General features: G+C 35.8%; 1 protein-coding gene and 1 long non-coding RNA gene across 4 annotated transcripts; one reads left to right on the top strand and one right to left on the bottom strand.

Annotated features, from left to right (window-relative positions):
- Positions 1–47,387: 47,387 nt before the first annotated feature.
- Positions 47,388–203,090, bottom strand: LOC140696627 (uncharacterized). Of its 2 annotated transcripts, XR_012073131.1 has the most exons (7): positions 202,691–203,090; positions 140,310–140,405; positions 131,563–131,614; positions 85,109–85,268; positions 55,697–55,780; positions 48,292–48,413; positions 47,388–47,763 (listed from the first exon to the last, which is right to left on the bottom strand). It is a non-coding gene; the product is annotated as an uncharacterized lncRNA (long non-coding RNA). The 2 variants fall into 2 exon arrangements; XR_012073130.1 differs by lacking the exon at positions 85,109–85,268.
- Positions 203,091–203,247: 157 nt separating this feature from the next.
- Positions 203,248–258,354, top strand: CWC22 (CWC22 spliceosome associated protein homolog). Of its 2 annotated transcripts, none has more exons than XM_006210224.3 (20): positions 203,248–203,435; positions 219,909–220,043; positions 224,326–224,393; positions 225,722–225,832; positions 228,414–228,659; positions 232,272–232,400; positions 233,812–233,980; positions 234,311–234,364; positions 236,243–236,378; positions 236,463–236,669; positions 236,762–236,824; positions 240,875–240,979; positions 242,276–242,357; positions 245,949–246,009; positions 248,564–248,641; positions 249,256–249,408; positions 251,053–251,180; positions 252,798–252,899; positions 252,993–253,213; positions 257,528–258,354. In XM_006210224.3, exons 2-20 carry the CDS (start codon positions 220,017–220,019, stop codon positions 258,097–258,099), a joined length of 2,712 nt encoding a protein of 903 aa, XP_006210286.1. In that variant the 5' UTR covers positions 203,248–203,435; positions 219,909–220,016; the 3' UTR covers positions 258,100–258,354. The 2 variants fall into 2 exon arrangements, with proteins under 2 accessions (XP_006210286.1, XP_031534160.1); XM_031678300.2 differs by lacking the exon at positions 203,248–203,435 and adding an exon at positions 215,820–215,940.
- Positions 258,355–265,953: the final 7,599 nt, after the last annotated feature.

The following is a 265,953-nucleotide window of genomic DNA, read 5'->3' as shown; positions in this document are numbered from 1 at the left end:
AAGGACAACGTCTCATGGGGAAATGAGTCTCAGAGAAAGACTGCCTTCATGTTGGGTTCACATCTGTCTTCACAGGGCTTTACAAAGCAAACAAATGGAAGTAGGATGAGGCTCCTTTCTGAAGGAGCCTGTGAATTAATGAGGAATCAAACGATTTCTCCCTTTCTCTGGGGAGAAACACTGAGTGATGCCAAAAATAAATGATATGGACCAATTTTTTATTTCACTTTTTCCTGGGTGATCCCTTTGGTCATAGAAGAAAGAGCAACTAGCTATTCCCAAAGGTGTTCTTAACTATGCTCAAAGACTTACTCTACAGAGGTTTTGTTTGTTTGTTTTTTTAAACTAGACACTATGCTACAATGAAATGGTCACCAGTTAAGTGTACCACAAGCAACCCAGTATCATCTTCTTTGTCTCAGCAGAAACCATCATTTCACAACTAATTATGACACATATTGTTGCAACTTGAGCCAAACAAGTTCCAACAAATTGTCAATTATGTTGCAAGAATTTCAGTTAAGTCTCATATTTATTGACATTCATCCTATATTCCCCAACAAGGGCATTACAAGAATATTTTTCAGTAATATTCTTATTTCTCCTATTGAGAATATTTAAAATTGAAATGAAGACAGGATCAGTGGGAAAAAATTACATCAGTTAGTCTGTAAAAGAATCTATAAGCACTTAACATTCAACTGGAGCAAGTATGACCTTCCACCATTAGCAAGGTCATACATAGCCTGAAGTATATTCCAAACCCAGTACAACTTTTCCTTAGATAATGGTTACTGATGATCTTGTCCAGGCTGGTTTATCCAGCTAAATTCTCTCTGCCTGAAGAACAAGGATATGTTATTTAAAAGCCTAGGAGGCTTGAGAACTCTAACAGATAAAAATCTAAAGGGATCCCACATAGTGTCAGAAGTGATAATCCACTTTATTTCCCCCCCCCCCCGGATCCTTTATCTCACTTCAGGGAACATAGGAATAATGGCATATACTCAGAAGGCTTAGGGTTAAAGAAGTTGATGTCTTGAAAGAAGAAAAAAGTTCCATTTCATTGTCAGCCATAGGCACACGGGTATAGAAATATTTGGATTTTGAGGGAAAGAAGTAACACTTTTTGAAGATTTCTAAGAAATGCTGCTGAAGTAAATTTAAAGTCAACAATGTATGTGGATATTAAACATCTTACAGCAAAGCAAATAAGCAATTGTTATTAAAATTTTTTTAAATCATGTAAGACAAATAACTGAGGGGCTTTACTGTAATCAGATAATACTCTAGATTTAATATTCAAAACAAGAAAGTAAAGTTAATTATCATTTAATTTTTTTTAAGTTGAAGGGGCAAAACCGACAAAGGGACCAGCAAGACTTCCCAGGCAGGGCCATTGCCTTCCCGCTTTTGTGCTTCTATAAAATGGCTTGCTTCTAGGAAAACGAAATTTACCCCTATAATTCCATTGGTTCCCAAAAGCTCACTCCTGATCGGTCCATTTCTAACACCTCATTTGCATATGGCGTGAAAATTGAAACCTAAAACTCTATAAAAGCCTGTGTAAACCTGTAATCGAGGTCCAGAGCTTGGAGTGTTAACTCCTCTGGGCCCGCTGGCGTAATAAACCTGAGTTCTCCAACCCTCCGAGTGTTGCTTGGTCTCTCGACGGGATTCAGGTTGCTGTAACAAAGCAACAGGATCTTCCAGGAGATGGTAATGGCTCATTGAATTTACACAGCCAATTTTGTCACAGAAGTTTTCATAAAAATACAGAAAGAGATGTAAAGTCCAAATAGTAGTAGAAGTCAAAATTACCTATAAAAATTTGCTGAAATCTGGGAAGATATTTCCCTTATAAAATTGCTTAGTTGAACTAAGTGAGAAAGATCACGGTCTAGAATTGTGCTGTGTGATAAGATAGCCACTAATCACAGGTGGCCACTGAGTGCTTGCAATGTGGCTATTCCAAATGGACACATTCTGAAAGTGAAAAATACATATCAGATATCAAAGACTCTGAAAAAAATAAAAATGTAAATTATCTCAAATAATTTTTGTATTGGTTACATGTTTAAATAATATTTTAGAATAATGGGGTAACTATAACAAATTATTAATATTGATTTCATCTGTTTTCATTTAGTTTTATAAGTGTGGCTACTAGAACATTTTAAATTACATTATGTGGCTGGCATATATCTAAGGATGCTGGTCTAGACCTTTGATCCAATGATGTGGCTAAAGAGTGATTAACCTAAGAGAAAATTTCCATTCACTTTCAGGGAGCCCTAATTTCAGAGAAATGGAGCCAGAACCACTGACCTCCCTTTTATGTAAGATATATTCTTTAAGAGAGCCAGAATTTGTTCCGCCTTCCATTCCTCAACCTATCTATCAATAACTTTCTCCTTATAGCCATTTATGAAGCCACATCTCCTAGCAATGCAACATGGCCAAAAATACAGAACTCAGGCTCTAATAAAGTGCAATCTGAGATCTTGTTAGTAATAGGTAAGCACAGCAATAGGAAAAGCCATTCGAACATTTAGTGTTCACAAGGGACAAAAATGTTCTTCTAGCACATTATTCAGGATAAAGTTACCTATTCATATTAAAAAGAATAGGTAATCAAAGTAAAAGAACCCTTTCCCTATGTCAAAGGAGTTGTAAAGAAAAGGTTTTATAAAATAGAAATTTCATTAGGGACTGTGTAGATCAACTTTTGTTCTAATACGTATTCTAAGAAAGAGAATCTGGCAGCACAGAAATATATAGTAAAGAAGATCAAAGCAAATGAACACATCTTGTCTAGTACACATTGGGCTTGGCCAGATCTTTTCCAATTCAAGAAGCCAATGGAAAGATTTCATAGAACAAAACAAGGAAATTAATCCAGTTAAGATATAGAGGAAAAACATGCTTATGAACATAGAAGGAAATGTGATCCCATCTGGTTTCATAGACTCAGTGAAACAAGAGAAACTGCCATGACAAGGCAGAACATTATCTAAGACAAAAACTGAGTTGGCAGATGTAAGAAAATAATTCAGTGAAACTGAATGAAAATAACAAAATTAAATCATACATTGGAAGCAGTGAAGTGCAGAATCAACACTAAAGTAGATACAAACAAAATGTAGAATATTGGCTCTCAAATGTCAACAAGTCAACTGCATCAGAATCATACGGACTGCTTTTCAAATATACAGACATGAGCTGCTATTCTTACAGAATCTGATTCAGTTGATATCACAGGGCCTGAAAATATGTGTCATAAAAAGTTCTCCAGGTGATCCTAGTGTGCACACAAGTGTGGGAATGACTAATGTCAGAGGAGCTAAATGTCAAAAAAGAGGGAAGGATAAAGATGAGGGGAAAAAAAAAAAAACACAGTCAGAAAGCAAGAGAATGGACACAGAAATTAGCAATTACAAGCTTCTTTGAGAGAGAAAGAAACAAAAGAAAAAAATATTTTCACAACCTCAAAAATAGAAAGATAGGTAGATACCTGCAGACTGGAATGAATTATAGAATTCTGTGGTAAAAGACTGGAAAGAAAAACACATTCCTGGACATATCCTGGTGAAATTCTTGACTATCAAGGATACAGAAACAAATCTTACAAATATCCATAAAGAAAAAAGTCACTTGGAGCTTATTTCAAAGAATAAAAAAATCAGTCTTTTCCAATTTTTTATGTGGAAATGATTTCCAGCAGATAATAAAGTAATATTTAGAAAACTTTATTAAAATGACCTTTAATCTAAGAATTATATAATTAGCTGACACTTTATTTATATGCAAAGGAAACAAAAATATTGTAGGTATGAAAAGGCACAATATAATGGATCACCTAGATCTTTTATTCCATGAATAGATATTCAATGACATAGAAAAACACATTGCTCTTAAGAAAAAACTTGAAAAGTGGTAAGTTAGAAATATAATGAAAGAAAACTAGCAGTACTAGATATTGAGGCCCATGATAAATCTATGATAACTAAAATGATGTGATACTATAACAAGAAAAGATAGGTATGTCTCGGGAACAGAACAGAAAGCAGAAGCAAACTAAAGCATACATAAAGAAAAATATACATTTATGCCTTCAAATAATATTTAAAAGATAAAACATTTTCTAGATACACCTACTTGCAAAGAAAAAAACATATAGAAAGAAAATTCAACCATCAAAAAACTGGTTTCCTCTGGATGGTGGAAAATTTTTTATTTTATTCTATCTTGCTTTGCCAAGGAAATTTCCAAGGAAAAATTGGCATTACATATAATCAGAAAAGAATAATAAATGCCAATAACAAAATTAGAATCTTTAAAAGTATTTTCCTGGTATTGTAATTAAAGATGTTGTGAAATATTATTCGGTTTGTAATACAAGGGTCACTGTGTGGCTTCCAAGCTTTCTTCAAAATGCAATGGATAGAAGAGAGTGGGATGCCCTGGAGAGAGAACAGCTTGATCACTTTCCACCTTCCTTCATTTACAACCCCAACCCCAACTCCAACTCCACTATAACTCCCACAGGCAGGTAATGTTCTACCTAAGAGACACTGAAGAATTTTCAAGGTTGGAGAGCCTAAGCTGATGATAGGAATGCAGCTGGAGTCTTGAAAGAAATCTGTGGATCCATGAGGAAAAAGCTGACACTGGCCTCAAGAGTATATGTAGATTTCCTCATCCTCAAACAATAGAGGAAGATACAAAAAAAGGAACTAAAGAAATCCAAAACACTGAGAATCTTACCCAGGTTTCTGTTTGGCTCCAGGGGGTAAACAACAATGAGCATTTTAAGGTAAAAAGATGGAAAGAAATGGAGTGCATGAAGACATTGTTAAACCACTAAATCAACAAAACATAAAATCAATCCAACTTCTGAACTGTTAAGATAAAATAAACTTTTAATATTGTTTCTATATTTTCAGCCAGCTTAAACCCATTATATTACTTGTCATAAAAAGCCTCTTAATAAATATGAGAAGATGAGTAGGAGAGAAAATTGTGATAGGTAGTAAATCTTAAAATATGTATTGTAAAATACAAATAAACAATGTTAGATTACATGGGAATGTGTAATACATATGATAAAGTTTCTTAAAATAGAAAAGATACACTGCAATGGAAATCCTAATATTCACCTGGTACTAAAATTTCTAAACTAGGATTTGGAGTTTGGTGGGGCAAGGTTAAAAGCAAAATTTTCAAAGATTTCATCTGGGAAGTGGAAGTGAACCTTAGACAAAAGAGAGATGAAATGTATAATAGTAATGTCAGCATCATGGTGGTGTGATATGCTTCCTTTGTGTCTCTCCTTCAATTTACAACTAGTAAAACATATATGTTTCAACAAGGATGCTCTGTCCAACACACTAGGATGCCAGGATGCTGGAGAAATCCACACATCTAAATATGTGAAGGTTAGTAGATTGCAACACATAGAGGAGGAAAAACCAGGGCAACAGCAAATGTGGTGCCCGTAATCCCTGTCTTCCAGCCATGGCAGTTAAGCCTACAGTCCCAGAGAACCTGGTAGCAGCAGGGAACAAAGTGCACACAACTCTGGTTTCCCAGCTGCAGAGGCACCCATGGCTACAAGGGACAAGGTAGCAGAGGCAGTGAGGCCCACAATTCTGTCCCTCCAGCAGCAGCAGCATTACCCACAACTGTGGTCCCTCACCCCAAGCAGTGACTGCAGTGCCCACAATCTGCAGTCCACAATCTGGACAATCCTGGAGAGAGGGGAGACACCTGTGACACCAGCTCTCTGCACTCACTTTCCTTACTCCCACCACAGCAGTAGTGCCCGTGACCCAAGTGACCCTGAACATCGCAAAGATACCTGCCATTCTGGTGCCTCTGCTGGTGACACCAGCAACAGCAGCAAGACCAGCAGCAGCAAGGCACCAATAACTCCAAAAGCACTAACAGCTATGACAAGGGCACCAGCAATACCTCTGGTAGAGACAGTGCCAATTCTCAGATATAGCCAGAGGCAGCTCAGGTAAGAAAAACCAAAAACCTAAGCTATACCACTTCCTGAAAAACAAAATGAAGTATTTTAATTATCCATCAATCGAACTGTTAGCATCAAAATGTTTAAAAGCTTACCTAAGTAAGAAAGGCATTTGTCACTTCAAATGTGCTGGGAGAAAAACAACTCATCAAGCACCATGAAAAACCATGGTAACATGCCATTACAAAAAGAAAATGATAATTCTTCAAAAACCAAACTTAAAGTCATGAAGTTCGCAGTCTAGCTGATAGAGAATTCCAAATAGCTGTCATGAGGAAACTCAACAAGCTACAATGAACTCAGAAAGGCATTCCAATGAGCTCAGGAATAAAATTAATGAACAGACGAAACACTTTACCAAAGAGACTGAAATGCTAATAAAGAACGAAACAAATTCTGGACCTAAAGAACTCAATAAATGAAATGAAGACTGCAGTAGAAAGCACTGGAAATAGAGCAGCCCATATGGATGAAAGAATTAATGAGCTCAGAGACAGAGAGCTAGAAATGATTCAAGGAGAAGAGGAGAGAGAACTAAGATTTTTTTTTTAAATGAAGAAATTCTACCAGAACAATGAAGCTCCATCAAGAAAGGCAACATAAGGGTAACAGGTATCCCAGAACGAGAAGGGAGCAGAGGGTTTATTTAAAGAGATAATAGCTGAGAACTTCCCAAACCTGGAGAAGAAATTGGATATACAAGTCCAAGAAGCTAAAAGAACACCCAATTATCTCAACACAAAAAGACCTTCTCCAAGACAGATTGTATTAAAACTGTCAAAAGTCAATGATGAAGAAAGAATTTTAAAGGCAAGTAGGGGAAAAAAAAAAAAACAGACAGTAACCTACAAAGAACCCCCATCAGGCTATCAACAGATTTCTCAGCAGAAACTCTACAGGGCAGGAGAGAGTGGAATGACATACACAAAATATTGAAAGATAAAAACTGTCAGCCAAGAATGTTCTATCCAGCAAGTTTATCCTTCAGTTATGGAGAAATAAAGGCTTTCCCAGACAAAAGCTGAGGGAGTTCATCACTATTAAACCTGCCTCACAAGAAATGCTGAAATGAGCTCTTCTACCTGAAACAAAAACGTAGAGGTACATAAAAATTTGAGTAAGATGATAAATAGAATCAGGAAATTGCAACTCTATCAGAATAAGTTGTTAAACATGTAATTATAGGATAAAGGTTAAAGGAGATAAAAACTAGCAATTTGGTCACCACCAACAAAACAGGGGTAATTTGAAATAACAAAAACATAGAAGAGGAAGAGGAAAAGGACAGGATTTGTATAAGCAAGTGAAGACAAGATGTTATGAGCAGAAAAAGGACTATGTTATCTACATTTTATACAAACCTCATGGTAACCACAAATTATAAATCTAGAGTAGGGACACCAAACAATAAAAGAGGAAACTTAGAAAAAAATCATAGAAAATCACCAAACTAAAAAACAACAGACAGAAATACAAGGAGAGAGAAACAATGGAGATATAGAACAGCCAGAAAATATAGATAAAACAGCAGTACTAAGTTTTTGTCTGTCAATAACCATCTTGAATGTCAATATGTTGAATTCACCAATCAAAAGACACTAAGTGACTGAATATATTTCAAAATCAAGACCCAACTATATGCTGCCTCCAGGAGACTCATGTCAGCTCTAAAGACAAAGATAGGCTCAAAGTGGGAAGGAAGATAATACTCCAAGCAAATGGCAGCCAAAAGAAAACAGGAGTAGTAATACTCATATCAGACAAAACAGACTTCAAGCCAAAAAGGGTAACAAGAGACAAAGATGGACATTATACAATGATAAAACAGATAATCTATTAAGACATAATAGTTATTGTTTTAAATGCAACTAACATAGAAATACCAAAATATATTAAGCAATTGTTAACAGACATAAGAGAGAAATTGACAGCAACACAATAACAGTAGGGGACTTAACATCCTACTTACATCCATGGATAGATCATCCAGACAGAAAGCTAACAAGGAAACATTGGTCTTAACTGAAACATTAGACTAGATGCCCTCAACAGATTTATATAGAACATTCCATCCAAATATAGCAGAATATACATTCTTCTCAAGTGCACATGAAACACTTTCAAGGATGGATGATGTATTGGAACACAAAACAAGTCTCGATAAACTTAAGACTAGAATCATATCAAGTATCTTTTCTGACTGCAATGGTGTGAAATTAGGTATCACCTAGAAGAAGAAAGCTGAAAAAACCACAAATATATGGAGACTAAACAACATGCTACTGAACAACAATTAGGTCAATAAAGAAATCAAAGGAGAAGTCAAAAAATACCTAAAGACAAATGAAGATGAAAATAAGATACGCCAAAGTCAGTAGAAGGAAGGAAGTAATAAAAATCAGGGCAGAAATAAATAAAACAGAGACTAAAAAGACAATAGAAAAGATCAATGAAATTAACAGCTGGTTCTTTGAAAAAATAAGCAAAATTAACAAACCTTTAGTTAGTCTCATTAAGGAAAAAGTGAGAGAAGTCTCAGATAAATAAAATCAGAAGTGAGAGAGAAGAAATTTCAATAGGTAGCCAAAGAAATACAAACGATTATAAGAGAATACTATGAATAGCTACATGCCAACAAATTGGACAACACAGAAGAACTGGATGAATTCTTAGAATCATACAACCTTTTAAGAATGAATCATGAAGAAATAGAAAATCTAAATACTGATCACTACTAAGGTGACTGAAACTGTCATCAAAAACCTACCCCAGAAAACTAAAGACCAGGGCCAGACTGTTTCACAGGTTAATTCTACCAAATATTCAAAAAAGATTTAATCCTTATCTTTCTCAAACTCTTCCAAAGCACTGAAGAGAAGGGAACATTCCCTAACTCATTTTATGAGGCCAACATTACCCTGACAACAAAACCAGACAAAGAAAACACATAAAAAGAAAGTTACAGACCAGTGTTTCTGATGAACATAAATGAAAAAATCAACAAAACTAGGCAAAGTAAACCCAAAGGTATATTAAAAGGATGATATACTATGCTCAGGTGGGACTGATTCCAGTGAGGCAAGAATGGTTCAACATTCACAAAATCAATGCAGTATACCACATTAACAAAATGAAGGACAAAAATTATATGATCACCTCAATAGATGCAGAAAAAGAATCTGACAAGATTTAATACCCATTTATTATAAAAACTCTCAATAAAATAGGTATAGAAGGAACATATCTCAAAATAATAAACACTATATATGACAAAACCGCAGTTAACATCACACTCAATGGTGAAAAACTGAAACCTATCCCTCTAAGATTAGGAACAAGACAAGGATGCTGACACTCGCCACTCTTATTCAAAGTAGTATTACAGTCCAAGCCAGAGGAATTAGGAAGGAAAAGAAAGAAATAAAAAGCATCCAAATTGAGAAGGAAGAAGTAAAACAGTCACTGTTTGTAGATGACATGATTTTGTACATAGAAAACCCTAAAGACTTCACCAAAAACTTAGAAATAAGTGAATACAGTAAAGTTTCAAGGTTCAATATCAATATATAAAAACCTATTGCATTTCTATACACTAATGATGAGCTAGCAAAAAGAGAAATAAGAATCCCATTTACAATCACAACAAAAAGAATACCTAGAGATAAATTTAACCAAGAAGATGAAAGACCTGTACACAGAAAACTATAAGATATTGATGAAGATGGAAAAATGGAAAGATATTCTGTGCTAATAGAACAGATGAATCAATATTGTTTAATGTCCACATTACTTAAAACAATCTATAGATTCAATGCAATCTCTACAAAATCCCAATGACATTTTCCACAGAAATAAAAAAGTCTAAAATTTGCACAGAGCTACAAAAGACCCTAAATAGGCAAAGCAATGCCAATAAAAAGAACAAAGATGGAGACATTACACTCCATGATTCAAGTTATACTATAAAACTACAGTAATCAAAATAGTATGATATTGGCAGAAAAACAGACACACAGATAAATGGAACAAAATTGAAAGCCCAGAAATCATCTCACATATATATGGACAATTAATTTACAACAAAGAAGCAAGAATATACAATAGATATACAATAGAGAAAAGACAGTCTCTTTAATAAATGGTGTTTTGAAACAGTGAAACCAGTATCTTACACCATACACAAAAATTAACCCAAATGGATTAAAGACTTGAATGTAATACCTGAAACCATTAAACTACTAAGAAAAAAATATAGGTAGTAAGCTCCTTGGCATTGGTCTTGACAAAAATATTTTGGATTTGATACCAAAATCAAAGGCAGCAAAAGCAATAATAAACAAGTGGGACTGCACACACTAAGAAGCTTCTGCACAGCAAAGGAAATCATCAACAAAATTAAAAGACAACCTACCAAATAGGGCCAAATGGGAGAACTTATTTGCAAATCATACATCTGCTAAGAAGTAAATACCCAAAATATATAAAGAATTCATACAACTCAATAGCAAAAAACCAAACCACCTGACTAAAAATTGGGCAGAAGATCTGAAAAGACATTTTTCCAAAGAGGACGTACAGATGGCCAACAGGCAACAAAAAGACATTCAGTATCACTGATTATTAGGGAAATGCAAGTCTAAACCACAGTAAGATATCATCTCAGGCCCACTAGAATGGCTGTTATCAAAAAGACATTAATAACCAGTGTTGGAGAGGATATGGAGAAAAAGGAGCCCTCATACTCTGCTGGCAGGAATGTAAATTGGTACAGCCATTATGGCAAACAGTATGAAAGTTCCTCAAAAAATAAGACTAGAACTATCACATGATCCAGCAATTCTACTTTTGGGTGTTTACCTAAGGAATACGAAAATGCTAATTCAATAAGGTACATGCAGCCCTGTGTTCATTGCAACATATTTACAATAGCCCAGCTATGGAAACAACCTAATCAATAGATGAATAGATAAAGAAAATATGGTATATACACAATGGAATGCTACTCAGCCATAAAAAAGATAAAAACTTGCCATTTGCAACATTATGAAAGGAATTTGAGGGTATTATACTAAGTGAAATAAGTCAGATGGAAAAAGACAAATAACCATATGATTTCACTCATACATGGAATATTAAAATTAAATAAGTAAGTAAATAAATAAAACAAAAATAAATACATAGAAACAGAACAGATGAGTAATTACCTGAAAGGAGAGGGGTCTAGGGAGTGCAAAATGAGTAAACAGAGTCAACCAGATGGTGATGGATGGAATCTAGACTTGTGGTGGTGAACACAACATGGTGTTATCAGAAGTCAGATCACAATGAAACCTACATTAAATGTTATAAACCAATGTTACCTCAATAAAAAAGGAAAATAGTAAACTATACTTTATTTTACTTTTTACCAACTTTAAATAAAGTTTACATAGCCAACAATTTATTAAAAGAAGTAGAGAATGCAAAGTTCATTCAGTATCAGAAAAAGTATCACTGTAATTCATCATAGCAAAAATGTAAAACAGAAAATCATATTAGATGCTGAGAAGTTATTTGATAATATTCAGCAGACATGCCTAATAAAACTCTAAATAGGAATAGCAATGATAACTTAAATATAAATAAATCTACCCATCAAAGTTCAATAGCAAATATCACATTAAGAGATAAAACACTAAAAATGATTATTCATAGTTTGGAATTCAGCAGAGATGTTCAATGCTGTCATTATTTTTTATTGTTATTTTGGAGTTCTGGCAAATTCAATTTTAAAAATGAAATAACTCATATATCTAAAAAGAGATAAAACTGTCATTTGCTGATAATGCACTCGTATGCTTGAAACACCAAAGAGATTCTAATTTAAAAATTACTCAATTTATAGAAGAGATTTGTAAGTGGATGGATAAGAGATAGATATACAAAATCAACAGTTTTACCTTAGCGTACAATCTACATCAAGAAACATAAATGGGAAAAGTCTAAAACAACAGTAATGAAATAGGTAGAAATAAACTTAACCTCCTGGGGCCCCCACAAAAGGCACATGAAAAACTTTATAAAATTTCATTGATATTATACACCTTTAAGAATGACTTAAGTCACACACACACAAAACAAAACAAAACAAAACATAACCTAACAAAAATCATGTCCTGACCAGGATATAGAGCAACTGAAACTAATACACTGCTGGCAGGGATGCAAAATAGTATAACCACTTTGGAAAAATAGTGTGCTAGTGTCTTATAAAGTTAAACATAACTTATCACACAACCCACAATCTAATTCCTAGTTATTTACACAAGAGGAAAGAAGACATTTGTTGACACTAAAACCTATATGTAAATATATAAGGCAGCTTTATTCATAATCACCACAAAATGTCTTATCACCTGGTAAATGGAAAAATGCCTATTCAATAGCATACTCACTCTACAATGAAAATGCAAACTACTAATACACGCAACAACATAAACACTTTCTAAATTAATTATGCTAAGTGAAAGAAAGTTGACACCAAAGGTTACATTCTATAGGCTTTCATTTATATAATATTATGCAGAAGGCAAAACTAATTGAAGAAGAGATCAATAGTTGTCAGAGGTTGGAGGTGAGGAAAGTCAACTAACTAAAAACAGGCACAAGGAAACTTTGGGAGGTGATAAAAAGTCCTATGTCTTGATTACAGTGGCAGATACATATAGCCACGTACTTTGTCAGAATCCATCAAACAGCACATCTCAAAAAGATGCTTTTTACCAATTATTAATTATACATCAACAAATCTAACTTTAAAAAATTAACTGAAGGCCTTAAAACAAGGTGTGAATAAATGGGAAAACATACAATGTTCTTAGGTGATGACTTAAAAGCAGAATATATTAATTCCCTTAAAAATTATCATGTAAATGAATGTGATTCCAGTTAGAATTCCTGGTTATAGAATCGGATAAAATGATCTTGAATTTTGTATGGAAGAATTAATCCTCAGAATAGCCAAGAAAAAGGAATGAAAGATAAGTTAGGAGATTCATACTCAATATCAAAATATACCATAAAACTACTGTCAAATTAATATAGTATCAGCATAGGAATAAACAGATTCGGTACAATAAGAGGATAAAAAAAGAATTCCAGGATATACATTCATTTACTATATAATAATGATGTTTAAAAAAGAATAAAGAATTTATTAAATGCTGAACATGAACCATTTGCCTAAGAAGGAGACAACAAAGTTGAAACCCTATCTTATACCATAAGCAACAATAAATTACAGGGGGATAGAAGACCTAAATATTTTTAAAATTTAAATCATAATTTTTTTTAATTTAAGGGTGGGAATTTTTCTTAACCAAGAAGAAAAACCCTGAAGAGACAAACAAGAAAGGAGACATATTTTGAATTAAAATATTAAAGGATTTATATAGGAAAAATTTTTTTTAAAGTTTTAATGTTTATTATGAGCAATGAAATAATGTACAAAGAGCCTGTTAAAATTCACAACAAAAACAACTGAATGGAAAAATGAGCAAGAGATATAAATAAGTAGTTCACTAATAAGCAGATTTAAATGGTAAAAACAAAAGGAAAAGAAACTTAAACTTACTATAAGTTGAGAAAACATAAATTAATATAACAATGAAATGTCACTATATTAGACTGTCAAAATTTAAATTAATGACACATATGCTGTTTAGGATGCTGGGGAAGGTTATGATCACACATTGCTGATAGAAATGTAAATTACTGCAATCTTTTTGGAAAGCAGTAAGACAATATCTGCTTTTTCTTTCTCTTAGCAATCCTGCTCCTGGGAATATATTCCATAACAATAAAATCACCAGATAGAATGTTTCTGTACTTTTGCTCATAATGGCAAAAAATCAGAAATAAAATTAATATTCTTTCATAAAGAGGAATGGCAGAATAACATTCACCATGAACTACTACACAACAATTAGAATGGAATGAATTAGTTTTATACCAGTTGACACGGTAACATTTCCATAAAGTACTATTGGGTGAAGAAAAAAGATGCAGAAAAGCATTTAATATGATGACTAGATAGACAGATAAAGATAAAATCCTTATATATGGTTATATATCCATAGAGGAAAACATAAGATAAAGCAAGGTTGTTAGGTATACAACAAGGTCAGAAGGAAGTGAAAAAGACAGAGAAAAAGGGTGAGACCACTCAAGAAGAAAAAGAAACTGTACTAATTTTAAAACTTGACACATAAGAGATTATCTCTTTTATGTAAAATTATACATATAAATATATGTGATTCTATGGATGAATGAATTAATAAAGAAATTGGAAAAAACAAAATTACATTTATGTCTACTGATATGTGGGGATGTCAACCAAGATAATTTCATATGGAAAAAGTCCTTGTGTGTATAGGTATTCATTTTTGTATGTATTTGAATGAGCAAAGAGAAGGGTATAGAATGATGATACCAGCTGTGAATCTTGACCCCAGAGTCTTGAAAATAGGTGACATGGATGTGCATACAATAGTTGCGTGTATTGCTGGTTTATGATAATCAACATTCCTCCATATATCTTTATAGTATTTGTTACAAAAAAGTGAGCATTACTATTGTAATTTAAACAAAATCAAATAAAGGGAAAATGTATTGCAATGAAGGAAGAAGATAAAATTACTATCTAAGGTTAATACTTTAAAAGTGGTTGGGGAAGTAACACAGATCTAGGGAAATGATTTCTTGTGAGTTCCTGGGAGACAGTTTCATTTATAAACACATTTAAATCCAAAGCAAACATGTTAACCATTTACTTTGGTATAGCCTGTAGACCAGCACTTCTTCAAGTGTAGACTTCAAACATCTTTTAGAATCACTAGGGGATCTATAAAAAGGAAAAGTCCTCAACTCCATCCCAGATCTTCCGAATTAGGGTCTCCAGGCATGAGACTGAAGAATCTACATTTTAGTAAATCCTCTCCCCTCCTCAAGATGATTCTTATGCAGAATATAAGCTGCAAAATAAAGCTTCAGACCAGTGACTCCAAGAGTTTACAGATCATAAGAATTATCTATTTAAAAAAAAAATATGATCCAGCAAGTTTGGAAAACATAGCCTGAGGCAGGTTCAGCAAAGACTCCTAGAAAACAATTGACACAGCCAAGCAACAGGACCACTGCTTTACTGCAACACAGTTTTAATTTTACAGTAGTATAAACAGTGTTTATGCAACAGAAAAGGAAAAGTGAGATCACAGGTTGTTTGGGTGAGATATTTATGCTAATATTCTCTCACGCTTGCAGTCTCTTTTTCTTTCCACACAGGCCATTTTATTATAATTATTATCTTCCTCCTAATACATGGCTAATACCCTGGCCCATTATTTTTGGGCTTTTTGTCATTCAGAAACCATCAAATGGCAAAGCTGGAAATTCAGTTCTTTCAGCAAAAATTCCTGAAAGGGAACCACTTGGCTTCTGTCAGCAACAAAATTTAAAAACCCCCCGCTACTGTAGGAGCCATTTGAGCAGAATTTGTATCAGTGAAAATTTATACATCTTCCCTTGTTCGGCTCAGAGCCTCATGAATGATTAAGCCTGTCAACTCAGTTACCAATCCCCAACATGCAGACAACAGACTACAAATCCAGTCTAAGTTCCATCTCAAACTGTGTAGTTTTGGGAAAGTCACTTCACTGTGCCTCAGTGTCCTTGTCATTATATGTAGAGAATGGACTTGAGGAATCTTACGGGTGCATGTAACATCCTTTTCTAAGTTTTATAATATTCAGTGGAAGACAGTTTTGCAGTAAATGTAATGCTCTGTGGAAATTTAGAGAACTCCAATAATGCAGAGATAAACTGATATGAAATTAGCAAATATTCTGGATATTCTATGGCCTTCATACCATATTTTGGAGGGTTTGCCTTTTTGCAGTGTTTTCAGCTTCTGGGTTCCCTTAAACCTCATGTATTGTCAAATTTTGCTTTTTAGACATAATGAATGTGGTCAGCTTGGAGATGCACTCATAACAAGAAGAAAAAATGTTTTAGCTGGTATAAGAATTCTTCTTAGAAAAAGAACACCCCTTTGTTAAGGGAATGCAGCAATAACCTCATTTGGAGCAGAAGATGAGAAATAATGGGGCCTGAATGTGGGTAACACTGTTGGCTTAAGACAAGACGATGGACTGTTTGCTTTAAAAATGAAAAGAAAAGAGGGAGAAAAAAAGGAAAGGATAAAAGGGAGATGAAAATAAAGGAGAGAGTTGAGGTGAAGCAAGAAGAAAGACTGTGTAGTATGTGATGGGATTTCTGCAGAGAGCACCCATGTCTTCATTGAAACCTACAAAAATCAAGCATCAAAAATGCTTGCTGCTGGTAGGTTTTAACAAAACAAAACACAGAGGAGGTTTGGAGCTTTACACATAAGTGAGAGGAGGAGGAAACAAAGCTATGTCCTCTGCTGAGAATTTGCAGAGATTATGAAAAGCATTCTGGCCATGCACTCAGGCTTTAAACCAAGTTTACAGACATTCTCAAGGGGCAGAGAAGCTCATAAAGACATTTAACCAACTGACTTCTGTGTATTTTAAAGATCAACCATTAGTGCATTATTAAGGATCTGAGAATTTACATACAGATCTAAACAAATACTAGTATGTCTGGGTCAAATGAAGGTTTCAATACCAATAATGAAATATGATTATCTCAAGAATAACATGACTATATCCTAAAAATATAACCAAAACTGGTTCTCTGACATCTGTACACAAACTAGCTCAAGTAGATATTAATATGTTAAGTCTGTGACTAACGTGAAGTTTTTTTGTCATGGAGAGAACATCAACTGGCAAAACCATTGTACTATTTAGATAAACACCATTTAGGTGGGAGTAAGTAATAGAAAAACTATTTCCTAATTAATCTTCAACATTTACATATTTGTTTACCAGCTATTTATTGAGCACCTTTTATATGCTTTCCACTGCAGAGTCCCTAAAGGAATTTTAAAACATATATGAATTTGTTCTGGAAAAAGCTCAATAACTTAAAAAACAAACAAACAAAAACAGAGTTTTAGACATATAAATTTAAAAAGGAAAGAGTAAATGAAAATAGATTTTTAAAAATTGTCTAGAAGGGAATTTCAGAAGCTGAAGTGTCCTTGGTTATATTTTAGGAACTACATTAATATTTAATAGGTCACACAGATAACAAAAGCTGCAATATTTCAGGTGACAGAAAGATCACTTTGTATTTAGCAATTAGTGATGCCTTCACATAAGGGAGAAAGCAGACTTGGTTAGCATTCCAGCATACACAGTGATGTACAGGCTAAAATGTTAGGACATGGTCAGGTCTGCTTGGCTGAAATATGTTTTAGGGGGAGGAACACAGAGATGGTGTGGAAGAGGAATGGAGAAAGCTCAAGGAGCCTAGCTAGGATTTTTCCCTCTAATTTATAGGTCCTGGGGCAGATCGCTTAATATCTTTGAATGTCTGTTTTCAGATTATAAAATGGAAGTTAATAATATCTACCCCGCCTTCCTACAGCAGTGCTATAAAAATCTAGTAAGTTCAACTATGTGGAAGTAACACAAATACTTTAAAATGTCATATGAATATAAGTTAATTTTCATTTTGTTACTATCAAAGACTGATCTACATTTTTAGGATAGGTAACCTCTCGGGTTCTCAAGGAAGGCTTTTATTGGAGTTCATCCTCACCATCCTGAGACCCAACATGAGTGATTTCTCTTATATCTCTTCTCTCAACTTCACAGTTTACCCTTGCCCTAGAGTTTAGGATTTTGATACCATGGTAAAACCACTTTCAAGGGCTCCTGCCACCTGCTACCTGACTATGATACTGCCTCCAGAAATAAGAAAACAAACTACTGCCCACTTGTGCTCAGTTGACACTGACTTGGCCCATTATTGGACAGTAAAACCTGCATAATTCAATCACAACTGATGTGAAAATTAACATAAATGAACTTGGAGTGTCATGCACTTTCTCAACACTAAGTTGGATGTCTGAGAGTAAAAGGAGCCAGAAGGGTTTTAATCCCATGTTGGGGAGTGGGGGTGGCAAATATAACAGATACATGATTTTTCAGGAATGTTAATCTTGCAATTGGATTAAGAGGACCACAAATTCACTATCGCTTTCCAACAGGTACTTCAAAGGGCAGAACTTCACCTTCCTTGTTCCTCAGCTCTCCCTCTCTCTACCTCTCTCCTTCTCCCTCTCTCCTCCTCCCCCTCTCCCCCTCTCTCCTCCCCTTTCCCCCTGCCCCCCAACCTTGGGATAAGCAGGCACAGACACGTGGACTATAAAGGAAAGAAGAGAAAGATAAGGAATCAGGCTATGTTCCTTTCAACGGCAAATAATTTTTACCAATCTTGGAAGTCAAGTATGAGCTGAATGCTGGGGGTTTGGAGAATTTTCAATAACAATTGAAATCAAAATAACATTTGCTCCCCAAAGTGAGCACAAGTGATTAAAATGCCACTTGCTGTCAATTTTATATTATCTTCTCCATCCACTGGAATATGCCAGCCAGCATGTGTTATTAGAGATCATAGAAAAAAATGCCCTATTTCTACATTGCTGAGTTGTGATCTTGCATTTCTATAAGGGTCTGACCTCTATCAGTAACCTGAACTTCAACAGATTGACCTTTAATCCAACTGAGCATTTATTAAAGAAAAAAGTTGTGTAGAAGAAAGAACCATACTAGTCTAAGCTTACTGTAGTTCTGTCATATACCAACTATATGATTTGGGGCAAGTTTTTCTTTTTTAAATATCTCTGAGTCTTAATTTTCTAAAATTTAAAATGGTTGATAATTTTTATCTAAATAGTAAGCACTCAAGCTCAAGGGATGTTTGTTTTCATCCTACCCATATCCTCAACCTGTAAACTAATTTGGAATGCTATTTTTTTAAACAAACAATGAGCATGCAATGCATTAATCCCTGTGGTGTTATCTTTTTTAATCAATGAGTTATTTTCTTTTTAATAATGCTACAACAAGTGAATAGATAGTTTCCCTCTATGATTATTTTTTGTTTTGCATCTTTAAATGATAATTAACATTTGGACAGTTATTATACTATAAATCTAGGGTATGTGTGAATTCAGAGCTCCAATTTACCTTAACTTGTTAAATCTGTGCCTTAACAGCTTTTACAGAGCAGGAATACCAACATGACTGAGTTGTATGCCTTCCCTGTGTGCATATTTGTCTTCCTTCATTGTTATTTGAGTTGGTCCTTTTAATTTTTTTAAGACAAGAGTATGTTTGCGTTTGGCCTAGCTCAGCTATAATAAATTCTTGTTCTTGTATCCCATGACAGGTTTTCTTAGGCTGCCATATAAGTGTCCTGTATCCTGTCAAATTTGCAACTTAAATATTTGAATTTTTCTTCTTACTTTCTTACGGCTTATCTTCCTTCTAGTTTTTGGTGATGATTGTACTTTGACCCTCGAAGGCTCTTATTTGCATGCCCCTTGTAACCGATTTATAGAGGCTGCTATAACAGTCCACAACAGTGCCTGGAGTCTTTAAAATAGTTCCCCGTAGCAAATCATATCTATAAACATTTTACAAGAAGGGTAAGTCAACGTGTTTAAACAGGCTGCCTCAGAAAGGACCTGTATAATTTATAGAGTAGAATAGAAATACTGCTACCCAAAGCATTTTTTCATTCCCACAAAAACTATAGTATGGCTTCAATGTGCAGTGATGAACTTTGTTCAGGGAAGAGACAAAGGAAGAGGAAATAAATTTTCAGAGATTTTTCTGACACTCAGAATCTATTTCTTTTTCCATTTACATGAGTATAAACAGCTCTGGATCACATCTTATGAAATTCCCCTTCAATTTCCCTTGACCTTGGGCAAGTTACATTAGTCAGTTCCCTCTGTGCCTCAGTTTCCCCATTTGTAAAATGAAGATAATAGCATCTCTTGCCCAAGGTTCTTGTGAGGATTAAATGAGTTTATACATTAGAAGTGTTTAAAATAATCCCAGTCCTCTGCAAATGTTAGTTATAATTTTTACTCCTTCTATCACCTGTGAGGTAGCTTCCTCATCTCTGCACTCTGCCAAGTTAATGGGCAAGAAAGATAGAGCATGAGAGCCAGGGAGGGAAGATCAGTCCTGTTCTTAGCTTTGCTCATCTCGGGTTGACCATCTCATCAGCGAAGACTTTGGACCTTTTATTCCAGTCCCATGTTTTCCCCACACGCAATTCCCTCCTGTCCTCTGCTACCCCATAGACTTCCCATATATCCTCAGTGAAAAGCCCACAAATGAAACATGCTAGTTACACTTTCAATGTGTTATTGCTGACACAGGAACAAGCCACAAATTCAGAAAACTCAGAGCTAAAGGAAAACAAGCTGTGGACAGGTAAGGGTAATAATTGAAAAAGCAACTTTCAGAACCAGGCCTTTCTCAAGTTTCTAGGATTCACTGTTTTATATCCCTCCTTTTGTAATAACCATGAGAATAGCTGAGAAATTTATTAGGAAGCCAAATAGGTGTTCTGGTCATTAAGAGAGCAGCATACCATTCCCAGCTATAACTATCAAATTAAAAATGTATTTCCCTACATGTAACCCATTCAATAAATACATATTTAATCTCCACTATATGTACTGAGGTATGAAATAATAAAATACTGTAATTTGCCTTCATGTAGCTTATTTTCTATTAGGGTAAATAAGCTATGTGTGCAAATAACCATAATAATGACAGAAAATATTAAATGCTGCAGGCAACACACAAATAAAAATCAGAGGCAAAAACTGGAAAGTGTAGTCAATTCCCATGAATTTACCAGAAATTCATTTTTGGCATCAGAATCTCTACCAAAATAGCTATTTCACATTCAAATAAAAATAGACTAAGCTCCTGGTCTGAGCAAGGTCCTGTCCTAGATTCTATGTTAGTCCAAAGGTCAATAACAAACCTGTAATCTTGGTGATGTAAGACATACAGATAAATAATCATATAGAAGACTGACTGTTAAAAGGAACATGGGAACACAGAGCAGAAAGTCTAATCAGATGCAGACAGGTGACATGCGTGAAGATGACACCTCCCTAGTCCAAGGCCCCTCTTGGGGTTCGAGTGGTCTCCTACAATCACTTTGCAGTGGTCTTCTTGCTTCTGTTCTTTCCCATGACAGCCTCCCTTCTCACACTGCGCCAGAATGATTTAAGATATAAAATCAGATCATGGTTCTTCCTTCACTTAGGCCCTTCAAAGGACTCCCCCACCCCCCAACACCCTGGAGTCAAACTCAGACACTGTGCCAGAACCTGCAAAGTCCCTGGGGTGGGAGGTGGGAGAGGGGGCACTGGGCCCTGCCTATTTCTGTCTGCTCAGCTCACACCACTTCTTGACTCCACTGTATCCACTCTGGTTCCTTACTGGGCCTTGGCCTTATCAAGTGTGTTCCCTTCACAGCATCCTTGTACTTGTAGTTCCCTAGTTCCCTCTTCATAGGACTCTCTTCTCCACATTCTGATTGTTGTTCATGCCTGGATTCTAGCCTCTTGAAAAGTGCTCCTCTCCTCCCCCAACCTGGTAGTAAGTTGCCGCCAGTGTTACTCACTCTGCCTGAGTGATTGGCTTGGTGCTCTACCTGGTTTTCTGGCACTAGGGGACTGAGATCTCCCTTTACCATCCCTGGAATAGATCTCAGAGCAGGCCTCTTCAGTCTCTTCTTGTGGGCAAAATGGCCCCATGGACCCTTACTGGGGCACTGAATTAGATAATGTCTTGGTCAAAGTGTGGTAACATAGTGGTACGTATGAAACATACACTCCACTTCCAATATATTCACTCATTACCTGTGTGACCCTTTTCAAGTTACTTAACCTCTTCTGTGTCTTCCTTTGGAAGGATCTCTATTACCATGTGTAAGGCCAACCTTCTTTCCTTTATCTCTCCCTTTCTTTATTCCACGTGTACTTACTGAGCACACACTTTACAGATGGTACTATTCCAGCCCCAAGGACTAAGCTGTGAATAAGACAGACACCATTTCCACCTTTAGGACTTAAATCTGAGCACAAGAGACAGACATTAATCAGTTTATCCCATGTGCTTCCTTCCCAGATAGAGAAGAAGAGAAATACTTGGATTTTTCCATATCCTATTAGAGACCAGTAGGAAAAAGTACCTTTCCCAGGAATTTAAATTGGCTCAAGGTACAGGGAAAATTGTCATTTCAAAGCTTCCATAGTTAGTTGTTTTATTTGCTTATTTGTTTTCCAAAAAAGGGCATATGGTTTTGTTGTTTAAAAAAACACAATAATGGGCCCTGATTCTTATGTCTTTCTCTGAGCATGGTCTACAAGGAGAATAAAACAAAGGAAAGTGTCATCTATCTGCACGAAGTATCATCTCTCATCTCCACTAAGCAGAGTATAAACTGTACAGATTAAGTTAGATTTAAGAGAACATTTTTATTCCTCAATATAGATCGAAGCTAAGTGTACGAAAATTTTTTTTCCTTGGAGGGGGTGTGTGTGCCAACAGCTTCCACCAAGAGATTTAATAAAGAAAGAGGAAACACATCTTCATTTCATAGGAGCAGAAAGTCTGCTAAGTTTAGCCACCTTGAAATGAAAAACCCTCTAGAGATGGTCTTACAGAATGCCTCCATGGTTTTATTTTAGACAGAACTCAGATTTTAAGAAATATTTCACTGTGGTTAAATGCAGATCTTCACTGAACCTTGTAGCTAAATAGGCAAGAATTATAAAGTGAGACTAGCACTTCTGGGTAAGGAGTTGAACAAATCAAAATTACGGGATAGTCTGAAGAGAAGACCTAACACTCCCAGTGTGGAAAAGGGCAGACCACAAGACTGGAGAAAGGGATTAGACAGTAGAGTTGCCTGTAAGGAGAAACTATGTGAGTTTCTTTTCCTTGAACTTTAGGAATGGTGTTATTTCACATATAGCTTCAAGATGTTTTTCACCTGTACTGTAATTTCCTCTGGTAATCCCTAACACTTCATGTATGCTATACATGGACTGCCTTTTGTTAGTAGGACTGTAGGTAATTAGGTTAAAGGTCAGCGAAGAGAATTATAGCCTCTCTCACATCAACACCTGCTGAAGAAGCTAGCAGCAAATACTGAGGGAGATGGTGATCCCAGAGTTCCACAAGGGGAGGCAAAGCAAATAATATTCACAGTATCGCTAAGAGTAGAAACAAGAGCCCTTGATATGGTGAAGTCGATGCTGAGTGAATTCAAAATGGTCAGGAGCCAAACATTCCTCTTTTTCCCTCATATTCTAGAGGGAGGAGATTCTCAAAGGGATGAAGCTGACACTTAGGATACAAGCACGTACACAAAATTACAATTGTGGTGGGTATTCCCAGGGAAAGCCCAAGAGACTGAAGAACAAAGAATGGAGAAACTAACTTAATTCTCAAGTGTCTGAAGACTGAGTAGGATTTATGGAGGTGAAAGGGAGCATGACAAGACAGCACCCCTAGGAAGGAGAAAAGTAGGGTGAAAGCGGAGGGGAAGGGTGTTCAAAGAACTGAAAAGGCAGCCCAAGTGACCGGATCACTCACCCTAGGACCGGATGAGGCTGGTGAAGCTGATGAAGGCTACATCCTCCAAGGACTTGGAGGGCAGTTTAAAAATGTTGAATTTTATCTTAAGTCTAAGGGTCATAACCATAGGAAGTAGTGAATTAGTGCCACAGCAAGAGAAGGAAAGCACAATCCAGACAGAGCTTATTGGAGCATGTACACTGATCATCAGAGGATGATCATGAAGGAGGGATAGAATTGACAGACCAAGAAAACAGGATAGGGTTTATAGACAACAGACAAGAGAACACACATAATCGAAAAGATGAGAATGATCACAGTTTTAATTGTAGGAAGTAGCTAAGTCTATCCAGGAGGACTAATACCTAATCTTTTCCTCGTCCATAGAAATGATTACTTCTTACTTGCAAAATATCTCACTTCCGATTCTTTTCCTTGCCAGTAACACGTGCAATTTAATATTTTAAGACAAGATGAGCTTTGATTTTAATTGACAATTACATTGCAAGATAATTCTTAGCGTTATTGTCCAACTGCTGTAATTCCTTCATATTAAACATTTGCTCATTAACCTAAAATAATTTTTTCCAAGAACTAGATTAGATATTTTCCTTAACTATGTCTATGCCATGAATATACATACAATTAACATACAAACCATAATTCCTGATTATGTGCTCACTCCCTCTAGGTTAGTGAGCCACCTACAGTGGTTAACAGTAATTTGAAATGATATGTCTCACATTAAAATTTTGTTTTAAATCACTTTTATTCAGGAAAATAATTTTCTTACCTGGGATGCTTTGAGCTGCAAATGATATAAAAAGTAACTATGAATCATTTAATCAATAATGGGTACACAATTGTACATAACAAGGCAGGTGGTTCCAGGACTGAAAGTTCACAGGCACAATGACCTCAGCAAGGGCCTAGTTGTGCTCCTCCTTTCTGCTCAGCCATACACAGTATGTCAGAGATATCTCCCTCCTGGTTGCAAGGTGGTGGTAGCAGCTCTGGGTGTCATGCACAGATATATCAGAATCTACCTAAGGAGAGGATGGTTTCTATAAAGTCTCTCTTCATTGGGAATGGAAAGTCTCCCCCAAACTCTGATGGCAGTCTTCCCCTCAGGCCTCATTGGCTACATCTAGGTTCCAGGTAAGGGAATAAAGCCACCCCTGGAAAGATGAATAGAATGAAAATGGTTTTCAAGACCCATTGTGATTTATGCCCCTAGGCATTTTGAGTTGCATTTTTCCTAAGAACAGAAGATGAATACTGGAATAAACCTGGAGATATCCTAGAAGGAAGAAAGAGCGGGAGGCAAGAGAAGGCAAGAAAAAGGGCAGAGAATGCATAATTCTGAAATTAGAAGGCCCGTTTAAAGAGGGGAAAGCATAGTCTAGGAAAATCAACAGCAGGGTGCTCTGTATCTCTAGGCCTGATGGGCAAGAGGAGAGAGTGGTTACCAAAAGCAGGAGTTTATGTTGATTGTCCCCCACCCCCTGAAGTCTTTAAAGGCTGGCCTCAGGCAACCTCACTATTAAGGATCCAAGAGACAACCCTGACTGCTTTTCTGTTGTTGAAGTTCCCCATTGGCCAACCTCATTGGAAGCCAGCTGGCAAGTAGTTAACAGGGCACAGCCTCTTGCAGGCTGGGTGAGAGGAATGGGGGAGAGTTGATCTGCACGTGTAAATCTAGCACAATCAGTGCAATCACACATTAAAACCATTCTCACTGTCATTGTGATGCAGGAAAAATGGATGTGGGGTGTGAGAAGGTCTGTGTCCCAGGGTTCGGTTGAGCCCTTGAGACTTGCCCCACCAAGTGTGGGTCCTTGGCTTGGAGCAGGAAAGAATTCAAGAGTGAGCCACAATTGAGTAAAGGTAGATTTATTCAGAGAGATACACTGAAAGGCAAGAGAAAGGCCACGAGGTGTGGGGGTTGGGTGCTCAGATTAATAGACAGAGTGTGGGCTGTCTCCGAAGAGGGAGAGAGAGGAGGTGGCAGCGTGAGGCACCATGTTGCCAGTTTTTATGGGCTTGGTGGCTTCATATGCTCGTAAGTGGAAGGACCAGTCTAACTAGCCTGGGGAAGGGGCTGGGATTCCCAGGAAGTTGGCCATTTCCCACTCTTTAACCTTTTGTGGCTAGTCTTGGGACTGCCAAGGTGCCTGTGGGCATGTTATTTACCACGTTAATGTATTACAATGGGCATATAATGAAGCTAAAGATCTGCTAGAAGTCAAACCTTGAGCCTCAAGGCCTACTGGGGGTTGAATATTCCACCATTTTCATGTTAATTGCTGTATCATTCTTTGAATGGCTGTGCCCTGCCCCCTTCCTGTCTCAATTGGAAATTAAAAAACATACTGCACACACCTTTTCAAGCCAAAAAAAAAAAAAAAGAAGTTACGTCACTTTTAATTAAGTAAAATAAAGAGTTGTTCTCTTTCCCTTCCTCTTCCTCTCAGAGTGTATACAACACTGATTGTTTCCTTTAGTCAGTAACAGATCTTTTTTTAAGCCTAATCAGTTAGCAACATGTTAGCAACCATTTAAAATGGTCAGGCACACAGGTATAGGCTAAGAAAGGGGAATCTAATACCTCTATTGCACATGTTGGACAAAAACCTTCAGGGAGTGAAGTTACGGGAAAAGTTATGGGTGGGGGGTAGTTTGATTAAGCTGCTCCAGAAAGTTTACATCTTGAAATGGTTTTCAGAGCCCTTTTTTAAAAAATTGTTAAAGCAGGCAGATAGCTAGATACGAGCAGAGAAAGGCGGACACAGACCAAATGGCAGGAATTGGGCAGAAATGAGGGACACAGGCCAAATGCAGGAAACCACACATCATGTAAGCAGCAGGGATCCCTGGGCAGAGAAAGAAAAGCTGGAATCTTTGGGCTGATAAGGACTCACACCTTTTGGCCTGGAGACCAACAAAGAAAGGTCAGAAAAGGCAGGAATTTCCAGTGTCCAAATGTAACCTTTTACTCATTATGCCCTCATTTCAATAAAATTAGCCTTGCAGATCAGAAGTACCCATCATGCACCGATGCCATGACACTTCTGATCCAGACTAAATAAGGACAAAAATCCCTCCTCCCTTTGGGAAAGTGGAGTTGGGATGATAATCAGGGAATACGACCCCAAACCCTTCCCTCCCCAGTGAATATTCCGCCCATTCATTTTTACACCCTATGTAACTAACTTGCCAAAGAAACTCAGGGCAGCTGCTCACCTGAGCCTGCCTGCTCTCCCCTGAGAGTGTACTATCCATCCTTTAATAAATCCTACTTTACCTTTTAAACCTCTAAGTCTTGTCTCTGAATTCTTTCTGGGACAGGACAAGAACCTGGAACACCGGTTGCATCTATCAGTGACAAAATCAAATAATTCTAACCTACATAGAAGCATGTTCTTATTTTGCCTCCCTTGATTTCTTCCCAAAAACTTTTACAAGATCCTCTGGGATTCTTTAGATCAGTTCAGATTTTTCTATTCTCCAAGTCCTGCAGCACCAGAAGAAAAAAAGAAGGCACAAAGGAATGTAGAAACTAGGGGAAGAACAAGTAAAACTTGAAAGTGTTAACCTTCAGATTTTCAGTCTCTCACTTTAATCTGTATCCATTCAATTCTTCCTTCTGTCCTTTGCTGCTTTGATAATAGAACCACAAACTCCAAACAAATGATATGCCACCTCTATCTGAGGTCTATCAGCTGCTGCACTTGGCTTTACAAAGCCTTATTTTGTTTCTGGCTGAACTACCAGAGCACATTCCTAAGTGATGCTAATATTAAGGTGCATGTACCATGCTTAATCAATTGACTCCGTATTTTTAAACACGATGGTTTCAGGTGTTGAAAGATTCAGAAAATGAATAATATAGTTATGCAGGGCCCTTTATATGGTACTAATTGATTTTTAGTACCTCTTCTAAGCTGAAGAAATTTAAATGGGTTAATTTGGAACAGCTGTTAGCAACACAATCTTTTTTTCATGCCTGAAATTCATACTTTATCTATGGCGAAAATTAAGAAATCTCTTTGAAATACTTGATATCAAATAGAATGGAAAAGATAAGCTGGACTTTGTTTTAAATGGCTAATTCCCTAATATTTGAGTGTTTTTGTTAACAGAAAGGCAAGATAATTAGCCCACAAATGTAAGATCTCCAAGAACAGATACTTTTATCCGTTGTGCTCACTAATGACTCTGTGCTAAAAACTGAGCCAATGTAGGTACTCAGTTAATATATGTTGAATAATGAATACGTAGCTAAAGCTCCAAAGTATGACTATCAAATAATTTAAGTATCAAAACATATACTTAACATATTCTAGGTATTAAATACTAAAGTAATATCAATAACAATAAGACTGTTACCATTTTTGAAAATCTACTCTGCCAGCCCAAGTTGAGTGTTTTATTCATAATATCTCACTGAATACTTACAAAGGATTCAATTCCACCATAAAATAGGTAGTAAGAATTCCATTCGTTAGATGAAAAAGCTGAGACTCATAGAGGCTATTATTTAGTGAACCCAGGATTCACATTCTTGACTGTCTCCAAAGTCCAATTTCTTAAATGCAGAGCTATACCTACAGCTTATATCACCAAAGTGTAACATATCTAACCTGGAATCCAAGATTTAGTTCTTGAATCAGAAAACGTCTCATGACTTAGGCTCAGCCTACTCTGGACTTCAATGTCTAGGAGGCCACTTTCCTCCAAGTGACTCCACAAGTTATTTTATTTCTCTGGACCTCAGTTTCTTTTCCTGCAAGATGTGTTTAATTATCCGACCTCATAGTATATAATCAATACTTTTTTTTTTCTTGACTCTATCCCTAAAAGCACAATGAAGTAGATGAGTTAAACTATCACACTGTGCTACAAACATGTGTAGGAATGTGATCTAAGTAATTTCAACATTAAAAACACTGTCACACCATTTTTCTTCCTTTTGTTGGGTGGAGTTGAACAAGATACTTCACTTCCAGGTCCCAGATACTCCCCAGTTCACTCTGGCAATGCAGGTAGCTGTTTCTGTTAAATCTTCAAGACCCATTCTTGGAGAATACTAGCCACCATTGATGACTGATCAAGGAAACATGAGTGGCCAGACTGACATGAAAATAAAATCATTTTTGTTTCATATATTGATAGCTGTATCTTCAGAGCCCAAGGGGAGAATAGAAAAGTATAGAACATTGTCTGCTAATTACTTTTTACAAACTCCTAATTACTAGCTGTTTTTGTTGATTAAACTTTGTGTTTCCCTCCTAAGATCACAGATAATTATTGCTTAGTTTTTCCAAATTACAGATGAGCACAAGGCATCTTCTGGGACCTATCCTCCCTGCTCTGTACTAAACGACATTTTTAATTACTCAAGCCTTACATTTTTCTGAGAATTATTAAATATCAGAGTAGAACAACAACTTAAAAAGAATATAATACCTAAACAAATGTTTGTCTGAGTTCCTCATTTCCTTGAGGGCTTCCACCTAAAGAAGGGCAAGCCATGTTGGGTAGGTAGAGAAAAAAAAAGAGAGAAGAAAAAGATCAAGAGGAAGAAAAAATAAAATTAGTATACACCCTTGTTTTGTTAATTTTAGGAATTCTTCTTAGAAACTCTAATAGATAGTGGACCAAAAAAAGGAGAGATGTCTTGATATAATGGTTAGAAAATGAAGTATCAATGGGGAGGAGAAGGCAAAAGGAGGTAAGAACTGCCAGGTGGCAATTTAAGTATTTTGGTATAAATCAAACAGATGTAAAGCAGGAATTCAGGTGAGACAAAAGAGGATGCTCTGGATTTCATTGAGAAGACAGCAAGGTAGTTCTGAGAGTAATTTCAGAGACGTTGGGCTAAAGCAATGTTTCTCAACTTAGGCTGGTCGTTATGACCACGACCATCTGGAAAACTATTTAATGTTCTGAAGCCGAGGCTGCCACTCAGGCCATGGAAATTGGAACCCCTTAGAGTGGGCCCTGGGCATCCCTTAAGCTCTCGGTGATTCCTATGAGTATCCAAGGCTGAAAGCTCCCCAGGCTAAGCAGGGAGACAGTGTGTGCCTCCTCCAATCACTTTGAATTGCACAGAATCTTAGTAGGCAAAGTCATTCTTTTTCAAAGAGACAGTAATAGACCAAACAGCTTTTCCTGTATGAATTCACCACCTGAGTTTCCTAGTGGCTCCCATCTGTTAGTAGAACAGGCTATGTGTAAGAACTGAATTGCCGCTCTGATTCAGTCTTCTGAGGGGCAGACTTATAAACAAGGGGGTTGCTAGTTCTCTGCACTCTGCTACAGCCAGTGAAAATTTAGATCTGGAGCAGCTGTAGGTAGAGCTTGTCCTCCTCCCAGCCACCCAAGGAAACCCTTGCCACCCTAAGCAGCTGTCCCAAGGCATAAATGAATGAACCTCTGCCAGGGATCACAACAGCTGCTGAAATCAGCTGCTAGTGCACAGTGAAGGGTAGGGCAGGGGAGTACCTCTGTAGCCAGTCACTGTCAGTTTCCTTGGGGAACCCCACGATCACTCCCAGTATTAATGTGGGTAGACGGAACACAGAAGGATACAGCTTGTGAAGCAACTGCAAATAAGTACCTGCAAATGAAGTCACTAATTAAGGAGGATACCCTTTGACAAGAAGCTATTCATAACTTTCCATTTACTTGGAAACTTAAACATCTGGCATTAAAAAAACTATTCCTTGAAATGCTAAAATATATTTCAGATTCACAGAACTAGCTTATTGTTTTCTCAACCATTGTTCCTTTTTTTAAAAAAAAAATCTAGGCATTAATGAATTTTCTTCTTTGTGCTTGTCCGGTTTTATAAACAGCTAAAGCTTTAAAAAAAAAAAACTATAGGAATGGATTTTTCCTTCTTTCAACAGTAGCAGTTTACATATTTTTAAAATGCATTTTTAGTGAATTGGAAAGCACATTTAAAGGTGTTAACAAATTCTGGAGCTTAAGACATGTATTCGATTTCTCTGGCACCTGGTGAATGTTACTAAGCAGTGGGAGTGAGTAAGCTTCACAATCCAGAAGGCACCAATGTCCTATGCTTATTTTAACACTTAATTTTTATCTGTTACCTCCACGACAACGCTCTTTATTCTCTTGCCTTTAATGTCTTACCGCCTGCATTTATCACATTTTTAGCTTATTATCCTTTTAGTTCAAGATATGGTAGATTAACCAAAGAGCTGTAGTAAAAAGTACAAACAAAGGATAGTTCTGAAGTAATCCTATAATAGTTTCATGTACTTTTTATGATTCAAATTCTACAGATTTAAAATGACACTGAATCTTTTCTATCTTAGAGCCTCAGATGTATCAGTAAAATTGCAAATGTAGTATTTTAACTCCACCACCAATGTCTTTTTGAGATTTTCCATTTTTTTCCCCTCAGGGTAAAATATGATTTTCATGCACTTTTAATAAGACTGTCCAAGACAGAATCCATACATATGAATGTACCTTTGAAGAAGAGAAAGGCAGATTTAGGAAGAATCTAGAGAATTAGAGAAAATTCAAAGAAACATTATGTAGTTAGCCAAAAGGTAAACATTGGAACACGCATAGAACACGGAAGGAATAAGGAATATATCAGCCAGAAATTTTTTATTACAAATTATAGAACTCAACTCAAAATGGTCTAAGCAAAATAAACAGTAATACTTAGAAGTAGCCACTTTCAGTTGAATTCATGTTTTGGAAAGGTATCATTAGGAATCTGTTTCTCTTCCTTTTTAATCTCCATTTTCCTTTGTAGCCCTCCATTCCTAGTCAGGATCTCTTAAGTGATGATAAGGATCACAGGAATATCCATGCTTACGTAGGACCAGCTTAGCAACCACAGAGGAAATAGCACTGCTTTCAAATATATCTAGTGTAGGAGCCGAACCTTGCTGAGACAAATTAGATCAAATGTCCTTCTCTGAGCTGAACTGTGGCCAGGGAACATACCAATATACCCAGATCACTTGCTGACTTCTGAATCTGAGAAAAATAAAGTCATTCCTACCTGAATCACAAGGACTGAAAGTAGAGGAAGGATTGTAACCCAAAGGAAAATCTACACATACCTGGAGGCATGCCGGCTAGTCTGCACACACACAAACACACACACAAACTCACACACTCCTATATCATTCAGCAACCAAGAGGGTATACTCAAAGTAAGATAATTCAAGGAAGGTTTGATATAGAATATTAACATATAAAGATATGAGCAGAGTATAGAATAAAACACAGAGAATAGGAATGAGAGGGTACAAGAGTTAACAGAATCAGAAAAAGAATCATTAGAGAAGCAATAGTCTTTTGTCAAAAACAGAGCCAACATAAGACAGTATGTCAGGGAAGAAGCCCAAGGGAACAAGTGCCCCAACTTCAGTCTCCTCCTTCCCTCTCATCTCTGCCAGAGATCCCCATTGGCCAAACCCAATAGCAAGCCAGATGGCAAGGAGCTCAGAGGATATGGTAAAAAATAGAGAGTGGGGTAGGGATAGGTATAGCTCAGTGGTAGAATGTATGCTTAGCATGCAGGAGGTCCTGCATTCAATCCCCAGTACCTCAATTAAAAAAAAAAAAGAGAGAGAGAGCATGGATCTTCAAGAGCAAACAAGATATCTGGCACATACAACCACTACAAAAAGATAGTTCATGATAGTGTTTAGCTGTAAATGTATGACAGAACAAATCCTGTCACAATAAATGGCATGGAAATAAGCATATCTGTATAGCTTAAAGAAAATCCCTCCTCAACTCAATATAACCTCTAGTCTCAACATTTATTCATCTCTACTTTACTTCCAGCTCTGTTTCATAAAGGATAGTTAACATACCCTGCTTCCACTCTCTCATAATCCATTCATCCCACAGTTGCAATTTGGCTTTTGTCCTCAACACTCTACAGCAGTGGTTTTCCAGATGTGGTCCCTAGATCAGCAGCATCAACATCACCTGGGAACTTCTTGGAGATGCAAATTCAACCAGCCTCATCCAAGACCTGCTCAATAAAAAAACTGAGAAGTCGGGGCTCAGCAATCTGTGTTTTAGCAAGCCCTCCAGGTGATTCTGAAGCACACTAAAGTTCAAGAATCACTGCACTACAGAAATGGAAAAGTCTAAGATTACTAATGAACTTCACCATACTAGAGTCTGTGAACACTCTCTGTTCTCATCTTTCTTGACCTTGATGTTTTTGTGTGGCATTTGACATTGTGATCTTCTCTGCAAAGGGAAGTGGCCTCTGTCCTCCCATACTCCTGTCAGGTCATAAAGTAAGAATATCAATCTCTTGGAAATATCTGGAAGAAAACCACTGCCCATGTCTCCATTCACCGTATCCTAAGCCTCCCTAGTACTGGTGAGCACCAGACTGATAATAAGCAGATAACTCTGCTTATTATCAGTGAATTATTAATGAAGTCATAGTAATAGCTCTCATGTTCTGCCCCTTAGTTTTCAAGTTATTTGCTTGCAAGCTATATTGTATGTTCTTCCTTTCTGCTGCTTCTTGCATGCACAAAACTCAGTAGGTCAGCGTGGGAAGGTGAAACCTGTAGTTTTCCAGCCATTGTGCCTACTCATAGGAAGGACAGAATCATTTAAGTAAGAAATAAGAAGGGACCCATTTTGGCCTCAAATCTAAGCCAAGTTTTCCATCGAGTTTTATCAATAAATTATTTCATCAAATAAATAAATCTTTTATCTGGCTCTTATGTATATTTTTCAGGATCCATGAAACTAGGGGAGAAGTTTGGTTAATCATCATCCTAAATCCCCAGTACAAGATGTACTGGCTGGAGAACTGAGAGAATAGATTCCTAAACAGTTTTAGATCAAAATATGACAAGAGCAGATTGAACACTCTAATGTGGCTGAAATGAACACCTTTAACAAGTGATTGCTTCTCAGTTCTTTGAAGTTTGAAGTTAGCAGAAGTTTATATTATGACTGGAGTCTACTTGAGTGTGGCTAGCGTTAAGAGGCTTAGGCTATGTGACTAGACTTAAGTGCAAGTGAGCAAGTGGCCAGTTGGAGCTTTAAGCAAGATTTTAACTGATGTGCTTGTCCTAAGAACAACACTTAGGTTAAAGCAGAAGAGATTCATCTTATTAGTCATGATGGGCATCTCAGAGCCCTCAAACCAAACAAGCAGATATCTGATTATATGTGCAAATACAGTAATCTTTCCTGAGATCAGGAGAGACTCTTTTAGGGAATTTAAACTGGAGATGAGCTATCACTTCTGGGACTTAGTACCACAAAGAGTGAGTCAGAACCAGGAAAAGCTTCTATGAGAATGAACAAACTTTCATACATGTACTAATGGAAGATGACTCAGCCTGGAATATGAAGCACAGGGCTGGAGTAAGCGTCTCCTAATCTGTAGGAGTTGAGATTTTGGGAGTCTTGAATATTGGTGGAAGAAACCCAAGTTTGCTTGTTCCCATTCCTGTCCTGTTTCTTAGCTGCTGCTAAATGGCCCATAACAGGGAAAAACTCTAGTCCTGCTAAAAGAAGAACATAAAGAGTTCAGATGGAGCCACTGAAATTGTCAATATTAACCAAAAGCAAGGGAGTTAAAAATGAATAAAAGAAAAGTTTATTTTGAAGAAGCATGTGACATAGGTTATTGGTTTGCACTGGACTTTGCTCTTAAAGCTATGAAAACTTTGGACTTGCAGAAGTGGAAACTGTTGATAGCCAACTGACCACTATTATGGAAAAGTTAAAACCAAAAATATTTCTATTTCAAACTATTTCCCACCAATTTTTATCTATCCTCCAGATATCACAGAATGCAGGATTCTTGGCTAACATCTGCAGTGAGAGTCTGGATGGTGTTATATCCTAAACCGTGGTCACATGACTTTGCTAGGATTGCTGCTGTGGGCCTACAGATTTTTGTTCTTTCTCAATGGTATGAGTGAGCAAGTAGTATTGTGATAAACCCAAATGTCCTATTGACTCTCAGCCTCCTTTAAAGGAAGCAGTGGAAACCACTGCAGGTTACAGTTTTTGAAGGAACACTCACCGACTTAAAACCTCAACTCAGTGGAAAAATCAGCAAAACAAAAAACATAATGGAGAGTTAAATTTTGGATTTTAATTCTTTGGGACAGCAATTTAGAAGCCAATTTATTCTGGGCGTTAATTTCCCCTCAGCAATTTAATAATTAGAGGGTGTTCTGATTGTGTAAATTTGGGTCATGTTTCCACTGCTGGCATTGTCTGGAACACTTTTATATTGTAATTTGACTGAATATATAACTCCCAGTGAATTATATAAATGAATACAATATGAGATGGGGACTAGAATAGGGAAAACATTTCTAATTCGGCCTAGTAGATAGATTACTGAATGCAGTCTTCACCCATTTCAGATCATTCCAGGGCAAAATCTGAATTGCCCAGCATAGTTCAAAGAGGATAGCAAGCAGTAGAGGATGGTGACAGGGAGTGACTTCATGAAGATAGGAACCAAGACTGAACTTACAAACTGTAGTTGTCTCCTGCACTCTAAATTTCTCATAGGTTTGACTGTCAAGCCAAAATGTCAGAGATGGAAAACCGTACAGTGTAAGCAAATCATTCTCAAACACCAACTATATTTCAGCTTCAAACCCTAACATGGGAACACCTACCCTCCCCAGTCTCCTCACTCACTGCTCCCAATAGAAGGAGTGACAAATATTGGTGAGAACTACCCTCTCTCTCTCTTTCTCTCTCTCCCTCCTTTGGAGAATTAACATGATAAAAGTCTTATCGTGAACTCCCTTTTTTATGAAAGTCCATCCTCCCTTAGCTATTGTGACTCCATTGTCTTCAAATATTTCTCCCATCGTTGTCTACTCCTTAGTATCTTTCACCAGCTCCATCCCCTGATACAACCCTTCAGTTGGTTCTTCAAGGCACCATCTTTGATTCTTTCAGAGGGATCTTTCTAAAATGTAAATAGAGACATGTCACTCTGGGGCTTAAAATCTTTCAGTGGGTTCCTTTAGCTTTCAGAGAAAGATCTAAACTATTTAGTTTAGTCTATGAAGCTCTTCATAATCTCATTCCTAATAGCCTCTTATAAATAAATGAGAGGGACATGATCACATTTACAGATTTGAAATACCACTTTGATAGCAATGTAGATGAATATAATGGACACACAGCAAATATTTGGGAGTGAATGAATCAAAGAATGAGGATGTGAACCCTTACTGAAGGATGTGTTGGAGAAAGTGAAGAGGGAAGAGTGACTCAGAGATAAGCTGGTTACTCTGTAGCAAGGGTGAGTAATTCAATAGAGGTGGGACAGTGGAGGGGAGGTGATAGCTAGATTACTTCTTTAGTTGATAGTCTCATTCTCTAAGACTGAATCACAAAGAAGAGTGATTTTAAGTAAGAATTCATGAGTTCTAATTTAGAAATACCAGTTTTAAGTTTCCAACCACAGAACAATATGAATTCTTTGTTCCATGCTTTTGAAATCATTTTCCTGAACAATGTAATTTTTATGATTTTTCTATATTTCATACTTGTTCTAACTGCCTTCAATATATTGCCTCTCTTGTCCTGAAACTTTTTCATTCTTTGAAAATCATTTTAAACATTCTCTCTTTTAGGAAATTTGTCAAGATCCTTCTCTCAAACCACAGTCAGATTATACTGATGAATTTATGTAACTATTCATCCATTAATCTACTCAAAATTCAAGTATCTACTTCATAATTTACAGGTAATTTGTTAAATATTAAAATTTATTAAGCACCTACTATGTGCCACTCACTGCTCCAGCTCTGTGCCCCCCACTTCTAAAGTAAGATTGAGCACATTACACTGTAGTGTTTGATTTCTAATATATTTGCTCCACACGTTGTAAGCTCTTTGAATGTAAGTACACTGTTCTATTTGATTTAATCATCAAAGCACCTAGCCTATTATTAGGTACATAGAAGTTGCTTAGAAAATGATTGTGAAGGAACGAATGCAAGAAACCAATTGATAGGTGTAGGTGGTAAGCTCTGGGAAATGCTCCCTTTGAAAATCTGATCCTTGTAAATTCTACTCTAAGACAAGAAAACAGCCATCACATAATGCTGTATGTCAGAAATTAAATTCTGCATCAAGCTGAATGAAGTAAGCATTAATGGGACTGAGAAGCTAACAAGGCTTGAAAGAAACAGGAGAAGCAGTTACATCAGGTCAAATTTATAAGTGCTGACACTTAATCTGGAGTGCCTTTACGTATCATTAAGAGTGAATTTCTCTGAGCTAGAGTTGGACCCATAAAGGTGTAGAACTCAATGAAATATTGTTACTATTAGTATTCCTAGGTATTTATTGAATTGTAAACGAATCTTACATCATCTCAAAATATATCACAACTTTATTATAAATGCAATTCCATAACATTCTCTGGCTATCAAATATTACCATGTCTTGAAAATTCTTACAGGAGTAGTTTAAAAATCAAGTTATAACTTTCCCCATATTTTCCAGATATAAATAAACAAGTTACATAAAAATTTTACTGCTACACTTAGTAAGTTGTCCAGGTTTGTCCAAAAGATAAAGATCTTTTTATTAATGATTTATAAATTTGTTTGAACTTTAAATTTTCCCTTTTAATAGACAGATGTGCATTCATTTGTTAGCATTTCTTAATAAAAACATTCTTAAAATCTGTCTTGTTTGTTTTTACATATAGCTATTAGAGAAGAGATTAAGCATACTATGTTTGAGGGCAGAATGTCAAACACACATTGTATTATAACACAAAAGTAGTAAAATTTAGCTTTAAATCTAAGTTTAAAATAGATGCATAAGTCAATAAAAATGTACAAATACGTTTAAAGCCCATAGGATTTTCACTGGCCTACCTCTGTCTTGTTCAGAGGGATTTAAAGGACTAGAGAAAAATGAAGGAAAATGTATAGAATATGACTGGTTGTAAGAGGTCAAGGAAGGTTTCTGGCCTGATTGACTAGACAGGTAGAGTAACTATTGACAAACAGAAAAATCAAAATGGGAAGAAACTCAAAAATGAATGAATTTGGCTTTAAAGGTATTAAACCAAATGTTTCAGCAGAATATCAAAATGATGATAAACATGCATATGGTACTTAGAGATGTGAGAGCAGAATTCAAAAAAGCACATGTGAGAGTTTTTTATAGAAGATAAGGATGTATGACTTGGTTAAGAATTCAGAGAATAGAAATTTAGAACAAGAAGAAGGCAGAAGCAGTCGATAGAGATAATAAAGCAGCAGCAGCAGCAATCAGAAGCAGTGAAGACATGGAATATGGCTAAAACAGCATTGGGACAGTGCAGAGTTCACTCAGCTGGGACTCACGTCCGAAACCACACAACACTTGGACAACACTGGAGGCTTTCAGCTCAGTCTGGGACATACTTGTTCCAGAATACACCACTTCCTTCCTGGAGTCAAACACTCAATCAAGAGGAGGCTCCTCTTATTCAATGGTAAAAGGAGTCCTAAGGTGTTACTTACTTCCCAAAACACCACACCCCAAATAACTACACTGGCTTCAGGGAGTTTTTCTTCCAGAGAGGCCTTCTGGTAACTGTCTTCTTCAAAAAGCAAGAGCTCCTCTCATTGCCAAAGAGCACCCTCCATTCTAAACAAGAACCATCTTGCTTAACTTCCCTTACTTTAAGGAAGAAGGAGTGTATTAACCAGAAGAGGCTGGGCTGCTATAAAAAACCCCAAAACCTAAGTGGATTAACACAACAAACATTTATTTATCTTTCTCTCATAAAGTCTTTTGTAGTTTGTGTGACTCCCGAGGGCAAGCATCCTCTCTACAGTTACTCAGCAATCCAAGAAACTTTGATCTTACCAACATCGCTGTTTCAACTTGTGGTCAGAGTGCTCACCACTGGAGGCATGAAAAGAAGCTGGCAAGTTGTACAAGGGATGTGGCCATTTTACTCTGTCAATCTGGCCCACCTAAAACTATGTTTCCCAGAATCCCTTTCCCCTTTAAGTTTCCCAATTAGAGGTGGCCAACAGAAGAGCTCAAGATTCGGAAGGCAGAAGTGAAATAGCAGTGGTTGTACTCTGAAAGTCATCATGGCTAGAAATGGTGAGAGACAGATGTAGAGCCATCGGCAGATTCCATTTGTCTTTGCTCCCCCCCACACTGACAAATAAAAGTGGAGGTATTGAAGATTTTAGCTTCTTCTGACTCATCTTGACTTCCTGTTCTGACTACCAGCCTTTCTAGTCAACAGTAATTCCCATCTCACCATCACTCATAGGGACAACCACCTTCCATATACTTCTCCAGCTGTTTTTCTTCTCAGTCCCATGCTGGCAGGTAGACAAATCTGCTTCACAAGTCCCCTGACAAGCACCAATTTATTCACCTGTGCCAGTGCTTCAGACGTACTAGTTCGTGATTTTTCACTGATCTGCAAATTGCCCTTTTACACTATTTTTCCCTTGCCTACAATTTTGTCAATTCTTATCCAATAATAAATCCCTTGTTCCATAACACTTATCATGGCTCTGCTTTCCTGGCTGACAATATCTGCTACAATGATTGGTACCAAGATTGGCTCCAGGGGAACAGAAGTTTACAAATGGAAAAAAAAGAGTTCTCTGACTAAATGAATATAGGCATTAATGACCCCATTGCTGGTGGTAAAGGGAACTCTGGTATTCGGTAACACATAGTTAAAAAAATGTCACTTAAATTGTTTCCTGTACTCAGATGCCTAGAGAAGGCAAAATTTTGGGTGGTCAAGTGTTTTCTCTTATTAAAAAACTTAATATAATTAAAAGTGTAACAGATTGGTTGTTATGTTCTAAGTACACTAGAACACTTGGAGGAAAAATATTGATGGGCTCAGGATGTTAAATTCCCATCTCAAGGACTGGTTTAAAAAAAAAAGTTTCTTTGTCTGCCCCAAAAAGGTACCCTTGCATCTTTAGTTGTAGCTCAAGATTTCTGGAAACAAAACTCAAAGTCCAATCCCCTGTGTGGCTGAATAATAACCTCAGTTGAATTCCCAATATCATAATGAAGGCACTAAGAAAGGGTGGGACCCTAAAAAATATGATGTGCAGATTCCAAAAAAGGATAGAACTGTGACTCCCTAGATTGTACTGATCTTCCTTTACCAGTACAAGTAGCCCTTCTCACCTTGTCCAAGTATAGAGATGGCCTCCCAGGGATAGTTACCTTGAATGGATCTACCCAATCAAGACCAACTCTCACCAACTCTCCTTGCTTCTAGACCTACTACCAGATAAGTCCTGGCAAGTCCCAAGTGGTCAGGTTCAAAATAAGTGCCATACACACCCAAAGATCTGCAAGATTTTTATCATTTTTTTTAACCAAAGAAACCTGAGTAAATAGGTATGACAATGACTCATAAGGGTGTTGAGCTGTAGTAGAAAGAACATTATGTTTGATAGTGTTGCATTTGTTGACATGGCAAGCACCAATTGGAACTCTTAGCTATTGTAATATACTACAGAGCCAAAGTAGTAATTTAAGTGATTTGACCAACAGTGATCCTTGACATCTGAAAATTTACCATGGTGTACCTAAAATGGGAAAACTACTAAAGTCTTACTTGATTTGCATAAGCGGAAATTATCTCAAAATAGAGAAAAATGTCTGCTTGAATCATTAAAATACTCCTTATCCAATTCCAAGACTTGAGCTAGTTCACAAACCCAGAGCTATTTGAATGAAAGGAAGGCGGAGTCCCTTGAGAAAGGACCCTGATACATTGCCAAATACTATATTCTAAATATTTTTCTTAGCCTTTCCTAAGGGACACGTGGCCTTTTACCAGGATGACTGTGTACTGGAAAGGAGAAAATTACCCAACTTTGAGGAAATTATTGGACACTGGTTCTGGATTGAGATAATTTCTGAAGAACTAAAACACCACTGTGACCACTAGCTAGTCATAGTACAAGCTTTTGCAAGCACAATTGATGAAGTTTTGACTTGGGTCTAATTCATGGTAATTCCAGTGCATCCCCCAAATCAACTCATGGTTCTTTTCCCGCTTCTGGAAAGCATTACTAGAAAAAATAAGATAAAAACAACCTGCAGAATCTCTGTACTACTTCCTTGACTCATGGAATAAGGGATAGTATCATGAGGAAGGCCAACTAGAAACCTCTAGAACCACTTTTACACATAAAATAATAAAGTAAAGGCAGTGCTTCATTCCTAGTGAGATGGCAGTCATAAATGCCAAAATCAGTGACTTGAAAGACATGAAAGTGGCTATTCCTACCACATTTCTATTCAACGTGCCTGTTTTTCCTGTGTAAAGGATAGATTGCTCTTAGATAATGACAGTGGCTTATCGTTAAGATGGTGGCAACTCCTATTACAGCTGCAGTTCTACATGTGATTTCTTTACTAAAGTAAATTAACATGTTTTCAGGCTCCTGGTATGTTACTACTAATCATATGACTGCTTTCACCTAGCAGAGATAGTAACACATCACAAACCTACTCCAGGGTCATATCAATTCTGCAGTCCTATGTCAAAATCTAGTCCAGAGTGTACTTCCTTGATCATCTCTCCATTCCACAAGATGTCCTGATTGCCCACATTGATAATACCATGCTGATTAGATCTGGAAAGCAGGAGGTAGCAACTACCTTAGACACCTTGGCAAGATATGTATATGTAAAAAGTTACAGAAAATTTTCTAGTATTCTAGCTGACAGAGCCATGTTATATCCCTTCCAAGGTGAAGTCACTGAATTTGGCCTTTTTTAACACTGAGAGTGGGACTGTGCCTAATGGGCCTCTTTAGAACTGCAGGCAACACATCCGTCATTTGGGGATGATACCATAACCAATTGTGGAGTAATCCAAGAGGCTGTCAGCCCTTACTGGGGCCCAAACAAAAGAAGGATGTTCAAAAAATCCTAGAATTTCATGTAAGTCCATATAATATAGCAGATCCAATTGTGTTTGAAGTGTTTGTGGCAATAGGGATGTTACGGAGCTGCTGTAAAGTCAATAAAGGTAAAAAACAGTGCACAACTTTAAGATTTTGGCACAAAGTTATGTCATCCTCTGCAGATACCTATTCTCTCTTTGAGAAATAGAATCTGACTTTTATTCAAACCCAGTATTGAAGTGGATGCTTAACATGGGCTACCAAATTATCATGAAAACTAAATTGACTCTCAAGAACTGATTGTTGATTGATCTACCAAGCCATAAAACTGGGAGTGAACAGCAGCACTCCATGATTAACATAACTCCATCATTAACATCATTAACTGGAAAAGGTATATACAAGATCAGGCTTGAGCAATTCCTGAAAGCACAAGTAAAACACATGAGCAAGTAGTTCAGATTCCTGTGATTTCTACTCCTGCTACACCACCTCCGCTTTATCAGCCCACACAAATGGGAGTCACTTTAACCAGATGACTGATGAGAAAGAAAAATTTAGTGGCTGGGTTATAGATGGTTCTGTACAGTAAACTGGCACTACCTAAAAGCAGAGAGCTATTCCCCTACAGCCCCACTCAGGAGTGGCTCTGAGGACCATGGGGAAGGAAAATATCCCCAGTGGGTATAACTTTGAGCAGTGCACCTATTTTTAAATTCTGCCTGGAATGAGAGATGGCCAGAGGTAGGGATCTATGCTGATTCTTTGGCAAGGAATGACAGTTTGTTTACTTAGAAGAAAAATGATTGGATTTGATGACAAGGAGTTCTAGAGAAGAAGCCTGAGAATGGACTCTGAAAATATGAAGGTATCTGTGTCCCCTGTCAATGCCCACCAAAGAACACCACCAGCAGAAGAGGTTTTAATACCCAGGTGGACAAGATTACTCGTTCTATAGATACTAGTCAGCCTCTTTGCCCAGCCTCTCTTGATTTTGCCCTACCAGTTTATGAATAAAGTAGTTACGGTAGCAAAGGTGAAAATTCTTTATGAGCTGAGCAACATGGACTTCCATTTACTAAGGCTACTCTATCAACTGCTGAATACTCACTCAACCTGAGAATAACAAACTATGAGTTCCAATATGATACACTATTCCCCAGGAGAACCGGACACCTCAAGGCAGGTTGATTACTTTGAGCCATTTCCTTCATGAAAGGGGCAGCAAATTTTTCTCACTTGAGAAGATACTTACTCTGGATACAGATTTGCAACCCTGGCCCTCAAGTCTTTAGATAAAACCACCATCCGTGAACTTACAGAATACCTTATTTATCAGCGTGGTATTCCACACAGCGTTGCTTTTGTCCAAAGAAGTTATTTCGCAATAAGTAAAGAGCAGCAATGGGCTTTTCCTCATTGAATTCACGGATCTTACCATATTTCCTGGAAGCAATCAAATGATCGTCTAAAGGCTCTGATACAGTGCCAATTGGAGGGTCACAGTTTGTGGCACTGGGGGTAATGTCCTTCAGCATTTAACATATGATCTGAATCAATGCCCAATATATCATGCTGGGTTCTTCCCCAGAGCCAAGATTCACTGGTTAGAGAAACAAGGAATGGGAGATGGAATAGCTCCTCTCCCTACTAATCCTAATGATCCACTAGCAAAACTTTGGCTCCCTGTCTCCACAAATTCAGGATCTGCTAGTTTAGAGATCTTTGTTCCAAAAGAAGGAACACTTCCAATGGAGAACATATCAATAGTCCCAAAAAAACGAAATTGAAATTGCCAACTGGCCACTCCTCGTGACAATGAGTCAGCATTCAGAGAAGGAACTAATTGTGGGTAGAATGATTGATTCTGACTACCAGGAGAAAATGGTGGTTGACAAGAATTCTAAGGTGGCTCCCCAAATTCCTATTCCCTGGTGTGTATGTCAATTTAATTCCTTCTCCTTGCATGTGGGCAAGATCTATGCATATGATCAGATAGGCACTGCTTGATTACATTACATTATACATGATTCAGTTGCAGTGGAGCACAGGAGTTTCTCCTGCTGAAATTGAAGAAGAAAGCTGCCACGCTGCAAGATAAGAGGACCACATGTCTAGGAACTAAAAGCAGCTTCTAGGAGCTCAAAAGACTGTCTTTCCCCTAAGCCAACACACAAAAAGTAAATGGGATCTCAGTACTCAAACCATTAGGAACTGAATTCTGCCAACAGTCTGAATGAACTTAGAAAAACAGACCCAACTGACCACTTGGTTTCAACCTGATGAAATCCTGAGCAGAGGACCCAGTTGAACCATACCTAAACTTCTGACCCACAGAAACTGTGAGATAATAAATGTGTATTGTCTTAAATTGCTAAATGTATTCACTTGGTTTGCAGCAATAGAAATCTAATGCAGTTGTGTTGCTTCTACACAACAGGGTAGACAGGCAGATGTCTGCAAGACAGGTGATCCTCTGGGGCACTTCTTAGGACTCACATATTCTTACAATAAAAAATTAATGGAACAATAAAAAAATTCAAAATAATCAGAACTGCTAATGTCACAGACCTTTCAGAAATGCAGCTTTGGGATACTCGACCCATTAAAAAACCACAATCAGCTAAGCTGCTTGCTGAGGGCAAAGAGAATATGGAATGGATATTAGAAGGTGCAAGTTATCAATACCAGCTACAACCATGTGACTATTTAGAAATTTAAGACTATGGCAGTTATGAATATTTCCTCCTTACTTTGATAGGAATGCATTTGTGTATGTACAACCATATGTCTAGACAGATATATTAATCAACCTTCATTATTTTCCTCTCTCCTATTACCCTACTGTCTAACACAATATGTGTTAATAGCAATTAACCTAATAAGTCAATACTTAAGTTAGAAGATATCAAAGAGGGAACATGACTCAGCTAGAAAAGGAATGAATATCATCCAAAGATAGCTGAAATGACTATGGGCCTTTGTGTCCTCTTTTGAGAGAGGATGTCATGTTAGCACATTTTCAGTTGCATGTAGATGCATCATGTTAGGTGGAATCATGATTCAGCTCTTTGTTATACATATGATTAAAAGCACTATGCATGGATGCCAAGCTGACAAAAGCTGGCCTGTAGCTGTTTTGTCCTTTATCGATTTGGCTAATCTGGAACCAGGTTTCCCAGAAGCCTCTTCCCCTGTATAGTTCTCTGTTAAATGTGGTCCGAAGAGAAATCAATGTGATTTGGAAAAAGGGAGTGAGACAGCAGCCATTACTCTTTGAAGGTCATCCTCATTAAAGACAGTGAGAAACAAAGATCTTCCAGGAGATTTCAGCTTGTCTTTAATCTTCTTGATGTTGAAAGACAGATGCAGACATATCAGTAGTTTCAGCTTGTTCTCACTCTCCTCCAGCCTGCATTCAGCTCTATTTCCAAACTCCTAACTCTGCTAATAGACAGGAACCCCTAGGCATCCCCAGACCTAGAAACAGTAACTTTCCACTGACTTCACCACTTCTCCTTTATGGTCCTAGTACAGCAGTTGCACAGATGTCAGTTAACAAACACCCCAACAAGATAACTTGTCTGCTCACCCACACCAGTGCACCAGAGAGGCTGGTTAGTGCCTTAGGTTCTCCAACTTCTCCCACAATTCTTCAAGGTCTTGTCCCTACCACAAATCCTGGCACCACAGCACTCAGAGTGGGTCTGCTTCCCTGACTGACAGGGGAGCTTCTCACGTCTGCAGCCAGGAAGGGACAGTCAATGAGGCCGAGTGTCCACAGGGCACTTACCTACATAGGCTGGGAAAGACTGAAGAACTTTGATGAGTGAGCAGTAGCGATGTCAACTAACACTTTTACATGTTTAAATGTTAATTTATTACTTTGAAGAAAGAATAATAGCCATGTTCTAGTTATTTTTAAAACTGCCAGGAATATAAAAGTTATGTCTTATAAAAGTCAAGAGGTTCCCTTCATCACCCTCCCAATAATCCTACTTAAAAGGAGCCCTTTCTTTCATACACAGGGTATAGGACAAAAGGTTTGGATTGAAGTTACATTCCACTACTCCACAGAGTCCATTTAGTTTCTACACTTATCATTGGTCAGAGGAGAGCAAATTTACTTTAAATTGAGTTTTGTTAGATGGACTCATAAAATATTATTTATTAATTAAAAATCAAAATTTATAATATCTTATAAATATTTTATTTGGGTATATTTCTAATATCCAACTATCAAAACATGTATATATAATACTATATAAAGTATCTCACAAAACTATATGAAAACATCATAGGCACTGCTGTTTTTCATTCATTATGGAACATTTCTTAAATAATTAATTTTTTTTTTTGGTTAAAATCTACGAATTATTTTCTATTTTCTGTAGAATTCTTAATAGTGTACTTTCCACACAGGAGGCATTTTAAATTCATTGACTGATTTTAATTTGTGATGGTCTATCTTTCCTTTGTCTACAATTCCATAAGTTTTATTAAGTGCTCATTTTGTGAAATGCACCATACTTAGAGATGCAATTAGGTTTTAGACTGGCTTTAATCAGTGATTAAACTTCCATTTTACTCTCTTTTTCTACAATTCCCTAACAGATGAAGGAATACATACACGAACTGGCAAGTCCTTAGATAACTGAAGGTTGATTACATTTCCTAATAATTTACCTACTTTAATTGGTTCTCCTTCACTTCTATATTCTCTTTATTGCAGGAGTCTTCCCTTAGCAATCTTTGTGCATCTTAAAAAGACAAGCTAATGTCAAGAAAAAAAAAACCTTTTGTACATAATTAATTACAAGTCATTTTTAACTGATCTTCTTTCTTTAAATGGGATTAATTGTAGAAATTTGGATTTTTTTAAAAATTGTATGAAGTTAGATTTACTGCTATTTTAGTTAAGAAATGTTTCTGTGGATGAAACAATACCAACTAATATTTAGTGAAAAGTGCAGAGCAGCTGGCAGTTTCAAATTGTGTGCATCATTGCTCTGTGTATAGTATGAATAGTTTTACAAATTAATTATCTATCTGGAATGCATGTTCCAGCTTTTTCCCAAATAGCTGTTAGTATAAAGCCCCACTTCTATTTCTCTCTTGCAATATAAAAAAAATTGTTCATTTAGCACTAACCACATTTTGAAAAAGTTTTCCACAATAATAACTCTAAAAATGAAGCTCAATTATAGCAGACTAATGAAACATTACTGCTTACAATTTCAGATCATAAGAGGTAAGAGCAATATTATGAAGATCAGTGAGTTAAAGACAGAAAAGGAAAGCTATGGACTAAAATTCTAGGGTAAGTTGACTCAGAGAGATAGTTGGGAGGAGACAAACCAGTTGCAAAGGGCAAATCAGGAGGTGTCTAAGCACAGGTGTAAGCAGGTTGAGACCATTATACACTAAGTAATAAATATGAAACCAAAAGCAAAAGGAGACGTCAGAAGTTAGTTCTTTGGCGAGAGTTATCAGCAATTCTTCAAAACTAAGGTTGGTGGCATTATTGGAGGCAGCAATAAAGGGCAAACGGGATAGGTCTTCAAAGTCAAATAGGAAAACTGTAAAACAGGAAACATTAAATCTAAAAGTCAAAGGCCTAGAAGGTAAGAAGAGAATAGAAAGTAACAAGAATATTCTCCAGCAGTAGTGTCCAAAAGAACTGTCTGCAGTAATGGAGAATTCTACCCTTCACCATCCACTATGACGACCTATCCATGTGTGACTTTTGAGAACCTGAAATATGACAAGTGCAACTAAGGAACTGAATTTTAGAATTTTATTTAAACAATGTGAAGTTACTGTATTGAACAGTGTACCTCTATGGGGTATACATAAACATGGACTGTGTTTCATTACCATGTAACTCTCTTTAGGTGCCCTTTCATATTGTCACTTTCACCAGTTTAAAAAAAATGCAGCTTTCTTCACCCAGCATCTGAAAGTGCCCATTCTTACCTATTTCCTATGACAGCTATATCCAACTAAGGTAAATTTTTGGTTTCATGGGGGTTTATAATATCAGAATATTGGTTTGGTGGGCATAAAGTTCCTGGGCTGTTAGGTATGGCTGCTGTGCATCTCCCAGTGTACATCTCCCATAATCCACAGTCAGGAGATACCACAGTCACTGGTCACACTCCTGGGGGTAGAAATAGAGGTGGTATTCCTTATGGATTTGACCCTGAAAAGGAGGAATGGAAGAAAATTTGGAATACTCGGAGGAATGGTAGAAATAGTGGGAATGGGGAATGGAAAGAAACAAGAGATACTATTTATGAGGAATCATTCTATGAACATGCTGCACAGACTTCCAAAGTAAAAAGGTGGTTTCTGACAGCTGATGACATATTTACATTTCATATACGCTTGATGGAAGGTGCACCAGAAAGGAGCCTGGGCTCTGCAGATCTTAGTACATAGTATCAATGAGATCCTGCTCTTTTTCAATCTAAATACTGTGATCAGGTTATGATCTGAGACCCTGCTCTCTGCAGGATTCAGAGAGCTTGAACTTCAAGCTCAAAGTGAGAAGAGGTGTCTGAACTAAATAAATGTGTAAAAGAGATAGTACGCTTGCAATTTCTAGGTTGGGTGTAGAAGGTATAGGAAATTGATCCACCTTATACACTCACATTGACATTAATTCCAAATAATTTGGGAATAGTAGGAGGACATTGTCTGTGATAGCTGGACACATAACTTAACTCACCGAGTATAGTTGAAGGCCAAACCATAGCTGTCCCAGCCTGGGTTGTACATTGTTCTGAGTATGGTATTGGATTCAAATGTCACCATCCAGTGGTCAATCTGTTCTGGATTTCTGAGTCTTCTCTAAGGCATGGGTGAAAATTAGGTAATGCATCACATTGTAGCCATCAAAAGTAGAGTACAGACTTCTGCTTCCAAGAACATACAATAGACTTACTTTTCCCTTTGCCAAGTACACATAAAACCCTAGACATTATATATAAAAACTATTAAAAGCCTCTGAAAGTTGGAGAGAGGAAGGTCGATCAGCTAGAGACTTAAGGACCCAAGGAATGTCATGGTGGTGAGTTCCCTGAGTTTTCTTTTTGCCTCAGATAGCCCAGCTAGAAGCTAAAGAAGTTAACAATCTGGAAATGCCAGTGGGCCCCCCAACAAGAAAAAGTAACAGCTACAACAAAAGCCTTCTCTGTCTAACCAAATAAAGGGCCAGCTTACCAGGATAGAAAACTTTCAGACAATAACTACTGTACTCTAGACAAACACCACAGAAAAAAACTATGGCTTCACCTCCATATCCCTAGCAGCAGAGGCCAAGTGGGGAGTTAGAACTTCCTCAACCTGATAAAGATCTACAGAAAGACCCATAGCCAACATTATACTTAATTGTGAAAAGTTAAGGTAAGGAAGTCTGCTATCACAGCTCTTATTCAACATAGTGCTAGAAGTTCTAGCCAGTGCACTATGGTAAAAAGGATCTGAAAGGAAAAAATAAAACCATACCTATTTGCAGCTGACCTGATAGATGACATAGATAATACCAAGGAATCTACAAAGAAAGAAAGAAAGAAAGAAAGAAAGAAAGAAAGAAAGAAAGAAAGAAAGAAAGAAAGAAAGAAAGAAAAAAAGAAAGAAAGAAAGAAAGAAAAGAAAGAAAGAAAAAAAGAAAGAAAGAAGGAAAGGAAGAAAGAAGGAAAGAAAGCAGGAAAGAAAGAAGGAAAGAAAGCAGGAAAGAAAGGAGGGAAAAAAAGAAAGAAAGAAAGGAAGAAAGAAGGAAAGAAAGAAAGAAAAAAGAAAAAAAGAAAGAGGGAAAGGAAGAAAGGAAAGAAAGAAGGGAAAAAGAAAAGAAGAAAGAAAGAAAGAAAGAAAGAAAGAAAGAAAGAAAGAAAGAAAGAAAGAAAGAAAGAAAGAAACTCCTAAAACTATTAAGTGAGTTCAGCAAGGTTGCAGGATTCAAGATAAACGTACAAAAATCAATTATATGTTTATATACTAAAAATGAATATTTGGACACTGGAATTGAAAATACAATACTAAAAAATGAAATAAAATACTTGAATGTAAATCTAACAAAGCATGTGCAGAATATGTGTGCTATATCTATACAACACTGACGAAAGAAATCAATGAAGTTCTAAATAAATGAAAAGGCATACCATGTTCATGTCTCGGAAGATTCAACACAGTAAAGCTGTCCATTTTCCCCAAATTGATATACAGGTTTATCACAGTATCCCTCAAAATCTGAACAAGATTTTTTATAGATATTGACAAGATTATTCTAAAATTCATACAGAAAGACAAAGGAACTAGATTAGCTAAAGTAATTTTGTAAAAGAAAAATGAAGTACCAGGAATTAGTCTACCCAGTAATCAAGACTATGTGGTATTGGTGGAAGAATAGACATGAGTTCAATAAAACAGAATAGAGAAACCAGAAATAAACCTACACAAATATGCCTAATTAATTCACGGCAAAGGTGTAAAGCAAATCAATTGAGTAAAGATGACCTTTTCAGCAAATGGTGCTAGAGTAGGGTATCCATTGGCAAAAAAAAAGAGAAAAAAAAAGAAGGAAGGAAGGGAGGGAGACAGGAAGAAAAGAAAAGTAAACCTCAGCCTAAGCTCCATGCCTTATACAACAAATTAACTCAAAATGGAATCATGGATTTAATAAATTTTTTTTTTTAAAAAAAGGGAAAACTTCTTGGAGATTCAGGGCTAGGCAGAATTCTTAGACCTGATAACAAAAGCATGATTCATAAAGTGAAAAATTATGAATTAGATTTCACCAAGTTTTGAAACTTCTGCTCTGCAAAACACCTTAAGAGGATAAAAATACAAACTACAGAGTGGAAGAAAATATTTGCAAGCCACATATCTCACAAAGGACTAGTACAGGGATGTTCACTTTATAGTGCTTCACTTTGTTGTGCTTCTCAGGTATTGCAACTTTTACAAATTAAAGGGTTGGTATGGAGCAAGTCTATTGGAACCATTTTACCAACAGTATTTGCTCAGTTCTTGTCTCTACGTCCCATTTTGATAATTTCTGAAGTATTTCAAACTCTTTTACTATCGTATGTGTTAATGATGAACTGTGATCAGTGATCTTTGACATTACTATTATAATTATTTTGGGGGTACCCTGAAATCATGCCCATGTAAGACAATGAACTTAACTGAGAAAATGTTTCTGTTCTGACGGCTCTACCTACTGGCTAGTCCCCCATCTCTCTCCCTCTCCTCAGACCTCTCTATTCTCTGAGACACAATATTGAGATAAGGCAAATTCATAACCCTAACATGGCTTCTAAGCATTCAGGTGAAGGAAAGAGTCACACATCTCTCACTTTAAATCAAAAGCTAGAAATGATTAGGCTTAGTGACAAAGGCAAGTTGAATGCCAGGATAGGATGAAAGCTAGGCTTTTTGTGCCAGTTAGCCAAGTTGTAAATGCACAGGAAAAGTTCTTGAAGAAAATTAAAAGTGTTACTCCAGTAAACGAAAGAATAATATGAAAGTAAAATAGTCTATTGCTGATACGGAGAAAGTTTTAGTGGTCTGGATACAAGGTCAAACTAGCTACAACATTTCATTAAGCCAAAGCCTAACCCAGAGCGAGGCCTTAACTCTCTTCAATTCTATGAAGACCGAGAGAGGTGAGGAAGCAGAGGAAGAAAAGCTGGAAGCTAGCATAGGATGGTTCATAAGATTTCAGAAAAAAGCCATCTCCTTTGCATAAAAGTGCAAGATGAAACAGCAAGTCCTGATGAAGAAACTGCAGTAAATTATCCAGAAGATCTAGCTCAGTTAACAAATGAAGGTGGCTACACTAAATACAGATTTTCAATGTTGATAAAACAGCCTTCTAGGACTTTCACAGCTAGAGAAGAGAAGTCAAAGCCTGATTTCAAAGCTTCAAAGGACAGGTTTATGCAGCTGTTGACTTAAAATTGAAGCCAACACTAATTTACCATTCTGAAAATCCCTGAAAAATTATGGTAAACCTACTCTGCTTATCTCAAAAAACAAAGCTTAGGTGACAGCACATCTGTTGACAGCATGGTTTATTGTTTATTTTAATCCCACCGTCAAAACCTACTGATCAGAAAAAAAAGAAAAATTCCTTTGAAAATATTACTGCTCATTGACAATGTACCTGGTCACTCAAGAGCTCTGATGAAGATATATAATGAGATTAATGTTGTTTTCATCCATCCTGCAGCCCATGGATCAAGAATTAATTTTGACTTTTAAGTCTTATTCTTTAAGAAACACATTTCATAAGGCTATAGCTGCCATAGTTTGTGATTCCTCTGATGGATCTGGGAAAAATGAATTGCAAACCTTCTGGAAAGGATTCACCATTCCAGATGCCATTAAGAACATTCATGATTCATGGGAGGAGGTCAAAATATCGAAATATATAGGAGTTTCAAAGTTGATTCCAACCATCATTGATGGCTTGGAGGTGTTCAAGACTTCAGAAGAGGAAGTAACTGCAGATGTGGTAGAAACAGCAACTGGAATTAGGAGTGGAGCCTAAAGATGTGACTGAATTGCTGCAATTTCATGATAACACTTGAATGGAGAAGGAGTTACTTCTTATGGATGAGCAAAGAAAGTGGTTTCTTGAGATGGAATCTACTCCTGGTGAATATGCTTGAAGATTGTTGAAATTACAACAAAGTATTTAGAACATTACATAAACTTAGTTGATAATACAGCACCAGGGTTTGAGAGGGTTGACTCCACCTTTGAAAGAAGTTCTACTTTAGGGAAAACACTATCAAACAGCATTGCATGCTGCAGAGAAATTGTGGGGAAAAAAAAAGAGTCAATCAGTGAGGCAGACTTCATTGTTGTCTCATTCTAAGAAATGGCCATAGCCACCCTAACCTTCAGCAATCACCACCCTGATCAACCAGCAGCCATCAACAATGAGGTAAGACCTTCCACCAGCAAAAAGATTATGACTCACCAAAAGCTCAGATGACAGTTAGCATTTTTTTGGCAATACAGTATTATTTAAAGAAGGTACATACATTGTTTTTTAGACATAATGCTATTGCACACTTAATAGACTACAGTATAGCATAAATATAATCTACATGCACTGGGAAACCAAAAAATTCACGTGACTAGCTTTATTGCTATATTTGCTTTATTGCAGTGGTCTGGAACCAAATCTGCAATATCTTTAAGGTATGCCTCTATCTAGAATATTTTTTAAAAAACTCTCAAAATTCAACAGTAAAAAAAAAGCAATCAATCTAATTGGAAAAAATGCAGAAGAGGTTGAGAGATAATTCACCAAAGAAAATATACAGATGTCAATAAACATATGAAAAGATGTTCAACATCATTAACCATTAAAGGATTGCAAATAAAAAACATGATGAGCTATGACTACACACATTTCAAAATGACTAAAATAAAAAATACTGGTAATGGTATCAAATACCTGGATCACTCATACCTTACTGGTGGCAATTTAAATAGTACAACCACTCTGGTAAAGAACTTGGCAGTTTCTTAAAAGACTAAATATTTTACTACCATATTACCTAGCAATTGCACTCCCGGGCATTTTTCCCAGAGAAATGAAGAGTTGTGTTTACAGACAAACCTGTACATGAATGTTTATAACTTTATTGATAATAGTAAAAAACTGGAAATAACCCAGATGTCCTTCAAAGGTAAATGCTTAAACTCACTGGTATATGCATAGCATGAAATACTACTCAGTGATAATAAAGCAAGAACTGTTAACACACAGAACAACCTAGATGAAGCTCCAGAGAAAAATACAAATCCTGAAAGGTTATATAATATATGGTTCCATTTATATAACATTCTTGAAATCACAAAATTACAGAATTGGAAAACATATTAGAGATTGACAGGAGTAGGTAGAAGTGGGTACAGATGTGACTGTGACAGGGCAACATGAGGCATCCCTATGGTGCTGGAAATGTTCTGTATCTTGACAATAAAATGTCAATATTCTGGTTTTGATATTGTATTATAGTTTTACAAGATATTATCATTGAGGGAAACTGAGTAATGGGTACATTGGATCATTATATATTATTTCTTATAACTCCATGTGACTCTACCATCAACTCAAAATAATAAACTTAATTGAAAAGATCCACAGAACTAAAAAAGAAAAAAGAAAAAAAAAGAGCATAAGGAATGTTCAGGGTCAGGATGGAAAACAAGGAGTTTTCTTGAAACTGGGTTTCTTGGCATTGTTTGATAATCATATACATTTGAAGGTACATCCTATAAAGGAGGAAAAAATACATTTTTACTTTAAAGAACAAAACCAGGTAAAATTAGAAGAATTAGAAGAATAAGATTAAGGCTTAATACAGGAAAAGAGCTTTTCAGTAGTAAATGAGGGGGTGTCCAACACTGGAATAAGTTGCCTAGAGAAGAAGTGAACTTCCAGGTAATGCATTCAAGCAGGAAGGATGCTGCAAAAGGCATGAATGCTTTTGGTTGGAGATTGGGCCTCTTTAGGGAATCACAAATTCAAATGCCAACAGGGATCTAGCTAGGTAAATAAGCATGCTAGGAGAAAAAGTAAAGAACAGTAAAAAGCAATGGGCTGTGGACAACAAAGAGGCCATCTGCCACTCAGCTCTCGAAGATGGCTGCCTATGACAATGCTGACCTGGAGGGGTTAGATCTTCAGATGTTTCAAAGGAACCTGGGAATCTAGCTTTTTAAATGAAATCTCCCAATAATTAAAATTTACTAAGTTGCTTCTGATATTCAAATACTATGAAGTCTAAAACTGTAGTCCAAATAAAACTTACCTGGAACTTACCCTATTGTTTTAATTTTAGCACTTAAAATGAGCACAAAAAAATGGTTTCTACACAAAAAATGGTTTCTATCTGCTGATTTGAAAAGATACATGCACCCCAATGTTCATAGCATCATTATTTATAATTGCCGAGACATGGAAGCAACCTAAGTGTCCATCAACAGATGAACAGACAAAGATGTGGTCTGTGTATATATATATATGTATGTGTGTGTGTATATATATAATACATATATATATATACACACAATGGAATACTACTCAGCCATAAAAGAGAATGAAATTTTGCCATTTGCAGCAACCTAGATGGACTTGGAGGGTATTATGCTAAGTGAAATAAGTCAGAGAAAAAAAAATACTATACAATATCACATATATGTGGAATCTAAAAAATACAACAAACTAGTGAGTATAACAAAAAAGAAACAGACTCTCAGATATAGAGAACAAATTAGTGGTTACCAGTGGGGAAAGAGAATAGGAGGGGGTTAAGAGATACAAACCATTATGTATAAAATATGTTACAAGGATATATCGTACAGCACAGGGAATATAACCAATATAGTTATTATTATATAACTATAAATGAAGTATAACCTTTAAAATTGTGAATCACTATATTGTACACTTGTAACTTATATAATATGGTACATCAACTATACTTAATTTAAAAAATTACAATCTCTAGAGCAAAGATTTTAAAAAACGATTTCTATCCTTCCATCCCCACATTTCAATTTCCAAAAACCTCTTATATTCTTAACATAGGTTTCTATTTCCATGAAGACATCTTGAACAAATATCTCATTTGCTGCAGTTTGTGTTTGATATTAAAGTAGCCATTAGACTAGTATCTTTCTGGTAAGTTCTGCATGTGACAGCCGGTTTTGGAGGGGAAGTCATTTCTGAAAATTCCAGTTTTATTGCATAATATATCATCCTTACCATATATTTAGAGATACAATGATATATTATGTTTCAATGTTTACATTTACTTCATGAATATATGTCTTTTCTCCTAACATGATTGGAACTTTCTTGAAAGAACGTATCAAGTCTCAGGTTGCCTTTTTCTGTCCTCAGTATCCTTACCACAGTATGAGTCACACAATAAGTAATCAAAAATGGTTAGTTCACAAGGTTCTGTATCAAATAATATAATTGAAGATATCCCTGGCCAAAAAGGGAAAAGTTGGAGCAAGCTAGCTGGAAGATTTATTTAGTCCTGCCCTCTATAGACTTAACCATCAGCACTATCACAGTCTCCCAGCCTCTCAGCTGGACTTACCTTCTTGAAATTTTACCACCACTGGTGTTTCCCCGGGAGTCTTATGGAGCTCTCCAAAAGGCAGTGACTGAAGATATCCATTCCCTGTTTTGAATTTTAAAAAGAAATTTTTAAAAATCAGACAAAATCTTTCTGTATTCCATGCATTTTATGTCACTGGGGCCTTGGGAGGAGTTTTCACTGTGGGGCAGCTTAGATGGGATTTACCAACCATTAGAAGAAGTAAATGGCTCACACTTACTCCTTTCCTTTCTTTCTTTCAATTTCAAGTAGATGTTATGATATTAGTCAATATCTACACTATCTATGGTAGGGTCCTATGGTAGATTCAGAGTTTCTACAAATCAGGTAGAGAAACAAAATGGCAGGTAGTATTTGACAACAAAGAAATGTAATGAATCCCCAAGTATGCCACAGATCTTCAACTTTCCATTTATCCAACAGTCACTGAGATTTTGAGTTGTGAAACTAATTTTGTGTTCTTTAAATTACCAAAATTCAATTTTATGCTAAGAAGAAAATCACACAGATACACAGACACACAGACACACACACACACACACACACACACACACACACACACACACACACACACAACTCCTCTGCCCATCAAATAAAGTGAAAACTTTTAAGGAGCCACCCATAAGGTCTTTGACAATCAGATATAGTACTTTTTAGAACAGCTGGTAAATGATTAAGTTCAGCATAACTGGTGTCTAGAGAAGCTTCATCAAAAACTACTTTTAACAATGCTCAGTTCCACAAAAAGAAAGAGTCTGAGAATCAAAACCCAGTTTCAGAAACGACCTTACGCCAAGAGTGAAAGGTGTTAAGCTGTTGTGCTCTGGGCACATGCCCGGGGCAGGGCTCCTGACTTTTCAAGACAGTGTGGTTTTCACTTCACTGTTTTCCTGAACTGACCTAATCATGTTCTGCCTTTCCTCCCAGGAAACTTTATTTCCTTTAACTTACGTCTTTGCCCCCATCTAACTTCTGCACTCTTAGTGTATTCCCTTGCCTGACTGTTGCTCCAAATATGACACATCCTTTTCTTTTTTTTTCTCCACTGATGGAGGAGTTATTTGATTTTCATGAAAGCATGTTTTTTATAGAAAGACAAAAAAGGTCTAAGTCCTACTGTGTATTTCTGCTTCAAAAATCATTTCTGAGGACACAAGCTGCATTGGGAATGGCTGACCAGAATTCTGGGCATGACAGTATTTAAACCTCAATACTAGAGCAGTTTTCTCAGATCCTGAAATGCCACAGAGCAGTACAAAGGAGACAGACATGCTCTCTGCTATCTCATGTCACCTTTTAGTCCTGAAAGAACAAAGGTAACCAAACAATAGACAATTTCTCTCAAAGCGCAGTTCTTTTGCTGACTTTTGAGTGTGAAATCTAAGTCTGGTGAAAGCAGTAGCACAGTAGTACTTGGCCTTTTAATTTTTGTTCAGCCTACAGCAAAAAGGAAGGCCATGTCTTGTTTACCTAAATTACTAGACCAGCCTCTTAACTGCTCCCCGACTTCTGCCTTTGCTTCCTTCGTCCCCTCCAGCTTATTTTCCAAGAGCAGACAGAGTGAGCCTTTAAAACATATCAGATGGTCACAGACATAGAAAACAAACTTATGGTTACCAGGGAGGAAAGGGGGGCGGAGCGAATTGGGGGATAAACTGGCAGTTCAGGATTTGCAGATACTAACTACTATATATAAAATACATAAACAACAAGGTCCTAATGTGTAGCACAGGGAACTATATTCAATAGCTTGTAATAGACTATAATGAAAAAGCATATGAAAAGGAATACATATATAAGCATAATTGAATCACTAGCTATACACCAGAAATTAGCACAACATTGTAAACAGACTATAATTCAATTAAAAAATTTTTTTAAATGAGATAGTTAACATCCTCACTCAAAATTCAACAGCTCTGACTCTCAGTTGGAACTAAAGCCCAAGTTTTCCACCATCTCCTCACACACTCATGCCCCTTACTGTGCTGATCTCATTATCACTGCCTCAGCATCCCTCACTCTATTCCAGTCACAACAGTCTCTTGGCTGTTCCCTGGACACACCAAGCAGGCTGTAGTACTCAGGCACCTGCACAAGCGGATCCTCTGCTGGGACCAATTTTTCATAGGCATCACTGCCTTCAAGACTGCTCAGATATTGACATCTCAAAGAGACCCGCCTCAACCAACCTGTAACTGATCAAAATTCTTTTTCCTCCCATTTCAGCTGCCCCTCCAACTCCTTTAATCCTGATCTACTTTTCACTTGTCCATATTGCTTATTAGGTCTTTTGTATACTATCTGTTTATAATGGAGGCCTACAAGGCAGGAATCTTTGTTCTATTCACTCAATTACCCAAAACAGTGCCTGGCATATGTGTGGTAGACACTCGATTAAATTTGTCGAATGAATTAATGGTAAATTGGTTTGTATTTTTTTTCTTTGAAGATAATAAAGGTATTATCCTGGGAAGAAGAAAAAAGATATTGTTAACAGCGTAATTGTAATTCACAATTACTGAATAATAAAAAATTGTTTATTTTCTGAATTCAAACTCATGGGCTTTTGTTTGTTTTTTTCTCAAAGATTCATGGAAGACCCTCAATACCCAAAGCATAAAGGTAAGCTGTAAGGTACTAGGTGAATTTGAGTTAACAAGTGAACTGAAAATTTGGAGAACATTTTTAAATTGTCTTCATCTAAGAAAACAGACTCACATTTGCTTTCAGACTAGTTGTCTATCCACAGCTGCAAAAACATGGGAAGTAGAATTTTGGTCCAGTATCAAAATTCTCTCCAGAACTTTGGCTCAGTTTCAAAATTCTCTCCGTTGTTTGGTGCGTATGTCAGTCAGACTTGTTCCTGGATCTGAAGCTTTTCCAGCAAGATGCTCTGGTCTGGGGCCTGGGGCTGTGTCTCTGACTTAGACTCTTTGGTCTCTTAGTGCTGCCTTTAGTTCTTGCTTTCTAATCTCCTTGTTTTCTGGGTCTCTTGACTGTGTACACTCATACACTGTTCCTTGAATCTTGGCTGGTTTCCAAATATTGATCTCTATCATAGATACAGAGATGTATCACCTAGATACTGCTTCTCAGAAATACTTGTTGACCAGCTGTGCCATCAGGGACTGCCTTAGCTTCTAAAGGCCATCTTCCCCATGGTCATGTGCTTCCTTGGGGCAGCATGGACCCCATGATAGCCCAGAATAGATCCACTAAGCAGCAGTTTCTTGCTCAAGATGCCCTAAAGGTTGGCCAAGATATTGCCAGGCATGTATCACAAGCCAAATTCTCCCTCTGTCCAATCCTGCTCCTACCTCGTTCTCTCTCCTCCATGGGTACTGACCTCTAATAAACATTGTGTAACCCCAAACACCATCTCAGTATCCACTTCTGGAGAATTCAACTAGTAACAACTTCCAACACTCTCAACTAATAGAAATGTCAAGACTGAGAGAACTGAAGACGTAGAAAGTCAAGCAGAATATAGATGAGCAATACTCAGGGAGAAATATATGATACATGAGAGATTTATCTACTTCTGAAACAATGCTAATAATACATTTGAGTTCTCATTGTTCTATGTGTCCTTAGCAACAGCTCATAATACAAGAAAATTATTTTGCTTTCTTAAGACTTTGAGCCAAAACTCTCTTCTAACTCACCCTTTAGAAAATCCTCCCTTATGTTAAGTTGGTAATTCTTTTACAACAGCAAAAAAAATTAAAACACATCAATTCTGGAGATAATCAAAAAATAGTTTGGGTTCTGAATGAAGACTTAGGAGGACTAAACTTACTAGATCATAGAATTTATAAGAAGATCATCCTGATATTTGCATATTAACAACATTCATTTGTCAGAAATTTACTTTCAACTATGTTTTTCAGTTTGAACACAATTTTAGAATAGAGTGGGCCTTTTCTGTTTCTAAGACACAGTTGGTTGGTACCACCTTGTGTTGGCTGGAATCATTTACCTTTACTTCATCATGATATTTTCCTATATTATTCAAGGTAAAACTGCCTTTGATCCAATGTAGCTAATATCTAGGAGACACCTTAGCTGGATCCAAAACCATGCATAGGCACTGCCTTCCCTTTGCCTGAGGGTGAATATAGTTAGCATCTTCCAAACCCCGCTCCAGTCACCAAGCGACCCTTCTGAGTGGCTAATTTCTATGCCAAGCCCATTCGGCTTGGACCCTTATGAGAAGTTCTGAATTCCAAAGGCTGCTTGTTTGAAAATTCATGAGTTTCTCAATGATGCAGTTCCTTTTTTGGCTGCCCCACTGCTTGGTTAGTTCAGACAACAAGCTGCTTAGGGATGGATAATTTTTCCTTTTAGCTGCCAAAACCTCCAGGGGGGTTGGTATTTCACTGCTATTGTAGAATTTTCAGAAGTTTGGAAAACAGAGAATTTTATTTTTTGTTTTGTTTTGATATAGGACATTTTGACAATGGCTTTGGCAGTGATACAAAAATCTCCATGCTTGTAAACCAGAATAACATTTGCAGCCATCTGGCTTGCATGTAGCACCCTCTGAGTGGGGTAGATATAAAAACAGTAAGCAATTAAGAGGTTTAAAGTGGTTTTCCCATTAGTTTCTGAACTGAACTACCCATGATAAAGACATAATAGGCAATGAAAGGGTTGCTGATTCTTTGTCAGCACACTTCCCATCATGATAAAAATTGTCTGGCACTTCCATTATTTCTTAATTTCTCAACGTGCCTCCACTATCCCACTACCATGATTTACCCAGATTTCTGGACTCAGATATTCTTTTGTCCTAAATATAACATCCTTAATCATGACAAACCACAAAATCCATTGAAAGATCCACTATACGCCTAGCTATGTTTATTCTCTCTTTTGAATGTGACTAAGGCTTGATTCCAAAGAACAGAGGAAAACTCTTAAAATAGCATAATATGAATCACTACCTTTTAACTTTAAATTTCAGGGCCTAATCTTTATATGGTGAACATTAAATATTTTATCAGGATAGTTTTAAACAATGTAACACAGAAGAAAGTTTTGATTCTTGAAACTGAGAAGACATAGCTCCTTTAGCTCAGGAATTATGTCTTTTGACCACTTTAAAATTATTCAAAGGTATTTCTGACAATAGCTACACATACCAAGATATATAAATAGCACCACCACCTTGGAGTTTTATCAATTTCCAAGATGGTAAGGAGATCAAAGTTATCCAAAGCTCTAGAGAAAGCAAAGTTTGAGAAGTTGTGCTGAAAGTAAATGATAAAGTGAGGCAGGATTTGAGAAGACAGACTTACTTTCCCCCATCCGGCGTGCTTCTTAGAATCCTATCCTGCCTGCCCAGAAAACATGATCTGCTAGTAACCTGCAGAAGAGGCTTTGTGCTATCGTGCATTTTGCAGATTTTACATAGAGTAACATATTTTTATGCAAGGCTTTCAGAGATTTCTCACTTAGTTGTCAAGTTCAGAAAACCCAGAGCTGGAAGAGATCAGACAGGAATTTTCCCAAACAAATTAGCATGTTGGAGGATGATGTAAATGGCAGCATGAATTTCCTCTATGCTTGGGCACGCTTTGTAGCACAGCTAAGACATTAACAAGTGATGGTTTCCTGCACTTGGGCTAGTGATTTACGAAGTTGCTTTCTGATTTAATAGAGTGCTAGAAAGGATTGTTGTTATACCAACTAAAAGAATCATAAAATGGTAATGAATGTTATGAAACTTCATGAATATTTCATCTAAAGACAGGCTGTCAGATTTATCTGGAGGTTAAAGAGAACACAGGCCATAAATCACGCTCAAGATGGAGTTGCTTGAAGTTCATAGTTGGTGAGAACTGTTTACATGTTAGGCAAGGCTATCTGTGGGGGTTTATTACTTTGGTGACAGTTAACCTAAGATAAAGAAAAAATCAGGTTTAAAAAGAATCAGCAAAGTCTTGTAGGAAGCACTGGGGCATTTTTGAAACAAAATTGGCTCTATTGTAATTTTCTCATTTAACATATTAAGTATTCAAAACTATAATCAATATTCAATAAAAAGGATCACAAGGCTATTAAACTGGCACAATAAAATGGAATAATGAGCACAAGAGTGTTCTTTAGCTATGCACACATAACCATCATTTATATTAAATCTTTAATATAGCATCAGTTTCAAGGCAATTTCTCATTTGGAATATTTATAGGTAGTTTAAAATTCACTACTTATTTTGTTAGATAGGTATATTTTACTTCTTCCAATACAACCCTCAAAACTCTGCTTCCCCCAGGCTACACTAATGACAGAAGTGAGATTCAGTGATGACGGGAATTTTCCTCTAGCTCAGTAACTAGCTAAGAGCAAACCCCTTAACTCTTTTAAATTAGGTTTTCCCCTCTTCCTATGTTTTTCAACATATAAGAAATGTTATTTAAGTATAGATATAACCTTTCTGAAAATCTTTTAATTATCTGGCAGTGGAAATAGAAACCTAGCAGCTCATTCAATCATTTGATCAGTCACTCAGCATCATTTTGAGTGCTTACTATGTGGTATGTATCTTGCTAGGTGATAAGGATAAAATGGTGAATAATTAAAACATGGTAGAACATTTTGCTAACTGTACAACATTTTGCTTCAAGATGGGTACAGATAATTAAACAAGAAATTATAAAATGTGTGATGGTTGACATAATAGAAGCTGTTATGAGGGCACATAGGAGGGGTACATGCCCTAGAGTTTAGAGATCAAAGATGGCGCCTTGGAAAAAAGAATGTCTAAGGTCAGACCCACCTTAATGATAAGTAAAGACCTTGTGAAGTAGGATGTAGACTAGGAAGAAGGAAAAAACATGATCTATCAGAGGACCTGAGGAAAGCTTGTAATTGTTGAAGCATATTGAACGTGTGCTTTTTGGGCAGAGGATGGGAAGATGGGGAGGGAAGAAAAGGAGGGCATAGACCATGCCTATAAACCCTGCAAGGAGTTTGAACTTTACCCCAGGGCAATGGATTTCACTCTACCTCAGGACAATGGATTTCAGCAATAATGATAGCATTAGATTCCCATTTCATCTTCTTTAGAGTTATATTTCTTGTTCGGTAGAGAAAATGTTTTATACTTCTACTGTTTGTACTAAAATGAAAATCAAGATTTTGATCAGATGTTTTAAGTCAGTGACTGATGGGTTTTGAGAGTAACTTTATAAAGTGAGTGGGGAAGGGGGAATCAAATTATTTTTGTAAAAAATGTTGAACATCATCAATACTCTTGAATAGTGGAAGAGAAGGTGATCAAATAAATACATTTCTCTAACAACAAAGTCAGAGTGGGGTAATTACCCTGAAGAATTTCCTGATAAGAATGGAGTAGTTCCAAAGTTAGATAATGAGATCTGTTTCTGAAGGTCTTAAAAATAAAAATTGTCCTTCATTTTAAAGAAGAAAAAGTAGCTTACATTCAAAAGAAAGTGTTCCCCTGAATATCCACATCCTTATCCTGCTCAATATCCTGAATATGTTGTATTAAAATAATAACTAATATTGATTAAGAAAATACCATGTGTCAGTCCCTGTGTGTTTTACATATACTAACTTATTAAAACTACTGAGTGTTTTACATATATTGGCTTATTTAATCCTCATTTTAAAATCTGTATAGTAAATATATAATTATCTCCATTTTAAGATGAGGGGAATTAGGCACACAGAAACAAGTTATTGTCTATGTCACACAGTCAGTGAGCTGCAAAGCTGGGATTTGAACCTAGGCAGTCAGGCTTTTAACCACAATGGCATGTCCCAGTGTTCTCAGTCATAACATATTACATAGTCACACAATTTATAGTTTTTATGGTAATAATCACTAGGAATAACAATGAAAATTATCACCAAAAAAAAAACTGTTCCCATTTACCTTTGAATATTCTTTTATATCTATTTATGAGGGAGTTCATATTTCAAGGAAGAAGAAAATTCTAATTTGATTTTCTGCAAAGCAAACATACTTTTGCAGATTTGACACTCGTAACAATGTATTTGCCCATTGATTATTGATGAATGAACTGTGTTCTTACTGTGGTACTGGCATACAGTAAATGCACTGAACACATGACATAGCTTTTAGGAGAAAAAGTAATCTTAAAAACTGTCCTTCACGGAGTATATCATACTGAACTGTCATTCACATTACCCTAAACTGAGCTATAATGTTATTATCTGGTAGATGTCACATCCTTCATTCAAAATGGAAACCGTGCTTTTAATTTCTAGAGAAAAACATCCCATGTGTTTAAGCTGATGTATAGGGCAGAATACCAAAGCCTCCCCAATACAAAGAGTCATTTGTCCAATTTTCTGACCTGCTCCATCCTAACGACTAAGGACAGCATAGGATGACAAAAGGTTTCCAGCAGAAACGGATTTATAGTCAGAATCAGTTTACTACGTTTTCATTCATTTTGAATGAATACAAAGAATAATCTTGCTGCTAATACAAATGCAGCAAACTGAGCCATTAAATTGACAGTGTGATCTATCCCACTTCACACTGCTTTATAAGCAAAATGTATCATTCTCGGGAGCTTTCTCCTGGTTAAATAATTGTAAGAAATATATCTCTTGCCACTACTTTTATTGATAAAACACAGCATGTCATCTTAATTCATCCCTCCACTGCTGTATTTTATCATCTTCTACCGAGTGATTGGGATTCTGATCACCCTGTGTTCTGCTCTCAGATTGAAAGCCTCTATCTACTTATCTGTTATTCTTCACAAAGCAAAGCTCTGGTGTAACATCTGTTTTCCCACTGAATCTTCACCAGAGACTCAGATGCCAGCAAGCAATAACCTTGGGGTTCTCTTAGAAATCCTCGAGGGTCCCTGCTATGTCTGGGCTTGAAGCTAACAGAATTAATGGACAAAGTGCTGTTATTTGATTTTCATTTCTGAATTTGATTTGGGGTACATGAGCTTGGTGGAGTGCTGATAATGTTTTACAGATCTTTGAAGCTAGTCATCACTTGATGAAAGGTTTAGAAGGCTGGAAGCTTTAACTGCATATCTTGAATTGTATTTTCTCTCTCCTTCCAATGATGTTCAATTAAGCTCACATCTTAATCTTAGAACACACATAAAAATCTGTCTCGTCTCAATTAGGTATTTTTAGGAAATTCTCTATTTCTAATAACAAATGGTGATTTAAAATTTCTAGTCTGAAATTGGCATCAGTTTGAATTCTTTTGCATTTTGTGATGGAATTTGCTGAAAATTTTTTATCCATTTAGTTCAAATTGTTGAGAAAGGTTATAAATTAATTTAAATCAGAAGTAGATTTTGGTCATGACACAAGTCAAAAGAAATATATAATCTAGAAAATTTGTAAATATTGATCACTTTTATAATTAGTAATAAGTTATGCTAAAAGATAAAATGTATGCTTTAAACTGGTATATCTGCTTTATATATACACATAAATACATGTATGTAAATACTTAGACATAATACTTGTAAATATATACATCATGCTAATAGAAATTTTTCAGGTTTCTTTTTCCTCAGCTTTACTGAAGTACAATTGACAAATAAAATTGTAATATATTTAAAGTGTATATTGTGGGGACTTGATATACATACATATTATGAAAAGATTCCTCTCACCTAGTAAATTAACAGATTCATCACCTCACATATTAATTTTTGTGTGTGAGAGTTCTACTCTCTCATCAAATTTCAATTATAAGAAAATAGAATTTTAAAGTCAATATTAGCAGCAATGAGTCATTTATTGTTTCATTATCCATTACTGCAAAACCGTCCACTCAAAACCAAGCAGTTTAAAACAACGATTTTTTTTCACAAGTCTCTCAGTTGTCTAAACTCAGCTGGGGAATCCTCTGCTTCATGTGCGGTTGGCTGGGGTCACTCACTCAGCTGCATTCTGCTAAAGACTGAGCTTCACTGGAAGATCCAAGAAAGCTTCACTCATATGTCTGACACTTTGATGCTCTCCACATGGCTACTCCACATGGCTAGCTTGGACTTCCTCACAGCATCGTGGTCTCAGGATAGTTAGGCTTTTGCATAGCAGCTGGCTTTAAGAGAAATAAAATAGAAGATGCCAGTCTCCTTAAGGGCTAGTCCTGGAATAGGCATAGCATCACTTGAGCTCCATTCTATCAGGCAAAGGCAGTCACAAAACTAGCTCAAAGTCAAGGGTAAGGGATGGACTCTACCTCTTGATTGGTAGAGTGATATGAATATAGAAGAAAGGCAGAAATTAATGGCCATCTTTGAAGACTATCTAGAGCACTTTCCTAAATTTAAATTTCAAGGATCTATTTTTAAAATTAGAGTGGAAGTACTCTCAGCCTTCTTCATTACACTAGACAATAACTGATTTTCCCAAACTATTAGTCTGTCTAAAGTCCTGAAATCCCATATGTTAAAAAATTCATAAATTAATCTGTGATGCAATCCTGAATATTTACTAATTTTAACACTGACATCAAACCACATATTTCAGTCTTACTGTCTTTCCCTCACTGTGCTTCCATTTTTACTAGTCTTTTCTTCATTAGTTTACATTTTCCCATACAATAAAGTTTGAAACCAAGCAGAAAATAAAAACTGAAGGCAAACTTATAATGTGTTTACACATGTGACCCACTCAATTTGGTCAAAACCAATCATCCATCCAGAAGGTCAATAGGCATCATGGATCCTGAGAAGTCGCCAGGCAGTGTTTCCATCCATCTCACTCAAAGTACCTTCAGTTTTCAATTATCCACATCAGTGGTTTTCCCCACTGACAGGAATAACAAGAGATGACTTTACATTTAACAAGCGTTTAATAAATGTTAGTCGCAAAATATCTTTTACAAATATATCAAAGATAATCATCCTAGTTCTTTTGTGTAAAAACACTGATCAAGACCCCAAAATATGCTAGGTATTGGAAATATAAAGGCATATGATCTCCTTTGCAAAGTTTCAGAAAGCTAGGGAAAAAAATGCTTCCTTAGGTTTCTGGTTTTGCTTTAAAAAAAATCTTTAATTTAATAATATGAAACAATATAACCTCTCCTCAAAGTTTCCATTTATAATGGTTTCAGTATTCTCAAGTGAGATTAAGCCAAATAAAACTACTGGATTGAAACAAGGATATTTAACAATTAAAGGTTTCTAAAATAAAGACACAGGATTATTTTAGTGAGTTTTCTCATCTGCAGATCAGAGATCTGAGGGACATAACTCTGACACAGAAAAGTCCTCTGTAGGTTTCTACAAAATGAGAAAATCAGCTCCCACAAGATATGAGTGATACCTGGAGGGTTTGGTTTATTGTTAATTCAATACATATTTATTGAGCACCTACTAAGTGCCAGCTTTGTGCTGGGTATACAATGGAAAGCAAAAAAGATTCAATCTCTACTTTCACAGAGCCTCCTGTCTAGTGGTAAATATAGACATGCAAGTGGCTACAATCTCACATGGTCTATTTTAAAGGTAAGTAATACACTCACTGGGAGGACACAATAGGGTCCTCTAATCCAGGACTGGGGGATCAGGAACAGTCTCATTAAAAAAGGATAAGTATAAATGGGTTAAATGAAAGTTTGCAGGGTGGAGAAGAAGAGTGTCCCAGGCAGAGGGATTAGAATGTGCATAGGTCCAGAGTTAAGAAAGGATGTTCTCTTCTGGCAACTGAACATTCTTTCATCCAGCAGAAACACTATTGTGGGAGGAAACTGTTAAATGAGAGTGCAGCTTCAGCAGCAATCCTACCAATTTCTAAGAAGTGGGAAAGGAGGATTTTAGTTATGTAGGTCCATTAACATCTATATTCTAAAGATTTCCATTTATAGAACACATTGTGTACATGTTTAACTTTGACTAGCATATGTGTATGTATTTAAGTGTATCACACACACACACGCACACACATAAAAGAAAGGGGAAGAAAATACATCAACATGTTAACCATGCTGGATGGTAGGATAACAGATGATTTTTTTCTAAATTTGCCACTTTATACTTTTTTTGTATTTTCAAAATTTTATACATTACCACACACAAATAGTATATTAACAGAAAAACAACATTGCTTAAATGGAACATAACATCTGAATATAACTACAAATGATGTCTCTAAACCTTTTCATCAGTCCTCTGTTTCTAACGGACACTTTCTATGCAAGTGTTCTTTCTGATTTTTAATAAGAAATGCTTTGTCTTTGAGTCAGTTGAATTGAGTGAGTAACTAACTTTAGAATATTAAGAAACATAGAAAAGTATACATTTCAACCATGTTCCCTACTCATAGAACATAATCTTTAAGTTTGGTAAATATGTTTTATACATATTTCATATATATTTTCATTTAAATACATATATATATGTGTGTGTGTGTGAGATTTGAATCCAACACAGCACAAATTATTTTGAGCATGCTATACACATCCTGAATATTGCTAAAATCCATCTGTTACACAAAGCACCTCTAAACTTCCATAAGACATAAATAGAAGTTAACATTTTTCTAATTCTAACAGTTTTCTGTTCCTTAGTCACCCCTACAAGGTTTTCCCCATTATTTATTTGTAAATTCTACATATCAAACTCAAATCCACAAGATCATCACATGATTTGGAATTTAAACTCAGAGTGGACAGGAAAACAAACTTGCGTTTAACCTTGTATGTATGTGTGAGACCACAGAAGATGCACACAGAATAAATGCATCTGGTGATAACTGCAATAAAGATGGTGAGAGTGATGCATGTCCTCGAAAAGCAATAAAAATAAAAAGTGCTTTGTCTTCCTGGTTCCATATCTCAGAGCTGAGTTTATGCCATTTTCCATAATTCCAGGCATGACTGTCAACATGGAAAGTGAATAATCTAGTCTAAGCTCACATACAGATCTTCAGAAGCCCCTGGCATATTCAGAATATTAAAATTCATGACAATTTGTTTACTTTAAAGAAACTCTCACTTGGTTATCAAACATGAAATGTCTTATAGCTCAGATGTTAAAAAAAAAGACAGAAATCCTAATATGCCTGAATTATTAATTATCAGTTTACAGTTTAAGCCCTTACTTGGCAAAACAATTCACTTTTCAAAGATTGTTATACCACGTCTTAGGCACAGCTAGAACAAACATTTGTGTTTGTATTAAATCTGGCTATTTCCACATATGCTCACTGTGACTTTAGGAATAGAGCCATGGGGAGAAAGGCCAGCAGTTACTCACTCACATTGTGCTGATAACAGCCATTTGGGTTGGTAGGCTAGCTGTGTCAAAAGACACACTAATATTACTATTTATAACTTGCCTTTCTCCTGCCTTAAATCTACTGAAGATATTGTCATATTTATCTTTAGGTTATTCTTGTAAGGACACAAGTACCAACTTTAAAATAAAAGGAAAAAAGAAGAAAATGTTAAGAAGGTTTTCACATTACTGTTCATATGGTATAGTTCCAAATAAGAAAAATATCATGGGTATTTGAAGTTCCCAAACTGATATTCCCTGATTGGATATGAAAAGGTGTTCCAGTTATGTAATTTATGCATAGCTGCCACCAAATCAAAAGTGTGATGAGATTTGCAGATACTAACACTATATATACAATAGAGAAACAACTTGATACTGTATAGCACAAGAAACTATATTCAATATCTGGTAGTAACCTATAATAAAAGAGAATATGGAAATGAATACATGTATGCATATGTATGACTGAACTATTATGCTGTACACCAGAAATTGACACAACTGACTATACTTCAATTAAAAAAAAAGTATGACTTATAGACTAAAAGAAGAAAGAAGACTGATCACATCTAAAGGAGATTGATTGGATTTGCAGCAACGCTGTTGCCCTATTCTCCCACAGTAGGACATCTTGTTCCAGTCCTTTAATGTCTAGGGGAGAAAACAGCAGTGGGTCACTGAATGCATGGTAACTGGAGAGGCTAAAGGGATCTGGGGGTTTATCTGCACCATTTCCCTCCCTTGAAGCAGACCACCACCCAAACTATGCTGTGAATGGTACAGACACAAGTAGTGGGACAGGCGACTTATAGTGATAGATTCTAATGAATCCAAACCCTTGTGTTCAACGAATGTGTCTTAATGCTTAAAATTACATTTTTGTATGTCATTCTTAGAAATGGAAAAAAGAATACCTCTAAGATTTCCTTCCCTCCCTCCTTCCTTCCTTTTTGATTTTCTAAACTAAATAAAATTCATTCCTTTGTAAAATCTTTGGGACAATTCACCAGAAAATCATATTTTGTGTTCAACAACTTGGCTTACCCAATAAAATCTGCAAATAATAGAAAGGGCACAGGGGTCACAGGAAGTGAGCTCAGATGCTCTCAGATGGAGCAATGCAAGCTTCGTCCAGTCATGAGGCCACTTGTAAATAGAAAGATGCAGCCTAGAAATTGTAAAATAACAAACGATTTCAAACAATGGATCAAAGAGAAATACATAACATTCACGTGAGGCATGAGTCACAGAAGTCACTCTCAAATTTTTGTGTGCCTTAGAATAACCTAAAGCATTAATAAACATGCCCCAGAGATGGAGCCGAGGAACCTGCATTTTTAACTAGCACCAAGGTAGTTCTGAAGCAATTGGTCTATGAACCACACTTCAGGAAACACGAAGTAAGAGTACATATTCTACTCCTAAGAAAAATCTATACTAGTCATTTTAAATAGTCATTCAAAAATGCCCTATGCCCAGAATTTAGCAGAAGCCAGGGCAGAAAACAAGGTAGACAACAGCCTGCCCTCTTGGAACTTCTACTCCTATCTGTTGAACACAAAAAAATAGGAAGAAAAAAATGGCCATATACAAGAAACCTTGGTAATTTTTATTATATGTTTCATTCCTGATTTTGCCTTTCAATATGCTTTACACAGTATAAACTTTAAACAATGATAATAGCTTAGAAAAAAATTTACTTCATAAAGTTTTAAATTCATATCCAGTGATATGTCTCCAGCGATAAAATATAGTAAAATATTTCATTAGGGCCTCATTAAATATTAGAATAATTTAGAATTCTACTCAGAGATAGCAGGCTAGAAAAGTCACTATACTAAAATAAATCAGGCTGAGTTGAGCTGCTTCACTTGGTCTTCATGTTGGGCTAAATTGGTGGGTGTGGAATCATGGGATTTGGGTAGGGGCTTTCATGAGCTTGGATCATGTCAGGTTGGGGCCCTTAACAAATTGATACCTAGGGAAAGAGTACTGACCACTCAAGAAGTCTGGTGGTTATCTAGTCAATCTTGACCTCTAGACACTTTCAGGTGAGCTGGGAGCATTAAATTTTAAAAACCTAGACAACAATAATACCCAATAATGGGATAGAGAAAAAAATTACTTTAGGAATTCCACAAAAGAAGAGATTAGCACAGTCGGATAGGAGAAAGTGTCTCGTGGAATAAATAACTTAAAATAGGCACTAAGAGATAAACAGAATCTAATAGCTAGAGGGGTATCTACTATGAACATAGTATGAGTACCAGAGGAGGGACTAAAGTAGCCTGAAAGGAACTAATAATTTTGAAATAGCAGGAAACAACATTAGACGGAAAGAATCAGCCTAGATAAGAGCAGGCCTTAAAATGCAGATCAATTGAAATAATTACAAATTTATTTCACGTTAAAGTGAAGATTCAAACAGATGTTGCTAGCACTGGATTTGTAATTCCCCTCATTATTCTGATACCATATAAATCCTGGAATATAAGCTTGGAATCATGGCCAAAAAACTATTATAAAGGCAAATGTATTGCAAGTTGTCCTACATATCTGTTTGGCTAATAGAACATTCATTCTCTTATATATGGCCCAGAGCTGGGAAGGAAATTTTTCTGTTCAGAATGAATAAAGTTTTCCATATATTAGAGAGTGCATGCATCCCTAGAAGTACGTCTACTTATACATGAGGGAATTTGAAAAGCCAGTGAGCATATCCAACCCTCTCTGACAGAAAAATTATATAACTATGACATCTTGCATACAAATTCAAATCCTTAATGCCAAGGCACTTGTATTTGAATTTCATGTGTTTGAAGAGATGAATACCGTGTGTTCACAGATTCTTTTTATGTTTTTAGAGAATAAAATGGATCACAAATCTATCCACATTCCTTAATTTTTACGAAAGAGATTCCTTGTAAAGATAAAGGACTTTATTTTGTTTCAGAAGCTACCCAGCAAAGATTTTCATTTGATTGTAAACTATTACCAAATGTTTCAGGGCACTTTAGAAATATATGGCCCTAAGAGATAAGAGGTAAAGGGAAATAAGAAGAGAAATGTGAATAGTCATGCATGGACCTATCCTAAAAGAATTTACAGTCTCCAAAGGGAAACGAGATACACACACACAAACACACATTTATACACACTATAAAGTAAAAGGTGATGAATATACAAAGATGAAGCAGGATGATGTACACAAAAAGTATGGACTTTAAAGTCAACCAGCACTGGATCTTATTTTCAGTTCTGCCAGTGTGACTTTGGACAAGTTACTTAAACAATTTGATTTAATTTCCTTTTTTGTTATAGAATGGGTATAATGGTGCATACCTTATATAATTGTTATGGTAGCTAAATAAAGTAACAGGTGTATGACATGTAACTCAGTGCCTAAGCCCAAGAATCTGCTCTATACTAGTGACTGTGGTCACTATAAGAAAAGAATAAGATTCCATCAAGTTTCAGAGGAGGGAGAAATAATTTTAAGAAACATTATAGAGATAAAATTTATAAAACTTGTGGGAGGTTAAAACTTATTAGAGAGAAGGGGAAGGGAGGCAAGACTGATGAGTTTTGATGACAAATATGTTAAAGTGGGGCAGTGGCCCCATACATAAAAATAAAATCAAGAATGCAGGAGGATGAGGAGATTAACCAATGATGGGAATTGCTGTTAACAGAAAAGGACATCAGCGTTCTTTACTCGTCTTGCATTTAACAAGGGATTTTTATGATGTTTAGAAAGAGGAAGAACATGAAAGTCCTTTTCCCATGGGTCTCTTTTAAGTAATTTAAATTAACACGTTCAGCAAAAGTGCTTGGTACTAAATGAGATGTACTTTTATAAAACTTCTCTTGCACAGGACTCCTCGGACCATGCAGCACAGCTGGTTCGGAATTACCTGGTTGTGCAAGAAAATGACAGATTTGAAAAATCTGGCTGTTGAGAAACAAATCTTATTGTACCCACCAAACCAAAAATGAATGCAAAATTTCAAAATCTTCCACGTTAAAAGAAAAAAGAGAGTCTTCAAATGTAAGTTGACGTAAGCTCAGTTTAGAAGGTATCTGAATGATGAAATCCTCTATTATGTGAAAAGATCTACAACAAACAGAAGAACCCTCAGGTGGTTTCACAGAGCACAAGTGACTTTCAACTTGGTAACCTACAGGAATGCTTATAAAGGGGTAAAAGGATGTTTCTATTCCTTGCGGGTAGGCTCTTCTTGGTCTATAACTAAATGCTTCATATATTTTGCATTCTTTAATTTTTCTTCAGAGGAGATTAGCACACTATTTAGAAATTATTCAAAATGTAAAGTTACTTTTACAGTACTTCTTCCACTGTGTTAATAGGGAAAACACTCATGTCTGAACTGACCTTAGTAACACACCCAGGAAATAAATGAATTGACTGTGATTGTATGAACAAGTTTTCCCACAGGTAGATGGCTAACAAGGTTGACTCTGCCAGGTCACAGCAAATAAAGACAGATCTTAGAGTAGACTATTTAACTTCTGGAAAAGAGAGCACCTTTTTAATAAAATACTGCATTTGTTTAGTTCTGGATTTCATCCTAAAATAAATACTATGGTTTTCTTGTTTTTGGCTTTCATAAAAGTTATATGCATAGCCTTTCCAACTGTAGTTTTCTGGTTAGAATTCTGAAGCTATCTAGAACCCTACTTCTTTCATACTTAAAAATGAAGTAATAAAGTCATGGAGCACAAATCCATGAAACTACAGGATATAACCCTCCAACAGGTACTAAACATCCTTTGGGAATGTGGCTCTATAGGAAACTTCTACCCAAGGGAAAAAAAAAAATCCCTTATCTCAATCAGTGTGTTGAAGACAGTCTTTTATCTTTTGATTTAACATTCATTAGTTCCTTTTTAGTACAGAATGTACAAAAACAAAAATAAAACTGTCCATAATCCCACAGCACACATCAACTCTGGTGATATTAGAAACAGAAGAAACAAGATGAATGATACATGAAAGAGGTGAGAAATTTCAAATACTATGGAAAGTTATGAACTTAAAAGTCTCCTTCTCGTCCCCAGTTCCAAACCCTTTCTGCAACGGGGAACACTGTAAACAGTTTCTTGCACATCCTCCAAGTAAATAATTGACATATCCAGTATATTAATCTTTAAAAATCTTTAGACCAAATAATTATACAAAACAATTATTGTATGTCTTGTATTTTTTACTTAATATACTTTGGAGATCTTTCCTAATGAGTATATATAAGAAACCTGTTCCGTTTCTTAAAGAGCAAGCCAGGTAGTATCTCCAAGTGCATGAGTAGGAATTAGTTAACAATGTCCTCAATTGATGGACATTTAGGCTGTGTCCAATTTTGTTTCATTTTATTTTTCAAATACAAATAATGCAGTGATAAACACACTGCACATAACTTGAAGAATGATCGTGAGCATATGCATAGGAAAAATTTCCTAAAAGTGAATTGTCTGGAAAATACTATTTTCACTTAAATTGTTCATAGATATTACTAAATTGTTTTCCAAAATATAAGGCCAGTTTACACTCCTCATGTCTGTAAGAGACTGCCTACTTCCTCCTGCCTCACCAAATTTCACAAAAAGATGTTGTGGTCCTAACCCCCACTATTTGTGAATATGTCTTTGCAGATGATCTAATTCAGATAAAGTCGTTAGAGTGGGCTCTTATCCATTATGACAGCGTCTTTATGAAGAAAGGAAATTTGACAAGAGACAGACAAGCACACAGGGAGAATGTCATGTGAAGATGGAGGTGGAAATCAGAGTGACGCAAAAGGAATGTCAGGGATGTGGCAGCCTGTGAACCACCAGAATCAAGGGGAGAGGCATGCAGCAGATTCTCCCTCACAGCCCTGAAAGGAAACCAACACTGCCCACACTGTAAGCAGTTAGGGTACGGGGTCCCTGGAAAGAGAGCCAGGCATGGCTTTCTTGACAGAAGAGAAGCCATTTTTGCCCTAAGTCATCTTGTGATCTAAGCCTGACCACAATGCTTGCCCTTGAAAGGTCTTGGTAATCAAGATCTTAAGAAGACAAAAGAATGCAGAAACAAATGACTGTTATCAGGCAAGAGAAGTAACAATAATGTGTGTCTCCTTTTCACTATTTTAGTTTTCCTGTTTAACTTTATTACTTTGTACTTCTACAAAACACTAAATAATAGGGCTGATAGTGATACCAAGCAGGATCCTGAGGGCCTCCCACCCCAACCCTTGCCTTGTTTATTGAAAAGCTAAAGTCTCCCAAGGCCTCCCTGAATCATAAAAGAGCAGTTAAGCAGTTAATGACTGGGACAATGGAGTCACAGATTCACTGTCTGATACACATTCCTAGTTGTTTTACAGATAATTGCATGATGACCAGATCTCTTCCCTAGCCTCCCCTTCAATAATCTCACAAACTGTTACCAAGCAGCCTCATCAGGCTGTTGCCCCCAGCATCATACTCCTGGCCCTCCCTTGAATAGAAACCTATTACTCTTATCTAAGTCTCAGGAGGCAGCTGCAAAGAATACTGGTTAGAACCAACTGAGCTCAAGATGGTGGAGGACTTGACTTCCAGTGAACCTATGTCCCATTATATGCTCATTATAATGTATTGGTGTGCACCCACCAGCACCAAGATAGTTGATGATTACCATGACAACAACCAGAAAAGCCCATACTAGGACAGAAGACAAGGTGATTGGCTCTGTAACACCCAGAAGGAGGACATGATGGCAGAAGCCTCCCATAAAAGTCCATGTGTCCTGAGCCGCAGCTGGAGATGCCTCGACTGGCCATCTTGGCTGACAGCTCCCCTCTCCAGCACCTTTCCCCCTACTCAAGTATTTTCTTTCCTTTTCCTCTCCTGAGCAATAAAGCAGCCATTCACTTTATCTGTCTGCCTCTGCTGCAGATTCTTTCATAGTCAGTGGCAAGACCCATCAGTGGGTTTCAATTTAGGGGGTCTCTCTGCTAACAATAGGTGTTCTCCTTTTCTCATTTCTGATACTAAAGGGATTCTTTTATCATTTTTCTATTAAACCCCAACTCCAGGAAGGAAATGGAGAATAAATCTCTTCTCAGATTCTACAAGCTTAACATTAATTTTAAAACACTTGCTTCATATGGTCATTATGAGAATAAAATTATGATACATTTAACAGGCCTGAGCCACAGTAAACATTTAATATATGTTATACACTTCTCTCTCCTGGAAAATTTTAGATTTTTAAAAATAATTTTAGATACCTATTTAAGGAGAACATTATTTTTATTTAAGTAAAAATTATTTTGGACCCAAAATATTTAGGAATAATTAAATCATCACATATTTATTATGTTGCTTTTATAAGCAAGAAATTCTGAAAACTCTGCATTGCAACTTCCACAGACTTTCTTACCCTATCTTTTGACTATAAGGTAGCTGCCTCAGATCAGTTTTTCAGTACACAAACTACTACATGGCCTCCTATTTTAGTTCCTATTCCAATAATAGCAAAAAACAGTTATAGAGCTTAATGTTTTCCAGGTATTGTTTTGAGTATTTTACAGATATTAACACTTAATTCTCATACTTTTATTTCCATTTTACAGATGAGGAAACTGAAACACAGAATTTAAGAAACTTCTCAGGTCTTTCAGTCTGGAAATGGCCAAGCTGACTGATCCAATGCTCATACTCTTAACAAGCATTTAATACCCATCAAAGTATAATGTCCATGCTTCTTTCTTCCATTCATTATTTGATGTTAAGTCTACCTCTTTCACATCTGTCCCCTCATTTCACATCTGCACTTTTCTTTATATTCCTTTATTGAGCATCCTAAAATAAGCCTTAATTAAATTCTTTTAATTGGCTGCAATTGTCTCCTAATTAGTCTACTCAATTCCTCTCTGCTCTGCACACCACAGCCCTCATTTTATTTGAAGTTCTCCTGCCATTTTAATGTTTTTGAAATAGAGTTCAAGTGCAGATTTTTTTTAAATTGAAGTATAGTTGATTTACAATGTTGTGTTAGTTTCTGGTATAATGCATAGTGATTCAGTTATATATATATAACTGAATTGTCATTCAGTTGTTGTTCATCTATTTTATATATAGTAGTTTGTATCGGCTAACCCCAAACTCCTAATTTATCCTCCCCCCTCAACTTTCCCCTTTGGTAACCATAAGTTTATTCTCTATGTCTGTGTTTGTTTCTGTTTTGAAAAACAAGTTCATTTGTATCATTTTTTAGATTCCACATATAAGTGATATCATATGATATTTGTCTTTCTCTGTCTGACTTATTTCACTTAGTATGATCATCTCTAGGTCCATCCAAGGTACAAGTTTCTTAATTTGGTGTATATATAATGTCCTATAAATCAGATTCCAATCTACCAAGACCCCAAATATTTCTATTCATATTTTATGTTTTGTCCAAGCTAAATTTTTCATTATTCCTTGAGAATACCCTACATTATCCAAACTTTGATTCATTTTATATACTAATTCCTCTACCAAGAGTGATGTCTCCTTATTTCTTTAGAAATTCTAAGCCATTTTTCAAGGACCCTTGCAAATGTTAACTACTTCATCAAGGAATCCTTTCTCAAGCCCTGGGTTGAAAGTGGTTTCTCCTTCTTCTTACTCTAGCAATTTCAACTATGCTGGTGGCATGAATCACATTCTATTTTACAGAGAGTTATGTGTCTGCATATAATCACAGTTTGGGTTGTGGCTCTGATAAAATATTTGCAGAGAAGACTGTATACTGTATATTTAGGGAGGGTGTTATGATTAGATTGAGTTTGGACAGGCAAAGTAGATAAGGAGAGTATTAATAGAATGAGCAAAAAAAGAAAAGGGGGAAGGCAGAAATCAGGAGGTGAGAAAACTGGAAAGGAAAACTTGTACAAGGGAGAAGTTGGAAATAAGGCCAAAAGGTAAAATGGGGTCAGATTATGGAAGACATTGAATTACTCGTTAAATAATTTAATTTGATCCTGAACACAATGGAAGACTTCTAAAGGTTTTACATTTGGGAATGGAGTGTCTGTAAGTGGAGTCCTAAGAAGGTTAATATGGGGCAGAATATGGGATGGATTTGCAAATGGAAAAACCGGAGGCAAAGAAATAACCAACCATCGAGCCAGGATGAAAATTCAATTATCCTTCTGGTTTAATTTGAATCAATTTGTAGATGGTGATTGGCCAGAGTATATTACTGTATCAAAGAAATTGTCCCAAAGCAGCTACTTAACAGCAAAATCTTTCAGGTCAAAAGGACAATATCCCTCATGGCAAACTATTTTATAATCAAGTTTTCTCTAACAGAAAGGAGAGCATTTCCAGGCTAGTATCTATTGTTAATAAAGGCCTGCACTTGCACAGATTTCTCTTTTCATTCTAATCCCTGGAAACACATTTCTGCATCTCCTTAATGGGAAAATGGAACCATATTTGTAGAGAGATTATTAGGTTTCACATTTAATCTTTATAACAAGGCTACAATTTAGATATTATTTCCCCCATTTGATAGTTGTGGCCCAGTAGTCTCAAAGAGATTAGGTGATTTCACAAGATAACATAACTGGTAAGTGGCAAGAACAACAATTTGATTGCTGGTCTGGCCACTAAAAATCTCATCCTCTTTCAAGTCCCTTGTGCACTCTCTTTTAAAAATGTGGGCTTCTCTTAGATACACTGCATAGAATGTTTGATAGAACTTCCATAAGAAGTCCTATATGACATTGATTCTAGGGAAATAGGCCCATAATTAATTTAACAATAGCTCTTACTCATTACTTGTAGAATTAAAGAATGAGTAAATTAACTTGTTCTACAGTAGTTTGATTCTTTATGAATAGAGAAAAGGGGGAAATGGCACTTCATTCTTTTTTTTAAAATCCCTTCCTGGCATTCATGCCCTTGTGGAGTCCTTTCTCTTATTGTATAAGGATTTGCCTGTGTGATCAACAAAATACAGCAGGTAAGTACTTCCAAGACTAGGTCTTGGGAAATTGTGCAGTCTGCCTCTCTCTCTGGAATCACTTGCTCTGGTGAAAGCCAGTTGCTGTGCCATTGAGAAGCTCACATGGTGAAGAGCTGAGGTTTCCTGCTAATAACCACATAAGTGACCTCATGAGTAAACTCTCCAGCCCAAGCAAGCCGTCAGATGATTGACATCTCTGCCGACGTTTGGACTGCAACCTCATGAGAAATGGCAAGCCATCCACCTATGTAAGCCATTTAGAATTCATGACCTACAAAAACTGAATTTCCCAGTTGGTCTCCTTGATCTGCTAAATTTCTGGAAATAGAATTGTTAGAAGTTAGGAATATTATAAAGCTCAAGAGTACTATTTAATACTTTATAGTTGTAAGTAGGGGAGAGCAGCTTTGGCAACATAATTTGCAGGGCCCAGTGCAAAAAAGAAAGTGAGTCCTCTCATTCAAAAATCATTAAAATTTTCAAAATGTCAACAGCAGAGCATTAAACCAAGCATGGAGCACAGTTTCTGAACATGGAGCCCAATGTGACTGCATGGCTTAATGTCCATGAGTAGGCCCTGTGTATATGTGTGTGTGTATGCTTAATAGTCAGAGCTAATATTTATTTACCATAGATCAGGCACTCCAAAACCGTGCTCTAGTTTAATCCTCTTACAGCTCTGAACTGGGTCCTATAATCATCCCCATTTTAATCAAGTAAATTACAACTTAGAGGTATTGGTTAACTTTCTGAAGTTCAAACAGATACTAAATGATGGGACTGAGATATTCTTGAGTCCAGACTTAATATTGCTAACATTAAAATACTATTGTTCTGGCTACTGTTGCAGCCAAATTACCCCTAAATTTAGTAGCTAAGAAAAAAATTTATTTTGCTCAGGTGTTATAGGGCTCAGATAGTTGGTCCTCACTTGTAGTCTCATGTGGTTATAGTCAGATTTTGGCTAGGGCTGTGGTCATTTGAAACTCAACTGTGTTGGATATCAAAGATAGATCAACTCACATGACTGTCAGTTGATGCTGGCTGTTGGCTAGAAATGGGTTGTCAACCAGAGCATCCACTCATGGACCCTGCAGCATGGCAGCCCCAGAGGAGTTGGACTTCTTACATGGAGGACCTGGGGGTTTAAGAATCATTATCCCAAGAAAACCAAACAAAAGCTACATGGCCTTTTCGGAATTAACCTTGGAAATTACACAGCATCACATTTCTTGCTTTCCCTTGGTTATAAGTGAATGATTAAGTCAGTCCATGTTCAAGGGGAGAGGATAAATTCCACATCTCAATGGGAAAAGTATCAAAGGAATCGTGAATATGTTTAAACTCACCACAGAAATTAGTTGGATGATTACTTGGATGCAATGTATCTGTTGAAATTTGCCTTTAATGAAATCTAATAAAACTTAAAATAGTTTGGATCATTGCTTATAAGTACAGATGAGATTTTATGATTAACTAATTGTTGTGAATAACATTTGCTAGAAGAAAAATTAAACTAATAATACCTGTTGATTTTATTTATTGATTAAGGCAGTCTAATCTATAAGCATGCATGCAGAAAAATCTTATCCTGGAGGACATGATTTAACCCTGAGTCAGATCTTTATAGTCAATATTTAAATAAAAAAGCAGTAACAGTATAACTTGCATTAATAAAGACATTAGTGAAAATCACTGCATTTATTCATCATTTCTTTTTGTACCAAGGGGTTGTATTTGTATTTTTGAGGGTAAATGAATATCTTGATGAGTTGCCATTTACAATTTTGCAACCAATTCTGAAAGAGTAGAAAACTAACAAGATGGCTACTGAGTTGTTCAAGCTTGTACTTCTAGCTAAACTGATCTTATGACTAACATGTTCCCCTCCCTGTGCATTCTTTTCTTAGAATAACATCCTTTTACCCTAGAAGTCTTGAAAGAAGGTCATGGACTTATAATCTCAAGAAAATGGACAGACCCTGCTAAATTCCTCCATAACAACAGCAAGTTCTTATCAAGATGAAAGGAATGTAGCCCCTGCTCACACCCTAATTGTTACCACTCTCCCATTCCCATTTTTCTGTAAAACCCCAGGACTCTTACCCCAAAAAGGGCTCACAGCCTTTAAGGCACTAGCCTGCTGTGCTCCCTTTGCCTGGCAAAGACATAAAGCTGTTCTTTCCTAGTTCTTCTCAAAACTCCAAGTCTCAATTCAGCTATTAGGGTACAGAGGCCTGTTTTGGGGCAACAATTCCAGTGTGGGGGATTTTTCCCAGACACTACCAAGCAAGTTCAAATTCAACTCATTTCTGACACTATCTATCAGTTCCTATAGATTAAGGGCTCAGTACTACAAGCCTGTATTTCCCCCATCCCCACCCCCACCCCACTTCACATGCCGGTCACAAAACCAAGTTTTCACCTGGGCTGCTAACGTACTGGCTATAGACCAGAGATTCCAATGACCTCCTCCTCAGGTTTGATTACTTTGCCAGTGAGGCTCACAAAACTCAGAGAAACATTTTACTTACTGGATTAACAGTTTATTATAAAAGGATATGACACAGGAACAGCCAGAGAGAAGAGATGCATAGGGCAATGTGTGGAGAAGGGCACAGAGCTTCCACGCACTCTCCTTGAGCACCACTCACCCCAAATCTCCATGTGTTCACCAACCTGGAATCTCTCTGAACCCTGACATTTTGGGGTTTTATGGAGGCTTCATTACATAGTTATGATTGATTAAATCATTGGCCATTGGTGACTGAACTCAATTTCCAACTCTTCTCACTTCCAGGGAATGAGGAGGTGGGATTAAAAGTTGTAGCCCTGTAATCATATGGCTAGTTCTCCGGCAATCAGCCCTCATCTTTAAGTTATCTACAAGCTTCCAAAAGTCATCTCATTAACTTTATAAAAGACAGCTTGATCACTCTCAACATGGAAGAAATTCCAAGGGTTTTAGGAGCTGTGTGCCAGAGACCAGAAGAAGACCAAATATACATGTTTGCTATTGTAAATCACAGTATCACATCACTGTCCTTAATAATTGTTCAACATTGTACATGTGTGTGGGAGGAAGAGGAATGAAGAGAAAAAAAGCAGAGAGAGAAATAGATAAGGATTAAAAACAAAAGACTAGGTCCAAGAGTTGGCAAAATACACAGACCAAATCCAGCCTGCCATTCTTATGTTTTTGAATGGCCTGAGAGCTAAGAATGTTTTTCACGTTTTCAAATCTTCTTTAAAAAATCGAAAGAAAGATAATATTTAATGACCTGTGAAAATTAAAGAAATTAAAATCTGAATGTCTATAAATAAAACTTTATTGGAGCACAGCTAAGCTCATTCTGTCTGTGGCTGCTTTAGAGCTGCAACAGCAAAGTCAAGTAGTTGGGACAGAAACCAAATGCCCATACCACCTAAAACATTTACTATCTGACTCTTTACAGAAGAAGTTTACCAAGTCTGATCTAGATAAAACGCAAATCAGTGCAAAAGAGAACCAGAAAAATAGATGAAGTTTTTCTTCTTGGTATAAAACACAAAAGGTCACACAGAGACAACTGCTTTAGTAAATTAGTGGGAATTGTGAAAGGAAAATCAAAATGGAATTGGTATTGCTAAGACAGTGCTCTAACATGGAGCCAGGAGGCTGTTTAGGAAGTGTGACTGATGCATGTCTCAGCCTGGATGGAATTTGACCTTTTGACCATTTACTGTCCTAATGAAGGCACCCAGAACCACTGCCAGAGACTCAAGATAGTATCAGACGTTTTCTCTAAAACAACTCATAGCAACCATCACTTAAGGACAAATATTTCCTTTCTTCTTTCAGAGTACAAGCCCATGACTTTGTCTTAACAAGCCCCTGACTCTTTCTTCCCCAGAGCATTTTTGGTTTTACCCAAACCTGTGTCTCCGAATTACAATTCCTAAGACCCTAAAAAAAACTCTTTTCTTATTTGCAGCCTTCTGCATTTTCCTGGTTGACAGGGTACAAAAGTTTTCTTTCCTGATTTTATACCTACAATGCTGGAATATTTGCCCTACATATCTATACCACTCTGCCAAGGTAAAGCTGCAAACGCAAACATACATCTTCAATAACCATTATTTAATTTTCCATATTAGAAATCAGAGGCTAAGCAGATTTTTCGTGAATGTGTGTGCCACAGATGTGAAAGTTCAAAGAGAATAAAGCTGGGGATAGTTTTTTTTTTCTCATTTCACTTTTTATTTATTTAATACTAACTGTAAATTATTAAAAAGACAGGTGCTCTTTGCAACAGTTTCTGTTTTTCTCTTGGCTACCACCAGCAGAGGATCAACGTGCTGACAGGTAGATCAACCATAAACTGCAGTTTCAACCAGGGACTCATGAGGCTGGAATGCTAAAGAGTTGTATTTTATATAATTTTCTTTAGTCTAGCTATAGAAATAGACACCAGCAATAAAGAGAAGCACTAACGACTTTAGTCTGCATTCCCCATCTAATAGGTATATCCAATCATAAGCTAAATGACAGAAGAACAGCAGCTTAGATACAAAAAATGCAGAGTCTCTCACCTCGAAGCTAGACTGAATTTAATCTACCCTGAATGACATTTTGATTTTATCTTCTATAGAAAATCAATCACTCAACATCTTTTCAGGGTTGGCTGTTAAATCCATAGGAGTAGATGGGATTACCCAAGGAGAATGACAGGTTGGGGACAGAATATGCATGTCTCATGGGATCACACCTGGGTCGGAGCTCCAGGAGCTGGGGCATGGCCAGGCATGAGCATAAGTGACCCTCAAGCTGCAGAGCAGGGAGCCAAGAGATTTCCAAAACAGAATGCCCAGCGGGATAACTAGACAGCAAAGTGCCTCCTGATGTGATGTACGTATAGCAGCCAAAAATGTTTAAACTAACCATAATCACACTTTCTACATCTAACTTGCAGTTATGAAGAAACACAGGGAATAGAGAATAATGGATATCATGTAAAAAAGGCTGGCAAAAATCAGAATATGAGGTTTTCCGTAAGAAAATTGGCCTGTCTTGGAAAAAACAACGTAGGGGCAGAGTGGAGGGAGGAAGGAGCAGAAGTATGCTAGATTAAAAGAAATTTAAGAGCTATAACTTAAGAGATTTACAGGTAATGTATAGTCCTTGATTATATCTTAATTTTTAAAAATACAGTTAGATATCCTGGGAGAAAATGGGAAAATTTTGAATATGTGATTATGTAGGAGAATGTGCTTTAAAAAAATTTAGAAATGTATACTACAAAGTTTAGACAAATTCTTCAAGATTTACATTTTACTTTAAACTAGTTCAGCCCTTGCAATAAAGTCAAAACAATACCATATCAAAGTGTAAGTAGTAGTTATATGTGTATTAATTCTACTTTTTTGTATGATTGAAAAACTGACCACAAAATATTAAAGAAAAAAACAAACAAAAAAACCTTTCTAGGCAAAGAGAGGGATAAGCCATATAGCAGCCTTATCAAAGCATTGATCTATGGGTTTACATTAGAACAACAGAATCCAATTGAACTACACACATACACACACATACACAGACACACACACACACACACACAAAAGCAGAAAAAGCAGATTTGGAAAAGAAAGTAAAAGACAGGACCTAAAGTGATGCCCTGAGATACCTGCACATAACCAAGTGGACTTTACATTCCTTGGATAGCTCTCATCCAGGGCATAGGAACTGATAACATACCAGGCATGATTATACAGAAAACTGAACCCTTGTGTCCTCTGCCCTGACCCTCTTTCCCCTGTTTGCAAATTTCAGCTATTAGCCTCCTGATAATCTTCTTATGGGACTGTATTGACTTTTTACATGCGTCTTCAGTTACGCATCTCCTCTGACTTTTGTAAATATTTTAAATCCTCTCAGAAGGCTCTGTGAACAGCAGCATCACTTTCTTCATTTGTTTCCATCTCTTTTGACTCGCAGGGATCTTTTTCTTTCCTATTTTGAATGTTGCTTTTGATAGCACTCAAACTTTGAAGATTTTTCGCTCTTTATATTTTCAGGATACAAGAGTATGCCCATCTTATCTCTTATTTGGAATCTCTTCTTAAAACTAACAAGGTACCTGACTCTGTCCACGGTGCCCCTTCCAGGACTGTATGAGGACTTGGAAGGCAGCAGTCCTTCTGGCCCAAGTTCTGGAACTTCCAGTTCATTGACCAGTTCTTCTTCATGGTACAGAATTAGGTTCAGACTAGCAGCTTCCAAGTTTCTAACTTTGATTTCTGAAAAATTAGTCAACCAAAGAAGTAAAGAATTTAGCTTTGGGTGTTTTCTTTTTTTTTAACACTTTTTTTGATTTATAATAATTTTACAATGTTGTGTCAAATTCCAGTGTAGAGCCCAATTTTTCAACTATACATGAACATATATATATTCATTGTCACTTTTTTTCTCTGTGAGTTACCATAAGACCTTGTATATATTTCCCTGTGCTACACAGTACAATCTTGTTTACCTGTTCTACATTTTGAAATCCCAGTCTATCCCTTCCCATCCCCGACTCCTTTGGCAACCACAAGTTTCTATTCTATGTCTATGAGTCTGTTTCTGTTTTGTATTTATGTTTTCTTTGTTTGTTTATTTTTGTATTTTTTTAGATTCCACATATGAGCGATCTCATATGGTATTTTTCTTTCTCTTTCTGGCTTACTTCATTTAGAATGATGCTCTCCAGGAGCATCCATGTTGCTGCAAATGGCATTATGTTGTCATTTTTTATGGCTGAATAGTATTCCACTGTATAAATATACCACACCTTCTTTATCCAATCATCTGTTGATGGACATTTAGGCTGTTTCCATGTCTTGGCTTGGGTGCTTTTTAACTCAGATGTTTGAACAGAAATCTAAATACTTGAATTCCCTAAAACTAACATTGCCTCTGTGATCTGTGGAAAGATTAAGACATCTTTTCCTCCACTTGGCTATTTGCATTTATCCTTTTATCCTTATTTAAGTGGTACTCTACTATTCTGTCCTTGATTGTCCCAAGTATTCCTGTATAACATACTTCATTACTCCATCTTATCTTCTGCCCACTTTTGCCAAAGGCTTCCCAAAAAATGAGTAATAGTGTCAGAATTAGGAAACAAATCTGACTTCCTGTGAGAGCTGACTCCACTTGATCACAATGCTTTTCCTTCTAACCAACAATGAAAAACAGGATGATGAGAGAAAAGACTTCCCTTAGAAAGCAATTATTAGCTCTTATTAGTGAGGAAGGGCAAAGCTAGATATAATCAACCATCTACCCTAAAGGATTAGGTTTAGGAACAATGAATTAAATCTCAGATTCTAGTAGAAATAGGCCAATAAAGAGAACTTGTGGGGCAGGGGGACAAGGGTGGGCAAAACTAAAAGAGAACTAAGCCCTAATCATAGGTGTGACTATTATGGAATTTGTAGAAACCAAACCCAATGGGTACTTTTGACTTTCTTCCAAAACTGGGTCTCAGGAGTAGTTAAACCATTGTCCTAATAGAGCTACCACTATCACATTCAATGTCGACCAAGTCCATTTAGGGAGAATGCCCAGCATAAAAGAGTATCATGGCCTGGAACCAGTACTGGTCTTACTAGTTCTTTTTGTCAATTGTACCCACAATACACAGGAATCTATTTTTAAAAGCCTCTGTGCTAGGACTACTTATATTAGATTAACCCGTATATGTAGGTTAAGGAAGAGTCTTTACAGATGCCCTTTTTCATGTAAGGACAACTCCACATGCTTCAACCTATAGAACAGAAGGGTGAGACAAGCATTTTACAGAGAGTGTGGAAATATGTCAAGTGAGGCTATAGTAGAAGACAGCAAGTAGCTACTCTAAATAAGTATAAAATTCTAGGTTCAGATTAACTCTAACTTGAGGTATTAAGAAATGTTAAAACATTATCCCAGAGCCAGGTTAGTGATTTAGGAAAATCCTGAAAGAGAAAGAATCCAGAAGGTTAGAAATGATAATCTTCAATCAGAGAAAAAGGAAGAATATGGAAGCTAATTTGTGGATACTTGGCAAAATCTAAATATTCAATAACTGATTATTACACAGTTTGTGAATATTTATAAACAATGCAGTGATTGCTAAAGCAATTGTATATTTTGAACTAACAGTCAAATCATAAGTAAAAGTGAAACAAGACAGAAGATTATTTAGAAACAATAAATCTGGAAAATTGAATACAGCAATTTTCATTATTTCCAGATGATATAATTGTATAATCAGATAATTATAATCAGTTGCAAACTCATTTTAATTAATAAGACAGTTCAGTAAATTAGCTAAATAAAAGATAAATAAGAATCAACAGCTTTTCTATGCTTTGTCAACCACCATTAGAAATTTTAATGGAGGCAAATTCAGGAAGATGGCACCTGGCTAGTAATGCATGAATCAGCCTTGAGCAGCTTCCCCCCAAAAAAGCTAGGGAAATCAGAAAAAGATGAACACTCTTAAGCATGCTGAAAATTTGAGACTATAGGCCAATCTACTATGGGAATTGGGGGAAATTGGCATGAATAACAAGAACTATAGAAATCAAATAGCTGTTAAAATTTGTGGTCAAGTCACATACATACTTTGCATTATTCACCTTTTTTAGTGGGGGAGGTAATTAGATCTATTTATTTATTTTTAGAGGAGGTACTGGGGTTTGAACACAGGACCTCATGCAGGCTAAGCATGCACTCTACTACTTGGGTTATACCCTCCCCGTTTGTATTATTCACCTTTTACAATTGAGCAGTCAAGCGATAGTGCTTCATGTATTTTTTTTTTACTGAAACAATTATAAAAATATAGGGTCAGGCATATTTTAAAATTAAAAGTTAAAAACTAATAAAATGTAAAACAATGTAAAATTTGAAAATAATTCAAAGAGAAACAAAAATAGCAACAACAAGAAAGTTGGATGAAAAAGCAGAAAAAGGAGGATGAGGAGGAGTGATGGGACAGGGAGAAAAAAAAGTGAAGCAAAAATAGAAAATGTAAAATAATACAGAAATAGCAGGTAAAACATAATTATGACAATAAGTGAAAATGGGTTAAAGACAAAGTCTGCAGTAATGAACCTTAAACAAATTACAATCATACATTGTAAGAATCACACTTAAGAAAATGTGACTTAAAATAAAGTTTAAACATCTAAGCATGTTAAAATGTTTATCAAACAAACACAAAATGATGCAAAAATTAAACAAAAGCAAAATGATACAAATGCAAAGATAATTAGCAAGTTAAATAACAATATATAAAAAAGTACGAAAAATGTTTAGCTAGCATGAACCATTAGGTAATAAATAAGAGCAACAAAAAGTTCAAGTGTCACTCAGCAGGACGCTATGGGGCCTTCTTGGGACAGACATCCCTGCCTTCCCCTGCCATGTCCTCTGCCTGCCTCTTGTTTGTGGAAAAACTAGTCTCTCAGGCCTCCCTTAAGTCACAAAAGCCTGGCTCAAGAATTAACTACTGAAAGCATGTGAACATGTAGTAACAAAAACAACAGGTGGGCCGGGAGAACTGCTAACATTTTACACAGTAAATCATCCATATAGCAGTCACAGAATCGTTAGTTCCTCCTTGAAATACATAAATAACAGTGTCTGATGCACATTCCTGAGTTGTTTTACAGATCCAAAAACCCCAACAAATGGAAGTTAACTACATGATGACCATGAGCATGTAGACCCCAGACTGGCTGGAGAGGGAGGACTGATCATGTTAACCTTGTGACACTGCCTTGTTACCTCACCTAACCAATCACTGTGCGCTAGCTGATCACATACCTTGAGAACTTCCCTCCCTTACCTTGCCCTTAAACTCTTCCCTGAAACCCACTAAGGAGTCTGTTTTTGAGCATTAGCTTCCCACATGCCTTGTTTGGCACCTGCAATAAACACTGTCCTTTCCTTCACCACAACCCATGTCAATAGACTAGCTTTACAGAGAGGTGAGGGGACCCAAGTTTGGTTTGGTAACAAAAGAGTAATAGTTTTTTTTGTAGGAAATACAAAGAGAAGTTGACAGAAACACAATCTAATGGGAGATAGCACATCATTCTTACTCTTGGATTGATCAACTAGAAAAAAATAGATCTGAATAGAATAATATAGGTAAAACTTTAGATCTACAAATAGCTTTTTAAAAACTGTATAGGTAACATTTACTGGCAGTGAAAGCTTCTTTCATTCATTCAAAGCTAAAGATAGAGCCACTGAGTGTTAGGTCATAAAGAGAACTCTGCAACTCCCCCAAAGCAGCCATTGTTTTCACTATACTCTCTGATCATGACTAGAATTACTAGTAATAAAACTAGAATTACACACACACACACACACACACCACTTTTTAAGTACTCCTGGGAAGAATTAAAATCAAAACTGCAATTAATAATATTTAGAAATTAATGACAATGAAAGCATTACATATAAAAACTTCTGGGGTATATAAAAAATTTAACTCAGATGCCAATCCATGGTTTTAAATGATTTCATTATTAGATAGGAAATTTTATAACTTAATAACTAAAGCATTCACCTCCAGAGAGAAAGATGAAAAAAAGCATAAGTAAAATAGGTCTGGTTAGAATGCAGAAAGTTGAGTCCATCTGCTCACCATAACAACCAAAACAAACCAAATAAGCTGCAAAAATCATAATTTTCAAGCCATCAGAAATCTGAGGAAACAAAAAATCCTAAATGAATTAATTGAGAAATGAAAAAGGCCTTCCTAGGAGAAAAGAGACCACAGCTGCTTATATTCTAGGCATGGTGACAAGAATGAGGACAAATGTACCACAGATATGTTTAAGAAGGAATTCCATATGGTATTATACACTAGAATTCAAAGGAGCCCCAACTACAGAGTGTATCTGAACCCACATACCAATCTTTCCCATAGTTTTTCACCTGGTGCAAAGATAATTCTCCAGCAATGTAGAAAGCTGGTAGTCAGAATATAAAGAGAAAAATCAAGAGTTAGGAAAGCTGGTGGCTCACGTATAAACCACTAAGGAATTTCTGGAATCTTGCCAATGCTTTGTCTGCAAAAATTATTGAAGGGAAAGTCCTGATCCCATCCTAAGATGTTGAAGCCAGTGGTGACCTGAATCAGACAAAAGCTAAAAAATTAACAACAGACTAGCTCAACAACCACAGATGACCACATTAATTTAGGTGCCATTCTAGCAGTGTGAACAAAGAAGCACACTATTTGAGGAGGTAAATAGTTTTAACTTCAGCGTCTAGTATTCTTTTACACACAATGCCCTCTATGCAATCAAACATTAGGAGACAAACAAGCATGAAAACGTGTCCTGTAGTCAAGATAGAAAAGTATCAATAGAAGAAGACACGGAGATGGCTCAAAGGTTGGAATTATTAGACAGGGACTTTGAAATATCTGATAAAAATGCTAACAGATCCATGGGAAAATGTGGACAGTATGCATGAAGGAAGCTGTAAAAAATGAAAAAAAAAGAATGCTAGAAATGGAAAATATGGTATCAGAAATGCTGACTGGATGTATCAGAGTAAACATTCTCACCTTATTCTTGATCTTAGGGGAAGAACATTCAGTCTTTGACCATTAAGTGTGAGGTTAACTGCAGGACTAGGAGAGAGTGGGGTAAGCTGGGTTTTTTAGATGTCTTCAAATTGAAGAAATGTCCTTTTTGGTTTGTTAAGAGTTCATTTCATTATGAATGAAGGCTGAATTTTGTCACATTTTTCTGTATCAATTTAGATAATTTGGTTGGCATAAAAAGTGGGATTCTCTAGAAAAACCCTGACTCACTAATGCATAGTGAAAGCATTATTTGGGAAAACAATGTGTGGGCAAGGACTGATGAACCTTTAATGCCTAGATAGCTACCAAGTTACCTATAAAATGAGACAGCAGCTGTGTTATCAGTTACTAGAGGCAAAAGTTACTAGCGGAATTTAGAAATGATAGACCCCAACACTGAATACATAAAGAAATGCAAAGTCATGACAAACAAGCTACATACACAATCCCTTGGGGTTTTTTTGTCTGTAATAGCCAAAATCAAAGTAAAGCAAAAAGTTGAGGTGGATTCTGGGGCTACATTAAGCTAAGATTTTAGCCTCTAATCTTAGTGCCACTATCAAAAGGAAAATTTATGCTGGAAAAACAATAGCATTTCTATAACCTCTGGCCACCAAAAAGATAGTCAAGGTTGTGGGGGGACCAAAAACTATCGCAATCAAAAAATACAATGTGGAGGAGTTGTCTCATTTTGCAAATCGATATCAGCTTCCTGAAGAAACTTTCCTAAATTGATTGTGAGAAAGAGACAATTAGGAGTGGTTCTTTCGGGTTCACGTGCTGTGAAATGGAGGAGTATGTTTGAATTGCTACAAGACCCATGTCTCACTTCTGAACAATCACAAATAACTGTATGGTTTCCCTGGGAGGAAAGGCCCCAAACAGAGAAGACAAACAGATCTCACAGGGCCACTACTGGTAACCCTGGGAGGCTATAAATGGATCCTATAGGAATGGACAGTTACTCTAAACAGAGATTTGCATAGCTGGTGGGAGATACAAATGCTCAAAACAATATAAAAGGACTGGGACAAAACTTACTATACCAATTTGGACCACCAAATTACATTCCTTTAGACCAAGGAACACAGTTTACAGTCAATAGTCTAAGAACAATTTAATGATAATGATAATTCATAAAATGTAGCAATGGTTTTTAAAACTGCATTTTCAGTGTTTGAAATTTGTATTGAACTCATATAATTATGATAAAGGAGTAACATACTATTTTATTAACTGGAGCACCTGCTTCATTTTAATATAATTCTTCATTTATTTGTTCTCTATATTCATCTTAAAATCCTTATAAATTCCATCTTCTCCATAAACTTACTTGGTGTCTACAAAAGCAGCACACAGCAAATGCACAAAAATCTTTAAAGATAATGAACATGATAGTGTTGATGACAATAACTGATATGCAGATTAAAAGTATACAGAGCTAATTAAAAATTAAATTTCCATTTCATTATAAAAGAATATCTAGGAACAATGAGAAGAAAAGATGAAAAGTTAACAGACAGAAATTAATTATAGAGATTTTTAAAAGCAAGATCCAAAAGGAAGGTGGGAGAGGAAGCAAAAAAAGAAATCACTTAACAAAGCCATTCAGTAAAACATGTAATAGGAAACAGGAACTGCCTAAGGCACTGATACAGCAGCAGTTATATCCGTGTCTCCCATTAACATTCTATTTGATGCCTCAGGGAGTCTCAACCCCCATTCCTGGGCAACATCATTCTTTAAGGTTGGTTTACTTATTGTACTGGCCTCTTTTCTTTTAAAATTGTTAAACTCTCTATCAATGGTATTAAAACAAAATGTCTCAGAAAACAAATTTATGGTATCAAAGGGGAAAGGGGCAAGGGGTATAAATTAGGAGTTTGGGATTAACATATACACAGTACTATATATAAAATAGATAAACAACAAGGACCTACTGTATAGCACAGGGAACTAAATTCAATATCTTGTAATAACCTATGTAAAAAAACTGGAAAAGAATATGTGTTTTTAATATATATACCTGTATATATATATATATATAGATACATATATATATATATATTTATAACTGAAACACTTTGCTGTACACCTGAAACTAACACATTGTAAATCAACTATACTTCAATAAAAGTTTTTTTTAATGTCTAACATGGGCAAGAAATTGCTTTCAGTAGAATTTGATTGTTTTGTGAATAGATTACTTGATTATTTTCATTTTCATTGAGTATGGGGTAAGATGAATGGGCATTACCATTTTACGTTAATTCATTAATAATAGATGTTCGTTCCTATATATTCAATAAATGCCTCCCCCCACTTTGTACATGGTTTCCCATAATTCGTAATACACCATGGTAATAATGAAAGAAGTACCAGGGAAACTACTGGCCTCTCCCAGGCCAAGAACAACAGGGATGTAGCCACCTATGTTAAAACTGCGAAAGATGTTAAGAGTTTATCTGTTTGATACAGTTTATCTCATTTGATACAGGAAAATCTTCAAGTGCATTGAGACTCACCCAGAATCACAAAGGTGTCTAGTTGCAGATCTAGAGTAAAACTACAATCTTCTCATTACATTTTTGCTGCTTCCCACTCATTCTACATTTCACAATCCATCATATTCTGTATCAAACTCACAATCAATTTGTATTAGCTGAGTTTCTCCAGAGAAACAAAACCAACAGGATGTATACACATAAAGAGATTTATTATAAAGAATTGTTTGGTTCATATCATTACGAACTTTGGCAAGTCCGAAATCAACAGTGTGGGCTGGTAGCCTGAGGTCCAGGAGAGCTGATGGTGCAGGCAAAGCCCAGAGTCAAAGGAAATTCATGAAAGGATCCTAAAGACGTATCTACCTTAAGAAGTCTCACGGGAAGCTTTCATTCATGTCTCAAAGTGTGGCTGGGGATAAACTTAAAGATACCAAATTTCCACCACTGTAATTTTGACCAGGATTTGATATTTAAGATGACAATGAATTTATTTAAATGTAAGAGTTATTACTTATTCTCTTCCATTCCTATCTTCTGATTCATTTGGCTTTCTGATCTGTACTCACAAGCACTAAGTTTACTTTGAATACAATTCAAGGATATTGCTATTGCAAAATGACTTGAATATGAAACTAGTCTTTTTAGGGGCACCATCTGTTGTTCATGACACTTAAAATAAAGGAGATTTCAGTTGCTAAATATTCCACAGAAACATATGAAGAGAATTCAAAGGGGTTGGGTTTCTAAGAAAATACAATTATCATCTAAGTACAAAAATGAAACCCTTTCTTCAAAGTGTTTGCAATAACAAAGAACTGTTTAATTATATCTGATATACATAGATCATTTCTGGAAAAACAAAATAATATGTGAATTAGATCAAGCCTTCTGTAAAGCAAGTGGAATGATGAAAACAAGTGATACTCTTACTTATAATCTTGTAAGGACAGAAACAAATGAGGGTATAGCAATCTTCACAAAATAAAATGGGTCTGAAAGGCTAACTGATGTGTTCCCCCTTACTCAAGACACAAGTATGAGTCAATTGTCTAATGAGAGAGTTGGGCTTTGGAGGCCAAGTGGTCTAAGGATGTTTCTCTACAGGGGTTAATCAGAGCTCCCAAGACTTAGAGATTCATTTTTAAACGACTTGAATATGCTTGAATGCCTGATAGGAATAATTGATGAATACTAAAGAGTCCAAATTCCTTGCAAATAAAAAATTATCAGACAAACGTTCAGACATAAGAGTACCTATTAGTAATGTTTTGAGGTTCTTGGATGAAGGGTTTTCAAGAGCAACTCAGTCGGACTATTACAAAAGAATAGAAGCTGCCATCTTATGTGAACCACTCTAACCTGTAACAATCTACCCTGTCAATAGACCAGTTAAACTGTGGCTTTGTTGGAGAGCTGGGGTCAGAAAGTACTATCGTAGATTGTCATTTTGCTGTCTACATGGTGCACTATACCAACATTTTAAAATGATATGCTGTGTTCAATATTTTATATGACTGAATGATAACTCTAGACTTGAATTTATTGCCACACATAGTTGCAGCTAAATCATATAATATTACTTCAAACACTCTTTCCATCAGCTAGCATAAGTGATGATAAACTACTTTATATATAAATTCATTTTGTCTCATTTTTCATTTGCTATTTTATTGCTTTAGAGCCACCTAAAATATTTTACACCTGAAAATTTCTTTGACATCTTTACATACAATCTAATTCTGTCAGAGTCGGATAACTAAAAAAAGAAAACTTGCTCTCTTTATGAAAAGTACTTTAAGGTTTTGTTTTGTTTTGTTTTTAATCTTGGAGTTGCTTTGATTTGGGGAAGAGTTCTTCATTTGGGGACAAAAATCAATACTACCTTATTGCAAATGTTTGTTTTCAATATGGCTGAGAAAAAAATCAGGATAGAAATGGTTTGTTATACTTATCTCTAAATTATTGATATCTTGTACAAATATCAGTTCATCCTGAATTTCAATTAGAATTTTACTTCATTGTCCTCAACTTTCTTCACAGTGACTATTTCAAGACTTAAACTTCAACAGTAATTTTATATTCCAAAGTTTAAACTGGCAGCCTCACTCAACAAAAATCAATGATGTGCTTTCCAAGACACTGTATCACATAGTACTTAGAAAACTAAACAAGCCAAGAGTTTTTCTTATTTAAAAGAAAGAAGAAACTTATCTAATATGTGCAGAGATCATACAGTGATTACAGAAAGCATTTATCTCTTTGAAATAAAAATATTAACTGATGATCTGAAGACAGATTTGCTCACAAAAGATTTTTTTTCCTTTTCTGAAAATGTTATGACAGCCTAGCAATGTAATTAAGTGTAGAGAGACCTGGGTTTGTAAGTAAAGAAATTGACATTTTATTTATCTTTCACAACTTTTATAGCCTCTTTGTGTGATATAGGGCCCACCAACTAATTACTATGGCTCCAATTTTCTTAAACTCAAGATTATTCAGGTACAGTGATTGTGGTGTTGAAACAGAAATCAAATGAGCCAAAGTAATTCTGCACAATTATTTTGTACAATAGATGCTCAATCTACAAGGCATTATATTTTGACATTTAGGGTCACATGCCAGTAGACTTTGATTAATAAAATATCGTAAGATTCTATAAGCATAATCTACAGAGATCACAAACATGATTGCCCAATGGACATTTACCTCTGACTAACCTCTGAAAGCCCTGGCTGCAATATTATATCTCAAATAGACATAAATCAAGAAGAAAGACAATCCAGGGAGCAGAGGGGCTGGGTATTTGTGTCTCTCTCACTCAAGTGAAAATAAAGTCCGTATAAGTTCAGGTAAATTAATTGGTGTCTAGTTCTCAACACCCTTTCCCATCTCTGTAAGATAAACATTGTGATGCTTGCCAGGGATCCCAGTAATGCCAGGATATAAAGAGGTTATCTTCTCCATCTACACCCTAAATTCTCAAGCAAAATATTCTGTGTAAATTGTATTAACATAACAATTTTCCAATGTCAATTTTTTATTTATTTACAGTTACTCTATGGGGAAAACAGGTATCTCTAGTAAATTGGCTGGAATGAAGTATCTGTACACTTACTGACTACACTGACTACAGTGGGGAAGTGGTCTTAAGAATGGAGATCGTGTTGTATATCTTAAGTTTACACAACGTCATTTGTCAATTATATCTCAATAAAGCTGGGAGAGAAAAGGAAAAAACAAAAACAAATAAAAAAGAATGCAGAAGGAAATGCTAAAGGCAAATAAACCTCCAAACCTGATATGTTTATATAATTTTAATGGTTTGAATGTAAAGAGTAATATGATGGGAATTATATAAAAGAATAGAAAATGAGTGGATTATCACAAAGAGGAACTAAAGATTTTCAGGAGTACAACATGTTAAATTGTGGTAATAGGGACAGTAATGATTGAAAAGAAATCATTTAATCTTCAGGTAAATAAAATATAAAGAAACATTAACTCTTCAGGTAAAAGCATAACATCTTTGCAACTGCAAAATCTAAGACTAAGATTTTCAAGAAAGTTTCTGTTCTTATGAATAGGTTTATAGACCACTGTTAGAGTCATTACTAACTTCCACATTTAATAACTAAATCATCCACCAAATAACCTATCAGCCCCTGAAGAATTCATCTATGTTTTTAGCTAATAGCACGTCTTACTCTAAAGGGTACATATTTGGAAGCTCTACTAGAAACTTATGGATCATATAAGATCAGTTGTCCTAAGGAAGGTAAGGGTTATTAGCATATGAGGCTTTAAATAAGACTATAAATATAAAGTACTTAGCATAGCACCTAGTACAGAATAAGTGGTCATTAAATGTTTGTTATTAAAGTGAGGACTATCTCTACCTCTCCGGGTGTTCCTACTTTTGCCTGTGAAGTGAGAATGACCACCTTTAAATTCAGAAATATTGAGGACAATTTCCTCTCTCAATCTCTCTCTTCCCTTCTCTTTTGCCTCCCCTTCCCTCTCCTTTCCTCCCTGGGGCATTAGACAGGAATAGTGACTTATCTCACTGGTAAGGATTGGTAAGGTTTGGAAAGGTCTATTGGCAAGAGTGACTCTCCTCTCCCAAGATTCCTCTTTTGTAATAGCCTGTCATCAGGAAGGCGAAATACATTCTTTCCCCTGCTCTATCGGAAGCACAGTGAGATCATAGCCCATGGATGGCTTTCTAGAAGTAAAACTAGAAGCCTACCTCTTCCTTTGTCATACAAGCCATGTTGATTTCCCATGCATCTAGCCAAATGTATACTTTAGGTCTCTTCTTCAATGGCCACTCCAAAGATATACTATGAGGGCAAATCTCAAGAAATCTGATTGTGGTGGCACATCTATAGTCCAGCTTTATCAGAAAAAAAATCAAACTAGTATCATGTTTCTGTATATGAATTGTGTATTTTTTTTAATGAATCCAAACTGAGAGGGAGAAAGTGGGATTAATCATCATGTATTCGACAGCCATCTTCAAGCATTAGCTGTTATTGTTATTGATATATGACATAGCATTAAATAAGGAAGATTTATAGTGGCTGCTCAGTGTAATTTTAGGTTTAGTCATAGTCTTCACATCTTCCATAATGCTTTACTAGAAGCTGTCTGATAGACACAAGAGATTGTAGCCAAGGGGGTGGCACTAAGACCTATTAAACATAACAACTGAGATTTGGTAAATTATTACCTAGTAACGATAAATTTTTGCGATACCAGGAAGTTTATTAACTAAAGAACACCTATGTAAACAAATAAGCAAACCAAACTTTAGGTTAGGTTTATAAACAAGCTCCCAATTAGAGAGGGGGAAAAAAGGTTAGGCATAACTTGTATATGGGAATGATACTTTAGTATCTTAATATGGGGTTAAATAATATCGGCATTAATTAAGCCTGAACATATACTTATAGGCATACACTTCTTCAGAGAAGAAAGCCAAGAAGGAAGGACAGGAGCAACAATCAGAGCAAGGGTCAGAAAGGAACAAAGCATGGGAGAAAGAGATTTTGCCTTCAAAGGAAAAGAACATTAGAACAAAGTCTCTTAGTACCTCTTTAATAACATAATAGAGGTCCAAAATTAATGCTCTTAATCATTGTTTTAATACTCCTAAGCTTCAACTCAATTCTCTTATTTCATTAAGTTCTATAGCATTTCCAAAAATTTATGTTTTTTAAAAATTAAATATTGTTATAAAGGTTGCCTTCTCTAGAAAAATTCATTAGATTGTAGAAAGAAATTTGAACTTACCAGAAAAACAAACAAACAAAAAATCTTCACTACCACCAAGACAGAAAATATCCTATTTGTATTGCTCCATTAAAACTATAGAAAATTTCGAATTTCTAAAGTCTAAAAATCATTAAGAGAATGCTACTCATTGATCATGAAATTCTACATTCAAATATAATTTAGAATACATTTTAATATGCAATCCTATGACACTAAAGTAATATTTACATACCAGCAAAAATAGTTTGAGTTTGTACAGGTAGCTTGACTACTCTTGAATAATGTATGAATAACAGATACAAGAATACTTATTAAGAAAGAATAGTCAAGAATACACACAAAATTCTTTTGATAAGCTGCAACAATGCACCAAAAATGAAAGTTCTTTTTTCTGATGTCATGGGTGAATGCCAAGTAATTCCATGACTTTCATTTTTACATACGTATAATAGAGAGAAAGAGAAAAAAATGCTTAGATTTTTCTTTGCTTCGTGGGGAAACAAAGATTGCTTAAGAATTTGAACTAGGACATGTTAATGAAATATTATAATTTCAAATCTTATTTCAAGACTTTTGTAAAATTTTGAGTGTGAATGGAAGGAAAGTTCTTGAGAGTAAGAGATTCTATTAAGATATAAAGTCAAGGAAAGATATAATCATAAGGAATTCCCAAGGTAGTGATGGCCAGGAATTGTAAAAACAGTGGTTTTAGGTTATTTTCTGTTGTCTGCCATGCTGCAGACTGCCACCACGATTTCAAATCTTCAGTTAAAGTGTACTCTATGTAAGTGATATATTGGAGATTATGGGAGGCACACAGTCACTCATTGGCAAAGTCAGGTAGAAGTCAAACAGTAACTTCAAGAGGGAACAAGCAGGAAAAGAATTCAACATGAAACCAAACAAAAAGGCGGCTGGGAGAAAAAAAGACCTCCCGTGTCTAATCCTACACTTGGAACCTTCTAGTTGCCACACAATGGCCAAACTTTTAAGTTCCTGATATATTTACACACAAATATGTGGCTGGACTGCCCACTAGTTTCAGATAGAATATTTAATTTTTCCATGCATTATTCATTTTAAGTCACCTAAGTTTTTCAGTCACTGTTGTTCTTATATCTCAATTATAAAAATTAGGTTAGTCTACCTTCATCAATTAAGGTTGTCCAGGGTTACCGGTTAACCCCATAATGGGTAACAGTACTGATAAGCTATACTTTTCCAATCAATAGATTTTAGAGTTTAAGATTAATACATGTTGCAGCTCAAATACAGTATTATCCATTCTGACTAAAGTGGATACAAACCTAGTACCTCAACAAAAGTATACTTTGATAACTACAATGTTTTTCCAACCAAAATGGTGAACAGACAGAGTAGATGCATCCAAGGCTTCCTTGGCCAGTCCAAGAAGAATTCTGCAAAAAATTTGAAGAACCACTGGCCTATGAGATATCTTCAAATTTGTGCTCTCAACTGAAAATAAAACTATTATTTTTCTGAATGATCAAGAAATCACACTAGGACATGCCTAGATTTGAACCATCATACTCTAACTGAGTCATTCATAATGCCAGGCAAATTTTATAGGTTCAAAAGAGACCAAAATTACAGTTGTCACTCTATTGAAGAAAATAGATCTACTGCCTAAATTCTTCTCTCTAAATTAACCACAAATGCATATCAGATCCAATTTAATATTATTTTTCATAATCTCAATTGGAATAACAAGAAAATAGAGGAAGAACCCTTTACACTGTACAATTGACAACCTTCATGCAACTCTTGTGTAAAGTTACATTTCTCTAAGAGATAAATTGTTGAGAACTAAAGACAGTGATATCTCAGCTCAAAATTCCCCTTGCCCCTCAAACTACATTCATATGGTTTCCTAGTAACCAAGGCACAAGAAAGGAAATGGTGGGAAATGTACCTAATTCCTCAAATCTGTGTGTTTAATATTAAATAATAGAGAGTCCATCATCCTGGTCTTATACTTCCCCATTGATCAGCCAGACAGTGATTCAGTGGAAAAGGAGATAAAATATATCTTCTTAATTTGTATTGTTTTCAGATTAACATTTAGAGCATATGGCTACCATGGTAATAAGGTAAAATGGTCAAGAAGTGGTAAAGAGTTTCAGATGATTAATTCATGTTCCTAAACTATGGATGCAGAATTTTAAAGGTTTCTATTCATAGACTATAAGAGAAATATAATCTAGGATTACACTGGGGTGTGAGTTTATATGAGTACAAATTCAGAAGGTACAACAATGAAAAATTAATGAAAGGGAAGTAAGTTTAAACATGATGTTATCTCTCCTCATAAGGCAAAACAAAAGTATTCAATTATTACTATCACTCCCTAGAGAAAGAAGCTAAAATAGGAGAATAATCCAGTATTGGTAACCTCACACTGGATAAGCATTCCACCTCTCAAAAACCAACCCCTGGATTCTCATAAAGGCAGAACAAGGTGATTCACATCAGTGAACAGACTCTATTGTCTTACTGTAGAACATTATTACCTTGTGAAAAAAGATTGGACGAGAAGCTCGTGGTTTTCATAAGAAAATTTAGTTTCTATCAAACACCCAATTAAAAAATAGGCAGAAGACTTAAAAAGACATTTTTCCAAAGAAGACATACAGATGGCCAACAGGCATATGAAAAGATGCTCAACATCACTAATCATCAGAAAAGTGCAAATCAAAACCATGAGATATCCTTTCACATCTGTCAGAATGGCTATCATCAAAAGTCTACAAATAACAAATGTTGGCAAGGATGTAGAGAAAACAGAACCCTAGTACAGTACTAGTGGTGATGTAATTGGAAAACAGTGGTAGTTCCTCAAAAGACTGAAAATAGAACTATTATATGATCCAACAATTCCACTCCTGAGTATGTATCTGAAAAAAACAAAAACACTAATTCAAAAAATACATGAACCCCAATGTTCAACATTATTTACAATAGCCAAGCTATGGAAGCAACCCAAGTATCCAGCAACAGATGAATGGATAAAGATGTGGTACGTATATAATGGAATATTACTCAGCCATAAAAAGGATGAAATTCTGCCATTTGCAACAACGTGGATGGACTTAGAACATATTATGCTTAGTGAAATAAGTCAAAGAAGGACAAATATTGTGTTGTTACTTATATGTGGAATCTCAAAGAGAAAACTAATGAACATAACAAAACAGTAACAGACACAGATATAGAGAACAAACTAGTGCTTACCAGTGGGGAGAGGAAAGGGAGAGGAGCAATATATGGATAGGGGATTAAGAGGTATAAACTACTAAACATAAAATAAATAATCTACAAGGATATATTGTACATCACTGAGAATACAGCCAATAGTTTATAATAACTTTAAATGATGTTTAATCTATAAAAATATTGAATCACTATATTGTACACCTGAAACTAATATAATATTGTAAATCAGCCATACATCAATTAAAAAAAGAAAATTTAGTTTCTGACTTATCAGTTAAGGGAGTGATAAAACACAGAATTACTATGCTTTCAAGCCACTTCATCTGAAAAAGTATATTACTTTATGGCTTTTTGCACAGGTCAAGGGTTTCATTCTAAAAATCCTAATGTTTTCTGGGCCAGTTCACCTTCTTGAGGTCCAAGTGTCATGTGTCAGGGATAACAGTTACATATCTGCTTCATCAACTTCCTAACCTTACCCATGCCTGCAGCTCTTTATTGTCCCAGCCAACAAACGTCCTGCTCTATGTGCTGGTATCTCACACCCGCACGATTTGCTGAACCTATCTAAACAGCCTGCCATTCTGGCTCCACAGGAAGTTGTTCTAACTTGAACAACTTATCTATCATTTGTATTTTCTGATTAATAATTCAATGACTAGAGCTAAATTTTTAAAGCAATTAATGAAGTTCTGTCTAACCAATGACAAAGCAAGAGTAGTGAATACATGAAATGTTGAAGGCTTTATGCAAGTGTTTGCAGGGTAGGATTTTAAAATATCCAGTACAATCAGAAAATGAAAAATTACTGTTTAAGGTTGTAAGAAAATTAGAAAAGACTAAATTATATAAAAATACATTTTCCCCCAAATCTTCAGTTAGTTAAAAATTCAATTCTAACAATGTCCCTAGATATTTCCTGAATGCTTATGCAGTAATTTGCTAATATTAAACTTTCGCTATTCTAAGATTGCTAAAGCGAGATGAGAAGATTTTCTTAGTTTTTGCTTGGTTTTATGATATATAGCTTTTTTTATAACCTCAAATTATTTCACAGAACTTCAATCCCACTTTGAAGGAAAAGAAATAGTTGTTGACAGTGCTTTACAAATTAGGATTAAGCTGCCAGTAACCTTGATGTCAGGCAGTGGAGCAAGCAATAAAATAATGAAATGTGAGAAGACAGCCTCATCTTGGACAAGGTCAGTTCTAGTCCTCTCCACCAGAAGCCATTAAAAGAGCATTTTGTTTGTTTGCTTGTATAAAAACAAAACTTGAGCTCTTTCACTCTAAATCTGACTTAGAAATTACATAATTTTGGTCTGTTGCTACTTTCCTTAACTTAATTAGGTAAGAAGAACTATCCTATTACTAATACTACAAACTATTTAAGGCAAGGAGTTGGCCCTGCTGATAATCCTGTTTTTTTTGACTCAATAGGAATTCTGTAAATAACTATCTTATACTTGTTAGCTGTTGATTATGGTCAATCATAAGTTTTAATTTCTCTATATCTTCATTGAAAATATCCTGCTAATAGATCTAGATCCAATTCATTTTTTGTCATCCAGAAATATTATTTTCCAGATTTTTCTAATGAAGATTGTTTCCTTTCACTTTTATCAGCAAGAATTGCTTTCATGCTCCCACCTTATTTTACAAAATTTTACTTACCTTCTGTATGTAGATTGCTTGCTTCCTGTTTGAACAACAATTTCCTTTACTGTAGTAAGAACCTTTAATATGAGATCTATCTTCCTAACAAATTTTAAGTGAACAAAACATTACTGTTAACTACAGGTACAATGTTGTATAGCAGATCCTAGAGCTTGTTCATCTTGCTAAACTGAATCTTTATGCCTGTTGCTTGGGAATTCCCTGTACAATCATTGATGTCAAGAATGTGCCAGAATTCTAACTAAAACTGTATTGATCAAATCCAAGTCTCCAGATTTTCTTATCACATTCTTAAGATTACTCATCTTAAATATATTTTTCTTAAATGTTTATTTAATTCCCAAATCCTAACCAAAGTTTCAGAATTTAATATGGGTATCACTTTAGAATGGCTTTATTTTTGTAGTACTTTTTTTTTAATTTTAACTGTTTTTATTGAATTATAGTTGATTTACAATGTTGTATATTTTTGTAGTGCTTTTATTCTATTAATTTAAGATAACTCTCTGTATTGTTTCTTACAACTGTGTGTGAATCAACAATTATCTTAAAATTTAAAAATTTATCTAATGTGCTCTCCTAATCCCCTTCTTTACTTCTCTGGAAGTTGTCAGACAGGGAGAAAATCTACCTCAGAAGTTGTCTCAAATCCAATTTTCTCCAGGATATAGGTCTGTCCTTAATTTACTCTCACATTTGGCTCATGATTCCTGAATTCTAGTCTCAGCTTTGCCAAAAAAAACAAATAATCTAAGCCATATCACCTTCCTTTTTTGGTACCTAGTTTTCTTATATAAATGAGGAATTAAGCTAGATAACTTTTAAGTTTCTAACTCTAAAATTCTATGATTCCAGGTACACTAAGCTAGTGCTAAATATTTTTTAATCAAATTATAGGAACTCTGACACATCATCAAAAGTGAGTCTTAAGTAGGATATCTAACAACAAGGTTAATACCATGGACTCCTCAGACTTTCATCTAGTGATCAGCAATGGAAAGTTTTGGAGAAGAAAGAAAGAGCACTTTGGGAATCCTTGAAAATTCAGTTTCCAGTAGTCAGTTGCTCTTCCCAAACTCCCTGATTATGTAACACTTCAGGTGACGTTTAACTCAAAATTCATACTCTTCCAATGTTCATATCAACACTACATCTTGATGTAAAAATTTTGAACCAGGATCCCCCTAAGATGAGCCCTGTGATGACTAATTGTCTTTACCTTGCCCTCTTTCCACCAAAATATTCCTCACAATGAAATGTTGTTCATTCCTAACCTCAATACAGCATAAAAACTAATTCAAACTCAGTTGTGCAAATTCATTCATGTGGTTACTCTAATGTTTTGCTCTCAGCTTCTGTTGAAGATTAAGTAAAACCAAAGATCAGGTGAAAAACGTTGCTGAATATCCTTTTTAAAAAACTTTCTAAAGAGATGGTCTTTATATTGCTAACTGTCCTCTGCAAAAAGGATTCAAGCAGATTCAGTATGGATAGTGAATTTAGAGTCAGAGAGCTTTTTTCTCCTAAATAATTAATGCATTTATTTTTGTCATATAAGATTTATATCTTACAATGTTTTCCTCATAGTCAGTGCTGCCTAAAAGCTTAGATCTTAATTTAAAGCTCAAACTTAGTTCTCTTAGATTAGTGGTCTTAAACACTTGTTAGTATACATTCAGAATATCGTAAAAGTCATATTAAGAATAAAGATTTCTGGGTCCACAACAACAGATTCAGAGTAAGCAAGTCTGGAATAAGGGCCTCAAATCTGCCTTTTTAATGACTATCCGAAATAACTATGATGCAAGTGGCCAACAGACCTCATGTTGAGAAATATTAGCTTAGGTAGTTTTAAATTGTCTCCTTTGTTTTTGATACTTCAAATGTAACTATTTTTATAGCAGCAGCTTTATTTTATAATTACTTTATTATAGATCATCTTAATTGTTTTCTAGACTAAGCCAAATAAAAATAATTTGTGCATTTCTGCATAAATATAAACATATATAGCAGGTAATTAATTTGCAACCAATAAGAAAAACATGGGTAAACATCTTTATAGCCTAAGCAAGATAGAACTGCTTAAACAAAATTACAAAGACAGAAAAAAAAAAAGAATGAATTTCATTGCATTCAAATTAAGGGTGTCTATCCGATGATGGATACCATAAAGTTAATAGGCAATTGACAGAATGGGAGGATAGATCCATAATTTCTGAAGCATCTAAGAATTATACAAGGAGATGCTATACACAGGAACATACACTAGAATCTACTGAGAATCTATGCACATCAAGAAAAAAATCACAACCACAGGGGAAAAATGGGCAAAGAATATGAATAAGCAATGTAAAGAAAAAAAATCAAAATACAACAGCATTTAATGAGATGCTAAGGTTCACTGGTTATCAGAGAAATACAAATTAAAACAAAAATAATATAGCACCTCACCTTGAATAAACCGGTAAACACTAGGAAGCCAGACACTGCCAAGAACCAGCGGTAATATGATGACTTAAGAATGCAGCTATTCTGAGGGCAACCTGGCTGTCAAAGAAGCCTGAGAGCCCTTCTCCTGGCATAAAGCTTCCAGGTAGGAATTATACAATCATCATTATGTTCACCGAACCACCAGGAGCCCAAATTAAGTCTTTGCTTTCTTTAAATCACCTCTCTCTTGACTTGAAGGAAGGCAGATAAAGTGTGAGAGTGTGAGAGTCGCAGCACACCAGTGGCCCTTTGGGAAAGTCCTCCTTCAAAATCCAACTCTTAGCCCATTTATCACTTCAGTGCCAGTAAAGGATTACTCCAAGCCACACAGCCATCTTCACGCAGCCTCCCACCATCTTCCTTGAATATCCTGCATCATGGACTCATACTTCTAGGAACACGGCATCTGTTGACTCAGAGAGTCAATCAAATTTATCCTTTCCTAACTACTGAACATGCTTATAGAGGTCCAATTAAGCTGACAAAACTAAGTAAAAAGATTTGTGTTGATTTCTAACTCAGGAAGAACAGATTCACGCTATAAGAAATGGGTTAATTTTTACACCACACCTGGCACCTGAAGATCTTTAGGGTCCTATCTAGTTCTAAAAGTACAATATTCCATGTAGACTAGTCCAGTTACCTAAAGCCTACTCAAATGTGACCATGGAACTCAAGAGAAAGATAAAGCATCTGTTAAATTTTTAAAAAACCATTATAGTTTCTCTTCTGACAGTATGGCTTAAAAATAATTATGCTTAAAATTTTGTTAACTGATTTTTAAATAAAACTTATGAATAAAGCATAATAATTGCACTTATGGATTTACCCTTCAAATTGAGGGAAAGTGTTATATTTTAAGTTTTTATGTAAAACAGTATCTTTCTCCAAGGAAAGTAGGTTCTTTTAATTTCAGAAAATTGGGTCAATTTCTCTGTCTTACCAGTATATTACTCAGGGCTCATAGAACAGTGTCTCAAAGTGAGGGCAAGACTACAGGTCTCAGAATCACCTGAGTTATATTTAAAATATGCAAATTTCCAAGCCCCATCCCATATCTATGGAAGAAGAATGTCTGAGGACAGAACTCTGGGATTTTGTGTTTTAAAAGCTCACCAGTATTCTTAAGCAATAAACTCACAAGGCTAATGTACTTAAGTGATCAAATTAAAATGGGAAAACCACTGTTTTGGAATCTGCATTTATGAAAAAAAATGTTTTTAATATGGACTAAATAGGACCTCTTCCCTAAACATATAACATTGCTTCTACAGAAAATCAGCTTGGTTTAATGACTAGGACTATGCATTAGAACTCAACGAATGTTTTATTCCCTGTGCCACCATTTCTTTCTATGAATGATATCAGTAAATTATTTAAATTCACTGTGATAAATAGGATATACAGTAATTCCTTTTTCCTGCCTCAGAGGCATAGTGTGAGGTTAATTAAATAACAGCTGCAAAATACTTTTGGCTCCATAGAGAAAGACATTATATAAGACATTATATTATATATGCAGCATTTTTTCCCCTCTCCTATGAAAATAGGGCTAATTGTTCTTGAGAACTCAGCCCATGGCAGAGTAAACAACCATGGCACAAGCATTAAATTCACGGGCACAAAATTTTGTCACAGTTGGTAACAGACTCAGTGAATGTTTGGCTTCTGTTCTTTGCACAAAGACCACTGCCACCTTGTGGAAAGCAGTCTTTGTCCTTACCTTGGGCTTCTATTTCATTTGTGTGAAATGGTGACAAGATAATTTGGGTTTTCTGCTGTTGAGGATTTGTGACATACATAGTTTTAGTCATCCCGAGGCCTGTTATTCGTGGCACGAGAGGGCTATGTGAGACCACCCTGAAGGTCAGGTAGTGTTAATGGAAGGAAGAGCTTTATAAACAAGACATCTCCCTGGGGCTTTGAAACTATACTTATCCTTCAAATGGGGCTTGCCACACAAACCTGCTTTTGTGTTCCATTATAGTCTGGAATTAGGGCTAAAAAAGAAGAAAAAGAGTCATCACTGGTGATTATTAAATCCAAGCATGATTGCTCTGGGAAAAATATATCAGTCTGTAAATGCTGTTTGTATTCATCTATCAAAAGAAGAAGAGGGATTGCTTAAAGAAAATAAATGAAATAAGACCACCAAATAGCCCTGAAGTCTATCAAGTTTGATAAATAATTGTCTTATTTTGACAAACATGATGAATTTTTAAATCATCCAACAAATATAGGTTTCTAAGAACGGAAGATTCCTTTCTAGCTTTTTGTCATATTTGTTGAAAGGCTTAGAAGAATACCTAGAGAAAACATAGCAGATGCCTTTCATTTATTCAGAGAAAACTTTGCCTTAAGAAGTAATATTACATGGAAAAACATAGTCTTTCTGGTTAGAAATATTGCCTTTTCTATAAAGCAGGAATTCCTTGAGAAATACAGATTTTTTTTTTAATTTTGCATTTTAAAATTTTTGTGGCTGAGTCAGCCTCAGGCAAAAAATGAGTAGATGAAATTTGTCTTTCCCCACTTCTATACTCTCACTTCACTCCTACTTCAAATACCTTCCCTCAGCTAGGCGTTTTCTCCCTTCTGTTCTGAAGTCCTAGCTTCTCCAGTCATCAGACAACTGAAATTTAAATCAATATACATTAAAATGTTACAGACTAAATAAGCTACTCAGATATATTGAGAAAACAGTATATCTTTGGTGAATTACGAGTCACCGCTTAGTCCAAAAGGAAGACAATCAAAAAATAGGTTCTAGGAAACTGGGTAGGCAAGAGAGAGTGTGGTAATTTTTTTTTCTAGAACCCAAGATTTCATTATATGGGCAGTCATCTATTCAGCTTATTGATTTTTAAAAGTTCAAAAAACACTTGGGCAAGAGTAATATCCTAAGTCCTTCAAATAAAATGGTGTCTTCTTACCGCAGCCTCAAATCTTACCTCAGCATAGTTGTTTCATCCAAAAGAAATAAAAATCAGATGACTCAAAGTACCAAAGAATAATATATGAGTTTACTGAAATGTCTTGAAGAGGCAGAAAAAGAGGGACCAGGAATACGACACATAATACAAAGAAATGTTTTCTATAATCTTTTTTGGATAGATTTTTCTCTTAACGCCCATGAATTGAAGCAATCAATCCCCTAAATTTCCCATCTTTGTGTTTCCAAAAGCACCCCTAGCCTTCTGTTCCATTACTGACCTCCAGGAGAAGCAGCATTTTCTGATGTGAGCAGAATTCTTTACGCTGCATTTCTAGCCAGCGTCCTAGTCAGTAAGTCAGAAATCCAGGAACTTGGCAATGACAACAAAGAATTCTGCATAAAGGGTGGGGAGAGATTCAAAGGCTATGAGCATGTATCCTGCAATAATTTTGTTCCTTTAGCTAAGAGTAATAGCACATCGACCAAAAAAAGGAATAGTCTCCATTTGAGTACCATTTCGTCCCAATCAGGGCTGTTACCTAGTCAGACATCTCAAGGATCCCAGGTGTACAAATAACTAGTGCCTGGAAGTCACTGTGCTCAGGTCTAGGGACATAGTGAGTTAATGAACATGCTCCTCTTGGAGCCCCATTTCTCATGCTGTTGGCCTGGCAAACTCCCCTTCATGCTTGAAGAGCCTTCTATTAACTCACACACATTGAAGCAGGTTTTCTGGGAGAAATTGCTAGTTGCCTTCTCCCCAACCCATGATTTTCTTGTTTCTAGCAGCAGTAAAACTCTCAATTTTTAGCTGAAGGCATGAACACCCACAAGAAAGAATCTATTTCCATTTTTCACTTGCCTTTCAATTAAGTATGACCATAAAACTAATTTCTGGCCAGTGATAATGTGAGCTGAAAGGATGTGTTCATCTTCTGAGCTGTCTTCTTAAGAGAATTCTCAGTGGCTTCAATTCCCTTTCCTGCTAGCTGGAGTGAGGATGTGGGTGGGAACCACTGTGGACCATGTGAATGAAGCAACACACTGGAGATGGCAAAGCAACCAGATAGAAGACCTAGAGCTTTGATATTATGGAACCACCACACCAGCCCTGCAATTTTATACTCAGAATGTCAAGTATGAGAAAAACTATTTCATTTACTTTGGGTATCAGTATACAAACTCCATCATTTCCAGTAACACCCTGTGCAGGCTTTTCTTGAGACACTGATTTCTCTGCATTCAATAAATGGTGGTTTTCTTACCTATGGACTGTAACCCCTGGGCAGGCAGGATATTTTGTTAATACCTATATTCCAGTGTCAGGTACACTGTTTACAATAACTGTTTGCTGGCTGGATAAATGAATGGATGGATAGATGGGTGGATGAATAAATGAATGAAATAGACAAGTGATCATGTGATTGGCTTGTATTCATTCAGATTCAGATATTTTTACCTTATAACTTAATGGAGTTTTCCAACTTAGGGTTTGTGGCATAATATTTAAATGATAATAGAAAAGAAATAATAAAAGAGAAAATGCTATAAAGGGTAATTTAATGTGGTAATTTTCTAAAATTATTGGTATATGCTTAAGCACATACATAATTAAAGACAACACTTATTTCTCAACTGGGATTTTCTTCTAATCAACAGTCTCTCTTCACACAAAGTCCTAGTACCAGTACTGGTTCTGTCTTTATCTTTCTTACTTATATCAAGATGGTCTTCTACCAATAGAGGTGAAAGAAAGCTCTAAACATAATATGCTATAAAATTTCTCAGATTCTATTCTGTACTTATATAAATCCAGTTTCTAATGGACAAGGCCTGCAGACTCAACTGTTGCTAATACTGCTCTGTTATCATTCATGTTTCCACATTCATGCATTATTCCTCACTGCTGCATGAAAGAAACTTTCTGACTCTTCTGTTGCTCTCTTCAGACACTTCTACATACAGCAGTCTAAATATTCCAAGAAGTAGTTCTACTGACTCAAGATGGCGCCCAACTCCAGGGCATGACCGTATACATTCTTCTGAACCTCGGGACCACCAGGAGCCCTACGGCTCACTCTAGCTTCAGTGTTTGCTGGTCTGCTCATGCTTTTGAATCTGTTTTTCTCTTTGGGGTTTTCTTGACCTTCAGTTTCCATAGATCTCTCTGTTCTTTCTCTTTTCAGCAAGTTAGATGTGATTTAACCTGCCCTAAGAATCTAGGCATAAAGCATAGCAGTCAGGGGAAGTACCTCTGGGAGTATTTCTTCTATTCCCTCTCCTTTCCCCGTTTTCACCCTCCCAAAGATACACAATACTCAAATATTCACACACACACACACACACACTCATCCTGTCTTCATGACCTTTCTCTGTCCTCCTTTCACAATTGTTCCTTCCACAACTACTATGGGATAAGGGTCAAATGCTCCTGCTTATTTTGCAAAAGCTGCAGCTGGCATTCAAACTGCTGCTGTGCTTGCAGAAAAATCATTTTTAGTATCTGTTCTTCTTTAACTCTTTCAAAATCCACTTCATGTGGTTTACTTTAATTCTTAAACAAGACCTATAAAACAGGATCTTGTCCTTCAGAGGTTTTATTCTAAGAACAACAACAACAAAATCAAAAAGTCCTATACCCATGTCTTTGTTTTATGGTATGTTTATGTTTATCTGTCTACAACATGACATAACACTGTGCTATGCATTTTAACTTACTTCGTTTATCTGTGTCTTGGGAGTTTGAAACCAAAACCCTAGTAATATTGATTAAAAGGGGATCTGAATAAGTTATTTTGTTTTTCATCTTTTCCATTTCAGATATGGTTTCTTTTATATACCAATTCACAACTCTTTGTGGCTAGGCAGTGCTTATTTTACCATTTGATGAATTATTTGGCATTTTTGCATTAATGCCAGTAGAGTTTATTTTAATCATGTGCCTATAATGTACTGAACCAGCTATGAAAATACCTTATGCCCTTCATATAGGAACACTAGGAAAATCATACAAGTATGTACTCATTCATTCCTCAGTTACCCCACATATAATCAATGCCAAATTCTGATAACTCATTATTTATTGCCTTTTATACAGTAATTTGTCAAACTTACAGCTTTCTTGTTTCATTGTCTATTAACTCAGTTCAAATACTATTGTTTACTAGACTTTACTCAATAGAATCCTCTCAATTTCCCCTACTGAATTTTAGTCTCATTCCTTAGATATCCTCCAAACCTCATTTCATGTGATAGTGCCAATACATTTCAAACTGATAGATTTCAATCTAGGAAAGTAAATGGCAGGAGGTTGAAACACAACTTGAGAAACTGTATTTGCCAAAACCATTTATCAGAATAACTTGAGAAATAAACTATGGGTCTGATCATTTTAAATTTTCTTTACAATGAATCCAACGTAAATTTCTCAGATATGTGTGCTATGACAAAGCATCTTCTCCGGGTGGGAATGACTAAATTACTTCTGTTTAACAAAAGGGTATGCTAAGTGTCTCCAGCAGGTCTTTTTAAGGTGAGTACAAATGATGCAAGCTTTCTGATATTAAAATGTCCAGGCACAGGTATAACTGCTTTCCGTATTTTGATCATATGAGTTAAAGTGCTGTTACTATCACCCTTCTAAAAAACTCTTCAAAGCTGATGAAATAAAATAGGCCCACATCATGGATGCTTTGAGTTACAAGCCAGAGTGGGCAACCTGGAGTGCAGAGAAAGAGAACTCTGTCCTTAGACAGGTTAAAAGTAGTGAAATGGATAGCTGTGAAAGACTATTTGAAAACTGGTGAAATAGTCGACATTAACTTTAACCCATTTTAAACGTATATATTCTAATGCTGAAATTAAATTACTAAATTTAATGATTTCAGATTTTTTTCATTCCAAAATTGAAGGCAATAAAATGGGAATGATGGGGAAGGTAAGTGTTCGTCTTTTTAATTTGGGTACTTTTTAAGCATTAGACCTCTCACCGATGTGAAAAGGAAGTGGAGACCAGGAGCTCCAGAGAGACAACCGGCCAGCTGACTACTACGTAATGGGATGATCAGACTGGGGGCCAGGCTGAAACCAGGCAAATGAATAATTGACAAGAATATCAAGTGAGTAAAGCAGCAGGTCAGAAAGACACAAGCCACTAAATGAGAAAGACAAGTCCTGAAAGCCTAAATCAGCCTCATCTGCTTTTGACCATGATTACCTGTCATTTTTGTTTAAAATTTTTAGAAAGCTTTAAATTGGTAGGGCAAATTAGAGATATTTTCTTCATTGATCACCACTCCCACAGCCCCAATAGGCTGATGGAAACTAAACATTTTTCCTATTAAGAATAAAGCTCATAATTTTCAAAGAAATGTAAATCAAAACTACAATGAGGTATCACATCACACTAGTCAGAATAGCCATCATTAAAATGTCCACAAATGATAACTGCCAGAGAGGGTGTGGAGAGAAGGGAACCCTCCTACACTGTTGGTGGGAATCAAGTTTGGTGCAGCTGTTGTGGAAAACAGTATGGAGATTCCTCAAAAAACTAAAAATAGACTTACTGTATGATCCAGCAATCCCACTCCTGGGCATATATCCAGAGAGAACCTTAATTCCAAAAAATACACAAACCCCAGTTTTCATAGCAGTACTATTTACAATAGCCAAGACATGGAAACAACCTACATGTCCATCGACAGATGACTGGATAAAGAAGTTGTGGTATATTTATACAATGGAATACTACTCAGTCATAAAAAGAATGCCATTTGCAGCAACATGGATGGACCTGGAGATTGTCATTCTAAGTGAAGTAAGCCAGAAAGAGAAAGAAAAATACCATATGATATCACTCATATGTGAAATCTGAAAAAAAACAAAAAAGGTAAATGAATTTATTTACAAAACAGAAACAGACTCACTGACATAGAAAAGAAACTTATGGTTACCAAGGGGGGAACAGGGGTGGGAAGGGATAAATTGGGAGTTCAAGATTTGCAGATACTAACTAATATATATAAAATAGATAAACAAGTTCAAACTGTATAGCACAGGGAACTATATACAATATTTAATGTATAATTGATTTTATTCCATTAGCAAAACCTGTCTATATAGTATAAGCTACCTAAGTCCTTTAACATAAAAAGCTGATATTTATTTCTCATCATTTTAGCTGGAAGCAGGAAGATAAATTCTATTTTTGTTTTGATGTCATTATTGATTACAGTAAAAAAAAATTGTAACATCTAATAACCTTTCTAGAGTCAATTGTGTGTGTATGTGTGTATGGTTTTTAATTGTTTTAGAGAAAGAAGTTTTATTTTGGATCCTCTGTATTTCCTTTTTATCAGAGGTCCTCTGAGAACTCTGAAAACATATCAGGACTTTTGCTGATTCTTCCCTTTAGGTGAATGTAGATAAATATTTTCACCTACAGTAAGTATGATTTCTAGCCTCCTACAAAATTCTATAACTATGACATAAATGTATCCTTTAAAACTTCATTTGGCAGCAATATGCACACTATCAGCAGCATTCTGAGGGCAGAGGTATCCAATTGAAGTCTTGTCAAGAAGTATGTACATTCAACAAGCATTTATTGAGCATCTTCTCTGTATCCAACAACTGCTAGGCAATAAGGATACAAATATGACACCAATTAGCCTATACTTGCGAAGAGCATGCTTTTATCATAGTTTGTATATATTGCATATTCATACCCATGTTCAATCTTTCCTTTAATAGGTATATAGTATTAGGTGTCAGGAACTGTGCTGGTCCAGAGTTAGAAATATAAATATAAAATACATTCTGATAACTGCATTAGGGGAAATATGACCAAAATACTGTGACAGCCTGGAGTAAAGATGATTAGCTTTACCCAGGGCCATCAAGGAAATCCATACAACCCTGTGCACGCTGGAGGCAATACTGCTACACAAATAAGGAAGGGAGTCCTTGATTTTCTCATTCATTTGGGCAGCAAGTTTCCTACCAACACATCTCAATTCATCCTAAAAGAATACACCTTCAGACCACCCACCAAATGACTCTGTCTCTGGGCACAGTTACCACTTGGCATCTGCTTAGATATGCGGCAAGGGTATTAATTACTGCTCACCATGTGATTAATGTGGCTGATAGTTCTTGATGAGGTCAGTGTGTTTTGTGGATCTTAGATTAATGATTCCAACTTGACAGACAGCAAGACACTAAATGGTTACCAGGTGGCAAAAATATTGTGTTACCCTAGGCAGAACTGAAGACAGTAATAGAGCTAAGAAATCCACTCAGAGCCACTTAATTGCCTGCAGACAGTTTTCCCATATTTTTCAAAATAATTCCTATGCAGAAATTCTAGTATTTCTCATTCTTATTTTTAGGAAACAAACTGACTTCTCAGTGAATTATAGCAAAAAAATCAAAGAAAGTATTCTAAGATAAGACAGAGATTTGACTTCACTGGAGGGATATTAGTCTTAGATCACACAGCAAATGTCTAGCCTTCCTATGGGATAAGGCCACGTAAATTTTAAATAACTTAACCTTACTACTTACATATTTAACCATTTAGATAGACTGAGCACATTTATGAAAAGACTTGCAGCAGAAGACACTTCCTGATCTTCCTCAGGAAAATTCTACTGGTGTTTGTTCTAAATGAAGTACCTACTTAAAAAGATGAAAAGAAATTGAAGTCAAGAGAAAAACAGTCTGACCAACGAAAATTTAATGGAACGGAGTTATATTTCTGTTTCCTCTCCAGTAAGAAGAGTAAAAATCCTAACGTACAACCAACCCTCTTACATCTTCCCAAGGTCATGAGCTCACTGAGGAAGAAACCATTCATTACTCATTTTTATATTCCCATCATTGAACATGGGATCCAATATAGGGGCTGAATAATTTTGCTGAGTTGTTTACCAACCAAATCTGGACTACAGAGACTTGGCCTTGATATGTAAGCCACTGTGCACACAGGACTTCGGCTTCCCATATACGGAGTCTATCAAGAAAGAGACAGACAGTGCCCGTCACTGAGCATACACAGGCACAATGTGTGAGGCTACACTGAAAAAAAAAAATGAACTTACAGTCACTCTCCTTAAGGAGATTAATATACTTCTTGAAGCAGGATAGCTGTCAGTGGGTAGAAATATTATGTGTCCCAAAGACCAGAAGACTTTACCCCACCATGCCATGGTCCTGTTTCATTAACAAATGCTGGCCTAACTCATGACCCCTCCAATAATGCAACCTTTGTTGTCGTAGATAAAACTACTAATGTGACAATGAAATCTCATATTCTCAGTTAGAATGATGCTTTTCAAAGGTCAGTTGATCATGTAATTCCTCAGCTAAAACCCTAATTCCCCGATTTCTCTCAGGGTAAAAGCCAATGTTGGGGTAAAGTCTGACATCCCTTCCTTCCCTGACCCCCTAGGCCCTAGTGATTCTGAAAAAAATTAGGTTTTAATTTCTTATTGGGATGGAAGAGTAAGGAATCACCGAAGAAGTCAAGCTACACATGTTCCTTTCCCAACATTTATAATAAAAGATTTTCACAGGCATCCAATAAACACTATTGGCAAAAAAAAAAAAAAAAAAAAAGACAGAGAGAGAAAGAAGAAGGAGAGGAGGAGAAAAAATGACCTTATTTTGAAAGCAGTTGTGAAGTACTTGGAACAATGATGAATGCCTACACATATTCCAAGGAAATTCACCAGCAAGGAAAGACTTTCATTCAGACTTAACTGCCAAACCTTCAGGAATGCCCTTACAGAAAAATTCCCCGTTCAGTGGCATGTATGTATATATGTCAGTGCTGTAGGAATATCATGTTTCAGTCACTATTCTAGCCCTATATTAAGTAACTAGCCCAAAGTCACTCATAAAATAGCTTTTTAATACTTGATACATACCTGTAAGAGCCTATATAGATATGTGAAAGATTTCTTCACATATTTTCATAATCAGTTTTAATGTTTTATGGTTTTTAAAAATGGATCTTCAGGAATAGAACACCAAATTATAACGTCATGGTTATAGAAAACAAAAGTTCAACTAATAGCAAGTAATTTGACAGCCTTGTTCAAAACAAATTAGGTGAGAGCCAGAAATAGTCAATATCCTCAGCAGTGTGCCCAGGTTGGTTCTAAACTGTGATGAATTTCCACTATGCAGTGCACTCAGTGCTTTTGGTATGTGAAAATGGCACAAGAATCTTGACTGCACAATAAACCATAAAAGCAAAAACTTCAATAATCCTTTTGGAAACCTAAAACTGTTAAATCACTGTTAATTCCAAACTCAATTTAGTTCTATGTAATTTAAATCTATGATGTCATTGATTGTATAATGCATTGTTAGTCTATGTCACTCAGAAAGAATAAAACACTGCCAATTATAATTGTAAGATATATTTGATTATTAAGATACATCCCAATTTTGGAGATTTTAAAGTGGGGGAAATGTCAATATGAATCATTTCCTAGTATTTAGGGGAATTATAACTAAGTTGGCCAAATCTTGTCTTTTTTCTACCAAGGAAATGGTAAGAGTAAATTAAATTAATCACTTGAGTAAGCCACTGTTTAGTAAGAATGATCTTGTGACACTATAGATTATCAAACACTACACCAGTGTCAAGAAAAATGGTTGAAATATCCTGGAATGGGATAAATCTGACTTGTATGAGCCATACAATTAATCATTAATCACAAGATCTAGAAGAAATTAGCCTGGATATAAAAGAAATTACATTTTAGCTATAGTCTTCCTGAAGCAAATACTATGCTTTCAAAACAGTAATATTATCTTAGAATAATATTTGTTCTTCTTAAATTCATGAAGTAATTGATTTTTCTCAAATTGTTTTTACTGGAATTCCAAATTTTCACAAAATGACTTTGGCTAATGGAAGTATTCAACGATATGATCTTTTATATCCAATTCTTCATACTGTGCTCTAATAGGAAACTAGAAAATATCATTCTAAAAACTGTTTTGACAAATAGCAGGTAAATCACAAAACATAAGCAAGATAATGCTTAAAATGGGAGAGGATTTGGCAGCCAAATAGCCAAGAAAGAAAAAATGAAAACTACTAGTTTGAAGACTGAAAGCTTTTATAGAATTCCAAGAATGCATGACTCAATCTTTCAAAATGGGAATTATAAACAATAAGAAATGTCATGCAGCAATTTCAGTTTATGTAGAACCATGTAAGTAAATGTACCACTTGATTTAATAATGAAGATGTGAAAAAGATAAACTGTTAACAAAATATAGTCTGCAGTAGCTTCTTTCAATAATGGTGTATACATTTGAAAAGGAGAGAGTCAATAGATGTAAGATTAAAAAACACTATTCATCTCTTTCTCACAGCAGGGTGACTAAGCCTGCTGTCACCAAACATGTTACCTCACTGTTCCCTGATGGAGTTCCTTTAATAGGATGAGATGAATGCAAGTGTTTAACTATCTGAACATATCAACAACAGAAAATAAAAGCAGCTACTGAAACAAATGATCTGGCTCTCCGCTAATTGAATATGTTTATGTCTTTAGACAGAAGGGCGCTGATGCCTAAAATTTGTATAGTACCATAGGAATAGAAGTTTACCAATTAAACAACAAAATAGGTTCAATTCCAAACAGGTTTCTCAAACCCTTTGCCAATCCCTCATAGACAGAAGTACTTAAAATCCATCTGTCAGAAGACTCCGTGCATGTTAATTTTAAATGTAAACTGAATCTAAACCATGATTTCAAGAGTTCACTGTTTCCTAACTAATGCTGATCCAAATGCAGAGATTGCCTAAATTATGAATAGGTCACACTGCCTTGGACATGTCTATACTAATGAGAGAGGTCTGAATCCAGAAAACCTGGCTGGAATGCAGGCCACTTCACTATACAGGCTATAGCTTTTTTTGTTCTCTAAGGCACCCACAAACCAATGAAGTATCACTTGGAAAAAGTCACTTGGAAAAAGTCAGAGCATTAATCCTGTAAGCAGCTCTCTACAGGAATCTGCCCACAGCAGGAAACCCCTTTCACCTTGTCACTTTAGCAAAGTTGTACCGTAACTAACTTTCAAATCAGGGGCCCCCATGCTCTACTCATCTCCCGCCCAAGTACACCTTTCAAATCTTTTGATCACACAATACCTTGCCGAACTTGTTGGTTCTTTCCGTAGATGAAAGAAGTAGAAATGAAGGATAAGTAATTAATGGATGACCAGATCTCTTCCCTAGCTTCCCCTTCAGCAATCTCAGAACAAACTGTGAACAAACTGTGCAAATAAGACAGCATCTGAAGAAAGATCACAAGTCGACAAGCCTGCAGGTGGGGGTGGGGAGGGGGTGGAGTCTCTGAACTCCTATCTCAATGATTAAGTGAGATTACTTCCCCTTTTCCCTTTAAAACTTTCATGGCTGAGCAGAATCTTCAGAGTTGGTTTTTGGGGAACATGAGTCCTCCCCATCTTCTTCCCAGATTGCCAGCATTCTGATTAAAAGCAACTTTCCTTTCCACCAAAAATTGCCTCTCAGTATTGATTTTCGAGCAGTGAGCAGCTGGACCTGAGTTTGGTAACAATCCTACAGTGAACCACTTCAAAATTTCCACAGTTTTGGCCCTGATTTATCCTTAAATCAAAATGGAAAATAAATCCCCATTGACTCTCCATGCCTTAATTTATTCTACTTTCTTCCCAGCCTGTTCTCTTTCATTGGGCTACCTTTTCCTGAGTCTCCCAATTTTCTCATATAATCTCCACTCACAGAGAACAACTTGATAAACTTTTGCCAAGTCAGAACCTAACAAATTATTTCTTCTAGTAACATGTACATGTTTAAAGGTGATGCCTAGGGAATCACAATGTATCACCAACAGTGAAATTTCTGGAGATGCTTTTTTATAGGTCCCCCTTCGGTGGAAACAACTAAGCTTAGATTTGTTTACACTTTTATACCAAGTTGAAGCATATTTCCTATTTCACATGCCACAACTGTTTCCGTCCAGGTTTCGTTGTACCTGTTATTAAGAACTTTGCACGGAAGCACACAAGATTTTCCAGAATAAATAGAGTAAAAGATATTCACACACAGTTTCATAAAACTCACCTTGTTCAGTACAAAAGGAGCTTCGTATTAGAGAACAATTTCCAACTCCAGTCAGCAGTTCTACACAGTTCTGTGAGCAATTATTATAGAATGTTTTCATTTTATCTATTCAGTGCTAGCTAATGAGATAAAAATAGCAGTCTTTCATCAAGCTTGATGTAAATTTTTTACTATCATATCTTTTAAAATAGGGACTGTAGCCTGAGGGCTTCTAAGAACATGTGGCCAAAGGCAAAAAGGAAATTAAAATATTTTAAACTCAGAACACTAATTATATATTTTTGTTAAAATTTTCCTTTTAAGCAACCGTAATATGCCCCAATTGTAGCCACAATTTCAGATTTTCAGTCTTCACAGCAAGAAAGAAAAAAGAAAGAAAGAAAGGAAGGAAGAGAAAAGAGGGAGGGAGGGAGAGAGGGAAAGGAAAGAGGAAGGACAAAGGGAGTAGAAAGTTGGAGGAGGGAGAGTGATGCCTTTCCTGTTTGTACAACAAAATCTCTCCATGTGAATATCAAAACTAGCCAAGACAAGAAACTCCATTGTTGAAATCTACCCTAGAATATAAGGCAACAACCAAGCTTTCTCCATTGAAATGATGTTGCCACAAATTTAATCTCAATTTCTTTAATGTAAGTGGTTCTCAGTCCTGGATACACTCTGAATCACCCAGAAGCTTTCAAATATATTGATGGCCTGGAGCTACCTCTGAGATTTTGATGAGGGCATCAGGAGATTTAAAAGCTCCCCCAAGTGATTCGGATGTGCAGGTAGTCAGCATTCATCAAAGGACAGAAGACAGAGCTACTCCAGACACCTGTTGGAGCCGACTGCTCTGGATTGAGACCCAGCCTCACTAGAGGGCTCACCTCGTGTTGAATGTTCATAGCCTCCCTAGCATTTATTCAGTGAAACAGGGACAAGAGCGGATCGCAGTCTTACAGAGCTCTCTGACACACTAATTCCTCTCTCTCCCCCTGTGGCTCTGACGCAAGCTGCAGTAGAGAAAGAGATAAACAGCACAGCCAATAAATGACCACTGCCACTGGATCGCCTTTAACTAAAGAGCCAGAACCTGACTTTCAGTAACTCAGAGACAGCGTAGGAACGAGGCTGCCATCTGGCGGCCTTCCTAAGCATCTCACGGCCTCTTTCTCGAAAATGAAACGGGAATGACTAATCATACTTTGCCACTTCATTGACATACTAGAAACTAGCTTCAGCCCTTCAATGGAAGGGCTCCATGGTGACAGGCAGAGCTGAGGACAGAGCCAGGCTTCTCCATAGGTCGAATGGAACACATGCTCACCTTTAAAATTTTCCTTCACCCACCTGTCTGCCTTTTAAAGTTCTTCTTTAAAAGAGGAAAGAGGTTAGCTCAAAGTGGTGAGTCTTCTTACCTGGAAGGATCTAATACAGTGGTTCTCAAGCTCAGTGTGCATTTGAATCACCTGGAGGGCTCATGAAACTCCAGATAGTTGGGTCCCGTGGCCTGAGTTTGTGATTCACCACATCTAGCTTTGGGCCTGAGAATTCGCCTTTCTAACAAATTCCCCAGTGATACTACTGGTCCAGTGACCATATGTGGAGAAGCACTGGACGAATTGGCAAAGATCAGTTAATTGTTAACAGCTGTTAATCTAGTAAATACATCAGCTCCTCAGTGAGCTGCCTCAGTCAGCTGGGGCAGTGATTAGGGTTAAAAGATAGTGTCACTATCAGATGGCTCCTAAATATTAGTGGAGTAGCACAAGGGAACCAAAAATACCAGCAAAGAAATGACTGGTATGAGAACTGGACCAAAAAAAAAAAAAAGCCTGTTCATTGTTTTTGCCCAGGGTCATCTGGGGGTCTCTGGGAAACATTGCATGGTCTATGACTGAAATACCAAATCATATCAATACATTTAGTTTAGGGAGGAGCAGACCTTCGAAAGCCAAAATGACAAGCTACAACAGATTTCAAACTGAGGATTTTATAAAGAAGGGAAACTAGAGACATATTAGTTTGCATTCCAATACCGCCATCTAGTGGAATTTTGTTTTATATCAAACAACCTAAAATGGATGTGGTTTACTTTTAAAAGAAGAGGACCACATCATTTGCAAATTGGTAATACAACACCACAGGGCAAGTAAACAAAAACAGTAAATTGTGGTTATGCGAAAGATATTTTTGCAATCATACATATGTCGTATGAAAATAGAGCAAAGCTATTAGCTGAAGAAATGCATACACAGAAACATGCACAAATAGCTTTCCCAGCATAGTCTGGTAAGATTAGGTAGTAAAAACGGGAAACTATATCAAAACATGTTCATGTGCTGTGTTTATATGCTAAAGCCTCAAACCTCCTCATAATAACTGACAAATAATTATAAGAAAAAAGCCCATGATCTATATAAATGTAAAAATGATTCCTATAACCACATGCCTTATAAACAAAATAGTTGAATAAATTGAGTTCTCTATTCTTTCCTATGGACCCAAGGGAGAGCTAGAGTAAGGAAGAACAAAGAGATGCAAAATCACTGCTGCTAGTCCTAAGAAGGGCTCAAAAAGGAAACAATTCAAGATGTAAAAATTCTGCTTCACTGGCCACAAAATGATATGTGCAAAATTCGGTTCTAGGTGAGCTGATGGTTTCAGGGTAAACATTCACTTGAACATAAACAAGAAGCAATTTTATTTTTCTAATCGCTGTTCCAAATGTGATTGATGGACTACTGCTTTCCTGCCTCTCAGTATCTCAGGCAGGTTCTATTGCTGTCTGATCATTTCCATGATTCATAAAAATCATAAAATTTTACCAAGCCCAGGGGAGTGAAACTGGTAACCTACAGGAAACTAGCCTGACCCTCTCCTGTGACTCTAATGTCATGAAGCCAACCTGGGAATTTGTTGAAAATGCAAATTCCCAGGCCCAGGTCTAAAGGAAAAAAATCCCTCTCAACATCCGTCATTTGAGATTACATGTCTCCCACCCTGTTGTTCAATTGTGATATCAAGGTAATTGCCTTGATACTATACACTGCTTGGTCTCAAACTGTTCCTTAGATATTTTTATAAATGTTGTTGAGGAAGTTTTACCTAGCCTCTATTTCCTACCCCAAGTGAGATTTCAACATGTCCAGGATTTTAAAGTTACATTTAAGAAAGTATTGTTTCTAATTCTACAGAGAACCCCTGAATATATTATATTTCAGTACCTTCAACTAAGGTTTTATTAAATTGTGTTTCTATTTCTCATATCAAGAATCCCTGTTCTAATAAATCTTCATTGAATTTTATATGTGCTCAGCACTCTGCTTTGAAGGAGGGATAAGAATCTTAGGTTGGGTTCCCAAGAGGCAGACTCTGAGATGAAGATTCGTGAGCAAGTGATTTATTAAGAAGGTGCTCCCAGGAGAAATCAGTAAGGGAGCAGGGAAAGCAGAACAGGGAGGAAAGTCATGCAAGGATGTGTTTCAGACCAAACCCCATGGAGAGCAGCTTTGACCTGACCCTGCAGGACCTGGTCCTGCAGGGCATTCTGATATTTATCTAAACTAGAAGCCAGGGAACTGGGCTTTCATACTCCCAAACACATCGCTCATGAGATGAGGAGCCTGAGGTTGGCCTGGCAAAGCAGGCTCACAGGCACTGGCCGTTGGAATCAAAACCATGTCAAAGCTGCAGGACAGGCAAATAGATGGGTGAAAGGGATACCAGGGGATCTGGCTGGAGCACAACACTCTCTGCTTCAATCAGCATGAAACTCGTTTTCTTACATTCTAGATGAGTAACAAAAATATAATTGGAGACCAATATTAGACCAAATACAGCCAAGTGCAAAGTTATGGTAAGCTGACACACATTATAGTAAACCAAAAGCAGGGGTTCCCAAAACTTTGCTGCCCACTGAAATCACCTGAGGATCTAAACTATACTGACACCTGGCTCCCACCCCAGGAACCCTGATTTATTTGGTATGGGGTGTAACCTGGGCATTGGAATTTTTTAAAGCCACTCCCATCTCCAGGTGATTCTAATCTTCAGGAAAGTTTAGGGGCTGCTGATCCAAGGCAAGAAAGACCAGTGTGAATTATCTTCACTGGGGAAAAGATGTCTAGAAAGGGGTGAGATTGAACTGGGTCATGAAAGATGGTTAAAACTGGGGTGACAAAAAGTAGAAGTAGCAGACATTACTGGCAAGAAATGCAGCATAAATTCAAAGGCAAAAATTACAGCAGAGGAAACCATAAGCAAAACAAAACAACCTACAGAATGGGAGAAAATATTTACAAATGAAGCAACTGACAAAGGTTTAATTTCCAGAATATATAAACAGCTCATACAACTTAATAACAAAAACACAAACAACCCAATCCAAAAATGAGCAGAACACCTAAACTAGCAATTCTCCAGTGAAGACATACAAATAGCCAACAGGCACATGAAGAAATGCTCAGTATCACTAATTATCAGAGAAATGCAAATCAAAACTACAATGAGGTATCACCTCTCACCAGTCAGAATGGCCATCATTAAAAAGTCCACAAATGATAACTGCCAGAGAGGGTGTGGAGAAAAGGGACCCCTCCTACACTGCTGGTGGGAATGCAGTTTGGTGCAGCCCTTATGGAAAACAGTATGGAGATTCCTCAAAAGACTAAAAATAGACTTACCATATGATCCAGCAATCCCACTCCTGGGCATATATCCGGAGAGAACTCTAATTCAAAAAGATACACACACCCCAATGCTCATACCAGCACTATTTACAATAGCCAAGATATGGAAACAACCTAAATGTCCATCGACAGATGACTGGATAAAAAAACCTATGGTATATGTGTACACACAATGGAATACTATCCAGTCATAAAAAAGAATAAAATATGCCATTTGCTGCAACATGGATGGACCTGGTGATCGTCACTCTAAGTGAAGTTAAGCTAGAAAGAGAAAGAAAAATACCGTATGATATCACTCATATGTAGAAGCTGAAAAATAAAGAACAGAAAAAAGAACACACTAATGAACCTATCTACAAAACAGAAACAGACTCACAGACAGTAAACAAACTCATGGTTACCAGAGGGGAAGGGGGTGGGAAGGAATAAATTGGGAGTTCAAGATTTGCAGATACTAACTACTATATATAGAATAGATAAACAGCAAGGTCCTATGTATAGCACAGGGAACTATATTCAATATCTTGTAGTAACCTATATTGAAAAAATATGAAAATGAATATATGTATGTATATGTATAACTGAAACATTATACTGTATACCAGAAATTGACACATTGTAAACTGACCATACATCAATAAAAAAAAAATCAAAGGCAAAAATTAGTATTACTAATAAGGAAAATAAGGAAACCAACTTGAAACAGTCTTGCTGAGATGAGTGAAAAATAAAGTTTTATAGATCAAGTGAATCCCTATTACAGTCAGCCCAGAAGTCAAGCAAAAATTTTTGAACCTGACCCAGTGGGGCAACCATTGTATATTTCTGAATAGAGGAGTGAAATGATAAAAGTCGTGTTTAAAGAAAAGTATTCCAGCCACAATACAGAAGGCAGATTCAAACTGCAAGAGACTTGAGTCACTGAGTTCTGCCAAGAGGCCATTTCAGTAATCCTTGTGTTTGATAAGGTCTTAGCTAGGGCAGTAGCTGTTAGAATTGAAAAGGCACAAATAAGGAAAGGTATTTTAAAGAAAAGAAAGGTCTTGGATCTTGGATATAGAAGCCAGAAGAGGAAGGAGTTTCAGATAAGTCCGAACTTAATAGATGATGAGAAGTATTAACTGATGTGCTTTCTCCACAGGTACGTTAACCCCTTGACCCACCTTCAGTTGGGCTGGGGGACATGAGGCAGGCTTTGCTGCATTTGGGAAAAGAGAAAAAAGACACCAAATTATTAGCTTTAAGTTAAAGTTTAATACTAGTAATAATGATACTAATAAAAAATAATAATCCTGCATTGTGCACATAACACAGAAGATTTTAAAGGAAAATTGTGAAGAAAAAATTTTTTCCTGCCCTCCCTCCATGCAAACTCTCCCTGGAAAGGAAGAAGATAATTAGATGGGAAGAGGAGAGTTTAGACACTTAGACTAAGGACTTTGAACACTGCCCACTCCCATTCCTCCACCTCCTCCCCATTCTATTTCTTGTGGATCAAAAAGAAGTAGAAGAGTCACAACCATCCTTTATCCTTAGGGATCCAAGGATAGAGTGGAAGACTATCCTCCCTTTTTGCCCACCACAATGACATTGGGCTTGGATGTTTCAGGCATGCAGGTCTTGATTATGGTCCTATATCTCTGGAGAGCAGCCCTGGAGAGGGGCCTTAAGCAACTGAGATTATTTGAATTGTTGGCTTGAAGGGGTATCAGATATAGTGATAAAGAATTATAGCAACAGAAAGGGATACTGGACCCTCAGTTCATACACTGTGGTGGTATCCAAAGACATCCCAGAAAAAGTAAGAATTGATGCTGACAACCAAGGATGATGGAAGGAGGGCTACACCTCTCAGTCAATGGCAGTATGGGGCAGGGAAACTGAGACAGGGAACCCTCCCACCAACAATGCACCTCTGCAGTGGAGAGAAAAAGCAGAAATATCAAATATATATAATATAATAAATATACACGTATATATAATATAAATATTGAATATGAATGGGAGATTCATAAGAAATGAGTTTTCCAAAAAGTGATTGGGTTGCTTTGTTACTTTGAGAAAGAATGATGCATAAGGTGAAAATATAATTTTCATTATAGGAAAATAAAGGATGTTACATTTTATACATCTCAATTTTCCATCTTTGAAAATCATACTGACTTCTCAAGGTTTTGAGTTAATATGACAGGAAAAGTGGTGGCACCAAGATGATGAATCTGGCTTGGGGGCATGTCAAGGTTAAGTAACAAGATAAGCAGAAGAAAATATTCTGCAGGTTGATGGAATGCAAAACTAGAGCCAGACTGGAAGATTAAGGCAAAGTTATAGATTCATTCAGTAGTCATTAGAATGAAGGAATGAAGGTGATAATTTAAGCCAGAGTGAATATGTGAAGAAAATCACATAGGCAAAAGCTCTGAAACTCTACAATGCTTCTATAGGACATAAAAGTGAGCTTGATATTTAAAATATTGGCGGAATTATTGAAGAATATAAAATAATATGAAAAAATACATTTTTCCTGTCTTTGTCATTATTTCATTAAACTGAATAAATCATAAGAATCTGGTATGCCTATATATTTTTCAACTATTTATTATATATATATATTTACACATTTTAATATTTTTAAATACTATAGGTACACAGAATAGGAAAGGGATGTCAGAAATGAAAATGTGGATTTCTGAAATATATGACAAAGGCTGGGAGATGAGGTTGAGAAAATTTCCCAGAATGAAAAGCAAAAACAAAACAAAACAAAATCCAAAAGGTGGAAAATAAAAGAGAAATGATGGGAGATATAACCTAACCTTTATTTACTCTGTTTACAAGGACTATGATTTTTTTGTCTTCCACAGTAGGTATACTATTTTTTTTTAATGTTAGAAATTATCTACTTCTGTGTAACAAGCCAGCTTAAAATTAAGTGGCTTGAAATGACATTAATTCAGATGCAGTAGGTCATCAATTTAGGGTGAACTTCAGTGGCTCCGTTGAACTTCCTCACACATTCACAGGGTGACTCTTCTTCTGGGATTGTTCAGCTGTCTCCTGCGGTGAGGAGAGGCCACTGGGCCACATGTCATTGAGCAGGCTTGTACTCTTGGTGCTGTGGTAGGATTTCTAAAGACAGGACATCTAGAGAGTGGAACTGAGGATCATGAAGAAGGATTTATTGGGGAACTTCTTCCAAGGATTGGAACTGTGCCTTAATCAAGGAACACTTCCTACCTCTGAGTAGGGGGACCTAGGCATATTTGCTTGGTTGGATTCTATGGACCACGACTATTAAATGCCTTTGATCTTTCTCTTTATTTGAATAGAAGTGTCTGCTGTGGCTATCCTGCTATGTTTCACTATTGTAGATTGAGTGTGCAGGGACAGATAAATTGTACTTTTGGGTCTGAGGTCTCTATGTCTAGAGGAGCTGCATCCAGACCAGATGTAGATCTCAAGCCTCTGAACTTGAAGCATAATGCAGTAATTAGATTAGACTTTGGGAAGTCTCAGGGGGAGGTGAGTATAGTTTGCCTGTGAGAAGGATGTGAATAATTATAGCCAGATGTCAGGCTGTGGTAGATTGTTTGCAAAATTGGCCATAATTATTTCTCTCCCATTTCCATGTCCCTTTGCAACGAAATTTTGCAGAATTTCCCAGCAGGGGTGAAAGTCAGTAAGTCCAGCCTACACTCAAGGGGGTAGGATTACACAAAGGATTACACACCTGACTCACGTATCACCCCTAGCCCTCCACCCAACCTCATTTACAGAGAATGAGTGATACATGATCCCAAGTTAAAAAATAGAGTATTACCTAAAATAGCTGAATAGATAACAGAAAAGAATAAATGGCACTAGTAATATCATATGTGCATTTAATTGAGTGTAAGAATTTCATATTTATATGTTTACTATCCATCCTTTTCATTCTTCTGTTTCTTAATGAAATGAGGCTATTAAAATTAACAGAATTTGTTGTCATAATCAAATACTGATAGCATGCATTTCCTTTTTCTCAAACTTCTCTATTTTCAAAATTAATAAAAATTCTGTGCTTACTAGAACCTGGTAGCTCCACGTTCTAGGATTCATGAAATAAATAAAACTATATTTGAACATCATTTATCATCAGGGAAATGAAAATCAAAACTATAATGAGATATTACCTCACATTTGTTATAATGGCTATTATTAAAACATCAGGAAACAATAAGTGTTGGCAAGAGCATGAAGAAAAGGGAACTTCACTGCTGGTGGAAATATAAATTGTTGCAACCACCATAGAAAACAGTATGCAGGCTCCTTAAAATATTGAACTACCATATGATTCAGCAATTCAACTCCTGGATATTTATCCAAAGAAAATGAGAACACTAATTTGAAAAGATATATGCACACTCATATTCATTCCAGCATTATTTAGAATAGCCAAGACATGGAAACAACCTAAGTGTCCAGTGATGGATGAATTGATAAAGAAAACGTGAGATATATATATTAATACAGTCACAAGGAAATACTATTCAATCATTAAAAAGAGTGAAACCTTGCCTTTTGTGACAACATGGATCTTGAGGGTGTTAGGCTAAGTGAAATAACTCAGTAAGTTAGACAGACAAAGACAAATACCAAACAAAAAATAAACAAACAAACAAAAACAAGCTCACAGATACAGAGAACAGATTAGTGGTTGCCAGAGGTAGGGGTTGGGAGGTAGGCAAAATAGACGAATTTGTATCAAAAGATACAAATTTTCAGTTATAAAATAAATAAGTCACAGGGATATAATGTACAGCATCATGACTATACTTAATAATACTGTACTGCATATTTTAAAGTTGCTAAGAGAGTAGATTGATCTTAAAGCTTCTCATCACAAGAAAAAAAATTGTAACCATGTATGCTGACAGATGTTAACTAGATTTACCGCGGCGATCATTTTGCAATGTATACAAATATCAAATCATTCTGTTATACACCAGAAACTAATATAATGCTGTATGTCAATTATACCTTAATAAAAAATAAAAATTTGAGGATACACACAGTCTGGCTCAGCAGTTCCATTTCTATGAATATATCTGAGAGAACTGCTAATATTGAATAAGGATGCACATTGTTTTAGTGGCAAAAAAATTGGAAACAACAAATATCCACCAACCACAGAATAAACAGACTGCAGTATATTCATTATATAGCTTTTGAAATTAAAAAAGAATCTACATGTATATCATAAATAAATCTTGAAAACACTGTTGAATGAAGGGAAAAAAACTACCAGTATTTGCATTACCTCATACTTAACATGTTGAAAATAAAATTCAAATAAATGCCCAAATTGTAGGAGTTTAACTAAACCTTGAACTCTTTTGATGTTTATCATTAATGTTTCACACATTTCAGTAAAATCAAATCAGACTAATTCATTGTTCATACTCTCGAAAGATAATGGGATCCAAAATAATTGAATTCTTTGCTTGCAAAGATATCCTCTTATTTATGACTGGAATTACAATGTATAGAAATTCAGTAGAGATAATTAATGGGAGATAAAGAATTCTTTTTAAAAAAGTTCAATGAAGTAGAAATGTCATATATAAGAAAGGCACAATATGAAAGTAAAGAAAGAAATCTAGCACACTGAGAGAAGGCGAGGGACCAAGAAGAGTTCAAAGAATGTCTAAGTGCTTAACCTCCCTGACCTCAGCATAGCAGAAAAAATAAAGCTTATTTAACATTTCTTGGGCTTCAGAATGTATTGCAGGTTGAAGGAACACAAGATAAATTATTTAGACTGTTTCAACCAAGATTGGCAAAATCCCAACCTGTCATAAACAGAGCTTAAAAAGCTTGATACTGCATAAATAATTTATAGTTTCTAAGCCAGAAAAGTTCTAAATTTGAAACCCTGCATTGAATAGAAGACTCTATATCAACCACAGGGCACTCATCCCCCTTGAGGAGCTGACTGAGATACTTTTTAAAAAGGTCACTATCACAAAGAAAAGCACAATATTTCAACTCTTATTTCCTGTTTTCAGAAACATAAACCAAATATAGGACATTTAAGAGATATTTTTAAGAGGTAATTTTTAAGTAAACAAGAACATGAATGTCTTTTTATTTTTACAGGAGGATAAGGTAAATTCCAAGTTCCATATCATAAACTATACCATGATACAATGTGCCTTTAAAGTGAACCAAGAATTATAAACCCCTTGAGAAGAAATGTTGAGTGTAGACTATTTCTAGATTTTAATAAGTTTTTTTATCTTTTACATTTGCTTGCCCACAATTCATCTGACATAATTTTTTAATGACTTGTCTTTATCAAGTGTACCCAAAGCATCCAATTAAGTTTGCACAGAAATTTCATTTTCTCCCACATTCATGTTTCATTGGTTTACATAATAATTCATTTAGACTACTTGATAGCTGTCAAACAGGTTTGGGAACAAGCACATTTCATCTCCTGGAAGTGTACAACCCATCAGGACCCCTGGTGAGAGCTGATCTGTATTGGCATAGCCATAGCTTTTCATAAGTATCAGTTAAAATGTTTTGCAAGGGAAATAGCATTGGTTAACCTGGCGAGTCTATTAAGTGGAGGTCAGATGAGAACACTTCCACAGTATTAAAAAGCAAAACAGCCGCTCTATGAGGAGTGTCCGCTAAGGACCTTAGCACTTGGCCAAGCACTTTACCACCTTCCATTTGATTTAAATATTTCAGCAGACTGGGAGACATGCATTCCACATGATAATGTTCCTAACACAAACAAATTAATTTTTTTCAAGAATGATCAAGGTAGAAAACTTTTCTAGAGTTCCTTTGCATTTCAATCCTTCATAAATCAGCCCCAAATGACCCTGTCAATCTTATCTTCCACTCCTTTCTCATATGACCTGCTACTCCAGCAAGATCGTTGAGCCACCATCCTCATAACAGCACTGTGCCCTACAGCAAAGTGGTTAACAGAACTTTGAACACAGCCTGCTGGGGTTGTCTCCATACTCTATGCTTACCAGCAATGTGGCCATAGCTCAGTTACTCAAGACTTGTTAACAGTCAGTTTATCTGTAAACAAAAGGGGATAATGCAATAATGAGGATAATTCTACACCTACCTCGTAAGTGAGACATCACCTACAAGATACCAGTCCAATGTCTGATACAAAGTTAGTGTTCAATAAATGTTGACTATTTTTATTGCTTTATAATAGTATTAATTATAAAGAAGTTTGAGAACTGATAAGCACTTTCTTCTAATATTTTCTGCCACTTAAAATAGGATGACTTTGAATGACTATCTAGTGTTTCTTTTCTTTTATGTAATACATAATTTAAAAAATATTTCCAAACTCCCAGACTGATTTATAAGCACCCCCAGAGACATTATAAGAGATTCTAAAATTAAAATACACATTTTTGAGGTGGGGGAATAGCTCAGTGATAGAGCACATGCTTGGCATGCACGAGGTCCTGGGTTCAATCCCCAGCACCTCTGTTAAGGGGGGAAAAAATATATATATATATAAAGTATATATATATTTGGGGGGGAGTTTGAAGATTTTGGAGACTGATAAAAGGTCCCAATATTTTGCCTAGTGTCAGGTAAACAATAGTCAAAAATGGTCAACAGGGATGAAGTATTTCTAGGTGCTTAACACTGTGCTTATATGAACTCTCTCTTTCAATCTCCAAAAAACAATGAAGTAAGCATTACTATTATTAACTTTTTTTTTTTCATGTGAAGATCATGGAGCTCAGAGCACTCAGTAACTTTCCCAAAGTCACATAGCTGGTGACTGGTTGAGTCAGGATTTGAACTCAGTCCAATGTCAAAGCCAAAGTTTAAAATGTCTGTGCTACACTGCCAGAATTCTTCCCTGTTGAAGGTCAGAAATGGCAAGGGCTCACATAGTGAGATCAGAGACATTCCAGACCAAGGTTTAAGGTTGCAAGTCCTACTGATAATGTTCTCTCTGTCCCTACTCCAACTGCACTTTTCAAGGTTATCGGTGATTCTGTGATGCACTGGGAGAAGGGATCTGTGAGTACTTGGGAAGTCACTGAAATTTGGGATGTTGTACAATCTTTGTGAAAGTTTTTCCCTTTGAGAGAGATCTTCTTAGGACAATGCCTGATTCTCACAGCTTAAGGGATGCTAAGGGCTATAAAAATGCCCTAACTTTCTGCTAACAATTGTCCTATACTGAAGGGCCCCCAGTTACGGTAATGAGGACAGGGATAGGAAGTGGGTCCTGATTGGCTAACAATTATTAAGTTTTTTATTACAATTATGATTGTGGTTTTATTGCGACTATTATTGATCTCACTACCATTCCTGTGTCTTTATTCATGCCATCTCTTCCCCACTCAATCCCTGACATCTCCAATCACTTAATCTCTCAAAATATATCCAGTTCCACCCCAGGCAACTTTTCCTGCTGATACCATCACTTTTCACAGTGCTGGTTGTTTTTTATGCACACTTGACTTTACTTATATAGAGATTATAAATTATTTGAGAACTACACTGCATCTTCTATATCTCATCACTGTGTGAGAGACATTCAACCAAGATATACTGATCTTCTACTTAAAGGAAACATAACCACAGCAGAGCAGCACTGAGAAATCAATTGGTTTTAGGATCTTACTCACTGTGGTGACTTGCATACCAAAGAGGAGGAAAAGGTGGCTGTACCCCTACTGACCAACAGGTAAGGAATGGGGGTTCACTGCAAGGCTTTAGGATTTCACTTTGACGTCCTAAGAGAAGAAATTTAAGTTTCCTCATTCTTTTTTTTTTTAATTGAAGTATAGTCAGTTTACAATGTTGTGTCAATTTCTGGTGTACAGCATAATGTTTCAGTCACACATATACATACCTATATTTGTTTTCATATTCTTTCTTATTATAAGTTACTACAAGGTATTGAATATAGTTCCCTGTACTGTATAGTAGGACCTTGTTGTTCATCTATTTTATATATAGTAGTTAGTATCTGCAAATCTCAAACGCCCAAACCCTTCCCAACCTCCCCATCCCAGTAAATGTAAGTTTGTTTTCTATGACTGGGAGTCTATTTCTGTTTTGTAAATAAGTTCAATTGTGTCTTTTTTTTTTTTTAGACTCCATATATAAGTGATATCATAAGGTATTTTTCTTTCTGTTTCTCTAATTATTCTCTAATTTATTAATGCTGGAGACCTTTCCACATAGTGTGGGTTAGGCAGTCCACAGCCTAACTATGAGACAGTACTAATATTGCTGAAGAGCTCCTATCCAAAAAAAACAGCATCAAATAAACCATGGCTGAAACCTGTTAGCTTATTTTTCTGGTTAGTATTAGACCTTAATTGAGAATTTAAGTCTCATTTCTTGCATTGACTCTCATTGAACAACATACAAATGATTATCAAAAGGGCTCTATTTTCATTTTATAAGACTTGACTCATTACAACATTAAAAAAATTCTAGGGTACCATTAAAGCCAATTTCAAATTATTTAAAATAGAATCAAGGTTCTGCCACATGTCCCCTTTTCCCTCACCTAGGATCTTGGTGTTATAATGAAAGACATAGTTTTAAGAATTATTTTTTCAAAGTAAATATTTTACTGCTTTGTTTTTACTCTAAACCTTACAGCAAAAGATTACTAGAATATTTTAATTTTCATATGATGGCAAATAAGTTGTTTCCCTCTTTAAAAAATTCCAAGATACATTGAAGTTATCAGAATAATTTTCTAAATGCTGAAATGTGATGGAAAAAGAAAGGATTACACCATGGAAAGCACTATCACCAAGAGGAAGAATGGATAAGAATCCATTTTCTCATAGAGCAAAAGATACAAATTCCTCATGTCAATGTTTATGACAGCCATTTTGGTAGTAAAACTATCTTTAAAACAAATTTATTTTAAATGCTATCTTTAATTAAGAAAAATTAAACTTTCCTTTGACAAATGTGCACTTAGGACACTCTTGAGGGATTTCTGAGAGGTATTTAGTGAAAACTCACACATCTTTGAGTCATTCTCTGTAACTTCCTTTCCCTCACCATGGTCCATCAGCCAATTTGTTAGCAAGCATGCTGCTCTACCTACATCCAGCATCTGTCTCTACCCATTTCTCCCCATCTCCTCTGCCACTTTCCTATTCCAAGTCACTATCATCCTTTATCCCTGAAGTAATAACATTGCTTATTTTTAGACTTATTTTTGCTTTTTCTCATTGGTTGTTGGTGTTTACATTTTCTTTTTCATATTTTCTCTGTTTTTAAAATTTTATACAATAAACATATATTATTTAATTACCACAAAGCATGAAGAAATTACACATTTAAACTGTATGTTATATATTATAAAATAAATTTTATATTTATTACATAAATATAAATAAAATATATATTATGAAATACAGACTGAGCACTGGGTAAACACTTTTATACCACCCTCATTTACCTACTCCACCAATATTGTCTTTATCAAGGTCACAAATGACCTCCACGTTACCAAATCCAGTGGTCAATTCTCAGGCTACTACCAATAATAATAGAAAGCCATAGAGACAGTAATTGAGGGAGCAAGATCACAGATAGAAAAGAACCATGGATGAGTAAGTTCATCCTGTGAATTCATTTTCTCTTGAAGTTCGTTGGAAATTAATGATTGCAAAATTAGAGACCAGTATTCCTATCAAAAAAAAAAAAAAACCTTATATGAGGTTGAGAATCCAACAGGGCTTTTAAGAACACTTAATTGTAGAGAGAAAGAAATGTAGAATACCAGAAATGATAGGTATGAAAAAAAATATAAATGAATACTGATTGTACTAAATAATAATAATAATGTCTTGTAAAGGTTTAGATATATGTAAAATTAAAATGACTGAAAAATAACATAAATGGCAGGAGTAGGGAAGTAAAGCAGTTAAAGTGTTCTAAGTAGCCTACATGTCTGGGAAGTGGAAAAATACAAATTTATATGACTCTATTAAATAATAAATGCATATTTTAAATGCTGAAGTAACAAAGAATAGAAAAAAGAATATATAACTAAAAAGCTGATTGGGGAAAGAGAATAATCTTTAAAGCTCAATTAATCCAAAAGAAAATAAGAATAATTTTTTTAAAGTGGGAAATTAAAAAATAACTAAGATTGTTTGTATGCATAAAATCAAGTAACTCCATAATTAAATAAATTGTAATTGGACTAGTCAGTTCAATCAAAAGGTTAATATTATTTGACTGGAATTTTTAAAAACTATAATGCTGATTACAAGAGTCACACTTTAAATATAAGGACACAGCTTAAAAAGAAAGGATGGAAAACAGGCAAATATGAACCAAGAGAAAGTTAGTGTAGCTATCCTAATATGACTAGGTATTCTTGAAGATACAAAGTCTGTCTAAAGATAGGAACTAATATTTCACACTGATTAAATGATCAATTTACCAGGTACATGTAGCAATTTAAAATTTATATGCACTCAATAATGTAGCTTCAAATATATAAAATATATAAAATAAATGTGCATGAGTGGGAGACTTTAATATACATCTCTTAATAACTGATACATGAATTAGACAAAAAAACAGTAAAGGTTTGACAGGCTGTACATATATATACACATATATATTATATGCGTATACAATCCTGCCCCCAAGAATGTCAGAATGTACATTTTTTTTCAAGAATACTAGAGCATCAGTGGAACATTTATCAAAATAAAATGCTTGTTGGGACATAAATCTCAACAAATTTAAAGGATTGAGATCTTTCAATTTCTTCTCTGAGCACAATGGAATTAAGCATAATTCAATAACAAAAAAGAACTAGAAAATCCTCACATTCTTAAAAATTAAGGAATAGACTTCTCCAGTCCATGAATCAAAGAAACTAGAAAGTTTAATAAGAAAAAAAAAATTGAGAAGCTTCAAAGAACCAATGGCAGAAATGTAGTAGAGAAAACCACCACAGATCATACAGATACTGAAAGAGATGAGAGGATTTTATTACCAAAAAATTTTTTTGATACAAATAAAAATTGATTTGATACAAATCAGTTTGAGAATTTAGATGCAGACAACTTCCTAAAATAGATTAACTCAGCAAAAAATAAAGAAGTCTGAATTTTCTTGTATTTTTAAATATATTAAGTCTATAGTTCAAAACCTTCATACAAAGAAATCTCTAGGCTTATATGACAGAAGAAGAAACAGCATCAATCTTGTACAAATTCTTCCAGAAATTAAAAAAGAGGAAATATTTCTCAACTCATTTCATTAGGTCACTATAAAGCAAAATTTAATGGACAATACAAGTTACGAAAATTGTAAGCTAACCTCTAATGAGCTTGGATGCAAAATCCCTAAGCAAAATAACAGCAAATCTAATGCAGTAATATACAAAAAGGATAATATATATCATATATCATGACTCTAGGAATTATTCTAGAAATATGACTAATTTAACATTTGAAAATCAGTCAGTATAATTTCCCACAATAGCAAAATAAAGGAGAAGAATCATATGAGCAGCTCAATAAATGCATAAATATATTTGATAGAAGGGAAGTTCTTAAATCTGTTAATAAATCTCTATGAAAACACTATAGCAAACATTGTTTCTGTTGGTGAATTATTGAAAGTTTTTGTTCTAAGATCAGGAATGAGAAATAAGTGGTCCTATCACTACTTCTATCCAATTTTTATCCTGGAGGTTGTTTTAAAAAATGCAATAGAAAAGAAAAATAAATAATGGTGGTAAACAAAGAAAAATAACTGTCATTTAAAATTATCAGTAACTATATAAAACTATAGTTACTATTGTACACTTTGGAAATTCAAAAATTTCTACCACAAGAATTAATAAATGAATTTTGCAAGTCCAAGAATATAAGGTCAATATTCAAAACAACTCTAGTTTTCTAGGCACCAACAACAAACATAAAAAAATTGTTTGAAATTATACTATTATAATTTCATCAAAAATGATACTAGGACAACTTTATATCTATATTTTCAAAAAAAGGAATCTTGATACCTTGTTCACACCACATCCAAAAATCTATTACTAAATTATTAAAATCTAGATAATTCTAGACTTAAATGTGAAACGTAAGCTACAAAACTTCTGAAATAAAGCCTAGAAGAAATTCTTCATAAACGTAAGGTAGGCAAAAATTTCCTAAACAGGCCCCCCAAAATGATAACCCAAGAGGGAGAAAATGATACAGTTATATACATTAAAATTTAAAATTTCCATTCAACGTAAGACACCAAAAAGAAAATGAAAGGGCAAACCACAGAGGGGTGAAGATAATTGCCGTACATTTTTCTAACAAAGGACTTGTATCCAAATTATGTCTGTATCAGTATCTATACCTAACCTGTATCTCTTCATTCAAATCAATAATACAAAGGCACAACTCATTACAAAAATAGACCTCAAAACTTCATAAAAGAGGTACCTAAATCCCCAGTTAGCATGAAAAAATGCTGAACTCCATTAATTACCAGGAAAATAAAGTTAAACCACAATGGAATAACACTACACAACCAACAGAATGTCTAAATTTCAAAGTGGCAGAAAACACTGAGGTTTTAATGAAGATATGGACCATATGCTACTGCAAAGAGTGTAAATTGATATAATCACTTTAGAAAATGGTAGTTTTTACTGAAGCTGAATATAAACATGACTCTTGAGTATATACACCTAACAGAAATGGGTGCAAATATTCACCAAAAGATATGTAACAGTGTTCATAATAGCACTATTCACAACAGCTAAATTACAAAAACGACCCAGATTTCTACCAACAGTAGAACAGATAAATAGGTTGTGGTGTAACATACTATGGAATACTGTACTATACACCGATAAGAATGAACAAAGAATAGTGGTTATCGTTACAGAAGCACTAATGACTAGAATGGTACATGAGGGGCTTCTGAGTGCTTCTGAATGCTGGTAAAGTTCCATTTCTTGATGTGGTTAATAGGTCCATTCAAAAACTTTGTGAAAAAACATTGAGATGTACACTTGTGATTTGTGCACTTTATTTATTATAATTCAATAAACATCTTTTTAAAAATAAGTTTTAAAAGCTTTTAAAGTTTACTTTAAAAAAATTTTAAAAGAGCTTTGTGAGATAGCAATATGGGGAGAGCCATTCAGTTTCTGGGACTGATCCAGTGCTTTTCTGGTTCCAATGATCCTAAAACACCCAAGTAAATTAAGTAACAAGATTTTGTTAACTCTTTACTCGGAATAGACAACATCAATCTAGTCTAGGAAAGGTTGGATTTTCTACAGCAGAACCTTCATCCTGGAAAGTCACTGTAGAACAAGGCTACATCTAAACCATCTGATCAGAGATAAACAATAAGGCCCTGTGTACAGCACAGGGAACTATATTCAATACCTTGTAATAGCCTATAATGGATAGCCTGAATCACTATGCTGTACACCAGAAATTAACACAACATTGCAAATGGACTACACTTCAATAAAAACAAATAAATAAATAATCTGGTCAGCATATCTCATGGAGCATTACACAAGGTATCAATTGGGTTATGAGTAAGTTTAGTGTTTTGAGCAAATCAAAACTGAAACGACAAACACACTGGGAGACTTGAAACTATGACCCAGCATGAGAGAGCATATGTAGAGTTTGCAGATTTTCTTGACATGTTTGTTTTAGTGTGTTGTAGAAGCCTGCTGGCTCTTTCCTGGATAAAGTGAGTAAAGTCACATGTCAGGTGGATATTAGATAATAAAGATAGCTTTTTAAATTTGAAAAAATTTTTAAAAATCACATTTTGTTAAAACTGTTCTTTAAAGTCCTTTAAAATGGTGAAACATCGGAGATCCATCTGCCTTCTCTAAATCTAACAGACAGTTGTTTTTTTTCTAGTATTGGAATACATTTTTCTTTCTTCAGCTGAGTACCTGATGAATGTATTTATTGGCTAGTATGTAAAAGATTATGGTATATGAAAATTTTTTAACTTTAAATATTAGAATGATACTATCAAGGCAGGATGCCCAGAAGAACTGAGTTAGAAGGAAGGAACAGCAGATTAACAGTTCACATAAAACATTCACTCTGGAATAATCTCCAGTTCAGTGTATATGGTTTAATTCACATTAACTAAATGAGAGTCTACATAATATGAGAATCTACAATATTTGAACGTGGAGCAAAATCCTCTTCTCAAGGATATCATGACAATTGTTCAAGATAGGTGGGAATACATTATTATTGGAAAAATTATCTATCCTTTCTCTTAAGCACAATTACTTTAATTCTATATGTTTTTTTCATTCAGTTTAGGAGAAACTAAACGCTAAGTGTGACCTTGGCAAGATACTTCATCTCATCAACTGTATAGTATAGATGACAGTTTCTGTTTCATGGGGTGCTCTTGCTTTAAAGAGGGCCTAGCTAAGGATAAGCACTATATATAAGTATTTATTAAATAAATAAGTAAATAAAACTGCTGATGTCCTGCTATGAATTCTTTAATTAAGCATGTAAATTAAGAATAAGACATTCACAATAAAAATAAAAAGGTTATTTTACCTTCCCTATTTATATTAATGTCTCCTTACTACTTTATGTCATAACAAATCCAATTCAATAAGATTTCCTTTCAGACACTATAGTCTTCATTCACATTTGAGAAAATGAACTAAACTGCTTTAGCATTCCCCTCTGAAAAACAGGCCTTAGCGCAGCTCTAAGAAATTTACCTGGTTCATGCCTTCAAGCTTTTGAGGACAAAGGTCTTTTTCTAGATTCATCACAATGGAGTGTCCTGTTGAGTTAATTGTCCCTGCCAGTCATCTCTGCATGGAACCAAGAGGCAACAATCACCTTATTTGTAAAGCACCACCTACCAGGCCCTTCAAAGTACTGGAGAAAATCCATGATAAATAATAAAACACACAGAGTAGGCTCTCAACAATATACATTTTCTGCTGATCTGAATAGGAAAGGAAGGAAGAAAGCCTCTGATAGTATATACTAACACCACATTATTATAGAAATATCACAAAAATTATATATATTAAGTTTCACCAAAATTGATGACTTGCATTTTATAAATGCAAACAGAATTATTCTAAAATAGTTTAATAGCTATATGGTATCCTATAGTTGCTTATGATTGTTTTCTTTTCCCTCATATTTTATTTATTCTACCTTTGTGCTTTGGATTGAATTGTGTCTGCCCTCTGCCCACAAATGCATAGGATGAAGCCCTAACCCCCAACATGACGGTTTTGGGGATGGGGACTTTGGGAATGAGGTTTAGATAGGGTCATGAGGGTGGAGCACCGACAATGGGATTAGTGTCCTTATAAGAAGAAGACACCAAAGAGCCTTCCCTCTCTCTCTCTGCCATGCGAAGATAAAGTTTGAGGCAGCCATTTGCATGTTAGGAAGAGAGTTCTCACCAGAACCTGACCATGCTGGCACTCTGATCTTGGATTTCCAGCCTCTAGATCTGTGGTGAAATAAATATCTGTTGTTTAAGCACCCAGTCTATGGTATTTTATATGGCAACCTGATCTGACAAGACATTATGCATTTCTATATTGTTGTGTTTCAAAACATTCCCCTTTGACTCTCAAATCTTTGGTTTCCTGTTTTTAGGACCATGGACAAGTCATCTTAACTTCTTTCAGATTCAATTTCTTTATCTGTTTAAGAGTTTCTGTCTTCCCCACAGACTTTTTAGAAGGAAATAATGTACATGAAAATTCTTACGAAAACTGAATAGAGTATTTCCTAAAGCTATTTCTGACTTAGAGCCAATGCAAATAGGAATATTGTTAAAATCATTTAATTTTTAACATTTCATTGACATTTGTAGCATTTATTCTAAGACATTATATATTTATGTAATTTTTAATTGGTATTTTACAGGTAACCCAAATAACGTAGATCACATCCATTGCAGATCCTGAGAAGATTGCTGATATCATACCAAGGTTACTGTTACGTGTTCAAATGCATCCCTCCCACATTCACATGTTGAAATCCTAACTCTCAGTACCTCAGAATATGACTGTTTTGGAGACAGGGCCTTTAAAGAGGTAGTTAAATTAAAATGAAGTCATATGGGTAGACCCTAATCTAATATGACTGGTGTCCTTATAAGAAGTAGAGATTAGGACACAGACACTACAAGCATATAGAGGAAAGACCACATAAAGATATACAGAGAAGACGGTCATCTGCAAGCCAAGGGGAAAAAAAAAACCTACCCACGCCTTAATCTTGGACTTCCAACCTCCAGCACCATGAGAAAATAAACTTTGGTTGTTGAAGCCAACTAATCTGTGTTTTTTTGTTATGGCAGCCCTAGCAAATTAACATAGCCATCCTCAGTATGGTCCTGACCCGAGCTTGGTCTCAAGCGTCCCCTCCTCTGCCACTTTTCCTTCTCCACTTCTGCTGATATAAACCCTTACTTCTGCAGCACACCATCTGACCTCTCTCCAATCCTCCTTTCCTAAAGTCCAGCTCTTGCAGAGGACCTTTAAGAACACAATTTCCTCTTTTTATCACAGAGCACATTCCATAGGATACATAGAGGCTTTCAGTCACCGACCACGGAGGATTGGAATCAGAGAAGTCTCAAGAGCAGCTTAATGATTTATCCTGAATTACAGCTGATTCTAAACACTCAGAACCTCATAAAGCTTCATCAGACTCCTTAGACCCCTCTGAGGTCTTTCTTCCAGAGTTTCCTTTGCCCTCCCCTGCAATCTGTTTTCTGTCCACTCAGCCTCTTTCACTGGACATGTCTGTAGATGGCCAGGATTCAAGCTTGTTCACACAGAGCTCCTGAACTCCCATGAAAATCAGGGATGAGACTGTCTATTTCTGGGTCCTCAAATGTTCTGATATTCAAGATTGTCCAGAGAATCCTGAAAACCTCTGGGGCAGATTCCTCATAAGGCCTTCTGAGAGACTCAGCAATGTCTCAGCTAATAAACCCTATCACGTAAATATTCCATCCTAGTATTTTGTTATTTGTCACAAAAATTTAGTGGAGCAATATTAATACTATTCTACTTTATAAAAAAGGAGCTCAAGTCTGCATATCAGGTTTACTTGTCTAAGGTTCTTAGTAAGTATGTGTGTGTGTACATTACATGTATATATTTTATATATATATATAGAGAGAGAGAGAGAGAGAGAATATATCTAGAAAATGTCTCTACTACAAGAGCTTAAAATTTCATAGAATTGTATTTTTATGTATTTTGTGTTTGTGTGCACAAAAGTCTGGTTATGTGAAACATTACAAAAATAATGTTGTTTGAAGAGAACTAACCTTGTGAAAACAAAAAATGCATCTCACAAGTTCTAATTTATACTGTTACAGCAGTACCTCATACACCTTTTTAAATGTATCTAACATTTCCCAATAAAAATCTCACAGGGAAAAAACATATTGTTCAAAGAAACTACATTTTTTAAAAGTAATTCAAAACACTACTTGTAATATAAGAGCTCATTCTACACTTCATATTAAAAAATCTGAGCACCCACAGAATTTATTTTATGGGAATAGCAGACTTAAGACCTGAACTCTAAAGAGATGCACCCAGAGCAGTGATAGTTTTACACCTGCTATAATAAGATCCAATCTTCTGGGGATGTAGGATCTGCAGCCATCTGTTAATCAGAAGGGAGTCTCATGCACAGAGGTTAACTTCTCCACCCAAGGCTTTATGAATTAATTCTATATCGACATAAAACTTCCTTTTTTATTTCTTCTTTGGCAGCATCACTCCAATGCACAGTCAGCTGTGGATGCCAGGGAGCTAAAATACTAATGGAAGGAAAGAAAACTGAGGCCACTGGGTTATTTTTATTCACAAACACAAAATTTTCCTTAAAAACAAGGCTACAGGAGAAAAATTGCCAACATACACATGAACAAGAGTTGGGATGGAGGAAAAGAAAGGAGAGGTAAAGGAAGGAAGAAGAAGAGAGGAGACTTTCCCTGTGAATGTCTGACTTAATTTCTTAGGGAAATTTTAATGTAGTCAATGCAATATACCCCACAGTTACCAGAGGCTATATACAACAGATGCCTTGAGAGATATTAACAGACCATGCAAATGTCCAAAGTAATCTCTTCCTCCAGCCTTTCTCTTTCTGCTTAACACATCCCATTTCCAGAATTTAGATTATAAATCTACACATGAAAGTTCACATGCTTCAGAAAATTAGATACACTCTTCCAGCTTTTTAACCTTAGCATGTCAATTAATAGTGCATTTAGAAGATCAGCTAATTGCCATTGGACATCTGACAGCTGGGCTACACAACAGAGCTAAAGGATGTGTTGATCAAAGAAAAGGGAGCTACAGAGAAAATGAGTTGATACACATTAAGACCTCGATTGTCAAAAAATTACCACTGACCTGTGTGGGTTATTACTGGCAGGTCCCAGCCAGTCCAGAAAGGACCTAAAACAAAGACTAAGGACCAATAAACCAAAGGAAGAAGGGGGAGGGGGTGGAGAAGCAGGATACGTGTGCACACAAGTATATACATAGGTGTGAGTATGGAGAGACAGAGCAGGAGAATCCATGTCTGTGCCTGGAACATAGGTAGTGAACATAAAACGAGGAGCTGGATGTGAAAGACAAATGTCTGTTTTGCAGAGGGGCAGCCTTGATTCTTACTTTCAGAAAGAATTGATTTTGTACATCTGTTACGAATATTCGGGAGAAAACCCTTAAGCCATAATTTTTACAGAGTGATATTCTAATGGTTGGAGATCTTTGTGCAAAGTAAAAGAGCATCAGGTTAATCAATGAAAGGAATGAGGGAATTTCACAAAAAATTTTTAACAGATGATTCCTCTTGTTAAATTCTTTACATTGGAAGCTGCAGCATGAATTTGTCCTTGGCATTAGAATATATTACAGTTCCTCTCTTCCTAGAACTGTATTCCTGCCCACTGTGCTCAGTGAGGGTAAGCTGGGAACAGCTTATCAGATTACACAGCATTACAAAGTGCATACTGCTCTCATCTGATTGCTTTTCAATCAGAACCTCGTATCCTTTGCCAGATATAAACTCTTATATAAAAGAGCTTTTGAATACAAAGTCGCTGAGTTTTTTTCTGGAGGTCTTAATGCAATCCTTACCTGATTATGAAACCCAAACTTGCTCACTGTAGTCTGAATGGACAAATTCAACTGACACAAGTACAAAATATATGACCTTCCTACAAAACTATAAAATATTCTAATGGAGTTCCACCCTAAACTGGAAAAATAAGCCATTGTCTACTTTGTACCTATTCCAAATCACAGTGTAGTTACAAACATAGTCTCCAGCTCAATTGCCAAGAGTGATGGAGAAAATATAATATTAGTATATGTTTGGGTACGTAGAGGGGGAATTGTGTTGGGGAGAGAAAGGAAGAGGGAATGGGAATGCCCACTGTGCCCTAGCCAGAATCCTGATCCAGAGAACCTATTTGTATAATAAATGGCTTTTAATGCCACTAAACTTTGGGGGGAAATGTAAAATGTAGCCATAGTAATGAAATACACACACACACACACACACACACACACACATACACACACACACACTTAAAGAGAAAGCACTGAGATAAAGCAAATGGGTTACAATATAAAGTATTAGTGAATCCTGGTAAAGGGTATATGGGAGTGATCTTTACTACTTTTACAACTATCTAGAGATTTGAATTTATAACAAAATTGAAAGTTACTGAGAGAGAAAAGGGGATAGAGAAAGAGAGAGATAAGAGAGACAGAGAGGAAACAGAAGGCATAGATAATAGAAAGAAAAAATGTAGCATATGTCCAGAAAATTTTTTTCATGGAGAAGATAAAGATGCAGAAAGGGCAACAGAAGTAGGGAAAATAAAAAGGAATCTATTTGATGTATTAGAATGAAACAGCAGAATACTAAAGACAAAAACATCTTAAAAGCAGCCAGAAAGGAGAGATTACATAAAAAGGAACGACAAACTGACAGGAGGTTTCTACACAGTGACAATGGAAATGAGGATAATGAAATCATATCTTCAAAGTGATGGGGAAAAAACACCAAACACTTAGCTAGATTTTTGTACCCAGTTGAAGAATGAGGAAGAAATTAAGCACACCCTTACTAAAGGAAATTCTGAAAGGATGCACTTCCAGGAGAAAAATGTCCCCAGAAGAAGGTATGAGAAGGAATGGTGAGCAGAGAAAGTGCTAAGCATGTAGGTGAAGCAACACACGGCATCCCTTTCAGAGAAGGGCTGGTTGTTCCAGTTCAGCAGACATCCTTCATTCTTCAGGCCCTCCAAGATGAGCTCCAGCTAAAGAGAAGGTCAAAGAGCAGCTCACATCAGATAGCTGGTCAAGGTTTAGTCATTTTGGACAAACCTGGGACAATGCTGGCAGGCCATTTAGCTCCCAGTGGGATCAGCTGAGCTGTCATTACACCTGCATTGTAGCCCAGCTGCTCCTCTAGTCCTTCCTGCTCCCTTTCCCTCCCCGTTCTGCAGCTGTTGATCGCCAGGGGACTCTCTAATAAGCACCTTTCATTCTAAGGGAAGGAGGAGGGAAGAAAGGATGAAAGAAAGGGGGGAGGGGGAAGAAAGAAAGAAGGAGATGGAAGAAAGGATGGATGGCTGGAAGAAGAGAAAAAAGAAAGGAAGAGAGGAAGAAGGAGAGAGGAGAGGAAGCGAGTGAATGAAAGAAAGAGAAAAGGAGAGAGGAAGGAAATAAGGGGAGAAGGAAATAGAAATCATAAGTTATTTAGAAATGAATGAAAAATAAGAGCACTGCACATCAAAATTTATGGGGTGTAAACCAAAGCAACAGTATGAGGAAGATACTTAGTCTCAATTGTACGTATTGGAAATCAAGAAAACGAAAAACAAATGAATTAAGGTTAACATGCCAATAGCTAATAACAAATAATAAGAAAAAAATTCCAACAAAAGGTTAAACATGAATTAATAAAGATAAAATTAGAAATAAAAATAATAATTTCATGAATGTAACCAGAGCCACCTTTTTGAAATGGTGAATGAAATAAATTTTTGAAATCTTTGCAGGTAATAATCAAAATAATGTCATACATGCAAAAGGAAATATAACTGCAGATATAGCAAATACGCTTGAAATAGTAATAAAATACTTTGTACCATCACTTTATTACAATCAATTTGACCATCTATGCTTAAATAATTTTTGGATGAATACACACTGCGAAGATTATTCCAACCTAATGCAATTCTGAATAAGCCAATAATCATGGAATAAACTATGAAAGAAACATCATTATTCATGGAGGAAAAAATTGATTCTCAGAAGATCAACTGAGAAATAACTAGCACTGATAAGAGTTCTGTAAGAGGCCAATACAAGATCAAAATTCAAACACTGATAATAAATCTCTAATATACAAGCAATGATCAGTTATAAAATAATATAGAAAAGTAGATTCCACAGACAATAGAACAAAAATAAGATATCTAAGAAAGATTCTAGTAAGAAATATAGACATACCACATCACTCTTATAGTTACCTCTCTATTCCATCTGAAATTAACTTTTGACTATGATATTGAGGTTAACACTTAATTTTTTTTACAATTAGATATCCAATTGCATCAAAAACATAGGTGGATTGATATGTGCAAAATTTTTAAATGAAAAGACTCATAATATCTTAAATATGTAATGTCTCACCAAATTAATGTAACAATCGACACAATAGCAATAAAAGTTCAATTGAATATTTCATAAAACCAAATAGTCTCAATGTAAAATTCATATGGAAAGAAAAAAAAGCCTTAAGTAATGTAATTAACTTTTTAAAAAGAACAAAGGATGCAGACTTGCTGGATATAAAAATATATTTTAAAACCACAGTAATTTAAATCTTGAGAAAATAGTGTCATATTCAAATTGGTGTGGAAAAGGTTAAGACATTTAATAAATATTATTTGGCTCATTAGCCATTCATTTGAGGGGAGAGGAAGCAAATGAAATCATAAAGTATAAAAACACTGGACAATAATTTTACAATAATGGAATGGGGAAGATCTTTTGAAGTAAGACAAAAATATTACCTTTATAAAGAGAAAGATGAACAGATTCAAATCTAAAATGTGTAATGTCTGTCCAAAAAAGGATCACAAAAACTTTTTTTAGTAAAGAAAATACTTACTATATATAAAACACAAAAAAATTAAAATCTAAATAAAAAGAATTCCTACAAATCAATAAGTGAAAGATAAAAAATTTCAGTATATAAAGGGACAAAGATAGGAATAAGCAATTCTTAGAAGAAAAAATATAAAGATAAATAGACGTTAAATTTCTGAACCTCACCAGTAATCAGGAAAATATAAATTAAAACTATGAGGAAACAAAAAATTTTACCCAACTGATAGGCATAAAATAAACATTAATATGATTTGGCTTTGAGGAGAGAGTTGGGAAGGAACACTCTCCTGCATGCTTTGTCAAAATACACACATGTAACAGCTTTTTGGAGGTGATGTTAGCTGTTATCTATCAATGCTAAATGTATGCATGCCTTTTGATACAGTAACTCTAATTTTAGGCATCTATTCTAGGAAAATAGTCATGAATGTGCCCTAAGAAGCATGTAGGAAGAAATCATTCCTGTATCATTTGTAACCATGAAAAATAAGCATCCTAAAGGGCCACCAATGATGCAAGAATTCAGTCATAGTAATACTATGAATTGCTTTGCAGCAATTAAAAAGCTGTAAGGAAGATCTATACATACTTGTGTGGAAAGATCTCCAATATACTTCTAAGTGAAAAAAGCAGTCAACGGGATACAAATGGATCCTACACATGATCCATAAAAATAATATATTTGTCCATATGTATAGAAAATAGAGTGAAAATGCATAGAAATATGTGTAAATGCATAGAAAATAGTGAAAAACAAAAGTATACCACATTGCTAACACTGTTTACTTCTGGGAAAGAAAATGTGATTTTGGCAAGGGGAAAAGAACCTTAACTTTTTTCTTAATTCCTTTTCTCGTATTATTGAAAAGCTTAATCATGGGAATTTATTTATTCATTTCAATTTTTTTTAAAAAAAACCCTTTTAACTATGTAATACTTGATTTCGGCTTTATTTTAGGATACTTTATAGGTACATTTCCCTCTGAGTAACTTCTTCAACTCAAATGATTTCTTTGAACTGTAAAATATGCTTCTAAGTACAGAACACAAGCAAATCAATTTGATTTTTTTTTTCCTTTTGGCACTCTTTAACAATGCTGATTAACCCACAAATCAAATTTACCAAACGACAAGAATAGCAATCTAATGCTGTGTTTCATGAAACAAAGATAAGTATAGAATATAGAGCTACGAAATGACAACAAAACCTCAATTTGATTAATGATCTGAAAGTTCTAGTTCTACAGTTTCTGCAGTATGACTGATGTACTGACTTCTGAATGTCTTAGTAGTCAGAAGGGGTTCAGTGTTTAAGGTCAGAAGATCTTAATTACATGAGTTTGGGTACATACCTTAGCTTTCTTTATGATCTTACCAATTACACTTCCTAACTGTCTTAATTTGGGTACGTCATTCAACATTCCTTATGTTCTTTTTTTCTTCTATAAAGTAGGAAGAATAACAGTAATATCTCTCCTCACACAGTTGATTTGAAGATTAAATGACATCACGTGAGCAAAAGTCCTTTGTCATCTGTAAAGCACTATTACAAACCTATTTTTTAAATTTTTAATTTTTTCTTTTTTATTGGAGTTTAATTGATTTACAATATTGTGTTAGTTTCTGCTGCACCACTCAGCCATAACAAAGAATGAAATAATGCCATTTGCAGCAACATGGAAGGACCTAGAGATTATCATAGTAAGTGAAGTAAGTCAGACAGAGAAATACAAACCTATAAATATGATGGTAGTATTTCCTTCAGGTAAAATGGTGTGCAAAGACTAACACAAAAACACAAAGAACTTTCACTGAAGATAGATAATGTTTCTAAAATGCAACATGCTGCTTCTTGTAAAAAAGATAAAAGAAACAGTCATCCTGTATGATTTTTTCCTGTTACTAATTAATGTGTAAAAAGTATTATACACACTGCACATTATTTAGTGTTCTTTCTAAGTGAGATTTGATATGCTTAAGAGAATTAAGCGAATTTACAATGTTTCCTTTTCTTAAATTACTCTTGTTCAATAATATACCACATTACAACACAAGGGGGCAGTATTTCTTTAAAAAATCCCTTTGTCAGGTGCAAAATGCATGTAATTCACTAAGGTGGTGCAGTGGAACATCTTTTAATAATATGTCAAGATTAAAACAACTTGGCATCCATATTAACTATAACTCACAGCCATTATGGGAAAAAATCATAGTACTACATTTCTGGAAACACTTGAATAAGTCTTAAAACAAAAAGTTCATGGGTTAATATAGATGTAGAGATGAAGTATCTGCCAATAAGAATAGAAAGAATAGAAGTGTAGTTCTAGCCCCAGGCACTCAAGCTGTCTTCATACTAGACGCAGATTAGGGAGCACATCACTATTTCAGCAGTAGCAGCAATTAGTAGGTGCCAAAGAAACAAAACCAAGTGTTACTTTACCACCCTAATAGGATCCATTTGGGAAATATCAAGTAAACCAAATGACTGTTTCCCTGGAAACAGACAGCAAGAATCATTTCAAAGAATGATTTCAACCTCATGTTTAAAGAATTGGCTTATATAAACTTCAGTTTAATACATTATAAGAACCAGTGATAGATAGTCCAGTACTTTTTTTTAGGGTGGGTCTAATAGCATTTCATTCATAGATCAATAGGAATCGCCTCCCTAATGGGCTGAAAAAGTAAAGCATATAAAGCATAGCTCTCTACAGCATGGGCTGAAACGACTAATGGCTGGAATGATTCTAAATATAGGTCAAATGGCAGAGGAGATCAGACTCCTCAAAGTTCATGGTGTTCTTAACATCTGTAGAGTACTCACCATACCAGGCTATCTTCAGCTTCATTTAGTTCATTTAATCTTCTCATCAAGACTGTGAGGTAGACACTAATATGGAGGCATAGATTAAATAAATAGCAAGGGATGAGCTGGAGCCAAAATTAAACCCAGAAGGTCTAACTCCAGAGCTAATCAACACATGATTGGAAAACATTGCTTTTCACAAAGCTGAGTTCTGCACTGGCATTTAGGCAGTCTGGATTTCAATCTTCCTCTGACACTACACCTGTGATGCTGGGAAAACTACATCATTTCTCGGCCTCAGAGCCCACTCCACCCCATCCCACCAACCTCTCACCATCATCACCTCCATAAATAAAGGAACTGGACTAGGTAATGTTCAAGGCCTTTCCTTGGCTCATGATTCACGACAATATTATGAAAGCAGCTATCAAGCTGACGTAAAGTATGGGATCTTGTATTTTTAGATGTCTGCCTTCTGTGATCATTGACAGCAGCAAAGAAAATTTATTTTTTTAATTTCTCAGTCAAAGGCACACAATAAGTCACCAGTTTTCTTGTTTAAATAAACTTATGGCTATCTCTTGTCTACTCTTTATCTGTAAACAGGTTTTGATACTATATATGAGCACTGGGGAATACTCACATCAAGAATGTAAGAAGGACACCAAATGTAGATGTTCTGGGCAGTAAATACGAACTTCACCTACCATACTTCACAACTCTGAGTTTACCTGGTTCCAGTCCTTCCACTGGGATTTAAACAATGTGACAGGACAGCTTTGAGAAGCTTTATAAGGTAACAGAAATCATACGTGCTTTAAAGATTTTTCTAACCACAATTACTGACATTTTCATTAAAATTTCCAGCAATTTAATGCAAAACACAGAAATCTGTTACGTAATCTTACAATCATTTTAAGAAGTCTCTAGATATTCTAATAGAATATCAGTTCAGCATTCAATGATACTGTCTCACATTCATCATGAATATTAAAATTGTTTCTTAAAAGCATAACTTCAAACTGGCCACTTTTTACAAACTGAAGGAAATACTTCCTTCTTTTAAAGCATTTTTTAACTGAGTATCTTAAGTCCTTTGAGATTTTTAAACACAAAGGCAATTTATTTCTGCTATACTCCTGTCCAGGCTGTCATTGCCAGAGGCTTATTGAAAAAAAAAAACAGTATTTTCAAATATAAAAAAATTTAGAGCTCAACTAAATATCAAAACTACTAAAATTTCAGATTTGAAAAAAAAATTCAGAAGTAAAAAATTCAGAGTAGTTTTTTTTAAAATAAAATTTAAAATCTTTGGTATTCAGTACTTAATTTATTTAGAAAATAGCAATATCATCCTGGGAGACTTTATAATTCCTGATTCATGAATTAATTTTGGCTTTTTTCCCCTATAATGTAAGTGCTGTGGAGACAACTATAAATTTTGGGAAATAAGCTTCATTAAAGTTGAATAATTCTCCTTTTCTATCTTCTTAAAAATTCTCTTCTTGTTGTCTAGTACCTACACAAATCAGGAACTCAGTTCTTGATAGTTCTAAGGACTAAAAATATTCTTTCAGAAGCTATGCATTACTGATAGAAATTTTGCCATTCAGTTTACATTATATTTTCTTACCTGGAAGTAAAGAATTTGTCATGGTATCTATAACATAAAGACTGAAAGAACCTTATTTCAGTACCATTGTAATCTTCTGATAATCCTACAAACGTTAGGGATAGTGAACATAATTATAATTATCTTCATGATTTTCAAGCTATCAATGTCTTTATTTTTTAAGAGTAACAGAGAAATAAAATAATAGTCAAAACTTTCATAGAATTCTCTGAAATACACTCAAGTCTAATAGTTCTGAAAAGACACATTAGATCATACCAAAAATCTTCTTCCAGAGTCATAAACTAAACTAGAAAACAGGATTCCAGACAGTAATAACATAATGAGCAAACTAGCTCTATGTGTGCCAAAATTAATTGAAAAAGTTATTTGGATTGGTTCTTAGCTTGATTTAAGCTACATTTAAACCAAAAAAGCAAATGTATATATAAACAAGAGTACTCAACTTTATTTAACTTCAAAAGCCATTTTGAATTTTATTACCTTATTCTCAACCTGTAGATTATGCTATATCTTTTTCTTAAGTTGCCATGTTTGAAACGAGAAAAGGAAGCTACCATTTATTATGTTCCAGTAAAGTGCCTTTGGAAACTGTGAATTATCTCATTTAATCCTCATAACTTCCCTGGAAGGAATACATTATTTTCCAAAGAGTTCAGATGAGGGCCTTCAGACTTGAAAATAATGATGCTATGCTATTTATTGATGTACCGAAAAAGACTGACCTGGGAGCAACAATCTTTCCATAGCATACCTCTAATCTCTTTATGTGGAAAAATGCTTGAACCAAGCGATTAATTTGGACTTTAGAAGCCACAGGTTTGGCTGACAAGAGCTGACTGTTCAACAAATGTGTTAAGGGCCCAGAAGCTTTGGATGGGAACTAGGAGTCCCAATCCTTAAAGGACTTAAAATTTAGGACTTGTATAGACAGTTAAGAGTTAAGCACTTACTGAGGTTTCCATAAAAATCTGGTCCCAGAGATGCTGTCTGTCTAACCCAAACTTTTCCCAATAGCCTTCTAAACATAGATAACTAGAACAAATCCCAGCCATGCTGTTGGTCTTTGATGACATCTTCTAGATCTCTTACATACCAACATGAAATGACCTCTCTTTGAGCATGGTGTTATTCTTTAATGATTGTGGCAGCTCTTCCCTAATTACAGGACAAGAGGATCCAGTTATATGAAACCTAGGCTCTCAGACCAACTGCAAGAAGGCTTACGCTGCACCTGGTACTACACACTACTTGGAGATTACATGTAATGGTGAATCTATGGTACCACTTGAAGGATACCAGAGTAGGTTCCTTTCCAGTTCCCAAAGAACTCCTTTATTTGCTTTTAACAGTGCTTGGAACTGCAGTCACAGTCATTCTTTCAACAGATCCAGAATAGAGATGCCCAATACAGGGAAGGGGTGTGCCTACTCATTCCCTCTGTCACACGCATCAATTACCAATCACAACATCCTCTCTAGGTGAGTGAGGACTCTATCTCAGGGTGCTTTCCAAGACAGCATTACAATCCATCTATTGAAGGAGGCTCACAGGCACATCCCTCTTCTAGAGACTGTTTCTAGGTTCCATCTACTTACCAGCCCTGGATGAAAAAGCCCTCTTGAAATTCAAATATTTAAATTCAAAAGAGAACTGCCATTATGATTCCAATAGATTCTACTGCCAATTAGGAAAAGAAGTCTTTGTTCCAGCTGACCCAGACTAAGCACACAGTAAGCAGAGAACTGAAATGCATTCCCAGACCAGGTCTACCACCTTCCTGAGGCAACTAGAATTCTAATCTAACTTACTCCTAATTCAGGAGCTTTATGTGAGGACTGGTCCTAGGGCAGTTCTTCTGAGAGCAGTGGGAGTCAGCACTAGTTGTAGTAGACCCTACTTGTGGAAGGCAAAGAAAGAAATCTCATTTGCCATAGAATAAGGCAATGCATTGAACAGTCCGCACTCCCATTCCACCCTACTCTCTAAGCATTAAACTTTTAAGCCAGCAATATGAAAATCTTAAAAATGTACAATTTCTTCTTTACTTTGGGATTAACATTTTGACTAGAAAGCCATGAAATGTTTGCAGAACCAATTGCAATTCCCACTAATAGAAATCTCTGCATAAGGATAAGCAAACAAAAAACAACATATGAAAATCTTCAGGAAATGAAAATCCAAGTACTGCCATTTTGATCACCTCTCCTAATCTTTCCTCCATACTCTCTGCTCCAGCAACATTATTGTCCTTGTTGTTCTTTGAAAATAATAGATACCCTCCTGCCAGGGTGCCTTTGTACTCTGGGTGTTCCTCTGAAAGCCAGCTCTCTCTCCAGCTATCCACATGGCCCGCTGCCTCATCTCCTTTCTGCCTTTGTTCAAATACATCACTTACTCAAAAATGCTATTTAAAAATACAGTCTATTTACCAACTGCTTCCACACCTGGCACCCACAATCCCCCTTACCCTGCTCTATTGTTTCATGGTATTTGTCATGTTACATTAAACTATAAGATTTATGTGTTTATTATTGTGCAGGAAATTGTTCACATAGAAGGTCTGATGTTGTTCTTTCAAAGGGCCTGCTTAGGGGGCTGGTCCTTGAGTAGGCCTGGGAAGTTAGATTTTGGAATGTTCCCTACATTACTTACTGATAAGGTTGGTTGCCTAGGCTACAAGCAAATCTCAGAGAGAGGTTTCAAGTTCAGTTCCAGAACACAACAATAAAGCAAATACCACAAAATAGTGAGTCACACAAATATTTTGGTTTCCCAGTGCATATAAAGTTGTTTATAATGTACTGTAGTCTATTAAGTGTTGAATAGCATATATCTTAAAAAATGTATATACTTTAAAAATTCCTTTTTACTAAAAATGTTAACCATTATCTAAGCCTTCAGTGAGCATCAAAGATTCCTGACCACGGATCACCATAACAAATATTTAATAATGAAAAAGTTTGAAATATTGGATAACTACCAAAATGTGACATGAAGTGAGCAAATTGTTGGAAAAATGGGGCCAACAGACTTGTTCCACACAGGGTTGCCACAAACTTTCAATTTATAAAATATGCAATATCTACAAAAAGCAATAAAGTAAAGCAAAATGAAGTCTGCCTGTATTTGTAAAAACAGCATGATTTACAATGAACACCTGCTTTCCTTCTGGGAGTATGGAATTTTGGTAATATGTGGCTGGTTGCATAGGCAGAGAATGCCTACGTGACTGGCCCCTAATAAAAACTCTGGACTCTAAGTCTCAAGAAGGCTTCCCTGGGCAGAAACAATGCTGTTGCACACGTGTTGCCACATTTGATTGCTGGAGGAAGAAGCAAGTTCTCTGTGACATGCCAACCACTGGGTGAGAGAATTTTAGAAGGCTATGCCTGGACCTCTCCAGACTCTGCCTGTTAAATCTTTTCCCCCTGCAGATCCTGATGTGTGTACATAACTGTGATTGCAACTACCTTTGTGTCTGGTGAATCTTTCCAGCAAGTCACCGAACATGTGAATGATGATGTGACCTTCTAAAAATTATGTTCATTGTTGATCATATTTCCTCCCCCACTAGAATTAAGCCCCACAAGTTCAGGGATTTAAAAATTCCTTTAAACAATCTAAATGTCCATCAACAGATGACTAGATAAAGAAGTTGTGGTATATTTATACAGTGGAATACTACTCAGCCATTAAAAATAATAAAATAATGCCATTTACAACAACATGGATGAACCTAGAGAATGTCATTCTAAGTAAAGTAGCCAGAAAAAGAAAGAAAAATACCATATGATATCACTTATATGTGGAATCTAGGAAAAAAAAAGACACACTAAAATGGAAACAGGCTCACAGACATAGAAAACAAACTTATGGTTACAAGGTGGAGAAGGGGGTGGGAAGGGATAAATTGGGAGTTTGGGATCTGCAGATACTAACTAATATATATAAAATAGATAAACAACAAGTTTATACTGTATAGCAGAGGGAATCATATTCAAGATCTTGTAGTAACTTATGGTGAAACAGAATATGAAAATGAATTAGTGTATGTTCCTATATGACTAAAGTATTATGCTGTACACCAGAAATTGACACAACATTGTAAACTGACTACACTTCAATAAAAATACATTTAAAAAATCCCTTTAGTGCGTTGATATATCATACATATATCAATATAAAACCTCTTTAGCCTATTAATATATGCCCAGTGCATAGAACAATACCTAGCATATAATGGGCATTCAGTAAATATTTGTTGAATGAGTGAGGAATAAAGCAAATATTGTCCTATGAAATAGATTTATTTTGATAATTAAAATATACATTTATATCCTCAAAGATCTTTGAGAGAGCACTGCATCCATAAAAAGAGAACACTCCACTTGCTCCCAGGAAACACTGCTTTTATATGAAAGTCAGGAGCTGAATTACAAACATTATGGTAACAGCAATCAGCAGACTGCATGTTGCAGAAATCACAAATGTGAATGAGATCAGCTCAAGAAATTCTCCTGAAACTAAAAAAAAAAGGATAAAGAGGTAAACATAGTAAGTAAAAAAGAATTTAGATTTCAACACTCAAAATTATAAACATTCAAGGGGAAATCAAGTTATCCACACTACACACAGTAGACTCACAATAAGTAATTGTTGAATGAAATAGAAAAGAAGTCATATTGGTATCAACATATCATCTTCAAATATCATATTTATTGAAACATTTTAGGAAAAAAGCACTCTGAAGATTCAATGCAACCCCTATCAAAATTCTAATGGTATTTTTCATAAAAATAAAACAAACAATCCTAAAATTTGTATGAGCCCACACAAGATCCCAAGTAGTCAAAGCAATCTTGAGAAAGAACAAAGCTGGAGGCACCGCACTCCCTGGTTTCAAACTACATTACAAAGCTATAGTACCCAAAACAGCATGGTATAAGCATAACAACATAGATCAGTAGAACAGAATAGAGAACTCAGGGGAAAAAAAAAAACACATGTATATAATCAATTAATTCACAACAGTAAAGGAGCTAGGAACATACAATGGAGAAATATATTTCAGTAACAGTGTTGGGAAAACTGGACAGCCATAAGCAAAAGAATGAAACTGAACAACTATCGTACATCATACACAAAAATTAACTCAAAGTGGTTTAAAGACTTGAATGTTAAGACCCCAAAATCATAAACTCCTAGAAGAAAATACAGATGGTAATTTCCTTGACATTGATCTTGGCAGTGATTTTTTGGATTTGACATTGAAAGCAAAGGCAAAAAAGCAAAAAATGTAAATAAGTGGTACTACATCAAACTAAACAGCTTGTTCACATCAAGGAAACCATCAATAAAATGAAAAGGCAGCCTACTGAATGGCAGAAAATATTTGAAAAGTCATACACCTGATAAGGGGTTAATATCTAAAATATATAAAGAATCCATAAAGACTCATAAAAACAAACAATCCCATTAAAAAAAATAGGCAGAGAGGTCTTAATAGACATTTTTCCAAAGAAGGCATATAGATGGTCAACAGGTACATGAAAACATGCTCAGCATCACTAATTATCAGGAAAATGAAAATCCAAACCACAATGAGCCTCACACCTGTTAGAATGGCTATTTTCAAAAAAAAAAAAAATAACAACAAACGTTGGCAAAGATGTGGAGATAAGAGAACACTTGTACACTGTTGGTGGGAATGTAAATTGGTTCAGTTACTATGGAAAATAGTATCGAGTGTCCTCAAAAAATTAAAAATGGAACTACCATATCATCCAGCAATTCTACTTCTGGGTATTTATCTGAAAAAAATGAAAACACCAACTTGAAAAGATACACACACCCCCATGCTCACTGCAGCATTGTTTACAATAGCCAAGATATGGAAACAGATCTAAGTGTCTATCAATGAATGAATGGATAAAGAAATGTAATGTAAATATATACAATGGACTATTACTCAGCCATAAAAAAGAAGGAAATCCTGCTATTCATGGATTGCTCTTTAGAGCATTATGCTAAATGAAATAAATAAGACAGAAAAAGATAAATATCATATGATCTCACTTATATGTGGAATCAAGAAAAAGAAGCTCATAGAGAACAGACTGGTGATTGGCAAAGGCAGGGGGTGAGGCAAATGAGAAAAGAGAGTCAAAAGGAACAAATTTTCATTTATAAAATAAATAAGTCATGGGGATATAATGTACATTATAGTTAATTATCTTGTATTGCATATTTGAAAGTTGCTAAGAAAGTAGATCTTAAAACTTCTCATCACAAGAAAAAAAAAGTAATTATGTATATAGTGATGTTGTTAACTAGACTTATTATGGTGATCATATTCTAATATATAAAAATATTGAATCATTATGTTGTGCATCTGAAACTAATATATATCAGATACCTCAATAAAAACATTTGCAATTAAAAATTTAAAATCAGGCTAAAAAGCTGCTAATTAAAATATACTCTATCTCATAACTTGACATACCCCTCTCCAGATGTGTGAGGTCTTAGGGAACTTCCTACACAGCATTAAGAGTCTATGTATTGAAGGAGATTCACAGTGCATCCATAATCTAGATGTTTCTTGGTTCCATCCACCTACTTACTAGCCTTGATTTCAAAAAATTTTAAAACTGTGTTAAGCAATGATTTTATATGACATGAAAGTCATCAAAACATCAAAGACAGCTAGGTGTTTATATTAGTGCACCTGTCTTCATATTCTGTTGATGGGATGGAGACATATGAGTAGAAAATAAAAATATACACTATTTATAAATTATTATAGATCTTTTAAATTTTTACTTATTTTTTCAAATCATTATAGATTTATTAGATAAATCCATTCTCTTTATTCATTTCAATGAAATCACTAATTATATTGTTATGGTCAAGAGTTCCACATAATTTGTATTCTATTGACAATAAAACCAAATTAGACAATCTTCCTTGACTCGTGGATCTCAGATAATTTTTTTGACAATTTCAATTGTGTCAATAAAAATCTTAAAGTAATGTTTGGATTCAGAAATGTCCATGAATTCTCTATATTATGCTCAAATACTCTAATGGGTTATGTATTATAAATTATCATTACAGAAAATACTACAAAATATTTATTTTCACTATGTCAGTTTATAACACTTATACTGCAATTTGCACCATTATTAAAACATCAGATAGAGAGTAATGTGAAGAATTATTATTAGTTTTCATACATTATATCCATATTTACATTTATACAAAATTTAGAGTAATGTGAATTATTTAATATTAAAAAATATCCCTCAGCTGCCAAATGCAACTGTGGCAAATGTTGTGCTAATTCATATGTACCTCCAGAACTGTGGGTTACAAGATGAAGAGAAGCAAGAAAATGGATGCCTACAAAATTCTATTCTATCCATGCTCTATGATAGAAAGGTTTTTTGATTTAATGAATATGTCTTTCCTATGATCCAAGCACCTGCATTGTTCAAAGACTCCTTGCATTCCAAAACAGTGTTCATCACCTATGTCAGCAGTGGTACAATCCACATTCACAGTGGCAGTCTCCAAAACTTTGTATTGGCTTTTGTTTCAAGGACATTGGGCAAGAGTTGGAGAGAAGCATTTCTTTAGAGTCTGAATAGTGTTAGTCAGAAAAGTGGAAGTTTCAGGTTATAGGTTATACTGTGTCAGGATTGAGTACAGGATCTCAAATGGCAGTGACAATCATAAGCTCTTTAATAAAATTTTGTATTTTCCTGAGATGTGTGGAGCCCTATAAGGAATGAATCTCAATCAGAGGGTCTCCTCAGTCACGCTAACTAGTGTATCTATACTTGAAAAAAATACAAATTTTGGAAAGAAAAAATGTAACTCTGAATGTCTGCATATGATAATCTGTGTACAAAATAAAGTTGTACTGGTAAAAAAAAATGCTTTGAGAACTAATTATACCAATAACCTGTCCAGTTATAAATATGCTTTGAAAAGCACTATAAATACTACAATAAACCCAAAAAATTTTTAAATGCCATTCACAAAAGCACTGAAGACAATGAAACCTCACTAAACACATGTAAATGAAATCAAGACACTTATGTGAACAAAACTATAAAACACCACTAACTAGTTTAAACAAGGACTTGAATGAACAGAGAGAGAAATCATGATCTTAAATAGTGCACTGGATCATTATATTTTCAACCTGGTTAAGCAAGAACTGTGTTCCCAGATTTCTCATCTCTGTGTGGTTCTGAATTAGAATTGGCGAAAAGAAATATTTGAATGGGATTTGGGAGGTAGAAGCGAAGCAGCAGCTATCGCTCTCTGAAGCTAATAATAGTTATTTGCAGCAACAGAGACAGAGGTTTCAGTGAGTTTCAGCTTGTCCTCCCTCTCTTTTGCTCCATGACTACCATGACTAGCACTTTTTCCTGACTGCTGACCATACTAACCAACATTGGTTCTGGCCCATTACCAGACACCATCAAATTCTCCCCTCCCTGGATGTATATGTTGCCCCTTCCATCAACAAGTGGAATTTGCTTCTCCTTCTCTTGAAACTAGGCTGGACTTGTGACTTGACTAATAGAATGCAGTGGAAATGATACCATGCAGCCCTGAGCCCAGGTTTTAAGACATTTGTGGCCTCCACCTTTGGAGTCTTATCATGCTGCCATGATCAAAGGAAGTCCAAGCTATCTACCTAGAGAGAAAGGTGATGTAGAAAAGACCTAAGGCATCCACTTAGGTCTTTTCATGCACTGAGGTTCCAAAAATGTGAGAGACCTCTTCAGACTTGCTAGCCCAAACTTAGCAGAGCTCCTATTTGAATAGGATGACATAAACAACCTCAACCTATACTACATGGAACAGAACGGCCCAATTCAACCTAATCAACCTACCAAATTGTGAGAAATACTTAATTTTCTGTTTCAAAGCACTGGGTTTTATGGTGGCTTGTTGCACAGCAATAGGCAACTGAAACAGGGTGGGAAACTAAAACCGTAAAGATAACAGTGTTATTCTTTTCTCCTCATCCTTCTGGGACTTACTAAAAGCATTTTTAAGGTCACCTTTATAAATATATAGTGATAATAGCCAATAATTTTTTGGAAATTAAAATAATGAGGGGATAACTTGCCCTACCAAATACTGAAACATTCTTAGTAATCAGAAAAAGAATAGCAGCTATCATTTACTGAATGCTTATAATGTCTTAGGCATTGTCCAAAGTATTACGATGACAAATAAATAATGCTATTATTCTTCATGCTTCCAGATGAAAATCTGAAAGTAATTCTCTAAGCTTTTATATTAATAATTATAGGGCATCAAGGCTAAATCATAATAATAGAAAAGATACACAATAGAGCTACACATGTATTAAGTTAAGCCAGATCAGACTGAGGTTATTAAGGTGAATTATGTATGTAAAAACATTGGGCCCATTCATGCATTGTACTGACTAAATAATCAGCAGAACTGAAAAGGCTTCAGCCTTCTAGAAAGTCTCCTAAGAGATTTGGGACAACCATGACTCTCACCTGCAGGAGAAAGAATGAATACTCCATCATTTCAGCCAGTCTGTCATCTTACTCTGTACAAATAGATGTAGCAGGGAGAGAATCATCAGGGGAGGGTTAAGTAAGGTCTCTGCTTAGCACATAAACTTTACTTTGGGAGGAAAACCCATCCCTTGGGGCAAAGAGTAGATCACCTCCATCCATAAATTAAAGCGGGGGGAAAAAAACTTTTAAGATGAAAGAGCAACACCTTCATTTCACAGATGAAGAAACTGATGCCCAGTGAGTAATGTGATTTGCTCAGGGTCATATATTGGTGCCAGAGCTGTTCCCCAGACCTCAGCTCCCACTCTACTCCAGAGTGATTCTTTCCCTGTATCCTTTCCACACCAAATTCACTTGAGAAGCACCCTCTTCAGTCCCAATCACTTCACTTTCATGGACTGACAGCAACTTCAAGAAGGAAGAGAGCCAAGACAGTGTCTGTGTTGTCCACCCTGTGCCTCAGTACCTGGCACTATCCCTCTCCACAGAGCACACTCAAGGAGCATTGATCAAGGGAAGAAAGTGAAATACTTATTAGCCAACAGGTATCTCCAACTCTCCTCAGCAAAGGCAAGCTACAGTATTTATAAAAGTAATTTTGTTGAATATGTCAATCATCTGTTAACACACAAGTACTGATTTCTACCTATGTGAATAAGCTGTAAGACAAAATAATCTTATCCTCTGAAACCAAAGATTTGTTTTTCCAGCATAATTATGTTTTGCTTTCATAATTAATGTAGTCATTAAATAGGAAGACTTGCTTCTTTTCATTTATCATCAAGAGGGCAAGATGTTTACTTATAATTAATGATGAGAATGCTCGGAGGTGGGCAGTCTGCACTTTGCCTGAAGTGCCATTTCATCTGCAGGAAGGCGACTCTCAGTTCATGACGCCACATTAGAACCATATGTTTCTTGATTTAAAGACAACTGTTCACAAAAGGCCATGCCAGGATAAAATTAAAATTCAAAAAAGATCAGAATATATCACTAATGAAAGGGTACTTCGGGATCATGGGTTTTTACATCCTAAACAAAGAAAATTCTTCTCAAAGCCTTCAGACTGGTGAAAATACGTATCATGTCATAATATTTTCTCTTTTTAAATAATCCTTAAACTAAGGAGTTAATTGTACACTGCTCGCGTTTTTAGAAATGGTTCTATCCTCAGCACCCCAGTGTCATCCCAGTATACAGTCTTGGATATTCCCTCAGCCTCCTCATTGTTCTTGGCAGAGAGCATACCAGTGTTTCTCCTCACTGGCACTTGCACAATTTGGCTTGGAAAATTATTTGTTATTCAGGAATTTCCCATTGACTGCTGTTCACTAGAGTTCTAGAGCATCCCCAGTCATAGAGACCAAAAACATCCTGATTTTTCTCAACGTAGGGAGTCCACCAGGCTACATCTGGGTTCCCCCTACCAGCACACCATGGCTTGGGGACTCTCTCAATGTAGTCATCTGGAGCCATCATAGGACTCACCCCATTTGTTGCCTGTTTCTTAGGCATTAGTGTCCTCCATCTTCTAATGTCTTTAAAACCATTGGTTCATATACTGTGTCTAGTTTTTTGTTTGTTTCAGGCAAAGCAGAAGTCAGCACTTAGTTATTTTTTAAGCTTAATGTGGATGTTGGTATGATTCTGACTTTTTTAAAAACAGGAACCAGGTTTTGGTGGGGATAAGAAAAAAAGAAGACCTGCGGTTCAGGGAGTATCTGAGGGGAGGGGGATTGGGTTGGAAACAAAGAACAGGAAGGCATCAGAAATTAACCTGCTCTACTTTGTGATGTTTCCTAGGCATGGCCTGGAGAAAGGAGTTCACAAAATTCCAGATTCTGGCATTACATCTAAGCTTATATTTATGATTCAGCATTTACAATAAAAAAGCAATTCCTCACTTTCTAAGACAACCTGGCCCACGATAACACAAATAAGAAGCTTACATAAATCCACCTTCCTTTCAGCTTGTGTTCTGAAACCTGTCCTCAGGTCTATCCTTGCGGAGGGGCAGCTCTTTGTGAGGCATTTGCACTCCAACATGGAGATAAGGCCTGCAGCTCCAACAGATGGAATCTACAGGCACCCCTGTGTTCTGCATCTTGACCCCTGCCGTCTCCTCCCACCACCCTTCTCAGTCTCGTTCAGGTCACACAGCATGTAATAGTTATATGACTGACCAAAATCAACCCCTGAAGGATGTCAGTCATTCTAAGCTACACAGTCTTTTATCCCACCCTCTTAAAGAATGAAGCAGGTACGTGGATGAGTTTGGGCAAATCTAGCAATTTTCAAAAGTAGATTCTTCCAGGGCAGTGAGCAGAGGGGACATCTACCGAAGCTTTTAATTATTGAGCGCAATTTCCCAGTAATAAGAAACATAGTATTATTTGCACGTTCAGCTATGGTTTTTGGATTTTTTTATAAAAGTACCAGGACCCTGGCAGGCTGGATAGAAAACCATTGGTAAAATAATAGTCACTGATTCATTCCAAAGAGATGTGAGTCTTTTCTAGAGCCTGCCCATGGTTAAAATAAACCAGTCCTTATCTTTTTATTTGAATAAAAACTAGATTTCTGTCATCTGAATGTTAATCCACACAAATCTCACAGATGTTATTTGAATGAACGGAAACTGTCAGTGTGGCTCAATTTAAACAGCATGTTGCTTGGACTTTTATGCATGACAGAGCAGGGCTGAAATGTGGCAGGTGTGCATATGCCAGATGACATACTGAGTCAGACCATGCTCAGGGGGATGCATTTGATGATGCAAGCCATTAAGGGGGAGGAAGAAATACCAAATAATAAATACGTTCTTCTTAAAGCACAGCCTTAATCACTGACTTAGAAGAGAAAAAATAAAGTAATGCTTAATAAGTAAGTTGATGCTGAAAGTCCAGTAGGAAACAGCATAATATAATGAGCTCTAATCTGCCCTTCACCCAACGAGAACAGCAGTGCTTAAGATACCATTTCTGTACAAATTGGTTTTATGTGTGGTCTTCAGTGTAAAGAGTAAATGCTACCACCATACCTTCTACATCCTTCAGTCCAAGTTCATGTCCAGAAATAAGATGTATAAGCACAGTGAACTCTTCTTCACATTTTTAGCCATCCATAACTACTGTCTCTGATATTCTTTACCCACAGGTTTGAGCTCAGAAATTCCTCAGACAATTGTAACTAGGGCATGAAGTACAAACAGAATTTCCTTGAAGCTTGTAAGTTTCTTTTGATGCTAAAGGTATGGTGTTTGGCAAGCATAAGCCCTTAGCTCCAGTGGGTCCTCCAGGTAACACCTACTCTCCAAATTACTACTGGGGGATTTACCTCAAGTTCTTGACTAGTGCTCTAGTCTGCTATTAGGGCTGTCTTATTTAATAAGGGGTGTGAACCTGGTTAACTATTTGAAACTGCTCATTTATGGAGAGATGGAGTCCTGTTCCCTGTAGTCTCAGTTGCAATACGGAGTCTGCTTTGGAATACAGTGATGATCAGGAGAATTTGTCATGATGCCTCCTTAGCTTTGCATGTCAGCACTGCCTAAATCTCCTACTTCTAACCCCCATCTTCCAGACCAGGCTACCATTGAACCAAAGTTGACTCTGGGCATTATTGCTGATTACTCAATTTGAAGGCAAACCTTAGAGAAAAGATTCTTATCTCTAAGTCCACAGAACTCTGGATGACTCATGGATGAGATTCTGACAACCTATGAACCCTCAACATTAATTTTATACATAGATAATTTTGGATACATGCAAATGAATTTTCATCAAAGTTTCAAAGGATCCATGCCCCAGAAGTTTAAGATCCATCATCCAGGAGAGAGGTCCATTCTTCCCATTCTGGTCTCTGATAGTCTTAGTTTCTTTTTTCTTCCTGTTGATGAGTGCCAGCCACTGAAATCCCCAAAATTGCAATGAATGAGCCAGACACAATTATCACTACTTTAGAGTAGGTTTCACAGGTCAGCAATGGCATTCCAAAATGTCCTCTTTACTCCAATTTCTTCTTCACATTTCCCACTTATGGTTAAGAAAAATCAGCAATTGTTACTACCTAATGATACAACATTCTCAGACAGCTCCTTAATGGATATTTAATTGATTTTCATTCAATTAAAACATTTATTAAAATTGCACAAGGTGCCAGTGGAGGGTATCAATTTTCAAGAATATTCTCTGCCACAAGTTCTATGTTTCTTCTACGTTGCCTTGCTGCTCCTGCTGTTTCAATTAAGCTACCATAGTTAAAAGAGGTAAAATATCAAAACTCAATCACAGTTGACATTAAAGAACTTAAACACATACTAAATAGCTTCTTTATTTGAACAGCCATTCTCATACTGAGTTTGTGATCTTCAGCAATCAAAACTCTCCTATCAAATCACAATCCATGGCTTGTCTCATTTCTTACTGGTTTCTTTTTTTTTCTTCTTCCATTTTTTTTATTGCAGTAAAATACACAAAACACAAAATGTATTATCTTGACCATTTTTCAGTTCTTACTGGTTTCTTTACCATATTATTCACAGGTACAAAAATATACTATTTTTCCATTGTATTTCATTTTCACCTCAAATAATAAACTTGTTGACTTATTTTTATCAGACTTTTTTTTTTTCAATTTGTGTCCAACTCTCTCCCACTCCTCCCTAGAAATTAAGTTAAGACATCTCACTGCTTGGTTGATCCTGCAGGGAAATTACCAAGAAAGAAGAAAAACTCTTCTAAGTTATTTTTTTCATTCTGTTTTTGATTCTTTATAGCCAGATAGTCAAACTATCCACAGAATCTACCAGTAAAAACCAACATTAAAAGGAAAATAGATTGCACCGCCAGTTACAAGAATGCAGTCAAGGTTTGAAATTTCTTATAGTAATACTTCTCTGCTTCATTATATAAAAAATTATAGGCACTGCATTAAGATAAAAGGTAAATATTTGAAATCCTAACTAATAAATACTGTCTTTTTGTTTTAATTAAATTTAAAACTACAACTTTCCACAAATGAATTCTTCTCAGCTGAGCTATTTTTGCTTGAGGAAAAAAAATCACAAAGGTCAGGGGTATGTGGGTGTGTGTATCAGAATTTGGTTTTGCTCATTTTGTTGTTATTGATTTTTCAAAAGAACAATAAATATATACACATACATATATATTCCCATAGGGAACTGTTCAGCATTTCAGCATGAACACAGTTAGTACAGAGCAAAACGGAGGCTTCTAAGTGAAAGAAGGGAAAGAACTGCGGGGAATGCAGTCTATAGGACTAGTGTTAGAAGTAGAGATTTAAAAAAATAAGAATAAAGCAAACAAACAAAAAACTTATATTGCTTCTGAGCAGCTTCTTCCCCTTCACCTCAAAATCCAGCCATAAAAGTCTTCACCCTACATAAGTTTTGGGAAGAAGTAAGATTACACCCTCCCTCCATACTCCATTTCCAGCTATGAAATTGTAATCAGGATTGTAAATGTCTTCAAGATTGGGGAAACACATAAATAACTGAAAATGTTATTTAGTACTGAATTGTATTTAGTAACAGGGAGGGAGTGGTGGAAACGGTGGTAAACTGAAGACACTCCACACCTGAAAGCCTTCAAATTTAAAGAAAAAAGTGAAGCACTATGTTGGCCAAGTACGTCAACAGAGTAAACTCAGCTGTGGTTCCATCAGTTTGCTCCCCAAAGCTTTTCTTCATACTCCCAAATCCAAGTTTCTGATGCAGTTCTCATGGCCTACGGAGCCGCTCCAATAGAATGTAACCTGATGGGGATCTTGGGAACTGGAGTCAGAAGCTCCCGGGAGTGAGGATAATTAAGGCCACCATCTTGGCCAGTGCCCACTGGATGAAGAATATCACCCGCCATATCAGTAAACAAAGAATGTGGCAACCATCAAGTCATCAGCCACTGCAGCCACCTCCGACTGTGCATCCTGAGGGGATTCAGGATGGAGAAAAGAAGGATACTGGCCCTAGATAGTTAATGTGCATATCAAAGGAATGATTTTAATGAGCCCAGCCTCTTACATCTTCCTATACATAGAAAAGCACTAAATTCATTAACTTGAGATGTCTCTTTTTCTTTAACAGTAATCTTTTCATGTTCCAACTACCTGAGTTGTTTGTTTGTTTGTTTGTTTTTCAAAAAGTCCTATGTATCTTGGCTCCTTCCTTACCTCTTCGGAGCATCCCTCAGAGCTATCTGAGAGATTTAAGTCTTCAGCAAGTCTACTGAATAAACCATAATTTTCAATGTTTAGGTTGTGCTTTTTTTTTTTTTCCAATCAACAGCCCTCAACAATTAGCCAAGCTACTTCTACTTTTAGTACCATATCTGTTGCTTCTGTCTAGAGTTCTTCCCTGGCCAGATAAAAAACAGTGAGCTTATAGCATTCACCCTAATCTCTTGGCCTCAAAGTAAGCATGGAACTATTTTTGTGGGTTTTCTCATCATTTTGCTTTTAAAGTTAAAGATAAAATGTGACTTTAACAATGTATATATATATCAAATCACTCTGAGGTATACTTTAAATATCTTTCAATTTTGTCAATATACCTCAATAGAGCTAAAAAAAAGAATGAAAAACATATGACTCAAAAGATCAATTACTGCATACCTAGCTTTTTTTTTTTCATTATTCTTCTTCAACTCTGGAAGAAAAGATAAAGATAACATAAGTGATAAGGGCAGGTTTATGTAGTAAAATTTGCCTCGTGTTCAGAAGAATCCTGAAGTATTTCATAAGAGCACACCAGACAGTTTCACAGCAGGAAGCTGAACAGGGAAAGGGACAGATTTGGGGAAATGGTGGGAAATATTCAAACAATTTGAGACTAGCCCTGAGGCTGAGAGAGGACAATGCTGAGGGTAGGAAATGAAATAGCAGCTGCCTCAGTGGCTACCTCTCTTCAACCTTTTCCCTCCTGTTTCCTGTCATATTAAAAGACAATGAGAATGAGCAATGGATGAGATGGTTTTGAGGAAGCAAGAGGAAAGGAAAGACACAAAGGTGAGAAGATCGTAGGCTAGAAAAGATAGAAGGAAGAGGGTGGCCAGTTCCCATGGGACTATGTCTGTGTGACCGTTCTGATGAATGGGAGATCCATCATCCGTTTGGGCCAAAGTCCAATGTTGCCAATGTCAGCCAAGCAACTCTTTTCATGGTCTCTCACCTGTATTCACGGTGAGTACCTTGTAAACATCATAGCAGGAATGTGAAGTAAGTATTTCCAAAGAAATGTCCATGGTTAGTCACTATTTTAGCAATGCCTTCATCCTACTTCCTGCCTTAATAGCATAGTTTCAGCTGTCATATAATACTAGACTCAAACAACTGAGAAAAACATTTGAAATATTCACTTGGTTTCAAACACAAGGCTGTGTGTGTGTGTGTGTGTGTGTGTGTGTGTGTTTTCTGGCTGGTTTATGTTACTGAAGTCAAGCAGAGAACTTTTCTGTATTCTTTTAAAAACCAATTAAGTAATGAAATTAACTGAAAGGCAAAAACTCTGTTAACCAGTGAACACATGAGTCCAGAAAAAAAGAAGAGAAAGCAGAGGCAGAAGTTGGTCTGTCATATTCATTTTTGTAAAACTAACCAACACATATTAACTAGAACCTGTGACCATTATTTCAATAGCGAAAAAGGGAAGTCAACGTCTCAAACTGACAATTTTGGTTGGAAGCCATTCTTAGCAATTTCTATTGGTTTGTACAAATGTGTTCCGCCAATTAAAATTGTGTAATATTCTCACAGATTAAAATATTCTTGGAAACTACATCTTTTTGGAAAAAAATTAAATTGAGTTGGGTTTTTTTGAGGTTTTAATTTAAGAATGTTTTAAGTAGGCCTCTCCATCAAAGATTCATTTTTTAAATATTGTAGACATTTTCTAAATTACTATTTTAGGACACTGAGAATGAAGATCTAGAAATTTCTATATTATCAAAGCATTAAAACATATTAAATAGTCCCTAACACTTTGCTACATAAGAATTTTATAAACCCAAGAACTTCTAAAAACCTTTAAAGCAATTTCCTGTTGATCTACTATAAGCTGGTCTTTTAAGCTGCTGCAAGTCCAAAGTAGTGGAAACATAATCAAGAAGCAACACTCTGATTTAGGTAATAAAATTGCATCAAGTAGCTATGTTAATAAAACAAAGAAAAAGGTATGAATAGATTACCCACATAATAAAAAATTCAAATGAACAATAAACACGTGAAGAAAGGTAGTATAACTCATAATCTTTAAGAGCATGGGGTTCTAGACTCAGGCTATTTACACTCACATCCAAGCTGTTACTTCCTATCTGTGACCTTGGACAAGTCACTGATATCCCTATGCCTTGGTTTCATCTGTAAATATGATCAGATATCATACCTCATAAACGTACCATCAGGAAGAAGGAGGCAATTCACTTAAGGGATTTAGCAAATAATTGCTGTGATATATACATTTAATAAGTGTTGGCTATTATTACTATGACCAGGAAATAGACTCAACTTCATTAGTAATCAGGAAACCACAAATTAAAATAAAGAGTTTATTTCACTATATCAGAGGGGCAAAATTTTATAAAGGGATTAGTAATACACAGTGTTGGTAAGAGAGTAAAGAAAGTGGTACACATACACACAATTAAATGGGAATACATATTGGTTCTGCCTCTCTGGAAAGCAACTAAGGATGAAGGAAGAAGTGGGTTGGAAAAGGAAAGAGAGGTGATATATACATATGCAGTATTCCCAAACTCACCTTACTAAGGGACATTTTTAAAATTATCATCTTCATTTGTTACACTTTACTCTTTGCTAGGTATTTACCAGAAGTTGTTCATTTAGGTACAGTATTTGACAAGCCAAGATAAAATCAAAAGAAACTGAATACAAAAAGACAGCTTGTATTTGTGGGACAGTTCTTTTCTGATACAATGACAGGCAATACTTTTCTTTCAATAAATCCCTGTAGATATATGAATTGAATCTATTATTAATAAAATAACCATGTGGTATCTCTTGACTTTTTAATTGCTAATAGTCTTTGATATGTTACACTTAATCTACATTTTGTTCCCTTCTTTCTCTCTTCTTTTTCTGTTGGGAAATGTTTCCAAGACTTCAGTCTTCTGACCTGAATCAGACTAATTTCATACATTACGGTGAGGAAATTCCCTTAGCCACAACCTTTTAAAAAAATAAATAAAGCATAAAATAATAAACTGTTAAGTACTAGCCATGGCATAGTGAAAAGAAAACTAGTCCAGTCAAGAAAGCTGAGCTGTACCATTTTGAGACTTCAGGCAAGTCTCTTAACCTGGATGAGACTCAATTTTCCCATCTGTAAAGCACAAGAATACTATGATCTGTTAAAATCACAATATGGGGAAAACATATCACCTTCACATTGCTGTTTTAACTTCTGAAACAACTTTCCCTTCTCAGTTTCTATGGCAACAGAGATACGGCCTTGAAGAGTCTTCCCTTGATGTCATCTAAGTCTAAGAAGGGGAAGACCTTCTCTGGATCAGTGTTGAAACCAGATCCTCCAGTAATTCCATATCTTCACCACTGTGGGGGAGGGCTAAGAGGGAAGAGAGGGTTGAGAGAGTGGAGAGGGTGGGATTTTTAAAGTTCTTTCCCTCCATTTGATCTTTACAGGGAGAAACAAAGGGATTATAAATCAAGTCAGAGGGATCAGGTCTTTACCGTCCCGGGAGGAACAAAATCAAGAGAGACAATGGGGTGAATGAAGCCTGGGATTGGGAGATAGAGGAAGGCTCAGGACTAAATCCATCCTTCACCTTAATCTAGCATAAAAATAATTACCCATATCCTGGAAATGGGCAAACAGAAATGAAGCATGAGCAGGTACAGTGGTTGAAGACTTGCTGTGCCTTACTCTTGATGTTCTTAGCATGGCCCCAAGTGACTCAAAAGGCATTTGAGGTTTTTAGGTTGAGGATTTGGCTCTAACTTGCTCAATGAAAAGATTCAAGCTTTGAAGTCAGGCAAGATCTGGAATTGGCTTCCTTCTTTCTTCCCTCCTTGCTTCTTCCTTCCAATACATACACACACATAATACTATATTTCCATATTCATTTCCTGCAATAATCTTTAACTCTTTCAGGCTTAATGTCAGTTAGGACTCTGGAGGCAATGCCCAAGAGCCTGGTCTTCCATTCCTTGGGATCTCTAGATGTGGGACAACCTAATCTAGCAGAGTTTGGGTCTTCAGGATCAGAGCTTTTGGTATCATTTTTACCTCCATGATCAATATCACCTCTATGGTACAATTAGGGTCCCCAAAAGGACACTCCCTCCCAGCTTTATTGCTTCAGTTGGGGCACCAAGAGTGTCTATAAGATTGCAAAGTTTCCAAAGGCTTATTTCTCAAACCAAGAGGTCTGATAAGCAACTTAAAGTGAGGGTTCCATTGAATCCCTGCACTCCCAAGCACTTCTTCTGAGTAAGTCTGGGGAATGGTATGAGAAGTACGGGGAGTGCTCATTTGGATCATTAAAATGATAAATGCCCACCACTGCTTGATGTAATGGGTTGATGCAATCTGAGCAAGTGTCCCAAAAATAATAAATGGTGTTATTTAAAAATTAATTAGCTAATATATAACATTTTGACTTTTATATGCTTTAAAATCCAGAAATTGGTAATGCACAGTTTGATGTCAAACAGGGCAGAGTTAGCTGCAGGCAAATTTATGAAGAAGTAAAAGTTTTCTTTGGCTCCCTCCAAACATCATTTACTCTATATTCTCTATTTATGAAGACCCCTCAGCACTCAGCGCTCAAATTCCCCTTAATGTTTCCCAGTGGGCTTGGTACTCCCATGTAGTATCCTCTACTGCCTGACCCACCCCAAGCAGGGTCTCATTAACTACATCCTTACTTCACACCTAGCTTCTAATCAAAACTTGTCATATATTCTACTCTTAGTGGACTTTTTTTCTAGCTTAAAAAGCTGTTTATTATTAAGAAGTTAAAGTCTGTTAAACACTATTACTCATTCGTTCTAGTTACATTATTAAATATTAATATGTTAAAAATAAATTCATAAGATCCACAGTATTTTTTTTTTTACAAGACCCTTTGCCAGAGTTAGCAATAAAGCAATCTTCAGCAGTGGCCCCACTTGAACTGCCTCAAGAAAAGGTCTGGTCATGTATCAAGGCACAATGTCAAGGTAAGGGCACACAGTAAGGTCACCATGAAATTATGTCTTGAATTCAGCCTTTTTCTCATTGTAAGCAGGTGAAACATTTTATGGATGGAATTAAAGGATCACAGGAATATGATATTACATTTTGCATATTTCTTTTCTCTCTTGGAAAACTTTTGGTGATCCAGCCCTTTGTTTCAGGACACCTCTGACTATAGTTTGCTAAGGGGACCAGGGTTTCATGCCAAAGACAGAGAAGACTAATCTGGAAGCCCAGACTCAGGTCTTAAGGTAATTTTAAAGCATTATCATAAAGGCGATATCTATACCTAAGTCATTTGGAGAGAAAAATAGAAAAAGATTCAGGATAGGAGCTCTGTTTAACAATAAGGGTGCATTCAACCAGGAGTGTTTTCATTATTGTATCTCTTGGGAAATCTAAGTACAGCAATAGGGACTAGAAAGTATACAGGTTTGATGGAAGCAAATAAGGTTTTTGAGTGAATTACCCAGTCTTTTTCCCTAACAGTAAATTATATTATTCTGTAACTATTTCTTGCTCCTTCCCTATTTTGTTGCTTCTACACACAATACCTAAGCAAGAAATCAGTCTTTTTTTCACCCCCAATTCACAAATTGAATTTCTCCTTGTTTTAGTTTTTGACAAGCTAAAAAAACTTTCTATTTTTCTTCTTCTTGCAAGCAGAACTCTGCCCCAACATTTGACCATTGGAAATTAGATCACTGGAAATCCAGAAGTGTCAATACGAAATAATCTCCACAAAATAAAATTTTATCTGTTGAGACATTCAGACTTTGTCAGTGGGGACCTTTCAGCTTGTGCCATTTTCCCACTGGGTACCATGGGCACAGTGATCTTGGCTTGTGATATGTGAGGGCCTTAGAAAAGTGAGATAATAAAAGATATTAACTGAAATATATGAAAGGAAAAATAGACAATTTAATAGTAATAATTGGAGACTTTAAAACTCAACTTTCAATTATGGATAGAAAAACTGCACAGATTAATAAGGAAATAGAAGACTGGAACAACACTTTAAATCAAGTAGGCTTAACAGATATCTACATCGTACTCTGCCCAAAAACAACAGAATATACTTTCAAGTGCATATGAAAGGTTCTCTAGGATAGATCATAGCTAGTCCACAAAATGAATCTCAAAAAATTTAAAAGAGTTGAAATAATACAAAGTATGTTCTTCAATCAAAATAGAATGAAAGTATAAATCAGTAACATAAAAAAAATTAGAAAATCACAATTATGTGGAAATTCAACAACACACTCCTAAATAACCAGTGGATCCATTAAGAAACCAAAAGGGAAAACAAAATCATTTGAGATGAATGAAAATGAAAGCACAACAAAACAACACTAATGGGATGTAGTTAAAGCAGTGCTTAGAGATGATTTTACACCTGCAAATGTCTATATGTAGAAAAAAGAAAGACCTCAAAAAAACCCTAACATTCCACTTCAAAACACTAGAAAACAAACAGCAAATTAAATCTAAAGTAAGCAGAAGGAAGGAAATAATAAAAATTAGATCAGAAATTAATTAAATGAGAATGTGAAAACAACATAGAAAATCAATGAAATCAAAATCTCATTCTCTGTAAAGATCAACAAAATTGACAAAAATTTAGTTATATCAATGAAAATACAGAGAGAAACTCAAATTACTGGAATCGGAAGTTAAAGAGAGGAAATTACGACTGACCTTATAGAAATAAAAAGTACTATAAATAAATACTATGAACAATTGTATGTCAACAAATTAGATTAAATAAACAAATTTATAGAAAGATACAAACTACTGAAATAACTCAAGAAGAAATAGACAATTTGAATAGATCTGTAACTAGTGAAGAGAATGAATTATTAACTAAAAAACTACCCACAAAGGAAAGCCAAAGCCAGGCTTACCTTGTGAATTATACCAAACACTTAAAGAACCAACTCTTCACAAACTCTTCCAAAAAGGAGAAGAGGGAACACTTCCCAACTCATTAATCTGTATTAGCCTCATACCAACACCAGACAAAGATATCACAAGAGAAAAACCTACAGACCAATATTACCTCTTATGAATATGGATGGAAATATCCTCAGAAAATACTAGCAAATTGACTCTAGTAATATATACACCTTGACCAAGAGGGATTTACCCCAGGAATATGGGTTGATTTAACATCTGGAAATCAATTGATGTAACACATCATATCAATAGAATGAAAAATAATAATCACATAATTATCACAGAAAAAACATTTGACAAAATCTAACACTTTCATGATAAATACACACTACAAGCAAGGAATACAAGGGAACTTCTTCAACCTGATAAAGGGAATCTTTGAAAAACATACAGCTGACATCATACATAATGATGGTAAAAGACTAGATCATTTCCCCAAAGATCAGGAATTAGGCAAAAATGGTGTCTTTCACAACTTCCAGTGCATTCAAGATTGTAGAAGAGGTTTAAGCCTGAACAATTAGGCAAGCAAAAGAAATAAAAGACATCAAGATTGAAAAGTAAGAAGTAAAATTATCTCTATTCACAGATGACATGATATTGTATAAAGAAAATCCTAAGGAATAGGCTAAAAAACAATTAGAACTATTAGAACTATTCATCAAGGTTGTAGGATACAAGGTCAATATACGAAAATCAGTTGTATTTCTATACACTGGCAATGAACAGTCCGAAAATAAAAATGAAGAAAGCAATTCCATTCACAATAGCATTAAAAAGAATAAAATACCTGGGAATAAGTTTAATAAAAGAAGCGCAAAACTTACACTTTGAAATCTACAAAGCATTATTGAAAGAAATTAAAGGAGATCTAAATAAATGGGAAAAAAATCCATCATCATGGATTGGAAGACTTAATATTGCTAAAAGGCAATATTCCACAAAATGATCTACAGATTCAACACAATGCCTATGAGAATCTCAACTGACTTCATTATGTAAATTGACAGACTGATTCTAATATCTATTTGGAATTTCATGGGGCCCAGAATAGACACAACAATCTTGAAAAAAAAAAAAGTAAGAAAACTTTTACTTCCTGATTTCCAAACGTACTACAAAGCAATAGTAAACAAGACTATGCAGTACTGGCAAAAGGACAGACAAAATGATGAATGGAATAGAACTGCGAGTCAAGAAATAAAGTCACATGTTTTGGCTAACTGCTTTTTGATAAGGGTGCCAACACCATTTAATAAGGAGTCTTTCAACAGATGGTGCTGGAATTACTGGATAGCAATAGGCGAAACACTCAAGCTGAACTCTTTCTCCACATCCTATTAAAAAATTAACTCAAAATAGATCCAAGACAAAATTATAAAAGCTAAAGCTATAAAACTCTTAGAAGAAACCAAAGGGTAAGTCTCATGACCTTGGCTTTGGAAAACGATTCTTCAATATGACATCAAAAGCACAAGCAACGAAAGAAAAATAAAGATAAACTGAACTTCAACAGAATCAGAAACATTTGTGCTTCAAAGGACATCACTGAGGAAGTAAAAAGACAAGCCGCAAAATGGGGGAAAATATTTGCAAACCATATATCTGATTAGGGACTTGTATTCCAAATATAAAAATAACTTTTATACCTCAATAATAAAAAGACAAATACCCATTTCTCTAAATGGGCAAAAGATTTGAATAGATATTTCTCTGAGGAAGATATACAAATGGCTAATCAACACATAAAAAGATGCTCAACATCATTAGTCATCAGGGAAATGTAAATTAAAACCACAATGAGATACCACTTCCTACCTACTAGGAGGTTAGAATCAAAAGCTAGATAATAACAATTATTGACAAGGATGTCGAGAAACTAGAACCCTCATACACAACTAGTAAGAATATAAAATGGTGCAGCCACTTTGGAAGAGTCTAGCAGTTCCTCAAACATTTGAACATAGAGGTATCCAGTGATCCAGCAATTCCACACCATGTATATCCCCAAAAGAAAACAGGTATTCAAATAAATAATTATTCACAAATGTTTATGCAACACTGTTCACGATAGGCAAACATCAGAAATAACCTACATGTTTATCAACTGATGAATCGAAAAACAAAATGTGATATATCCATACAATGTGTATATTATTCAACCATAACAAATGATGAACTACAGATACATGCTACAACACGGATGACCCTGAATACATTACGCTAAGTAAAAGAAATCAGTCAAAAAAAGACTACATATTATACTATTTTATTCATATGAAATATCCAGAATTTAAAAAAAATCTATAGAGATAAAAATTTTTAAAGTGCTGAGGGCTAGAGAGGGAGTGAAAGGAAACAAGTAGGGAGGATAACAGCCAAAGTGCATGAGGTTTCTTTTTGAGGTAATGAAAATGTTCTAAAATTGACTGTTGTGATGGTAGCATATATCTGTGAATGTACTAAAATCCACTGAATTGTACATTTTAATGGTGTCTCGCATGGTAAGTCAATGACATCTCAGTAAATCTGCTTTTAAAAAACACTGCTCTATTTTGAAAAACAAAACAAAAGTTTATTGGCTCCAAACACTGAACAAAATAATTAAATGTCTACAAAAGAAATGTTGTATTAATTTCATTCGTCATTAAATTTAATATTAATTTCATTACCCTGGACAGCAATTTGTAGTTTAGATTGTCTAATTTCAAATAATTGTCTAGTAAACATGATGATTCTTTAGAAATCAGAGATAAACATAAATGATTTTTTAAACAAAACTATAAAAAGCATTTATATTCTGTTCACTGCACAGACATTACATTTAATGTGGTACATCGGTACATTTAAGCGTGTTTGATACGATGTAATGCAGGATTTCCAAAAGTAAGTGTTGGAGGATAACAAAACCTTAAAGCGCTCCTGCTTTAACTATGCCTTTCCCCATAGGCACATATCCGGACACTGTTACTTGTCAGTAAAAAAACAAACAAATAAACAAAGAAAAATCCTACTAATTTCATTGTCATTCCTCTGGACTCAGCACATTTTGGTTTTCAGGGACTCTTTGCTCCAGCTTTCTCCTCTGTGTTTTAATTATTAATTCTTTGTCATTTCCCATGTTGAGGCTTACACTTTCAGGTAAGGAATAAGGAAAATGTGAACAGATAAACCACTAAAGAATTAGCTCATTTTCACACAAATGCCTTAATTAAGAGAAAATGTCTTCACGTCAAAAAAGATTTAAAGTGCCAATCTATAAATGTCTGAAGTAAGGTTGGTACAGTAAATAAAATTATTTCTCTTCAAGATAAAATTGTGGTTATTTTAGTATTTTAAATTTGGCCAGTCAAGATAGATAGCTAAGAGAAACTTTGAAGACAGATGTCCTGAGCTTGGATCCCTTGTTTTTCATTTACTGGTGGAATAGTTTACATAAGTTGCCCAAGTTCAGTTCTCTTATCTGTATAAAAGGGGATAATAAATTATACAACAAACATATTAACATTATAAGTGTTACTTCACTTCACATGATAACATGTGAAAAAGAGTTTATTCTTTTTAAGGCTGAATAATATTGCATTGTATGTATGGACATTTTGTTTATTTAGTTAGCCATTGATTGACATTTGGGATGCTTCCACTCATGGTTATTGTGAATAGTGCTGCTATGACCATGGGTGTGCATATTTATCTCCCTGCTTTCAATTCTTTTGGATATACAGCCAAAAGGATTGCTGAATAATAGGATAGTTCTATTTCTAATTTTTTGAGGAACATCCATACTGCTTTTTTGTGGAACTGTCCTAATAGTTGCATCATGTTGTAATCCCACCGACAATGCACAGAAGTTCCAATTTCTCAACATACTTATCAACGCTTGTTACTTTCTGATTTTTTTTATCTGTTTATTGGCTTATAGTAGGCACCCTACTAGGTGTAAGGTAATAGCTTATTGTGGTTTCCAGTTGCATTTTTATTATGGTAAGTGTGGGACTGTATCCCACAGGCCGGCAAGCCCTGTACTTGCCCAGCCCCAAGACCAAAGAGCCTGGAGTCAGCAGCAGAGACGTCAATGGTTTATTGGATAGGAGGATCTTACATGTGCGACAGAAGGCAGGTAGGACATGGCAGCAGTCTTCACTATCAGGGAAGAAGGAAGTTACCAGTTATAGCAGAAACTGACATCAGGTTGCCTCATCAGTTGTCAGGGAAAACAGCAGAGGAGCATGCCTCTCACTGCCCCTTTGATAGACTACCATAGCAGAGAGTTCTGATCTAAAGATTAGAACAATCACTAGCTGGGGCCCAGGGCAGGTATGTAAGCATGTACTGATTAGACTCTATGATTAAAAGGGGAGGTCAGTCAGGAGAGTAGGATGTAGGTGAGGCAGGGACTGGGGGAGTAGGGGATGTACTGAGAGCAAAAGAGCAGCCATCTTGGGTGGTCTGATCATACAGTGATGTTGAGTATTTTTTCTTATGCTTGTTGGCCATTTGTGTATTTTCTTTAGAGAAATGCCTACTCAGTCCTTTCTTACTGTTTTAAGTCAGATTATTTGATTTTTTGCTGTTGAGTTGTAACAGTTCTTTATTTATTCTGGATATTAACTCCTTATCAGATATACGATTTGCAAATATTTTCTACCATTCTGTAGGTTGCTGTTTCACTCTGTTGACTGTGCTCTTTGATACACAAAAGTTTTTAAGTTTAATGTAATCCTATTATTTTTAGCTTTTGTTGTCTGTGCTTTTGGTGTCACTTCCCAAGAAATCATTGCCAAGTTCAATGGCATGAAGCTTTTCCTTTATGTTTCCTTATAGGAGTTTTATAGTCTGGGATCTCATCTTTAAGTCTGTAATATAGTTTGAGTTACTTTTTGTATGTGGTGCACTCTTTTGCATGTGGATCCAGTTTTACCAACAATATTTGTTGAAGAGATGCCCTTTCCCCACTGAGTGGTCTCGGCACCTGTCAAATAACATTTGATTACACTTGAGGGTTTGTTTCTGGGCTCTCTCTTTTATCCCATTGGTCTAGTTGTCTGCCTTTATGCTAGCACTACACTGTTTTGATTACTGTGGCTTTGTAACATGTTTTGAAATGAAGCAGTGTGAGTCCTCCAATTGTGTTCCTCTTTTTCAATGTTGTTTTGGCTATTCAAAGTCCCTTAAGATTCGACGTGAATTTTAGAATAAATTTTTCTATCTCTTCAAAAAACGCTTTTGGAATTTTGAGAGAGATTGTATTAAATCTGTAGATCACTTTGGGAAGTATGACATCTTAACAATATTGTTTTCCAATTCATGAACATGGAATGTTTTTCCACTTAATTGTCTCTTCTTTAATATCTTTTAGTAATGTTTTATAGTCTTCATTATACAAGTCTTTCACTTCCTTGGTTAGATTCATTCCTAAGTATTTTATTCTTTTTGACGCTATTATAAATGGATATGTTTTCTAAATTACTTTTTTGGATTGTTTATTGGTACATCTGATAGACTTTAAAATAATTTGCCATTAGCTATCTTCCTCTTTGCCATGCTTTCATTCTATTATCAGTCCACATACTCATGAGGCAGAATGGAATGCCAGGGTCTATCTTCCTCTGATGTACCCCCACTTCACTGTTGGCATTATCTCTCTTCCAGCCATGGTGACTTCAATACTTCAGAAGACCAGAATTAGAATAGAGAGTCAATCAAGATGGCAATACAGGAGGTTCCTGAGCTCCCCACTTTCCACAGATGCATGGAATATACAGTTACACATGGAGTAATTCCCTATGAAAGAGGTCCAGAAACTAGCTGATCTATTCCTACGTACTGGGGAAATGAGAAAATACATTGAAATGGGCAGGAAAGGCTGAGACACACTCTCATCATAAACGACTTCCTTGGTACAGCACAGTAAAATCAGGAGGGAACAAACAACTGCCAGCTTTTCCTTGAGGAGGGAAGGGTTTGGACTCTACATCTAGCACTCCAACTTTTAAAACTCCCAGTTGAGGGACAAGCCCCCAAAATACCTACCTCTGAAAGCCAAAAGGGCTTGCATTCATGAGACCCACAAGACTATAACAAACAAAGAAGCTGTTCTTAACTGGCTATTTCCCAGGACTCAGCACAGAGGGAGCAGGAAAAAAGGCCCATATCCCTTTATTTCCCACAAAGAAGTTTATCTACATGCTTCTAATTTAGCATATATCTAGGGGCTGGTTGTGATCATCTCCAGAGACCAGGAAAGCTGGAATATACCTCCTCTGCCTTCTCCCTCCAGTCTGGAAGAAGCCTGAACAAATGTCTGAACTCTAGCTTTTACAGATGCCACCTGAGGGATGGGTTCCCGGATCACCTGGCACTCATTACCAAAGGGGCTTCCATTCATGAGTCCTACAGGACTATAGCAAACAAAGACTAGGACTCAGCTCATCTCCCGGTCTTTCCCTGAAAGGGATCTACCTACATAATTTAAAAGCAGATGCCTGAGGGTCAGGCTTCTAACTTTGGTATATATTTTTGGCCGGGCTGTATCATACTGAGACTGGGGAAGCTGGCAGACATCTCCTGCCTTCTCCCTTCATCCTGCTCCAACAATAAAACCAAGTTGCTAGTATCTCCCTGGAAAGAGCTTGTACACACATATGGCACCCCAGATTTTGCAGCTGCTGCCTCAGAGATGAGCCCTCAATTGCTTGGCTCTGACAGCCAATGGGGCTTGCATTCACAAGTCCCACAGGATTGTAGCAAACAAAGAAATAGTTTGTAATGAGCACAGGAGCACCCCCTGCCTTCTTGGCTATACAACAAGGCCAGAACAGAGGGAGCAGGCAAAAACACGTATCTCCCAGTTTATCCCTGGAAGGGACTTAAGTACATACTTTCCCAGCTGCTGCCTGAGGGTCCAGATTCTAATGAGCCCACATCTAGGTGCCAACTGTGATCTTCCCCTTTGGGACACTGATGGGTCTTGGTACATCCTCAATTACTGGGAGGCAACAAGAATAAAGAAGGCAGCTTGGACAATCACAATGGTTTGAAAGAAAACCAAGAGCTTGAATGGGCTGATTAACAAGGCTAATTGCTTACACAAGACCACTATATCAAGACTGAGAGAAGTGGCTGTTTTATCCGATGTACAGAAACCAACACAGAGAGTCAAGGAAAATGAAGAAACAGAGAATATGTTCCAAACAAAAGAATAAGATAAAACTCCAGAAAGAGATATTAATAAAATGGAGATAAGTGATTAACCAATAAAGAGTTCAAAATACTGGTCATAAAACTGCTCCCTGAGGTCAGAAGAACAATTCATTGAGAATTCAATAAGTAGATAGAAAACATAAGAGAGTACCAATCAGAAATCACAGAGCTGAAGAATATAATAATTGAACTGAAAATTGTAATAGAGGGGCTCAACGGCAGACTAGATGAAGCAGAAGAAAAGATCAGCAAACTCAAAGACAAGGCAGTGTAATTCATCCAATTAGAGGAGCAAACAGAATGTAAAAGAGTGACAATATCTTAAGGGACTTATGGGCCACCATCAAGTGGACCAATATTCACATTAAAGGGGTCACAGAAGAGAGAGAGAAGGGACAGAAAGCTTATTCAAAAAAACAATGGCTGAAAACTTTCCTAACCTGGGGAAAGAAACAGACATTCAGATCCAGGAAATTCATAGAGTTCAAAATAAGAGGAAGGAATCCAGAGACCCACTAGAATTAAAATCTCAAAAGTTAAATAGAAAGAGAGAATCTTAAAAGCTGCAAAAGATAAGTAAATTGTTATATACAAGAGACACCCCAACCCCCCATAAGATAATCAGCAGATTTCAGCAGAAGTTTTGCAGACCAGAACAGAGAGAGATGATATATTCAAAGTACTGGAAAAGAAGAAGCTGCCAAGGAAGAATACTCTGCCTGGCAAACCTTTCCTGTAGAATTGAAGGAGAGATAAAGAGTTTCCCAGACTAACAAAAGCTGATAGAGTTTATCACCACTAGACCAGCCTTACAAGAAATGTTAAAGTGACTTTCTCAAGCTCAAACAAAAGGGTGTTAGTTACATGAAAACATGAAAGACAAAACTCAATGGTAAGGACAAAATTTAGTTGAATTAAGAATATTGTAATATTGGGAGGTAAATCATTTCTAACTTTAGTATGAAGGTTACAAGAAAAAAGTATTCAAAAATAACTAAGTACAATAATTTGTTAATGGATACACAATATAAAAAGATTAAAAACATAAAATGGGTGTGTATAAAAATGTAGAGCTTTCATATGCATTTTAAGTTAAGTTGTTATCAGCTTAAAATAGACTGTTATAAGTATAGTATTTTAATATTAAATTAAATTGTGGTTGCCTTATGGTAACCACAAAGCAAAAGTCATAGTAAATACCCAAAAGATAAAGAGAAAGAAATCAAAGTATACCATTACAGAAAATAATCAAGTCACAGAGGAAGAGAGTAAGAGGGGAAGAAAGAAACAAAGGATCTACAAAACAACCAAAGAACACAACATGGCAATAGTAAGCCCACACCTATCAACAATTACTTTAAATATAAATGGACTAAAATTCTCCAAGCAAAATATATAGATTGGTTGAATGAACACTGATTTATGAGAAAGCTAAGAATATACAATGGAAAAAGACAATCTCATCAATAAAAGGTTCTGGGAAAACCAGATAGCCACATGCAAATTATAAACCTGGACTCCTACCTTATAACATATCAAAAAATCAACTCAAAATGTATTAAGACCTAAAATCATAAAGCTCCTAGAAGAAAAGTTTAGAGTAAGCTCCCTGACTTTGAACTTGGCAAAGGTTTTCTGGATTTGACATCAAAAGTAGAAGTATAAAAAGGAAAAACAAGACTATATCAAACTAAAAAGCTTTGGCATAGCAAACGAAACCACCAACCAATCCATGGAATGGAAGATTATATTTTCAAACCACATGTCTGAAATCTAAAATATACACGAAGGTCATATAACCCAAAAGCAAGAAAATAAAAATAAAAAATAAAACCACCAATTTAAAATGGGCAAATGAACTAAATAGACATTTTTCCAAAAAAGGCATACAAATGCCAAATGTACATGAAAATGTTCTGAACATCACTAATCATCAGGGAAATGCAAATAAAAACCACAAGGAGCTATCACCTCACACGTCAGGATACGTTATTCTCAAAAGACAAGAGATAACAAATGTAGGTGAAGATGTGGAAATAAGGGAACATTTTTACACTGTTGGTGGGAAAGTAAAGTGGTATATCTACTTAGAAAAAGGTATAGAGGTTCCTCAAGAAATTAAAAATAAAATTACCATATGGCCCAGCAATCCCACTTCTGGGTATATATCCAAAGAAACAAAACCATTATCTCAAAGGGATATCTTTACTCTCATGTTCACTACAGCATTATTTACAACAGCCAAGATATGGAAATAACCAAAGCATCCACTGATGGATGAATGGATAAAGAAAATGCGGCATATGTATACAATGGACTATTATTTAGCCTTAAAAGAAGAAAGATATTTGGCCACTTGCAACAACACAGACGAACCTGGAGGGCATCATGCTAAGTGAAATAAGCCATACAGGGAAAGATATGGCACTACTTACAGGTGGAATCTTAAAGAAACAAAAAAGTCATAGAAACAGAGTAGAAAAGTCATTGCCATAGGCTGAGAGGTGGAGGAAATGGGGAGAGGTTGACAAACTTTCAGTTACAAGATGAATAAAGTCTGAGGAGCTAATGTAAAACGTGGTGCCAATAGTTGGTAACGCTGTATTGTATAACTGAAATTTGCTAAGAGAGCAGAACTTAAATGTTATCACCAAAACCCAAAAAAAGTGAGGTGATAGATGCTATAATCAATTTGACGGGGAAAATCCTTTGACAAGTGTATGTTTATATCAGATCATCAAGTGGTATATTCTAAATATCTTATAATTTTATTTGTCAATTATACCTCAATAAAGCTAAAAAAAATTTCAGGCTAAAAGCAATCCCTCCTTCCCAAATATTTAGGAACCCTTCATCCAGTGACAAAATCAACATAAGAAGCTAATTTTAGTAACCATCAACAAAGCTCATGTTATTTTTACTCTATTAGTTTTTGAATGTAAATTTCTCTACCCGCATAACTCTCTTAAATCTCCATTCTATAATATATTAAACTATACTACTCCTTACCAAACAAGAATCTCTATTCTTTTATCTCTGAAGAAGGATGAGCATGGCTTCAGGAAGGTGGAGAGCCTTAGTTAATTCCTTAAGACACTGTCATTACCTATGAGGTTCAGACATGAGACATGGTGGAGCAAAGACCGAAGAAGCAGGACGAGACTGAACTGAGGATTAACTGTACTTCAGGACTGGGCCTCCTGATGGGAGGCGGTCATCAGGCCAAATTCAGTACTTTGATGAGTTGACTAGCTCCAAGTCAGTCAAGGATGTCATTGTTACTTGAGGGAGCTCTGCTGGTGGTTTGACATAGCTACAACAATGTTTTCTGTGAAAAATTTTGAGAGACAGGCCAAATGCAGTACTCTTAAGAGGCTTGGTCAAAACAGTGCTCCAAACACTGGCATCGCGTTGGTGAATGGGATCCAGTTTTTTGGAAGAGGGAAATGCCACAGGCTTAGGAGTAACCTAGGATTCCAAGCCAAGGAGACAGAGTTCAAGTCAGTAAGAAAAGAGGCTGGATTGTAAAATCAAAAAACCAAGATAGAAGTCCCCTCATGTGGAGTTTGTAGATGCAATTAGGATTTGAGGAAGACGGCACTGAAATACTAAAGTTCATCACTCAGGCTCACCCCAGACATAGCAGACTTAGAGCAGAGAATTCTGGATCTGGTAGCAGGTGTAATATACAAAACATTTAATGACTAGGATAGAATAAGCCATGACCATCAAAATGGATGTAGTTATAAACACTCTATCTAGATCCATACATACTCCCTGAATAGTATCCCTGCAAGGTAGAATATCTTCAGTTCAAAATAAGTAAAAATTCCAATCCAAACCTAGAAACCTAAAAGTGTTACTCAATTGGGGAGATAGTACTGCTATTGGCATTTTGACTGGGGCAATTCTTTGTTATTATTATGAACTATCCTTTATGTCCCTGACTTTAGGAACTAAATGCTAGTAGTCATAGCCTACTGACAATAGCATCCCTCACAACCAAAGATACTCTCACATATTTCCTCCCATAGTAGATAGTACAAACTTTGGTTTAGAACTATTGCTAAACAGTTCAAAAATAGATATTAAGTCAGGTTTAATCTAGACATTTGTAAAGTCAATAGCAACTGTTCCCTTCAGTTAGTTCAACTGTTCCCTCCAGTTTGTTCAACTGTTCCCTCCTTCCCTGACCAGCTTTGATCTCAGGTTAGCCCCCATAGTGACAGTGGCTGGAGTAATTCCAGACTTCATATTCCTAGCACATTTTCCAAAAGGAAACCCAATTGTTGCCCCAGCATTTCCACCGAAAGTCCCAAGACTCACTGTAATTTAAATTTCATCGGTCACATCCCATCTTGAAACAATACTGAATCCAAAAGGATGCAATGCTTTTATTGACATAACCTTGATCATATGCTCCTCTGGTAGAGTGAGGGGATGGAGTTGGTTTCCCCAAGTTGAGGTGAAACCTTAAAACAAAGATTAAAGGCTATTGTGAAAGGGACAAATTGAGAAATGAACACTAGGAAGATAATCAACAACTGCACAGGATAAGAGTGCTACTCAAAGTATCAGTCCATGAATTGTTTGTTATCATCTAATGACAGTATAAAAAAACTTGCACCATAATATAAACCAACTATGTCCCTGAGTAGACTGGTTACTTCAGTTGACATTTATTTCATGATAAGACTTTCTCAATGGAATTGACATCATGTGCCTCCTGATATGATGTTCTGAGAACAAAGCACATCATCACTTCTATGGCATTACCACCAAAAATGCACATATAATCTGAATCTAATCAGGACAAAACATCAGACAAATCCAGATTGAAGGGCATTCTACCAAACAACTGATCCATACTCTTCAAAAACATCAACATTATAAAAGACAAAAAAAAAAAAAAACACTTAGTAACAGAAACAGACTTGCAGACATACAGAACAAACTTATGGTTACTAAGGAAGGGATAAAGGGGGTGGGAAGGGCTAAATTGGGAGTTTGAAATTCACAAATACTGACTACTGTATAAAAAATAGATAAACAACAAGTTTATACTGTATAGCACAGGGAACTATATTCAATATCTTATAGTAACCTACAATGAAAAAGAATATGAAAACAAATATATGTATGTATATGTATGACTGAAACATTATGCTGTGTCCCAGAAATTGACACAACATTATAAACTGATTATACTTCAATAAAAAAGAACGCAAATAAAAAAAAATTTACCAACCTGCAAAAAGTGTATTTACTTGTCAAGTTCTACTGCTATATAAATTACTTTATAATAATTCCCCACAATAGTTATTAGGAGATGGAAATATAGTTAAGGAACTACTTCCACATGCATTTTAAAATTAAAAGTGGCATAAAATTAAAATGAAAAATAAATAAATGAATAAATTTTGGAGTTAGAGATTAATTCTGAAAAGCAAAAACTGAGGAACTGTTTCCGAATAAAGGAAATGAAAGAGACATGACAACTGAAAGTAATGTGTGATCTAGGATTTCCTTTTGCCACTGAGGACTGGCAAACTGGCAACATTTGCATAAGGTCTGTAGATTAGGTCATAGTATTCTGTCAATGTTAATTTCCTGAATTTAACTGTGCTGTGGTTATGTAAGAGAATGTCTTTGCTTTTAGAAAATAAATGCCAAAGTGTTTAAATGTAAAGAGACATTTTTACAGCTTCCTTACAATCTCATATATACATATATATATGAGAGTACGTGTGTGTGTGTGTATAAGGAATGGAAGAGGGAGAAAGAGAGACAGAGGTAGAAAGCGAGAAAGAGAGAGAAAAAGAATAATAAAGCAGATGTGGTAAAATTTTACATTTGAGAAATTTTGCTTCAGGGTATAAGAATTCATTGTGCTATTCTTACAACTTTTCAGGAGGCCTGAAAGTATATTTACTTAAAATTAAAGTAAAATAAAATAAAATTTCAGAATCGATAAGTAGCAGCAATAATGATGATGTTTCTATTAAAATATTCACTCAATGTATTTAAAATGCATATGTCGTTTTTTGGCTATAGCCTCAAGACTTAGTTCTTATTTTTGGAGTATATGATTTGATATCTTATAAATATAGGATGTACGAAGAATATCAACTATTTAAAATATAAATGCTCCTTTTTTTTTTAAGGAAGCCAGAAAAATAGATACATAGGTACAGCCCTAGAGTGTGAAAAAGAAAATTTTGTGCTCATTTCATGAAATCTGGGATTTAAAAAAAATCCCACCCATACTTCCAGAAAACCTCTTGAAAGATTTTTAGAGATAATGTTGACACTTTTAAGAAACCAGTCCAGAAAAATATATATACATATAATGCAAATTTACTAGGACCCAGAGCCCTGCAAATGTGCAAGAGTCTCACCCAGAGCATATTTCTGGGGAGTCCCCATCTAATCTTTGGTCCACACTGATCACTGCCGAGATGCCCATTGGTACTTATGATGACTGACATTTCTGTGCCAGGCTTAAAGTCAATGAAATCTCCACTACACTTTGCCTGGAGTCCCACCACCTTAGGTGTGCAAGCAGGCATTCTTTCAATCTTGCCATTTTACTGCTCCCCCCATGCTAAGGTACTGCCATTGAATGGGGCCCAAGTTCTCGCTACTTGCAGACTTACGCACCTCTATTCCTTCCTCTCACTGTGTGAACCTCTCTTCCACTCTGCTATAGAATACTCCCCTCCAGAGGTGCCTGCTTTCAGAAACAAAGGTCCTACTGTATAGCACAAGGAACTATATTCAATAGCTTGAAATAACCTATAATGAAAAAGAATATGAAAAGGAATATATATGGGTATAACTAAATCACTGTGCTGTACACCAGAAACTAACACAACATTGTAAATCAACTATACTTCAATTTTAAAAAAAGCCATCAAAAGTCTTCTATATTCAGACCTATCACTAACCTTTTCTAAGGCAAGGGTGGGCTCTATCTATCTGCAGGCTTGACATGGAGGAAATAGAAAGTAAAGGGGAAAAAAAAAAAACCTCAGGACATTATCATTTCACATTCACCAGAGAACAATCTCTTTTCCTGAGGAGAAAAAAACATTTGTTTGGTAATTTTCCTAATACAGTATCCCAATTTTGTAACTAGTTGGCCATTTTTGGCTAGCACTGGGATGGAACACTGCCAGGTATTGTTTTAGGTAGTTGTAGTGAACACTGTTGATACCTTAACCACGTCCCCTGGCCTCTGCAGAGGTCACCTGTGGTTGGTGGATAGCTCCCCTAATGGTTCTTAAGCATAAAGGCTCACATCTCTTTGCCTGAAAACTTTCTCTGGCTTCAAGAGCAATGTTGGCTGAAATGCCATGCTGGCCAGAAGTTAACTCCCCCAGGAGCAGCTCTCAGCCAATGAAGGACCCCACTGTCCTGTTAGGGGCAATGTCGAGGTATGTTCTCCACGCTGTCCAATATGGCTAGTACCAAACATAGCTACTGAGCACGTGAAAGGTAGCTGGTCCAAACAGACATGCACTTTAAGTGTAAAATACACATGGAACCTCAAAGGCATAGTATAAAAAAAAGGTAAATTATCTCATTCATATTTTTCTTGATTATATGTTGAAATTATAATTATTTTGGATATGTTAACTAAAATATAACATCAAAATTAATTTTACCTGATTTTTTTAGCTTTACTTATTAAAAATTTTTTAATTGCATATGTGGCTTGCATTACATTTCTTTTGGAAAACACTGTATATAGTTTATTAAAGGATCTCCAGCAGAAATGAGCTGCAATTGTCCATACTAACAACCTGGTCGTTCTGATTCAATATCTTCCCCACTCCCCTGTGTCCTGAAAACATTCATTGTGAGATAACTGTGAGAGAAATTATAAAGAGGTTTTTTTCTGGATGGAGTTTGGTGTAGATAAAATCAGATTGAAATGTGTCCCTATTGTCCTAGTGATAGCAGAAAATTTATATTTGGGAAAAGATAGCTCTTTGAGAGAATACATTTTTATGGGCCTTTAGGTTGTACAAAGTAAAGAAGAAAGTGGGAACGGAGATACTTCAGGCAATGAGAATGGAATCTGCTCTATTTTCTTTGTGGGCATGTGTTATTTCTGCAGAGATGATGATGATGTTGACTGGTTTTTACTCTGTCTTGAAAAAGCTAGAGCCAGAGTGAGTGGGGGCCCTGGACCCCAAAAAGAAGGGCAGGAGTAAGTGGACAGCTTTCTGGGGAAAATGAGTCAAGCCCTGGACCATCGTAGCAAGGCAGAGTAAAGGACAGAGTCGGCCTGCCACGGAGCCCCTCTGGAAGGGCGTGGCTAATGGACTCCAGGAGAAATGGCACCTAATGCTTTGCCCAAGGTTTTCCTTGTCTGCATTGTATTATCATCTCACGCATGATTCAGTAAAGTTCTATAAAACACCACAGCTGTGCCTTGGGCAATTAAAGGTTAGGAACTATGTCTGTCTTTGGGGCATAACTAGGATGGGAAGAAAATAGCAACTAGATGAAGTGCTTATAAGACGGCAATTGCTGGTGAGCAGAAAAGCCTGAAGCAGTCATTTCATGGAGAAAAGTAACAACCAGCTAATAAGAATATGCTCATGTTTATTGAGCCAAACATACTTGGACTAATACATTCTAAGTATTTTTGCAGATTATCTCATTTTGTTCTCACGATAACCATATGACATGAGTAATACTACTTTTACTGCTTTATAGGTAGGAAAACTGAGGTACAGAGATGCTTAAGTAAATTGAACGAGATCAAACAGCTACCAAGTGGCAGAGCCAAGGTATAAATTCTGTCAGTCATCTTTGCTTCAAGGCTGGCCACCTTAACCACTGTGATATCCTGTCTCTTGTGACAGGTTTGTGGAACAAGGACTTGTTCCCTGGGGATTTTCAAAAATCAGGAGTGAAACCTGACAAAAAGACACCATAGGTCAAATCAAGCCTTTCGCAGAGGCTCTCAATTAGATTTTAAAAAATCAGCTTGACAGTAGCTCTCAACTAGATAGAAAATTTGAAGTAGAGTACATTTTCCTAAACTTCATATTTCTCTCAGTATCTCTTACTGTGACCTGTGCTTGGTAATAATTTCTATTTATTGATCAAATACACAACTATGAGAAATGTCCTTTATTTCTTTTCATCCCTAAATATCTCAATATATTGAACAGTGACTTTTAAGCCATCCAAACAGTCAGCATTTTTCTTAGCACAGCTTTGACTGTGTGATAGAATATTTATGGTATTCAAAGATAGTGTTAAGTGACTTGCTGTGTACAGATATGCAACTTTAAAAATACTACCAAGTAGTATTAAGTACTAACTCAATCTAAACCTAAACTCCAGGCAATGAAATCCCCATTATTGCTTTTTCAGGCTACTTTCCTTCTACCTAATCCAAGGATTACAGAACTCATGCTGAAGGATTCAGTAAGATTGTAGACACCTTCCCTCCTCATAATATAGTCTGGACATTTTCCTTCACTGAATTGCTTATGCAAATGTCCATCATTTTCACCAAATTCTTTATTCAAAAGGATTTCAAAATTTGTAGATAGTGACAGGCATATGTAGAATAGATAAGCAAGATTATACTGTATAGTACAGGGAAATATATACAAGATCTTGTGGCAGCTAACAGAGAAAAAAAATTTGACAACGAATGTATGTATGTTCATGTATAATTGAAATATTGTGCTCTACACTGGAATTTGACACATTGTAAAATGACTATAACTCAATAAAAACAAGTTAAAAAAAGAATTAGAAAACAAAGACCTTTCTAATATGTGAAGCCTAATTTAAGAAGGAGAAAGCTCAGCATGCGCCCCACTCTTCCTTCCTAGGACCTACTTTTCCCCCAGTATTTTTCCCATTTATTTGGTTTCTGTTTCCATAGGATCTAGGCTTTTGGAAATCAAACTGGGAAGACCAGCAGGACTTCAGCTTCCTGTTCAGCCATATCTCCCTCCTGAGGAATGAGCAAAGTAAACCAACTACTTGTATGGAAGAAAAGTAAAGGAAATCCCTAGTTGGAAAAAAACATTCATTATTTCAAAAGTAAATGTGTAAGGTACCACATTCAGCATTTTAATTTTTTCTAATTGAAGTGAAGTTGATTTATAATGTTATGCTAGTTTCTGGTATACAGTAAAGTGATTGAGTTATATATATATATATATATATATATATATATATATATATAGTCTTTCCATTATTTATTATAGGATATTGAATATAGTTCCCTGTGCTATGCCGTAGGACCTTGCTTTTTATGTTTTATATATAGTACTTTGTATCTGTTAATCCCAAACTCCTACTTTATCCCTCTCTCACCCCCTTTAGTAACCATAATTTTGTTTTCTATGTCTGAGTCTATTTCTGTTTTGTTAATAAATTCATCTGTATCATATTTAAAATTCCATATATAAGTAATACCATATAGTGTTTGCCTTTCTCTTTCTGAGTTACTTCACTTTGTATGATAATCTCTAGGCCCATCAATGTTGCTGCAAATGGCAGTTTTTTCATTCTTTTTTATAGCTGAAAAAAATATATATATATACACCACAATTTCTTTACCCATTCATCTGTCAATGGACATTTAAGCGGCTTCTATGTCTTGGCTATTGTAAATAATGCTTCTGTGAACACTAGGGTACATGTATCTTTTCGGATTAGAGTTTTCTCCCACATTCAGCATTTTACATACATTATATTAGTTCATCCTCAAACAACATACACATACCCAAAAATGTTCTTTATTGTATAGTTTAATGTTATAAATGCTATTATTCATCCTTATTATAGCGTGAAGGAAACTGAAGCTTGGTAGGTTGGGTTACCTAAGCCTCTGAGATGACCTTCTAGCATTCACACCCTGAGGTCATTCCCTTCCACTGAGTGTGGAATGATCCTAGTGACTTGATTCTAATGAAAAGAACAGACAAAAATGATGAGATGTCACTTTTGAGATTGGTGTGCCCACTTGTTTGCTCTGATGGAAGCCAGCTGCCATATTGTGAGCTGCCCTAGGGAGAGGTCCACATCAGTGGCAAGGAAATGATGTCTCCGGCCATTGGGCACAAGGACCTGAGGCCACTAACAGCCATGTGAGCAAGCGTGGAAGCAGATCCTCTACCAGTCAGGCCTCGAGATGACTGCAGCCCTGGTCAGCACCTTGACTGCAGCCCTGTGAGGGACCTTGAGCCTGAGGACTAGGCTGAGCTGCACCTGATTCCTGACTCCCAGAAAATGTGAGATAATAAATGTAGTTTCAAACACTCAGCTTTAGTGTAATTTGTTATGTAACAATAAATAGCTAATTCAGCTATTAAATTTAAACTTAGACTATCGATCTGGCTCTGGGCGTCATGTTTTAACCAGCATGCTCTACTGCTCCCTAGTACCCAAGATTGGTTCTCTCAGCTTCCCTCTCAGAGGCAGAATTTGCAGACAGACTCAGTGTGCTCCCTCTTGCTTCCCAATGGCCCAGGCAGTGCTGAGATTCGAGCATGCAGCACACATCATCATCAAATTCTTCTCTTGTACCAAAGGTAGAGTCCTTGTCCACTTGCTTGCAATACAAGATTACTGCTCACTCCTGTTGGATTATGACTCTGAAATATCACTCTTGTTACCATTTCATTTATTTCTCTTTCTCTCCTTCTCTCTTTTTTTTCCACTGCTTTTAGGCTTCTCTTTTACTCTTCCTTACTCTTAGACCCAACTTTCCTCTTCATCTCCACTTCCCCCTGGAAAGCATTTTCTCCTGCCTCTGCTTTCACTTACAGAAAAAGGCACTGTCTGCCTTTTGGAAACATTAACATTTGTCTGAAAATCCAGCTTTCTGGAAACATCATCAGAAAGAAAAACACAGGTTGGGGTGGGGGTGGGCAAAAGAACCCTCTTCTTTAGTGGGTTTTTGTTTTTTTTCCCACCCACCTCCTGTAGCAAAACATCCCCTGTGGCAGTTAAAAGCTGTTGGCCACCCCAATTAAAGTGTTTTCGTAGAAACTGTCAGAAATAGTTCCAACAGACCTTTTAAGTTATTACATGTGGGTTACATAAGCACTGGAGGCTTGTTAAAATGGACAAAGTATGATATGAATTGAGTCACACAATAGCAGGTCACAACTTTGGCTTCTGAGTGTGATAAATATAATCATCTGAGATTTAGGTGCCCTAGACAAAAACATGTCTTAAAGAAAATCAAGTAAAGAATATCTCTTGTTCCTTCCAGGAGTCGGTACTCCCAGTTTTTAAAAATACAGCTATAATGATGTTGCATTTGGATAACTCTCCTTTTAAGTATAGCTGTAACAGGACCAATCATACTACAAACGGGATATGAGAAGGAAAAGTAATTCTTACTTTGATTTAAACTACTCTTACCTTCCTCAAGAACTCTACTCATTGGGTTGTGTGGAGAAAAATTAAACAAAACAGAAACTGTTAAGCCACTCTTCTAAACCCAAATGGAGAATATGATTTCAGCACTCTCTGTGTTTCTCATGATAATTCAAGGGGTATGATGGGAAGATAGTTCTTTCCAGAGCTCTGCAGACATTTAGCACCCCTGCCCCTTCTTATCCCTACCTCCTCTTTCTCCACTATACCAGCAGAAGCCTTTCCAGGCATGGTGACAAACTTCACCATCCTTACACATTTCCAAACACCCCTTGCAGGTTAGTACTGCCCAACCACTAAAACAAAAACAAAAACAAAAACAAAAACAAAAACAAAAACAAAAACAACACTAAGTAACGCTCCGGTATCCAGGTAAAACTTAAAGCATTCAAGATCCAACCCTCCTTTACTCCCTCTCCAAGACAGCATTTGAGCTTTATAGGAAAAGGGATTAGTGAGGATCCTTAGATCAGTGGTCATTAACTCAGCTGGCTGGCCTTCACTGCTAAAGTCAACAGCTAATGTCATTCATGAGCTGGTCTTGACATAAAAAGTCAACCTTGAATGATACACAATTAAATAAGAATTATTCTCAAATGCGACACTTCCAGAATGGCTTTGTTGCACAGTTGGTTTGTCCATTTGTAGTCTCATAAAAAGGAAGAACTATTCTTATTGAAAAAAGACTATGAAAGTAAGGAGACTCAGTAAAAATATCTGTTTCTCAATTCTTAAGTGTTAGTGAAAATCAGATCCCAAAGGAAGAGTTAACCAAATTAAAGACTTGAAGTAGCTTCAGAAGAAAAGGAAATGGCTATTTCATATACCACAAAAAACAGAACATTAAAGTAATACCAAAAATATTCTGAATAAATGACCATATTAAAATTTCCTTCAATAGTTTATTAAGTCCACTGAACTTAATTTGTATTTCACTGGATCTTGGGTCAAATAGTTAGCTTTGATGAAGGATGTCCCCTTTTGGACAGAAAAGAGTCCTGGGAATTCTAACTTGGTACACTGATAAAGTCTAAAAGTTTCCCAAGGAATTTTACCTTGGAAGCTTGTCCCCAAGATTCTGTTCTTTGAAATAGTTCAGAGAACCTAGTACAGTCTTTTTCATAGGGCTCTGAGACTGTTTTCTGTTAATGACACAATCATTAGCCTCTTGCCTAAACTGGAGTCTCAGGTAAGCTTCAGAGAGAAGCAGAAACCTGTTTAATAATGAGACCAAATTGCTGTGATCAGTTTCTTACAGTACCAATAATATCAGATTGAAGGAGAGTAAAATTCTCCTTCTATTTCTAGCTGTTTCGTAAGGGTTTCATCGATGTTTCCCATGAACTAAGAACCTATTATGAACAGGGAGGGCAGTGGCAAATTTTCAGGTCATTCCCTTAAAATCTACAATCTCTGAAATTTTTATATGAACTTAAACCCAGGCAAGGCTGAGATCTCCTCTGATTTGACAATTACTCCCATGTGATCCTTATAACAGTGGTGAACTAATTAAGAAATACAGAACATACCAAACACATGTAATTATTTCTAGTACTAGTACCTATGTGACAGACACAGAAATGTACCCTTCAAATGTTCAGATCCCTCTTCAAGAAAGGATTTGTGGCCTCCAGCTATTAATTCCTTAAGGTTTGGCCTCAGCTTTTGAGCTCAGGTCATGCTCTCCTTCGGGGTGGGTGGCCTCAGCCAATGATCAAACAAAATGTGCTACAAAAGGCCTAGACTTTCATCCAGTGAAAGACTCTTCTAAATGCTAATCCTCACACTGGACCTCTCTGCTGGGCTTTCAGAGACTTCATCAGATCTGCCTTGTGGTCTGTTGACTTCCTGCTCAATCTTTTTTCCTGCCCTTTCCTTTCACAGGTGTCAATCCCCAACAAACTTTTTACTCTCCTGTCTCCATCTCAATGTCCACTTCTCAGAGGACCCAAATGACACCGTGGCACCAGGAATGACTCAAAAAACTAAATAGTAAGTTGGGATTTTGAAACTGGATCCCTCGCTTCCTGACTGGCAAAAAATTGGGCCCATCCTAGGTGGTATATGGGGCACCATTAGTACTTGGCACAATATGGTTGTGCAATTGCTAAAACTTTTCAGTGGTAGAGAACACTGGAATATACTAGACAGAGAGAGTTTATTGATTTTGGGGTATTCTCTTGGAATATAGAATTAAACACTCTGGAAAGAATCCAAGTAGGTGGAGCAAACGTGCTGCTAGAGTAATTCCCAGACATCTGGAGAAGTAATGGCTCATGCCGAGGGAAATGAAGTGCCTGAATTGCCATAGCTGACCCTGGAGAAAGGACATAAAGAGCTCAGGAAAGTGGACATGCTGGAGTGAATATATTATGTGAGGCCAGAAAACCTACCAGAAAATTACTTTGCACAGGAGGATCCAAAAGACATATCATTCCCCATGGTCAAGAGGAATGTGCAAGTAAGAGGGGCACCAGCATCACAAAGAAAGACATTCAGTGCTGATTCCTCTTTACAACTTAGGGCTGACTATAGGAGAGCCTGCCATGGAATTTGGTTCATTAGTAGCAGTGCAGATGATGTGGCTCTGAAGTAAGAGGGGATGAACAACACTTAAACCTCAGGTGCTAGGAGGTCACAATTATAATAACCAGAACATAGGAGCAGCAGCCAATAGGGAGTTGTGAAAATGGTTAACAGAACATGGTGTCACTAGGGGCAAAATATATGGGAAGCCAACGACAGTGCTGCTTAATATATACATGATTACAAGAATGGATGTGCAGGAGGCTGAGGGTGGTTGCCCCAATAAAAAGTCACAATCTCTTGCCCAATTCCTGAACCTGTACCAGTTTTCAGACTATTGGTTGAAGACTTAGTAGGTCTCAAGAGCAAGCACCCTGCAACATCATATCAAGTATATGTTGTATAGCCAAGACATGGAAGCCACCTAAATGTCTATTGACAGATAACTGGATAAAAAAAATTGTGGTATATATACACAGTGGAATACTACTCAGCCATAAAAAGAATAAAATAATGTCATTTGCAGCAACATGGTTGGACTTAGAGATCGTCATTCTAAGTGAAGTAAGCCAGAAAGAGAAAGAAGAATATCGTATGATTTCACTCTTATGCGGAATCTTAAAAAAAAAAGGAAAAAAAAAGGACACTATGAACTCATCTACAAAACAGAAATAGACTCACAGATATAGTAAACATTATTATGGTTACCAGGGAAAGGGGGTAGGAAGGGATAAATTTGGGAGTTTGATATTTGCAAATGTTAGCTACTATATACAAAAACAGATCTGAAAAAACAAGTTTCTTCTGTATTGCACAGGGAATTACATTCAATATCTTCTAATAACCTTTAATGAAAAAGGAATATGAAATGAATAATATGTGCAGTCAAATGCTCTGCTCAGCTATACCCCCGTGCCTGAATATATGTATGTATATTCATGAATGGGACACTGTGCTGTACACCAGAAACTGACATATTATAACTTACTGTACTTCAATTAAAAAAAAAAAAACTTCTCATGAGCCTTTCCCCAAGGACCCACTTGAACTTATTTCAATGACTGTACATGATACATGTACATGGATAAAGGGGAGTACTCACATATTTTGAGGGCTATCAGATACAAGTCAGAGTTGACACTGATACCTGAAGATCTGAAGCAACATCATGGCTCTGCTATTTGAATGGAGGTATACAGAGGCCAGGTAGTAAATGGAGTTATGGCCAGAGTCTGGCCCACAATGGTCCACAGGATTCACAGATTAACTTAGTGGTCATTTACCCAGTCCCAAGTATATAGTTGGGATTGACATACTTCACAGTTGGAGTAATTTCCATATATTGTCCTTGGCCTGCAGAGTGAGAGCTATCAGAATGGGAAAGCCAAAGAGAAGTCTTTCAAACTGTCTCTCCTGGCCAAGAGTGTAAATCCAAAACAATATAACAATGCCAGGGGTATGACAGAGATAAAGGATACAGAAATAATAGTCCCCATCACATCTCCCTTTAATTTGACATTCTGGCACCTGCAGAAACCAGATGAATTAGCAGAATGACTATAGAATACCCCAAGTTCAACCAAGTAGCAGCCACCACATGCAGCCGCCATACCAAGACTGGTATCATTACTAAAGCAGGATAATACGGCCTCAGGTACATGGTATGTGACCATTGATTTGGAGAAAGCATTCTTTTCTACCCCAATCAAGAAAGACAATTAGAAGTAGTTCATGTCCACATGAAATAAACGGATAACAACATGCATTGATATTCTAGCCCCAAGGCTTTGTTAACTCTTCTCTTTCATAATATAGTCCAAAGAGATCTGGATTATCTGGAAATTCTGTAGAAGATCATATTGATCCATTATAACAATGACATCATGTTGCTCAAACAGGTTAACAAGAGGTGTCTAGTGTGCTAGAGGTTTGTGCTCCAGAGACTAGGAAATAAACCCCATGAAGAATCAGGGACCTGTCCCTTCATTAAAGCTTCTAAGGGCCCAGTGTTCTGGGAAGTGCTAAAATATCCTCTTTAAAGTAAAAGACAAATTGCTACCTCTTGCATCCCCTATAAGAAAGGAGAAAGCACATGGCCTAGGAGGCTGCTTTGGGTTCTGTGAACAACGCACTCCAGGCCTAGGACTGTATTTCTGGCCCAAATTATACCAGGTGACATACAAAGCTGCCAGCCTTGCAACCTGACACAAGAAAGGGCTCCACAGCAGGTGTGAGCCATAGTGCAAGCAGCCTTGATACTTGGGCTAAAGGATCTGGCAGATCCTATGGCATTAGAGTTGTCAGTTTCAGGAAAAGAGGCAGTATGGAGTTTATGGAAATCTTAGTAGGAGAATCACAGTTCAAATTCCTGGGGTTCTGGATCAAGGTTGTACAACTTTTGAAAAATAGCTCTTGGCAGGCTACTGCTAAATGGGGAATGTGAGACACTGAGTGGCACAAAGTGAAATGTGTCTTGCTGAACCCACCATGTCATAAATTCTGGGGGTCCAGTCACAATTCATCATAAGATGAAAGTGTTATATTGGGGATAAAGGCATGAAGAAGACCAGGGGGTACAAGAAATCTGCATCAACAGATAGTGCAAACCCTGACCTCACCCATCGCAATTGCACTGACAGCCCTCTCTCAGCTCATACTGATGGCCATATAGGGTAGGAGGTGGGGTCCTGAACAAGCTGAAGAAGAAAAAAAGGCTTAGTTTACAGACAGGATGGCTAAGTACTTGGATAAAAGCTTAAATTGAACAGCAACTACATTAAACCCTCAGTCAGGAACAGCCTTGAAAACAGAGGAGAGGGACAATCTTCCTAATGGGCAGAGCTTCAGAGCTTCAGGTATACACCTGGTCATCCATTATCTACTTTGTATGGAAGGAAAAGTGGTCTCTCGATAGATAGATAGATAGATAGATAGATAGATAGATAGATAGGCAGACAGACAGACAGATACATACATACATACATACATACATACATACATACATACATACAGATATACATGTAGGCGAAAGGCAAATAGCCTGACTAGCTGGTCAGATATCTGAAAATAAAGAGATTTAGAAGACTGCAGACAAGGGGGTCTTGGAGGCCTAGAGGTATGTGGATAAAAATACTGGTATGGGCAAAAAGTGTGATCTTTTTATTGCATGTCAATGTCCACCAGAAAGTATACCTTATGGAAGAAGCACTAAACGCCAAGTAGACAAAATTACTCAGTTAGTTGATGTTAGCCTGTCCTTGTCAGTGGCCACCCCAGTGCTGGCATAATGGGCACATGAATAAAATGGCCATGGTGACAAGAATGGAGTCTATGAATGGGTCCAGAAGCATGGATTCCACTTACCACAGGTGACCTGTTTCCTGCCTCATTGAAAATTCAATCTGCCAGCAAGAGAGACTGATGTTGAGCTCCTAATACGTCATCACTCCTCTAGGAGATCAAGTAACCACTTGGTGGCAAGTTGACTACATTGGGATCTTTCTATCCTGGAAGGGGCAACATGGGGACTAGATTATTTATTTTGGGTAAGCAGTTGCCTTCCATACCCATCAATCTTTACCTAGCACAACTATCTGGGGACTTACACAATGCCTGATCCACAGGCATGCCTGGAATACAATACAAGAAAGCATACAACTAGGGAAATAATTTACAGCAAAGGTGGTGCAGGGAGGTGTCTGTGACCATGGATTCCACTGGTTGTATCACATGTTTCATGTCTTAGAAGCTGGTGGCCTCATATAGCACTGCAATGGCCTGCTGAGGATAAGTTCAAGCACTTGCTTAGAGACAATACCCTGCAAGAATGAGGTGCTGTTCCCCAGGATGCAGTAGACCCTGATATGGCTCAGGGTCCTGGATAGAAACAATACATGGAGCCAGAAAACAATGGATTGAAACAGCTATAGCCCCATTTACTATCATTCCCAATGACCCACTAAGAGACACAGTACTTCCCCCATTCCTGCAACTCTGAACTTTGTCAGTTAGAGTTCCTAGTCTCCAAAGGTGGTGTATTCTTGCTAGAGGACACAGCAAGGGTCCTTCTGAATTAAGCTTCACCTGCTGCCTGGGAACTGTGAACTTCTTGAGTTCAGAGACAAGCTGGCAAGAAGGAGTCAACACCTTGGCAGAGAAGCTAACTCTGATCATCAGGAGGAGGTAGGCTTGATGTTACTCAATGGGGGCAAGTAAGAATACGTGTGGTACTCATATGAGCACTTGGGCACCTCTACCTTGCCTGATAGTGACTGTAAATAGACAAGTGCAGCAACACCTGCCTGAGAAGGGGACTTACCAGGGGCTTAAATTTCTCAAGAATTAGAGTTTTTACACCACTAGTTTAATTACTGAGACCAGCACACATGGTAGCTGAGAGTGAGGAAAATTTAGAATGGATAGTGGAGGAAAAAGGCAATGAGTTCAGTTGTGGCTCAGGACCAACTGCAAAGATTGGGACTACAGTTCGTCCCACTAACTTCTGTCTGAAGTTTCTCTTCAGGAAGGAAACGGTTCCCTAAATGTGTATGGAGAGTAAATCTACATGGTGCAAAAGGTGAATTGTGACAAACCAGAGATGTGCTGCTCAGACACCTCTTCAATAAAAGGCTTTTTACCTAGTTACGAAGAATGTGGTTAGGTGACAGACTTTAGCTGTGACCACTTCCAAGCCCACCTCAGGTTTTGAGTCAAGGCCACATTCTTCTCAGGGAGTCTCTGGCTAATGACTGAGACAGACTATGTTACAAGGGCCTAGCCAGTTTATCCCAGGGAGGGACTCAAGCTCTGGAGCTACTCCTGCCCCAGCTAGTTTTCCTTGCTTCCTTTAGGATCCAGATGACAAACCTAGTCTTTCCCAGTTCCATCCAATTCTCCTAGGTCCAACTCTAACTTTCCTATTTCTATTGATAATTGTAGAGGTGGTACTATGGTTTTTTCAGATATAGATACAAACGCTTACTAGATTCATTTCCTGTGCCTTGTATTAGTGCGACTGAAATCTATCCCCTTAAATATTTTAAGGTACCAAAACGAACTTTAAACTATGGCCAATTATCTTAAATATGAAAAAGGGACAGATAATACTATTATACAGTAGGAATTATCTCAAATGCATCAAGTGTATCAACTAATAACTTCTTAAAAATATCCTATGGGGTGTGCACTATTATTTTTACCTAACAGATCCGGAAATGGGCACACAGTGTAAAGTAACCTGCCCAAGGGTAATTGTCCATGAGTATATATCAATAGATTCATGATTTAAACATAAGTTGTTTCACTCCACTGTCTTTATCTGTAATCATTATACTCTCGTGTCTCTAGGAAAAGGTTGGTAGTATTAGCACTCTAAAATTGTAAAGGTAAGCGCGTAGAGAAACCAGGCCTCACCTATACATTGCTGAGGAACATAAAGATACAGCTGTTTTTAGAAAAAGATAGTTCCCAAAACAGTAACAAGTAGCTTAACTTTTAGGTTTTGTTACTACCGAAAAGTAACGTTTAAGAAAATACTTTGATTACCTCTGAGCTCTGTACAGACCGCTATTTCCAAGTTAGTCAGGCAATCTCTCCTCGCGATGTCTCTCTCGTCAGTTGGTAACTTAACTAAAACAGAGGCATCATCTTCTCTACAGAATTAGTTTCTCCTCACTTCACTCTGTTTGTGGTCCAATATTCACTTAGGCTTGAAATCTTGAAACTTTAGTAGTCACTTAACATGTGGTAACATTTTTTCCTTATACTCGTTCTTGGTCTAACTATCGTAAAAAGTCTGAAAAAGGTGTCTGCGCTCCTCAAGATTTTCAAGGAAAAGTGCCTACACTAACGTCTACTTTCTTACCAAGCGCAGAAGTATAATTTTAGATTAAAGTAAATTTTGCTAAATTTTCCTCACAACCATGTTTCCCGCAGGCCTCCTGAACGCGCTCTCTGGCGCTTCTCCAGAGGAACTACCGTTCCCGTGGTACATTGCGGATTTCTAAGCCTACAATTGCTCGCGTCACTTCCGCCCTCCTTTGCGGTGGGTTCTGGACTTTGTAGTTTGTATCTTTTGTCGCCACCTTGGGAAGGGAAAAGTGTGGCCGGATCGACTGCTCTGAATCTGGTATTACAAGATGGCATTTAAACTAAATTAATAGTATAACATTTCAAAGTCAATTTAGCGTGGCCTTTTTATGTATTTCACGTTCCGCCTTCCTTCTACTGCTGGGCTCGGGAAGAGGAAGTGACGTGCATCCGGTGTAATGGCGGCGCGGTGGAGCTCCAGGTAATTACCGAACTCCGTAGACTCTCCAGGCAGTGAACCAGTGTTGGGGGTGGCGGGTTGCCGGACTGGGTGCGAGGTGAAGGGGACCTTGGAGTGGGTGTGGGCTCGTTGATACCACCGTGGGTGGCGCCGGGCTGCTCTTGGGTCTCCTCCCGCCGCGCGCTGGCCCGCGAGGTTGGGCTGGGAGTGTCGGTCTGGCCGAGGAGGCCCAGCGGGTCGGGTTGGGAGGGGGCAGTGTACTCCCTTCCCGCCTGCGCGGACGGACTTAGCTTCCTCGTGAGGTTCCTAGGATTGTCTAGCCGCAGTGTCTTTATTGTGGAATCCAGCACTAGCGCTGGTACTGCTCTTTCGTGTGCAGTGTGTTTTAGACTCGGATCCTTTAGAGCCTATAGAGTCGTTTGGGCTTCTCAAGGCCCCTTTCTTAGTGCCCCAGTCCACGGGTGTGGGATTAATGAACAGTAGTAAGTTTAAAAAGAGTGAAACTTCCTACTCTGATTCCTCTTTCCAGCGTAATATCCTGTGACAGCTTCTTTAAAATGTCATTAATCGTCTCTTTTTCATTCATTTGTCATGTAAATACTGATACTGTCTAGTGTTTAGTCCTGGGAACTATCTGTTCCTCATTATGTGTGCTCTTCCTCGGTCACCCTTTTATCATTCCATAACTTGAACTACCTCCAGTAAGGTGATAATTTTCAAACTTAGGTCTCCAACCTCCACCTTTCTTTAGACCTCCGATCCTACAATACACCTGCATGTAATTGTAATATATAATATAATAATTTCACTGAGTCCAACTGCAATAACCGCTTTACCTATTTTCAGTTAATCCTCACAACAATTATTTGAGATAAATGCATAAAGAAAAAAAATGGGAAAAGGCTATTCCAGATGCAAGAATTAGGGGATTGAAAGTACGGTAATTGTTCTCTTTGCACTTGTAGGTGTCCACAGACAGGAAATAGCAGATAGATAAACGAGCACACTGGGTCTTCAGAAAATCAGTTAACCTGTCTCCTTATCGGTATTTAAACTTAATCATAGGAGTGCCAGTGAACTCAGGAGTCAACTTCAGTTAACATCCTACTATGGAAAAGTGGATTTAGAATTGGCGTTAAAAGTGTGATCTTGATAACAAAAAGCATTTCTACAAGCAGCATCTATGGGAGGAGGAAGAGGCCTACTTATATTGGTACTGGGTGATGGACTAGTAAACCAAAAATTCCAGTCTTGGTTCAGCACTTATTAGGTCTTTCACTTGGGACAGATTACCTAACATCTCTAGTCTCAGCTTTCTCAAATAAAAAATGCAGGTTGTCTTGAGGATGAAGAAAAATAATGCATATAAGGTACCATGCGCAGTGCCTGGCATGCAGTATCAGCTATTATGTTATGATTACTACTGCAGTATAATTGATGAATTCTCTGTGCCTCATTTCTTGTTCTTTGGTTCTGAATATTGCCCTTCCACTTTTAAATGCTCATGCCACTTTCATGGAGACTTTGGCTGGGACTCAGACTTCAGAGGCCAAGAACTTTGATCTAATACCCTGGCCTAATGGTTCTGAAAATGTGGTCTCCGGAATCAGTAGGATCAGTAGCATTAGTATCTCTGTAGAACTTATTAGAAATGTAAATTATTAGGCTTCACCCCAGTCCTGTTGAATCAGAAACTGGGGAGTGGCGGGCCCTGTGATGTCTTTTTTAACCAAAGCATTCACATGCTTCTCATGCCAGCTAGTTTGAGAGCCACTGTTGAAGCCCATCTCCTAGGTGTCTGCTATAGTTCACCTCCACCCCCAGAATCAGGTTTGTTGCCTTCCTTACTCCAAAGTATTTGATCTTTGGCCAGCCAATATTTCCTTGTTATTATGCCACCACATCCCTCTGTACTTTGGATAGTTGAGCTCCAATCACTTCTGGAATTCTGACACTTCCTAGACTCCTTAACCAGGCTTCTTAGCTCTGTGCATTTTCCCAGCTGCTGAATTGCTAGAGGTTAAGTCTCCTCCCTGATGATTGTACATTGCCAAGTGATCTACAATGCTTGTTGTATTTGCAAGAGTACACATTGTGTATTTAAGGTGCCCACGCCTTAACTTGAACATTAGTTTATTTATTGCCCACTTGGGTTTGGACTGAATCTTGTACTACCTGGTATATCCCTAACTTGATATAAGTCATGGCTGGCCTAGAGCTAGTTTTACAAAGAAGTGACTATTGATAATATAGCTGATCCCACTGATGACTTTGCTTCCTTGCTGTGATTCCTCTACTTTTCTGTTTAAATCTGAGAATCCTAGTATGGGAGGGTAATGGAACAAAAAGACCTCTGGCATATTAGTTTCAGAAACTTTCAGTCTTAATAAACTGTAGCCTAAATATTTGGTCACAGTATATACATTTCCCAAGTGGACATTAGAAAAGATATTTCAAGGCTTATAGCAAAGTGCAAACTTTCAAAACATTTTCTTCAAAAATAGTAACATCAGGAGAGGGAGCAGTGGATTAAAGCAAGCCTTTGCTATTTGTAGCTAAGCTAATAAATCTTCCCCAGTGAACAGATACCACAGAAATGTTACGGGCTGCTTTGGCCTGGGGATGTAAGGGTTCCTGTGATTACAGAATAGGTTGTCTAAGGGGACAGAGAGACCCAGTAGAGGTTCATGTTTAACTTGACTTTGATCCTAACTCATTAAAGGATCAGACTAGAGTTCACTTCCACCTAAAAAGCTACCCTGTGAGTCCTTTCCTGAATTAGTTTATCAGGACAGCTTTATTCTAGACCTGGCGACAGGAGCCTCTGAAGTAGAATGTAGTGCTATGTATCTAGGGGCTACTTCATAAACTTCTCTGTGGTGGTCATCACCTCCAAGTTTTCTTTAAAATATAGAATGTGATTTACTGACTGGCTCTTTAATTAAATCATTAGCAGGCCCATTTTCAAAGCTGTGCCATGAGACTTGGTGGAACATATTCAGCTCATATACTTAGGGCAAGCTAATGAACAGATTTTGGGGGAGAAGAAACAAAGTAGTCTGAATGTTTGAAAGCTTGTGACATTCAGTAATTAGACTTGTTTTGGTAAGTTGAAGTAGTTGCACCTCCAGAATCAGATTTCCTTTTGCAGCCTTCAAGGGGACTGGTACTTTTTCTCATTTCAATAGGGAGGTTTATTCAAGCTGCTCTCCAGGTTATCATGGGGTGAAGACAGATAGGGGATGCCACCTGATAGTACTGTTTTGAAACAATTTGATGACAGACAGCTTGGGGATTCCTAGATGTAGGGGTTGATATGCGGGATAAGGTGGATGTGGTATTCTTGGTAAAGAAGTTGTCAAAATACCATTAGAAGGAGTTCTACATAGAACTAAATAGGAATAATCATCAAAAGTCCACACACCTCCTTTTATATTTAATTTTAAAATTGGAACTATTAAGTGGCAGGCACTGTCCTAAGTTCTGGATATATACCAGTGACCAAGAACTTCAAGGATCCAGTGTTCTACAAGGCCTTTCGTATCTCTGAGTCCTGCCATATGCTGTCTCATTGCCTGAGTGACCTTTTTTCCCCTTTCCCAATGGGGGATGACCTTTTTCTGCTTTCCTACTTGTTCTTCAACTTTCCGCTTCTAGACCCGCTTCTTTCTGTATGCCCAGACCCACTTCGTTGCACGGCCTTTTCTTCCAGTAGTATTGTATTTATAACATTGCCATAGCATGTGAACTTTTCTTTTCTGCCTAAGGATAGGAACTCTCATCTCTCAGATTTCAGTGCCTTGTGTGCAGCTTAATGTGTATCTCTCCTCACTATACACAGACACGGCCTTTAACCCTCTATTCTTAATTTCTTTCCAAAGAATAAGGGTTAAAAAAAAGTAGAAAAAGACCATAGCTATCCTACTTTTTCTCTTTTTAATCATATACTTTCTCATTTTCTCTGCAAGTGCTTTTTTAAACCACTTTTTAAATGTAAGTATTAGTTATGGCTCCAACCTTACCATTTTTTTTAGTTCTTTTTTCCTGTTTGTTCTATACAAATTTTTTTTGTTTTAATGAGTTAGCAAAGGAGACTCTCCTGCACAAATACAAACTTTAAGACAAAATGAAAAAGGAACAAGCTATTTCTTTGCCACAAGGTATAATGTACAATGGTGAGGGTTATGGTATAGGTTTGAAATGTAAGGTTTTGTCTCTTCTTTGTTATTGTAAAAATGGGTATAAATTTAGCTTAATCACTAGACCAATAAAACCCATAATAATAATATTTGTTCAGTGAATGAAGTGTTGAGCTTAATGAGGAAAGTTAAATTCTGTTGCCGGGCAGTTGAGCTGTGAACCAAGTGAAGTATGAGGAAATTAAGGCAAAACAGGGTGGGCCTGGGAGGACATAAGTACAAATGATTGAGGGTATAGCAGCAATAGAGTTGTCCCTTAGGATTTATATTTGTTCAGTAACTGGAGGGACTGCTAATGAGGAGCTCTTTTTTATTAAAAAGGAATAGAAGGAGACAGATTGTTGATACAGTAGGTATTGAGACAGAATTTTCATTTTAGAAACTTAGAGGGAAATTTGGAAAGTGTGGCGTAGTATTGAATATATTATAATGGGATGCACCTTTACCTTAAAGCCTGTAATTCTCTGTAGGCAGCTTTGCAGATATTTAAAGGGTCCTTTTGCCGAGCATGGGTAGAATACAGTGGAACCTTACCAGTTAGTAGTATGCATATATTTTTAGAGGCAAGTTGGGAAAGTTCTTGTAGCCTAGAGATAAAAAAAGACTTTGTGAAAAATCTTGTTAGAGAGGTCAAAAATAATTTGCCTTCTAAAATGAAATCAGGATTGTCTTATTATGGGATCTTCCCTAAATGGAGCCTTTTCCCTACCTTCTTCTGTGATACAGTGGCAGCGAGAATGGGGAGAAAATGGGCAGATTTGATTTTATCTCCTATTAACTGAGAAAGTAGAATCAGTGGGATTTGATGACTGACTGAGAGTGAGGGAAAGAAAACTATCACTTGGCTAGCTTTATAGGTAGTATCCTAGAGGAAGTGCTGGTTTGAGGAGAGGAGGAAATGAGTTCCAGTTGGGACTTCCCTAGTTCAGAGGACCTTTGGGACATCCACATGGAGGTTTCTGTAGGCATTTGGAGATAAAGATTTGGAGCCCCATAGAAAATATTGGGCTGGAATAAAGTCTTTCTTACAAATATTAGTTAAAGTGGCAGTGGAGATATCTTCCAGAGAGAATATGGAGAAAGAAAAGATAAGGACTGTTTCTTTATTTGTTTAACAGACATTAAGAGACTTCTGTTTTGGGATTATAGCAATGAATAGAACAGACAAAAATCCATGAGGAAAAATTAAACTCTGTGGGATAGTACAATGTTAATGGGACGGACAGGAAGAGATAAGAGCAAAATCAGATGAACTTAACATCCCTGTAAGTTGCAAAGTGAGAACTTGAAGAAGAGGTTTAGCTCAGTACCAACTGCTAGAAGCAGTGTCATGCAAGAAGGAAGTGGCCCCTGGATTTAGCAACAAGGAGGTCATGATGTAACCTTGATAAGTCCTGTGGAGTAGTGGGAGTGGGAAACCAAATTGTGGTGTTTAAGAGGGGTTATTGGGAGGTTAAGAATTAGAGGCAGCTGATGTGGACCCATCTATGAAAAAAAGAAACTTGGCTGTGTAGAGAAAGAGAATGGTGAAGGAATTTGCCCCATAAATGTCATAATTTATATTTAAATGAATCAGTAAAGAAGTTCAACACATAGAATTTTTTGTTAAAACCAACTCACTTGAAAATCAATACTGTAAATCTAGAAATAGCTGATAGAAATTTTGAAACAAAGATTGACAAATTGCTGCTCTTATAGAGCCTGCATAGTAGTGAAAGGGAGCACATTAGATGATGCATCTTCCTGTGTACAATAAAATAATTTTTAAAAAAGTTTTAAGCAACATGTCCAAATGATCATATCACTCTTTAATTTCTATGGTAACTTAAATACAGATTAATATGGACTGGCTTCAAGGTGTAGGGAATGAATGGGGGAATAATATTTCCCAATTTATAATGGGTAATTGTTGATATGAATATTGGTGTCACTGAGTTCATTAAAATAAGAACTTTTAAATTTTGTTGTATTTTTTAACTCATCTGAATCTGTCTTAAAATGTCCCCAAGTTGTTACTGTCTCCCCTACATAGAGTCAGACCAGTCAAAGGCTTTTACATTGTATTTATTACTCATCACTTAAAAAATCCAAATAATATCCAATACTGTCTACACAGTTTCCAGCCCTGTACTTGAACATAGTCACCATCAGGCATTCAAATGGTTATGAGTCAAAGCATACACCTAGTACAATGATGTACCAGGAAGCAGACGGAGAGGATGGATCTGCAGTTCTTTATTTGTAATTCTGTGTTAACGTTCAGAATTTTTTCAGATTTTAGATAAGAAATACAGTGCAGATGTATTTATTAAGCAATCCCCCTTTTGGGGTCCAGGGCAACATCCTCTAATCATAAGCAATTCTCCAAGGAAGAAATACAAACACATTAATATTTCTACAGTACATCAAATGAAGAATCACAGTAAGTCCCAAGTTAGTGCATGTCAAATTTTGCTGCTAAATGAGTTTGCCAGAAGCTTAAGAAAAATCTTTGTACTTTCAAGGCTTTTCAGATTTCAGAATTGCAGATAAGGGATTGTCACCCTGGTGACTTTTCCTGAAAAGGTTAGGACTGTTCTGGCCTTTTTCTTGAAATGGTGAACCTGTGCTGAAGTTTACATTACAACATCATTTTTTTCTTATGTGACGTATCATAGGGCAAATTTCTTATTGACATGTATATCCAAAAAATAGCAAGAAAAAATAAGAAAGCAGTTTTCTTAAACAGTGGAGTTTTCTTTCAGTACAGATAGGGAAAGGCTATAGCAGTCTTTTCATTCATGCTTAAGAACTGTGACAAATCTGTTACTCTTATCTGTTCCCTGAAAAGGAAAATCACTATTTGGAAGGGTCAGGGGCTCAGGTTCTATTTGGAGATTTTTCTGAGGATCCCATCACATACCCAGCATTACGTGTTTTGCATTAGGAAGAGACTTAAACTAGCTTTTATTTTGAATACTGTTACTATTCCTTTTTTCCACTGGGCAACTAAAGTTTGTTTTTGTTTTGTTTTGTTTAAAATCTTATAATGTTTGAAATTTTCCATACTGTACCTTATGTTACTTTGTAGAATGCAGAAGAGCAAGCTAAAGGGAATCCACTTCCTTGACTTTCTTTTAACAATTTTAGAATAGGATGTTTTGGCAAATTCCTCTCACTTGAGTTGAGGACACCTAAGGGACAATGGTAGATGTGTTATACTCAAATAATTGAGAAAGCAATGAATTTCTGCCAATAGTTGAAAATTTTCTAATTTTTTTAATTTTTTAGATAATTGCAGAATTTATAATTTTATAGTTTCCAGTTAACAGTCTAAGCACTTCTTAACAAATCTTATTAAATATTTTACTTTCTGAAGCTTGCTGAAACTACACTTCCTTATAAAATATCTTCCTTGCTCAGGAGAGCAGGTGTGGTTTTGCTGAGTTGCTTACTTGTGACAAGGAGAGAGAAATTTAATAATTCATCATAAAATCCACATAGTGATGCTAAGAAGAGCAGAGAGGGCTATAAACTCTAGATAAATTGCTCTCATTGCAGGAATTTCCAATTAGTCTAAGTATCAAGCATGCACATGTTGAACTCTCAGAATTTCCCTACAGGCATATTCTGTATAAATCTGGACGATGATAGTACTTTATGGATTTTTTTGTTAGAACTGCAGTAGCAGTCTACTTTACAATGTTGTCAATTTCACAGTTACATTTTGGGTCATGGGAATGTAACAGATTGTTACTTGATTGCGGGAAAAGTATTTGGTGATGATGGTTGAAGGGCAGAAAGGTGAAAGATGACACTGATCAGAAAGAAACTCATTAAATTTATAGATGAGGTAATTTGAAATAAAATGCATAAAAAATGCCCAGTGTGTAGGTAGGTTGAGAAGAGAAACCAGGTTTAAGACTCTAGAATGATAGCCAAGGGAAATACTAGAGATTACACAATAGAGTCAAGACACAGTATGATTTATTGCTCATATTGTGCTAGGTCACAGTGAATTCTACTATGCAACTTAGATGAAGGAGTCCTTAAAAGTATTACGCGTGTTTAAAAAGTAGGGACTCATTATATTAACATCAAAACATTTGCTACCTAGAACTTCAGAAGAATGGGTCAGTTTAGAATAGGAAAATTTTCTGGGTAGTAGAGATCGTATCTCGAATTTTATAATTTACTGATTTGACGTCAATTTATTAATGTTGGCATTTTCATTGGGATGCAATAGCAGATGGTTTTGGCATCAGGTAAACCTTTTTGAATTTGAATTTTAACTCTGCCATTTGCTAGCTATGATTTACCTATACACATTGCTTCAACTCTACCTCAATTCTCCCATTGAAAAATAAGGCTTTAAAAAAAAATCACAAAAGCAGGGTAATCATGAAGATTGAATAAGAATATATAAATGCGGTCGCTGGTATAGTGACTTTGTGGCTACCATAGTTTATTACTATTTGTTATCGTTGTTACCGTTATCTGCTCTACACAGTTATGACTTCTAACACAGGAAATATAATTAGTTCATCTCTGAATATCTCAGGAACATCATTGTAATGTGCTATGGAATCTGTTAGTGTAGAGCTACTGTAAAGGCTTTGGCATTCCTCCCACTGGCTGGTTTTGAACAGTGTTGGGCAGCCTACATTCTCCAATGCACCATTCCAATCAGCTCTGGGACACTAATCATTATATTATTTTTAGATGACTTTTGTCTCATTGGAAAGCATGTTATATAGTTGAGGAAAATGCTTTTTTTTAAATTGGTTTATTATTGGCAGTAGAGCTTAAAATCTCTCTTTTATTATCAATTTGGGCACACTATATAGGTAACAGCTGATTTTGAAATGAGTCTTATTTCAAGTACATACTAAGAAAAGTTCTCTTGGGTAGAAAATGTATATCTATAAGGATTTAAGTAGTTCTGAGAGTCCAGATTCCACCCTGTTCTTATTCTTCTACCCAGAAAACCATGATGTGACTATAATAATTGTCAACAAGTTCATAATCTTACTGGATTAAAAAGTGTTCTCTTCCATTATTTTGTCCCCTATGAAGAGATAAGAACTTCAGTCCACCTCCTTTTTTAGAAGAAAGACTTCATAGAGGATATTAGTTGAGTTACTGCTGAATTCAAGTTAGCATGGGTTCTGCTACATAAGCATGTCCCATTTTAGAGTAGGGCAAATTGTCCAACTTGGGATCTACATAAGGTCTACATATTACCTGTATTAAGTCTGTTAAGCCTCTTTTATTCTGTAACAACTGTGCCATTCATTTCTCTTTTTTTGTTCCCCATGCCATTGAATTGTTGGAGAAACTGCTTCATTTCTCTTGTATGTTAAAGCCCATTAATGAAAAATCCCCAGTAGCATACCTAGTAGTCATCAGATGGCCTTGGCAGGGATTTGTAGACCGGAGAGAATTTGTAAACCAGAGAGTTGCTGGAACAGTAAATGGTCTTATCTTTAGAACACACGAGTCCCTACAGACACCATTTTGTGTGGGTCAGATGGGTCTGAACTAACTAGAAATAAGAATTTGACCTTAGATAATTCATGATGTACATCATGACTTAGATTGATAAAATTTTTCTGCTTTGCAAGTTAGTGGAAATCCATTTTACAAGTTGTGGTTTCTGTGTCAATTGTCAATTCTTGGTTGTCATCAGGGCTGTTTGGTTCATTTTATTAATATCCTTCCTGGTTACTCAGCCTAAGCTAAAGAATAGACCATTATTATCTGGTGATGTGATCAGTCCCTGCCTACACTGTTTTTCAGTGGGTCATGATTGTGTATCAAGCTTGTGATGATAGTAGTATCTCTTAATGCCAGGTTTTCTTGTTATTTATGTTAAATGATCATTTGGCATCAGAGCAGCTGCAGAGCAGCATTTAAGCCTCTGGAGATCACACATTGGTGATTGCAACACAGATAAACTCTAGGATGAGGATTATTATATTATCCCTTATTTCCCGTAATCTGAATCTGAATCTGCCATGGACAGTAACAAAATGGCTTTCCCATTAATTTGGATATGAACTTTTTTTTACTTTGCCCATATCTGAAGAATTAATTAGTATTATATCTGGAGATTGTCAAAAACAAGGATCCTGGGAGTACCTGGACTAAAAGGCCCCAGTGTCTACTAATTATTTAGAATTGTGTTGTCCAATATGGTAATTGGCAGCCACATGTGGCTATTCATGTTTAAATGTAAACTTAATTAAAATCAAATAAAATTAATTTTCTCAGTTCCCCTAGGCGCATCTGAAGTGCTTAGTAGCCACATGTGGCCAGTGACTATTGGAATTGGCATAGTAGCTACTCTCATTGCAGAATATGAACATTTACATCAGCGCAGAAAGTTTTCTTGAATAATGCTGATTTAGAAGTGTCAGCTAGCAGAGAGGGGAAAAAAAAAACAAGATCAAGATCAAAACAAAATAGGCAAAGAAGCACATGCCAGTCACTGGTGTCTAGCATCAGTGTAAGGAGATTCTTGTTCTGATGGTCTCAGACAGAAGTAGTCTTCAGAGTTTTCTCCTGGATCAGAAAAGTGTTGGAAATCAGTCACAGGTAATGATGGCAGCAATATCCATCAGCATATTTCCTGCAAAAAGTAGAGTACTAGGTAGAGTCTTTTGCTTAGAGTTGATTCTTTGGAGTTTCCTTCTAGACTATTCAATTCCTGAGGCTGGTTCATAGAAGGGGTCTTTCAGTGAATGTAAGGAAGAAGCAGAGAGTCCTGTGGATAATACGTGACTATTAACTTTCATAATCACATTATTAGAATAGAGAAGAGTGAAATCCTGGAATCCTCTATTGAGGTATATGTAATACAGCATCAGTTTTGTAAGGACTTAGTCACTGATTATCCTGGGAGTAAGAACAAATTATAGATAGTAAGGACATTGACAGTACTCTAAGCTTTTAATTTTTATATAAAATATATTCCAGATCTCACCAATTAATGAACGTATTTAAGCCTACAGGCAAAAGAAAATTTATACAATTTATTTTGGTTGATGTATAGGAAATTTTTTTTAATTTGAGAAGTACATAATCATTGAAACATTTATTATTATCAAAAACATCCAATTTACATAGGAAGGCTGCCTCTGTTAATGCAGGGTTTTTTTCTCTTCTTTCCCTCTCTGAATTTCTCATGTTTTGTTTTCATTTTAAGGATGATAAAAGCATTTTATGAACATGTTTTATCACCTGGGTAACTCCATTTCAGTGCTGAAGTTTGTGTTCGTGACCATGTTGCAGTAGTAGTGTTACTTTAATTATCATGACCAATATCTTAAGCTCCAAAGAACCTGTGCCGTGGCCATCAGTGTATTATGAGTGAGAATTTTATTCCCCATAAATTGTGCCCAGAATTTCTCAGATTTAAAAAGCATCAGTATTGATATTTTTTACATGCATATTTGTGCTTCTTAGTGGTCAGTTGTTAAGGATTAATATTTGGAATTTGTTTCCCTTTCCACGTGGTTTATGACTAAGTTTTTCACTATAAAGTAGGTAAGTTGTGGAGTCTATATTTTACCTTAAGTGGCTGATGGTTTAAGACAAATTGAGAACCAGTTTCTTATCCAGAATTGGAAAGCTGGGAAATCTTGAGGAAGAGCTGGATATTTGAATTACGTTGGAGATGCTTTCATAAAACCAGCATGCCTAGGTAACCACCCCGACCCCCGACCCCACCCCACATCTCCTGCTGCAGTAAGTCAGGTGGCCCCCAATATATGTACAAGTAGTTCTCCAATCATGCAGGTTTTCATAATTCAAATTATTGTATAGTGACTTAGCGGTCTGGATTACACTATTAAGTAATGATCTGAAACTGGCGTGTGTGAAAAAAGCCCAGCCAGCCACTTTGCTTCAGCAGCTGAGTGCTTTGCTGATCATTATATAATTACTTCCTGTAAGTAGAACATAAGCTCCATGTGGGCAGGGGATTTTGTTTAGGTTGTTCATTGCTGTTCTACCCAGTGCCTAGAAGGATGCCTGGAAAAATAATACAAGCGCAGTAAATATTTGTTGTTGTTGAACAAGTATATGTGTAAGTAATACTAGGTGATAAGGGTATGTTAGAATATAAAGACTGTGCTAGTAGAGGTAAAAAAAGAAAAATACCATTACCTTTGAGCAAAAGTTAGTTGAATAAAATTTTGATTTTTATATCGCTATACATTTATAGCCATAAAAACAGGATCTTTGATAAGAATCATGTAGTTTGTGTATGGCACAGAGTCATCTTATTGAGAGGCAAGTGGGACCTAAAATCCAGCCAGACAAGGTTGTGCCTTGTATCACCTGAGGTAAGGGAGGGGTAGCTTCTGTTTTTTAATTAGAAATGTTTGTTCATTAATATTGGATATAATTAACAGAGCTAGATTTAGGTCTGCCATCTTATTTTTTTCTTTTTGTCCCCTCTGTTTTTTGTTCTTCAGTTTCATCTCTCCTGCCTTTATAAATTAAATACTTTTTAAATCCCATTTTAATTTGTCTATAGACTTTTTATCTATATTTCTTTTTTTTTTTTTTTTGGTCATTGCTCTAGAGAGCAAAATACATATCTGTTAATTTTCACAGGTTTCTTAAGAGTTCATATTGTACCATTTCACAAAAATATTAGAAACTTTACCTCATGTGGGTCCACTTTAGTTCATATATATTCCATCTGCATACACTATGCCCTCTCGAGACATTATAATTTTTGCTTTAAACAAAAATTTGTATTTAAAAAAATTTTTAAACTATTTTTTGTTATAGTTAGTTTGCAGTATTGTGTTAGTTTCAGGTGTACAGCCAAGTGATTCAGTTATCCATATATATATATAACTATTCTTTTTCAGATTCTTCCCGTTATAGGTTATTAAGATTGACTATAGAGTCCTGTGCTATACAGTAGGTCCTTGTTGTTTATTTTGTGTATAATAGTGTATATATGTTAATCCCAAACTCCTAATTTATCCCTCCCCAAATCCCTTTCCCCTTTGGTAACCATAAATTTGTTTTCTATGTCTGAGAATCTCTTTCTGTTTTGTAAATAAGTTCATTTATATCATTTTTTAAGATTCCACGTATAAGTGATATCATAAGATACTTGTCTTTCTCTGTCTGACTTCACTTAATATGATAATCTCTAGGTCCATCCATGTTGCTGCAAATGGCATTATTTCATTTTTGTGGCTGAGTGCTGTTCCATTGTGTGTGTGTGTATAAATCACAGCTTCTTTATCCAGTCATTTGTCAATGGACATTTAGATTGTTTCCATGTCTTGGCCACTGTAAATGGTGCTGCCATGAACATTGGGGTGCATGTATCTTTTTGAATTAGAGTTTTCTCTGGATATATGCCTAGGAGTGGGATTTCATGATCATACGATAAGTCTATTTTTAGTTTTTTAAGGATCCTCCATACTGTTCTCCATAGTGGCTGCACCAGTTTACATTCCCACCAACAGTGTAGGAGGGTTCCCTTTTCTCCACACCCTCTCTAACATTTATTATTTGTAGACTTTTAAATGATGGCCATTCTGACTGGTGTAAGGTGATATCTCATTATAGTTTTGATTTTCATTTCTCTAATAATTAGCGATATTGAGCACCTTTTCATATGCCTGTTGGCCGTCTGTATGTCTTCTTTGAGACTTATGTATTTTAGATAAGAGAAAAAGTAGTCTTTTATATTTCTTGAGAAAGTTTTATTTCATTTCCAGTGTTCTTCATTCCTTTCTGAAAATCCAGACTTCCATCTGGTATAATTTCCCTTCAGCTTGAGGAACTTCCTTTAGCATTTCTTACAGTACAGGTCTGCTGGTGATACACTTTCTTAGTTTCTCTTAGTTGTTTTGTTTGTTTCTTCAAACAGTAAATGTCTTTATTTCATCTTCATTTTTAAGATTATTTTTGCTGGAATTCTAGGTTAACAGTTTTTTAATCTTTCAGCACTTTAAAGATTATTCTACTGTCTTCTGGTCTCCTTAGTTTCTGATGAGAAGCCAGCAATAATTTGAATTATTTCCCTGTGTATAATGTGTTTGTTTTTTTTCCCTCTTACGCCTCTCGGGATTTTCTCTTTTATCTTTTGTTTTCAGCAGTGTGACTACTAACTATATATGACTGTGCATATGTGTGGTTTTCTTTTTTTTTTTTTTTTTTGTGGGGGAGTAGGGGGGTAATTAGGTTTATTTATTTTTAGAGGAGATACTGGGGATTGAACCCAGGACCTTAAAGTGTGGTTTTCTTTGCACGTATCCTGCCTGGTATTCTCTGAGCTTTGTGAATCTGTAAGTTTGTGCCTTTCATCAAATTTGGGGTAATTTGGGCTGTTATTTCTTGAAATATTTTTTCTATCCCATTCTTTCTCTCTTTCCTTCTTAGACTTTAATATACATGCATTAGGCCTTTTGATATTGTCCCACATGTCCCTGATACTGTTCACTAAAAATTTTTTTGTCTCTATCCTTTTGGATAATTTCTTATGATCTTATTTCAAGCTTACTTTCTTTCATCTCCATTTTGCTATTAAGTCTATCCAGTGGATTTTTTTTGCTTCATATATTTTTCAGTTCTAGGACTTCAATTTGGTTCATTTTTTTGTTTCGGTTTTCTTTTTCCTGAAATTTTCTTTATTTTTATTCCTTGCAAACATATTTTCCTTTGCACTTTTGAATATGCTTAAAAAACCTTGTATGCTAATTTCAGTATCTGTGTTGGTGTCTCAGTGTTGGTTTCCTTTGTCTTTTTTCTTAAGACTTTGGATTCTGGTACATTCCTCTGAGGAATGGTGACTCTTCAAGCAATTAACTTGATTAGACTTAAGTTGCAAATTCTGTCTTTTGAGCAGTTGTTCACATCTAGCTCAGTCCTTTGATCCTGAGCAGGACTCTGTTTAGTGTGTGTTGGTTCAGGGGTAGTCAGTTTGGGAGGATATACCCAGCACGTAGCCCTCTCCTCTCTGGGAGTCCCAGAGCAGTAGTGTGCTTCAGATTGCAATTATGTTTTATGGATTGACAAATTTGTGAAGAATCTGGTATATATTGTTTTTACTAATCTAGATAGCGTGCTAACCATTGTTATGGAAACTTTTCTTGATTTATTGATTTGTGTACATCCCCATCTGTATTAAATGATAGCAGCTCTATATCCCTTTATAATGTCTAGATTATTTGTTTATGTGGTCCAGTGAAAAGCATACCTAATTAGGTATCCTTAAGCTAGGTTTCTAGCCCACCACTAGCTTGTTTTATAGCTTAGGGCATTATTATAGCTTAGGACATTGAAATGACGTATCTGACCATCAGTGTTACTATCTTTAAAAAGAAAGAATTAGACCAGATAATCTGTAACGTCCTTTCTTGAATTCAAATTACAATTTTTTTCCTCAATTGTGTTCAATTATTTTAGTACTAAGCACAGTTTTTTCTCTATATTCTATACCTCTTTAATTTTTTTTTCTATTTCATTTACATTTGTGATTTCATTGCCTTACACCATACCATAAACTAAGTCATTTAGATATGTAACTCCAATACAATACTTGAATAGTAGTTTTGTGTGAACATAACTGTCAAGGCAGCATTTTTCAAAAATTACTAAGTTTTACTTGATAGATGGCTGTTGAAAGACATTTTATTTATGCATTAAACACTGATGACAAGATTTATTCTGAGCCAAGTACTTAGTTCTCATATATGCATGTAGCTGAAACCCTGTGTCTTTGATAGATCATGTTAAGACTTGATTAGATTATTCTTGTTCAGCACCTTGTATTTCCATATGGAGTGGAAATATCTGACTGATCATTATTACAAGAACATTGGATATTTCATTCTTAGTTTAAGTGGAAACATTAGATATTTCATACTTGGTTTGTTTATTTTCTCTTATATAATTGTTTTCTCTGTTCACTTTTTTATAATATCACAATATTGTTTTATGATGTAGGTATAGGTCTCACTCAATGAGAACATTTTGAATTAAGTTATCAGACATCAGTTATTAAAAACTTTTGTTCTTCTTACTCGTTAGAATACTTTCTGGTGCTTAATAAGCCTTTGTTATTACTGCTTTTTTGTTCAGAGTCTTTTATACTAATATGTGTTTTTTATACATTATTATATGGAACTATTTAAAGAGTTTTTTGAAATTTCATTGAATTATGAATTATATCTGTGCCTATTAAGAAAAATAAGGTGATCAAATGTCCATTGTGTGGGAATAACATATTTCACACACATTTTGTCAGTGTTAACAGAGCTTTCTTTGGTATATTTTACAGGTGACGTTTGCAGACAGAAAAAGTAAACTGTCAAGGAATTCAAACCTTTTGGTGCTTGTTATTTGGACCAGCTTAGGGAGTGTTTATCACGTCAGCTGGCAAGAGAAAATGAAAAGTAGTGTGGCACAAATAAAGGTAAGTGTTTGAAGCTTATAATAATGAACATAAACTTGTAGTCAGTTATCTATACTTTAAACAAAAATGCATTTATGTAATTAGGACATTAGAACCAGACAGTAGAGTGATATCATACACTCATCTACCTTAACACAATTTCATATGTAGGTACTTGGCCAGAAGGGAGTAATAGTGTACAAGTGGGTAGTTTAGAGAACATACAGGATGTGTGTGTGTATATGTGTGAATGAAGAAGGTACTCATGAGTGAGCATATGCCAAAGAAAAATAAATAACAAACGACAGGAAATTTCACCATTCTTCTCAAAAAGCATTCTTTCCTGAGTAAGCATGAAATGAAAGATATGTATCTCCATCCTCAGTTGGTCACAGTTCCTGCATGTCTTCCAGTGATCCTCTTGTTGCATATTTCATATGCATAAATGAGCTCTTTATTCTGTGCTGTATGTAATGTTAGACATTATACATTCATTTTTTTCAGCAAATATTCACTGAATTCTGAATGTGTCCCAGCGATCATTCTAAGCACCTTGGGTAAAATGGTGAACAAAACAAAAATCCTTGGTGTCATGGAGCTTGCATTCTAGTAGGGGAGAAAGAAAATAAATCATAAACTTAATAGCTAAGTGAATTATATAGTATGTTAGAGTGTTAAGGACTAGACTTGTGCTATGGAGGGAAAATATTGGGTAAGGTTGATCAGTAGTACTGGGAAGGTGCAGTTTTTAACAAGGAATACACATTGAAAAGGGGCTTTCTTGAGCACACACTTGACGGAGATAAGGAGTTAGCCATGCAGATGTCTGGGGAAGAGTGTGCCAGGCAGAGGGAACAACAAGATCAAAGACAAAGGTCTAGTGTGGCTAGACCAGAGCAGGTTATGAGAATAGTAGAATGGTAAAGGAGCACAGAGCAGTACAGGAACCAGCAACTCCAGCTGCTCCAAAACTGTTCCTCTGCTTGTGAGTGGCCTTGACAGGAAAGCAAACCATTCTACTTCCTTTTCTTTGCAATCGTGCAGATCTACAAGCCAATCTGTGTAGTCCATGGATCTACGCAGAGTCACATCATTTCCTGGGTCTTGGAGTCAGTAAAGGAGAAGGTCGATTTTTATTTGATTATAAAAAAAGACAGTTCTCCCTTCCCCTTCTCCACACCTCTGCACCCCTAAACCTACTTTAAAGAGAGTGGGTAGATGTGAGCTCCTTAACAGCTGGCATCAAGTATGAGGCTTGGGGTTGATAAGTGCTTAATAAACAAAATTGATACATTCACAGACCCCAAGGCAGACTCTGCTGCCATTTCTTCTGACCTCTTTTGAGTATGAGAAGACACTGTCCAACCTCCCTGCTTGGTAGACATCCAGCCTGTGCTTGCATATCTCCTTTGGCAGGGGGCTCACTTTTTCCAAAACTAGCCCCATCTGTCAGGAGATACCTTCATATAGTGTTGTGAAATCTTCCTCTTTGGGACTTGTACTCATTGAGCCAGCAACAGTTAAACAGTGAATTATGGGGCCTGTAGGTGGCTGACTCTGTGTTAGGAGCCAGGGACTTTGTGCAGAACTGACTCTTAACTAAGCCATGTTAGACAAGAGCACTCAGGTTTAGACTTTAACCCTTTTACACAGTGGGGAGAAGTGTTTAGTCATTCTCAGAACCCTCTTTCTGTTAGACTGTGCTTCTCATTTCCCTCTTGTGGTCCAGATGGGTCCTCTAGGGCATCCGCACAGCCTAGGAGGGAATGTCTTCAGTCAGCAGGCCCTTCACACTTATTGGCTAGGCCCTCCCAGCCAGTTCTCAGTTTAGTCTGCCTCCTTCTTTCCATTTTGCCATAAGCAAGTCCACTAACTGGGTTGGACCCATTCTTACCTCAGGTAAAGCTCAGGTCCTCTCTTGATGTTCTGATGCCTCAACTGTAAGTTTCAGGAGGCTCCAGCTGGGGATCCCTTGTTTTTCCATTGTGCCTTACTGTGGCTTCCTTAGCTATCTTGAAGCTAGCTCCCCACCTCTTCCAGCCCCTCCTCTCTCTTGCTCTTGAAGCCTTGTTCCTGAGCCTAATGGAAGTGCAGGCCTCTGGACACAGGCTCCCCGTTCCATTCACCTTATAACTGCTCTCTCTACATTGTCAGAGCCTACAGGTGACTGCACAGTGTACCATATTTGTTTCTCTTAATAAACAGTTTAGAGAATTTTTAAAGGTAATTTCGACAATATGTTATCTTCAACTACTGCTCTGACTTAAATAATCTAAACTCTGTGATAAGGGAAATAGGGAAATTCAAGTTATTATTATTTGACCCACACGTCAAAATTATTTTTCACTTAGTGAGATCTGCCTAAGCCCAATTCAAGTTCCCATTTATTCACCGTCACTCTCAGCACTCTGTACCACAGTGCTCATGATCTCCTGTTAGCACTTCCTGTATGTGCCAGTCATTTGTTAACTTGATCATATTTACAAAATCTTGATTCACGACTTCAGTATTTTTGGTTTCTCCCTCTTGGTCGCAACAGATGTTGCAGAGAGATGTTAAAAATCATTAGTACAGAATTGAAGCCTTCTCCCTAATGTAATCAAAATAATTGCCATGCCTTGTAAAAGAAAAGGTAGGCAGTGCAGTTTTATTCTCTCTCTCCTCCTTCCCCTCCTTCTCCTTCCCCTCCTTCCTGTTCTCCTCCTCCTCCTCTCTCTCTTCCACGTATAATCTGATGTGTTTAACTGTAAAGATCTTTAAAACCATCTCTCTCCCATAAGATCATAAGTTCCTTGAGGGTTTTTCCTATGCTTTGTATCCCCCAGAATGTCTACATGGGAAAGGCTGTGTCTTATAATAAATGTTTGGTGTTTCATGAGTTGAATGAATCCTGTGCTCTGTAGTTAATTTAGGATCTTGATGTCAAGTTTGATGGGAACCTATGTCATATATATTGAACAATTTTATTTAATTGTGTTGCTAAGTGAAATAATTTTTAAAACTTATTAGAAACAGGATTTTAAGATGTTTGCATTCAGTGTAAAATAGCAGTCAGACTGCCTACTTTAAATTATAAATTTTGGTCACATGCTTATTCACCAACATATATTAGTCTAATTAGTGTGTACTATTTAAGAAATTCAGTAGTTACAGAGACAGTTTTGGCAATTTACTTGTGATAATGTTTGACTCAAATTGCTACTAATTAGATAGTCATAAAATAAGAGGAAATTGAAGCTTGTTTACATTTCTTTGCAGTATAATTTTCTATTTTTAAATGTATTTTTCCCATTAAGGAGGCAAGCATGTAAGTATATGAAACAAGTTAGTCAGTATTTGAATTATTTTTTCTTTGATTTCAAGATTAGGATACTTTGAAAACATACTGTGTTTCCTTTCTTATAATTAAGTTAATTAAAATTATTTTAATTTTAAAAATAAGCTTATGAATATGAATGTTTTTATACCAATGGTTTAACAAACGTACCTATTTATAGAGATAAATATTTTGGCTTCTTCACTATATTTGGATTTTTAAATGAAGATATATTCTTAAACTGGATAGGTCATATCTCTGTCTCAGTGTGACATGTATTTTCAGTCTCATGTTACATCAAAGTTACTTGCTTGTATGTCTGTTATTTTTCAAAGGATTTGGCATAGGAGCTGCATTGTATGAGTCATGTTTTTTAAATTCTTTCAGCCTACCATAATGCCACACATGCCACATCAGACACTTGACTAATGTTTGCTGAGAACGAAGATGTGAATTTTCATAAATACATTAGAATCAGTTTCTTCTAGCTATGTATTTTATCTAGATTTAGTAACCTGGACTAACGTTGGTTTTTGCAAGCCAAAGGAAGTAAGAAGTTAAATGCAGTGTTATAAGACTTGGGCGCAACCACAGAAGTGTGCTGTTTTTAGAAAACCTCTGGCCCTTGGTTTTTCACCAGGAGAGGCCTTTGTAAAAATGATGTTCTATAAATTTATATCTTACTACATAGGAATAAAATATCAACAAAGTGACATTGGAAATTTGAGAATTATTTTCTTCTACCTTGAATTTTTTTGATGAAATAAGTATTTGATCCATAGAGAAAACAGATATCTGCCACAGACACTTACTTTGAATGACCTGCAAATTTCATTTTAATGTATGTAATGTAAATTATTATAGTTAAAAAACATTTTGAAATAATTTGTAAAGCACTTGAAATTTTCCAAGGTAAATATGTTATTGTCTATATGTTTTTTTAACAGAATTTTTTAAATGCCCCCTCCCCTTTTTTTCCTTTGACAGCATTCTTCTAATCATGACAGAAGGGAAAACTATAATTCGTATCAGAGGACCTCCTCTCCAGAAGACAGGTAAATAGTTTTATGTGTTCCAAATGCCATTTAAAATTTTTATAATAAATTTAAGAAATTATTTAGCTCTTAGATTTCTAATTTTGGGGTAAACAACTTCTTTTTGATGATTTTATAGGCAATATTACTTGAGTGGGCTTGAGAACAAATCATCCTTGAATGACTGTACTCAGAATTTCTAGTAATTAATTTTAGATTTTGTGGAATTTTTTAAGTGAAAGGGAATAATTTTAATGTCTCAAATACTAAACAGAATGAAAGTTTATAAAATGGAAAGCTGAGTTGAAATCACATTATTTTGAAGTGCTTTTACTGTTAATACTATCCTTTATGTTTACATAGCTCTTTATAGTTTCCAGAATGTTTTTATGTATGTTATGTCTTACCATTATTGTGTCAAGATCAAAGATCCAAAAGTATTACTATATTCATTCATAGTAGTACTTCAGTTATTTCAGTTAGTAAGCTTTGACTATTAAAAATGTTATAAAGGAAGAAGCATCCTCTAAACTTTCTTTCATTTGCCTGATCTCTTACTTTCTGTGTGTTTTTTTCGTATTTCACTCTGCTGTCTCTAAAACCTTTGCTTTATGAACATCAAGTTAATTGCTGTGGTTTACATCTACCTACTACCTTTCATCAATCACCTCCTCTCTATATGTAAAGAAAAACTCTGTGCACATACACATATGTATGTGTATGTATAAATTAATTGTAGATGTGTATATAAAACATGGATTATGTTACTGTGTAGATTTGTTATGTATGTGTGTATTTAACTTCTCTTCAGTTTCTCTGGTTTTATTGATTTTTAAGATTCAAATAACATCTCATGCTATCCTTGTTAATAATTTCAGTCCATTCTCACAGCTATCTAATAATGCATTTTTAAGAATAGCAGCTGATAAATATAGTCCTCTGGAGTGGACTTAAACTGGTCTTTATGGAAGCCAACTGATAAAATTGGTGTCGTTTGTTCAGAACTGATAAAATGAGCCAACTAAGCAAAAGTAGTTATTTGGAGGATAGCCTTTTTCCTGTTAGTTATATATGAAATGCAGCTGTATACCTTTCACTGAAGACAATATGAATCAGGATGTCAAGTTTGGTTAAGTGAATTCCAGTAGTTGTTTTGTCATACAAACTGAAAGCTTTTATAATCACAACTAAATGAATGGTCATCAACAAAATGAGCTGTTTTTTAAAGACTGATAAGACTTCGTTTAGTCATAGAGTTGCTTCACCATTACCAATATATGACTTTCCTAAGTATTTATAACATTGTTATTTTCAACTTATAATTTTGGTTTTCTGATTTTACATGTTAGGTACACAGAACAAGAAAGATCCCCTCGGGATAGAGATTACTTTGATTACAGCAGGTCAGATTATGAGCATTCAAGAAGAGGACGTTCTTATGATGGTAGCATGGAGTCACGGTTAGTCCTAGAAATTTTAACTGCAGAAGCATTATATTTGTTTAAATTTTTGTTGTGCTTTATAATTATTGCAGCTAGTATTAAATGGATATTTTTAGGTGCCAGGCTTTCTAACAAGGACTTAATGTGAGTTAACTTCTTGCAGTAAGTATACGTGTGTTTTATAGATGAAGAAAATGAGACCTAGAGAAGTTCAGTCATTTGTTCATGTTTTAGAAGCGTTATCAGTGGCAAGTCCAGGTCTGTCTGACTCTAGAGCCCAAGCTTTTATTCACTATAGTGTACTATGTGAGGAGTTGGCTTATATGAGCTTTTGAGATCCTTTACTAACTGAGTGAAAGTCGTTTATATTATATGACATAAAGTGGGCTAAATTTACTTACCTACATAATGGCAGAGGAATGTTCAGAATGAAGGTACAAATATGTAGTTTTTATCTAAGTATAAATTATTCTTACTTGAGTCTTGAAGAACTTGAGTACCCACCTTGTTAGTTATCCAGTTTCAAAAACTTGTCTGCTATGTTTTATTGTTCACCTAGTTCTGTATCCTTTTTGATGTCTCGTATTAGCCACTCCATGACCACCAAGGCTATATACCCCACTAGAATTTTGATCAAACTTCTCTGCAGTTTGGAGCTAAACCCATTATATGATACCTGCAGCCAAAATTTCCTTTTCACTCTTACTTACTTTCTAATGTATACCCAATCCTTAAATGTCAGATTAATTTAACCTCCAAAAGCCAGGCTCATCTCCCTGATGGCACTTAATAAGAGCAACTTCTACTAACATAATTGGTGAGCTGGGCATTCTGTATACTTTCTCAAATACTGTCAAAACTCTTACATACTAGATACTATTTCTCAAAATTTACATACAAGGAAACGGGTCTGAACTGATTGAATTACCTGAGGTTGCAGTTAACCCATCTGGTAGCTGATGAAACTGGGATTTGAGCTCAATTCTGACTCCAAAGCAAATGGTTATTTCCGTAATCCCTGACTGTATTACTTCACTGTAACTCTGTTTGGTCCAATGTATGTGTATAAAGTCGATCCACAAAGTCACACTGTGAAGTAAGCAGGTTGTGTACTATGTAGAATAGAAAGGCTAACAGTACAAAAACTCTTGAAGAGAAATATTTCTGTTCAGACTCAGAAGACTCTGTTACTGCTACACGCTAAAGGAATAAGCACTGTAACTGTAAGGACAGGATTTTACCAGCCAGTGAGCAGCCTACCTAGTGTCTCTTAAAAGAGTCATAACCACCATCAGTAAATTCCTTCTGTAGCTACTCTCTTGGAACATGTTACACCTACGGTAAGAAGCAACTCAACTGCAAATCAGTGTCTAGATTTCACAGCACCTGCCTTTGACTAACTGGGGTTTCTGTTTGGAACCACTTTTTGCCCCTACTGTTCATGTTATATTAGTACAATACAGACTGTTTCCTCATGGGAAGTCACTGGGGTCTCTTCAGTTTTTAAGCAGTTGCTCCACAGCTACCTGAGGAGGCGAGTGCTTTTCTCTCTCCATGTAGGGTTTATTAATATAGACTATCTCAAATATACTTTCTAGATTTAACTAAAATCAATTGAGTGGTTTCTTGGTAATGCACTGATAAAATGACACTTGTTTTTACTTACTGGTTTGTATAACATACTTGTTTGTATTCATATAACTCATGATTGTGCAAAGCATGAGCAGAGTAATCTGAGTTTCTAGGTAGTATATGTAAAAAAAACAACCAAGTGGACAAACTCCTCTCTGGAGAAAGATAGCAGAAAGAAAGAATTCATTCTTTCTTGCTAGTTCTTGGTAGTTTCAGAGAACAATACCCTGATTGCTTTAAAAAATCAATATTGTGGTTGGAAAATTGTTGTTTGTTTTTTTTTTTTACATTGTCTCAAATAACCACAGGCTTCTGGTATTCTGAGATTTATAGTAAAAATACCAGTTCTATCAAGAAACAGTGTCAAAAATTATAGTGTTTTTAATAACATTTGTACTCCTAAATTGCCATTATTGGAGATAAACTCTGGTTTCTTCTGGTTTTATCACGTACATCACAGGCCAGTTTGTCTTCTTAAAACACTATTTTCATGTCACTCTCCCACTCAGAAACTGTTGAGGATTCCTTATCACCTCCAGAGTACAAAACTTAAAGTCTCCTGCTTGTCTTTTAAGATTTCATAGTCTGAATAGAACTCATCTTTCCAACTACTGTTACACATGATTCTTTATTGTTTCTGCTCATTCTGGTCTAAACATCCTTGCTCAGTTTTTCAGGAGTTATTTTGTCTTGTACTGGTTGCAGAATGTTATCCTGTCTTCCTCCACCCCCATCGCCACCTTGCCCCCAGTGTAAATCCTGTCAAGCCTTGAAGACCTAGTTAAAGTTACATTTTGTCTGTGAGGTACTTCCCCATTCCAAACCACTTTTCCTTGTCTGAATTTGTGACCTCCAAATGGTCTCACTCATTTGGTATATAGTTCATCTAAGAATGTAATTTGTATTGTCTTTTCTCTGTTAAAAAAATATATATATCTTTATATACATCTATCTATCTATCTTACAGAAGCAGAGACCGAGAAAAACGCAGAGAAAGAGAAAGAGATATGGATCGGAAAAGATCCCGGAAATCTCCATCTCCTGGGAGAAGCAGCCCAGAACCATCAGTAATCCAGAGTTCATCTGCTCAGGATGAACCTACTACAAAGAAGAAGAAAGAGGAGCTGGATCCTCTCCTTACTCGCACGGGTGGAGCATATATTCCTCCTGCAAAGCTCAGGATGATGCAAGAACAGATTACTGATAAAAACAGGCATGTCAATGTCATTAAGTATACAAGGTTTTATCCCTATTGCAAAAAAATCAACTATTGTCCAGTTAACCTTGACTGTTAGAAATTGCATGAGTCCACAGTGATAGAGACTTCAAATTGGACTTCTTTGCTCCCTACCTTCAGAAGCTCCATTGGGGCCTTGCTCACTGTTTTCCCTGACATGAGCTCATAATTTCTTTATTGTTTTGCATGAATGAATTGAAAAGTTTGAGGAAAGATCACTATCTTTTTTTTAACTATTTTTAAACTATTCTTTTTATAGTTGCATGCCTATTAGTAGTATCCATTTTTCATTGATAATCAAGAGTACTGTTGATATTCTAGAACTAGAATGGATCTTTCCAGTTGTATCAAACCAGGAGTTGGCAAACTTTTTCTGTAAAAGGCCAGATAGTAAGTATTTTAGGCTCTGTGTATAAGGCCATATAGTAAATATTTTATGCTTTGTGCATTATTCCGTCTCTGATACAGCTACTCACCCTTGCCATTGTAGTGAATACAGCCATAGATGTAACATTTAAACAAATGAGGGTGGCTGTGTTTCAATAAAGCTCTGTTTAAAAAAAAAAACAGGCTGTATACTGCATTTGGCTCTTGGGTGTGGTTGCCAGCCCCAGTACTAATCTGTGAGACAAAGCTGAAAGTTTTCCCTTTTCCCGCCTTTTCCTACCTAGACCATAATATCTTAGACTATAGTTTTTTTTGGTACACCAAGGCAGACACTCAAATTTCATGTATGACCATTCAGTCTTTAAGTACCTTTTCTTCCCTTTTCAAAATAGTTGGGATGGTGAGGAACTATGTAGGAAGCGCAGCTAAGTTTTCAAGACCTTTTTCTCTAGTAGAATGAGATAGTAACCAGGAAAACTGTGGTCAAGATTGAAATGATCACTCAATTGCCAGGTAGTCAGTAAATGGTTAGGATAGAGGGTAGCTATGCTTTAAGGAAAACAGATTCCTGGTGAGTCAAGAAAGTCTTCCCACATCTTTCTTGAGTATTTTAATGGCAACTTGAAAGTACTTGAGAACCTTATATAAATGAAATCTAAATTTGTTACAAGAATTAGCTTGAAGTAGAAACGTCATATACATAAAATAAAGAAAAATTTTTGAAGTAAAATTTAAAAAATTTGTGAGGTAGGAGGGGACTTTTAAATGACATTAAATTTAAAACTAATATGTAAGTTTTTCTTGATGTGTCATATTCCAGCATTTGGTAGTGATGCCTGGAGTGTTAGTTGAGAAGGGATTTGGAGCTGGCTTCTGTGGTTTGTGGGAGCTTCATGATCATGTAGGCATTCTGGGAGCATTAGTAAGAAGTATTTATTGTCTCTAATCCAGTCCAAAGCAGTCCTAATTGTAAAAGACCCAAAACATTGTTAATCCAAGTCATACTTCTTTATAGATAAAGTGGGCAGAAAAGAGTCCACAGTATATGCAATTTTAAACAGATTCTTGGAAGATAATTTTATACACATTTGAACTCTGTTTATAGGATGTAAAGGAGACAGAAGTAGAAGTTGTAAGAGTAGTCTGTTTGCTTTCAGGAGATACTAAATCAGATTAATTATAGGTTTCCTAATTACGAAGTACAGTTGTACTTGATTATAGACTTTTGACCAAAGTTTAATAGGACAGTTTGTGATTATGTATCAACAGTATCTTATTGATCAGGTTCATTGTTAAGCCATAGATCTTATTTCTCTAGACAGTAGCATACTAAAGGGTTGAGGGTAAGTAGGAGTGTTCCACCTTGGATGCAGACAGTAAGGGGATATATATATAATTACAGAGAATTTAGAAAGGGTAATAAAATTAACTGCAAGTTAACTGCAAATCAGTCTGCTTTTTGTCTCCATTGTCTGCTGAGAAGAGTGTCAGTGATAAAATCCTCTTCCTCCCCAGGGCAGACAACTCTTACTACCTCTCCTTAATATACCACTCCAGAACAGAGATTCTTAACCTACAGACTCTTAAGAGGTCCATGGGTAGAATTCAGGCAGTCTGTGAATGTGAACAGAAAGAAAATTGCATCTTTATTTTTATTAATCTAATTTAGCATTTCTTTCTATTAGGAATTTAGGCAACAGACCATAGTATTAACAGATTATTTGTTACAAATACCTCAAAATATTGTTTATGCTACTTGTAAATTAAAGATGCCTAACACTACTTGTCATTTAATGTGCTAAAGAAGCATGTAGAATACTATATCAAATTTCTGTTCTTTCCATGGTTTGAAAACTGTATTTCAGTATGATTGGTATCCTTTGTAATCCCATGTATTTATATATATTATTCTAATAAGTTCATTACCTTCGCCAGCCTGACAGAGAGGTATAAGAAAGAGGAAAAGTTAGGACTTTCGGCAGTTGAAATCATATTCACAGAGAAATAATCATAAAAAACCATAGCATTTTAGAACTTTAGAAGACCTTAAATATTAACAATTTCAACCTAGAGAAACCTGGTTAGACTAAATAATTTACCTAAGCTCTAAGTTAAAAAACAGCATAGCCATCTAGCATTTAGCTGATATATCTGTGAGACTACTGCCCAAATATAGAGATGTTCTTTAAAATACTTAGAATAGTCTTTCAGCCCATGATTTCATATGACTCCCCTTTCTTGTAATTAATACTATTTTTTTATAGTTTAAAACATTTAATTTTGTTTTCTCTGTGATGCTTTTATGAGAAGGGACATAATAACAATTTCCTTTTTATGGCTTATATTTAAATATTTCATAATTATTATTTAAAATAAAAAATAGTTGCTTTTACTTTAAAACAAAAATAGTACAGATGAACTTATTTGCAAAACAGAAACAGACTTAAAGACGTAGAAAACAAACTTATGGTTACCAAAGGGGAAGGGAAGGGGAGGGATAAATTAGGAATATGGGATTAACAGATAAAACACTACCATATATAAAATAGATAAACAACAAGGATTTACTGTATAGCACAGGAAACTACATTCAGTATCTTGTAATAACCTGTAATGGACAAGAATAAATTATACACACACACACACACACATACATACATAAAATCAAGTCACTTTGCTGTACACCTGACATGAGCACAATATTGTAAATCAACAATGTACTTCAATTTCAAAAAATTTCCTTTGAATACAAGTTTAAGTAAATTAATCAATGTAAAGGAAACATGTATTGAATCTAACTAATAAATGTTATAAATTACAGTATACATGGACATAGAACAAAATGTTACCTTACATTATTTTATGATGTTATTAAAGGGAATTAGTCTGTATATGAGTATCATGTATACAGAGAATCAAATATGGTTTAGGATGTAATTTGTGTGCCCAAATGGTCATATATTGTACTGCATTTTGGGTCATTTTGTGAAAATAATGTTAAAAATGCAGGAGTGAGGTTATAACTCTGTGGTAGAACGTGTGCTTACTGTGCACAAGGTCCCAGGTTCAATCCCCAGTAACTCCATTTAAAAAAAAAGAAAAGAATGTTAAAAATTAAGGAATAGTTAGTATTTTTTGTGTCATTATAACCTCTTGATTGTTGACTAAGTTTTCATCTTTATTAAAATCAATTCTTTTTAGCTTAGCATACCAGAGGATGAGCTGGGAAGCCCTAAAGAAGTCCATCAATGGTCTGATCAACAAAGTCAACATTTCCAATATCGGTATTATTATTCAAGAACTTCTTCAAGAAAATATAGTTAGAGGAAGGTAAGCATCAGCTATTTTATTTGTAGTGTTATATAGCAGTTTTTCAAAGGAACATAACATCTACACGAACAGTAATCATTAACTTATTTTACTGCTTCATTTTAAAGGTAATTGAGAATATTTATTTAAAATGCAGTTCTTGTGAAAATGTAAGCTACCAGAAATAGCTTGTACTCCACGTTAGAGGTTGTATGGAGTTTTTACTTTTTGAGAAGCTTTGATACCGCATAATGATTTATGCACAGATATTTGTTTACTGACTACTTCCAATAATTAAACTCATGAAGAATAATGAAAATTTACTTGTATATACATAAAAGAGCTACCTCAAACCAGTTTTATTATTTTAAAATCTGAAGGCTCTTTTCCCATGTCATTTCTTAAGACCTTGATTCATCATCTCAAAACCGTTGGAAATGCGAAGGTGTAGCAGGTTGTAGGGATTAGTAAGGTGGCAAGGAGGCAACCACTGTCCTCAAAGATTAGGCGGTTGCTCCCATTTTACTCAGAAAGAAGCAGACTCAGGAACGTTATAAGGGTAGCTTAAGACCTTACAATTTGTAAACTGAGTTCTCTTTTCTCGTTTCCTACTCCAGTGGTTCAATTGTCATACCTAAACCTGGTAACAATTAAGACATTGTTTTCCTGCCTTTTGGCAATCTAGTAATTAATTACTTATCATTACATTGCTGAAAATAAGTCTTCAGTTAGCCTACTTTGTATCTCTCTTCTTATCAAATGTATGTAGAAACATGTCCATTTCAAAATGAGTTAGAAGGTAGAACCTTTTATTTTCCTGTCATTGTTTGAGCATTATTCTTGTAATGCTTTGATTTGGCTTTATCTCTCTTAGGAGAATTCCAAATTTTCACTTATTTTTGCTAACAGAAGACTTAAACCTGTCATTAAAGAAGGAAACCACTCAAATTGGTCTTTAATCACAGAATTCATTTCTATGAATATTGGGCCCATAATGGAAACTTCACATTAAGTCTAAGTTCAGTTCTTTTGAAGCAGGTCTTTTCTCCCTTAACCTTTTGGATAATGTTAAACAAATTAATATAAGAAGTTAAAAACTCAAATTCATGATTAAATGTAATGAACAGGAGCTGGAAAAAAGGAATTATATTTATAGAGAAAAATTGGGGGGAAAAGTTGTAGTAAAATCTCTTTTACAAAAGCACAGATTGAAGCTTTGTTTTCTCAAAAACAGTTTTTATTTAATAGTAAGACAAAGTCTTCCCCTAAGTAAGAGTGGTAAAAATTTAGTCCTAATTTAGCTTTTATGATGATTTACACGGGAGTAATATGGCTGGATTTTTTTTTTTAAACTGGACTTAAAATTGAGGGTTTTTTTCCTTCTAATTAAATTGGTGATTATTGTTGACTACTTTTTTTTTCTCTTAATCAGAGGCCTGCTATCCAGATCTGTTTTGCAAGCACAGAGTGCTTCTCCAATCTTCACTCATGTTTATGCAGCATTAGTGGCAATTATCAACTCAAAATTTCCACAAATTGGAGAATTAATCCTCAAAAGGTTAATTCTTAATTTTCGAAAAGGCTATCGAAGAAATGATAAGGTATATATAATGGGCTTGTAAGTAGGCTGCTACGGGGCAGACTGATAAACCAGTATCAACTGTAGTTGATAAAATTGCATGTTTCATGAGAACTTTTTTTTGTTCTCGTAAATATCCGTGGCCTCTAATAAGGAGCAACAAAAATGATGGCTGTAGCTGTTGAATTATAACTATTTAGCCAGAAATGGCACTCTTTCATACGTTTACAAGTAAAAATTACCTTGTGTGTTACATATTTTAAATAAAGTGTGTAAAGTGTGTAGATTCTATAGTTAAATGAAAATCAGTTTTAGTTTATAGATTTACTTTGTCTTTACTTTCCCTTCTCAGCCACTTTGTTTGACAGCTTCAAAATTTGTGGCGCATCTTATTAACCAAAATGTGGTAAGTAATTATTTTTAAAATTTGGTGTCATTCAGTGGCATTACACTATAGGATTGATGCCATTACAGTGACATATCTTTGTTTTGATTTATAGTCCTCTGGAAAAGTATCTTGAATAATATTTTACCTTTAGAACCATGAAAAATGCATTTAGTATTTTTTGATATAAAGAGGAACTTAGAACAAGAGTTTTATCAAACTGATCTCTTAGTATTGTACGTGGTTACTTAACTACAGATAGTTTCTTCAAATAATGTAGTTTAATTGTTTTTTTTTTAAGTTGCTATCTCTTCCACTTCCTTCCCCTGTTCCTAGTGTTCATGAGAACCTAACAGCTGATATTCTACACAAAATACTATTCCCTACAACTGCGTAGTATATGCATATATATTCATATGTATAACTATATAGTATATGTAGTATTTATCTTTTCTTAGAATCAATTTATAAAATATAGTAGATTAAATTTAATCTGTTTTAAATAAACAGATAATTTATTTTATAGTTCAATTTGTGTTTATTTTATATTCATCTACTATTTGAGAGTTTTGATTTAGCTTCATTTTAAACATGAAAATACTAAAATTACTCTTGTTCATACTCAGAGGTTTCCTTCAGATACCATTTTTTAATTATATCTATACATAAGAAGAAGAATTTTTAAAGTCATACTTAATTTTATTTCTCTAACATTAAATAATATTTTAATCCTTTCCTATATGAAATTCTTTCCAGTGTTCACTTTTAGAAGCCTTTTAGATTTTAACCTAGTTATTTGTATTATTAGAATGATAATTTTCTACTTAAAATCATGGAAACTTTATTTCACATGTCTCTAAACCTAATTTCACAGTCTATAACAACACAGATAATATGTTTCAGTTTTTGAATGTATATTACACTTACATTGGAGATATTTTTGGCATTGTCACAAAACAGTTAAAGTGATAAATATTTCATATCTTCCAAACTGTGGTACAAAGCAGTATTATCTTGTCCTGATGTAAGACTGTTTAACCTCTCCCGCCTTCCTAAAATAAAAGCAGTATATATATTTTTGATGTTGTACTAAGTGTGAAGAGGATATTTTTCCGAGTGGAGATTTAGACTTTGTCTCTCCCCATCTTAAATAAGTGTCTAATTTTTAAAAGGCATATAAATGATGTTTTGAACATGCTTCCTAAGTTCATTTTCTTTCACAGCAAAGCTTCTCAGTATTTTATTCCCTCTCCTTACCTGGCATTGTTTATAAAATTCTAAATTTTGACCATGGCCAGTATAAAGAATTTGATTTAATTTAAAAAGCATTCACAACTATCATTGCAAACAATAAACTACTAGAAAGATATTTTTTGAGAAAGTATTCATGTAACTTAAGAGCTACTTGGTAACAGAGTTGCTGATAGAATGATTGGGAAATGGGTATAGAGTTGTGGTCATAAAGGAGGGTCTTATAAAAAGAATCATATACTGTTCTTCATATGGTGATTATGAAATACCTTAGATTCAAAATTAATAAATGATTTTTAACTTGTATTTTGAGATAAGTTATGGCATATTATATAGATAATACATATTTTTATATAGAAAATATAAGAATATTTCTTCTGGAGATAATCAAATTGTTGTATTCAGTGTAGTAAATTAAAAATTTTGGAAAAATCATCAGGAAATTCTTCACAGATGCATAACGGAATAAAAGAAAAAGTGTATCCTATGTTTAGAGTATTTTTATATACATTATGAAACTTTGTTCATCATATGTACAATATTATCACTGCAAAAACTAGATTTACTGATTTTTTAAATTACTATCAATAGTATATTAATTGTATGTAAAGCATTGTCTCTATTCTATATGTCTTCATTCTATTTAAGGCACATGAAGTTTTATGCTTAGAGATGCTCACTTTGCTTCTGGAAAGACCAACAGATGATAGTGTTGAAGTAGCTATTGGTTTTCTCAAGGAATGTGGTCTCAAATTAACCCAGGTGTCACCAAGAGGAATCAATGGTAAGTGTGTATTCTTGGCTTGATACTGAGCTCTTGTTTGAGGATTATAATATATATTGCTTATTTAATTATCTTTCTGTTTAGCTATATTTGAACGCCTTCGAAACATTCTCCATGAGTCTGAAATTGACAAAAGAGTTCAGTATATGATTGAAGTCATGTTTGCTGTACGGAAGGATGGATTCAAGGACCACCCTGTTATCCTAGAAGGGCTTGACTTAGTGGAAGAAGATGATCAGTTCACCCATATGCTCCCTCTGGAAGATGAGTATAATCCAGAAGATGTTCTTAGTAAGTCAGGGGTGAGTGTTGGGAAGTGTAGTGCAAACAAATGTAAATACAGAAAATAAACACTAACTTAACTTTTAATTTATTTTTTTAAGATGTTTTCAAGATGGATCCTAATTTTATGGAGAATGAAGAGAAGTACAAAGCTATTAAGAAGGGTATGTAGATTTTTGCAAAATAATTTCTTTTGGATAAGTAGAAGCAATTTATATAATTATATAATACTGATAGAAAGGTACAGCTCCCTTACCCCCACCTGTTGAAATCTTTGCTCTTATGAAGCCATTCTCTTCACTGTTTGCCCATGTATTATATTTCTAATGCTTATCTGTGGTATTACTTCATTCTAAATTATTTAGCTCATTTATCCTCTCCTTTTTCTATTTTAAATCATACAACTCTTAAGTTCTGTTCCTTTTAAGAAATACTCATTTATTACTGGTGGCCATTATTAAATTCACTACCACTTAAGAATTACTGCTTAAATTGCCACCCAATTTAATATTCAGTTAAGTGCTATACTTTATTATAGAATTCTATATATTATTATTTCTTGAGGGCAGGTTGATATCTTTCTGATGAAATCAGTCACCATGTTATATATAGTATTGGTGCTTAATAAAGGGATAAATTGATTATTATCATTTGTACATCAGAAGTATTTTGTAAGCACTATCTTTATACAGACATTGGTTTGTATTTTGTTTTTGCCATTACTAGCTAAGTGACCTAGAACAAGATACTTGTCTGAGTTAAGGAGTAAATGTTACTTGTTTGTGTAAAATACAGTGCTTTGTATTGCCACAGAGCATGTATTTAGACATTGATACTGTTTTTTTCACATGTGTTTCATTATTTTTCTTTTAAAGTTAATATTCAGAGCCATTTATGTCATTCTATATTCTATTATATAATTATATTTATTATTTTATACATCGTAATTATGTAACAATTCTATAGTTTTATTTCTCTTAAGTTGTGATTTTACCTGAGTAATACTTAAAATTCTGAAAGCTCCTCAGAAGAGAGAGCAGAGACCTAGACCTCTGTCATCGCCTGCATTCTGTGCTCTAGTCAGGCTTAGATGTGGAATGTTGAAGAGGAAAGTAGAGGTGTAAGAAGCTTCCCCTTTCTATACATTGGCCTAAAAATCTGGGCCAATAAATAGATTTCTTTCCTTAGATGCTGTTTTTCTTTTATAACTTTTGTTTCCAAATAGGGAGAAACCCCTTAAACCCACTTTCTTCTTTTCTTAGGAACTTTTATTACAGTCTCCATGAAAGATGCTACATGATTTTGTAGAATTCTTATACCTGGTACAATTTTTTTTTTTTAGCTTGGGAATTCCCCATCCATTTCTTTAGATGGTTGGCATTTGGCCAATGCCAGGAAAGTAGTTTTATTACAGCACTGCTTAGAATCTGTGGTCTAAAAAGATCCCTTTACATTCTTAAAAATTATTGAGAACTCCAAAGAGCTTTTGTTTATGTGCGTTATACTGTTGAGATTTACTGATAAGGAATTAAAACTGGGAATATATTTTTAAAAAGAGCAATTCAAAAATAACAATAATAAACCTAGTACATGTTCACTTAAGTTTCATATTTTTATGAAAATAACTATAACACAAATTTAAGAAGAAGAAAGGCATATTTTATATATTTTGTACAGTTTAATGTCTTGCTTAATAGGAAACAGTTGGATTCTCATATTGTTTCTCATTTCAATCTGTTGCCATAGGTTGTTTTGATTGAAATATGTGAAGGAAATTTAGCCTCACACAGATATGTAGTTGGAAAAGGAGGAGTATTTTAATAGCCTTTTCAGAATTATAATTGTGTATATTCCTCCTTAATCTATGTCGATTAATATTTAACAACTAGTAGTTTCTTAAAGATTAACTGTACAGTAAAACCTGAAGCAATGTTCTTGGGTTTTCATACATTGTTAGTATTAGAATTCATTGCCCTGTCACTTTGAATGGATCTTTTACCAAGGCATGATTTTGTAACATGTTGCATTGGTCATTTGGAAAATACTGATTCACTGAGTTATTCACATCTTCCAAGTTTTATTATGTTGACATTATCAAAGTATTAATATATCAAGAAATCACATTTATTCATATTACCTACCACCTATATTGTCAGAAGAGTCTAAGGATTAGAAAGTTCCCACACTCACAGGATTGGCCTCAAGTTTTCCAAAATCCTGCTTTTCTATCTGAAGAGTCTCAATTTTATCATCGTGGCAAATACTGTTGGTTATTTTCCTTGAAATGACAGTTTCACTTTGTTTATATTTGAGAAAATGGTAAATACCTAACAACTCTAGTTTGCCTGCCATCTTTCAAGTAAAAATGAAAAATATAGCTAATTCTTCTTCAGTTCAGTCACCCAAGTGCCTTTCCTTGAAATAACCCTCACCGGTATACATCTGTCTTTAAGGAAGTGCTATATATGAACTTAATATTTTCTTAATCAGACTGTTATAAATGACTATACACAAGGGCTAAGATTTAACAGAATTAATAATTTTCTATTTTTTCTTCAGGGCATTCTTAAATGAAACTGGTTTGTGTGTGTGTGTGGTTTTTTTCTCCCCAGTACAAGAATGTGGCAGTAAGTAGTACAGTGACAGTACAGTTTGATGCCTTGATTTGTGTTCAGGATGCAGCAAGTTTTAACCATCATTGCTTTTGCATCATCATTTCAGATGTCAGCACAGTGAAAAGGCAGATAGTATCTTGGTATTATTAAGAAATAGTTTTGGACTCACAGACCATTCTTTGAAACCATTGCTTTATTCAGTTAATGAAATCAAGTTGTCATTGCCTAAGTGATTTCAGTAAGTAGATCGATCCTAAAGTGAAGAGATGAGGGGAGGATGATGTAAACGACTAGACAATCCATTTGACCTTCATTGTTTCATAAAATGTTCTTCTAGAGCTGTCATTAAAAAAAAACATGGCCACAGCAGGAAGTGGGCACAGCTTTAGTAATTAGCACCTTAGAGTGACCCAGGTGTACTTGTGTTTTAGGTCTTACCGCATTTGGGAAAACAGCAGGAGTGCCTGTCTTCCTACTATTGAATACTAAATAGTTTCCACTTTTAAAGGTCTGTGTAAAGTGTGTTATATAACAATAAACTAGACACTTCAGATCATTTCTTAAAATCACATTTGTTAGAAATAAGATTGGTATGTCAGCTGAGGGCTGAATGACAACTGTCCATTTTTATAAAGTGATTTGTTTCTCATAGTTTGAAATTCTCTGCTAACATTATTATATGTGGCACCTGATTTATACTACTTAGTTAAATATAAAGAAATTAGAATTTTTCTAAAAATTAGTTGCCCCCAAAACTGTATTAAAACTTGTCTGATTATAATAAAAATGCAAAAGTAAATTGTTGGCCAGGTTCGTAAAATCTTTTGTCAGGCTGATGAAGCTCACACCATTGGACAAAATATGATTCTAGGTTTTGTCATTTGCTTACTATTAACATGATAGCTGGCCTTATGTAGTCTCTTATTTACATCACTGTTTTCATCCAGTTCTGAATGTGACTTGTATTTTAACGAGGTGATAATCCAATGAAGTACTCATCTTATCAGTTTTCTTAAATGCTTTTAAACTTCAGTTTCTGTTTTACATACAGAAATTCTATGGATTGATTGTAATGTTTATTTAATTGGTATACATTTTAATAAAAATCTCATTACTATTTATTTAAAGTGAATGCTAAATTAGGCAATTTTTCCTTCTCCTCTATGTTTCAAAAAACATTCTTAGCCTAATTCTTCTTTTCTGTATCTAGCCCAAGCTGTTCATGATAGATTATCTTCTTTCTGATGATGAACTTATAATATTTTGTCTCCAGTATGCTAATTTCCATTTCTAATGTATTTTCCCAATGTTCTTGCTCTTTTGGAAAACTTTCATCCACTTGTTCTTTGTTCTTCTCATGCTTTAGTTGTTTCATAGCCACTTTCTGTCTAGCAGAAGAATTATACATACGGCTCTCTCTAGTCAAATGAGTTATATTGCTCTGTGACTATGTAGGCAATAATATGAGGCCTGTGTGATCATCTTTGTTGGTTGCACACCACTGTGGGTTACAGTGAAGTGAGAATTATCTCCTCGGAATGGGACACATTTGTCTCTCTTGCTCATCAGTATTTTCCTAAACTTACTTTCTTCTTTTAGAAATTCTTGATGAAGGAGATAGTGACTCAAACACAGACCAAGATGCTGGAAGTAGTGAAGAGGAGGAAGAAGAAGAGGAGGAGGAGGGAGAAGATGATGAAGAAGGTAAAAGTACAGCTTACTCAAATAATACTGTAAAATATTCTCAAATTAATCTGATGTAATCCTCTAAAACAGTGATTCTCAGTCTATGGTGGGTTGGGAGGGATGCTACTGGTTTCTAGTAAGGTGAAGGCTAGGGATGCTGTTAAACCTCCTGCAAGTCACAAGACTGCCACCCACAACATAGTACTATCCAGCCCAAAATATCAGCATTGGCAAGGTTGAAAGACCCTACCCTAAAAGTATTAAACAAGGAAATTCATTTTTTAATATCAGTAATTTTAATTTGACACTTTATGTCTTTGATTATAAACTCTGAAAATGGTGCCTTCATGTTGAGTGCATGTGATTTATGTTACCTTGGCATGAATGTGACAGAAGAGAATGACTAGATATTTGCTCTTCATTTTGGAAAAATAGAGCGAGGAGGCCAAAAGCTGTATTTGTACAGAAGCAGGCATGATGTTGTACCTCTTCAGCTTGGTTATATTATTTCACAGGAAACTAAGCCCAGAACTTTATTTTGCTTAAGTCTCAGTTAAAACATCAGAACATACATACACTGGTTATTATTTACTTGTGTTACATATTTGAGAATATTAAACATATCTTTCCTTTTTAGGACATCATATATTTTAGTTCTATCTTAGAGTGTAATGTAATAGCTCTTCTACAACGTATTTTATAAAAATAAGTTTAATTCTTTCCAATGTCTTCCTTTTTTAAAACATCTCCTAACCATGTACTGCATTTAACTTGTGAACTTCTTTGTTTCATATGAAAATACTGTTCAAATGAAAGCTATTAAATATTTAAAGAAAGTTTTCATGTGTTAGATAAGAGAAAATTTTGAGAAATACTCATACTTGTATTGGGCCCATCCAACCTGTCATGATGATCCAGTGTACTCTGACACTGAACTTCTACCCATAAGTTACTGTTTTCTTCCAAATAATCATGATAGCTGATTATAAATATAGAAATAATGTTTTACCAAACAACAGCGGTAGTGCATCCTTTTATAATGTCTAAATGAGCAGGTAACACAGAAACTAAAATAATTTTCCTTGATGAGTTCTGGACTTCTTTGAGCTGACAAAACTTAACTAAAATACTCTAAAATATGGCAAAAGACTAGAAATGGTTACTTTGAATTCTACAAATATTCATTTATACTATAGGAAAGAGTATTTTTAAATTAGATTCTAAGTAGATTTACGAAAATATTGTATAGGGATACATTTTCAGTGCTTCACATTTGTTTTTGTGGTTTTATAATTTTGTTATATTTGATTTCAGGACAAAAGGTGACTATTCATGACAAAACAGAAATTAATCTGGTCTCATTTCGTCGTACAATTTATCTTGCTATTCAGTCAAGGTAAGATACTGTAGCTCAGTTGATCCTTATTTTCAATAGGGGGCAGACAAGGAAATGAGATTTTTAGAACCTGAAGGCAGAAAACTGGATACCACTGCAGGGATTCTCAAACTACCTGCTTCCCTACTCCCATCCTTCATCTACTCCCAAGACCCTGTTAATAGATTCCTACTGTTGGGTCTTCACTTCAAGAGCAAGTTTTCTTTACTTATTTAACTATCAACTAATTACATTTTTTTTAGCTATTTAGTCATTTCTTATAGTTAAAAATCACTAATAAAAACCTGGAAGCAATTCCATATTACAGAGCTAGCATCATACTTAATTGTGTGGTGGAAGGTTAACATTTAGTTTTTTTCTAACTTGGTTTCTAACTCTGGTTCTAAGCAGATAAACACCGTCGTGATAACATTTGGACACTGATTTGTTTTGCAGATGGAAATGAATATAAATGGAAGTAGGAATTAAACTTAGGAAGGTTTTGAGGACTCTCTGAAGTAATGTTAAGCAAGAACTACTATGATATTGTTAAAACAACCTATTCTCTTTGAAGGCTGTGAATTTGGTTTTAAAGAGGAATTAATGAAAATATTAAATGCTTAGTACAGCTGTCGTTTTGAATAGGAATCAACCTATTGATTTAGTGGGCCCAGTGTTGATATTTTACACTGGAGAAGGAATGTTTTCTCAGTTTTGTTTTGTTACCAAGTTTTGTATATTTCCATTTAGTATGATGTAATAGCAAAAATGATTCATAAGTGGGAGTCATCTTGTTTTCATTCTGTCTGAAAACTTTTTGGCTTAGATTCATCTTCAAAAAGAGAAATGTTAAACAGCAAAACATTGGTTAGAAATTTTTTTAGTTTATCCTTACATATTTCTTTGCCTTTCACATGAAAGAAAAAACTATTAAATTTTTTTTATACAAACTTAGAGTGGAAAATGAGAAATTTTTGTCATTGGTAGCTATTCTTAGAGTTTGACCTTTTATTTGTCCTTTTTTAAAAGAAATTCAGCAGTAATCAGTTGTAAACAGCAGGTTCACTGTTTTAATACTGTTATAATTTGAAGAGTTATGATGGAGCTCTTTGAATGATTATTTAAAAGAAATATGTTTTTTAGTTGAGCTAACCTCAGTAATCTCTGAATCACATACAAGGATTTGAAAAACTATAACATTAGACAAGTGACAGCCACTATTATATAATAGTACCAATTCTAGTAACAGTACAATAATTGTTGTCTTATGTGTCAGTTTGCTAAGAGCTCCCCACCCCTAAATGCCTATTAAAAATAATTTTAGGAAAGAAACACAGGGACTTTGATAAATAGGTATTTAAAGGACATGGTTGGGAGACTCATGTAATAGGATTATAAAACATGAAAAATGTTAGCAAACAGGTATCAATCTAGATGAATAAGTAATATTGTTGGTCATTAAAACAGCTGAAGTGATTTACTTCATTTTTTTAAAGCAACAGTACTCAGTACTAATAATGATTTCAGTTAGATACATGGAAAGATTTTTGGTGGAAATTTAATTTGGTATGTTCTTTATGGAAAGCCTTTTGGTAGCATGAATCAGTGGCTTGGTGTAATTGCCATTTGACCCTTCTTTTTCATTATGTTTCTTAAATACATGTTGACAGAATTATACACAGAATTGCTCAGTGCAAAAAAAAGAGAGAGAACAACAGTCTTACTGCCCAATATAAATAATCAAAATTTCCAGTTATGCCACTGTTGAAAATTAGGTTAATGGAGAATTAGCATTGATGTGGGCAAGTGGTCTAATTTAATGTTGGGTAGGAATAAAAAGTAATAATATACACTATATAGTACCAAGCCAGTAGTACTATCTTAACTGTATAAATAGGCAGATTCTAGAAATAACACATTAACGTATCAGCAGTGGTTATCTTGTGAGGAGGTTGGATTATTTATAAAAACTGTTCACTTATGGAAATCTTGTGAATAAAAATTCTGGCATCTGGCAACTGAACTATTTGGGAGGTTTTTGTTTTGTTTCCTTTCCTTTAAGACTGGTTGACTGATCTCACCAGTACTCTTATCTTCTTACTGTTCTGGCTTCTTCAACAGTGTTCTTTTATTTACATAAAACATAAAACTACACCATTAGCTTTGCTTTTGAAAATTAGGTAGTCCTGAGTGATGTTCCAGTCTGATGTTATATTATTGAAGCTGTAGCATCAGAGGGAGGTGGGTCTATAATATCTTCAACAATTTGAAGTTTCTTAGATTGGAGACATCAATAAACCATTTGTAAATACAACTTGAAAACTGGAATCATGGAAAATCTTTTTTCTTTATCCTTCCCTCAGTCATTATTAATTTGTGTTAAATCTGAAATTCATTTGGTTTCAAATATCAAGCAAGTTTAGTTCATTTGTTCATTTAATGTTAACGTTTAGTGCAGCTCTGAAACAGTCATCGTGTAGGGAGTCACCCAATACTTTTAAAATAAAACAGGAACAAGAAAAATAGATTGTCATACCTTCTCCCTGATACTTCACTTGGTAGATAAAAAGAAAGTTGTAAAATTTTTCCATCAGCTACTTGACTTGTTTTTCAGAAATTGTAGGATTTTTTTCCTGAGTACTAATTCTACTTTTTTAAAAACGAAACTAGAAAAGAAGTGTCACATCTTTTAAAATATTCTTTGGTATTGCTATATTACTGAGGTTTATTAGCTACAGTTAGTTTAATCTTAGTGCTAGATACTGTTTAATATTGTCTGTTATAAAAGCTCTTTCTTGATAGATTTCTTTTTTTCATTTTAGTTTTTTATTTTAATTCCATTCTACTCTCCTGGGTTATTACCCCTGTTGTGCTTATGAAATCCAATAAGTAACAGAAGCTGAGGAATACAGATGAACCATAAAACTAAATTCATAATCATTATATTTCAGATTATTTTATACTGCTGTTATCAAAAGATATTAGGATTATTCCTGATTGAAATTCACATTGAGTTTGATAATTTAAGTGAAGCATATTGAAAATACTTTTCATGCAATTTATATGAATACTATACAAAAAGAATTTTTTTCTTTGTAAGTGATTTTAGCTATTTACTATTTTTATACTTAGTTTTTATATAATGTGGAAGCCCTGTGTTTGGGTGTGAATCAAGATAACTTATAAATGTGGTGATTAAGCAGTAGATGTCATACTGGGCTCCTGGAACATCTTCTACCTCTTCCTGACTTGGATCAGAGAGAAGTGGAAATATTTAGCAATGTGATAAAAATTTGTCTGCTTTCTGTGTCTATTTATGCGCATTCTGGACATTTTGTATAATGGAATTATACTATATGTCTTTCTGTCTGACTTCTTTCACTTAGCAGAAGTCAAGATTCATCTACATTGTAATATGTGCCAGTACTTCATTCTCTGTAGAGTTAAGAGCTGTGTCTTTTTTATATCCACAATACAAGAGTATGAAATTATAGTTTAAAAAAATTATTTAAAACAATGATCAAAGTAAGATTCTCGTGTATGAAAGAGTGCTACATTTTAACTATGCTGCAAGTTTTTAACCTAACTATTGTGACCATTTTATCTCTACAGTTTAGATTTTGAAGAATGTGCTCACAAATTGCTGAAAATGGAGTTTCCTGAGAGTCAAACAGTAAGTTAATACTTTTTTTATTATAAAAATATTTAAGACAATTAATAGGTTTCATGAATTGAAACAATAACTCAGTACTAAATATTCATTTTTTAAATGTAGATTTTCTAAAATTTTTAAATAACTCAAATCTTTAGAGTCCTAGGGTGCTTCATATGTGCTACTCATTCCACTGACTTAAATTGGCTACTTGAATGGGCTGTGGGAAAAGGAGGAGTTCTCTCTGAACCACCACACTTTACATAGATTTCTGAGTGATTCAAATGGTGGCTTACATACAATAGAAAGTCTGTTCTTTAAGTTTGTCTACTTTATGCACTAAAGCATTCTTTGCCCCAGAAATTATAAAGATCACCATATATGTTGTTACATTGCTTTAATTGGGTATAGAAGAATCTGTACCATTTTTTAAATTCATTAGTTCATTTAACAAAAATATATTCAGCATATACTGTATGTCAGGGACTCTGTAAGGTGTCAGGGATTCAGCGATCCATAAAGTACATTTTAACCTCCTCTTGGCCCATGGAGCTCATAGTCTTATAACTCAGTATACTTCACACTTCAAAGTATCATGGAATCCTAGTGCCAAGGATAGTAAAGACCAGATTGAAAAGGCTATCTTGGGTGTTTTTTCTAGTTGTATTCTTATGTATATTGCTTCTTGCCCATCTAGATTTTAGATCCTTGGACCCTGAGCCACGGGTTTCAGGGTCTTGTTTTTCGCACTTTGCTTTACACGTGATAGACCCAGCACAGGTGCAGAGTGGATGTATCAGCTCTGATAAGCTCTTTGGTTTCTAGTTCTTCTAAAAGATCTTCTTGACCATTTGAGCAAAGTTACTATTAGGTGCAAGTCTTTTGTCTTAAGGCTTCAAATATGGTCTGTTATAGGGATTGGCAGACTGTGGCCCAGGCCCACTGCCCATTTTTGTAAATAAAGTTTCATTGGAATACAGCCATGCCTATTGGTGTGTCTGCTTTTGCCCCATAGCAGCAGAATTGACTAGCTGCAGAGCCCATATGACTGCTAAAGCCTAAAATACTTACTGTCTGGCCTTTTACAGAAGTCTCCCAACCTTTGTTCTAATATATAGATTAATTCTTAAAATGACATATAATGGAATCTTGAGAAGAGATGATTCTTTTCAAATTTTAAAAATTATTTTTCCCTCTTAAAGTTTATTTATTGGCATATTAATAATAGTGTACCTGTTTGTATTATGGGTGCTACTTGATGTGTTGTCACTGGAAGAGAATAAATTAGTCAATTAACCTTTAAAATTATAATTGAACTGAAGTTATGGTATGATCTTGTCACATTATTTGAGGAATATAATTAAGTCATTATAAATTTTATTAATATTAATCCAGAGGATAGTTGTTCTAGAACTAACAACATCATATTTTGATAACATTTGGAAGAGTGTCTTAGTGCACGTATTTCCATCCACTCCAAAGACTCTCCTAAAACCACTATAGTATTTAATTAAAATGTTAAAATATTTAATTATTATAAGCCACAGGGAATAACTTGTAATTTGCATTTAGTCTAGGGAAGAAAGTAATTTGTTTTGCAGGTAGTGCTGACTTTATTAGCAATGCTGTCAGTACGTTACCATGTTACATTGTTTAAAACCTTATTAACTATTGTTATTATAAAATACAATGTTGGTAGAAAAAGTTGAAAATGCATTTTAATATGTCAAATTAACATTATATAGTAGAACTCAGAAAAGCCTCATTTAAGTTTTTAGTACTGTATTACATTTTGACAAAGTACATCTCTTCAGGACTTACATGTTTATAAACATTTTAATTGAGGCAGCTTGTGACTAATCTTAAGTAATAATCTAGCAATATAATTATATCCAAAAATAACCAAACATTGTGAAGTGAGGCCTTCGAATAGAAAGTTTTATAACTAGATTATCAGCTTCTAGAATAGCACTGTCCAATAGAACTTTCTGCAGTGATAGAAGTATTCATATTCTGTGCTGCTTAGTACAGTAGCCACTACACTAGTCACGTGTGGCTTTTGAATACTTAAAATGTGGCTAGCATGACTGAGAAACTAACAAATGTGAATTTTAACGTAATGTTAAGTAATTTAAATTTAAATAACTACAGTGGTGGCTAGGGGCTGCCTTACTGGACAGCACAGTTAGATGTCATATTGGTGATCTATATTTAAAAGACTTCTGTATAGAATATTTTTAGAATACAGTATATTCAGTCTCTTTTTGATGTATCTGTTTCACATACTAGATTTTCTTGAAGTAGTTCATACTAATATGAATTTAGAATTTTGTAATCAATCTAATTAACATAAATGACTATGGAATTTCTGTCAGACAAACAGAAGATTTTTAAAAAACTATAGGCTTGACATAGATTGAATTTCTTATTTGTCTTCATAACTAAATAAGTGCACAAAGTTTTAGAAATTCTGTGTTTTTTAAAACCTTATTTAAAAATTCATGCTGTCTCTTTCATATAGCATCGATGCATTGTGTTTTGAATCATTAATGTCAATTTTTTTTTTTCCAAATAGAAAGAACTTTGCAACATGATACTTGATTGCTGTGCCCAACAAAGGACATATGAGAAATTTTTTGGCTTATTAGCTGGGGTGAGTTCCAGCCTCATTTTTCTTGTTGGATTTTAATGAAATCAGAAAGGGAATTCTTAACTTAAGTATTATGAATTAATGGGTCTGTCTGTGGTCTAGTCTAATATAACGTATTTTTGCTGAAAGCAAATTGTTCTCCCCTTCCTGCAGCTTCCCACTCTGCAGCTTCCTCCTTTCCCACTTCTTTTTAACATTACATCATGTATCACTCTTGCAGAACTTTGGGAAATTCTACATCTTTGTAATGATTTCCCAAAGAGGACAATTAAATGCTGTCTTTTCACGATTTCACAGCAGTTTCTAAAGTCAAGTACATGTTCAGGCAGCACAAATAAAGCATGAACTAAAGTAATTTTTTTAATCCAAACTCAACCCACAGAGAAGTATATTTATAGTATACAAATGTGTGAGTCTTTGATCAGCTACATGTATAATTTTGTTTTAGCATATAAATCTCAGGTAGATGCAGTGATATATATTAACTTCATATTTTGAGTACCCATCCTACAGCACAAAAAGATTGAGTGATATAATATTTATTAACTTTTGATGGAATAAATCTAGGAGGACTTAATATATGCTAGTAATGGTATTGACTTTTTTTAATTTATTAGCGATTTTGCATGCTAAAAAAAGAATACATGGAGTCTTTTGAAAGTATATTCAAAGAACAATATGATACCATCCATCGCTTGGAAACGAACAAATTGAGAAATGTTGCTAAGATGTTTGCTCACCTTTTATACACTGATTCACTTCCATGGAGTGTAAGTAGATGGATCAATATTTGTACTTCTTTCCTAATCCCCTGTTATTCTGAAATAGATATTAAGTATAACATAGCCAAACTTTTCCTATGTAGGAAATGTACTTAAAATGAATTGTGTCACAAACTTGTTCTATAATGGGCTGTCTTTGAGATTATATTCATATAACATGGGATCAAAAAGCTAAGTAAATAATATATGAGTGTAAGAAATACCATCCTGGATGATATTAACAGTCCAAACATTACAGTGCTTTTTAATAGTGATGCCTAGGAGTGTTTTCAGAGAAAGCATAGATTTTCATCTTCTCTGTATACACACATGTGCATGCACACTGATATCCACATGAATCCATAGTTGGATGGCTCATGAGCCTCTGAGTTTACTGCCTGTTTCCTGAGGAAATAATGATTAGTAGTTCCTCTAGTTAGGATGAGAGAAATGATTGTTCTGGCAAGGTGTGTTTTTCTTAGCAGACATTGGAGTTGGGTAAGGGATAGAGAGGAGTTCCGATAGTCATAGTTGGAACAAGGAAAGACATTCTTGATGGAGACATACGTACACTGGGCTGGAATGAACTACATTAAGCTGTCACTTAATTGTACATCTACTGTTAATTCAACAACGATTTGTTTAAGTCACCAATTGTAGGCCCAGAAAGAGATACTGGGCATCCACAATGAAATATATATAGTCCCTGCTTTGAAGGAACTTATTACCATGTAAGAGAAGAGGTAAGATGTCTATAGTGATAATACAAAATAAAAAGTGATAGATTATAAGAAAAACAAAATTGCTAAAAAAATTGAAAAGAAAGAAATTACATTCAAGAAGAAAGGAAAAAGATGATCATATTGTAGAATACTGCAACCCAGTGGTAGAATGAAGCCCCATCATTGAACTTATAAACATTGGGTCGATTTTTTTTTTTTAATACTTTAAGTACTAAGTGTATTCAGCTATTTTAATAGACATTTATATGCCAACCCAAGAAGCTAATCATAATTATTTTACTTCCTTTTCTCCCTTCTTCGGGAAAATGAAATCAAAGTTTTAAAGAACTGAAACAAATGAGATCCTAGAACATATAATCCATAAAAAATTGGAGGTTGCTTTTATTTTTATTTATCCTAAAATATCTCTCTGTGAGCTTCAATTTTTAAGCTCCAATCTTAGTTTTCAGAACAAGCCGTCACTCTGTCTTAACTCTTACTGTGTACTAAATGTGCTGTACAAAACAATAGCTTAATGCTTTAAGTGGCATTTTTCCCCAATTTGTCACACACCCACGTTTTGATGAGTGAGTTTTAGGAGCAAGTAATCATTGCTTCAGCATTATATGCTAGAGACAATATCCTCCGTGCCATAAAAAAAAGCACGTTACTCAAGAAAGAGAATGAACTCTTATTTCTATAGCATCTTAACATTCTGAAAATTAGTATAGAGAAGCAGTCTTAAACTTCTTCAAGAAACAGTACATATCAGCATAAGGGAAGATGTTTAGAGATAATTCTGATTGAAGATGCAACCAAATCATAATTTCAAGGGATGCTTAAAATTATAAATATTGGTTACTTAGTCTTTGACCACCTATGTCCTTTGAACACCAAAATAAAATTGTCTTCTTTTAATTTTAATTTTCAGGTGCTTGAATGTATAAAGCTGAGTGAAGAAACCACTACATCATCCAGTAGAATTTTTGTTAAAATATTTTTCCAAGAACTGTGTGAATACATGGGTCTTCCTAAACTGAATGCAAGATTAAAGGATGAGTAAGTTGATTATTAAGCACTTTTTATTCTTACTGCCCTCAAAGGTTTTCCCCTACTTTAGCAGATGTAAGTCCACCCTCAGTAAAAATACAAGTTAAGTCCTTAGGACATTCTTCATTCGTTAGTCACTGCTCTGAACCTCATGTTCTGTGTGGCACAGGACAACATGAAACTTTTTTATTGATTTATAGTCATTTTACAATGTTGTGTCAAATTCCAGTGTAGAGCACAAATTTTTCAGTTATACATGAACATATATATATTAATTGTCACATATTTTTCTCTGTGAGCTACCATAAGATCTTGTGTATATTTCCCTGTGCTATACAGTATAACCTTGTTTATCTATTCTGCAATTTTAAAATCCCATCTAACATGAAACTTTTAATGATGGTTTAGTTCAAGTAGAGAAAAGGCAGAATTAATGCCTCTTTTAATTTAGTTAGAACTTACAAATTATTTTTTGCATGCTCACTGGAGTTTTCCAGTAATGGATATTTGTAGTTTTATTTTCAGTTTCACCCTCATTTTGAACCTTAGAGTGATAATTTTTTATTATCAATGGACAGTTGTGGATATATACAGGTGAATATCAATCATATAACTGTTCAAATTACTATACTGAACTAAGGTTTTGTTCCAAGACTATTATGTAATTCCTATCCTAGCTTTCTTATTTCTTATTTATTCAGATTGCCCATTGCCCACTCACATTGGCTACTACTCCATTCACACTGTGAAATCCTTTCAGATTTTTCTCAGTGACCACCTGCAAGATCTTTCTCAGTCCTCATGCCTCTTGACCTCTTGGTCTCACTCACACTGTTGACCACTTGTTCACGGTGGCTTCTCACTTTCTTCTCATTCTGCTGTACTCCTCTCAGCCTCTCTCTCCCTTGAGCCTGCCTCTCTGGTACTTGCCAAATCTACCCTGGATTCTTCCTGCTCTGGGCCAATCCATCCCCTTCTCTTGGCTTCATATAATTTATTGGTCTACTTTGCTAACTCCACTTGTTGGTCCATTTAATGCTTTTCCTGACTCCACTTGTTAGTCCATTCAGTGTAGCACTCGAAACCACATGTCCAAAACCACGTTATATTGTTAATGTTTTTCTATTTGTCCCCTCCTTAGAAACAGTAATTATATACAGTCTTCATCTTTGATTTCTCTTTTGTTGACTGCTTTCCCCACTCCCCCAGTGCCTTGCACAGTGCTGAGTATACATACATTTATGTGTATACAACAGAGGAGTGGTTTTTTTTTTTTTTACTTTTCTGTATATACACTCGTATACAATAGAAGTATGTATATATAAGTTTATATGTGTCGTGTATGTATATCTATTCCAAGTATTTATGTGTGTCTAGGAAAGTTTTTTTAAAAAAACCTCTGTTGTATAATTATAGAAATCAATTTTAGTAACTTATGACTTGACTCTACTTTCATTTAAATAGCATGCATCCTAGCCTAGTAAATGATTTTTAAATCACTTACTTGGTTGTATTTCATTTACTAATTAATATATAGAAAATCTGAAAAATGACTATATAAAGGACTCTGCCTTTTTATCCTGAAGCAATCTGTTCTCTCTTGTTCATATTTCTTTTCTTTTTTAGAACCCTACAGCCATTCTTTGAAGGATTATTACCCCGTGATAATCCAAGGAACACGCGGTTTGCCATCAACTTCTTTACTTCTATAGGCCTTGGAGGTTTAACGTAAGAATTATTATCAGAATGTTATTCAACATATAAAATTACCTCACAGTTGCCTTCAAAGCTGAATCTAACAGAGATTATATTTTTAATTAGGGATGAATTGCGTGAGCATCTCAAAAACACACCAAAGGTCATTGTGGCACAAAAACCAGATGTTGAGCCAAATAAATCCTCCCCCTCCTCTTCCTCTTCCGCATCCTCCTCCTCGGAGTCTGACTCCTCTGCCTCTGCCTCGGACAGCAGTGATAGCAGTTCAGAGTCTTCTAGTGAAGAGAGCGATTCCTCGTCCACCAGTAGTCAGAGCTCGGCCTCAGGTATTGAAACTCATTTATAATTGATCATGCTCTTTTCCAATGAGTATACTGCTAGTCGTGTTTACAAGGGAAGAGAGTGATTTGATTGCTTATTTATTTTAGAGTTCAGTTATTTATAAGCCACGGATTAATAGTATAAATGATCGTCTATCATTGTTGCAGTCTGTACTGAATTCAACATTTATAATGCCAAGATTGCCTTCTGGAATCCTCTTCATAGGAATGAAGATACTCCATTTGCAGATATTTATTTGAGAGTTGACTGAAATGCCATTCATAATATCAATCTAGTTTACAGGAGCTTTTCTGATGTTTATATTTTAAAGAAATTTTAATTTTTTACTTTTAATAGTGAAGCTTTATATATGTGATTGACACATACCACACATTCAGTGCATACCTTATAAGTGAACAGCTTTATGAATTTTCATAAACAGACCATATCCATGTAACTAGCACCCAGAACAAGAATGACCAGTACCACAGAAGTCCTCGTTGTTCTCTCTTCTAGTTATTACCATCCACCGCCTCATGGCAGCTACTGTTCTGATTTGTAATTCTATAAATAATTTTGCCAGCTTTTAACCTTAGAATTACATATTATGAACTCTGGCTTATCTTTCAGCATTATGTTTGTGAGATTCATTTGTACTGTTACTCTTAGTTATAGTTCATTCATTCTCATTGCTATATAGTTTTTCACTATATGAATATTCCACAGCATATTTAACATTTTTCCTTTTTGCTCAATGGAAATTTAAATTTATAACATTCCCATGAATATTCTTGTACATATCTTTTTTTGTACATATCTTTGTATATACTATATATATAGAGTCACCAAAAATGTGTATAAGAGTATTTGTGGGGACACTTTTTATATATATACATTTTATGTGTGTGTGTGTATTTCTGTTGGATATGTACCCAAAGGTGAAATCACTGGGTTGTAGGTTGTACGTAGATATTGCCAAACAGTTTTCCAAGTGGTTGTTCCAGTTTACAGTCCCACTAGCCACGTATGAGCGTTCCAGTAACTCCCATCTTCACTAACACTTTAATTGACATCTTTTTCATTCTAGCCATTTTGGTGGGTTTGTAATGAATTGCATTGTGGTTTTAATTTGTATTTCCTTGATCTCTAATAAAGTTGAGCACCATTTTATATATTATTGGCCATTTGGATATTTTCTTTTTGTTAAGTGGCTGTTCAAGTCTTTTGCCCCCTGTTTTTACTGAGCTCTCTTTTCTGTTGATTTGTAAGAGCTTTTGTGTGTTCTGGTTATGTATCTTTTGTCACATTATGTACTGCAAATAACTAGTCCCAATATTGTCTCTCCAGCCCTGCAGGGCTACCAGAGCTCTGCTGGTCTGTGTCCCTCAGCAGCAGCCCTGAATCAGCAGATTCTCACGGAGAAAGTGGCATCAGCTTACCTCTCTTTGGTTCTGCCGTCTCTTCAATCTTGGCCCCTCTAGTCCTCTTTTTTCTTTTTTTTTTTTTTTTTTGGTCAGCTCTCCAGTGTCTTTATTTTTTACTTTTTATTTTGAACTAATTTTTGACTTATAAGAAAGTTGCAAAAAATAGTACCGTGAATTCCCACATATTCCTCACCCAACTTCCCCTAATGTTAGCATCTTACATAACCATAGTTCAATTACCAAAACCAGGAAATTAACATTAGAACAGTACTGTTAACCAAACAACAGATCTTATTTGAATTTCATCAGTTTTCCCACAAATGTCCTTTGTCTTGTTCCAGGATCCTCACTGCATTTAATTGTATTTTTCTTTAGTCTTCTACTCCAGTGGTAGTTCCTTTCAGGCTTTCCTTGTTTCAAATGGCTTTGACCCTTTTGAAGTCCTCTGGTCACTTATTTTGTAAAATGTCCCTCAATATGGAGATCTGTCCGATGTTTTCTCATGATTAGAATGAGCTTATGCATTTTTGGCCAGAATACCATAGAAATGACGTATTATTCTTAGTGTGCCTTATTGAGGAGTTCATAATATTGGTATGTCTTACTGATGACATTAGCTTTGCTCACTTGGCTAAAGTGGTGTCTGCTGGATTTTTTCATGGGAACTGTTTTTCTGTGTAAAGTAGTCTCTTGTGGGGAGATAATTTGATATTATGCAGATCTCCTTTTTCTCCTCTGACTTGCAGTTTTCAGTTTTAGCATCCATCTTTGGATCTTATCTGCAACCCTTACTACTGTAGTGTTTGCCAAACGGTGGTTTTTCTATTTGTCTGTTTTCTTCTACATTTAGTAATTGAATTTCTCCTGTAAGAAGTTGTCCCCCCTCATTTATTTGTTAATTCAACTATATATTTCTATCAGTGTGGACATGGGTATTTATCTTATTCTATGCTATCACTCATTATGTTGTTGAAATCATTTCAGCTTTGGCAATTAGTTCCTTCGGGTTGACTCCTGTGTTCTTTTCACATACACACATCTTTTTTTTTTTCTTTTTTTTTTTTTTCACTTCCTTTCTTTGTAGCATCCCAAGTTGTTCCAGATCTTTAGTGCCTTTAAACAGAAGATTTTAAAATTTTATCTGGCGTTTCTAGTTGTTTTCAGCAGCATTACAAGTCTTCCATAGTCTTCTTCATACTTCTTGGAAGGGGAAGTACTATAGTAAAGGATTTTTCAAATGTACATTTTCTGAGAAGGTCTGTTGTTTTCCCCAGGGCCGACTCTGCTTTCTTGCATCATAGTTTCTTATTCTGAATAAGAGATAGTCTGATTGTCCAAAATGCATGTCATTTCTTGTTTTTTTAATGTGCATTTCAGACAGGCAGCACTTTTCCCCACACCTTAGTAGGTTGGAAGGTTAGTCTTTACACCCTTGTTTGACTTCGAAGTGTTTTACGTACCATGTGGCATCCAGAATTAGGGGACTCTCACTGCTTTATATTATTAGAGCAAGATTCCATTTGCTCATAGGAAGTCTTATTCTTGAATTGAAATTTTACATTTTACCATTCACTTCTTGTAATTCAAAAGAATTTGTTATTTCATGGTATCTGTTTTGAGAACAGATGATAACACAGCATGAACTGCTGCAATAAGGAAGCTTGCTGATTCAAAATTAATTCGCCTCATCATACAGTTTCAGTAGAGAGCTTTCACTTGTATCAATAAAATAGTAAATAGCATAAAAGCATATGAACTTCCCCCAATTGAAAATTGTAAAGCAAACACCAAAGAGAGAGGAGACTGCACATTATATATTATATGGCTCAGGTTTTAGTGTCAGTGAAGCACCAAGAGTGGTGTACAGCAGGGTCAGAGAGATGTTGATTCTGCACAGAGCCAGATGGTTTCTGCTTGGGTAGCTGCAGCTCAGCTGAGCTGCTTGATAGGAACCAGAGAAATAGGTCCTTAGTGGCAAACTAACTGACTGTGCCAAGGGTAGGCATTTGGCAGGAGAAATAGAGGTTGGTAACAATGAGGTTTGGGTGGCGGCAGGACAAGAATAGGCAGTTTTCCACCATATTTTCTTTTTTCTGTATTCATATGAATTTGACAGAAATTTTGGTCATCTCAGTACCTTTGATGATGTTCCCAAACTAAACAACACAGATAAAGTGATTAAACTTGTTTTGTAGCTTAACATGGTAAAATGTCTCATTGTAATTATCTAAAATTTATTTTTGTGATCATATCAATAAAATTAAAAATTTCAAGGCATTCTTTAGAAGAGCTTACTCAGCAATCAAGCCTTTTTGGTTCTCTTAAAGCCTGTGGATGTATCTCAACAAAGCTTTTCTTTGCTAGTGCAGTTAGTGCTTCTCTGATAGCAGACCTACTGTTTTGTAGGAAGAGGTTTTTATTTGTAATATTATAGATTCATATTGTTAAGCAAACCCAGTCATCTACTCAACCCATCTTTTAGGAAGAGACTTTGCTGGTATGTGTGATCATTGTATTTTAATTATGAACTAGATCTGACATAATATATGACATAATGCACATGGGCTGGAATTTATGTTTTGGATGAAATTTTTTAAGTGGAAATGTACCATTTTTTGTCACTTCATTAAAACTTTTACATTTGCTATAGTTTATTTAAAGTTGCTGTTTAAGGATTGAAACAGTACATTGGTAGCTAATGTTAATATATTGTATATTCTTAAAAATTAAACATTTTGTATAATGTTCTGTCATCAGACTTTGCATTCAGCCAGTTTGGCTCTGCATCCACTGTACCCGAATTAGTAAGCCTATAATGTATCAATAAATGTGATTTTTCAACTATGAAATTAAGATTGAAATAAAGGCTAACTGTATTTCATTTTATACATGCAGCTAAAGATACCAGAAAGAAGGGACATGGGAACCCCAGAAGTAAAGAAGTAGATAAATTGTTCAGGAAACAACAAATAAACGATAGGAAACAAGAAGAAAGGAGACAAGAGCAGCTGCACCAGGAATTGAGGACTGAGAGAGAAAGGAGGTCAGAGAAGCCCAGAGACAGAGATTCAAGAGATCCCGTCACAAAGTACACTTCAGACAGAGGGGCTCCTTCTGAGCGAAATAGCTACAGCAGAGTCATGAATGACAGAGACCAAGAAATGCACATAGATTTGGAACATAAGCATGGGGAGCCCAAAAAGAAAAGAGGAGAGAGAAGAAACTCTTTCTCTGAAAATGAGCACAGACACCAAAATAAGGACAGTGAACATTTTAGAAGAAAAGATAGATCCAAGTCAAGAGAAAAAAATAAAAAACATTCGGGCTCTAGAAGCGATGAAGATAGATATCAGAATGGTGCCGAGAGGCGATGGGAAAAACCTAGCCGATACTCTGAACAATCCAGAGTATCTAAGAAAAATCAGGACCGACGAAGGGAAAAGTCTCCAACAAAGCAAAAGAAGTAATTCTGCAAAATTACAGACACTGAAATGCCTTATATTCAGTTGAAACAAATTATTTTTTACATTGATTGACGAACTTTATAGAGAATTCTTGTATAAAGTACTGGTTTGTATTTGTACATTTTAAAAAAGTTTTCATTTTAACTTTTTTTTTTATTGATACATCTCAAGACCCTCCATGAAAATTATTTGAAAAGTTTCACCAGAGAGGGATGTAATTCTTGCTTATATTTTGTTAATAAAATGATCAAATGCTCATTGAATCAGTGATTTTTTTCATTGACAGAAATTTCTTTTCTGCTAATGTTTTCAATTGTTTATGGAATTATTATAATGAATTATTAGTCGCTTTTTATTTGTGACTGAAGACCAAAATAGACAAATCATTTCAGTTTAACATTTTTGCTTTGTTAATGAGATGCTATGAACCTTCCTTAGGAGTCACCCTTTTTTTTAAAGTAGAGGAATTATCTTAAGTTTTGTGTTATGTCTTGAACAAAATAGGTGGGTATTTTTTTCACAAGTGTTTTGGTGAAGCTAGGTTTATGTTGGCTTTAAACAGATATAAAGCTATATTATTTATAACTAGGACTTCTTTCATTGATAACATTTCTTCTTTCTGGACTGTTAGATTAACATGTAATTGGGATTCTTCGTGATTAGTGCTTTTTCTCAGCCTTGAAGTTATATCACTGTTGGTAAGTTAATATGTATTTAATTTTTAATTTAGATTTATAGGTTGTTGGAAAACATACAGTCATGAGCGATGTGGACAAGCCTAACTGAAATAATTCTAATTTTTTATAAGAATTTTAAGGGTTTCCATCATTGTAACTCTCAACAATTAATATGTGACCATATTATTTATTACCTTTGAAATAAAATATCACTTCTGAAATTTTAGATTTGCTGACAAAGCATTTCACCTTATTTACTAGATAGACTACTTGTACTTACTTGTTCACCTTAAAAGCACATAAAATCCATTTTAGCTGAAGTTCAGGTTCGAGAATATGGGACCACCATTTTAATGTTTGGCTTTCAGGCATACACTGATTCAAAATGTTTTCTATTTTTGTTGTCTAAAAACTTAAGTGTAAGTAACAATAAAGTCATTATCAATAAAGAAATATTACTCTCTCCTCTTCCTCTTCCTCTGGCCCCCCAAAGTGTTAATTGAATTTGACAGCTTGGAAAAATTCTTTTTAGCTTTTTCTCCAACTGCAGCGGTTAGAAGGTGGTAGGTTGTGATTAGAATGGACTGTCGTGGACATGGTACGTTTCCCAGAACTATGAAGCTCAGCGAATTGGATTCAAGGAGCACATAGGCTATAAGCCCTAAAGAAAGTAAGTAAGAGTTAATTTTTAACTGAACACCCATCTTCAGAGGTGGTAACAAGGAAAGAACAGCAGAGTAGAAATTTTATTTTCTTCACTTTAACCTTAGTTCATAATTTCTTTTCTAAATGTAAAAATGGGAAACCATTCTTTTAATTGAGTACTTAAGACCTTAAAGAATTACTAAACTATAGTGTATAGTGTACCTATACACTATACACATGGTAATAAATGCTATGAGGAAAAGTAGTGAAAGGAAATAGTGTGTGATGATGGAGAGGGTGCAGGGAGGTGGTGATTTTACATAAGAAGGTCAGAGAAGGTCTCTAATAAAGTGGGTGGTATTTGCTGTGGGAAGAACTGAGGCAGAAGGAAGTGCTGAGGCATAGATATTTATTTGTGGTAAATATCACCTGAAAATTTTTGTTCACATTTCCTCTTCTACTTAATTCAGTTTTTTTCTTAGTGCTTCACTATTTTATTTACTCTTTAAAAAGCAGTTAACGGAACACCTAACTACCTTCATGCAGAAGTATTTAAGTGTAAGTGAGTCATATCAGGACACGGAATGGGTAGGGAACTGGACTATTTGCCTTCTTGATGCGTTTCTGCAGCATCAGATATGTGTTCACGTACACTGTCTGCCACTCAGGCAGATTTTTCACATCACCTTGCATAAATTTCTCATTGTTACTCAGTTTCTCAGCTTCCTTGCCTGTAACGTCCTGTTCCTCCATCCCTACCACATACTCCCACAGTCATTCCCTTTATGCCGACTTCAAAGTCCACACTGCCTCTGAAGTCTCTCCTTCAAGCCACACTTTGACCACCGCCCACCCAGCTCACCTGCTTTAATGCTGCTATTCTAGCCATCTTTACTCCATCACAAGTTTAGATCTATTAACTTTGAAAATTGGTTTTGTCTCCCCATATTACAGAAGAGTGAAGTCCAGAGAAGTTAATTAGGCCAGGCCACAAAGCTGGTAAGTAGCAGGACCAAATTTTAACCCAGATTAGCTTCATTCCAGAACTTCATTCATCCAACTGGAGGATAGAATGGCCAGAAACTTGAGAGAGTATTATTTGAGTACCAGCCCTGCCCCCAACAGCTGTGTGGACTTAAGCAAATTATTTCATCTCTCTGACCTTCACATTCATCTTTAACTAGTTTATTGTGCCTACCTCACACAGTTGTAGTGATGAAATGAAATAATGCAGTCAAAAGCCAGCAGTAATACATAGCACAAAGTGGGCATTCAATAAATCCTAGTTTTTTTTCCCCAGCATCTAGCAGAGACTTAGAAAAACATTGAGGTTCATTAACTGACTCATGATTGATTGCTCTTTTATATGTCATTTGTAGTATAGTGTTAAAAAAAGATTGTTTTAAAATAGCTACACAGAAAATGAATAGATTTTTCTAGAATCAAAATGTGACAAAGAGTAATTCTCCATCACTTTCTTCCTATTATAGCACTTCTTTCCCAGATGTATACATTCTTTTAATTTAAGCAAGCAAGTTCCTATACCCATTATTTCAAGTTTCCCAAATGTGTTGTCAGAAAGAGGAAAAAAAGTTGTGGTCATCCCTGATAGTTAATGAGAGAATTTTTTGTTCTTGATTTTAATACCCTGTTTATGCCATTTTCATTTTGACTCAACTGTTGGGTTTTTTTTTTCCTAATTCTTGTCTGCCTTATAATTTTATGATTTCATGCATCAGGATTTTTTAGGAGCTGATTTTTTTGTCCTAATCTGATTCTCACTTTTTCCAATGTAGTCAGATGTCCTTTCTGATCTTTCAGATTCTTCTGTTCCATGTTTATTCTACTGAAAGTTTCTTTAGTCTTGCAAACTTTGATGTTCACTGGTATGCTAGGAGAGAATCCAGAGTGCTCAGTGTGACCTTCAGGAAACCTCTGTTCCCTTAGCGTGGACATCTCTGTGTATACACTTCCAAGCTCTAACTAAAACACTGCCAAATGATTTTCCCGGCTCTCCTTATTCTGATCTCTTATGTCCCCTCAGCCTTTCAGCCTTGGATATGCTCTACAACTTCCATTTATACCCACCCACATGTTTCTTTTTAAATGTCCTTAAAAACTTTTGAGTACATTGCATACCTCCAGTTAGAACATACTTTTTTTTAATGCCTTTATTGTTGTATGGTTCCTATACAATAAACTACACATATTTCAGATGTACAATTTGATGAATTTTGATAAATGCATGAACCCACCACCACAATCAAGATAGCTAACATTTCCCTCACTCCCCAGGAGGTACAATTTTCGAATTCCCAATTTATCCCTTACACCACCTCTACCCCCTGGTAACCATAAGTTTGTTCTCTTGTCTGTGAGTGTTTCAGTTTTGTAGATAAGTTCATTGGTGTCCTTTTTTTTTAGATTCCACATATAAGCGATATCACATGGCTTTTTTCTTTCTCTTTCTGGCTTACTTCACTTAGAATGACGATCTCCAAGTCCATCCATGTTGCTGCAAATGGCATTTCTTTTTGATGACTGAGTACTATTCCATCATATATATATATATATATATATATATATATATATATATACACACACACATACACACACACCACATCTTTATTCAGTCATCCATCAATAGACATTTGGGTTTCAGTGTCTTGGCTATCGTAATAGCGCTGCTGTGAACACTGGAGTGCATGTGTCTTTTTGAATTGTATTTTTCTCCAGATATATGCCCAGGAGTGGGATTGCTGGATCATATGGTAAGTCTATTTTTAGTTTTTTAAGGAACCTCCATACTGTCCTCCATAGTGGCTGCACCAGTTTTCATTCCCAGAACATACATTTCTTGAAGTCAGTCCGACCTATGCATTGTATGTTTTCTAGGGATAAATGAGAGGATATCTCCTCACCATTACAAACTGCCCTCCTCATCGCACAAAGCCATGCATGGGGAGGGATGAAGCTATTGAGTTCTCCATAGGCCAGCTTTGCACAGATAGAAGAAAGGAGATACTCAGCTAACCAAAGTCACTTAGGGTACGCATGTCTATGTGTACATACATACAGAAGAGCACAGGCCTCCTTTTACAAAGACTCAGGTTCATATAGAGTAATTTACTACTGTTTGGTTAACATTTAAATCTGACTTAAATCTCATTTGAGTCTGACTTTTATCTCACCTATATTCCTTGCTGGTTGTTCACCTTTAGACAGGTCTTTTAACCTCCGGGTCTCAGTTTTCTCATATGTAAAATTGTTTAATAGTGGTAACTCCCACAAATAGTGAATGATCTCTGTGGTGTTCTTAGAACAGGGCCTGAAACTGAGTTCTCATTGTTACTGTTATGTTGTTTCTGTTGTCACTGATGCTGACGTAGTACCACTAGACCAGGAACTGCAAAGGCAAATACCTGCAGGGGCCAGGTGGATAACACAGATGAAACAATCAAATGCGATAGTAAACTGGAGTTACTAAAAGGCAGCAACACATGCTCAGCTCCATCTAATTATGCCTGTACAAAAGGTTGTCAAATCTGCCTGGTTTTCAATAGAGTTAAAGAATAAGAATTTGTACGTAGCTTTTGATTGCTAAATGTTCACAATGACTTTCTGTAAGTTTAAAACAGCCAAAAGTTTTTTGAAAGTCCAAACAAAGCAATCTATAGGTAAAATTAGCTTTTGAGTAGCCAGTTTGTGACTCTACTCCAGACCGTCAAAAACAATTTATTACTTAATTTTGAAATGACACTGTTTATCATACAAAAAGATCATTGTGTGGTTTTTGCTCTTCATAATAGTGGGAGAATAGGCTTTTCATCTTTCTTGAGAAACCTCATTTAATTTGCTAACCTCGGTAATCCCCTCTAGCTAAACAGCTTTAAAACTTTTGTCACGTTTCAGTGCTGCATTTCATTAGCGTACTCTCCATAATGTCATGTATCCTAAACAATTCATTGTTCCTCAGATCTGCACCTTTTCTAACTTAACTGCAGTTGATTCCACCAATCTCTCATCACACTTTGCATTTTCAGAGCTTGTCTTGACCTCAAATCACCAAATTCTATCTATATTGCTTTTGAAAATCTTTGCATATCTTCCCACCCAAACTGTCACCACCAAAGTTCTGGCCCTTTTTATTTTGTAGCTGGACTTGGACAATAGTTTATTGATCATCTGTGTGTTAGGCACTGTTCTAAGGGTATAACAAAGAACAAACAAACAGGGATCTGTTTTCAATTGAGCCTAAATTCTTGCAGGAAAAATCGATCAAGTTTAAAAAAAAAAACAGCTTATACTTTGCAAAATGTTAGCTATTCAGAAAAGTCAAAAGAACCAGTGCAGTGGCCAGCTGTATACCATCGACCTAGGTTCCTATTAATCTAAAGCATTACTTTCATCCTGTCCTCCCCTTATACACTGAAGTCCAATTACTCCTCTAGCATTTCTTTAAAGTTCAAGTTCAATCTGTCTTCCTCAACGTTTGTTCTAGGAGCTGCCATCCATTGAACAGTACTCAAGAAATTCGTCATAATTTTTACAAAAACCATAAAGTAAAAGATATCCTAATTTTACAGCTTACATGCTCATGTCTACCCAGCTGAGACATGGCAGAGCCAGGACTCATCCACCCCATCATCACACATGACAGATGAAATCATTTCTTTCTTAAGATTACCCAGCCATACAAACCCTGTTCTAGCCAGGCTGGTTATTTGCTGCCCTGAAAGACTATTCTTTCTCATCTCTGAATTTCTGCCTCCCTCCTACCTTCCACCTAAAATACCCTTTTCTATTTGCCTCTTCATATTTTCAAAATTGAACATACATACACTTTGCTAACATGAAGTTTGCCCTGATACAGAACCCAGCAATGGCTTTTCCTTCTATAGCACCTGATGCATAATAAAGGCCTTGTAATTAGCGCTTACGTATTGTACAGTGAGATCATTTTTATATTTTATCCTAACACACACCCCACCTCACCGCCCCCAAATAGAGTATTCATTTGCCAGTGGCAGGAGTTTTGTCTTACTAAACATTGCCGTTCTGTCTGAACCTCGCTAGAGACCAGGGTTTCTTAACCCCAGTACTATTGACATTTTGGGCTAGTTAATTCTTTGTTGTGGCAGCCTGTCCTGTACACCTTAGAATGTTTAGCAGCATCCCTGGCCTTACCTGTTGGATGCCAGTAGCACCAGTCTCCCAGTCCTGACAATGAAAAATGTCTTCAGACATTGCCATATAGGCCCTTAGAGGCAAAATCGTCTCCAGTGACTACCACTGCCGTAGACCTAGCACTTAGGAAATACTCTTTAGTGGATCCCAGTGCTAGTGCTTATTCTGGGAACCTCACTGTCTCCACTCGTATAAAGCTGTGTCTACTTATACTGCCCTCTTGTTTTTGTGTGGGCAAGATTTGTTTTAAAAGAGGAACTCATCATTTAATAGAGTAGTGGGCAGCAATATTGTTTTTGTTTAGCCAAATATTCTGATACCTCATTCTAGAGAACACATTCTGGTTGACATTTTAAAAAGTAGATTTTCTGTAAATGGAAGTATGATTAGCCTGTTAATATAATTGTCTCATATAGGTTCTGCTTTCTCCTTGTAGCTGTTTATTATAACTGACACATTTTAGAAGTAGAAAACAACCAGCTGTGACTACTGTATTATTTTTAATTCTATATTAGAGAATTAAATTATCTAATATCCAAAAACCTTAATTTTTGATCATACACTTTAGTGACAGCCAAATGGTTGTTAAAGTGAATTAACTAGTCATTTAATCAGTAATTTCATGCATTACAAAACCTAAAAGATTGAGCAAATAGGATTGAACCTCCTGCGAGTTGGCTTCCCTCCTAGAAAAAAGTCCTGGAACAGAATCTGGTATGAATTAGGAGTCTTTATGAGTCCCATGCTTTATATAACACCCTGTTTTGTTATCAGAGATCTTCCCTTCTCCAACACTATTTTTATGTCCAATATATGGGAAGCCCCTATGAAGGCAGTACTGAACATTTGCTATTTTTATATAAGGATTATTCCTTCTTTCCCATCAGATAATTTGGGTAAACCTACCAATGAAAGAACTCTTTGGCCTGGCCATAAAAACTACCTGACACCCCTGAGCAATGCCACTGATTCACGAATGAACATGTAACCTGTGTCAGGCCACTCAGAGTCCTTCCCCAGTAGTTTTTCAGTTTGGAGTGTGAAACACAGGACCGTGTCTAATGGCACATAGACCAAGAAAGGTGTTTATTGAAGCTGGAGCATCCACTGACCTGTGGAAAAAAAGCCCATCTGCAGCAGAGAACAACAGGGCAGCTCCAAAGCAATCAGTGCCCAGATGAAGGAGGAGTCCTCACAATTTTATCTCTCTAAATAAATTTAATTGTGGCTGATACCAGACTTCCCAGTTATATGAACCAATGAATTTCCTCTTCTACTTAAGCTACTTTGATTCAGATTTGTACCGCTTGCACTAAAACCGTATGTATTAATTCAGAGTGATTCCTGT

This window comes from Vicugna pacos, chromosome 5 (genome assembly GCF_048564905.1).
Source record: "Vicugna pacos chromosome 5, VicPac4, whole genome shotgun sequence".
Classification (NCBI taxonomy): Eukaryota; Metazoa; Chordata; class Mammalia; order Artiodactyla; family Camelidae; genus Vicugna; species Vicugna pacos.
Note: the sequence above shows the minus strand (reverse complement) of the source record. Positions and strands in the feature narration are given on the sequence as shown.

Coding starts and splice junctions, on each gene's coding strand:
- CWC22 (XM_006210224.3), top strand. CDS start 220,017: ATGAAAAGTAGTGTGGCACAAATAAAG. Junction 234,365..236,242: donor ATCTTATTAACCAAAATGTG/GTAAGTAATTAT, acceptor ATTCTATTTAAG/GCACATGAAGTTTTATGCTT. Junction 252,900..252,992: donor ATAGGCCTTGGAGGTTTAAC/GTAAGAATTATT, acceptor ATTTTTAATTAG/GGATGAATTGCGTGAGCATC.